The following is a 283,688-nucleotide window of genomic DNA, read 5'->3' as shown; positions in this document are numbered from 1 at the left end:
CTTGTATAATGTATCTAATCAAGTTGTACTGAGAGATAGCAGTTGGTAATGGTAGTGGAGTAACAGGTGAAAGAATCTTGGGATATGTTATAGGACTCCCCTTCTGCTCATTAGTATGATTAACATTTTAACATTTTCAATCAATGTGATTAAAGAATAATTCTTAAAGTTTTCTAAAGCAAAAAACAAAAGCAAAACAAAAAACCAACAAGAAAGAAAGAAAGAAAATTTTAATGACAAAGTATTTGGCTTGTTAAAAAAGAGCAAAAGCTAAATTAGAAGAATAGCTGTGTTATATAAAACAGGGATCACTATAAACAGAACCATGTCTAGAAGGGGTTTGTGACATTCCTCTGTGCAATCTGGACTGGTGTATAGCTGTGTCTCCGCAATCCTTCACTCCTGGAGCCCGTCTTGCTCTGCCTCGCTGTCTGAACCCCCACTCCTGGGTCAGTCCATGCACATCTTCCTGTAAGCAAGTGGCCCTCAACTCAATGAATGAGTGCTTCTTCCTTGAGTGATGTCCCTGTGGGTGCTCCACTTTAGACGTCATTGCATTCCGCATCCTCGATCAGAGATCTTCACATCAGTACTTGTCCAGGTCACCTGTGTGCAGTTCCCATTTCGCAACACCGTTAGTGCGTCTTCTAGCGCGTGTGTGACCAGACCCCCTCAGTTCCTTCTCAACCGTCCATAACCCAAGATGGAGTGATAGCAGCAGTTAACATTTCACTTGCTTTTGGTATTTTAGAGTTAGTAAATAGTTTAGTTTAGTCATAGATACGTTAGTTTTAGTCAATTAGTTTAGTCAATTTCTTCTAAAAAAACCAAAACAAAAGTGCACCCACTGCAAAAATCTCAAGGCAAGGGCCAGGAGAGAGAGGGATCTGAGGTTAAAACTAATATTGATGAAAAGATCTCTTAGACCTTCATCTGACTCGGGATCGGACAAGCCTGCGGAATGCACACCAAAGAAAAAAACTTTGTTCCCTACTCTCATTACTTCAACAAAGAGAAAGCATTCACCTAAGAGGCTGTCCCCGCACGTAGTACCAAAGAGGCAGAGGGCTCCTCAGGTACAACACAGTCCATGCCATCTAAGGACTCAAAATATCTGGGTGAGGAGTTGAGTGATTCACAAAAACTGTCCTCCTCTAGCATGGCACCGCAAAAAAACATGGTACAGAAACTGCCTGACCAACTGTCAACGGTAACTACAACACCGTTAGACTCCGTGGCACTGAAGAAAAGTATGGTGTCGAGAGAAACCACGGCACCCATGCCAACACTGAAACTGATCACAGCACCAACAACTGACAAGGTGCCAGCGGTGGCACCAACTACTAATAATGTACCGGTCACAGCACCGACTACCAAGAAGGCACCAATCTTGGCACCGACCAACATCACAGACCCGACGTGAAGTGCGGCACTGACAATGGCACTGTCCAGAAAAAGAAAGTGTAAACAACATCACAGTCCATCCAGACTTCGTCTCCGCAATCAGAAGGGACTATGGAATCATCAGTGCATTTTGCACATGATGAAGTGTTTTAACAAGTACACTCTCTCAGTGCTGAAGATAATGATGCAGAAGAAGCTCAATTTTCATCTGAGCACTCCTCCCCCACCGCACATCACTTGAGTCAATTGAATATGACTCTCATAGAGGACACAAACTATATCCCTGCTACAGTCCACCATGAGTTGGTCCTCCTATGCAATACCATATGCAGTGGCATAATTGGGATGCTTAGTCCTTCTATTCGAGGACATATGACAGACCTACCAGTTCTTATACAAGTAGGGTGAAATCGGTGAGGCCCTCACCTCTGACTACAACAGTTGAAGCGAGGAAGGAACCACAGATAGAGGACAGCATTATGGAGCAAGATACACCTCCTCCCACACATGAATCATTGTCTTTACCAGATGAAACTGTGATTCCCCCCACACCTACAGTCATAGATGACCCCAGGCAAAGTGATGACCTCTTCAAGAGGTCCAGAGGGGTAGCTGTGTTAGTCTGTATACAGCAAAAACAACGAGAGTTCTGTAGCACTTTAAAGACTAACAAATTTAATTTCAGCAGGCATAAGCTTTCGTGGGCTCCAACCCACTTCCTTAGATGCAAGTAATAGAAATCATACAGGAGGCAACATAAACATATCCGAGGGAAGGGACAACAATGGTTATCTCATTACAAGAAGTAATTACCTCTGATCACCCATTCTCACCTCCTACTCAATGGTTGTAATTAGGCCTCAAGAACCCTTCCTTCATCCACCTCCCCCATTGTTGTCCCAGTCAACAAACAGTGCCAGCCTCACCAAGAAACATTTTTGGATTTTGCCTATGACAGTTCCACCTCAATTGGTCAGCAATTACAACAGACAAATAGATTTTAGAAATCATCAAATCAGGATACAGTATCCCATTCATATTCACCCTCCTACCCACAACCCTTCCCTGCCCCTTTTCAGGGACCCATCTCACGTGCAAATACTGCTCCAGGAAATAGATCATCTCCTACAATTAGGAGCAATAGAACATGCACCATCCCATCACAGATTGAAGGGGTTCTATTCCCACTACTTTGTGGTACAGAAAAAGGAACGGATGATGGAGATCCATACTAGACCTCAGGGCACTAAACAAATTTGTGAGGTGACAAAAATTCAAAATGGTCACATTAACAACCATAATACTGGCACTGCAGTGAGGGGACTGGTTCTCAGTCCTCAACCTTTAAGATGTGTATTTCCATATCCTATCCACCCTGCACACAGATGTTTCCTAAGATTTATGGTCTCTGGTAATTATTACCAATACAAAGTACTACCATTTGGCCTATCTATGGCACCGAGAGTTTTCTCCAAACTGCTCGCAGTTGTGGTGGCACATCTAAGGAGACAGGGAATTACCATCTTCCCATATTTGGACAATTGTCTAATAAAGGCATCCACTCAAAACCTAGCCAGACAGGCTACTGCTCAAACCATAACACTGTTTCAAAAGCTAGGACTAAGGATAAACAATGAAAAGTCCACTTCGAAACCAACACAGCGGTTGGAGTTCATAGGAGCAGATGTGAACTCGACAATAGCCAGGGCATCATTACCGATGCCAAGATTCAAGGCTATTATGGACCTGACAGCATTAGTAAGGAACAGCCCTATAGTAACAGCACACATTGCGCTACAGCGTCTGGGACACATGGTGGCTACAACATTCGTGGTACAGCATGCTCAACTACCTATGCAGTGCCTCCAAGGATGGCTCGCTTCTGTTTACAGACCAAACAGACACAGGCTAAGCAAAGTATTGACAGTACCAAACGAGATAAAAGATTCCTTACTATAGTAGACCCAGGAAAACAATATGATGATGGGAATCCAGTTTTCACAGATTTCACCGTCGATTATGATTACCACAGATGCGTCATTCCTAAAATGGGGAGCACACATGCAAGACCACACAATACAGGGCAGATGGTCAGAAACCAAAACCAATCTACACATAAACATATTAGAGCTTCGAGCAGTGACAATGCCTGCCAGTGCTTTCTACTGTTCATATGAGACAAATCAATAAAGATAATGATGGACAACATAGCGTACATATTTTATATAAACTGCCAGAGAGCGGCAAGATCCCACTCCCTATGCAACAAATCAGTGAAGCTCTGAAACTGGTGTGTAAAGCACAACATCAACATACAAGCATCATACCTGCCCGGGAAACAAAATACCATTGCGGATAACCTCAGCAGACACTTTGCATGGAACCATGAGTGAGAATTGAACAACGAAGTCCTGAAAGACATTTTTCGCCAGTGGGGACATCCAATGATCGATTTCTTTGCCAAAAAGCAAAACCGCAAGTGTCAGCTTTTCTGCTCGAAGGAAGGACTGGGACCAGTATCAATGGACGATGCCTTCCTACTCAACTGGAGCAAGGGGATGCTGTATGTGTTCCCACCCATACTAATGATACCCAAAACCACACACAAAATCAGGACCGACAAGGCAATGGTGGTAATGATAACACCAGCTTGGCCCAGACAGACACGGTTCTCAGATCTCCTGAACATGTCAAAGAACAAACCTATCACGCTTCCTCTGGGACACGATCTCCTTTAGCAGGATGCTGGTCAGATTTATCACCCTGTAGCAAGATGCTGTGGCCTTCCTCGGAGCATAGGCCCGAGGAAGGGTCGCGACACCCCTGCTGGGGAGAACAAGGCCCTGCAGGCCAAATACACCGGGAGCAGAGGGGTGGAGCCAGGACAAGAAGGGGAAGCTTAAAAGACTGGCCTAGCAGCTCAGCCAGGGGGAAGCTGCCACCAGGGCAGACGTGTCTTCCCAGAGACTGCGGTCTGGGCCTGACCCAGGCCCTGTGGCTGTTCGGAGAAACCGCCCCACCGACCAGAGCCTCCAAGGCCTCCCTGGGCTGCCAGGCCCGAGTGACTGGAAAGGGCCACCGGGCCCGGGTGACTGGAGAGGGCTGCTGAGCCCTAGTAGCTGGGAAGGGCTTTCCGAGACCATCAAGTAGGAGAAACCCCCTGAAGCCGGCCCTGACCTGGAGGAGCTGCCCGATGTCGGAAGCGGCCTCACATATGCTACATTTCTCATCATCCTCACCGGATGAGGCCATTATGCCACCTCCCCCTATGGCAGCCAATGACTTTAAACACTTCCAAGAACTATTCTGCAGTGTTGCCAATGACTTAAATATACAAATGAAGGAGGTCATGGAACAACAACATGAGCTTATTGACATCCTCCACACTTTTTCTAGTTCAAAAATCTCAACTACATTAATGGAGCACTCCTGGAACAAGCCAATCTCCTCTGGCAAACCCCAGCTTCTATTCCCCCCACATGAAAATGGGTGGATAGAAAATATTACATGCCAGCAACAAATGCAGAATTTTTGTTTTCTCACCCTACCCCAAACTCTCTCATGGTGAATGTTGTGCACAAGAAGAATCGTCCATACCAACCCCGATCTTCTCTTCCGATAGAGACTGGAAGCGACTTGACCTAGTTGGCAGAAAATCCTATTCTTCTGCAACATTCCAGTTTCAGATTTCCAATTATGAGGCCCTCATGGCCAAATACAACTATAAGAATTATTCCAAACTGGAGGAATTATGTCAGGACCTCCCACAGACCAAAAGAGATCAGTTTTTGCCTCTGATTTCAGAAGGCCATCTCATAACTCGCACAGCTCTACAGGCCTCCCAGATTCAGCCAATACAGCAGCCAGATCGATCGCCATTGCTGTGGTAATGAAACATGCATCCTGGCTACATCAATCGGGATTCCCAAAGGAGTACAAATGACAGTTGAGGACCTACCATTCGAAGGCCAAAAACTTTTTTCAGAATGCATGGACAATTCTGGACACTGCTATTGAAGATCTCTGACTCCAGATGCAAAGGTGCTGCTGCACTCCACAATGGAGCACCCATGGGGACACACATCTTGAAGAGCCTCAGTTACTGCACAAGGTGAGTAACCCTCTCGTCAATATGCCATGAGCATTAAAAAAAACCCATCGTATATGACATACCTTACATTAAACAATACACAGTTACACTATAAGGGTGAACATGAATGACACACAATCACACCAAAAGGGTGCACAGGGGGGTGCAGTGTGTCACCAGTTGAAAGGGCAGATTTAACAAAAAAGAAGTTCTCTTTTAGGGCTCATAGAGTCCCCAAGTGTGGGTCTGATTGGTGTGTTCCCACTCTTACCAGGTGCGCTCAGTGATGTGGAGTGCAGATGACAATAAGTTGATCTCCTGTGGAACAGATGGTGCAGTGTATGAGTGGAGCTTGTTGACGGGTAAGAGGGAGTCAGAGTGTGTGCTGAAGTCCTGCAGCTACAGCGGTGTTGCCATCTCTCCTGATGCCAAAATCATCTTTGCTGTTGGATCCGACCAAACACTCAAGGAAATTTCGGATTCTTCGGTGAGCCAGTTCACATATATACCTGTGGCAGGCAACTTAGAGAAGGCTCATCACCCTGGGAAAACAATGGTGCTTTCTTCTCCTTACCTCTCATTTTCCAGTTTAGGCAAATAGGAAGGAATCTTATCTTCATACCTGCAGCATCCACTGACACCTCCTACCACCTGATACATTAAGTTGTTATCTATCTATGTTCTTATACTGTGTCCTTCACCATGATACCTGAGCATTTGTTGCTGTTTCATTTCAATTTATATTTCCAGCAATTTTTCAATCCAGATAACAAATTAACTTTGTGAGATACATTATCAAAAGCTTTACTAAAATTCAAATATATCTCATCTATTGAAGTTTGAGGCGCAAGTGGTGTTCTCGTCCATCCTCCCTGTTGAAGGAAAAGGCCCAGGTAGGGACTGTCACATTGTGGAAGTAAATGCGTGGTTATGCAGGTGTTGTCAGAGAGAGGTCTTTGGATTCTTCGATCATGGGATGTTGTTCCAGGAAGAAGGATTACTAGGAAAAGACGGGATTCACCTAATGAAGAGAGGGAAGAGTATCTTCACAGACAGGCTGGCTAATCTAGTGAGGAGGGCGTTAAACTAGGTTCGATGGGGGATAGAGACCTAAACCCAGAAGTAAGTGGGGAAGTGGGACACCACAAGGAAGCAGAAGGAGGAGAGTGCAACAGGGGAGGCCTCCTGAACTACACTGAGAAAGTAGGGTAATCGGCCAGTTATCTCAAGTGCCTATACACAAACGCAAGAAGCCTGGGAAACAAGCAGGAGGAATTGGAAGTCCTGCCACAGTCAAGAAACTATTAGATGATTGGAATAACCGAGACTTGGTGGGGTAACTCACACAACTGGAGCACTGTCATGGATGGATATAAACTGTTCAGGAAAGATAAGCAGGGGCAAAAGGGTGGAGGAGTTGCACTGTATGTAAGAGAGCACTATGATTGCTCTGTGCTCCAGTATGAAACTGGAGATAAGCCAGTTGAGAGTCTCTGGGTTAAGCTTAGAAGCAAGAACAATAAGGGTGATGTTGTAGTGGGTGTCTGTTATAGACCACCAGACCAGGAGGACGAGGTAGATGAGGCTTTCTTCAGTCAACTAGGGAAAGTTTCCAGTTCACAGGACCTAGTTCTCATAGGGGACTTCAATTACCCTGATATCTGCTGGGAGAGCAATACAGCAGAGCACAGACAATTCAGGAAGTTTTTGGAGAGTGTTGCAGACAACTTTCTGGTGCAAGTGCTGGAGCAACCAACTAGGGGCCGTGCTTCTCTTGACCTGCTGCTCACAAACAGGAAGATTTGGTAGGGGAAGCAGAAGTGGGTGGCAACCTAGGCAGCAGTGACCATGAGATAGTCGAGTTCAGGATCCTGACAAAAGGAAGAAAGGAGAACAGCAGGATACAGACCATGGACTTCAGAAGAGCAGATTTTGACTCCCACAGGGAGTTGATGGGCAGGATCCCCAGGGAGGCTAATATGAGGGGGAAAGGAATCCAGAAGAACTGGTTGTATTTTAAAAAAACCTTATTGAAGGCGCAGGAACAAACCACCCTGTTGTGCAGAAAGAATAGCAAATATGGTAGGTGCCTAGCTTGGCTTAACAAAGAAATCTTTGGTGAGCTTAAACACAAAAAAGAAGATTACAAGAAGTGGAAGCTTGGTCAGATGACTAGGGAGGATTATAAAAGTACTGCTCGAACATGGAAGAATGAAATCAGGAAGGCCAAAGTGCAATTGGAGTTGCAGATAGCAAGGGACGTGAAAGGGAACAAGAAGGGTTTCTACAGGTATGTTCCCAACAAGAGGACGATTAGAGAAAGTGTGGGCCCCTTACAGAATGGGGGAGGCAACCTAGTGACAGAAGATGTGGAGAGAGCTGAGGTACTCAATGCCTTTTTTGCCTCTGTCTTCACAGACAAGGTCAGCTCCCAGACTACTGCACTGGGTGGCACAGAATGGGGAGGAGGTGAACATCCCTCAGTGCTGAAAGAACAGGTTCAGGACTATTTAGAAAGATTGGACATAGACAAGTCCATGGGGCCAGATGCAATGCATCCGAGGGTGCTGAGGGAGTTCGCTGATGTGATTGCAGAGCCATTGGCTATTATATTTGAAAGCTCGTGGCAATTGGGGGAGGTCCTTGATGATTGGAAAAAGGCAAGTATAGTGCCCATCTTCAAGAAAGGGAAGAAAGAGGATCCAGGGAACTACAGAATGCTCAGCCTGATCTCAATCCCTGGAAAAATCATGGAGCAGGTCCTCAGGGATTCCATTTTAAGGCACTTGGAAGAGAGGAAGGTGATTAGGAACAGTCATCATCGATTCACCAAGGACAAGTCATGCCTGACCAACCTGATTGCCTTTTATGAAGAGGTGACTGGCTCTGTGGAAGTGGGGTAAGCGGTGGACGTGATATACCTTGACTTTAGCAAAGCTTTTGATACAGTCTCCCACAGTATTCTTATCAGCAAGTTAAAGAAGTATAGGTTGGATGAATGGACTATAAAATGCATAGAGAGCTGGCTAGATCATCGGGCTCAACGGGTAGTGATAAATTACTCCATGTCTAGCTGGCAGCCGGTCACAAGCGAAGTGCCCCAGGGATCAGTCCTGGGGCCAGTTTTGTTCAACAGCTTCATTAATGATCTGGAGGACGAGGTAGATTGCAACCTCAGCTAGTTTGCAGATGACACTAAGATAGGGGAGTGGTAGATACCCTGGAAGGTAGGGATAGGATACAGAAGGACCTAAACAAACTGGAGGATTGGGCCAAAAGAAATCTGATGAGGTTCAACAAAGAGAAGTGCAGAGTCCTCTACTTAGGACGGAAGAATCGCATGCACAGCAACAGACTGGGGATCGATGAGCTAGGCAGCAGTTCTGCAGAAAAGGACATGGGGGTTACAGTGGATAAGAAGCTGGATATGAGTCAGCAGTGTGCCCTGGTTGCCAAGAAGTCTAATAGTATATTGGGCTGCATTAGTAGAAGCATTGCCAGCAGATTGAGGAAAGTGATTATTCCCCTCTATTCGGCATTGGTGAGGCTGCATTTGGAGTATTGTGTCCAGTTTTGAGCCCCCCACTACAAAAAGGATGTGGAGAAGTTGGAGAGAGTCCAGCGGAGGGCAACAAAAATGATTAAGGGACTGGAGCACAAGACTTATGAGGAGAGGCTGAGGGAACTAGGTTTGTTTAGTCTGCAAAAGAGAAGAATGAAGGTGGATTTGATAGCGGCCTTTAACTACCTGAAAGGGGGTTCCAGGGAGGATGGAGCTAGGCTGTTCTCAATGGTAGTAGATGACAGAACAAGGAGCAATGGTGTCAAGTTGCAGTGGGGGAGGTCTGGGTTGGATATTAGGAAAAAGTTTTTCACTAGGAGGGTGGTGAAGCACTGGAATGGGTTACCTAGGGAGGTGGTAGAATCTCCATCTTTAGACCTTTTTAAGCTGTGGCTTGACAAAGCCCTGGCTGGGATGATTTAGCTGAGGTTAGTCCAGCTTTGAGCAGGGGATTGGACTAGATGACCTCCTGAGTTCCCTTCCAACTCTAATATTCTATGATTCTAAGTTTCCCTTGTCCACTGCTTTTCTTGACAGAAGCACCCAATGTGTGACAAGTGTTTAAAATTTTCAAAAGTACCTAATTCTCATCTTTGAAAGTTACTTAAGATCTGAAAGTTACCTAGACACTTTTGAAAATTTTATAAAGATCTATTTATAAACTCTAATTATTGCTTATAAGTCTGTTCCTCTAGTCAGATTTTCTCTCTATTTTGCCATTATTTTCTTCCAGTGGAGTGGTGTGACAGTTGTTCATACACTATGTTACTTAAGCAGCATTATAGAACTTATTCTATGCTGTGTTTTTTAGATCCTGCGTGAAGTGCCTGCTTTTGATGTTACCTATACTGCAATAGTCATATCTCATTCTGGGCGCATGGTGTTCACAGGCACTTCAATGGGGACCATTCGATCTATGAAGTACCCACTGCCTGTGCACAAGGAGTTCAATGAGTATCAGGCCCATGCTGGCCCTATTACCAAGGTAAGGAGTTTATTTTTCTTTTCCCACCAACATCGGAGTCATTTGGACTCCCCTGCTTTTTTCTTTCTTCTACTTGATAGCATCTGCTAGTGTTAAGGTTACGTACTGTACATGAAAAATGTGAGAATTATCTGTATTAATTTTTATGAATGTTATATCACTTTGGTTTTGTTGGTTAAGATATTGTTGGCTGAAAGGTAGCTCAGGATTAAATCCTGCAGCCCCCTCACTAGAGAAACACATAAACCAGAGTCCCAAGTCAGAAGAAGGAACTTTAAAATCTCGAACAAAGGATCTTTGGAAGGAATAAAAGACGGTCCGTAAGCTGAGAGGGAAGATTCACTGACTGGGAAAATCAGACTGTCTGGCAAGCAGCAGTTGCATGTGGCATCCTGCCTGACCCAGCCGTAATGCTTTGGCTGTAACTGGCCTAAGTAGAACCTATTTAAACTGGCATGTAAAGGCGAAGTTTAGATAAGACAATATATATGCAGGCTTTTGTTATTTTCAACCCACCTGTCTCTGCTTGTGATATTCCTTTGAATAAATTAATCATACTCTGTTTTGAACAAGCTTTTTTCTGGCACTGCTTTTACTAGTTTGGATCACAGCTCTCAGAGAGACTATCGTAGCAGGGGCCAAAACTAGTTGGACCTGCTGAAGGTAAATTCATTGGTAAACAATGGATGATGAAGCCTGGTGATCCAGTCCAAGAGTGAGTGATCTGTGGGGTTCAGCCCTGAGAGAGCCACATATGTGGACCTGTGGCTTGGAGAGGGAGCCCAAAAGAAAGACTGAGAGAAGGATCACAGGTGCAGTTCACTCTTCTTCCATAACACTGTACTGAGTTCCATTATAAACCTCTGTTACATGCATGCAAATGCCTCAAAAATACTGCTCTGGGGCTCTTTGTCTGTGCTCTTTGGTGAATTGTCTCAGAAAATGTTAGGAGAATCTATTCACCTCTATCTGAGTTATGGGAGAAGATGAAAAAATACCTTCTCAGCATTTAAAAGAAAAAAGAATTGTGCTCAAATATGGCTGAACAAAAAATTCCTATTTTGGCATATGGCATATCATTTCTGAGGAAGTCTCCTATTTAGGTTTGGCTGGAGTGAAGAAAATAAAAATAAAGTTGTAAGGAATTGGAAAATCTCTTCTGAGCATGGCCAATGGACATTTGTTAAGTTTTTAGTAGAGTCTAATGAAGCCACCTCCCCTGCTTTGAAAAGGGAAGTGAGAATGTCACATCTTCCCTGTCCAGACTGACATGCTGAGGGCACACTGCTAGCACAAACTGCAAAAGAGAAATTGTAACTGCCAATCTATCAACCTTTCAGAAACACAGTAAAGCAGATGGATGGCATCCAGAGGATGGATATGGCGAGGAGGTCAGCCTGTCCAAAGCTGGAGAAATTTCAGATTCTTTTTGTTTAAAAAAAAAGCCAAATCCCTGGACCCTTTAAAACTCTTTTTGTAGAGGCTAAAACAACGAGAGTCCTGTAGCAACTTAAAGACTAATAAATTTCTGCGGGCATAAGCTTTTGTGGGTTGCAGCCCATGAAAGCTTGTGCCCGCAGAAATTTGTTAGTCTTTAAGGTGCTACAGGACTCTCGTTGTTTTTGCTGTATATAGACTAACACGGCTACCTCTCTGGAACTTTGTCTTAAATATCATTGGCACATAAGTGGGCCCCTGACCTAGGGGATTTTGTTTGTACTAGACTTGTAATTCCCCCCTGCTATTGTAGTAGTATTTGTGTAGCTCCTCTGGTGACAGGAGTGCTAGTGTAGACAGGGCTCAGGGGCTGCTAGTGTTTTAGCTAACCTGTTGTCTAGACCTGGTCTGAGCAGGGTTAGAGGACTTGGTGGTTAAAAAGCTGGTGACTGGGCTACATTAGCATTCTCACCACAACTTCACTGATAATAATAATGATAGAAACTCTTTGGAAAAAAAAATCTAGTGTAGACATAACCTATATCTGCCCTATCTCTTTTCTACTCCTTTTATTCTGCTGTCTCTTCCCTGCTTAGATGTCCATAACATGTGACGACCAATTTCTGCTGACCGTCTCAGAGGATGGCTGCCTGCTTATCTGGAAAGTGTATGATAAGGAAGGACGGGGTCTGAAACGAGAAAAGGAAGTGGGATATGCTGAGGAAGTGCTGATCACGAAAACAGATATGGAAGAGAAGGTATGAACAGGTTAAGAATCCATATCTACACTCTGTCCTCAGACTCCCAGTCTAGACATTATGACCTACATTTGCAGAATGCTGTGACCATCTTTGTCTGTACTACACTGTAGCTAAGTGGACTGGCCACAGTATATAATTCAGAAAACAGAGGCTACACCCAAATAACTGGTGTGATGTTCCCCTGGTGCAATCTGGACTGGTGTATTGCTGCATCACCTCAATCCCCCGCTCCTGGAGCCCGTCTTACTCTGCTCTGCTGTTAGAACCTCCCTCTCCTGGGCTGTTCACATACAACCTCCAGCATGTAATCCGCTCCCAGCTGAGTGAGTGAGTGCTTCTAGCCAGCCACTCTTTGGATTATGCAACAGAATGACCCCAGCTAACACCCCCAGTCCCACATGCAGCCCTAGGAATCTCTGTCTTACGATGTTCAGTTATGTCCACTGAACAATGTAAGCTCGTATAAGTTCATCGATTTAACAAAGAAATTGATATGTGCCAGCCCTGTTATTCCTGTTATGCTTATAAAATAAACACCAGGATCTTATTCAGGGGGACAAGGCAATATGCCACATTTATTGTGAATACAAAGATTTCAAAAAGCAATTGCCTGCACACTTTCACACACACAAGGTTCTACAAAGATGAAATATAGTTACCAGCCTCAGTTGCACAGGTGGCTAAGAAACGAGGGAGGGAGCAGGGGTCTGTCGGTGCACACCGATGCTCCTGGAGGATGATTGTAGAACCAAACCCAAATTCCTCATCTTTCTGTCCCCTTTTAGAGGGGTAAATTCTTATGCCATTCTATAGCTTCTGCTTCGTCATGCTGCATCTGCATCCTGGTGTGATTATAAATCACCCATGTTTTGCACGCATGACCATTGTTATTATTTTTCATAGTTCATCTTGTTTTTGTCCTTTGAGGTGGATCCAGCGTCATCAGGGTGGGCAGTCTTCGGCCATCTGGGTTGTAAAACTTGCTATCTTCACTCCCTTGAACATTCGAGGCTGGTGCCTTTTCCCGTCACTCTCTAGTCACACATACACACATCATTCATTCATCTAGTCACATTCTAATCTCCTAACATTTACTTAAAACTTGTAACTGGAAGACACAAATGTCCTTCAGAAACAATAACATTTCTTTTTATCTAAAACATTCACTATTATTACAAAATAATGTGGATGTGGGGAAAGCGGTGCACGTGATATACCTTGACTTTAGCAAAGCTTTTGATACAGTCTCCCACAGTATTCAGCAAGTTAAAGAAGTATGGGTTGGATGAATGAACTATAAAATGGATAGAGAACTGGCTAGATCATCAGGCTCAACGGGTAGTGATCAATGGCTCCATGTCTAGCTGGCAGCCGGTCACAAGTGGAGTGCCCCAGGGGTCGGTCCTGGGGACGGTTTAGTTCAATATCTTCATTAATGATCTGGAGGATGGGGTAGATTGCAACCTCAGCGGGTTTGCAGATGACACTAAGCTAGAGGGAGAGGTAGATACCCTGGAAGGTAGGAATAGGATACAGAATGACCTAGACAAATTGGAGGATTGGGCCAAAAGAAATCTGATGAGGTTCAACAAGGACAAATGCAGAATCCTCCACTTAGGACGGAAGAATCCCATGCACTGCTACAGACTGGGGACCGACGAGCTAGGCAGCAGTTCTGCAGAAAAAGATCTGGGGGTAACAGTGGATAAGAAGCTGGATATGAGTCAGTAGTGTGCCCTGATTGCCAAGAAGGCCTTTAGAGGTTTTTAAGCTGTGGCTTGATAAAGTTTTGGCTGGGATGATTTAGCTGAGGTTGGTCCTGCTTTGAGCAGGAGGTTGGACTAGATGACCTTCTGAGGTCCCTTCCAACTCTAATATTCTATGATTCTATGAAAACATCCTCATTTAACACTGAATCTTTCTGTTTCAGAACATTTGCTGATGTTACTTTAAGCAGTGATCTTAAAACGTGTACTTCAATAATAGCAACAGTTTTACAGAATGATCTTTGGTAACTTTACAAACAGGATAATCAATGACCAAATATTAGTTTTGGACAAACAGATGGTGGTTTCAAACAAACTTATCAATAGTTAACAGATCACCCTACATACCCAAAAGGCAAAGCCTCACAGAAACTGCTGTGCTGGTTTGTCACGTACCAAAAGAATAAGGGTATTTCACATAGAATCAATATAACAGAATCAAACTTTGGGCCTACATTCCAAGTGAAGTCTCCAATACACTTCAAACCAAATGCACTGCTTTAGGTCAAACAAACAAACAAATTTATTAACTATAGAAGGATTTTAAGTGATTAAAAGTTAAAACATAAATCAGATTTGGTCAAGAGAAACCCAAAAAAAATGCATTCCAAACTAAGATTAACACTTTCAGCACCCTTACAAACTTAGGTGATTCTCACCACAGGCTGGCTGGTTTCCCTTCAGTCAGGCTCTCCCCTTTGGTCAGCACTTCAGTTGGTTGGTGGTGTTTGTAGATGAAGGTGGAAGAGAGCGAGGCGTGGCAAATGTCTCCTCTTTTTATAATGTTCCTTCTCCCCTCTGGGGCTTTGCCCCCGCTAAGAGTCAGGTGACTCATATGGACTCATCCATTTCCTGAGTCAGTGAGCATTACCGCCTCATGATTCCAAGCTGCCCAAGGGAAGGGAGGTGACTCACTCGAGAGTCCAATTTATCCTCTGTTGATGCCCAGGCCAGTCCTCTGTTCCTGGAAGGCTGAGTTGGGTTTGTCCTATACATGCCTTGAGAAGGTGCAATCTGCCCCTCTGCTCCTGAGGGGTTTTGCCTGGACATGGTTCAAGCCATGAGGACAAATCTTTGGGAATATTACATAGTGAAGCCTCATAACTATACACGTGACATTACAACAAACATGTCACTGTAACAATAATGATCAGTACATCATGAGCATTCCAATGACATCTAATGTGACATACTTTGTATTAGACAATACACCATTACATTATAAGGGTGACCATGGGGGTGCAGGGTGTCACAACTGGAGCAACCAATATTGATGTGCAAAGAGGATTGTTCGGGCAGCTTCCATTTCAGCTAGGGTGAAGAGTAGGGGCCCTATGCCTTGGCCAACTCATTAGAGACTTTCAGAGCAGTTTAAGTGGAGAGGGCAGAAGCAGGATTTCTACTTATCCTCTCATAAGACAGCAACACAAGGTCAAGGTTCAAAATTAGGATTTTTCCTTTCCTTTCCTTTCCTTGCTCAGTGGTCCATTCATCCCCATTTTGAGAATGTTCTGGAAACTCTCAGTGCCATGGTGCCTTTTGCAGCAGTGCGAATATGCAGAGGCAATACCCTCAAGGAAATATAGTTACTAGTAAATAACCTCTCTCTCTTAACAATCTTGTCATCTTTTTCCTGGCAGACTCAAGTCATGCTAGAACTGAAGACTCGTGTAGAGGAGCTAAAGATGGAAAATGAATATCAGCTACGACTCAAGGACATGAATTACAATGAGAAGATGAAAGAATTAACTGAAAAATTCATCCAGGAGATGGAATCCCTTAAAACCAAAAATCAGGTATTGTTCACATTGTAGCAGAAAATAGCAAGAAATCTCTACTCTTATTGCTCGTGTTAAATTCACAACTCGCATATTGCAGCCATACATCCCATGAAAGTGCCTACAAAATCTGTTGGGAAAATCAAATACCTCTTCCAATAGGCCACAATAAAAGTGCCCTGTATATTTACAAAGATAGATCATAAGAACATCAGAATGGCCATACTGGGTCAGACCAATGGTCCATCTAGCCCAGTATCCTATCTTCCAACAATAGCCAATGCCAGGTGCTTCAGAGGGAATGAATAGAACATGTAATCATCAAGTGATCCATCCCCTGTCACCCATTCCCAGCTTCTGGCAAACAGAGGCTAGGGACACTTCAAAGCATGGTTTTGCATCTCTGCCCATCCTGGCTAATAGCCATTGACCTATCCTCCATGAACTTATCTAGTTCTGTTATTGTCTTGGCCTTCACAACATTCTCTGGCAATGAGTTCCACACGTTGATTGTGCATTGTGTGAAGAAATACTTCCTTTTATTTGTTTTAAGCCTGCTGCCTATTAATTTCATTTGGTGACCCGTAGTTCTTGAGTTATGAGAAGGAGTAAATAACACGTCCTTATTTACTTTTTCCACACCACTCATGATTTTATAGACTTCTATCATATCCTGCCTTAGTCATCTCTTTTCCAAGCTGAAAAGTCCCAGTCTTATTAATCTCTCCTCATATGGAAGCTGTTCCATACACCTAATCATTTTTGTTGCCCTCTTCTGTACCTTTTCTAATTTCAATATATATTTTTTGAGATGTGTTGACCAGATCTGCATGCAATATTTAAGATCTGGGCGTACCATGGCTTTATAAAGAGGCAATATCATTTTTTCTGTCTTATTATCTATTCCTTTCCTAATGATTCCCAACATTCTGTTAGATTTTTTGACTGCCTCTGCACATTGTGTGGATGTTTTCAAAGAACTGTCCACAATGACTCCAAGATCTCTTTTTTGAGTGGTAACAGCTAATTTAGACCCCATCATTTGATATTGTGGCAGATGGCTAGCTTCACCCTAGTGGGTCTAACACTCTTGCCTCTCATAGTGGGCCAGGGCGTCTCCAGTTACCCCGTCTCCCCCCCCGGGGGGTCGGTAGGGACCCGGGCCCATCCATTCCCAGCCCAGGGGCCTATGAGTAGCAGCTATGTGCTGCTGGCACCGTGTTCACAGCTGCAGTATTTTCCCCTGGGCTAATCTTCCCTCCCCCTGTCCTTCTGGCTTCTTGAGCCCGGTACCTTCCTCAGCACTCCAGTCTGTTCCTCCACACAACTCTGCACTCCTGCACCCGGCACAACACAGCACAGCACGGCACTCCTACTCCTCCAGCTCACGCTCTGTCTGTCTGGAGCAGAGGGTTTTTATGAAGCACCTGGCTGGTCCTTAATTGGCCTCAGCTGCTTCTAATTGCCCCCTAATGACTCTTAGCTAGTCTGCAGGGAACAGAGCCCTGAGCATTCTGGGGCTTATATACCTCCCTTTGAGCACTCTCCTACTGCCTTCTGCCCTCGCTATATCACACATCCCCCCCCGCTCAACACCACGGGGTTGGGCTACTTGGGATGCGAGGCAGTGCTGGCGTGACAGTGTGTCAGCGTTGCCATGTTGGCTTCCAGCCCTATCCTGTACCCAGAAGTGGAAAGGCTGTAGAGAGAGGAACCATCGCGTCACTCTTGTGTTCTTCTCCTTATTGGTGTGCATCCACTGGAGCAGGACGTGGTCTGTCACCAGGGTGAATCTCCTCCCTAGTAGATAGTAGCAGAGGGTTTCCATGGCCCACTTAACTGCCAGGCACTCTTTTTCAACCACAGCATACTTCTGCTCTCTGGGGAGGAGTTTCCTGCTCAGATACAGGACTGGGTGCTCCTCTTCATCTATCATCTGTGAAAGGACAGCCCCTAGTCCTGTCTCTGATGAACTCCTTCCCAAAATCTGGAGCTATAAGCACCAGGTGACTACAGAGAGCTATCCTTGAATCGGCAAATGCTTCTTCGGCCTTTGCAGTCCGCTTCACCATATCTGGGCCCCGCACTTCTATCAGGTCAATCAAAGGCCCTGCTTTAGTGGCAAAGGGGGATAAATCTCTTATCATACCCCACTATTCCTAAGAACACCTTGACCTGTTTCTTGTGGACCGGTCAGGGCCAGGCCTGGATGGCCTCTATCTTGTCCCACTGGGGTTTTACCAGGCCTCTTCCTACCACATACCCCAGATATTTGGCCTTGGCCAGCCCTATTGCACACTTGAGGGGGTTTGCGGTGAGACCAGCTTGTCGGAGCCTCTACTCTCCGCCTCTACTCTCCCCAGGTGCGTCTCCCAGTCAGGGCTATGGATGAACACGTCACCTAGATAGGCAGCAGCATACTTGGTGTGGGGTCTCAGTACTTTGTCCATCAGCCTTTGGAATGTTGCGAGGACCCGATGGAGATCGAGGGGGAGGACGGTATACTGGAACAGGCCATCGGGCGTGGAGAAGGCAGTCTTCTCTTTGGCCTCCCTGGCGAGGGGGATCTGCCAATAGCCCTTGGCCAGGTCCAGGGTGATCAGATATCGAGCCTTGCCCAACTGTTCCATTAACTCATCGATGCACGGAATCAGATAGGCATTGAATTTAGAGATCTCGTTTACCTTCCTGAAATCATTGCAGAATCTCAGGGTGCCATCGGGTTTGGGAACTAGGATGATAGGGCTGGACCACTGGCTGTGGGACTCCTCGATAACCCCAAGTTCCAACATCCTCCTCACTTCTGTCTGAATTTCTTCTCTTTTGGCCCTGGATATCCGGTACGGCTTTATCGTCACCCGCACTCCAGAGTTGGTGATGATGTGATATTCGACCGCCGTCGTACATCTGGGCTGCTTAGAGAACACGTCCTGGTTCCGCTGGACCATGTCGACGACCTCTGTCCGTTGCTCTGGGGTTAGCTCAGGGGATATTCCCTTTCAGAGAGCCTTCTCAGGAGGATTTGTTATATCAAGAGGTCCTCGTGCTTCTTTATGTAATGATAGAAGAGGTCCCTCCAAAAACAAATGGTTTTATAGCAATTATTTTCTTATCTCGAAGAAAAAGAGAGACTGACATCCCATCTATACCTGCAGAACTTCAACAAATTCATTCACAAGTTGAAATTCAGGATGATCACCCTCACATGGATAATCCTGACTATGGAGTCCAGAGACTGGTTTGCATTTCTCAAACTTCAGGAACTTCCATATCTCCATCAATCTATCCTTTCGGAAGTACCTAAGATATACAGTGGGCCAGAAACACTACCAACTCTCCAGGGCACCAAGAATATTTACCAAGGTGCTATCAGTATTGGCGGCTCACCTGAGAAGATGCAACATCACCATATTCCCTTACTTAGATAATTGGCTCATACACAGGAGAGCTCATCAACAGACCTCAGAAGCTGTCCACAACATGCTCAACTTCTTCCAGAGGTTAGGATTGAAAGTCAACAAACTGAAATCAATCTTAACCTCAATTCAGAGAATCAAATTCATCTTTCAAATTCTAGACTCTTCTGCATCCAGGCCATGCCTACCTCAGGACAGATTTGAGAACCTGTCCACTATAGACCTCCAATTGGAGAGAAACCCACATACATATATACAATTGTGTCTCACCATTCTAGGTCATATAACCTCTTGCACCTTTGTAATACCATATGCCAGACTTCACCTTCATTGCTTGTGGAGCGGGTTGAAACTGTTTTACACACGCTCCAAACATCACCAGGACATGCCTCTCATCATCCCACCCTTGATCTTATCCATTCTGAAATGGTGGAAAAACACAATGAATGCCTGCAGAGGGGTCCCATTCTGGGTGCCTCTGCCATCCAAGATCATCATCACAGACTCATCCTTGTTAGGATGGGGTACGCGCACATATATATGTATTGATTGCATCTATATACATGTTCAGGTCATGTGTGCTAGTCTGTGTCTTAACCATTCAATAGTTGAGGAAAGGGAATTGTGCAAATTAATGCAGGAACCAGGCAGCTATTGCTGGTGGGTGCACACTGTAAGTATGTGGCCTATGTCTTCTAACTGGCCACAGCCACAAACAAGGGAGTCACAAAGGTCCCACTTATAGTAATTAGCAGCACATCTGAAGCAATTGAGCTTTTACCCAAAGATGGCATGGAAGGTCAAAATCAGGAGGCTGGACTGTTGGACCTGTCATGAGATAGGCATTGGCTATGTTTGAAGCTTCTTCTTGCTACCTAGTACACTACCTGGAGTTGATATTGAGGTTCCTTAGGGGAATTGTCAAAACAGGACACCTTGAGCTAAGACAGTGGCTCGGTGGATTAAACATCTTTAATCAGGGGCAGATATGGCATGTCTTGCACCTTAAGGAGCAGATTCCGCAAGATGATTTCTTGCCTGATGTCAGGAGGTGCGATGTTGGACAGGACTAGCAGCTAGGCCAGGTTGGTTGGTTTCATGGTATCTCTTATTATATGCAGTTTCATTCAGGAGAGAGTCTCCTAGTCCAGTGTGAAAAATGCTGAGCTACATTAGGGAGCAATACTCTGCTACGGAATAGAACAAGGCAAACCCAGAGTTTCTTAGTGACTGTGCATTGGTACACAGGTAGAACCAGCTAGTTTGCTGAGCAGTTTGTTTCTTGTCTTTATTTTGAGCAAGGTCTTGGTAAGATGTTCCTTGAAAGTCAAAGTATGAGCCCAGTATAACACCTAGATATACAGACTTTGAATCATGATCCACCCTGTGTCCATTCAGGAAGATGTTGAGCTGTTTGTTGGCCTTTGTATGGTGGAATGCATGGAAGCATCTGGAAATTGTCTTTTTGGTGGTAGGTTTAAATCTGCATATTTTGCAATAGTGGGCCATCTCTTTTATGTCAGCATTCCAGACTTCTTCTAGATGACTGAAATCTTAGTCCTGTACTGCAGACAGATGTTGTCTGCATAGGTAAAAGTGTTGGAAAGGTCATTTGTAAAGTGGTTGAAAAATGTCAGTGCTAGAATTGAGCTCTGAGGTAGAGCCTTGTTTTGGGACTCCAGGAGCTGTTTTTTGTCCAAGTTTCACAGGAAACCAGCAGTCTCTTAGCAATAGTTCCACAACCATAACAACCCACTTCAGTAGGACTAATGAATGCTTGTACAGTGTTGGAAAAATATTCCAAATGAGGTTCGTTTACCCTGCACCAGATAAAAAGAGATCTAAGCAGGTATTTGGGCAGTCTCCAAGTTTTATTTCTGCAGAGGTCGGACACTTCCCAACAAGTGGTCAGTGTGAGACCCCGAAGGCATGCTCTCTTGCATATTTATACAAACACAAACAAAGAATTTACATATGCATAAATTCTTAATGCTTATTGGTACACTCAGATTATTATTGTTATTACTATTAATGTTACACTTTCTACTTCTTCTAACTATAAACATATGCATAACATAAAAAATAAGGGCAAAAGGTTTTAACTTATCTATCAACAGTGTCTAGACAATTTCTCTAAATTGAAGAGAAAACAAAAAATACTTATCACTGGATTTCTTCTGTTAATCCTCTCTGACCTTGGCAGGGAGAAGCACCATAAACATATTAAAGAGGAGCGGGAGGGTAGAAAGCAGAACACTAAAAACAACAAAATGGAGTAACTGTGGTCAAGCAAACAATTATTTTCTTTCAACAGTAGGCCAGTATGCCAGATTGTTTCATATGCGGCAGTAAGACCTAGGAATACTGTGCCTGTTTTCTGCCTGGTCTGGAATCCATTCAGTGTAGATGGTAAGTGCCAGCCCTTGATCACAAGAACTGTGGTTTGGACTGAAGCCTGCTTGATCTACATTCGTGATAGCATCATGAATAGGTAGGAGCAGTTCTTTGAAGAATAAGTCTTTCAAGTAATTTATACATGCAGCTTAGCAAAGAGATTGGAAAGTATGTTGTTGCAAATCAGTGCTCTTTCTCAGGCTTTGGCAAGGCTAATATCTTTGTGCTGTGGCAGATCTTAGTTATTTTATTATTTTGGATGACTCTAGATAGAAGGATGCGTGTGCTGATGAACAGATTAAAGATACAGGGTCTGTGGTCCCAAAGGGAGAAGAGAATGCACATCAATCTCCCAGAACTCAGAGCCATACAAAAGGCCTCTCAGTCCTTCATCCGCCTAAGAAAAGGGCATTTGATTCAAATGATGATGGACAACACAATCACTATGTTTTATATACATTTTAAAAATGGAGCCAAGTCTTCCCCTCTCTGCTAGGAAGCCATCAGGCTCTGGAATTTGTGTATCAAACATCAAATGTACACTTACTCGAACTGCAGAACACTCGCAGACAACCTCAGTAGACATTTCCTCCCAAATTATGAATAGGAGAGCAAACACAAGATTCAGCTGGTCATCCTCAAAGGTCTGGGGTGATCCCAAGGTGGACCTCTTCGCCACTCAATTCAACAAGTGTTAGAAATTTTCCTGAAAGGGAGGAATGAGCCAAGGATCCATAGCAGATGTGTTGCTGATACCATGGTCAGGAGACCTGATATATGCAAACATCCCCGACCCTTCTGTTACCTAGAGAACTCTGCAACCTCAGACAGGACTTGGCCAAGTTAATCCTCATAGCTCCAGTGTGGCCTAGGCAATTACGGTTCACAGATCTGCTGAACCTGTCAGTATCCCAACACAAAGCCTTACCTTTGCGTCCAGACTTGCTGTCTCAGAACCAAGGACAAATCCTACACCTGAATTTGGTATCCCTGCATCTCACAGCATGGTGGGTGGGTGGATGTCAATGATAGTACAGGCATGATCTTGTCTAGTTAGGGAAGTTCTAATAAATAGCAGAAAGAATCAACAAGGCAAACCTACCTAGCAGAATGGAACATATTTTCTTAGAGATGCTACCAAAAATCAGTAGCACCTCATCACTCCCCGATTGCTCAAATATTTGACTACTTATTCTAATTGAAATACAAGAATCTGTCCCTCAGTTCTGTCAAGGTGCACCTAATGGCTGTCTCTGCTTATCATCCACTGGTGGAGGACCATACACTTTTTCTTATCCATCGGTAATTAGGTTCCCGAAAAGCCTAGTTAAGGTATTCAAACAATCAAGGAAACTATATCTTGAACTTGACTTGAACCTGATACTCTCAACCCTCATGGGGTCAGTCTTTAAACCGATGGCCTCTTCTTCCCTGCTGCATCTTTCCAGGAAAGTGGCATTTTTGCTTTCTATAACTTCTCCTAGAAAGGGGAAATTCAGACATTGACAGCTAATCTGCTGTACACAATAGTCCACCTGGACAGGGTATCCCTGAAGCCATACCCTAAATTTCTCCCTAAAATAGTGACAGAATTTCACTTAAATCAACAAATACACCTCCCATTCTTCCAGAACCACACTGACCTGAGGCAGCGTTGCATACTCTAGACATCAGGAGAGTCCTGGTCTACTACCCGAACAGGATGAAACCCTTTAAAAATCATCGAGACTGCTTGTCTATGTAGTGGAGAGGTCGAAAGGCTCTGCAATTTAATCTCAGAGATTGTCAAACTGGATTTCTGACTGTATCAGAACATGATATGGCATAGCCAAGGTAGATCCACCCTCCGCAATCAGGGACCCACTCTACCAGAGCACAAGGTGCATCAGCAGCATCACTGCAAAAATCTACCAATATCAGATATCTCTAAAGCAGCTACAGGGGCATCAGTCCACATGATCACAAGGCAGTATGCTCTAACTGAGGCTTCAAGATATGATGCTGCATTTGGTAAAGCAGTTCTTCACTTGTTGTTTTACTCCTTCAAGCTCCTCTCTCCTTAATGCAATCACTGCTTGGGAGTCACCATCAGTGGAATGTGCATATGGACGAGCACTCAAAGGAGAATGGGAAATTATTTACTGCGTGCAGTAACTGGCATTCTTTGAGACATGTTGTCCATATACACATTCACAATCCGCCCTTCCATCCCTCCATCAGAGACTTCTTTGGGGATCTGCAGTAAGAAGGAACCGAATGGCAGCCAGCACATTGGTGAATGTTTCACCCTTATACCGTCACCACAGAGCACAAGGATTGGGAGGATACATACACATTGTATGGTGTAGCAAGGCACTGTAACCTTCCTTGGAGCCTGGGCCTGAGGAAGGGCTGTGATGCCCCTGCTGGATGGAATCGCCAGCTTACATATGGACATAGCTGGCCAAAAACGTCTCTGATCTCAAGCTCTTGAGATGCACGTGCACCATTACTGGAATATGCATATGGACAACACATCTCGAGAACTCCTGTTACTAGACATGGTAAGTAACTTCCCAGTCATTTTGTTCCAATCCTTAGCACCCCTTTGGAATGTTGTAGTATAAGGGTATGTCTACACTGCAATTAGACACCATGGCTGGCCCATGCCAGCTGACTCGGGCTCGTGTGGCTGAGGCTATGGAGCTATTTAACTTCAGTTTAGACTTCTGGGCTCAGGCTCCAGCCCAAGCTCTGGGATCCTCCCACCTCACAGGGTCCTAGAGCCCAGGCTCCAGCCTGAACCCAGAAGTCTACACTGCAATTAAACAGCCCCTCAGCCCTAGCCCCACGAGCCGAAGTCAACTGACACAGGCCAGGTGCAGGTTTTTAATTGCAGTGTAGATGTGCCCTAAGTGGGCATTCCTAGAGCTGTAAAGGTATATCTCAACAACATGGAATACACAGACGAACTGTACCCTGTTCATCTTGTTCTACCCAAAATGTCAGGACCTTAGAGCTTCAGAGTTGCTGCAGGCAAGATGTTAAACTACTGCATCGATTGGCATGCTGGGCATCTTGGAAACCATTTACAAAGAAGGAGATGAGGTCCTTAGTGGCATTGTGGGGAAAAGTGTATGAGCCTCACCTGAGTAAGACTTGCAAAGTAGGTTTCCTGTTACTCACAAGCTTTTCTAATTTCTTTAAATAGATATAGATCTATGTAGCTTTATACTATATTCTAAGAGCTCCATTAACTTGGTTTTCCTTTGCTTTTCAGTCTGTCCCTTGTAGATTCATTTGCCCTGAATGCTTCATTTAGACCTTATTGACCCCTGCAGTCTAACTCTGAAAAGGGCAGAGCCAGAGCTACAAATTCCACTCTTTCTTTGATTTATTCCCCATCATAGGCAGGCACTTGAGAGATTTGTAGGTTGGTTTGCTGTTTTCAGATGAGGATTTCATCTGTTTATATTTTTTCCAGGTGTTAAAGGCAGAGAAAGAAAAGCAGGAACTGCAGTACCAGGAGCAGCTGTCTGAGCTGATGGAAAAACAGTCCAGGGAGGTGCAGGACCTAGGTTAGGACACATGGGAATATTTGCAGCCAGAGTGGGAGGAACTGCATTGAACTCATGGCAAATGATGAAGTGGGGAGGGAAAGTCCATAAAAATGTGTAGAGCATTAGCAAAATGGTGCAAAACCTTAAGGAAAGGAGGGTATTACTGTCATTACCAAGAATTATTTTAATTGATTTGTATTGTGGTAACACCCAAAATGTGATCTCAATTTGAAAAAAACAAAGAGTAAGAAAGGATGGGTATAAACCAGAAAGTGGGGAAATAGGGAGTGACAGGCAGCTGAGGAAGGTTGGGGGAAAGTTCTAGTACCATTTGGGCAGCTTCAAACAGCAGAAGAGCCCTACAGAAAAGGAGTATAGAAATCCATGTAAATGAGTACCAGGAAAATGGAGGAATTCAAAGAAGCATTGGAGATATGGGGAAAGGCAATAGCATGTTTTTATGCTATTGGACTGAGCACATCACAATGACAGAAGAAAGTGAAGCAGTGATGCTTGTTAAAGTACAGTTCTCCTCTACAAGCTGACTATGTAAAAATGACATAATCTTATCTATCATTCAACAAGGAAACCAGTATGCAGTACACCATCTGCAGCACAGAAGTAGCTAGGCCCAAAATTCATAGTTAAGATCATGGCAGGGGAAGGAGGCAATTCCTGAAAAGCCAGTGCCTACACTTGCTCTATAAGGGTATGTCTACACAGGAATAAAAGACTCCTGGCACCATGGGCGCCGGGTAAACCTCCCGTTAGGGGAGGCTAGCCCATGGCCCCGCTCCTTCTGCCTAAGGCCACGCCTCTCCTGCCCCCTCTCTCGCTGCTGCTTGGAGTTCCCCCCTACTACAGCTGGAAGAGCTCTACCCCACCCCAGAGTCAGGCCACCTCAAGTCCTGACAGGGTGGCCCCGGTCCCCCAGCTGCATGTGGCCCCATCCACCCTGGGCTCCCGCCGCACAGCCCCAGCGCCCGCTGACGGCCTCAACGGGCCCAGCCACCCCAGAGAAGCAGCCCTACCTGGCCCCAACACCTGCTGGTGGCCCCAGCCACCCCGGAGCAGTGGCCATGTGTGGCCCCAGCTGCCCCAAATCCCCACTGGGTGGCCCCAGCCGCCCTGGAGCACCAGCAGGGCAGCCCGGACCAACGGCTGGCTCATCCCCCTCCAGTCCCCACTTTGTTCGCGGGAGGCTGAGAAAGGCAGGAAGCTGCAGCGGGCTGGCAGATGCAGCAGGAGGGAGTGGGGCCTCAAGGTGGAGCATGGGTGGGGCCACGCCTGGCTGTTTGGGAAGGCTAAGCCTTCCCCTGCCTACAGTACCTGGTGCCCATGCCTGGCACCTTTCCCACTTGCAGCATCCTATTGCTCAGGCTCCAGCCCGAGCCCAAACATCTACACAACAGTTTTACAGCCCTGCAGCCCAAGTCCCTTGAGCCAAAGACAACTGACCCGGGCCAGCCACAGAGATTTAATTGTTGTGTAAATGTACCTTGAGAGCATTGCTCATACAACTCTGATGATCACACTTCAGGTAGAGGTATTGCATCAAGTAGATCGGAGAACCCTCCTATTGGGTATAATTCATTCACTCTGTTTGGGCCCATGTACAGAGTACCAACTATAATCAGATGCACTGAAGCAGTAAAGTGGGAGCAACTTGAGCTGTGTTCTCAAGTGCTGACAGCATGCTGGCATAAAATAAGGCAGTCCCAGCCCAAAAGAACTCACAGTGTAGAAGACGGACACACAGAAAACAGGTCACTCTGGAAAACCCAGAGAAGAATAACTTTTGTTTTTAATGTTAACATATTTCTTGTGGGTATTGTGCTAAAAGTACATCTTTAGGAGGGACTTTCAATGAGCTGAGGCAGTGGCCTGGGGCAGTGAGATGGGATGTGGAGGGCATTCTGTTCATAAAGATCAGCATAGAAGAAGGCACAGAGATGGGAGTGGGAAATGATGAATGGGGACATTGGGGCTGTAATTAATAGTGAAGTAGTAGGTACCAGGCACATGATAGGAAAAAGATCAGAAATGTCCGAGGCAGCGATATGTATGGCCATAGAGACAATGACAAGAACTTTAAATCTGATACTGTGCGTGATGAGAAGGCATTGCTATTGCAAGCAAATGTCAGCAATACCGAGGTGTCAAAAATAGGGTGGTAAATATAGAAGGATAGGACATACTCTTCCTGCTTTTAGCTCTATCATTTCCATCTTGTTCCCAGAATCTGGCAACAACCAAAAACTTTTGTTGGAATATGAAAAATACCAGGAGCTGCAAGTGAAATCCCAGCGGATGCAGGAGGAATACGAGAAGCAGCTGCATGATATGGAGGAGACCAAGAACCAGGCCCTGGAGGAGCTGACAGAATATTATGAGGCGAAACTGCATGAGAAAACCACATTGCTAGAGGAGGTAGGAACTACACACATGCCTTGGGCTGCTGACTGTATCCTATTTCTAATTGTAGTAACATGTTTTCCAAAGCTAAGGGAGGTTTGCCTTCTGCACCAAGGGCCCTGTCCCTGATTGTGGGGAAATGAGTGCACAGGAAATGGGTTTCTTTATTGCCCTTCTGAGTTAGCTGGGGCATATGTCTTCAGTAAATACCATTCTAAGGCAATTGTCTGACCATGATATTTCTCTTCCTGCCTCTCCATCTGTTTGGAAAGAATTCCTACCTGTGTGCCTTATGATCTTTCCCTGTTTGCGTGCCTCTTTTTCTGCCCCCTCCAAACAACATGACCTTTCTTCCCTGCTTGTTTTTCCTGCATCTGAGAAGTCCCCACTTCACTGCTTGTCCTGGGAACTGTTCAGTCTAGTTTTATGGAGTTACTCACCTACAGTTACCTGTTCTCAAGATACCCACCTTAATATATCCCCACACTTGGACCTGTGTACATGGGCTTGGTGAGAACTCCTATACCTCAAAATTATAGATCGCTATCTGTCCCTATGCTTCTGGAGTGCTAAGAATCTGCCCTCAGTGATCCATCTGTCACAGACAGACTCTTCATCAGTCCTGTTTTGTCCCTTTGCCAAGACAGCTTCCCCTTTCTGACTGTCTATGTTAACTCCCCTGGAGCTGTGACTGCTGATCAATTGCTCTCATCTTTACCTTCCTCCTATCCCGAGACACTCAAATACTATGGTGACGTTCCCCTCTGCAATCTAGACTGGTGTATAGCTCTATCACTCCAATCCCTCACTCCTGGAACCTGTCTTGTTCTGCTTCGCTGTGTGAACCCCCACTCCTGGATCAGCTCACACACAGCCTCCTGCAAGCAAGTGGGCTTCAACTCAGTGAGTGAGTGCTTCTGGCTATCATGCAATAGAATGATCCCAGCAAACACCCCCAGACCCAGATGCAACCCTAGGAACTTCCATCTTGCAATGTTTGGAGCTGCCCACAGAACCTTGCAAGCTTATAATTAATTCGTCAATTTATCAAAGAAATTGATATGCACCAGCATTGTCACTTTAAATGAAATCTCTACACACACCCAAACCACATGCATTATGTTAGATCAGTGTTTCTCAATTAAATTTGGCCACGGAACCCTTTTGAACTCGATAAATATTTGCGGAACCCCCCAAACTCTTAACAGTATTTTTACATATGAGGCCAAAAAAAATGTCAAAATAAGCAAATTATATACAAACAACTAGGTCAGCGTTTCTCAATTAAATTACACTTACACTCCATACCCTCCGCCGAAAAATCCGGGACACCTTCCCTTTTTTGGCGTCGCGGAGAACAGCTGCTCTCGGCGGCACGGAGAACAGCTGCTCGCGGAACCCTAACAGTGTTCCCGCAGAACCCCAGGGTTCCGCGGAACACCAATTAAGAAACACTGTGTTAGATAAAACAAACACATTTCTTAAGTACAGAAAGATTTTAAGTATTATAAGCCAGAGGACAGCAGGTCAGATTTAATCAAAAGTAAACAAAAGGTGAATTCAACTAGAGTCCTGTAGCACCTTAAAGACTAACAAATTTCTGCGGGCATAAGCTTTCATGGGCTGCAACCCACTTCGTCAGATGCAAGTGGGTTGCAGCCCATGAAAGCTTATGCCCGCAGAAATTTGTTAGTCTTTAAAGTGCTACAGGACTCTCGTTGATTTTGCTGTATACAGATTAATACAGCTACCCCTCTGGAACTTTTCACAAAAGGTGAATTGCATTCTAAACTAAGCTTAACACTTTCAGCAACCTTACAGTGTTAGATGATTTTTTCACTACAGGCTGGTTGGTCTGTCTCCAGCTAGGTCCTCCCCCTGTGGCCAACGCCTCAGCTGCTTGATGTTGTTCGTAGATAGAGTAGAAGAGAGAGAGCTAACAGCCAAAATATTCTCCATTTTCAACATGTCCCCCGGCTCCCCCCTGAGGCCTCGCCACCCCTCCGTTTCAGGATTAGGTAACAAACAATATCCGTGCATGGTTTTCTCTATGTTCTGAGACACCGTGGTTCTTTGTGGATTCGTTTGTTGACATCTGGGCTGGTCCTTTGTTCTTGGAATGCTGAGCTGGGTTGCTCTATACAAGTCTTAGTGAGGTGTGAATGGCTTCTCAGCTCTGTAGAGTTTGCCTAGATCTGCCTCAAGCCATGTGAGACATACTTGGGAAGACTTCATAGCGAAACCTCATTACCATACACATGATACTGCAACAAACATATTACTGTAACAATAACGTTCAGTATGCCACGAGCATTCAAAAATATCTTACATGACATACCTTGCATTAAACAATACAGTTACACCATAAGGGTGACCATGATTGATACACAATCACACCATAAGGGTGTACATGGAGGTGCAGTATGTCACAACTATGTTGACAAGCTTGGTGTAAATAGCGAGACACATACCATATCCACTGTGCTCTAAATTGGTTTGTCATATACCTTTCTTTTAAAAGTGTATGCTTTTGGTGGCTAATTCTACTGAGGTGCTAAACCCACTGGAGTTTGAAACCACCAGTATCATTGAGGCCATTGGGCTTTACACCCCCACCATCTGCACATTAGAAGTTAGAACCCTTGGTATTGGAGAAACTCCTGATGTATTTTGGGATCAGAACCTGGGACTCACAGCATTCAACACCAGTGCCTCCCAACAACGCCAGGCCAGTGGCATTGGCACATCCAATGTTGGCATGTTCCACCACATTGAAAAAGCATACTGCAGCTTGGGATGAGGAAGGACAGGTACACAGGTTAATGATGGCTCAGCTGAAGCCAAGTACTTATCAGTGGCATGGCATGACATTTTCAATATCCCAGTATCTCATGATACATACAAGGCGTGTCTTTGCACGTACAGTTTGTGTGAGGTGACGCTGTGTGGAGGATACCATTTTGTTTTACAAAATGATGTCCTCCATGCATGTTTGGGGGCTGGACAATATCATCCTATGGACACAGCTGGTGCTGGGGCATACATATACTGCACACCACTGGTACTTAGCCACTGAAGAGGAGAAAGAAGACAGCAATTCCTCCCTTCATTATCTCTCTTCAAGAACTGCCTCTGTAAATTACCATTGCATGAATTGTGTCATAGAACTGGTAAGAGCAGTAAAGTCATTAGAGGTGCTTATGAATCCTAATATACCAGAACTGGCATCTATGAAAGGACCTGCTCCATGTATCTTTTCCTCATGTCTTTGTTTTCTGTTCCCAAAGCAGTCACAGAAGAATCTCTTTCCTATTTTCTCACTATTATTAAGATTTAAGCCCAAATTTTCGAACTTGGATGCCTAAAGCTAGGTACTAACTAAGTGACCTGAATTCTAGAGGAGCTGAGCTCCTTGTAGTTAGAAGTGCTGAGTACTCTCAGTTCTGACATATAGTCCATTTCTGTTGTAGTGCCTAGCTATGGTTTCAAGTGTCTATCTTTAAGCATCCAGTTTCAAATTTTTGACCTCCGTCTTTCAAATAGCTTCCCTTGTTAAGTCTGTGTCATAGCGTGACCCCACTTGGAATGCCCGCCTGTGGCAAGCTACAGCAGAACAGGTGTGCCAGCTTCAGTTTCTCCTTTCCAGTAACCCATGGACTCTATGCCAGGCTCTTTTGCCTCAATAATACTCCTCCTTGGGCTGGTTTATTTAACAAACGTGCAAATGGTCCAAAATATAAGCTCCATTCATGTACATATAGTCCATTTATTACCTCAGTGCAACTAGTCATTAAAATCACAAGACATCTCATCCCTCAGCGCCCCACATTCCACATCTTTCCATCACTCCCCTCTTTGTCAGTCCTCTTGTCCCTCTGTCAAGACGGTGTCCCCTGGCCTTCCAGTTAGAGCACAACTGTGCTAGTCCCAGTGGGAACCCCCCCACAGCCTTGCTGAGAGATTGTCTTCACCACGGGAGCATCCCTTACTCAACCTAGCGCTTTCACTGTCCCCTTGGGTCGAGCACTCCAGCATGAAGACATAAGCAGGTAAGCCCCTGCACTGCTCCCTTGTCTTCAGTCCTCCCCCACCATCAACTCAGGGTTTCTGGTTGAGAGGCAGCAGGTATCTCTCTCTGCTGCTCCTCCTGCCTTCATCTCTCCCTGGCCTCTGGGTCTTTGGCTTGGGGAGCTCAGCAAGCAAATCCCACTTGCTCTACTTGCCTTCAGCCTTCCCCCAGGAAACTTCTGGGTTCTGGGAGCTTTCATGTATCCTGACTGACTGACCTGGCAGCTCTCACTTGTTTTCTTCCTGTCTGACTCTAGGAGCCCTGACTCTCTGGGTCTCTCTGCTCTCTGAGTTTCTCTTATCTTGTATAGATCCAGGTACTTCCCTGCCCTCCTAACTGGGAGCACCTCTTCTGGCACAGGGGAGCTGGATCTACATCATTCACAGGGCCCACCACCCTGGGACAGTCTAACAATTTTCTGAAACAAATTTAATAATCTTAGCATTGAAATTTGTTTAAATTGTATTAGTGCAGTCAAAGCTCAGGGATCCATTAAAGTATATAAATGCTCAGGAGAGAATGATAATTACAGATAAGTAAGTAATTAACTCTTCTTCCCCATCCCCACTAGCTTTCACAGATTTCATGATTACACTGCTTCTGTTCCCCAGTCACCTATGAGGAGAAACTGAGCTAAAACACAAAGTCTGATAGTTATGCCTTCCCACCTCTCTGTCTATATGTGACCCTTTTGCCAGACAGAGCTGGCAGCAGCTAAGGGCCAGCTTCTATATCTAAGGGTTCCTGTCAATGATACAACACCAAACCGGCTCAAGCCCCCACCCAGTCACCTGGGAAATCACATGCTATCCCCTGGGCGCCCCAAAAGGCAATGCTTCCCTTCTCGCAAGCACAGTAGAAAGTAAACCTTTTAATAAAAGGAAGGAAGTAACACAGCACTGGTTTGGGAAAACAGTGCAAACAGAATTCATGAACACAATGAGCCGAACCCATCCTACCACAGAGTACATGGGGTGTGTCCTTCACCTCTCCGTTCTTGCTTTCCCCTGCCCTACTGACCGTCGTAGTTGCACTGTCTACCTCTCGGTTGCAGGGCCCTGCCAATCCCCTGTGCTGGCTCCCGCTGCCTGCCAGATGTGGGCTTGACGGGTCCCCTCTGTTGCGCTTGCTGCCTGCAGGCCCCCCTCTGCTGCTGGCTCCCATCGTGCTGACTCCCACCACCTCTGGGCCTCGCCGAGTCCCTTCTGCTGGTGGTCAGCCTCTTGAGGTTTCCGAGTTCCTTTAGTGATTTCAGCTCTTACTGAGTTTCAGCTGTCAGCTTTCATTCATGGGAAAGCCTTTTACTGACATTGGAGCAATATCCCTGCTTTTAACCAGAAAAAAGGAATAATTAATTCTATCTTTTAACAGTGGGAGGAGATAATCAATCCACGCCTGAGAGTAGCCCTTTGTCAGAGCTGGGACAATCTCAGCAGGAGACCCCCTGCAACACCTTCCTTTCTTCCTCTTACAGTGCTCTAGCATTCATTTGCCACCTTTGTTGAGCTCCATTTAGATGAGTGAATTTTTCATCAGAACAGGCTAAACACATTTCTGCTGCCATTTGCTCATACAATAGGAGAACAATATTTCATTACCCCTTCAGTTAACACTAACATGATTTGTAACCCAAAACCAGTCAGACTGACCATTTACCATCATGCTGAGCACCTAGCTGTACTCATGCAAATATAGAGCCTCTGCAAATAAATTGTTCCCCCTTTCAACAGCTGAGCAGGGGAGAGCCAGTCAGGCACTCAGACCTTATTTACATCCTTCCCCCAGCCGAGCATTTGTCATCCCAGCAAATCATGCTCCAGATTATACCATCCGCAAGAGTTCACCCCAGAGGGTCTAAGGCAGGGGTGGGCAAACTTTTTGGCCTGAGGGTCCCAGCTGCATATAGAAATTGTATGGCAGGCCATACAGAGGGGCTGGGCTGCAGAGGGGGAGTGGCCGCCACACAGTTCTGCTTGGGGCTGGGAGCGGCTCCAGTCAGGGTACCGCTGGGCCCACATGATGGAAGAAGAGTGGGGGGAAAGGGCAAGGCTGGGAGGGAGGAGCAGCCACCTCTGTCCCTCACAGCTTGTTCTGCAACCTTTCAGCAGACCACCGGTTGAGCTGGAGGGCCTGATTAAAAGCTCAGAGGGCTGTATGCGCCCCGCGGGCTGTAGTTTGCCCACTCGTGGTCTAAGGGAACCTACTATTGCTGCCACAAGTCTGTGAGCTAAGTGTATTTCTTCCTCACTAGTCACCCCAGGTGCATCATAAGTCAGCCTGCTAACTTGCCTTATGACTCTGTTGCACCTATTGAGCTTGGGTCTGTCAGGGGCAGTGGAAACAACTTCTTGGGCTAGGAATGGTGAGGGCTTCCTTGGAGGGTTCCTCAGCTACAGGCACAGGCCCCTGCATCTGTTGTTCTGGTCCTGGCAGATCCAGGCCACCAGAGACACCTCCCACCTGTACATCCCCACTGGCCAACAATCTAGTCATGTCATCATCGGTCTGTTGTTCTTCCCTGAGGTCTGAGAATGTTGGGGAAACAAACTCATTGTCCCAGCCTGGTCCTGCTGTCAGTGTGGATACATCAGCAACAGGCCTAAATGCTTCTGCCATGGGATTTAGAGTTGAGGAATTAGAGCTCTCATTGGGTTCCTCTGATCAAGGCCAGGATCTGGTCCCCATCCTGGAGCATGCTACTGGAATATTCTCTTCTTCAGACTCACTCTCAGATGCGCTCAGTAGGAGTGGGTTAACCCCTGAGGATTCACTGCACATGTTGGGTGGTGAATTTGGTCCAGTGTCTCCATTTTGCCCTAGTCCCATGTCATGGTCCATTCCATCAGGGGTGCCTACTAATTCTCCCCCAGGTAGTAAGAGATTCCTATGTACCATCTTCATTTGTCCTGGCCCTGCCTCAGGTCTAATCTTGTAAACTGGCAGATCTCCCAGCTTTTCCACCACCAGGTAAGTATTGCCTTCCATCAGTCAGCTATCTTGTGTTTGCCAGCAGCACCCAGGTTTCGTAATAGGACTCTGTCTCCTGGCTGGAGGTCCTGCAACTGCACCCTAGCATCATATCAGTGCTTGTTTCTATCTGAGTTCTTGTGGGCAGAAGCTTTAGCTAAGCGATATGCATCCTGCAGCTTTTCTTTTAGTCATGAAACTGATGTTTCTCATAGCTATTTCCATCCGAAACACGCTGAAACACAAGTCTATGGGTAATCTTGGTTCTCACCCAAACATCAAAAGAGATGCGGTGACACCTGTAGCATCATTCTTTGTAGCATTGTAGGCATGCACCAAAAATGCTACATGCTGGCTCCAGGTTGCCTTTTGCTCTGGCCGTAAAGTCCACAGCATATCCAATAGTGTTAGATTAAACCACTCTGGCTGAGGATCACCTTGCAGATGGTAAGGTGTTGTCCTGCACTTCTTAATTCCGCCCATCCTCAGCACTTCCTTCAGAAGGTGATTCTCAAAGTCCTGTCCCTGATCAGAGTGTATCCAAGCCAGGAATCCATACACTGAAAAATATTTTTCCCGCAACACTCGAGAAATGGTAATACCCTTTTGGTCACATGTGGGGTAGGCCTGTGCATAACATGTAAAATGGTCCATCACAACTAAGATGTTCCCCATATTCTTCCTGTCCTCTTCCAAAGACAAGAAGTCGATGCATACCAGCTCCAATGGTTTGCTGCTGGTGATATTCTTCAGATATGCCGCTCTAGTGGGCAAGGTTTTCCTTTGAACACATTGAGCGCAGGTCTCACATTTCTTGCGAACATCCTCAACCATCCGGGGCCAATAGAACCTACTACAAATGAGCTCTAGAGTTCTTTCCATTCCCAGATGTCCAAAGTCATTATGCAGGGTCCTCATGGCCAGGGCTCTGAACTCTTTTGGTAGCACTAGTTGTATTCGTTGTTTTTGTAAGGGGTCTGTTGTGACCCGGTGCAGCATACCCTGAATCAGTTTTAGTTTGCCCCATTCTTTCAATAGTAGTTTGTACTTGGAGGAAGACGGAATCATTGTGGCAGGGTTTCGCCTTTCCCTTTTGGCAAGTAGTATGTCATGAATGTCAACATCTTGCAGTTGAGTTTTTTGCCAGTCAGCAGCACTGAGCATGGGCAACAGGGATTGGTCTAACACAATATAATTCACTGAGGTAGGTGGCACACTTTCAGGGGCTAGGCCCAGAGTTTTTGCCACACAACCAGTGAGGGCTCTTCTGGTCCTCTGGCTGTTGATAATCCCCACTGCAAATAGCTCTCACTCCATCCACCAGGAGCACAGCATGGTCTGATGCTTGTGGGCGCCGGGACAATGCATCCGCATCTACATTGCTTCTCCCTGATCGGTACTGAATGCTGAACTCATAGTTGGCCAAGGCGGCCACCCATCTCTGCCCGGTAACATCCAGCTTAGAATTTGTTAATACATAAATCAGCAGGTTGTTGTCTGTCCATACTTGAAAATGAGCACCATACAAATAATCTCGAACTTCTCAGTGATGACCCCATTTCAAAGTCAAGAATTCCAGCTTGTGAACAGGGTAGCGGGTCTCACTGTCCGATAGCCCTCAGCTGGCAAAGGCCACAGGTTTTCTTGTGCCTTCAACTTCCTGGTATAGGACGGCTCCTAAATCCTCCAAACTAGCATCTGTATGTAGGATAAATGGTTTGCCTGGGTCAGTAAAGACCAGGACTGGAGCATGAGTTAGGCAATTAATGATTTATTGAAAGGCCTTTCACATTTCTCATCCCATCGTGATCCAAAGGGCTCTAAGGGGCCATAGAATCTTGGTGCAGGAGGCCTTGAGGACCTTCCTTTACTCTTGGTCTTGGATTTGTTCTTCCTGGGCAGGTATCCCCTGGCAAGATCATTCAGAGGCTTTACAATGGCAGCATAATTCTTCACAAACCTGTGATAGTAGCCACTAAATCCAAGAAAGGTCTTGAGCTTTCTGTAATTTTTTGGGCACGGCCATGTAGTGCATGTTTCTGTTTTATCCGGATCAGTACTCACATCCTCCTGGGACACAATGTGACCTACATACTTCACTGACGTTCTACAGAACTGGCATTTGTGAATTGAAAGTTTCAGTCCATAAGCCTCCAACCTGTCTAACATTTTTAGGAGTCTTTCTTCATGCTCCTACAAGGTTCTTCCAAACATGATCAGGTCATCCAGATAAACTAAGACTTGCAGTAAGTTCATGTCCCCCACAACTCTATCCATAAGACATTGAAATGTGGCAGGTGCCCTTGAAATCCCTTGGGGCATGCGTTCAAACTGATAGAAGCCTAATGGACAGATGAAGGCTGTCTTTCCTTTATCTTCCTCTCGCAAAGGGATCTGATAGTATCCAGAGATCCAATACTGAGAACCACTGACTCCCCAGCAAACAATCTAATGCATCTTGGATTCAAGGCATGGTGTACTGGTCAACTACAGTGCGCCAGTTAAAGGTACGGTAGTCAATACACATCCAGATTTTTCCACTTTTTTTACGGACCACCATAATAGGAGAGGCGTATGGACTGCAGGATTCTGTAATGATGGCATTCGCAAGCAGCTCCTGGAGATGGTGTCACACGTCTACCATCTCCAAGAGAACAATCTTTCTAGGTTTCTCATTGAAATGTTGGGAGTCTTGGAGCCTGATGTTGTGTTCCACTCCTTTTGCACGTCCCATGTCCCACTCATCTAGTGAGAATACCCTGAATCTTTCACAAAGCTTCTTTCTCAGGCGATCCTTCCACTCTTTAGACAACAGTGAATCTCCGAAGTCAAACCTTGCAGAATCTATTGCTGGAACTTCAGTTTCACACTGGGGTCTCACAATAGTTTCGGGCTCAAAGAGGTCTGCTATCTTCTGCCCTTGCTTCATGATGACATCATGGCTTGTTCTTTAGTCATCAATATAACCAACTTTTCCTGGGCTTCAGTGGGTAGTGTTATGACTCCACTGGGGACCAGCATGCCTTCAGGGAGCCTTCCTTCAGCTGGTTACTCTACCATTGCTAATGTTCCCTCACTGCCTTTTAAATGGGTATTCACAACAGGCACTTCTCATTCTGCCCTTGCAGGCACTACTAGGGGGTCGCATCTGCGTACCTCTGTGCTCCCATTGGTAGCTCAGACATCTCCTTCTTAGTGCTCTCAGTTTTCCTAGAGGCTTCAGCACAAAGCTTATGGATCATCAGAGTGTTTAGGTACTGATCCCCAGCTTGTTGTCTGCAGTAGTCAACGAGTACCTTGAAGAGACTAGAGTTGGTCCCTATCAGCACAGACACCTTGGAGATCCCTTAAGGGTCGGGGCATATCAAGGCAGCAGTGTCCACCTCTTCCCTCACCCCAGCAACCTCCTCTGGAAATTCCAGATGCACTATGACATACCTTTGGTAGAGGTATTCATCCATGCTGAGGCCACACAGACCAAGCCCTGTCAGGGGTTGTATAGGCAGATGCGCAAGTCTCTGTTGGTAGAATGACTGAAATATCACTTGAGAAATATCACTTGAGATCCAGTGTCAAGCACTGCTCTGCATTCTCTCCCCTCGATCCTCACCGTGACCTCTGCTGGAGGCCCTATCAACACTGGGGGGATCAAACCTGGACATTCGTTTTCAGGGGAGTCTTCAAATCCCATGGTCCTGGTGCCCCCCTTTCCAAGCTCCTCTGGAAGTTCCTTGAATCCCCCCAGTGGTCCATCAGTTTTCTATACACCAAGGAGGGATTTTTTTCATTATGACACTTGGCTGCAACATGTCCATCCAGTAGCAGAAGGATGATCCCTTTCCCCTTCACTTGGGTGGGATGGTGGTTCTAACTGCTGACTTTTCCCTCACCACAGCCAGGGACTCCCTATGCCTGGAAGTCTTAGCTTGGTCCCTGGTATTATGTAGCTCAGCTAAGTCTTCTGTCAGGACCTGCATTTGCTAGGCAAGTTCCTCTCTGGTGCTCACCATCAATACACTGGCTGTTCACAGGGGTACTGTGCTGGCTGGCTCAGCTGGTTGGGCTTCCCACAGTTCACTGGTGGCTTGCCTTTCTTAGAATCATAGAAGATTAGAGTTGGAAGGGAACTCAGGAGGTCATCTAGTCCAACCCCCTGCTCAAAGCAGGACTAACCTCAGCTAAATCATCCCAGCCAGGGCTTTGTCAAGCCACAGCTTAAAAACCTCTAAAGATGGAGATTCCACCACTTCCCTAGGTAACCCATTCCAATGTTTCACCACCCTCCTAGTGAAAAACGTTTTCCTAATATCCAACATAGATCATCTCCACTGCAACTTGAGAATGTTGCTCCTTGTTCTGTCATCTGCCACCACTGAGAACAGCCTAGCTCCGTCCTCCCTGGAACCCCCTTTCAGGTAGTTAAAGGCTGCTATCAAATCCCCCCTCATTCTTCTCTTTTCCAGAGTAAACAAGCCTAGTTCCCTCAGCCTCTCCTCATAAGCCCCGTAATCATTTTTGTTGCCCTCCGCTGGACTCTCTCTAACTTGTCCACATCCTTTTTGTAGTGGGGGGCCCAAAACTGGACACAATATTCTAAATGCGGCCTCACCAATGCCGAATAGAGGGGAATAATCACTTCCCGTGACCTGCTGGCAATGCCCCTCCTAATGCAGCCCAATATTCCATTAGCCTTCTTGACAACCAGGGCACACTGCTGACTCATATCCAGCTTTTTATCCACCGTTACCCCCAGGTCCTTTTCTGCAGAGCTGCTGCCCAGCTCGTCGGTCCCCAGTCTATAGCTGTGCATGGGATTCTTCCTTCCTAAGTGGAGGACTCTGCACTTGTCCTTGTTGAACCTCATTAGATTTCTTTTGGCCCAATCCTCCAGTTTGTTTAGATCACTCTGTATCCTATCCCTACCCTCCAGGGTATCTACCACTCCCCCAGCTTAGTGTCGTCCGCAAACTTGCTGAGGGTGCAATCTACCCCATCCTCCAGATCACTAATAAAGATGTTGAACAAAACCGGCCCAGGACCGACCCCTGGGGCACTCCGCTTGGGACCGGTTGCCAGCTAGACATGGAGCCCTTGATCACTACTCGTTGAGCCCTATGCTCTAGCCAGTTCTCTATCCATTTTATAGTCCATTCATCCAACCCATACTTCTTTAACTTGCTGATAAGAATACTGTGTGAGACAGTATCAAAAGCTTTGCTAAAGTCAAGGTATATCACATCCACCGCCTTCCCTACATCCACAGAGCCAGTCACCTCATCATAGAAAGCAATCAGGTTGGTCAGGCATGACTTTCCCTTAGTGAATCCGTGTTGACTGTTCCTGATCACCTTCCTCTCCTCCAAGTACCTTAAAATGGATTCCTTAAGGACCTGCTCCATGATTTTTCCAGGGATTGAGGTGAGGCTGACTGGTCTGTAGTTCCCTGGATCCTCTTTCCTCCCTTTTTTGAAGATGGGCACTATATTTGCTTTTTTCCAGTCCTCAGGGACCTCCCCCTGTTCCCACGAGCTTTCAAAGATAATAGCCAACGGCTCTGAAATCACCTCAGCCAACTCCCTCAGCACCCTCGGGTGCATTGCATCCGGCCCCATGGACTTGTGAATGTCCAATCCTTCTAAATAGTCTTGGACCCGTTCCTTCAGCACTGTGGGATGTTTGCCTCCTTCCCATTCTGTGCCACCCAGTGCAGCAGTCTGAGAGCTGATCTTGTCTGTGAAGACAGAGGCAAAAAAGGCATTGAGTACCTCAGCTTTCTCCACATCCTCCGTCACTAGGTCGCCTCCCTCATTCTCTAAGGGGCCCACACTTTCTCTAATCTTCCTCTTGTTGGCAACATGCCTGTAGAAACCCTTCTTGTTCCCCTTCACGTCCCTTGCTAGCTGCAACTCCAATTGTGCTTTGGCCTTCCTGATTTCATTCCTGCACGTTCGAGCAGTGTTTATATAATCCTCCCTAGTCATCTGACCAAGCTTCCACTTCTTGTAAGCTTCTTTTTTATGTTTAAGTTCGCCAAGGACATCTTTGTTAAGCCAAGCTGGACGCCTATCATATTTGCTATTCTTTCTGCACATCGGGATGGTTTGCTCTTGTGCCCTCAATAAGGTCTCTTTAAAATACAGCCAGCTCTCTTGGGTTCTTTTCCCCCTCATATTAGCCTCCCAGGGAATCCTGCCCATCAGTTCCCTGAGGGAGTCAAAGTCCGCTTTTCTGAAGTCCATGGTCCGTATCCTGCTGCTCTCCTTTCTTCCTTTTGTCAGGATCCTGAACTCGACCATCTCATGGTCACTGCTGCCTAGGTTGCCACCCACTTGTACTTCCCCTACCAAATCTTCCCTGTTTGTGAGCAGCAGGTCAAGAAAAGCACGGCCCCTAGTTGGTCGCTCCAGCACTTGCACCAGGAAATTGTCTGCAACACTCTCCAAAAACTTCCTGAATTGTTTGTGCTCTGCTGTATTGCTCTTCCAGCAGATATCAGGGTGATTGAAGTCTCCCATGAGAATCAGGCCCTGTGAACTGGAAACTTTCCCTAGTTGAGTAAAGAAAGCCTCATCCACCTCGTCCTCCTGATCTGGTGGTCTGTAACAGACACCCACCAGGACATCACTCTTATTGTTCTTGCTTCTAAGCTTAACCCAGAGACACTCAACTGACTTATCTCCAGCTTCATACTGGAGCTCAGAGCAGTCATAGTGCTCTCTTACATACAGTGCAACTCCTCCCCCTTTCGCCCCTGCCTGTCCTTCCTGAACAGTTTATACCCATCCATGACAGCGCTCCAATCATGAGAGTTATTCCACCAAGTCTCAGTTATTCCAATCATGTCGTAGTTTCTTGACTGTGCCAGGACTTCCAGTTCTTCCTGCTTGTTTCCCAGACTTCTTGCATTTGTGTACAGGCACTTGAGATAAGTAGCCGAGTGGCCTACTTTCACAGTATGAATCGGGAGGCCTCCCCTGCTGCACCCTTCTACTTCTGCTTCCTTGTGGTGTCCCTCTTCCCCACTAACCTTTGGGCTTAGGTCCCCGTCCCCCGTCGAAACTAGTTTAAAGCCCTCCTCACTAGGTTAGCCAGCCTGTCTGCGAAGATACTCTTCCCTGTCTTCGTTAGATGAATAGGCAATCCATGCCCAAGAGTAGCCCTTTATCAAGGCTGATGCAATCTCAGTAGGAGACCCCCTCTCTCCTTCCTTCCTCTTACAATGCGCTAGCATTCATTCGCCACCTTTGTTGAGCTCGGTTTAGATGAGAGTGAATTTTTCATCAGAACAGGCTAAACACATTTCTGCTGCCATTTGTTCATACAATAGGAGAACAACATTTCATTACCCCTTCAGTTAACACTAACATGATTTGTAACCAAAAACCAGTCAGACTGACCATTTCCCATCATGCTGAGCACCTAGCTATACTCATGCGAATACCGAGCCCATGCAAATAAAGTGCCCCCCGCTTTCAGCTACTGACCAGGGGAGGGCCACTCAGACACTCAGACTTTGCTTACATCTAATTTTCTTTTCCTGATTTCAGGCACAGGATGATGCCAGGCAGCAGCTTCGAGAGTTCGAAGAAACTAAGAAACAGATTGAAGAAGATGAAGACCGGGAAATCCAGGAAATCAAAATCAAGTATGAGAGACGACTTCGGGAAGAGAGAGAATCAAACCTGCGGCTGAAAGGAGAGACAGGAATCATGAGGAAAAAGGTAACTGCAATTCTCTGGGGGGATCAGATCTGGCACCTGGAATGCTAAGGCTGAGCTGAGTGTAGAGTATGTTCCGTGAGAGTACTAGTCTATATCTAGACATGTACCGCATTTTACTGTGGCATGGGAGGGCAACTGTCCTTTCGTATAATATAGCTTGGGAGTGTGACAATATTAAGAGCAAAAAAATAAGCTATGTTCTGGTGTAACAGTGACTGGATTAAAGATAGAAGAGAAATTATAAGCTTCCTTGGCAGTGGCATAGCTACAGTTGGGCCATGGCCCACCCACTTTAAAAGCAGGCCCACCCAATCAGATTTTAAGAAATTCATCCCACGTTTTTATCAGCCTCTGTTTTGCTTGTGACACAAGGCTTGTGCCCACTCGGGTCAACCACAGGCCCTGCCAAAAATCAGTTCTGGCTACGCCTCTGCCAGGCCTTTTCCCTCTACTACATTTACTGATATATTGTACAGTTTGGGGCACTATATAAATAATAATGATTTAGCTGAAGTTAGTCCTGCTTTGAGGAGGGGATTGGACTAGAGGACCTCCTGAGGTCCCTTCCAACTCTAATATTCTATGATTCTAATAACAGATTGTTTAATTGTGAGAGACGGGGCTTTCTCATGCTTTTCAGGAGATTTCCACAGTCTGATATATCCTACTGTCAGGAAAGTATTCCTGGTATTCAGCCAAAATTTGTGTCCAGTTTCATCCCATTTCCCCTAATTTTCACCTCTTTGTAGTACCCTAAACAATTCCTCTCCTTCCGTGTTGTTTATATTCTTCAGATATTTGTAGATGGTTATGTTTGTCCTCACTGTGACACTTAATATGCAATTTTCAAGTCATTGTGACTGTATTGGAATGACAAGCTATACAACTGTTGCTAAAGTGTAAGAAAAAATCATACCTTTGCAGATCTCTGTGACAGGCAGGTAAAACTCAAGCAGGATAAGATTATTTACTGTATTTGAAGCATGATCTGTTGCGTCCATTTGTCAGTACTGTCCTGATTACCATTCCTGGTACAGTAGCGGGTTCCTACACAGCACAGAGCCATCTCTCCTTCCTCCAGGGTCAGGTAGTTTTTCCACATCACTCTTTTGTTCCTGGTAGTATGAGGAAATATCTCTTACTTACTTTTATTTGGGACATTAAAGTCAAAAGTGACTGTCTCCATCACTTCTGTCACATTAGCTGCACAGTCACTCCTCTCAGGGCTTAGACTGTGCTTTGTGTGTTGCAAATTCCACCTGTAGTTTGTGGTCACACTGATTCTGCGCTTGGTTAGAGGCTGCATTTGAATCCAAGCACACTCTTTGTATTCACCTCTTCCTCTCATCTGTGCTTCTTTCCATGTTGCATTCTATCCATAGAACAGTCTTCTTTTCTCATACTCCTAATGACCCCTCTTTTCATTCAAATTCCTCCATAAAAGTACATACACTGCTCCATAAACCTTTCACCACAGTTTCTCAGGAGATCTGCAGTGCTTTGTGACTTCACCTTCATTGGGTGTAATTTATGTACCTGAGCTGAATTTTCTGTGTCTATATCAGAGACAGAATTTAAGCATTCATTAAAAAAGCAAAAAGAAATAACCTTTAATCTTGTGAAGACCTGAAGACAAGCAGAACATGATGTTGTCTTCCTGAGTCTGCAGATGGCTTGAGAGTCACTCCTGCTTTCAGAATTTTGCCAAGAAAAACTAGTGTGCAATTAGCAAGATTCTAGCCAGTTAGGATATGTCTACACTGCAGTGAGAGGCGTGATTCCAGCTTAGGTATGCACACCCACACTAGCGTTAATCTAGCTAGCTTTAATTTAGCTAGCGTGGCTAAAAATAGCAGTGAAAGTGCGGTGGCATGGGCTTCAATTCAGACTGTACAAGCTCACCCAGAACGCTGGGTACTTACTTGTGTTGCTAGCCCATGATGGTGTCCATGCCACTGTGTTTTCACTACTATTTTTAGTTGCATTAGCCCAGGTATGCCTACCTGTACCCTTGAAGTTCTCTTTAACTCCTCCCTCTGTCTCAACCCTGTGTGCCCAGATCTTGTTGCCACCTTCTCTATAACATTTCTCCCACCTGACCTTTTCTGTTTGTTCATGCCACTAAAACTTTTATGCAGAGTCATCATCCCATCTTGTTTACTCCATCTTCTCGTGTTTAGCCTCCCTAACATCCACCTTGCCCCCTTCCAATCCATATAAAATGCAACTATGGAGATCAGCATCTTCCTTGCCATTGCTCCTGGCTCCTCTCTTCCCTATTATATCAAGTCAAAACTTCTTCTGACCTTCAAGGCTCTTCTTGTTGCTTGATTTCCCCTTTTGTTTTCTTCCATGCTATTTCATCACATGAAATGCCCTTCCTGACCTGATTACTCTGTCATCCTTCAGATCCCTTCTCATAACTCACGTCTGCCACATTGACTATGAGAAATCTGCCAAAGTAGGATGGTTAAATTGAATGACAGTTGGAGAAAGTTAGTATCTGTGTCTCTCTAGTTCAATAGCCTACAGAAGGAGATTGAAGAGCGCAGCAATGACATTGAGACAATGAGAATGGAACAGCAGAAACTGCAAGGCGTCATTAAGTCATTAGAGAAGGATATCTTGGGACTGAAGAGAGAGATTCAAGAAAGAGATGAGACAATTCAAGACAAGGTGAGGCACATCCGTGACAGTCTGAATGGCTGAGTTTTGTCACCCTCTCCTCACTTGAACACTGAGATTGGTATTACAGTTATTTGTATTGTTGTAGCACTTAGAGACCCCAATCAGTATCTGGGTCCCATTGTACGAAGCTCTGAAGAAACTTGAACAAGAACACGGTTCCTGCCTTGAAGAAGAGTTTACAATCTAGAGTTGAGGACTCTGGGGGTACATTTACACAGCAAAGAAAACGTGCAGCTAGCCTGTGCCAGCCGACTTGGGCTGGCAGGGCTCGGGCTGTGGGACTGTTTCACTGCTGTGTAAACTTTCTGGCTTGGTCTGGAGTCCGAGCTCTGGGACCCTCTCACCCCACAGGTCCTTGATCCTGGGCTCCAGCCCGAGTTCAGAAATCTACACAGCAATGAAACAGCCCTCAGCCTCGGCCCCGCAAGCTCAAATCAGCTAGCACAGCCAGCCACAGCTGTCTAGTTGCTGTGTGGACATATTCTGTGTTTCTCCCCTACCCCTTCCCCCCCGCAGGTCTTTCCTTGGGGATCTGTAGCTCAGGATTTCAAGTTACTTACCCCTTCCTTGGGTTTTGTAACTGATATCTATGTTCTCATTCCTTCCCCGTCATTCCCTTCCCCTCTCTGTGGGATCTGTGACTTAAGGTGTCAATCTCCATTTCCAGTTTCTCTGAGGAACTGTGGCTATAGTGTCTTTCGCCACACATCACTCCAGGGATCTGTTTGAAAGGTCTGTGTCTGATTGCCATTGGCCTCCTGCTTTGAGCCTTTGCAGAGAACACTGACTTGTACATTTGTTTGCTTGTCCTAGGAGAAACGAATTTATGACTTAAAAAAAAAAAACCAGGAGCTGGAGAAGTTCAAGTTTGTACTAGATTATAAAATAAAGGAGCTGAAGAAGCAAATAGAACCTCGTGAGAATGATATCAAAGCAATGAAGGAGCAGATCCAGGAGGTGAGCAGCACCATCTTCTGACCCCTGTCACCCAGACCTCCCTCTGTTCAAAGGGATGATAGACCAAGTCTACTGAGAGACTGCACAATATTTGTCCTTTAATTTGTCGTCTTTGCCGAGTCAGGGGTGGCTTCAGCTGCTAACAAGGAGGGCAGGCCATGTAACAAATAATTACCAAAAAAACCAGAAAGCCTTAGGTATAGAGTGAATTGAGTGGTCAAGGAGCGTTGGCCCTGGGCGCTGTTCAGCTCTGCCCCTTTCTCACCTGGTGGGGCCACCCCCACCTATAGTGCCTCTCTCCCCTCCAGTCCAGTCCCTCCTAGCCTACCTATTGCATCTGTGGGCACTGGGCAGCAGACCTCGATGGCGACAGCATACGGTTGCTGCAGCTCCCCCTCCCAGACAAACTACAACCCCAGGCAGCAGGTAAGTCCCGGGAGAGCCAGGGAGGAAGGGTGATGTGGGTGGGTGGTTGCAGTGGTGGCCCCGGCCTGTGGGCAGAGGGAAAGCAGCAAAGCCCCTGCCGCCTGTGGGGAGAAGGCCTCGCTGCATGGGGAGAAGCCTGCCTGGGAGGGGACAGTAGCCCACTGGGGGCAAAAGCGGGGTGGGTGGGCAGGGGTAAAAGTCCCGCTGCCACCATCACCTGGGGAAGCCACAGGAGCTGGCCGCAGCCCTCATGCCCCAGCAGACACCGGGGAGGGGAAGCCCCATCATCACTGCCTGGGGAAGCCACATAAGTGGTAGAGCTGGACCCAACACCATGCCCTGGCAGAAGCCAAGAGGGGGAAGCCCCATTGGCCACTGCCGCCTAGGGAAGCCATGTGGGGGGCGGGGGAGAGCAGAAGCTGGGCAGATGGAGGGGAAAGGAGGAAGAAACAGGATGGGGAATGAAGGACACCAGATCAGGAAGACCTCAGAAGGGAGGCTAGGCTGGGGTGAGAGGCAAAGGGAAGGAAATGGAATGAGGTAGTGAGGGTTGGAGAGCTAGTGCTGCAGGGTGATAGAAAAGAATAGGAGAAACCAGGGAGAGAGGGAGGAATTAGAATCAGGAGGGTAGAACAGAAAAGTTAATCAGAGGGGAAAGAAAGGGAGAAAAGGTGAGTGAAGGAAAAGAAATAATGGAAAAACAAAGCAGGCAGTAAGTTAATCATATTGTTTTATAGAAAGTTAAATGGCAAAAGATTTACAAGCAGTATTACAAGCAATAGGATTTTAAGTAGCATTAAGCATGAAAAAAAGATGGGGTGAAACTTTGGCCCCATTGAAGTTAATGAAAGTTTTGCTATTGACTTCAGCAGGACCACAGTTTCACACAGCATTCTTTAGGATGATGAGCATGGAGGGGAGAATGGCAGCTCTGGTTGTGATGAGTGATGGCCAGCGGAAGACGGAACCCAGTGTTTCTGTGGGTGGGAAGTGTGTATATACTGCTTTGTTTTCATGTTTTTTTCTTTTTTCAGTATTGAATCTGTGTGTTTGAATATGTTTATATATAAACTACATTTTAAACATGCATCTGATGGGAACATTAAGGGGTTAAAATAATAAGTTACTCTAAAAAGTAATCTGATTACATGTAACAGACACATATTAAATAACTAGAATATGAAAGAAGTTTATAAATATGCTGAAAATAGCCTCCCCCAAAACTGGCAGAGCTCCACCCCAAACACACACAGCTTGCCCTTAAGGCAGGAGGGGACAGAAAGGAGCAAGCAGCAGGTGGGAGGCGCTCAGGGGGGAGGGAGTCTAGGGGGAGGGGGCCGGGGACTTGGGGATGGAGAGGGGGTGGGGCCTCAGGGGCGGAGTGAGGCAGGGCTTTGGGGGTGGAGCCTTGGAGGGGCAGGGTAGAGCACCCACTGGCAAAACCAAAACTCAGCACCTATGCTCTGCAGAACTGGGACCTTCAGTTCTGAGAAAAAAGAAGGCCGAGACTAAACATTTTTCGGTGCCTGGCATTGTTTCTCATTCTGAGGATCCTTCAGATTGAATGTATGTGGACCACAGATTGAGATCTAAAAGAGGCAGTATCATCGAATCATCGTCTTTGCTCAGTTCCTCAGAAATCAGCAGATCTGGGTATTCCATCAGCACCTGTGGTTACCACACATGTACGTGTGTAACTGCATTACTTGGGTCTTCTAGCTTCTTTGTTGAGACAAGAAGAAAGATGTTTGGATGAGGATCCATCACAATGCTCTCCTTCTCACAAGTGACACAAAGCAGTTTCCTCACCACGAGTCTTTGATTTTTGCCTCCATCTCCTAGGACACCTAATGGGTCACAACTAGTGGAGTGTGTGTTCCTCTTTTGCTTCCTGGTTCTTGCTCCCTGAACACAGTGTTCCTTTTCCTTTTTCTTTTGCAGGGAAAAGCTACTTAGGGCCTGCTGCTCCCTATCTGTTGTTTGAACTGTTTGTTTTCGTCATATTGTTGCTGACCTAACCGGTTCGTGGTTACTACATATTTAGATTGACAACCTATCTGCATGTCTTACTTAGTTTTTTTGTTTGTTTGTTTGTTTTTGGGATTGCTGTTCTGGGATGCATCAGAGTGTAACATGGCAATGAGTGCTTCTATTTTACAGCCCATGCTGCCTGTACATCCTTCGACTGTTGACTGGATACCTTATTAGGAATTTTTTGAGCTATGTGCCTATCATGCAACAATCTGATGCTGCTAGGTTGCGTTTGCTGCAGAACTGCTTAGGCTATGATGGCACTGATATTTATGATGGATTCCCAAAGACCAAATCCTCCTTTGATGCGGCTGTGCAGTGCCACCAGTATTTCAGCACTGGTGATTCTATTCTGATTCTGTCCAACAAAACCATATATGAGTTTGTATGTCATTTGCAGCAGTTGACCCAGGAATTTGGGGATGTCATGATGATCATGCTCAGGGATATTTTTGTGATCGACATTGTCAATCTGCTTGGGCAAACAGTTACTGGCAAATTATGCTAGAATGCTAATTTTTAATGCCACAGTTGCTAAAAGTGAAACATTTGAGAGGGCTAGGGCTGAAAAGGATTCTGATGTCTCAGACTGTTGCAACCTTTGTGTCTACATTTAAACTGTCAGCTGCTCTTCCTACTTCCATCACTCACAGTCATACAATGCTACCTACACTCTCTCCAAGCCTTGGCAGCTAACGTTGTCAGATCCTCACTGTTTTTGCTGTGGTAGTATGGGTCAGTTGGCCAGTTTCCCTACATGCCCAGCTAGAACTGCTATGTTCCAGGCTTGTGTGAAGGAAGTGCCCAGTAAGTTAGTGTGCCATGCTGCACTGGTTCACAAAGACAGGAGGCCTGAACTGCATACTGTGAATGTGGAACCACATGAGACCACTGTTATCAGGGACTTTGATATTTCCTTTACTGCAATCTTCTCATGTGGCAAGATGCTGGAGTTGATATGTTGTCTGGTGGAAATTAATGCTACACTGCTGAAATGCATGGAGGATATGGGTGCTGAAATTAATGTTCTCCCCTCTGGGTTAGTTCACACTTTGGACATACGTCTGACTACAGTGGTTTTAAAAGCTTGGAATTTGTATGCCTTGCAGATAGTGGGTGAAGCTGAATACTCCGTGCTTTACAAAAGCATAGCCTGGACTGCAGTTTTATATTGTTAATGCTTTCCCATTATTGTTCTATGCTCTATGCTTACAGCTTGGTATTATACATGGATTTGCACAGGACACCTCAGATGTGGGTATGTTTGCAAGAATAGAAGGGGAAGCCCAAAGTATTGTTCAGAGATCCCAAGATTTATTTAATGATATGATGTATGTACACCTCTCTCAGGCAGCCAACCTTGATGTGGAGATTGAACATAGGATCCGTTGTGCCAGCACATCCTTTGGAAAGTTGTACCATTGTGTCTTTATTGACAGAGATCTGTGTATGGAAACGAAACTCCTGGTCTACAATGTGGTAGTCATCCCCACTCTTCTTTATGGGTACAAGACCTGGGTGACATATCAAAGCCATCTTAAGCATCTGGAGTGGTGCCAACAGTGCTGCCTTAGGAAGATTTTCCATATCAGATGGGAAGACCGTCACACCAATGCCAGCATTCTCTCTGCAGCTAACATCATCAGTGCTGAGGTAAAGATTATGAAACATCAACTTCGCTGGACTGGTCATTGTGTGCGGATGGCTGATACTCCTCTTCCAAAGCAAGTCCTATTTTCTCAACTTAGTCACGGTAAGAGGATCTGCAGGGGATAGAGGAAATGCTGCAAGGACCCCCAGAAAATATATCTTAAGAAGAGAGGCATTGACCCCATGAATTGGGAAGAGCTGGCTGGCAGGAAAGTGCAATGGCATCACATCATACATCAAGCCTCAGCCCATTCTGAAGAGAATCGCCTTGCTCAAGAGGTTGAGAAACGGCAGAGGAGGAAGGAAGGTGTACAGCATCCCAACCAACAGTTGTGTTCTCTCCAAGCAACTATCTGTCACATATGTGAAAAAATATGTAGAGCACAACTTAGACTCCTCAGCCATCTTAAGTCTCATGAATGACTTTCCCTCTGGCAGAGATCATCCACGTATCAAGGGATAGCCAGTGGTGATGTACTCTCTGTGTTGGCTTTTGTTGGAAAAAGATTCCAAGTGTGGTTCGTTACCCTGCCCCGATAAGAGACCCACACAGGATTTCAGGCTGGACAGTCTCCAAAAGAGTTTATTCTGCAGAAGGTCAATCCCCAAGCTGACAAGTGGACAATGGAAAAAGACCCCGAATTCAGAGTTACAGACAGTTTTATACCTTATACCTACCTAAACACAAATGACAAAAGCATACATATCCCCCTTACAAGGGCACAAACCTATTTTCTCTATAACTATTGGTCTATATCAGTGTTTCTTAACCTGGAGTTTTAGAGGGGTCGCAAGTGCAGAGCTGGTATTGGGGGTGGCAAGAAAGGTAATTGCCTGGAGCCACAGGGGTGCCATGAAACTAAGTTACATGCCTCAGCCCCGTGGGGGTGGGACTCAGGCTTCAGGGGTACAGTAGTTTGGAAAGGTTAAGAACCACTGGTCTATATTATTTGGCATACATTATTCATAAGATACTTTTACAGATGTTTTCAGCTAACTACAGCTTATCTATCAAGGTTGCATATCTTGCTGAATCCAGTCGAGGCTTATCTCCATCTGCATTCTAAGAGCTTTCCATGATCTGTGCACAGAGTGGAACGGCCTTGCCTTATAAACAAAGAAGCTGCAAAAATGAAGTAACTATAGTCAAGCAACTAAAAATCAGCTTACACTTTGAACGCCAAGCCCTTTGCACCACCTGCATATTGTTTACCTCCTGCACTTGTGGACAAGATCTGAGCAGAACTGCAGCACATGAAAGATAATGGTGGAGATGGAAGAGCCTACGGATTGGAATTCACCCACAGTGATCTTGTATAATAAGTAGGATGGCAATATGTTACGGCACACAGATTTTAGGGCACTGTGACAGGCGGCACACATCTCCTGAGTGCCTGTAGCAGCTGGGTGTGGTACTGCAATCTTTTACCCGCTTCTGGTGCCCCCTGTAGGTTGCCAGCCTCACTAGGCAGGTTTTCAGTGGCTTAGCCCTCAATGCAAGTCACAGAGTCAAAAATGTACCCCTTCCAGGGCAGCAAAGAGTTCATCAAACTGTCTGCCCTCACCAGAATCTTCAGCCCTGTATCTGGGACCTTTAAATCCAGCTTTCTGCTTGAACTTTTAAAGGAACCTTGTACCCTTCTCAAGGTTTATAGGCCACTTTGCCAGTGGTTGGTGGGGGAACCAGGGGCCTTATAAACAGTAGCCACATGCTGCTTCCTTTAATTAGTCACTGCTGCATTCTCTGGGCCTCTTCCCACCTGGTCCCTTTACCTTTGCCCATTACCTTAGAGTTAAAGTTCTCAGGTCCTCTCTCCCAAGTCCAGTAAATAAAGCCCATCAAGCTCCTTTGACTAGAGAGGAGCACCCTTCCTCACCTTCAGGTCCCAGCCAAGAACTGACCTGTTAAGGCCCTGCAGCTCCCCTTATCTGAGTCTACTGGGTTCTGATTGGCCACTTGCACAAAGTATCTCTAGGCAGGCCTGGAGTACCCACTTCCGCTACTCCTTTCTGGGACTGAGTGTAGTAGGACCACAGGACCTCCAGCAGGGAGCCACAAAGCACCAGGTACACCCTGTCATAGGTATAGAATCATAGAATCATAGAATATTAGAGTTGGAAGGGACCTCAGGAGGTCATCTAGTCCAACCCCCTGCTCAAAGCAGGACTAACCTCAGCTATATCATCCCAACCAGGGCTTTGTCAAGCCTCAGCTTAAAAACCTCTAAAGATGGAGATTCCACCACCTCCCTAGGTAACCCATTCCAGTGCTTCACCACCCTCCTAGTGAAAAACCTTTTCCTAATGTCCAACCTAGACCTCCTCCACTGCAACTTGAGACCATTGCTCCTTGTTCTGTCATCTACTACCATTGAGAACAGCCTAGCTCCATCCTCCCTGGAACCCCGTTTCAGGTAGTTAAAGGCTGCTATCAAATCCCCCTCATTCTTTCTTCTGCAGACTAAACAAGCCTAGTTCCCTCAGCCTCTCCTCATAAGTCTTGTGCTCCAGCCCCTTAATCATTTTTGTTGCCCTCCGCTGGGCTCTCTCCAACTTGTCCACATCCTTTTTGTGGTGCTGTTCCTTCAGCACTGAGGGATGTTCACCTCCTCGCCATTCTGTGCCACCCAGTGCAGTAGTCTGGGAGCTGACCTTGTCTGTGAAGACAGAGGCAAAAAAGGCATTGAATACCGCAGCTTTGTCCACATCCTCTGTCACTAGGTATCCTCCCCCATTCTGTAAGGGGCCCACACTTTCCCTAATCTTCCTCTTGTTGGTAACATACCTCTAGAAACCCTTCTTGTTCCCTTATACATCCCTTGCTATCTGCAACTCCAATTGCACTTTGGCCTTCCTGATTTCATTTCTGATGCTCGAGCAGTATTTTTATAATCCTCCCTAGTCATCAGACCAAGCTTCCACTTCTTGTAAGCTTCTTTTTTGTGTTTAAGCTCACCAAAGACTTCTTTGTTAAGCCAAGCTGCATGCCTACCATATTTGCTATTCTTTCTGCACATCAGGATGGTTTGTTCCTGCGCCCTCAGTAAGATTTCTTTAAAATACAGCCAGCTCTCTTGGATTCCTTTCCCCCTCATATTAGCCTCTCTGGGGATCCTGCCCATCAACTCCTTGAGGGAGTCAAAGTCTGCTTTTCTGAAATATATGGTCCATATCCTGCTGTTTTCCTTTCTTCCTTTTGTCAGGATCCTGAACTCTACCATCTCATGGTCACTGCAGCCTAGGTTTCTCCCACTTCTACTTCCCCTACCAAATCTTCCTGGTTTGTGAACATCAGATCAAGAGGAGCATGGCCCCTAGTTGGTTGCTCCAGCACTTGCACCATGAATTTGTCCGCAACACTCTCCAAAAACTTCTTGAATTGTCTGTGCTCTGCTGTATTGCTCTTCCAGCAAATGTCAGGGTGATTGAAGTCCCCCATGAGAACCAGGTCCTATGGAAACTTTCCCTAGTTGACTGAAGAAAGCCTCATCTACCTCGTCCTCCTGGGCTGGTGGTCTATAACAGACACCATAACAGATGGAAGAGGAGAGTATTTAATTTCCTAAGTAGACTGGCATTGATGAGCCAAGGAGCTAATTATCCCACCAACTGGGAAGGCAAGGCAAAAACAGGAAGGAAGTGCAAAGGAAGCGGGGGCTAGCTCAGCTCATGGAAAGCCAGGTCTCTGGCTAATGAGATTGCTTCCTCTATCTCTCTCTGGAGAAACGACTGAGGGTTGAAGGATACTGTAGTTAGAAGTGCTGCCTAGGGATTGTGATGGGAACTTGGTAGTGGGACCATTAATAAAACTCACAGAGATGTTGACAAGCAAGAGGCACCCAAGACTCTTCGTGAGGGACCCCAGAGCAGGAGAGGAACTACCTTGTGACAGTGCTGTACAAGTTGGTTGGATGGACCCAGGCCTTAAGAAAACTATATCTAAATTTTACAAAATTTGTTCTGAGATCACAGTGAAGATGTGCTATTTGACATCTTATGCAGAGGAGCCCAGATGATCATCCCAGGAGCATTGTGGCAAACAGTGATGGATGTGGCTTATGAAAGATGATGGAACAAAGATGAAGGAACTTCTGCATAATTATGCTGAGTGGCCAGTGCTGTTTTCAGACACTGAGTGTCATGTGAAGGAATGCTCAGCTTCCATAATGCGTAGAAGTACTGTTCCTCTGACCCGTGTGAAACCAGTAGTTATAAACTAGTGCATGACAGGGAATTGCAGTGGATATTACTGGCCTCTCTTGCACTGCAAGCTACATACTGTTGACCACTCTGATTGCCTTCTATGAAGAAGTGACTGGCTCTGTGGATGTGGGGAAAGCAGTGGACATGATATACCTTGACTTTATCAAAGCTTTTGATACAATCTCCCACAGTATTTTTATCAGCAAGTTAAAGAAATATGGGTTGGATGAATGGACTAAAATGGATTGAGAGCTGGCTAGATCATCGGGCTCAATGGGTAGTGATCAATGGCCCCATGTCTAGCTGGCAGCCAGTCACAAGCGGCGTCCCCCAGGGGTCGATCCTGGGGCCGGTTTTGTTCAACATCTCCATTAATGATCTGGAGGATGGTGTAGATTGCACCCTCAGCAAGTTTGCAGATGACACTAAGATAGGAGGAGTGGTAGATACTCTGGAAGGTAGGGACAGGATACAGAGTGACTTAGACAAATTGGAGGATTGGGTCAAAAGAAATCTGATGAGGTTCAACAAAGAAAAGTGCAGAGGAAGGAAGGAAGGAAGAATCCCATGCACAGCTATAGACTGGGGACCGACGAGCTAGGCAGCAGGTCTGCAGAAAAGGACCTGGGGGTTACAGTGGATAAGAAGCTGGATATGAGTCAGCAGTGTGCCCTGGTTGCCAAGAAGGCTAATAGCATATTGGGCTGCGTTAGGAGCAGCATTGCCAGCAAGACGCGGGAAGTGATTATTCCCCTCTATTCGGCATTGGTGAGGCCGCATTTAGAGTATTGTGTCCAGTTTTGGGTCCCCCACTACAAAAAGGATGTGGAGAAGTTGGAGAGAGTCCAGCGGAGAGCAACAAAAATGATTACGGGGCTGGAGCACAGGATTTATGAGGAGAGACTGACAGAACTAGGTTTGTTTAGTCTGCAAAAGAGAAGAATGAGGGGGGGATTTGATAGCAGCCTTTAACTACCTGAAAGGGGGTTCCAGGGAGGATGGACCTAGGCTGATCTCAGTGGTGGCAGATAACAGAACAAGGAGCAGTGGTGTCAAGTTGCAGTGGGGGAGGTCTAGATTGGATATTAGGAAAACGTTTTTCACTAGGAGGGTGGTGAAGCACTGGAATGGGTTACCTAGGGTGCTGGTGGAATCTCCATTTTTAGAAGTTTTTAAGCTGCGGCTTGACAAAACCCTGGCTGGGATTATTTAGCTGAGATTAGTCCTGCTTTGAGCAGGGGTTGGACTAGATGACTTTCTGATGTCCCTTCCAACATTACTATTCTATGATTCTATGACTGTTTTTGACCAGTGATCAACTCCTCTAGATATTTGCCTAGTTTTGTAATAGGCTACATAAAAAGAATTAGCAAAGTCAGTACAAACTAAAATTTCGTACAGACAATGACATGTTTTATACTGTTCTATATGCTATACACTGAAATGTAAGTACAATATTTATTTTCTAGTTCATTTATTTTATAATTATATGGTTAAAAATGAGAAAGTAAGCAATTTTTAAGCAATAGTGTGCTATGTCTGATTTTGTAAGCAAATAGTTTTTAAGTGAGGTGAAACTTGGGGATATGCAAGACAAATCCTGAAAGCGGTACAGTAGTCTGGAAAGGTTAAGAGCCACTGTTGTAGACAATTACTCATGATGCCCCTTTGCATTCATAATTTCATTAGTCACTATGTTTGGCCTGTTGGAGAGCCTTATTTCAGATAATGGAACACATTATGTATTAAGAGACTTTGAAGGCTTTGCAAGTATTGATACAGTACCTTATAAATCTGCTGGATACTATCTTCAAGGAAATAGCATAATGGAGCGGCTGCATGGGACTCTGAAGAAGTATGTAGTTCGTTTACTGAGGGAATGTCAAGATATAACCTTACCTATTGCATTAAATCATGCTTTATATGATAATTGAAATACAGCTCATGAAAGTACTGGAGAAACCTCATTCTATCAACTCTTCATGTTCAGCTGATGTGTGAAGTTCAAGTTATCTAGGGTGATGGAAAATACTCATCCCACCTCTTTGCTGTTGTAGAAGCCAGCTGATGAGACAAAACATGTGAGTTTCAACAGATGTATCCATGCAACCAGTGTATGTTAGGCGAGGGTCTGGAAGTGTTTTCAATACCCGTGCAGGGAGTATGGCAAGTGCATTTACCACAAGGAGAATGCATTGTTAATCAGCAAGATATACTGCCTTCTAAAAAATGAACAAATCAAGAAGAGGTTGCTCTTTCTGCTTATAATGATGTCATGTGGCCAGATGGGGAAGTTGCACCACAGCACCAGTAAATACCCCTGTACTGAATAAAAGATCCTGGGATCACCTAGGGCCTTGGGCTAGGTACCACTGAATTTTGTGTGTGTGTCTGTGTTGGCTTCCTGTTTTGGTTCCAGTCCCTGTTCTTTTGCAGGGGAAAGCTATTCACGGCCTACTGCTATATATCTACTGTTCAGACTGTTATGTTTTGTTCAGGCTGTTGCTGACCTAACCTGTTCATGGTTATTACATGTTTTTAATGACAAACTATCTGTCTGTCTTACTTCATTTTTTTCATCTGGGGATTGCTGTTCTAGGGTGCATCAGAATGTAACAGTCACCTAAGAGAACTCTATTCACCTCTGTTGCTGTTGTGGATCTCTACCTCAGTGGTCTCCCCTATTATTTTCTTGTCTGACCTGGGTGCAGATCTGCATTCAGAGTGTGAAGTTCCTCCCCACCCCTGCAATCAGGACTGATGTGTAGCTGTGTCACCCCCAATTCCTCACTCCTGAGGCTCGACTTACTCTGCTTTGCTGTGTGAACCATCCACTCCTGGGTCAGCCCACACCCAACCTCCTGCAAGTAATCAGTCCCTGGCCCAGTGAAGAAGCGCTTCTGGCCAGCCGCTCATAAGATTGACCCCCAGCAAACACTACCAAACACCCCCAATCCCAAATGCAACCCCGGAAACTGCCATCTTGCAGGGTTCTGTGCTGTACATTGAACTCTGCAAGCTTATTAAATTTGTCCATCAATTTATCAAAGAAATTGATAGGCACCAGCTCTGTCACGCCAAGCGAAGTCTTTAGACACACTCAACCCACATGCACTCTTTTAGATAAAACAAACAGGTTTATTGACTACAGCAAGATTTTAAATGATTATAAGTCAGTTTAATATAAATCAAGAGATGAATATGAATCAAGGAGTTGGTCACAATTAACTAAAAGAATAAATCGCATATTAAACTAAACTTAATATTTCAGTAGCTTTTCAATCCTTGATGTTAGCTTACCACACAGGCTGGCTACAATCTTTCAGACAGGTTCCCCCTCGTGGGCAATTTCTCAGTGTCCTGGATGTTGCTTAGAAGATGGATTCCAAGGAAGAGCCTGAGACAAAGATGCCTCTTTCTTTTTACCAGTTTCCTTGACCCCCCCCCCCCCCCGGGGTCAGGTGATTGGCCATGTCCGGCAATGGGCATGATTTCTTCCACTTGCACCAAAGTGCCAGTCCATTGTTCCTATATGCATGCCTCTGCGAGGCATGAACCTCAGCTTTGTGTTTGTCTGCATCTATTCAAGCCATGTGAGACACACATTTGGGGATAGGACATAGCAAAGTTTCATATCTGTACATATGCATGACATTGCAGGAAACATGCTAGTGTAACAATAATGTTCAGTATGTCATAAGCATTCCAAAAACATCTTACATGACATACTTTGCATTAGACAATACACGGTTGTACTATAAGGATGAACATGAATGATACACAAATCATACTATAAGGGTGTACATGGGGTACAGCGTGTCACACAAAGGAAAAGATTGATCCAACCATTTATGCAGACCCTCAGCTTCTTCAGAGGTGTTTTTTTGAAACAGATTGTTGTAAATACATGCATCCTTCTAACTATAATATTATACCAGACTGGTCATGTTGGCAGGAGTGGCAAGGGTGTCCACTAATGCCTTGGCCATACTGTCCAACTCCAAGATTTCCATATTGAGCTCTTTCAAGAGATAGGACCTTGGTTCTGCATCGATGCAAGGATGTTTCTGCAGATCCAAGACACTTGGATCCAATACCAAACAGTAATTCCCTGTGCTGAGCCAAAACATCTTATATGATGAGGCAGAGGAAGGTGATGCACCTTTAGAAATCAAGATTTTGCATCAGACCAGGAACTCTCCAGATGAGAATGTGGGAGTAGTCTCAGCTTCCTCACCTTCTGAGTTAGTCAGCAGAAAGATTTCTATTTTAAAATTACCTTCACCGGTGGAAACGTCTCATCCTGTCTTTGAAATCCTTGGAAATACCCCTACAAAGTTTCTTTGCTCCTTCTGGAGGGTCGCTGGCAGCCAGCAAAATCAATATGGTATACTCTGTCTTCCTGGCAACCAATTGCTAAAATAACTGCTAAACATTATCAGACCCTGTATGAGGAGTTTTCTTGTTTCCACCTACCTCTGCCCACTAATTCTCTGGTGGTGACGGCAATGTTCAAGAACAGGATATTTACATTCTACTCTCAGTGACAGAAAGAGAAAAAATTAGATTATTTGGGAAGAAAATAATTTTCTTCGTCTTCTTTAAACACGAGGATAGCTAACTACCTAGCTGTCACGGTAATGTGTGACATGTTTATTTCATTAACAAACTAGAACAATATAAAATTAACATGGCACACGTCAAGTGCATTAAAAGCTAACTAACTGATAGGTCTCAAAATATGATTGTAAATGGGGAATAGTTATAGAGTGGGTGTGTTTCCAGTGGGGTCCCACAGGGATCTGGTTCTTGGTCATATGCTATTTAACGTTTTTAATAATGATCTGGAAGAAAACATAAAATTATCACTGATAAAGTTTGCAGATAACACAAAAATTGGGGGAGTGGTGAATAAAGATGAGGATGTGTCTAGATCATTTGGTAACCTAGGCACAAGCAAACACAGAGATTTAATACAGATAAATGTATACATCTAGGAATAAAGAATGTAAGTCATACTTACCAGAGGGGGACTCTACTTACTGGGGGGGGGATAGACTGAATTTTAAAGAAACCTTATTGAGGGCATAGGAACAAATCATTCCTATGTGCAGAAAGCATAGCAAATATGGCAGGCAGCCAGCTTGGCTTATCAAAGAAGTCTTCGGTGACTTCAAAAATGAAACTTACGAGAAGTGGAAGCTTGGTCAGATGACGAGGGAGGAGTAGAAAAATATGACTTGAGCATGCAGGAGTGAAATCAGGAAGGCCAAATCACAATTGGAGTAACAGCTAGCAAGGGACGTGAAGGGTAACAAACAAGAAGGGTTTCTACAGGTCTGTTAGTAACAAAAAGAACGTCAGGGAAAGTGTGGGCCCCTCACAGAATGGGGGAGGCATCCTAGTGACAGATGATGTGGAGAAGGCTGAGGTACTCAGTGCTTTTTTTACCTCTGTCTTCACAGACAAGGTCAACTCCCAGACTACTGCACTGGGCAGAACAGAATGGGGAGGAGGTGACCAGCCCTCAGTGGGGGGATTTGATAGCATCCTCAGGGAGGATGGAGCTGGGCTGTTCTCAGTGATGGCAGATGACAGAACTAGGAGAAATGGTCTCAAGTTGGTCTCAATGGTCTCAAGTTGCAGTGGGGGAGGTCAAGGTTGGATATTAGGAAAAAGTTTTTCCCTAGGAGGCTGATGAAACACTGGAATGGGTTACCTTGAGAGGTGGTGGAATCTCCATCCTTAGAGGTTTTTAAGGCGCAGCTTGACAAAGCTCTGGCTCGAATGATTTAGTTGGGGGTTTGGTCCTACTTTGAGTATGGGGTTGGCCTAGGTGACCTCCTGCGGTCCCTTCCAACCCTAATATTCTATGATTCTATCCTGGGAAGCAGTGATTCTGAAAAAGATTTGGTGATCATAGTGGATAATCAGCTGAACATGAGCTCCCAATGTGAGGCTGTGGCCAAATGAGCTAATGCAATTCTGGGATACATAAACACGGGCATCTTAAGTAGAAGTAGAGAGGTTATTTTACCTCGGTATTTGGCACTGGTGTGACTGGTGATGGAATGGTGTGTTTCCAGTTCTGGTGCCCACAATTCAAGAAAGATGTTGGTAAATTGGAGAGGGTTGGTAAATTGGAGAGAAAAGAGCCATCAGATGATTAAAGGATTAGAACACATGCCTTATAGGGATAGGCTCATGGAGTTCAATCTCTTTAGCTTAACAAAGAGAAGGGCTGACTTGATTACAGTCTATAAGTATTTCCATGTGGCAACAAATATTTACTAATGGGCTCTTCAGTCTAGCAGAGAGAAGGTATAATGCAATACAATGGCTGGAAGTTGAAGCTAGGCAAATTCAGACTCGAAATAAGGCTTACATTTTTGACTGAGGATAACATTGGTACAATTTACCAAGAGTCATGATAGATTATCCATCACTGACAATTTTAAAATCAAATTTGGATATTTGGCTAAAAGATCTGCTCTAGGAATTATTTTGGGGAAGTTCCATGGCCTGTGGAACTTCTGGCTTTGTAATCTATGTTGTCCCTTCACTCAGTCTCTTTCACAGTCACAATCCCCTTCTTTTGCTTCCTTGCAGATGGAGGGAGAACTGGAACGTTTCCACAAGCAGAACATGCAGCTAGAACTGAACATCACAGAGCTGCGACAAAAGCTAAAGGCCACTGACCGGGAGATGCACAAGGAACAGCAGAAGGTATGGGGAACAACCCTGATGGCAGAGGTCTTCAAGTCATATAAAATGTAAGCTGTTGGGAATGTGGACAGTATAAATGCATGGGTTTGCTGCAAGGTTTGTGTATTCACCCAGGCTTCATATAATAGTTAGAGAGAGGCCTAAGTGAACATCTCTGCCACACATAAGGCTAAAGTTTGGGAACACATGGCCTCAGCAACCTATTCCCTCCCAAGAGCACCATTTGATGCAATAACATGCAATAGTCAGTCAGGAAAGGTAGAGGGGGCTTGAATATGGAGATCAGGGCATATTAGTAGTTGAAAGAACCATGTCAGAGTTGTCAGAGAAGAAGGAGCAAGAGGTTTGAAAATGGAAAGGAAGGAATTTAATAGCCAAGGATAGGATTGGGGAAGCCAGCAGGGTATAGAGTGAGCAAATAAGAAACTTTACACCAGGGAGAATGAGGAGAGGGTGCTGATATGAAGCCATCAAGTTGAGCACATAGCAAGCAAGTGCAACTGTTCTTCTAGCCTGTCACCTGTTATATTTATTTGTTGAATTCTGTTTCTGATAAGATTGTAAGCTCTTTGGGCAGGAAGTGCATCTGCCTATGTGTTTGTGCAGTGTCCAAGATAAAAGAATCCTTAACCTAAATAGGACCTCTAGGCATTAGGGCAGTACAAGTAATAATAATGCAATTCTTATGGGGGGAAGAGAGGTGTTAGTTATTGGAAAGATTTTTTACTGTCTTAAGTGTGACAGCGCTCAAAGGCCAGGAAGATTTGCTCTCCAACTGGGAGATGTCTAGATAGCACTTTCTTAAAAACAAAAAATAGAAGTAAAAACACATGAGGATTCTCAACAATTCAAACTAGAGCTTCCAGGAGGTCCTCAAACATGACAGTGTGCTCTGAGTAGTTTTGTATAATTCTTGCAGGAGCGAGACATGGAAGCTCTTGTCAAGCGGTTTAAAACAGATCTTCATAACTGCGTGGGCTTCATCCAGGAGCCCAAAAAACTGAAGGAGGGAATCCGGGAACTCTACGACAAATATGTGCAGCAGGCAGACATGGTGAGTTAGGGCTCTTTCCTCTCCATGGCCGAAGAGTGCAAGATGCCTTCTGAGCCTGTGTATTGTCTTTCATCAGGTAGAGATTGTGGGAGTTGACACAGATCTGCAGCAGGAGTACACCCGGCAAAGAGAGCATCTTGAGAGGAATCTGGCAACACTGAAGAAGAAGGTGGTGAAGGAAAGTGAGATCCACCGAGCTGATAATGTGCGCATCATGCAGGTACATGGGCCCTTTTCTTTGCTCTTAGACTTAGACTGGAACTCTGGAAGTTTTCCGAGTTGCTGAAGAGAAGGAGTTTAAAAGTTGCCATGTTTTCTCAAAGTGATGGATGGGATGGAGTAGGATCTGTAAGGGAAGAGATGGCTAGAACAATTGCTATTTCTACTCTCTGTGTGACAAGATCACATATGGCAGCGATAATGGCCTTCACAGTGTAAATTGCATGAGGAAGGGGTCTCCACTGTATGTGAATATCAAAGTTTTCTTTATATCATGTAATTCTTCAGGTATCCTCTGCATATGCCCACTCTTAGGATGCTCCAACTGGTGCAGCCTGGATGATGTAACCTTAGCTTGTAGTGCCCAGTAGAGCCCTCACATGCCTTGCTTGCTCATCTCCTCAGTGATTGCGAAGATTGTGAGGTTGAGGGTATAAAAGGTGTTCCTCAGTTCCTCAACTCAGTTTCTTCGAGCCATGACCAGCTGATGGATTAGGAACTGCTCTGGGATTGTCCTGGATCTGTACTTTAAGTGCCTAGTTAGATTAGTTTTAGTGTTGTTAGGTTAATCTTAGTTAGTTTAAAATTCAAGTATAGTTGTTAGTTCTGAATAGTTTAGATAAGTTCCTTTAGTACCAGGATGACGGAAATGAAGGCTAAGAAGATAAGCTTTAAGAAATGTATTTCCTGTCCGCTGGTATTCCTGGCAGGCGATACCCATTCTAGATGTCTTGCATGCATGGAAAGAAGTCATTCTCAGTCAAAAAGCTCGATATGTTGTATGTTCATGACACAAGTGAAGGAGAGGCAAAATAGCCTTGCAGGCAAATAGAGGCAGCTAACAGGAGAGTTTTGGAGGGAGTAGCTGCAGACTCTGTGCTGGGAGGCAGAGGGACTTGGTGAGTGATGTGTTTGGTCTGTCTGACGGTAGTTTGGTTGACTGTTTGTTCGTTGTTCTCTGTGTATGGTCTGCATAGTTGGGCTGTGGGCCCCTGAGTAAGTAGGCTGCCTTGCTAAAGGCTTCCAGGCGCTAACCCGTCAAGAATTTCTTCTCTTTGTGTTGTTTGGCTCCTTGATTAATTTTGTTCTCAACTTCTTGATTTTGTGCTGAGTGCTTATATCTTCCCTCTCTTTACTCTCCCGTTTTGCTATTAGACTAATTTCTGACTCCTGAATACTCTAGCCAGCCCGTCCCCAAGGAGATTGGTCCCCCTCTTACTGAGATAGAGGCCATCCAAATTATACTGCTCCCTTTCTCCTTAGAAGGTAGACCAATGTTCCACAAAACCAAAACCTTACGCCCTACACCACTTACCTAGTCAGTGGTTCACTTCCCGAATTTTTTGCCTTCTGTCTTCTTTCATTTGTAGGACAGGAAGGATCTCAAAGAAGATCACTTAGATATTCTTCTGTACACCCATCAGTTCCCTAAAGTCATCTATTATCTGCAAGATATGCCATGATGCAATATCTTTTAGTGCTGATATGAACCATCACCAATGGATCCTTGCTGGCAACTTCAGAAGCCTATCTAGTGTTAGAGTGATGTCTCATGTCTTGGCTTTGGGAAGGCAGCTCACTGTCCTGTTGTCTGCCTGTCCATTGCAGAATATTCTTTCAATTCTTCTGAGTACTGAATCTCCAACAAGGATTGTCTGTCTTCCTTGTAGGGTTAGAAAATATTTTGCAGGCAAACTTGATTTTATTACAGGTTTGGGCCAAGCTGCCATCCACATGTGTGTCCCATACCTTTCTCTGTTCCCTTGGAGCTGCTAGATCTTAAGAAATACCTTCCATAGTTTTCACATTGAGGATTTGGTATCAATTTGAAACTTCTAGCTTTGTGCAATTCCTTCTGCTTCTCTTCTCTCTGGTGGCCACATCCTGTCTATGCTGTCGTATGTCTCCAGCCATGTAGACTGCCACCTTGGCCTCTTGCGTCTGGTGGTTATGAATCCTCACTGACTTCCTCTGTCTCCAGTTCCTTGGTGGCCAGCTCCATTTTTTCTTGAATCTGGTGTTTCCCAAACCTGGCTATCTAGAAACTTCTCAGCTTCTCTGATTCTCAGAAGCATCTTTGCTTGCATCTCCTTTCCATGAATCTTTTCCTTCAGCACAGCTACAAACTTGCACTTCATGCACAGGAAATCCCTTCTAGCTTCAGGCAGGAAAGAGAATATGGCACATCTGTTGCAGGTTACAACCATTGTTCCATTGCTGGCCATCTTGATATCACACATAATGCTGATCCTGGAAAGAAAGCCTCTCACACTCCATCTCTAAACTTCCTTTGAAACTTTCCTGTTAGCTGCCTTTGATTGCAGCTCTCTAGTTTGCCTAACAAGTGACTTTTTATACCAAATCTTCCCTGATTAGCTAAGTTCAGCTCCGTCCCTCACCACTAGAGGGCAATTAACTACTCAGAGACTTCAAACAGCTGGGCTGATCAAAGTTCCAAGGGTTTATAGAAAATAGATCCTGTCAAACTAACTAGATAACTTTTTTGGATGAGATTATACATTTGGTTGATAAAGATAATATTGTTGATGTAATATACTTAGACTTCTATAGGCATTTGACACGACATTTTGATTAAAAAACAAGAACGACATACAATTAACATGGCACACATTAAATGGCTTAAATATTGGTTAATAGGTCTAAAAATGTCATTGTAACTGGGGAATCATCGAGTGGATGTGTTTCCAGTGAGGTCATGTAGAGATTGGTTCTTGGTCTTATACTATTTAACATTTTTATCAATGACCTAAAAGCAAACATAAAATAATCATTGATAAAGTTTGCTGATGACTCAGTAGCAGGAGATTGGTGAATAATGAAGAGGACAGGCCACTGATTCAGAGTGATCCAGATCACTTGGTAAACTGGGTGCAAGCAAATACTATGCATTTTAATACAGTTAAATGTAAATACACACATTTAGAAACAAAGAATGTAGGCCATACTTACAGGAGGGGGACTCTATCCTGGGAAGCAGTGAGTCTGAAAAAGATTTGGGGGTTGTGGTGGATAATCAGCTGAACATGAGCTCCTATTGTGAGGCTGTGGCCAAATGAGCTAATGCGATCCTGGAATCCATAAACAGGAATCTTGAGTAGAAACAGAGAAGTTATTTTACCTCTGTATTTGGCAATGGTGTGACTGCTAGTGGAATATTGTGTCCAGTTTTGGAATCCACAATTGAAGAAGGATATTGATACATTGGAGAGGGTTCAGAGAATGATTTAAAGGATTAGACAGCATGCTCTATAGCAGAGGTGGCCAAACTTACTGATTCCTTGAGACACCCCTCTAGCCACTAACCTGCCACAGGGCAGAAGCTCCAAGCTCCCCACTCCAGTTTGGTAGGTGGAGAATTGGGGGTATAGGGGGCTCCATGAGCCACATTTGGCTCACAAACCATGGTTTGGCCACCCCTGCTCTATATTGTGTGGGAAGGCATCTCCTCTGTCTTGCTGGACTTTTTGCAATTTCCCATCTGGTAGTAGCAGGGCCTTGGTTAAATCAGCCCCACTCTAGATGGTTATTTTTCTTTCCACTCTGTATTCTCTTATCAGTCCTATCAAGGTACTCCTCAGGGCAGGCCCAAGGAAGGTTTCTCCAGCAAACAAAAAGAAACCAATTTACAAACACTAACCAAAAGGGGAATACCTTCCACCCCCCATCTCACCCCCTTTGCTGGGGCGGTGTTATCCTGCTGTCAGCCCCGGGGTGTCAGTCTTTCCCCTAAACAGGCACTCCGGTTTGCGGGTTTCCCCCTATATGTAGGAGAGCAGCCTCTCACCCTGGAGAAGCCTGTCTCTCTGCTGCCACCAGTCCTGCAGCATCTTGTCTCTCCTCCCCCTTTCTAACCAGAGGAGGAGCTTTTAAATGTCTCAAGCAGCCCTTAATTGGACTCAGGTGTCCCTAATTTCTTCTCAGCTTATAGGAAAACGGGTCTTTATTATTCTAGAGCTAACATACCTGCCTTCCACCACTCTCTTGCAGCTGCCTGACTTTGTCACAAGAGTTGAATTTGTTTAGATTAACAAAGTGAAAATTAGGAGGCAACTTGATTACAGTCTATATGTATTGTGGCTGACGGCCGGCTTCCCTCCAGTGGGTCTTGCACCTTCCTGCTTGTAGTGGGCCAGGAAGTTGCCCGTCACCCCGTCTTCCCAGGGGAGGGGGTAGGGACCCGGGCCCACCCGCTCCTCCGGGTCCCAGCCCAGGGGCCCTATGAGAAGCAGTTCTGTGCTGCTGGTACTGTTTTCCAGCCGGCACACTCTTCCCCTGGGCTAATTCTCCCCCTCCTTCAGTCTTTCTGGCCTCTTGAGCCAGTACCTTCCTCCTCACTGTTCGACACCAGAGCTCTGCTCTGCTCTGCTCTGCTCTGCTCTCCAGTCCAGTCCCGTCCAGTCCAGTCCAGTCCAGTCCCGTCCGCTCCGCAGCACAGCACAGCACTCCTACTTCCTCCAGCTTGTGCCCTGTGTGTTTGGGGCGGAGCCCTTTTATGGAGCACCTGGCTGAACCTTAATCAGCCTCAGCTGCTCCTAATTGCCCCCAGTGGCTCTGAGTTAGTCCGCAGGGAACAAGGCCCGGAGCATTCTGGGGCTCACATACCTCCCATCCACCACTCTTCTCCTGCCTTCACCATATCACAGTATCCACATAGGGAACAAATGTTTGCCAGTGGGCTCTTCAGTTTAGCAGAGAAAGATATAATATGATCCAATGGCTCGAAAATGAAGCTAGACAAATTCTGACTGAAAATAAAGCATAATTTTTTAACAGTGAGAGTAATTAGCCATTGAAACAATTTACCAAGAGTCATAGTGACATCACTGACAATTTAAAATCACGATTGGATGTTTGTCTAAGAGTAAGGAGCCTGCACCTCAGAGTAAGAGGAAGGATCTGCCTAGCTTGGATCTGCAGACGGGCACTGCAGCAGTGCATCAGCATATAGTGATGACTGCTCAAGTCCAATGTTTGGATCAGTCTTCATCAAGGGATCTGTCTCTAGCAAACAGGGAAGAATCTGATATTATGCTAGTCTCTATCCAGATATGTAGTGTAGTTGTAGCTGTGTCAGTCCCTGCCAAATAGTCAATTTCAAAGGGGGAGATCTAGGTTGGACATTAGGAAAAAGTTTTTCACTAGGAGGGTGGTGAAGCACTGGAATGGGTTACCTAGAGAGGTGGTGGAATCTCCATCTTTAGAGGTTTTTAAGCTGCGGCTTGACAAACCTCGCTGGGATTATTTAGCTGAGGTTAGTCCTGCTTTGAGCAGAGGGCTGGACTAGATGACCTCCTGAGGTCCCTTCCAACTCTATGATTCTAAGAAAAGAAGTGTTGGAGAAGTGAGAATATATCCAATACATGCTCCACCTAAAACTTCGTTGAGATTCCAGATAGGAGTTTTTCGTCTGTCTCCTTTGTACAGCCAGACCATTGATTTCTCCAGTCTTGTCGTAACAGAGGGCAGATCAGTGTCTAGAAATGGATCGGAAACAGAGGTTTTGTCATAAGCACAGACCCTTATTAAAGCAGGAGTTTGGTCAGGATCTGAAACTACAAAGGTTTTTCCAGCCAGATCTGAATGTGGCATTTGGGCCTGATTGGCAATCCTCACCATAATTTAGATGGTCTCTATGACCATCAACAGTGCATTATCAAGAGTCTATGAGAAAACCTTCTCCTATATGGAACTGGAAAGAATTGTTGGAACAAAAGGACTCTGATTTGATGATACAACATGTTAGGGAGAGGTCCTCTACAACTATAAGGGACACTTTTCCAAAAGATGAGGAATTAATAGACCACTCTCAGTAGGCAGATCCAGATTCTGGGGCGATAACAGAAGAAAATGTGAGGGGTGACTTCAGCTTTGCTACTATCACAAAATGTAGTATTATTCCATGAGCTAGTGGAGAGAATGACAAGGACACTGGACATTCCTTCAGTGTCCATAAAGGAATCCATATGCCTTATATTTAACATTTGAGGAGCATATACAAGGTAGAGAGGTACTCTTCATTTCTTAGATGGTCTGTCTCTGCCAATGAAGATGATATGGGATGTACCTTCATCAGCTCAGCCTATGTCAAAAAAGGCAGATAAATTATACCAGTTTCCTTAGGAAGCATCTGCCTGTGTTCCACATGAACCCTTCCCCAAATCTGCTAGTGGTTGTAGCTGCACTTCAAAGATTTAAAAGAGGACAAGCTCATTCCACACCGACTGATAAGGAAGGTAAAAGAAGGGACATGCTGGGAAGGAAAATCTTGTTTCTGTGGGTCATGATGGATAATCAGCTGAACGTGAACTCCCAGTGTGGTCAAAAGAGCCAATGCAAACCTCAGATGCATAAACAGGTGACATCTTAAGTAGGAGTAGACAGGTTATTTTACCTCCATATTTGGCACTGATGTTGCTGGAATACTGTGTCCAGTTTGTATCCACAATTCAAGAATGATGGTGATAAATTGGAGAGGGTTCAGAGAAGAAACAGAGAACAGAGCGAGAAGAGCATCTTTGCAGACAGGCTTGTTAACCTAGTGAGGAAGGCTTTAAACTAGGTTTGCCAGGGGATGGGGACCTAAGCCAGGAAGTAAGTGGAGAAGTGGGACAACAAGAGGAAGCACAAGGAGGAGGTGCAACAGGGTAGGCCCCCTGAGTCATACTGAGGAAGTAGGGCAATCGACTAGTTATCTTAAGTGCCTGTACATGAACACAAGAAGCCTGGGAAACAAGCAGGAGGAACTGGAAGTTCTGGCCCAGTCACAGAACTATAATGTGATTGGAATAACAGAGACTTGATGGGGTAACTCACATGACTGGAGCACTGTCTTGGATAGGTATAAACTGTTCAGAAGGGACAGGAAGGGGAAAAAAGGTGGAGGAGTTGCACTGCATAAGAGAGCAATATGATTGCTTAGAGCTCCAGTATGAAACTGGAGAAAAGCCAGTTGAAAGTCTCTGGATTAAATTTAGAGGCAAGAGCAACAAGGGTGATATTGTGGTGGTCGTCTGTAATAGACCACCAGACCAAGATGAGGTAGACGAGGCTTTCCTCAGACAACTAGTGAGTTTCCAGATCACAGGACCTGGTTCTCATAGGGGACGTCAGTCACCTTGGGAGAGCAATACAGCAGAGCACAGACAATCCAGGAAGTTTTTGGAGAGTTTTGCAGACAACTTCCTGGTGCAAGTGCTGGAGAAACCAACTAGGGGCAGTGCTCCTCTTGACCTTCTGCTCACAAACAGGGAAGAATTGGTAGGGAAGTAGAACTGGGTAGTAACCTGGGCAGTCGTGACCATGAGATGGTAGAGTTCAGGATCCTGACAAAAAAGGAAGAAAGAAGAACAGCAGAAAACGGACCGTGGACTTCAGAAAAGCAGACTTTGACCCCCTTGGGGAGTTGATGGGCAGGATCCCCTGGAAGGCTAATATAAGAGGAAAGAAGTCCAAGAGAGCTCGCTGTATTTTAAAGAGATCTTATTGAGGGCACAGGAGCAAACCATCCCGATGTGCAGAAAGAATAGCAAATATGGTAGGCGTCCAGTTTGGCTTAACAAAGAAGTCATTGGCGAACTTAAACACAAAAAAGAAGCTTACAAGAAGTGGAAGCTTGGTCCGATGACTAGGGAGGATTATAAAAACACTGCTCGAACATGCAGGAATGAAATGAGGAAGGCCAAAGCACAATTGGAGTTGCAGCTAGCAAGGGACGTGAAGGGGAACAAGAAGGGTTTCTACAGGTATGTTGCCAACAAGAGGAAGATTAGGGAAAGTGTGGGCCCCTTAGAGAATGAGGGAGGCAACCTCGTGACAGAGGATGTGAAGAAAGCTGAGGTACTCAATGCCTTTTTTGCCTCTGTCTTCACAGACAAGATCAGCTCCCAGACTACTGTACTGGGTGGCACAGAATGGGAAGGAGGCGAACATCCCGCAGTGCTGAAGGAACAGGTCCAAAACTATTTAGAAGGATTGGACATACACAAATCCATGGGGCCGGATGCAATGCACCCGAGGGTGTGGAGGGAATTGGCTGAGGTGATTTCAGATCCGTTGGCTATTATCTTTGGAAGCTCGTGGCAACAGGGGGAGGTCCCTGAGGACTGGAAAAAAGCAAATATAGTGCCCATCTTCAAAAAAGGGAGGAAAGAGGATCCAGGGAACTACAGACCGGTCAGCCTCACTTCAATCCCTGGAAAAATCATGGAGCAGGTCCTTAAGAAATCCATTTTAAGGCACTTGGAAGAGAGGAAGGTGATCATAGAATCATAGAATATTAGAGTTGGAAGGGACCTCAGGAGGTCATCTAGTCCAACCCCCTGCTCAAAGCAGGACTAACCTCAGCTATATCATCCCAACCAGGGCTTTGTCAAGCCTCAGCTTAAAAACCTGTAAGGATGGAGATTCCACCACCTCCCTAGGTAACCCATTCCAATGCTTCACCACCCTCCTAGTAAAAAACTTTTTCCTAATGTCCAACCTAGACCTCCCCCTGCAACTTGAGACCGTTGCTCCTTGTTCTGTCATCTGCCACCACCGAGAACAGCCTAGCCCCATCCTCCCTGGAACCCCCTTTCAGGTAGTTAAAAGCCGCTATCAAATCCCCCCTCACTCTTCTCTTTTGCAGACTAAACAAGCCCAGTTCCCTCAGCCTCTCCTCATAAGTCCTGTGCTCCAGCCCCTAATCATTTTGGTTGCCCTCCGCTGCACTCTCTCCAAATTGTCCACATCTTTTTTGTAGTGGGGGGCCCAAAACTGGACACAGTATTCTAAATGCGGCCTCACCAATGCCGAATAGAGGGGAATAATCACTTCCCGTGACCTGCTGGCAATGCCCCTCCTAATGCAGCCCAATATGCCATTAGCCTTCTTGACAACCAGGGCACACTGCTGACTCATATCCAGCTTTTTATCCACCGTTACCCCCAGGTCCTTTTCTGCAGAGCTGCTGCCCAGCTCGTCGGTCCCCAGTCTATAGCTGTGCATGGGATTCTTCCTTCCTAAGTGGAGGACTCTGCACTTGTCCTTGTTGAACCTCATTAGATTTCTTTTGGCCCAATCCTCCAGTTTGTTTAGGTCACTCTGTATCCTATCCCTACCCTCCAGGGTATCTACCACTCCCCCCAGCTTAGTGTCGTCCGCAAACTTGCTGAGGGTGCAATCTACCCCATCCTCCAGATCATTAATAAAGATGTTGAACAAAACCGGCCCCAGGACAGACCCCTGGGGAACTCCACTTGTGACCGGTTGCCAGCTAGACATGGAGCCATTGATCACTACACGTTAAGCCCTATGCTCTAGCCAGTTCTCTATCCATTTTATAGTCCATTCATCCAACCCATACTTCTTTAACTTGCTGATAAGAATACTGTGCGAGACAGTATCAAAAGCTTTGCTAAAGTCAAGGTATATCACATCCACCGCCTTCCCTACATCCACAGAGCCAGTCACCTCATCATAGAAAGCAGTCAGGTTGGTCAGGCATGACTTTCCCTTAGTGAATCCGTGTTGACTGTTCCTGATCACCTTCCTCTCCTCCAAGTGCCTTAAAATGGATTCCTTAAGGACCTGCTCCATGATTTTTCCAGGGATTGAGGTGAGGCTGACCGATCTGTAGTTCCCTGGATCCTCTTTCCTCCCTTTTTTGAAGATGGGCACTATATTTGCTTTTTTCCAGTCCTCAGGGACCTCCCCTGTTGCCACGAGCTTTCAAAGATAATAGCCAATGGCTCTGAAATCACCTCAGCCAACTCCCTCAGCACCCTCGGGTGCATTGCATCTGGCCCCATGGACTTGTGTATGTCCAAGCCTTCTAAATAGTCTTGGACCCGTTCCTTCAGCACTGTGGGATGTTTGCCTCCTTCCCATTCTGTGCCACCCAGTACAGCAGTCTGGGAGCTGATTTTGTCTGTGAAGACAGAGGCAAAAAAGGCATTGAGTACCTCAGCTTTCTCCACATCCTCCGTCACTAGGTCGCCCCCTCATTCTTTAAGGGGCCCACTCTTTCCCAAATCTTCCTCTTGTTGGCAACATGCCTGTAGAAACCCTTCTTGTTCCCCTTCACGTCCCTTGCTAGCTGCAACTCCAATTGCGCTTTGGCCTTCCTGATTTCATTCCTGCACGTTCGAGCAGTGTTTATATAATCCTCCCTAGTCACCTGACCAAGCTTCCACTTCTTGTAAGCTTCTTTTTTGCATTTAAGTTCGCCAAGGACATCTTTGTTAAGCCAAGCTGGACGCCTACCATATTTGATATTCTTTCCGCACATCGGGATGGTTTGCTCTTGTGCCCTCAATAAGGTCTCTTTAAAAAACAGCCAGCTCTCTTGGGTTCCTTTCCCCCTCATATTAGCCTCCCAGGGAATCCTGCTCATCAGTTCCCTGAGGGAGTCAAAGTCCGCTTTTCTGAAGTCCATGGTCCGTATCCTGCTGCTCTCCTTCCTTCCTTTCGTCAGGATCCTGAACTCGACCATCTCATGGTCACTGCTGCCTAGGTTGCCACCCACTTCTACTTCCCCTACCAAATCTTCCCTGTTTGTGAGCAGCAGGTCAAGAAAAGCACGGCCCCTAGTTGGTTGCTCCAGCACTTGCACCAGGAAATTGTCTGCAACACTCTCCAAAAACTTCCTGGATTGTTTGTGCTCTGCTGTATTGCTCTCCCAGCAGATGTCAGGGTGATTGAAGTCTCCCATGAGAATCAGGCCCTGTGAACTGGAAACTTTCCCTAGTTGAGCAAAGAAAGCCTCATCCACCTTATCCTCCTGGTCTGGTGGTCTGTAACAGACACCCACCAGGACATCACGCTTATTGTTCTTGCTTCTAAGCTTAACCCAGAGACACTCAACTGACTTATCTCCAGTTTCATACTGGAGCTCAGAGCAGTCATAGTGCTCTCTTACATACAGTGCAACTCCTCCCCCTTTCGCCCCTGCCTGTCCTTCCTGAACAGTTTATACCCTTCCATGACAGCGCTCCAATCGTGAGAGTTATTCCACCAAGTCTCAGTTATTCCAATCATGTCGTAGTTTCTTGACTGTGCCAGGACTTCAAGTTCTTCCTGCTTGTTTCCCAGGCTTCTTGCATTTGTGTACAGGCACTTGAGATAAGTAGCCGAGTGGTCTACTTCCACAGTATGAATCGGGAGGCCTCCCCTGCTGCACCCTCCTCCTTCTGCTTCCTTGTGGTGTCCCTCTTCCCCACTAACCTTCGGGCTTAGGTCCCCGTCCCCCGTCGAAACTAGTTTAAAGCCCTCCTCACTAGGTTAGCCAGCCTATCTGCGAAGATACTCTTCCCTGTCTTCGTTAGATGAATCCCGTCCCTTCCTAGTAATCCTTCTTCCTGGAACAGCATTCCATGATCGAAGAATCCAAAGCCCTCCCTTCGACACCACCTGCGTAACCACGCATTTACTTCCCCAATGCGACTGTCCCTACCTGGGCCTTTTCCCTGAACAGGGAGGATGGACGAGAACACCACTTGCGCTTCAAACTCCTTAATCTCTTTTCCCAGAGCCACATAGTCCGCAGTGATCCGCTCAAGATCATTCTTGGCAGTGTCATTGGTACCCACATGGAGGAGCAGGAAGGGGTAGCGGTCTGAGGACTTGATAAGTTTTGGCAGTCTCTCCGTCACATCCCTAATCCTAGCTCCAGGCAAGCAGCACACTTCTCTAGTTTCCCGGTCCGGACAGCAGATGGATGACTCCGTCCCCCTTAGGAGGGAGTCCCCGACCACCATCACCCTTCTCTTCCTCTTTGGAATGGTGGTCGTGGAACCCCCATCCCTAGGAGAATGCATCTCTTGCCTTCTGATCAAACGGGTCTCCTGATGATCCATTCCCTCTGAAGGGTCCTCCAAATCATTCTCTGCCGTAGTACTTGTGCAGAGAGGATGAAAACGATTCCTTACTTCTATCTGCATGGTGGGCACATGGGTTCTCTTTCTTCGGGAGGTCACATGCTGCCAATTTTCTTCCCCGTTCTTCATTTTTGCCTGCCCGGCCTTCTCTGAATCTTCCTTATGCTCTGCCTGTGCCTGATGGAGAAAGACATTGTTTTCTGTAATGCACCGCAGGGTTGACATTTGGGTCTCTAGTCCTTTAACCTTCTCTTCCAATAAGGAAACCAGCCTGCACTTGGTACAGATGAAGTCATCTCTATCCTGTGGGAGGAAGACAAACATAGTGCACCCAGTGCAGGTGACAACAATGGATCGCTCCATCTCCATATCTCTGCTCTGAGAGCCTCCTCAGATGCTCAATTTCCTGCTCAGCAACGTCTGTAAGGCAAAAACCTGCGGTGGGCTCTCTCCGCGGCGAACTCCCAGGCAAACTCCCTCCTTCTCCTTCTGTTAGCCGCCCCTCTGTTCGCTGATCAGGAACAGTCAACACGGATTCACCAAGGGAAAGTCATACCTGACCAACCTGATTGCTTTCTATGATGAGGTGACTGGCTCTGTGGATGTAGGGAAGGCGATGGATGTGATATACCTTGATTTTAACAAAGCTTTTGATACTGTCTCTCACAGTATTCTTATCAGCAAGTTAAAGAATTATGGGTTGGATGAATGGACTATAAAATGGATAGAGAACTGGCTAGAGCATAGGGCTCAACGAGTAGTGATCAATGGCTCCATGTCTAGCTGACAACCGGTCACAAGCAGAGTTCCCCAGGGGTCGGTCCTGGGGCCGGTTTTGTTCAACATCTTCATTAATGATCTGGAGGATGGAGTAAATTGCACCCTCAGCGAGTTTGCGGATGACACTAAGCTGGGGGGAGTGATAGATACCCTGGAAGGTAGGGATAGGATACAGAAGGACCTAAACAAACTGGAGGATTGGGCCAAAAGAAATCTAATGAGGTTCAACAAAGAAAAGTGCAGAGGAAGGAAGAAAGGAAGAATCCCATGCACAGCTATAGACTGGGGACCGACGAGGTAGGCAGCAGTTCTGCAGAAAAGGACATGGGGGTTACAGTGGATAAGAAGCTGGATATGAGTCAGCAGTGTGCCCTGGTTGCCAAGAAGGCTAATAGCATATTGGGCTGCGTTAGGAGGAGCATTGCCAGCAGGACGCGGGAAGTGATTACTCCCCTCTATTCGGCATTGGTGAGGCCGCATTTAGAGTATTGTGTCCAGTTTTGGGCCCCCCACTACAAAAAGGATGTAGACAAGTTGGAGAGAGTCCAGCGGAGGGCAACAAAAATGATTAGGGGGCTGGAGCACAGGACTTATGAGGAGAGGCTGAGGGAACTGGGCTTGTTTAGTCTGCAAAAGAGAAGAATGAGGGGGAATTTGATAACAGCCTTTAACTACCTGAAAGGGGGTTCCAGGGAGGATGGGGCTAGACTGTTCTCAATGGTAGTAGATGACAGAACAAGGAGCAACGGTCTCAAGTTGCAGTTGGGGAGGTTTAGGTTGGACATTAGGAAAAAGTTTTTCACTAGGAGGGTGGTGAAGCACTAGAGAAATTTGAGGCTTGGGCCAAAAGAAATCTGATGAGGTTCAACAAGGACAAGTGCAGAATCCTGCATTTAGGACAGAAGAACCCCATGCACTGCTACAGACTGGGGACTGACTGACTAGTCAGCAGTTATGCAGAAAGGAACCTGGGGGTTACAGTAGACAAGCAGCTGGGTATGAGTCAACAGTGAATCCTTATTGCCAAGAAGGCTAATAGCATATTGGGCTGCATTAGTGAGAGCATTGCCAGGAGATCGAGGGAAGTGATTATTCCCCTCTATTTGGCATTTGTGAGGCCACATTTGGAGTATTGTGTTCAGTTTTTGGCCCCCTCGCTACAGAAAGGATGTGAACAAATTGGAAAGAGTCCAGTGGGGGGCAACGAAAATGATTAGGGGACTGGAGCACATGACTTATGAGGAGAGGCTGAAGGATCTGGGCTTGTTTAGTCTGCAGAAGAGAAGAGTTGGGGGAGGGATATGATAGCGGTCTTCAGCTATCTGCAGGGGGGTTCCAGGGAGGATGGAGCTAGGCTGTTCTCAGTGGTGATGGATAACAGAACAAGGAGCAATGGTCTCAAGTTGCAGTGGGGGAGGTTTAGGTTGGATATTAAGAAAAACTTTTTAACTAGAATGGTGGTGAAGCACTGGAATGGGTTACCTAGGGAGGTGGCAATATCTCCATCCTTATTAGTTTTTAAAATGCAGCTTGACAAAGTCCTGGCTGGGATCATTTACTTGGGATTGGTCCTGCTTTGAGCTGGGGGTTCCAACCCTAATATTCTATGATTCTCAGAGCCAAGAGAATGATTAAAATTTTAAAAACATGCCTTATAGTGATAGACTCAAAGCGAAGGTTAAGGGGATGATTTGATTACAGTCTAGGAATAGTTACCTGGGGAGCAAATATTTATTAACGGGCTTTTCAGTCTATCAGAGAAAAGTATAACAGGATTCAATGGCTTGAAATTTAAACTAGCCAAATTCAGACTAGAAATAAAGTAATAATTTTAACCACTGGACCATTTTACCAAGGGTCATGGTGGATTCTCTATCACTGACAATTTTTAAATCAAGATTGGATGTTTTTCTAAAAGTTCTGTTCTAGGAATTATTTTGAGGACGTTCTATGGCCTGAGTTATACAAGAGATCAACCTAGATGATCACAATGGTCCCTTCTGAACTTGTAATCTATTAATCTATGACCTGTTCTTCATACAGCCATGCTGATTGGAATGGTTTATGCTACCATCCTTTACATTGCTTTGCCTAGAATAGATGTCAAGCTAACCAGCCCAGACTTAACTTTGGGCCATTTTCTTTTTTTAAAGATTGGCAGATGGTAGCTTTTTAACCACTCTCTGGAACTTCCCCAGTGTTCCAAGTTTTGTTTAAAATCAGCGCTAATGGTTGATAGACTCTTTTGCCAATTCTTTAAATACCCTTGGGTGCAAGTTATCCAGTCCTGCTGATTTAAAAATGTTTACGTTTAATAGTTGCTGTTCAACATCTTCCCTAGTTAGAGATGGAAGAGAAGGTATTCCATTATCAATGTAAGATATGAATACATCATCCTTCTTCTTTCTGAATATAGAACAAAAATATTTATCGAATACTTTTTTTTCTGCATCGTTGACAAATTTAACATCCTTGTCTAACATCAGGTATGTACTATTGCTATTAATTCTTCAAATGTGTCAACTGAGTAGTGAATAAAGGAGAACTGGTTGACATTTATTTACATTTTTCAAAAAGATTTTGATAAGGTGCCTTACAGAAGGCTACTAAAAAACTAAGTAGTCAAGAGGGTAAGAGATAAATTATTGATATGGATCAAAAACTGGCCAGGAGAAGGCAGGCCCATCAACAGTAATTCTGGGCCCCAGGACAGAACAGTCAATGGCCCCCTAGAAAGAGCTGACTGAGGTCTGAGTGGGCTTCCACCAGATGTTTTTACTTATTTATTGTGCATCATGTAGGTTCCCGGGTGGCTGAGGATGCGGTATCTGCTACTCAGCTTCCCAGGTCTCTTGGACTCCCCAGGGAAATTACTGATGAACCGAGGAGGCTGAGTAGCAGATACCACCACATCAGCCACTCAGGAACCTGCATATTGCATAATAAATAAGCTCAACTCAGGGGAAGGGCAGCGAACACAAGTGGCAAGGGCCTCGCGGAAAGGGGTGTGTGGAGGAGAGGAGGATATGTATCTATCCTCTCATCTGCCCTGGCCCTTTTAAATCACCAGGCCCCTGGGCAATTGCCCCCCGATCCTTCCTGTTGGTGGGCCTGAGAGAAGGCAACAAAGAATAGGAATAACCTATCAATGTTCATCATGGCAAAAGGTTAACAGCAGGTGTCTCAAGCTTCCATACTAGGTCCTGTGTTTTATATATTTATTAATGAGTTTGAAAGTTGGAGGTGAGTATTGAGCTAGCAAAACTGGCAGATTATACAATGCTAATTAAGTTAGTCATGACCAGAGAGAACAATGAGGCACGTTAGAGAGACCTAAATAATATAGGTGAGTGAGCAACACAATGGCAAATTAAATTCATTGTTCATAAATGCAAAATAATACACGTTGCAGGGGAAAAAAACTGCTTTTTTCATGCACTGTCTAGGGTTCTAAATCAACGGTATCAAATCCGGAAAAGGACCTGGGCATCACTGTAGTTGGTTCAATGGAGATCTCTGCTCAATGTGCAGCCGTAGTCAAAAAAAGTAAAACAGATGTTAGGATGCATAAGGAATGCAGTGAATAGTATGGTGAATATGATAATGCCCTTATATAAACCAATAGTGCAGCCTTCTCTTGATACAGTGTGCAGGACTATCACGCCATATCAAAAAGAATATTGCAGAATTAGAGGGGCTTCAGAGAAGAGTGATGAGGATGATCAAGGGCCCAGAAACCTCATACCAGAAAAAGATGGGGGTTGTTTTATCTTAGGAGAGGAATAACAGGACTCGCAGCAATATACAATGTAATGAACCATATAGAGAAGGTAGATGAGGAGCGTCAGTTCTCCTTGTTTTGTAACACAAGAAGAAGAGGACATTTATTGAAGCTATAAAAGATGGCCAATACAAAGCTGCTCAAAGGAAATACATTTTCATAGAATGTGTAATTAGACTGTGGTACTGACCAAGAGCTTAGCAAGATTAAAAAAGGGATCAGACATTTACATGAATAACAAGAATATCCACAGTTAGTTTTTATAACAAAAATTTCATGCTTCGGGACCTAAACCAATCTCTAACTATTGGGAATCAGAATGAGACCTAATGGGGCGGGGGGCAAATTATCTCATATCTTCCTATTGCAAAGGTTTTTGTGCCTTGCACAACCTGAAGCATCTGGTACTGCCTACTGACTGAGACAGACTTCTAAATTAGATGACTCTCAGGTCTGATCCAGTATGGCAATCCCTATGTTTCAGTGACAGCTCTGCCCTGTATGATACTGAGCATTCCTTCCCCCATGGGTATGGTGCTACACAGTGTTGATCCAGATGTGTGTGACCAGATAGCAAGAGTGATAAAATTGGGATGGGGGTGGAGGGTTATAGGCACTTATATAAGACAAAGCAACAAATCCTGGGTCTGTCCCTATAAAATCAGGACAGCTGGTCACCCTACCTAGATGGTACCTAATGTCCTTTCCCACAATGATACTGTGATACAAATATGTCCATTGAAAATCTGAGCATATTGTTGGTACAGGAAAATGTGAGCCTGATTAAGGAAATTAATGAATTGCGGAGGGAACTGAAGGTGACCCGTACCCAGGTGCATGATCTCCAGTCAGCGCTAGGACTAAACAGGAAAAACAAGAAGCAAGGGATCCCAGACACAGGTGATTATTATTTCAGTTCTGTAGCTCTCCATATTGTCAGCTTTTGTCTTACAGCTTCTCATCTGCCTTTGCCAGCATCTGAGTTTCTCTCTCTTTGGCTGCTAGGTGTTATAAAACTCTGTGGTTGCTGGAAGATGCCTATATAATGTACAATGATATACAACTATGCAATGCACAATTTACTTACTAAGTACTTCAGAGCCTTCTTCTTTAGCTCCCTCGTCCCTGTGCCAAGAGATGCATGTCCTAGCTCTTTCTTAAGATTAAGTAGAGCCTGGCTAGCTGTGATCCTCATCATTATACATGCTGACTACCTTTTTCTCTAGTTCCTTCCCATGAACGGCTGCCCAGTCCAGGTGTGCTGAGGTTGAACATAGAGGAGGAAACAGAGAGAATCATAGAAATGCAACGGCTGGAAATAAAACGCCTTCGAGACCAAATCCAAGGGCAGGAGCAAGTCCTTGCTCTTCGGCCTCTGTCAGGGGGGAGACTTCCCCTGCTGGAGGTTGAAAGGAGCCATGAGACACAGCCACAATGACGTAACCTAAGGAAGCTCTACAAGATTGCTTTCTACTGACAGGATGAGAAATCCTGGAACCAGATCAGACTGTTTTTTGCTTGTTCTGTCCTGTAACCTTCCCTGTTAACCAAATATTACCCCACAAAACACACACTATGCTTTAATCTCCTCCCCTCTGAGGACACACACACAATCTCTGTGTTGCAATCACCCCTTGGAACAGAAGAGTCCCGAACATACACATACTCTGTGCTGTACTCTCCCCTCTGAACAGGAGCTATGGGGAAAGAAAATAATAAACATGTACGAATGCAGATAGCGCCATCTACCTGGTGTGTGCACAAATCTCTGAGGAAGCAAGGGTCACTGAAAAATCAGATGGCACAGTTCAAAGAGGTTAGATAAATACTGTAAATCGCTTATGGTGGGACACAGGTTTGGTGTGATATAGTGCTGGCAAGTTCCCCAGAGCTGTTTATTCTGAAATGCTGAATCACTCATCAGTGCAGAGTGAGATCCACACAGGACATAAGAGATGGGAATAAGAATAGTGAAATCGGTTCTAAGCAACTCCCCAAATTACTGGCAAAAAATCTATCGCCCTGTAAAAATGGTCTTTAACTAGTGGTCAGACAAAATCAATCAACAATCTGTAAGTGTATCTGCTCACTCTCTGCAGTGCAGTCATCATCCACAAACTATACCATGAGTCAGGAACGAGCCTTAATATCAGCATACAAAATCTGCATTTCAACCCAAGCCTCTTGGTTCACCTCTTCTGTTATATTGATTTCCCACGTATCTCCATGCCTTCCTCCTAACAACTGGAACTCCCTCTTATCACAAATATACAGAGCAACCACTCTTACTTTTCTCAGACTGTTTTTGGAGTCCCTTCTCAGTGTAGCCCCATTTTTTAAAAGTTCTGTCACAAACCTAACAATGAATAAAAAAATCCAAGATTTCTACATTTTCTGATCTCACTGCATGTTGTCTGACTTGCACTGCCTTCACTAGCTGAAGAACAGTGTGGATTGGAAGGGTGGCAGGTGTTTGCATGAGGTTTTGGGGCAAAGAGTTACAAGGGTTTGCAGAAGCTGCATCTGGGGGCCTAGTCAGTGTCTTGAGACTTAGTGGCTAACAATTCAGGACAGGAAATGGAAATGAGAAGAGGCAGGTGCCTCCTAAATACTTGTAATAGTAATAATATTGTTAAGGAGGAATACGATTCCCAAACTGAATTACTTATTAGCCTTGCTACGTTTAGAGGAACCATAATCCAATAGGCCAATACTTCTTTGAAAGTAGATAATTTACTTCAGGAGTTCCTATGGAATATAACACTCTTCCTGCTAAGGTTCAGTGCTTCAGTCAGTTCATAAGCAATGAATCTGACCCTTCAATTTTATTGTTCACAATTAATCGGTATAAGACACTAACTTGGCAGATGCCAAAGGAAGAAATGGGACTGGTGGTGTGCAATAGCCTGGAGGGATGCTGTCTCCACCACCTAATAGTGTCATCCTGATGCTTTCTGTCCAGGAAGAGGATGTAATTAATCCAATTACCAGGTGCTTTTGAAACTAGCTTCTTTCTGAAGGTCTTTGGAATGTACACATTTTGGTTTGCTCGGGTCCACTGTGCTGTAGTTCTGCTTTCCCTTTGGCTGGAATAAATAGCGTGATAGAAAAAAATGCCATTTTAAGGGACATCGTTTAGCGAGATTGAATCAAAATCTTTATAAAGAAAAAGGACCTCATCCTGATCCAAGGAAGAAATATTTGCAGCTGAAGCGCTGTCTTACAGTGGTGCTGAAGAAACTTAAGAGCATGCCTTATCAGTCAGTCGCTCTGTGAAGATATGATTGCCAAAGGTAATACAAAGCCTGCTTCATGAATCTTATGTAAAACAGTGAACAGTTAGAGATATCCAGTCACTGCATTGAGGGCGGATGTTGGAGCCTGATATTGGGTGGGATATTGCACCTGAAGTGTGGCATTTGTATTGGCGACCATTCAGAAGCCTTCCATAGCAGACTGATACGACCTGAGTTGTATCAGATACTTAGTAGACTCAAAATAGTTGCACTGACATCCTCAGATCAGTACTGGGAATGCAAAATAGCAAGTTAGTTTTTTATGCATATGCTATAGAAGTGCCCTGAGGCGTGTATGCTTTGGGATGAGGTTATGTTACTGCTCTATTTTGTTTTACATGGAGATATACTTCTGAACACTGTTGAGTCCACCATCTTTGGTAATACCAGCAGGTCTGCTCCTGTAATATCTTATGAGAAGCTCCACTTAAAAACTGTAACTGTAGTCCAAGACTTATTTATATTTGGCATATGCAAACTGGTTGCCCGAGCTTTGTAGTAACCCTCTAATTCGAATTGCTAGTTGGATCATTGGTTTCGCCAGACAAGCTGCAGCTGGGTACTTATGGGGGCCATGTTGTGAACACCGAGCCATCATCCCCCACCCAGAGACTAATTCCTGCTAAATGGACACAGACTTCCACTGTTGTGCACTTGGGTAATGGCTTTCAAGGAATTGCAATATTTGAGAAGAACCATTTTCCTGTTCCTTTTAAAAACTATTGCACCTGGCATCTTCTTTACTGCTCTGTAACAGAGAAATTAGTAAGTCACCAGTAAGCTGACTGGTCAGTCCTGATTTCTCAAAGAGGCTCTGCTGAGAAAAGGTTAGCCAACCACATGTGATTACAATGTGTTGGCCCTGGATGAGCTTCCTCTGCTGAAGACATACCAGGCCACTGTTTGGATCCAAACATTGGCTCTTGGTTGCTTCTAACCCCAGGTACTTGACTTGGGCTTTGGTCTATCAGGCTCACTTCTGGCTACAGCCAGTAGTCCAGCTGCTGTAGACCTCCCAACCAGTTCTGGACCCCCAAATCTCCCTAGTAGCTTAAGCACTCCCTCCCCAGAGATCCACCCTTGGGGTTACACTGATTTATAGTTTAATCCTTCAGGGACATGTGGCAGTGTGATTAAGTCACACACAAACTCTGCAAAGGCCTTTCTAAAATACACCCACCCTTTACTCTTAGACAGTAGATGTATTGAAAATCAACAAACTGCACACACACACACCCTGTCAGTTGCCTCACAAAGCCAGGAACCATTTGCAGTGCGTCAATATCATCTCAGGGTTTCTGGATGGCCTTTGCCTGTGCTGTCTTGCTGCTGCCTGTGTCTGGTCTCTTTTCTCTTGCTAAACTGGCTAGTCAGAGAGTCCTTTATAAAGTTGCAGTACTCTTTATCAGGTGACCCTCCTGATCTGGCACAATGCCCCCGCTCACCTCCTCCCCCAGTTAGGTGAGCGCTGTGCTTACCAGCTCACCTGGAAGGACAGTTTAGTGAATAGGGGAGCCTCCAGATTCATGACCCTCCATTGTTCCTGGAATTAAAGGTATGTGACACCTGCCCTGGTAGCCAATGGCTGATTCCAGATGCACTGAGGCATTAGCCAACACAGCAGTTTCAGCAAATAAACCAGAATTCATAAGTTTTTACATAGACAAATTATCCAAACTATCACACGCATTCTGTATGATCATTATAGCATAGCCTGACCTACGGCTCCTATACACTGCCCAGGAACCAGTATTTTACTTTGCTAGCGCACCTCCATCCCATCACCCATTTGAGCAAGAGCTGCGAGATGGAAATCATGATGCTCAACTAAATAGTTCCTTCTCCCCACTTAGCCCCACCCACCAAAGAGCTGTCAGCATCCTCCAAGCACCGCAGTGAATCATCCCCCTTAGCCCTTAGGCCAGTGACATAAGGACTCTAAGGAAGGGAATGTGCACTTGGCTCCATTTTCTCTTTCCCTCCTGCCTGTCAACAGACCCACCTCTTCCTGTGCCCTCCCCGTCCCATTGTGAACAAACTCATCTGGGCCCCTGACCTCTGCAAACACCAGAACAGCTTCTTTACCCAACTGACCAGGCAGCGACGGCGCCTGTTCCTACGGGGCTGGTGGCACCCAGGGGCTCTGCTGTGCTTCATGCCAGGAGGCCACCAAACAACTGCTGCTCACGCCCAAGAGGTGGCTGAGCAGGACAGCTGCCCAGAGGTGAAGCCATTCACAGCAAGGGAGAACAGGGCATGCTGGGAATGGCTCAGTTTCGGCTGGACCTGGCTTTGCTTCCTATCTCGCACAGTATTCCCAGCAGAGCACCAATCCCAACGGTGTCAAATGTCTTAGGCTCAGTCAGTGACTTAAGAGTTAACTTACTAAATGCCACATTAATTTAATAGTGTTAATCCTGCTTGGCTCTGCCAATGCAGCTGAAAGCCTTGTTCCACCTGTTCACCACGCCCCACAGCCCCTGTGTCTGCTTACTTGCACCTGGGAGGAAATGACATACCTTCCAGAATGAAATCCTATGACACAGCACATCCTGCGCCGAGTGGGGTGGGTGACACCCACAGCTCTGGACTCGCTTCCAGGTCAATAACAAGTTCTGTCAGACACCACCCTGCTAGGGAATGTACCCGGCCAAGGGCAAGGTTTCTGCGTACTGCAGCCTATCAGAAGCTGGTTGCTGGCCTGGTCGGGTCAAGGAAGGCAAGCAAGACGTTACACCTGTTGGTTGGCAGGCAGTTGCTGTTGGACGGGCAGAGGCCAGATGTTACCCTTGGGCCATAGCCCAGGAACTGCCGTGTCAGCCCAATGCCAATGGAAGGAGAGGGTGGCGCAAACTCAGCTGCTAACTGGGCACTCAGGCAGAGGCAGAGAGTCCTGCTGTGTTGTGCCTGAAGCTCAGTGATTACGTGTCAGCTGCGGGTGAGTAAAACCTGTAGCTCCTCACAGTAGCCGCCTGCATGCAAGCTGTGGGGGCGGGGGAGTGTGTGCACTGCTTCATGAATGCTAGCCAACATGCTCCTGTGGTCTGCCCCACTCACATGCATAGGCTGGTCTAGGCAGCTGCCTCATGCAGTACGGGAGGGGTGGGGGGGCCTAGAGAGGCAGCTTCACACCAAGCTGGGGGGGGGGAGGGGGGGCGCTCAATCCTCCACTCACCTGCCACAGTGCAGGCTAATCTGCCTGGCGGACCGTGCGCACCATTAACGGTTCCTTAATACACTTTGATGTAGACCGCTTTGAACCAGGACTAAATCAAAGTACATTAATAAACATCAGCTGGGTGCACAGTGTGCGCAGAGACCCTGCCAGGGACCATATGGCTGGAGGGCCAAGTCTAGCAGGGACAGCCTGGGGTGGGGGAGCTCACAGCTTGGCCTGGCCCATGGTAGCCACCCCCTGAAAAAGCTGGAAGACCAAGGGCCCATCAGGGCCCTCCCGGGATGGGTGGCAACCGGGTAAGTGGCACCCTCTCTCTCCTGCCCTCCCAGCCCTGGCCTAACCTGCCTTCCCCTGTGTCCTTCCCACACCGCATCTAGGCCTGCCCCTCATGCTCCAGGTCCTAACACCCCTGCCCTAGTCTGCCTGCTCCCCCCAGCTCTGCCTGTGTCCTGCTCCAGCTGCCACCTGGGGTCCCGCCGTTCCCTCAGCTGTCATCCAGCTCATTTGCCCCGACCCATGTCTGGGCATTTGCCTTCTACCCCACATGTCCAGTTCCCCCCTCCCCCCCGTCTACCCTCCCGTCCATGACCTAGCTCCCTACCCTAAGAGCTGCTTCCTGCCCCGTTTTCCTAGCCCCACCACCTGTGTCCTAATACCCCCCCCCCCAACCACATCTGCCCCCTGTATCTTGCCCCCCCCCCCCCGGTCCTGCCCTTCCCCATTCCCTTCCCTGTGCAGCCTCCAGGCCCACTGTTTTGTTGCCCCTGCACACATGCCATTGTTCCGGCCAAGGCCAGACAGCACCACTGTGATGCTCTAGTCTGACTTCCCAAATAACACAGGCCAGAGACCTACTGCAACATAATTCCTAGAGCAGAGCCTTTAGAAAAATAGCCATATAGTGCATGGCTCTATGTGAGGACCAGGCCCCCCCAGCCGACTTGGTGCAGCTACCCCTGCACATAAGGTGTCCTTTGGATTTGACACCCAGTGAGTGTGAAATAAATCGAATGTGCTTTGCTCTAGATGGCAGCCACAGCCTGAGCCCCCATCACCATGCGTCCTCCATCCTATGCCCCCCACCTCCTGGCATGAGCAATCCTGAAGCAACATATGCGTGTGCGTTTGGGGACGGGGGATAGGCAGAGCCATCCCCATGTGTACTGTGTCCTGACCAAGAAGGAAAAATCTTATGTGTGGGGAAGGAACATTTGTGTAGCTGGGCGAAGGCGGTGTAGTTAAGGGCTGATCCCAACATGACGGGAAGCTTAGAAATAATCGGTGCAAAGTCCTGCAGCTTAGAAAATGTCAGGATGTTGCAAAATAGGGATTGTATGCAACAAAATGTAAGTACATGCCTGACATTTTTCTGGGCTTCTGAGCCAGAATAATTGCACCCAGATGCCCAACACACTTAGCTAGTCCCCGTCAGGCACATAAAACATTCCAAAAGCCAGCTGTGACATGGACACAGTGCCATAACCTAATAGGCTCTCGCTTCCCGTGCGGGAGAGGCAGGGCCGTGCCTCTGAACACCGCCTGGGTCTATACAGCAGGTTAGCGTGTGGAAGTCTTTCACCAATTGCACCATCTGTGGCACCTGAGCTGAAATCTGTCTCAAGTCGAGGGGCTCTGGGCCCATTTGGTCCTGCCCCACCTGCAACAGCAGGGCACACTGAAGTCAAGCACAAGTTACTGGGCTCAGTACAAGGGTAACATTTAATGGTCTGGCAGAGGCAGTCAGATGAGCTAATCAAACCCTTCCTTCTGGCCTTAAACTCTATGACAACCTATGAATGAACAAAGGGTTTCTGCATCCTTAGTTATTCCATGCTAGGTTTCTTTGCGAGGGAAGGGAGTGCAATTGCTGCAGAGATCTGTTCAGAGCTGTCTAATCTACTCTGGAAAGAAGCTGTCTTCCTCTGTGGGGATTCACAGCCTTTCCCTTCCCCTGGCCCAAGCAGACTATTCTGATGTGATGAGTGATTAAAAAAAGGAGAAACTTAGAAATCAGACCAAGAAAAGACTTTGTAGGCCTGTCTTTTCCAGTCCCCAGACGGGGGGGGGGCCCTAAACTAGGGCTGCCCTGATTTAAAATGTAAAGCATTAAACCCCTGCACCCAGTGATTCAGTCCAAAGGCGAGTTGCCCTTGAGGTTCACCTTTCCCTAAGTGAAAGGGTAGCGCTCTGCTTGGCGCATCAAGGGAGGGAGAAAGGGTGCTGTGATGTAGAGGAGGTTCTGGGGTAGCTGGACTCTGTGTGCTTGGATGTCAGAATACTAGTGAGACTGCAAGGGGCTCTCAGACAGAAGCCCCTGAGCCCACCCCTAACCCTGCACAGCTCAACCCCCTTCTAAACGCTCCAGCCTGGAAATGTTTCCTGGAGTGACAGGCCCTTGCAGAGCTGAATGCAGGGTGCACACAGCACACGGCACATGCTGGCTAGGGGCAAGCAGCAATTGATGTCTTTTCTGTTGCTGTGTTTGCACACAGCAGAGCTGATCTCAGGCAGGCACAACTGCTTCACTGGCCACTAACTGGAGGTTTATAATTGTTCTGAATAGAGCCACAGACTGTGGGGCTGACTGATAATGCTACATGCCCCCAGACCAAGCAAAAAGCCTCAGACTAGGAATTTCTGTCACTCCCAGGCTAGTCCAAACTGCACAGCCAGAGCAGTGGAATATCACAGAGCAAAGGTCAGTCAACGCAACGAGTTACGTGCCTATGAGCAGCGCAGCGCTCAGGATCCACCCTGCCATGTGACCGCAGCTGGTAGAGAGAGTTCTGAACAATGGCTGTTATGCTTATGGCTTTAACGGTGACCTCATGCTCCATCACAGTCAGGGTGAGAGCTTGGAAGAGTTTGCCCTGACACTGTCAGGCAGTGGCTGGCTCGAACACCCCCACTCCCTGGCCACCTGGCTTTGCTGAAGAAAGCCTCAAGTGGCCACTGTTTAAGATGCCAAGGAAATCACTTCCTGCATGGAGCAGCCCCTCACTCAGCTCCTGGGGCGAGTCTTGGGTGGTAAGAGGATAAAGTAATGGGAAATACACAGGGCCCCTGCTCTGGTGGGAGAATGGGGGGCACTGGTATGGGGAAGGGGGTGGGTAGGAGGGGTGTAGAGTCCCTGAACCAGAAGGGGGTGGCAGGGTAGCACACGGGGAGCTTATGGTGGAGAATGGCGGGATACCAGGAACCTCTAGTGTGTGCAACAAAGTTGGCCTGCAGAAGCAACAATGTGCTCAGCCCTCTTGTCTTAAAGGGTCCCAAAACCTAGGCCTGGGGCCTTTGAATTGCATTTGAGACTGAAACTAGGAGCCAGTGGTGCACACACAGCACCAAGGTAACACATTCGTACAACAAGCTGATTGCTGTGGGCGACAATAACGTGCTGCATTATACAGTAAAGGCGTGTTTGCAATACCTTGTAAGAGCAACCGCTGCTTAGGAGCAACATTTCGCTTGGGACACATTCCCTACTGTGACTTGTCGACACTCCCCATAACTGCACCAGCCACTGAGCAGAAGGGCCCTGATATGCTGCGACTAATGCTGCTTGACTAGTGCGGCAGGCCCCTCTAGTCCCAGGCAGCGACAGCTAACGGAGACGGCCCAGTGCAGGACCCAGAGGCCTGGTGGGCAGGATGCTACCAGGACTTTTCAGTTGGTCAGGCAAGTGGGTGTAAAGAGAATCTGTACCTGGGCAATAAGGCTGGTCTTATGAGTGAGATTCCCAGTCTAGACCCCTGTGGTTCTGGGTTCACTTCCTGCCACTTCTATAAACGCTCTGTGTGACTTGGAGACGTCACAAACTTTTTGGGTTTCAGTCCCCTACCGGTAAAATCCATCCCAGCCTTACGGGGGTGTGAGGGGGTATGCACTGAGGTGGGTCAATACCATAAGCCAGATTCTCTTGTTCCATTAAGTAGGAAAGGGGGGTGCAGCAGGGAGACCAGTTATGGCCCCCCAAATGGTCTGGGTGGTCTGCTAGGGCTGCTCTAACCAGTGCGAGGGGAACTTGAAAATGGTTCCCAAGGTGTTGCCCACAACTGCTGTAACACATACCTGGCACTCCCCCCACCCCCGGTCTGGCATGCCCCTCCCTGCATCACAGCACACCTCCCCTGCCGGGTGCACAGGAGCATTAAGGACCCTCACGGGCTGCGAGAATCCTCAGCAGGAGCAATGGAGGCGGGTTCTGCTTGCAGTGCAGAGACTCTGCCCCAGAGCTGGGGGTGGAGGGCACTGCGGTGCCGGCGCGGCCGGGCGGTGGCTGGGGGCTGCAGGCTGCAGGTCAGGGAAGGCAGCGATGCTGGGCTGCAGCGCTACTGAGAAATGGCAGTTGCCATTGTATGGCATTGAACCCGACTGGCGTCAGGCTTGTTTACGCAATCCAGGCCAGACGTTGTGTAGCTTCCCCTCTGCACCGCGCAGGCTTTAAGTGTGTGTTAGCGAGTAGGAGGGTGAGCACCACGACTACGGAAAATGCAGGAGGCATCGCTGAGGCTTAGCCATCATGCCGACACTGAATCTCCCGCAGGCAGAGCCGGCGCTCCACCCAGGGAAGTTTGGGGTGGGGAAGGGGTGTCACACGAGAAATAAACGTTAATTTTACGTGGCGCAGTGTCTGGGGAACGAGAGCCTTTTCTGTCATCCTGGGCAGCGAGCCAGGCTGGGCCGAAGGCCTCAGCCAGTGCCCCAAGGGAAGTGTGTTGGTGGCTCTGGCCAGAGGGCAAGGGGAAGGAAAGGCATAGTGGGGCTGAGCGCCCAGCCGCCAAGTCAGCAGTCACTAGTCACTGGTTCATGTTTCCTCTGCTGGCGGGAACCAGCCCACAAGGGTTAAGCCCAGGACCCACCCTCCGTTGTCAGGCTGGGCTGGAGAGCCAGCTGGTGACAAGAGGCAGATGCTGATGAGGGAGCATGTGAGGCTGGAGCAGTGAATGGGGCTTTATCATGGGCTGGGTGCCGCCGCTGTCTGTGCTGCCAGCGCCCAGATGCAGTCACAGTCCTGCTGAGGCATGCACAGGGACACTTGAGCAGCCCTGCAGCCACCCAGGCTGAAGCGATGGGGGACTCACATCTACGCTAGGATTCACTGCGCAGGGATGCCCAGATCGCAGCACCAGTGAGTGGAACCACAGCTTGGGGCCCTGGCCTGTACCACAGGGCGTGGGTTTCAGTGAGGCGGGTCTCTGACCCCGGGACTGGGCATTAAGGGGGGCTGCGGGGAACTTGGGAGCAGGGGTTTTATTTAATTACATTGTGTTCTTTTCTGGCCTTTTTCAGATGCACTAACTAGGAAGAGGAGAGGCCTGGAGGGCTCAACACCAGACACCCCCCTGGGACACTGGAGGAGCTTCAGTGCACCACACGGGACACCTCAGCTCACGCTCTGTCATCCTGCCCCTCAGCCAGATTCATTCCTGGTGCATCCACTGGGTGTGCAGACTAGCTCACTGGGTCTGCAGTGCTGGTCACCCCTGCTGTGCTGCAGCACTGACAGCCAGTCTCCACCGGGCACCAGACGGCGAGATTGCGACCGGCCTGCCTCCCAAGGAAATGCCTCAGCTGGTGTGGCTTTGACATCCACAGCCAGGGCTCTGGCTCCGTCTGTTTGCTCAGCTCAGCACTTCCCCCCAGCCTAGAGGCCCCCGCAGGCACCCATCATGCCCGAGCTGGAGGAGCTGAGTGTGTCCAGGCCCCCTGCGGATGCTGGCCGTATCCAGAGGAACATCCTTGAGGAGCACATCGAGCTGTGGTGGTTCAAGGACCCTAAGAAATCCGTCTTGTGCTATGGGGTGGCCGTGGTGCTAATTCTGGCCTGTGGGGCTGGCGGCATCGTTCTCCTCTATAGCACCAGCAGCCGGTCCGGGGAGTGGCGTCTGGCGGTGGGCACCACACTCTGCCTCCTGGCCTTGCTGGTGCTGCTGAAGCAGCTGCTGAGCTCTGCTGTCCAGGACATGAACTGCATCCGGAGCCGTCACCAGATCGAGCTGCTGAAGAGTGGGGGCTTCTCGGACTGCGTGGTGCTGCTGCTCAGCGCCCTGGTGCTGCTGGTCTGTGGTGTGGTCCTCACTGTCCTCTCCACCACTACCATGCAGCTCAGCCCCTCGCGGCCCCTGGCCAGCATGTTCACCAGCGGAGTCATCCTCATGGCCGCTGCGGCTGCCATGCTGCTCTGCCTGCTGCTGTATGTGCTTGGCACATCCTGCTGCCCAGCTGCTCCCAGGAGCCTGGACACAGGTGACATTAGCGTCTTCACCATCTCCGGGCGGCTCGCTGTGAACCGCCGGCTCGCCACCACCTCCAGCATGGCCAACCTGATCTAACTCCTGGGCAGGGCCAACTCTCCCTTGTTTGGCCAACGTGCACTAACCCTGGGCAGGAGTAAGGCCATGCCCTCCACCCCATTCTGAAATTTGCACCTTGCCTTGCACGTGCCTTTGAAAGAGGCCTGGCATTTGCACTTTACTCAGGCCAGTAGGCAAAGAACAGGCAAAGAACAGGCATTTCCTGAGTTGATTTGATTCACCTGGAACTTTACAAGTAGGGCACTGGCCCTATTTTACCTTTTACCTCAGCAACGTCTCCTGCAGCATTTGTTGTCCATCCCGCTGACACACTGGGTTCCCTGCTGCGTGAGGAAGAGGAAGGTGAGCGTGTCTTGGCCCTGTTGAGCAGCCCTTGCTGCTCTGGGGAGACCCTGATGTGTGTGCGCTAAAAGAGTCTGTTTCTCGTGTAAGAGTCTTGCTCTCTCCTGGCTGGTGGGGCTATGACTGCTGAGGGTGGAGGAGTCTCCTTTAGCTCTGGGGTAGAATTGCTCCTTGGAGATCCAAATCCGATCAGGGACTGATTCCTGACAATCAGTGCACTGTGCATGTGTCACTGAAATGCCAGGCATGCTACGGTGAGCTGTACCAAGCCACGCCGCATGGTGCCATGTCCTACCAGCTTGCAGTAAGTACTAGACATGCGAGCAGCATGGTGTGAGAGTTGATAGCTGACAGAGAGGGAAACGGTCCTGAGCACCTTGTTGCATGGTGAGTGTGCGTGCAGAGATGTGTGCATGTGCATGTCCAGATGTGTGACTGTGGGGAGCTGGCACGGGGCAGGGACAGTGCATGCAGATAAAACAGCAGATGGGGTGGATACACGATGGTACAGATGACTGTAAATGCTGGATATGTGCACAATGCAGATGTGTGTGTGTCTTTTTGTGTTTGTGACGTGTGACTGGTCTGCACATTATACCTATGCAGTAAGCACATGCCCTGACATGTATGGCTTGAGTCCAGTGAGAGCACGGTATTGTGCTTCTGGGCTATCGACGTGGCTCTGGGGCTAGAACACAGTACCTCAGGCAGTGTACGCCATAAATTTCAAGGGCCATTCGTGGAGGCTCTTCCAGAGCGAATCATGAATTCAGAATTAGAGCAGGGAAGCTCCCCAGTAGATCGCATCCCGTGAGTTGGAGCAGCTTGTGCCCCACAGAATATAGATGTTGGTCTATTAGCATTTCTGAGTCACTGTAAATGTCCCTACCTAGGCGTCCTTCACGTCTAGTTGTGTTTTTATACAGTGCCCATTACCAGGGTATCCGAACACCTTCCCTAGGGAGGCACATCCACAGGCCAAGAGCTCACTGTTGGGGACTGTCCCTGGCATTTACTCTTTCTTAATTTCCTTCCGCTCATAGCACACTAAATAATCTCTTGCTTCTTAGAGCTCACGCCTAGCCTATATTTGCAGACTTTAAGCATGGCCACCCTCCCCAACCAGCCATTCCTTAGCTAACCTAGACAGATGTTGCTGGCTCAGTCTCCGCCCAAACTCGGCCCCCTGCCCCTGATGCTCTTCTTTGAAAACCTTCATTTCGCAGATACGCTTTGGGGGGTTGTGGTTCCTGGAACTGAGCGCAGCATTTCTGGAGCAATTGTACCAGACCCATAGAAGCTCTGTGTAGAGGACTATTTCCTCCTTTCTCTGGGCCATATTGCTGGGTGCAACCCCAAACCATGTTGGCTGTTTATGCTGCCAGAGCGTAGTGCAAACTCCTGTGAGTGGCTTTGTCGTCACACTTGGTCTCTCCCTCCCACTGAACCACTGTGTGATTTTCTGTCAGATTAGTTACTTGCAAATATCCAGGTGAACTCTCCCTGGATGGGTCTCTAATCAACGAAGGTCCCTCGCTGTCATTTCTCCATCCGTTCCCAGATTAGGATCATTTGTACATTTTATTAAGATGGTATTTCCTCTCTCTTCTACATCACTGATTAAGCCAAGACCTAAAACCCACCTTTTGCAGGATCCCACCAGATGCTGCCTTCCCTTCAGCCGCTAATGTGATTCTGTCAAAAAAAACAATCCATTTGGTTATTGTTTTTAGACTAGCACGCAGAGGCCTCAACTGAGATTGGTTCCCTGTTGTGCCAAGTGCTGTCTATAATTCAGTGAAACAGTCTGGCCCAAAGAGCTTAGTTTGAGTAGAAAAGACAAAGGGCAGGAGGGGAAAGAGAGCCCCAGGGCAGAACTGACTTGCTACAGGTCACACACAGCTCAGTGACAGAGCTGGGAACAGAATCTTGGCCATTTATCTTATTTATAAAAAACCCAGGCTGCAGCTGCACAGCCACACGTCTCTATACATCTGCCTGTCTGGCTGTGCGTAGTTATGCCCCTCTGCTTAGCATGGTTGGGTACATGCATGTGTGCACATGCCTTCCTGTCTGTGCATTGTTATCCCCATCTGTATGTCTGTGTAATTGCATCTATCTGTGTGCTTATGGGTCCATGTCTCTGCACAGCTTCATGCACATCTACACGAACATTCAAGTTTGTGCCCCTGCTTGTGGCACCTACTCTCTCCATGCATGTGTCTGTGGAGACCCCCAGGAGATTCAGGGCCATCTAACAGTTTTACATTTCCCTGCACAGGACATTCAACAAAAGCCAGTGAGAAGATACTGTTTCCCAGGATAGATGGCTGGGTATCTGGCTTGGGGGCAGGCCTCCGTGAGTCAGCAACTGAGCCCTCCTAAGGCATCAGTGTTCCTGTTTCATTCACTGTGGTTTGTTTTTTCCCTGTTGTGTGAATAGAAATACAATAAACTGGTACTGAAATTGCACATGTTGCAGCCTGGGACTATGCTCTCGATTCATGCATGAGAGGGATGAGCCCAGGGGCTACTTGCTTTCAGCAAAACTCTGCACCAAAGACAGGCTGAACCAGGAGCACAGGCTGGGATGATTTATGGTTCATCTAGTGGGTTGCAGTTTAATCTGGCAGCAGTTTCAACTCAGTCTCCTGGAAGGACAAGAGTGCCACAGGAAAGCCTGAGCAGGGCTGTGAAGACCCTGCTGACAGACCCGTCACTCATCTCCCTCAAACACACATGCTTGTTTCCTCCCACATGCTCCCTCTCCTTTTCATCTGTGTACACACCCTCCTTCCTGTAATGCAGGCCTGTGTATATCTGCCATTAACCTGAGCACTCTCTCCCTGCCCCTCATCCATGGGACCTTTCGCTGGTGTCCAAGGTGCAAAGCAGCCTGTGCTCCTAAATGTTACATCGTCTGTTTACACAGAAACCCTCAATATCATCCCTTTTCCTGGCCCTCCAAGCTGCGTCCTACCAAGGCATCTAGTGCATCAAGTGAGACTACAACTAGTTCAGGACTGCACCTGTCCCACCACATGCGTCAGTTGTACTGCAAACATACAGACATGATCCAAGTCACTCACTCACACCCCTCCCCCCTTTGCTTTCTTCTTTCACATTTGTTTTTCCTGGCACATGAGGTGCATGGATAAAAGATCAGTGACTCGTTCTTTATGGGAGGGAGCTAGTATTCCAAAGGCAGGGTGAGGGGCTCCTCAGAGATACCTAAGACAGGATATTGCACACCATCTTCCATGGTGTTTATCTCACCTTTGTTCAACACCCCCTGAACATCCTGTGTGTGGAAATGAATCCAGTAGAAAGGAACAATGTGGATTTTGGATCATTAAAAATGAACATTCCACAGGTCCGATACAATCTCTGAACCACAGAGGTGTCAAGAATTGTCCCGGCCTCCTCATTGGGAAAGCAAGCACTTGTCTGTTCTCCGCATCAGTGTCAGCACAATGACTACTCAAGGATACGTAAAAATCACTTAACAAATGCCTCCATAATGGCAGCTAATACTCTGCTAGTATGCCCAGAGGAAGAAGGTAGCAAGCTGGGTACCTAGTGAGGCGGGCTTAAAACTAGGTTCGCCGGAGGACAGAGACCTAAGCCCGGAGGTAAGTGGGGAAGTGGAACACCAGGAGGAAGTGCAAGGAGGAGGGTGAACAGGGGAGGCCCTGATTCATACTGAGGAAGTTAGGCAATCGGCCAGTTATCTTAGGTGCCTGTACACAAACGCAAGAAAGTCTAGGAAACAAGCAGGAGGAACTGGAAGTCTATGATGTGATTGGAATAACCAAGACTTAGTGGGGTAATGCACACAACTGGAGCACTGTCATGGATGGGTATAAACTGTTCAGGAAGCACAGGCAGGGGAGAAAAGATGGAGGAGTATCTCTGTATGTATGAGAGCAATATGATTGCTCCAGAGCAATGTGAGCAATATGACTGCTCCAGTATGAAACTGGAGAAAAGCCCATTGAGAGTCTCTGGGTTAAGTTTAGAGGTGAGAGCAAAAGGGTGCTGTCGTGGTGGGTGGCTGTTATAGACAAGGCTTTCATCAGATAACTGGTGCAAGTTTCTAGATCACATGACCTGGTTCTCAAGGGGAACGTCAATCACCCTGACATCTGCTGGAAGAGCAATACAGCAGAGCACAGAATCTAGGAAGTATTGTGGACAACTTCCTGGTGCAAGTACTTGAGGAACCTACTAGGAGCCGTGCTTCTCTTGACCTGCTGCTCACAATTAGGGAAGATTTGGTAGGGGAAGTAGAAGTGGGTGGCAACCTAGGCAGCAGTGACCATGAGATGGTCGAGTTCAGGATCCTGACAAAAGGAAAAAAGGAGAACAGCAGAATATGGACCCTGGACTTCAGAAAAGCAGACTTTGACCCCCTAGGAGACCTGATGTGCAGGATCCCCTGGGAGGCTAATATGAGGGTGAAAAGAGTCCAAAAGAGCTGGCTGTATTTTAAAGAAACTTTATTAAGGGCCTAGGAACAAACTATCGCGATGTGCAGAAAGAATAGGAAATCCAGCAGGAGACCAGCTTGGCTTAACAAAGAAGTCTTCAGTGAGTTTAAATACAAAAAGGAAGCTCACAAGAAGTGGAAGCCTGGACAGATGACTAGGGAGAAGTATAAAAATACTGCTTGAGCATACAAGAGTGAAATCAGGAAAGCCAAAACACAATTGGAGATGCAGTGAGCAAGGAATGTAAAGGGTAACAAGAAGGGTTTCTACAGGTATGTTAGCAACAAAAAGAAGGTCAGGGAAAGTGTGGGTCCCTTACAGAATGAGGGAGGATACCTAGTGACAGATGACATGGAAAAAGCTGAAGTAGTCAATGCTTTTTAGCCTGTCTTCACAGACAAGGCCAGCTCCCAGACTACTGCACTGGGCGGCACAGAATGGGGAGGAGGTGAACATCCCTCAATGCTGAAGGAACAGGTGCAGGACTATTTAGAAAGGCTGGATGTGCACAAGTCCAAGAGGCTGGATGCAATTCATCCAAGGGTGCTGTGGGAGTTGGCTCATGTGATTGCAGAGCCATTGGCTATTATCTTTGAAAACTCGTGGTGACTGGGGGTGATACTGGATGATCGGAAAAAGGCAAATACAGTGCCCATCTTCAAAAAAGGAAGGAGGATCCAGGGAACTACAGACCAGTCAGCTTCATCTCAGTCCCCGGAAAAATCATGGCACAGGTCCTCAAGCAATCCATTTTGAGGCACTTGGAAGAGAGGAAGGTGATCAGGAACAGTCAGCATGGATTCACCAAGGGCAAGTCATGCCTGACCAACCTGATTGCCTTCTGTGAAGAGGTGACTGGCTCTGTGGATGTGGGGAAAGCGGTGAACATGATATACCTTGACTTTAGCACAGCTTTTGATACGGTCTCTCACAGTATTCTTATTAGCAAGTTAAAGAAGTATGGGTTGGATGAATGGTCTATAAAATGGATAGAGAGCTGGCTAGATCATCGGGCTCAATGGGTAGTGATCAAGGGCTCCATGTCTAGCTGGCAGCTGGTCACAAGCGGAGTGCCCCGGGGTCAGTCCTGGGGCTGGTTTTATTCAACATCTTCATAAATGATTTGGAGGATGGGGTAGATTGCACCCTCAGCAAGTTTGCAGATGACACTAAGCTAGGGGAAGTAGTAGATACACTAGAAGGCAGGGATAGGATATAGTGTGACCTAGACAAATTAGAGAATTGGGCCAAAAGAAATCTGATGAGGTTCAACAAGGACAAGTGCAGAGTCCTGCACTTAGGATGGAAGAATCCCATGCACTGCTACAAACTGGGGACCGACGAGCTAGGCAGCAGTTCTGCAGAAAAGGTCATGGGGGTTACAGTGCATAAGAAGCTGTGTCAACAGTGTGCTCTTATTACCAAGAAGGCTAATAGCATATTGGGCTGCATTAGTTGGAGCATTGCCAGGAGATGGGTGGAAGTGATTATTCCCCTCTATTCGGCATTGGTGAGGCCGCATTTGGAGTATTGTGTCCAGTTTTGGGCCCCCCACTACAAAAAGGACGTGGACAAGTTGGAAAGAGTCCAGCGGAGGGCAACAAAAATGATTAGGGGGCTGGAGCACAAGACTTAGGAGGAGAGACTGATAGAACTAAGTTTGTTTAGTCTGCAAAAGAGAAGAATGAGGGGGGATTTGATAGCAGCCTTTAACTGCCTGAAAGGGGGTTCCAGGGAGGATGGAGCAAGGCTGTTCTCAGTGGTAGTAGATGACAGAACTAGGAACAATGGTCTCAAGTTGCAGTGGGGGAGGTCTAGGTTGAATATTAAGAAAATCTTTTTCACTCGGAGGGTGATGAAGCACTGGAATGGGTTACCTAGGGAGATGGTGGAATATCCATCCTTAGAGGTTTTTAAAGTGCAGCTTGACAAAGCCCTGGCTGGGATTATTTTGTTGGGGTTGGTCCTGCTTTGAGCAGAGGGTTGGACTAAATGACCTCCTGAGGACCCTTCTGTGACGCTGTCTGGATTAGGGGGACCTTTTATATTGTTTAACATCAATATGTCAAAATTATTATGCATATGAATTATGCTATGTGAGGTAGTTAGAAAAGTTAATATTTGCTAAGTATGATATTGTTTATGTGCATGTATCACATTTGTATTGGGAGTTATGGGTATGTTTGATATGTCAGTATTTCAAGGCGTGCTATGTTTCTGGCAACACCTTAGACAGGATGGCTGCTGCACTAGCTGCTTGATGGCCCATTAAGGAAACTCAAAGGTACAATAAGCCCAGGGAAAGAACTCAGGGGCTACACCTGATGAGTCACCAGGACTTACTCATGTGACCTTGGATTCCATCTTATTTCTGTGAATTTCCACAAGCAGCATGGCAAAGGCCAAGGGACATAAAAGGCAGCTGCACCATATGACATCCATTTTGTCATCAGTCTTCACCTACCTCTGGATCAACTACTCATCTACAACTGAAGCTGTGAAACAAAGGACTGAGACCCATCCAGATACTGGATGTGCACTAGAGGGATTATACAAGCCTGCAAACTCCACAATTCTACTGGATATCTGATATATATAGACTTTCAAATCATTTGTATGTATCCCATTGCTTTAATCATTTAACATTTCTCTTATAGTTTGTTTCTTTCCTTTTATAATAAACCTTTAGTTTTATTTACTAAAGGATTGGCTGGCAGTGTGGTATTTTGGGTAAGATCCAAACTTATATTGATCTGGCACTGTGGCTGACCCTTTGGGGTCAGGAGAAACCTTTTTGGTAAAGAGCACAGAGTTTTAAATAACATCTCTTTACTGGACCTAGTGGCTGATTGAGAGACAGAGACTGAAATGCAGTAAAGGGGGCTGTGTATATTTTTGTTTTAGCTTCTTGATATCCAGCGTGGAGAATCAGAAGCACTGTTTGTGGCTGGTTGGGAAGTCTGACTCTCCTTTTACAGTCCCATCAGTGCTGGGACAATCTGCTCTCCTTTTACAGCCTGCCCTGACCTTGGCATTTTCAGGTGGTCTACCCTAGGCACGGACGGGTCACACCTTCCCACCCAAATCTTCTATGAATGTAAGATGAGGCTGCTCTGGCCAGAGAAAAGGGTGATGCTGCTCAAATCCCTTTCCAGGTAATTTGTTTATCAGCCTCGGGAATACTGAGCCATAGCTGGGGGTCAAATACTGCAAAATTAACTCCTGTAGTATATGAAGCATGGAACTTTGGCCATCTCAGCTTCTTCCTGGAATGAATTCTGGATTTGCTGCTTTTGAGAGGGCTCCTGACTGCTCTCTTTGGATCCAGAGTTTCCCCTGTGTTCCAAGAGGAGCACTATCATGTTTTAACCTGTTAGGCAAAAGACCGCCTCTAGGACCACAAAACTTCCCTATATTCCACCTGATTATTTAGCTTGTGACGTTAGGCACAGGACTGAATACAAAGCACTGCTTTCAGACTGTCATCCTCATGACGAGTGTTCATAAAAGTCCTCATTGTACTGGTGGCTTTTCTCAGGCAAAGGGGGACACAGATGTACCCTTTCCTGGATGACATTCTAGGCAGAGCCCTGTCCAAGGAGGGATCCACTCAAGCAACTCAGTCAACAATCCAAACATTGCAAGAGCATGGATTTATTGTCAATTTCTGAAAGAGTTGTCTTCAACCTAGTCCATCGTGGACTGTTGATAGACACAAAAGCCCACAAAATCTTTCCGTCAGCCAAAAGACAGGACAAGATCAGTTCGGCAATTAGCCTTCTGAGGAGGTGCCTGAGGATATCAGAACACTCATTAGAGTGCTTCCTAAGAATTATGTCCTGCTCAGGGATACTGCCCTTGTGCAATAATGCAGATGAGGACTCTCAAGTTTCCTGCTCTTCCTTCCCTGACGTTTGCTGATTTTTTCCATCTCTGAAAGTGAATGTTCCCTGTCACTTGTGTTGAAATCTCTGGACTGGTGAATGAGTCCAGGGAGGGATGGCCATGGCAGAGCTACAGAGGTCTGTCATAACAACAGATGCCAGTCATGGGGCACGTTCTCTGGAAGTCAGTGATCAAGGGACATGGTCCTTCTTGGACCCAAGAAAAAACATAAATTTGCTAGAGCTGAGGGCAATGAAGTATGTTTTTCGACAACTGGCCCCAACATTGCAGAAGTCATATTCTGCTAACAATGGACAATACATTTGCAAAGACACATGTAAACTATCAGGGGGTACAAGGTCAAGGGATCTACAAAAGGAAGTGGCATCATTGATGCAGTGGGCAGAGGCCCATCTACAGCCTATCAGGGACTTGCATATCAAAGGCACCAACAATGCAAAAGCCAACTGACTGAGCAGAAGGAGGGAAAAATCAGTCAGGCAGAATGGAGTCTTAACAACAAATCCTTCCAAATTTCAGAGTTCCAATTCTGGATCTTTTTTCATCCAAAGCAAACTGGAAGGTTCACCAATACTTTGCAAGAAAAAAAGAACACTAGACATAGATGCCCTGTTACGTAAGTGGCCAAAGGGTTTACTTTATGCTTCTCTCCCAGTGCCTATCACCACCAGTGTAATACAGAAGATCAGAAAGGAGGAAGCAATCTTAGTGCCCTCCCTACCGGCCCAAGGGGCCTTGGTTTCCTGACCTCATGAACATGGCAGTGGAATCACCATGGTTCCTGAATTGGCAAGCAGATTTGTTTTCCCATGGTGCAGCTCTTCACCAGGATACAAGCAAGTTAAATATAGCAATTTGGCATTTGAAAGGAACCTTCTAGAACAAAAGGGTTACTCTGCTGGCCTCACTGAAACGCTGGTAACATCTAGGAGAAAAAAAAAAAAAAATCAACAAACAGGGTTTACTCAAGGATCTGGTCTAAATTCAAAGCTTGGTGTAGAGATACATATTCAGGATCACATCACCAAAGTGTCTCGTGCTCTGGCATTTTTACAAGAAGGTTTTGATACTGGGATTCAGGCTAGTACCTTGAAAGTACATTTTGAGTGTACCCAGAAAATCTTCCATTTCCCACCATAAGGAGACGTCGCTCCAGTAGAGCTGTTCAGCTGTTGCGTTCTCATAAGGTGCACATATCTCCAGCTTGGTATTTGAACATTGTGCTCAGTGCCTTAACACTGGTGCCGTTTGAACCTATTCCACTGTATTACTCAAATATCAAAATGAGCTTTTTGACTGCTATCACTTCAGCAAGAAGGGTGTCAGAGTTGGGAACGTAGTTAGTTGATCCATGGTGCTGCATCTTTCACAAAGGTGGTTTTGAAGTACAGATGCCACCTTTATGCCAAAAAGTAAATTCAATTTCTCATCAAGCACAGGAGATCTCATTGTCATATTTTTATCCACATCTTTCTTACCCAAAGGAGAAGCTATGGCATTTGCTGGAACTAAGGAGACCCTTAAAGATTTATCTGACAAAAACGGAGCACATAAGAAAAGCAACAGCCTTACTGGTCTTATTTCACCCAAGAAAAGAGAAGCTAAGGCACCTCCGTCATCAGTTGGGGCCCTGGTGCATTGCTGAGGCTGCTGGAGAGCTAGTGTCCAGGCAGCCTCATCAGTACAGCAACTTGACTGGCTGCCAAGGGCAGCAGGCCAGCTCCTACATTAGCAGCAGCATGCTGGCTTCTCAACACTCATGCCCACCTCTGGGCTTGCTCCTGTGCTAATTAGTTCCTGCTGCTCCCACTGCATCCAGCCTTGCCTTTGCCCTGCCCGTCTTGAAGCCTCCCCTTGCCTGCTACTCCAGTTCCTGGCCTCCAGCTTGACCCTCAGCTCTGGTATCCAGTTCCTGACCTCCGCTTTGAGCCTTGGCTTTGGCTCCTTGCTGTGTCTCTCACCCTAGCCACTAGGCCTGATGCCTGCTGACCACCAGGCTAAACTACCCTTTTCCCAGTTGGCTGAAGAATAGAGCAGAAGGACTCAATCCTCCAGTGAGCACTGGAGCTCTCAGTATGAGCAGTGGTAGCATCACAGGCTGAGAAAGGGCAGGCCCTTATGATGAAATCTGTAAAACTGCAACTTGGTCATCCCTACAGACATTCTCCAAGGTTTAAGACATATACTCCATCTTCAGCTGATGAAGGCTTTGGCAGAGGGGTCCCTGCACACTGTGGTGATTCTCAAGTGTAAGGGAATCCTTTCTCTGTGACATTATTTTGTTCCCTCCCACCCTAGGAACAGCTGAGAAAATCCCACACTGGGGGTCTGTGGACCTAAGCCCTCAGAGAGAATGGGAGAATCTATGGTTGCTTAGCTAAAAATGTTTTCTTCTTTAAAGGGAGAAGTCCACAGAGCTAGCCCTCCCTTTAAAAGCTAGATCTGTTTAATGCATGGTTAAAATTCTCTGCAGTAAATATTTTTCTGTTGTTCATAATGTTCCCCTGTTGAGTATTATTGTTGGAATGTGCCGAGGCAGGCTGGAACATTCTTTTTTTTCCCCCCACGGTGCAGAGGGGCCAGCTTTGGAAGCATTGCAGAACTGAGAGGGTCTCTGGAAGGTTGAGGCTAGCCATCCAATTAGCTTTGATTCTGCCCCCTAGAGCTACAGACAGATGAAGACCTGCCATGAGGATCTGTGCACCTATCCAGTCAAAGGAGGCAAATTTTTAGGTAAGCATGTACAAGTTTGCCCAAATTTCCACCCTGGTCCCAGGCCTGGGCCCACACTTGCACAGCAGTCCAGCACCGAAAGGCAACTCTGTTTGGAGAAGCCACAAGCACCACTGCAATGAGATTTATAGCAAATACTTTTAAAATCCCCTATCCTGGGCTTCTTGCAAAATTTAAAAAGACAATCAACAAAAGTGAAACCAACAGGTGATCCCTAGCCAAAATAACCAACAACCCTCTGCCCCAAAACCCAAGACGAACTGAGGATCCTTGAGCAAGGTGGGTGTTTGCAGCCTCTTCCCCCTGCCAGGAACTGCAAAAGATTGAAGGGTTGGTAAACACAGATCATGGGGAGGTGATGAAGGGTTATTTTTTATCTTATCAGCCATAAACTCCCTCCCACCCTGATTGGCCAGCTCCTTTACTCAGCATCCAGCATGACACCTGGCCATAAAAAGGAGAGAAGTGTACTCCATTGGCATAAACAAAGGACACCTGTGTTCTAATCCCATTTTTGACATTGACTCATCCTGGGACCTTTGCCAAGCCCCGTAACCGTTGCCCTTAGCTTCCCAACTGGGAAGATTCTCACCTACCTGATGCCTACCTGGCTGTGAAGCTTGCATACATGTAATATATCTTGACTTCTTTAAGACAGTTGCATGACATTTTGATTTAAAATTAGCACTATATAATATCAGTAATGCACATGTTAAATGGATTAAGAACTGGCTAAGTGACAGATATTTAAAAGTAGTTGTCATTGAGGAATCACGAGTGAACGGGTGCTATCTTCAGTGGGGTCCTGCAGATATCACTTGTAGGCCCGACGTTATTTAACATTTTCATCAATGATCTGGAAGTAAATATAAAATCACTGCAGACAAAATTTGTGGATGATACGAAGATTGGTGAAATGGTAAATAATGAGGACATAGCAGTCATACAGAGCGAGCTGAATCGCTTAGTAAACTGGGCCTATTCAAACAAAATTACTTTTAATACAGGCAAAGGCAACTTTATACATCTGGGACAAGCAATGCAGGCCACACCTACTGATTGGGGGACTGTATCCTGGAAAGCACTGACTCTGAAAAGAATGTAGGTGTCATAGTGAACAAGCAACTCAAGGTGAGTTCTTAGTCCAATGCTCTGGCAAAAAGGGCTAATATGATCCATGAACACATAAACAGAGGAGTAATGAGTAGGAGCAGAGATTTTTACTTCTGTATATGGCATCAATGAGACCAGCACAAGAATATTGGGTCAAGTTCTGGTGTCTTTTTTTTTTTTTTTAAAGATTTTGAAAAAAAATCAGAAGATGCAGAACATTTTTGTCGCTCTTAAGTGAGGGCTCTAGATTTACAGACCTTTCACAGTGAGACTTAAATAACTCAATCTGTTTTATCTTATTTCAAAGAAAATTTAAGAGGTGACTTGAAAAACATGTAAGTACCTCCACAGGGAGAAAATGCTGGGTGCTAAAGGGCTCTTTGATCTATTGGAGAAAGGCATAACAAGAAGCAATGGCTGGAAGCTGATGCCAGACAAATTCAAATTAGAAATAAGGCAGTTTTTTGTTTTGTTTTTTAAACAGCAAGGGTGATTAACCATTGGAACCAAGGGAAGTGGTGGATTCTCCATCTCTTGATGTCTTCATATTCAAACTGAATGTCTTTCTGGAAGACACATTGGCCAAACAGCAGCTGTTGGGTCACATGGGAAAGAGGGTGAAATTGAATGGCCTGGATCATGAAGGCCATACTAGATCTAATGACCCCTTCCAGCCCTAAACTATGAATCTAATAAATATTTATATTGTGCTGTACAAATGCTATTTTTTAAATATTTTAGAGAAATGGGGAGGGTGGCAGTTTAATACTGGAATAAGGGTGGCACTGGGGGTGGGGAGAGGCAGAGTGAAAAGATGGGGAGTTAACAATGGGATATGACTGCAAAATAGCCTAATGCAGTTTTGGGCTCCATATGTGAGGCATGATGACCTAGAGCCCAGCAGGGACAGTCTTTAATTATCCGGTTATGATGCAACCTTATTACCAGTGACAGTGATCAACTGGCAGTATACGTTCAGGGAAACCTCCTTGGCAGGGAGCAGTCTCAGGCCAAGGAACCCTCTCCCCATGGAAGGGATAGCTGCCCTGTTACTTGGCAAATTTAAATATCACCCAGACAAAAAGCTAGGAACTGTGCTGCATAGAACAATCCTGTCCTGGCCCCTGGGAGATGGGCTGGAGCAGACAATATAGCTTGGACGTCTCTATTGGGTCTGATTCACTCCAGACAACGCTTAGCCCCCATGCTATAAGCCAGAGTAGGACACAGGCCTGATTCAGCACTGTAAAGATCCCTGGGCCTGCTGCACACTAAACATTTTCACAGACACTACAATGGAGAAAAGTAAGTGCCTTCCATAACAAATCTCGTTGAAGTCGGGCAGTGGGAGAACGAGGAAATGGGGGAGGGGGTTTATGGTGCAATGATGAATGATTCTGGAGAGACTGTCACGGAAAAAAATGAGGACAATATACTACTGATGAATGTATGGACTGTGTGCACAAGTGTATTTCTGTGTACAAGGGCATGTGAGGATGTGTCTGTATGCACGCACATGAATACTAATATGTGCACACATGTGTGTGTGAGAATGCATGTCTACATGAGTGCACATGGCTAGGTCCTTGAGAATCCGTGTAAGAGAGCACATTTGCCAGTGAGTATTAAGACAAAGCCCAAAGACAGATGCTAAACATTTTTTGCCAGTACAGTGTAAGAAGCCAGTGAATGTGCTTGCACAGACTGTTCTGGACACAGGGAAGGGCTCCAGCAAACATCCCTTATTTTCCTGTCACTGTAAGGACTCAGTGCCACAGTCTGCCCTGGATTCTTAGTAAGACCTGCCACACCCATAATGGCACCAGCTTTATTAAAGCAAAACAAAAAGAAATCTTGGAAAACAGTTCATAAGGGAAGCATGAGGCTCAATTAATCATCCAAATGCATAAAAGGGTCAATGTAAAACAATCATTTCTGCTTTAGAGTTAACAGTTGGTCGAACTGGAATGCAATAAGATTCTTTAGTCTGTATCCCTAAATATGAACAAAAGCTGAGACCTGCTCAAGCACTGACTGCTCTGCCTGGATTCAACAGGTTAAACAGAAAAGGAATGTAAGAGACTGCCTCACCCACTGCACTGAGGACAAAACCTACTGCCACTTCCCTCCCAATGGATGCACTAACCAGTCCTTGGCTGCAACAAGCCTGACCACTTTCTGCTTGGGATCTTTAGATACAGTTCCAGCAGTTTTTACCTCTTCACACTTGTGGAGCTGGTCAGGCTCCCTGGAGACTTTCAATGATGAGATCAGGTTGTCACAGCTTCTGGCAGGTGTCAGGTTCCTTTGTGATGTTTGGTCATCCTGCTCAAGACAGTAAGGACTCTGACTCATGGGGGGAAAGAGGGGAGAGGAATGCAGTAGATGGCTGGGTTAAGATGGCAGAAGGGATGCTGAGAGATGGAAGTAGGTCATTTTTCTGAACTTTCCCTTAATCTGGGACACACTCCAGAACAGTGAAAGAGGAAGTTAGAGTTCTCCTATCCGCTCACAACTCTGATGTAGAGGTACGGCAGGCAGGGGAAGAGATGTTACTTTAAAGTGAAACAGTTCAAAGGCACCTGTCATCCATCAATGCCAACTTCCAAATGCACATTAAGCAAAGGGTATTTCCATTTCCTTAGAGCTGGCCATTATTCCCAGCTCTCCGGCTGTTCAGCTCAGGCACAGACTATAACATTGCAGTGTCCCTCATAAACTGTCAGGTGACCTGGGATAGTGAAGAAAAATTCAGCAAGATGGATCTCTTCTCAGTGAAATAATATTTCTATCTCTAGCTCCCCTGGGTTCTGATCATTTTCAAAACCCTTGGAGCACAAAGATTCCAGCCCAGTCATGTCTGCTCCATTGACACTCAGAGTCGGCTGAAGTTCTGTAACACATCTGGAGAGGACAGTACTAGTGAGATTTCTCTGGCACACTATTAAAACAAGCGTTTGGGACCTGAGGTTGCAGAACCAGCTACTTTGGAATCAGCCCACATTCTGCAAGGGTGAAAGCTAGAAGCAATAAATGTGGACGTAACCATTTTCTTGCACCAGCACAAGGCGCCCGCTGTCATCCATAGCAAGGACACGGGGTCTCTTCAGACGATTTTGATTGCTCAACACTACCTCCCCTGTCTCACCGTCTGGTGAAAATTTAATCACCTTCAACTGATCGACCACAAAAATGTTACAGATGGTATCCACACATACGCTGAACGGCTTCGTCAGCAATGACTGTGAAGTCTTTAGCACATTGAGGATCAGCCCAGACTTCTCCATGATGACAATCTGCTTCTTGATGAAATCTGAGACAATGAATTCCTCCCAGGCATTGACAGCAATGAAAAGGAACTTCCCCCCATGGTAATCTGTGGGCTGTACCCTGCCCACGCAATGTCCCAAAGGACTGTAAAGGGAGATGGAACAGAGTGTGCCCTCACTGACGGCAACATAGGAGTCCTCATAGGAGGTGATGGCGTAGGAAGACTCGGACCCCCTTAACAGCAGCTTGTGCAGAAATTTGCCATCAAGGGTCAAGAAGAAAAGGAAGGAATCTGAAGAACAAGCTAGGATATCTCCACAGAGCGAAATGCCACAGAAGACACCGTCAGAGTCTGGCAGAGGTATTGACTGCTGAAAGTGCCCATCAGCACTGTACTGCTTTATCTCATCATTGTCCTGATCCAGCAAAAGAATGCCACCACCATGAGGCAGAGCAGCAATCCCTGTGATATTGGGCTTTACCGGAGAGCAGCACTGGTCTACCTCGAAAGTGCAGACACGCTCAGGCCTTTTACTGCGTCTGCTGCAACAAGAGGGGTTCTTGTCGGGGGTGTCTGGAGCACTCTCTTCGGAGCTTGGACAGGAATCTTCCTCTGAGTCCAAGGGTGAGTCTGGGTCACCCTCAGACTCCTCACTGGGGGAAAGAGATGCCTCGCTCTCTGGCTCCAAGATAGTTCCCATGTTTATTTCAGGCTGTTCCCTCGGAAACACTAGACTGAAGAGTGCTGCCTCAGACAGCTTGTGGGGCTGATCCCAGGCTATGGCCAACTCTGGGATTTGGCTCTCTAGTTTCTGTGGGGTATATGTCTGGAGCTCCTGAATCCGATTCCTTATCATGCCCTCCAGGTGTAAGATCTCATAGTCCTTTCCCACATACAGGACCCTTTGGGAGAATTCCCTGGTACTGACTGCTTTCTCTCTTTGGCTCTGGAGCTCCTCTTTCACCAGGCGACAACTTTCCATTTGCTGAGTTAGGAAAGCAGACAGCTCCCCCAGAACAGTTTCTTTCTGGGCCAGGAGGTAGGAGATGATTTCATCCACATATTTAGTGATCCTCTCCTTTATGTTCTCTCCTGATGTTTTCAACTTATCTATTGTCTCCGCCACAGCTTTTTCCTGGTCAGAGATGCATGTTATTGTTCCTGCCAGGCTCTCAATTAACTGCTCGACAGAAGGCCTTTCCCGCTGCACAGCATTTGCCATGGAGACCACCTTATGCTGAAAATGGTCTAGCATACGGCAGTCCCTGCAGATGGGAGCGCTGCATGTGTCACAGAAGAATCGCAGAGCTTCCTGCTTGTGGTCTTGACAGCACAGCTCCTGCTGCAGCCTCATCTCAGCATCGTACTCCCCAGCTAGAAACTCCCCAAGCTTCACCACCTTGTGATGAAGAGTGAGACGGGAGCAGCAATGGCCCTGAGTGCAGGACTGGCACAAGAAGTCCTTGCAGTCTAGGCAACGAGCAGTGGCTGTCAAGATCTTCTGGGCATCTGAGCAGACTGTGCAGGCCAAGTCCCGGTTGTGTTTCATCTGGAATAACTCCAAGAGGCTGTTGATGAAGAAGTTGGTTTTCAGACTTGAGGCACCTCCTGTGACATCCGTTTGCAACCGGCACTCAGGACACTGCAGGGCTCCATCCCTCACTTGTGGTTCCAAACAATGCTGACAGTAACTGTGCAGACATGGAAGGATCTTTGGCACTGTGTAGAGATCATAGCAGATTTTACAGGTGAGGAAGTCCTCCCGGATTAATTCTTGTAAGGACATGGAGGTTAGAGCCATTGTCCCGTCCAACCGAGGCCTGGAAACAAAATAAAGAGAAGAGTCAGAATGCACCCATCTTATTTCCACACTCATCACCTGCGTTACAGCCCTGCTGAAGGCTACAATCTGAAGAGAGAGACAGTCAAATATGTCGGAGGGAGGAGAGGGAGACAGGGTCCAGCTCTGGCCTGCATCACATTTGTCCTTTCACGTACTTCTGTTTAGCTGGATGTGTATCATTAGTGAACACCTGTGAAAATTTTTGCTTCCTGACACTATGCAGAAGTGTTTGAATCTATTCACCCAGGGGGCATAGGCAAGAAAGAGTTGAGCATCCAGGAAATTTATCCCCAAAATTACTAAAATATATAGTCTAGACAGAAACAAGGAATGGCAAGCGAACTAGGTTAATTTAAGGAAGGAGCTATCTATGATCTGAGTTGGATCAGTTGATACACTGAAGTTCTCTAGGGCTCTGATTCAAATTACTGAAAACAACTTTTATGAATTTTAGAAGGTATCACAAAGATTCGGCTACTACAAATTCTAACAAATCAATCATCACATTAAGGTACAGAATAAAATTGATTAGCAGCAACATTGGAGTTAAATCATCAGTTTAATCAAACCATCAAATTAACACAGCAAATAATCACTTTATCCCAAAACAGGAAGTTCAATGAGGTAGCTGTTAATTTAGTTACAAACCACAATCAGAATTTTACTCACAGCAGCAACACAAATCTTCAGTCAGGTGAATATTTCAGTATAGAAATGAAATGGACTTAAATCTATAGCAGATCCCATAAGCCAATTAATGCTTTCCTCCTAGAACTTCACTGTAAGTTAGTGGTTTCTGGCACTGAATGCTTTTTGCCAGCAGATGTAAAGTAAAAATGGGTCTGCCTCTGATGGAGACATTCTTCTCTAGATAACTGAAGACCCAAATAGATTATTCTCCAAAATCAATAGTGAATTGTGTCTTGGAGTATCATAGATATCTGGGACAACTTAAAGATAGGTACATGAATGAATCTTATTTTGATTCATCATAGAATACTTACATAACTTACTCGTGGGCAGAGGTAAGGGATCTTATCAATGACACTGAAGAGAATATTTAATTCAGTTCTTTAAAATAAACCATTCAAGAAATTACTCATAAATTAGCAATTTTTTTTATAAGACTACCAATGTACTTTACAGAATGGTCTTGAGATAGGCAAATTTTAATCACAAATTTAAATTAAATCCCATTATTTCTGTTTTACCAAGGTTCCCTCAGTATCTCCTCTCCAGGAGTGCACAGTATAACTCTTCTAGTATTTAACAGGATAAGCTGTTAGAATTTTAATTTATGTAATTTCAATATCCCATTAAAATCATTTCAAGACTAATTTAAATCAAATCCCGTGGCAGTGCTTTGGCGAGCTTAGTCTCATCCACAGTGTTGAGGCTCTGGTGAACTCATCACAATGCTGCACTGGAAGGTTGCTTTTTCCTGATGCTGTGTTCTGGCTCCTTTTGTTCTCTGTTCTTGGCTGTCTTGTTGCTGCGACTGGTTTGTAGAGACGCGGACACAAATATGTAGGGGTGAGATGAGTTTGTGAAAGTTGAGAGCACATGGATGATCTCCTGCTCTCAAGTTTTTTATTTCTTCATTCCAGTCTCAGTGAAGGAAGAACATACACCTCTTTCAGGGTTTATGCAGTATTCAAATATCAGTCACGGTCACCTTTTACTAGCTGACAACTAGAGCTGACACAAAAATGTGAAGCCTCCTCCAAGAGCATCAACATACATCCAACCCGCAATCCACACTTCCTGCTTTATACCTACCTGCACCCGCACTGCACCTGCAGCCCTGGGCCACCAATCAGCTGTTCGGCAACCCCTCACCAAGACACCACAAGATCAGCAGCAGCTCAACAGCTGATCACAGCCAGCTGATTAGTAACCAGCCAGGGCCCCGAGTAACAGCTGATTGTGCTGCCTGAAGGGAAGGGAGGGGTAGAGGGTCTGGGTTGCCTGGAAGGGGTTGGGCAGCGGAGGGGAAGGGGGACGGGCTGCTGGGAAGTTGGAGAAAAGTGAAGGAAAGGGATGAGGGGAGAGGAAGGCAGTATCTCTACTGGGGGGCCTCTAAGGCTGGGCTAAGGGAGGGCTCTCTTCTCAGTCTCCTGTGGTCCTGGGGCCAGGCTCTTGCTTGGGGAGGCTCCTGCTCCTTGGGGAGGCTCCAGGCTCCTGCTATGGGGGAGCCAACTCTGGGCTCTGGCACTCGCTCTCCATTCCCTCTGGGGCATCCGCACTGTGAAGTCATCCCCTGGCTGCCACAGGGTGGCCCAGCCTGGGGGATCCCAGCTCCTCCTGCAGGGAGGTAGTGAGTTGATGTTCCAGGGGGATTGGAGCCTGCTCCAGAGGACTGTCTTCTCCCAAAGCTGTTGGTTGGGGCCCTGTGGTCACCAGTCCTGAGTTCCCTTTCCCTTCCCAACCCACCCACAACTGATCAGCTGGCAGCTCCCACCCGGCCAAACAGGTGATGTGTGGCCGGCTTGTGGCTCCCCACCCAGAACAGCTGATTTGTGGTCAGCTCCCACCCACCTCTCCCCACCAAACAGCTGATGGGCAACCACCTCCCAGTGCCCCACCAAATAGCTTCTGGGCAGGTGCCTCCGGGGGAGGCTCCCCCCGCCAAACAGCTCCTGAGCGGCCAGCCCTAACATCTGGATCTTGAAGGCAGGGAAGCAGCCTCAAAGGCTGTGAACTGTAGACAGCTTCCCTGCCTTTGAGATCTGCTTCTAATCCACAATCCGCAAAAACCAATCCATGGCTATCTGCATCCGGGGATTTGCAGGGCTCTACTGACAACTTCCCAAGCTGGTTCAAATTGCTTCTTCATCTCATGTATATGCAGTCTGCCACTGAGTATTAGCATTTTATTGCTTTTGTTTTGTAATGGGAAATTATCAAAACACCTTTAAAGTTATAGCTTTAATTCTATCTTCTACTCAAGAAATTTTCTGAACTATCATTTTAGCTCCATCGTTTAATAAGAATTGAAATTTTGCTTCAGATGTGCCCAAACTCTATTTTCCATATAAAAGTAGTTCAGCTTTTAAAATAGTCTTTTAAACTAAAAATGATTCTTTAAATTTAGACTGTAATCAGAGAAGGTATTGTCTCTTCTTCTCAAGAAGCCTTGAAACAGGTTTTTCTTGTCATCTTGGTAAGGAAGTTTGCTTAAGTGTGGTCAGATAATTAATGCCTCCATTAATATAACTATTTGTATTCAAATTGTTTCTCATATTAGGAACCAGTTATATACTAAAGTCACTTTTGATTCCATATTTGTACATGGAACAGAACACATCATATGAAATGCTTGCATTTAGATACAAAACATTTGCAAACAAACAACTTAAACGAAGCTTATACCTTATTAAGAATCTGAATAATAAATAAAGGTTTTCACTTTCAAGTGGAAGTAACTAAACTTCTGAAAACACACCCTAGCTATAAATGTTCTCCTTGAAATCTTAATTCTTTTAACTCTTAGGGGTTTATAAAAAAAAATCAATTTTAACAAGAATATATCTGGGATTGTTTGTGTGGGATCGAGGTTTTCTCTTGCAAAGAGTGGGAGCAAGAGATGAGGCAATAAAGAGGCCTTATCTTATGTTTCTATGGGCTGATAACTTGAACATCTGAACATCACTCCTCGGATTTTCTAAAATAAACATCCTTTTGACATTCTTTCACACAACCAGACTCTCAGGAAGAACATAAATATCTTTGTTTCTTTTCTGTGACCAAAGACTCTAGCAAATGTTATGGCATGCAAAAATCACAATAACTAACAAATAACTCTCAAACGTAATATAAAGACTATAGAAAGTTAAAATCAAAATGAAGTTACAAAGCTGCATTCCAGGGTTTGTGTAAACAGACTTGGAAGGGATAATAGGTTTTATGGCTAAGGAAGTGCCATCTTCTTTAACACTTTTGATACCTGTCAATAAACTGACAGAAGGCAGAGGTTTCCTAGTAGTTGCTTGTATTAGCTTGTACACTTTTTATTTTTTTATTTTGAACAAACACCAAATACAAACATTGTCATGTGAGCTACCATGATTTCTAAGCATAATATGCATGGCCATAAATTTAAGTCTCTCTGATAATTCAGTAAAGGCAAAGGCAAGTGTGTGATAACTTCAAACTGTAATAATGAAGGATAATTTTATTAATATTCATCAATGACATGAGCAGTGCTCATTCCGTGGGTATGAATTAATTAAAAGCTAGGGCAATGAATTCAGACCATCTCTCTGATGGCTGCACAGTGGGTCTCCCACTGCACTCTCTGGGACATTTGCTTGAAGAGTGAGGGTAGAGTGGCTCTTGTGTCATGACAAAACATGTGGTTCGTGCTGGCTGCAGAGGGAAACCGCTGCCTAAGGCGGAGCGCGTTTCCACAGAGCTAAAAGAGCAGTGCAGACTGCTTGCTGCTGCCAAGCGGATGGGAGATCAATGCTCCCCTCCCCCTGCCTGTTGCAGGGAGCATGGCAAAATGCTCCACCCACATCCCTAGACTGGAGCCAGAGGGAGGGGAGCACTGATCTTCCACTCCCCCAGGTTACAGAAGGGAGCCACTGCCTAGGGACCCAGGGAGAGCGCACAGGGCTATAGGATGCAGGCGGTTTCCGTGCTGCAGCCAACAGGACAGGAGATCAGCGAAGAGGCAGCTTCTTTGCTGAACTCCTTCCATCTGGCTGCAGTGGGGGTGGGGAGGGGGAGGGCTGCTGGCACAGGCTGGTGGCCCTTCAGGGTTATATAAAAGATATTTGTGGCCCTCAAGCCGAAAAGGCTGGGAAGTGCTGGGTTAGCGTAAGGAGGCGGCATGGCCATTTAGGGGCGAGGCCTGGGCCGGGCAATGCTAGTCACTAGTGTTGGAAAAAGATTCCAAATGAGGTTCGTTTGCCCTGCACCAGATAGAAAAGAGATCCACACAGGTAGTTGGGCAGTCTCTAAGTTTTATTTCTGCAGAGGTCGGACACTTCCCAACAAGTGGTCAGTGTGAGACCCCGAAGGCATGCTCTCTTGCATATTTATACAAACACAAACAAAGAAATTACATATGGATAAATTCTTAATGCTTATTGGTACACTCAAATTATTATTATTATTGCTATTAACTTTACACTTTCTACCTCTTCTAATTATAAACATATGCATAACATAAAAGATAAGGGCAGAAGATTTCAACTTATCTATCAAAATTGTCTGGTCTATTTCCCAAGACTGAAGAGAAAGCAAAAACTACTACAGGCTGACTCCTCATTTCTCCTGTTAATCTTTCTCTCTAACCTTGGCAGAGATAAGCACCATAAACAATGAAAAGAGGAGGGGGTGGGTGATTTCAACAGAAAGCAGAACACTAAAAACAACTAAAATGGAGTAACTGTGGTCAAGCAAACCATTATTTTCCTTCACTGGACAGGCACAGCTGAGGGAAGGTCAGGCGACCCCCTCACAGCAGCAGGAAGGTGCAGAGCGAGGGGCGGGCGGACGGACGGACGGAGCAAGCTGCAGCGGATCCCTGAGCGGCGGGAGAAGAACCTCGGGGCTGAGGGCCGGGCCGGGCCAGGCCGGGCCGGGCCAGCGAACGGCAGCGGAGCAGGAGCGGCCAGGCAGATCGGAGCGGCCGGGCCAGGCAGAGGCGCTGCAGAGAGCAGCCCGGGGCCGAACGTGTCCGTCTCTCAGACCGACAACCCGCCGGGTGAAGGGGCGCGGCGGGAGAAGCCGGGACGAGGACGGGGCAGCGGCGGCCTGCGGCGGTCAGTGCCAGCGGCGTGCACTGAGCGCCACCGCCGGGGACAACCCGCTATGCTGCGCTCGCCGATGGGCCGGGCCGGGCCGGGCCGGGCACCCCCTGGCCTGGCCCCGAGTCTCCCCCGCGCGCGGCCCGGCCCGGCCCCCTTCGCGCTCAGCTCAAGGCGCCGGGCCTAGCTCCCGGCCGCGCCCCGCAGCCCTGCCCCCGCCGCAACTCACCCGCCGCCTCCGGGCCACGGCCGCTTCCTTCCACTCCACTCCGCTCCGCTCCGGTCCCGCCTCGAGCTGCGTCACCGCCTGAGTGCGCGCGCACGTCACCGCGCAACACATCCGGGAGCCGCTCCGCGGACTCGTGTGAGCCGCTCCGCGTGTTACCGCCAGCCGCGCCCGGCGCGCGGGGGTGGCGGGGCGAGAGCAGAGGTGAGAGAGACGCTGGCGCTCGGGCGGGGCGGGGCCAAGGTGGCTCGCGCGCTCGCCGGCTGAGGCAGCGTCTTCGCTTGAAGGGACGCGCCTGCGCGCGGAGCTCGTCACTCAGTCAGTCAATCGCTGTCCCCCCCGGGGTCCCGGCCCCGCCCCCTGTCTCCCGGGGCTGTGCGCCAGCCGCGCCCGGCGCCGAGTGCGCGGCAGGAGGTTTCAGAGCGGCCGTGGCTCCGCCGCTGTAAATCAGGCCCTGCCTGCACCGAGCGCCGGGCGGTATCGGCGCCTTGCAGGTCCCGGCTGTCGGCAGCGCGCTCCGGCGTGTGCTCCGGTGCGCTCCGGCGTGTGCAGCGCCGCTGTTTCGAGCTCTGTGGCGTGGAGCGGCCCTAGGGCGGTGTCGTGCTGTAGCGATGTCCTGAGCGCAGCCCGAGGCTGTTTTAACTCCCGCCTGTCTCTCTGGTTACAGTGACTGGAGTCTCTCTCGGTGACGGTGATTGGAGTGAGTCTGTCTCGGTGACGGTGATTGGAGTCTCTCTGGTTACAGTGACTGGAGTCTCTCTCGGTGACGGTGATTGGAGTCGCGGTGTTTCCGACTCTGCCGTCGTGCTCCGTGGTCTCGGTTCTGGCCGAGGGGTAGGTGCTGCATGGCACATGCAGGCCAGGAGAGCATTGGGAGGGGTGTGGCAGAGGCCCAGCAGTGCAGACCTGAGGTGGGGGTGGCTATTGAGACGCAGGGAAGAGGCGAGCTGAGTGGCAATTGGTTCCAGGGGGGACTCACCTGATGCTCCTCTCTGCAGGAGTATTTTATTCATCCCCACTGTGCTTCATCCCACACACTCAGAAGTCATGAAGTAGGCCCCCCAAAATCATGATATGTTTCATTTTAAACCAAATCCCATAGCTCCAGGATCTGAGGTTTTACGATAAATGCCAAACACTGTGAGAGTTGTCTACATTGTGGTCCTGGCATGTCACTTATTTTAAAACTTGAAGCCTTGTAGGGCTCTCCTCATGGTGAGCTCAATTGTTGTGAAGTGGATGAAAGCTCATAAAAGGATACAGTAACTTACAGCTATTAATATTATAGGAAGGGCATGACAAGGAGACAGGCTGGATTTTGGCATACACAGAAAAGGGCGACTGATATGACCCTAGGACTATGTTGAAGTCAAGTTTGTAAACAGGAGGGGATAGGAACCAGAAAACAATAGGCTTAATTTCTGACACACCAATTTTGGTCCAATTGATGGGTAGGACAATAAGGATCTATTTGATCCATTACATCCCTTCAGGGCTCCTTAAAAAGAGACTTTGGGGAGCAAAAATATGGACTTCTGGAGGATTCCCTGGGGAAAAGGTCAACAAGCATCTGCATTTCTTCAGACACTGTCCTTTGATGATGAACTTCAAGGATCATTGGAGATGCCCAGACCTCAGCACACCAGTGAAGATGCTTGCCCGGCACAACCGAGCCAGCAAGAATCCTAAGTTGATACACATGAAATCCTGTGTTGTCTTCCCCTTCCTTGTGTGTTCCTTCCAGTCCCTCACTATCTTTGTCACGGGCAGTGGTCTCGGGTATTATCGAGATGTTAAGTGAAGGGCCCCCGCGTTGCCGTTCAGAGAGGACTACCTAATGAAGGGTGAGTCCTGTGTAGTGTGACCGGCTCAGTTTGCCGTGGTCTTGACCGTGTTACAGTGACCAACGGTTTCAAGCCCTTCAATCAGTACCAATACTCAATGTCTCTGTTACAATCCGAGTCTTTATTCAATTCACAATTCCGATGAAGATATAAGAGAGATAGAAAGGAAAAGAAATCCTGAGCAATTCAGGATGTAAGCGATAGGTATGCGTGCCTAAACTGTCGCAAGTCCCCCGATAGTACCTCCGTACCCTGATCGTGGCTTCAAGCGAGATCACTACAATAGCTGGTCCTCTGTCACCTCACTTGCCATGTTCAACAGCGACCAGTAACAATCCCTAACTATACTTCTCATGCCTTAGGCCTGCTATGCCTGCTTCCTGCAGATAGCCCCCAGCCACACGGTAACTCTTAACTGTGTCCTCAGGACGTTTCAATCTCACCTAGTCTCTGAGCGAAAGACTTTTTCCCTTGAAGCAACCTTAACCTAATCTTCTGTTACTTGTCTAAAAGTATCAGAGGTTCCCTACTTCCACGAACAGCTCTGCGGCTCGGCAAAGAGCCCTTTGGTCAGGAAGGCCACGCCTGCTAGGCCTAATACCTAATCACCGTAGTCAGTCGCAATATACTTACTCAGTCTTTGATTCTGTCTCAATCGGTCTTTGATCTGACTCTGTTTCAATCTGCTCTGCTCTGTTCTGCTGTGCTTCAAGCGCTGTTTCTCTTCTGGGCGAAGTCCAGAAGTCAAAGGGTCGAGAAGGGGGATGTGTTGACTATCAGCCTCTGCTGTGCTGATTACATCCGAACACACCACACTCCTGACCCGTTGGACTATGTCTTTTATCTGATGTGGACCTTAGTCGAGCCAATGCTTGGTGTTACTGGTTGGTTAGAATTTTGGTCTAATTAGACTGGCACTTGATGGTTGGAACCAACAATTGGCTTCCGTTGGTGCATTTAGCATATTGGTTTGGTGATAGGCCGCTCATCTGGCTTATTTTGCTAGTCTAAATAAGCCGGTAATATTTGCTTAATTTCCCCCTATTTATGCTAATTATATCCTATATACAAAATCGAAACTTAACTCTATCCAAGGAAAGGAAACTTATCTGAAGACGCGCGCTGAGGGGGTGACGCTCACACATCTCTCATCCGTTACACTCGGCCGCAACACATTCTATTGTTCTACTCAACAAGCAGCCATTTGGCTGCATGTGAGCAGGTACACAGCACCGGGCCTCACAATCTTCCTCCCATCCCTCTCTTCTCTCCGCCTCCTTTGGACCTGAGACCAGCTGCATCATAACACCAGCACAACAAGATAAGACCATCCAGCTTGAGAAGGACTGGCTGTGGTGTTTGATTATTTTCCCCCCACACACACACTTACAGCTCACATAGCTATGCCAGCAAAACTTTATAGTGTAGGCAGGCCTGAGTTAAAAAATCCAACAGAACTTACCCTTTTTTCCCCACTATGGCCATATCTACATTATAAACTTCTGTAGGCGTAGCTATGTCTGTCAAGACATGGGGAGTCCTGACTGATGGAGCTATATTGTCAAAGCTGTGCTTTTGCTGGTATCTTTATTCCTGTCTCCTCTACCCTTGAGCAAAATAAGCTGTACCATCCAAAGTATAACCGCATCTACACTTGAGGGATTTGCCAGTAGAGAGATGTTGGTCACAAATCAAACCCCTAGCCATCATAGAATTACAGAAACATGGGGATGGAAGGGACCTCAGGAGGTCACCTAGTCCGTTTTCCGGCACTGAGGCAGGATTAAGTATGCCTAGACCATCCTAGGAAAAGTTTATAGTGTAGACCTCACCCAAGGAGAACTTTGACAAATAAAAGACCAATATCCTCTCTCTGAAAATGAGACTTGGATATGTTTTGATTAGGATTGTTGTGCATAAACATCGCTTGTTTCAAAATGCTCTATTTTGTTGGAATTTTTTTCTATATATTTTAATCAATAAATCTCTAAATTTTGCCACGAATTTTCTACTGTGTTTGCCATGTGACTAAGGCCTGGTCTACACTTAAAATTTATAGCAGCAAAAGGGTGTGGGGTTTTTGTTTTTGTTTCCAACCAATATACCTATACTGGTATTAGCCCAAATGTTACATTATACCCCCATAAAAGTGCTTTTGCCAGTGTAGCTTATTTTATTCAGGAGACCTGTATAAGCTATATCAGCGGAAGCACTTCTATACTGGTAAAATCTTCATCTACACTAGTAGCAGTTGCTATTATACCAATACCAGTGCCAAAAAACTTTTCTAGCATAGACAAGGCCCAAGCAGGCCAAGTTCTTTGTACTCTGTACCATGTTGTACAGTGAGAGGGTCATGTTAACACCTTTGACTCTGAGCCTATTTATTCCATCAAAATTAACACAATACATCCTATCAGCCACAATTCACATGATTCTAGGAGTGGGACTTTAAGGAAAACACCAAATATGATAAAATCAGATAGTTGGTGTGACGTTGCCTGGATTAGGGGGACCATTTATGCTATTATTTGACATCAATATTTCAAAATTACAATAATTCATACGAGATAGGCCATGTCAGGTACCATTAGAAAGATTACAATTTGCTAAGTATGATGATATTGTTTATGTGCATGTTTCATGTGTGTATTGGAAATAATGGATATGTTGGGTGTGTCTGTATTTCAACTTGTGCTGTGTTTCTGGGCGACACCCCAGACTGGAGGGCTGCAGCACAGGTGGCTTGATGGCCCATTAAGGGAACTCAAAGGTACAATAAGCCCAGGGAAAGAACCCAGGGACTACATCTGATAAGTCACCAGGACTTACTCATGTAACCTTTCCTGGTCTCCCATCTTATTTCTGTAAATTTCCACAAGCAGCATGGCAAAAGCCAAGGACATAAAAGGCAGATGCACCACATCCATATTGCCTTCAGTTAGTCTTTAGTCTTTCTGCAGCCTTCACCTACCTCTGAATCAACTACTCATCTACAACTGAAGCTGTGAAACAAAGGACTGAGACCTACCCAGGTACTAGATGTGCACTAGAGGGACTACACAAGCCTGCAAACTCCACAATTCTACTGATAACCTGATATATATGGACTTTCAAATCATTTGTATGTATCTGATTGCATTAATCCTTTAACATTTCTCTTATAATTTGTCTTTCCTTTTATAATAAACCTTTAATTTTAGTTACTAAAGGATTGGCTGGCTGCGTGTTATCTTGGGTAAGATCCAAACTTACATTGATATGTACTTATATTGGTAATGTGGCTGACCATTTGGGGTCAGGAGAACTTTTTTGGTAAAAAGCATAGAGTTTTAAATAACATATCTCTTTTCTGGCCCTAGTGGCTGATTGGGAGCCAGAGACTGAAATGCAGTAAAGGGGGCTGTGTGTCTTTTGTTTTAGCTTCTTATGTCTTAGCTTCAGTGTGGGGAATCAGAAGCACTGTTTGTGGCTGGTTGGGAAGTCTTACTTCAGTGTTATCCACCAGTGCTGGAAGAATCTGCTTTTCTTTTGCAGCCTGCCCTGACCTTGGCATTTGCAGGTGGCTGCCCTAGGCATGGATGGGTCACAGTTGGCATCAATGCTTCTCCAGCAGTTAATTATGTTGAAACAGGCCAGGCTAGGAAGGCAATTTTAAGAATGGAAACACAGACTCACTTCGAATCCCACCCTGTAATCCTCTCTGCAGGAATGATGCTAAGGGGAGATGGCAGGTCAGAGAGGAAGTCAGGATCACAGGTGTGTGGGAAGGGGGGATCCCAGCTGGGGGTAGGTTGTTGCTCCTAACAATCATGACCTACACCAGTCAGGAATCTCCAGTGGCATCCCCAACCCCCTGAAATTTGGCCATCCAGCCTGGGATCAGCTGATTTTTTTTCTTCAAATGATTAAAGATCTCAGAGCCCTTTGTTTTAAAGAGTGGAGTATTAAACCCTGTGTTTTGGTCCAGTTCTAGTTCTGGGATTTCTATCCTGCTCCACGAATTCATTTGATTATTTAACATTTGCATATAGCACTGTACAGAGGAAACAAAGACAAGGAGTTTATCATCTGCGATACATGTGGGACAATGTAACACAGCCAAGGAAGGAGGGGGATTGCACAAAATAAAGACAGGAAGCTGCTTGTCTTCACAAAGTTAAAAAAAATTGTGTATTTTATTAGGTTGGCACATCTTTGTGCAGTTTTCACTAGATACAGGATTCTCCTTTGCCTCCTATTCTCTTAAGCAGATGCTATATTACATCCCAGAGATGGCTGCATTTCACCCTTGGATGAAGCATCCCTGCAGATGCTGCCTGTAAAGCTGGGACCCTTCAGGATGTTGACAGGCAGGCATGAGGCACTAACACACAGTGCTGTGTATTCTATCTGGTTGCAGGACTCAGCAGCCAGCTCACACAGCAAGTGCTGGGCAGTCTAACCAGGAGGGCAGCCAATCATCAAAAGGAATAAAACTGGACAAGGTCCAGCTCTGAAGTGGATGGATCTGTGAGAGGGACCTGCGAGATAGGCTGTGCAGCCACATACATTCAGGTTAAACAACACAGTCCGTTGTGCACCTCGACAGGTCAGCTTCCCAGATGCTCTGTTTATAACTGTTCCTGGCCTTTCCCTCCTATGGCTTCTGAGAAGAAAGCAGGCTTGATACACAGGTTAGTGGCTTTGCCTTTTTGTCTCCATGGCAGAGTCGCTGGAGGCTGCGGAGTCAGGGTCTCATGTGGCCTTTGTCTTCTCTTTGCAGGAGTGTCTGTGCTGGTGTGTGTCGATCCTAGTGCTGGTCTTCTGGTGCTCTGGCTCCGGCTGGGGTGAGAGAGGCTGATGCTGAGAGGGTTGGGGTCTTTCCCTGGCCTCATGCTAGGAGCAAAGCTAGTATCAGGCTGGCTTTCACTTTGCTTTATTGCATTTTAAATGCTGAAGCAAAGATGCACAGACAAGTAATGAGCAGTTTGTTTTCAGTGCCATAGGCAGACCTCCTTGCACTGTGGGCTGTACTCTTCCCTGGTGTTACACCACTGAAGTTGATGCTGTTACACCAGGAATAAAACTGGACCCCAATAGCTTTCCAGTAAGCTCTGCTCCCATGCTGACCCTTTCAGCATCACACCCTTCTCTCATGTCACCTCTCCACTCCTGCTTTGTTCATGTTTCCCCACCACCCTGCAAGTTAAACAGTGGAAGCTAAAGCAAGAATAGTGACACGGCTCGGTGGAGAAAGAAGGCTGGGAGTGGAGGTGGAGGTCCTGAGCTGCTGAGGGCTGAGTTGACAGGCCAGGAGTTGAAAGCCCTGGCTCCAGAAGGTGGAGAGGGAAAGCTGGGAGGGGAGGCTGGGTGAAGTCCCAGCCTCAGAGGGGAAAATGTGGTTCCAATTCATCTTCCTCCTGCAGCCGTTCACTTGGCTGGATGTAGTTATCTTCAATGAAGCCGTCGTCATCCTCTAGCTGCAACCCAGCAGCAGCAGGCCTGGGTTGGTTCTCCCCCCAGGCAACCACCTCCTCAGCATGGCTGCCCCCCATTGAACTGGCGTCAGGCAGTGGCCGATGGCGGTAGCTGGCAAAGCTCTTATGGAAGAGTTTGCACTTTGCAGCCAGCGCAATCAGGATGGAGATGCCAACAGCTAATACAAGGAACCCCACCAGGTATGGCCAGCTGTTCCCTCCCTTCCCTGCAGGTGGCGTGGTGATTGCTGCACAGGAAAGAGAGACAGAACACTTCAGGGAATCCCCAGGTCTCACCAGTATTTTCCTGATGGGTGAGGGATTGTCAGGCCCCACTGCCTTAGATGCAGGGTGAGTACTCAGGTTGATGCTCCACGAGCCACAATGGTGCTGCTTAATGGCTCCTATCAGCACGGCAGCATTTTACACCCACGTCACATTCTCTTTGCACTGGTGCAAATGACTGCATAACGTGCAGGGCAATGGTGAATTGGCAGGGCAGTGTGTTCAGAACTGGGATTCTGAAGTTGCCTGTGCTCTTTAAATTTTCAGCCTAACAGAAAACCCCATTACTGCATGCACAGATTTGTTTGAAAGGAAACTGAGGGTCTGATTATTACAGGGGACCAAGGGGGTTTATGGACTAGTGAATTTGGAAGAGTTATTAATAGTTAAAACCCTCAATCACTTTTTCTGAGATAATCTGGGTTGGTGACACAATCCCATGTCTGGGAGACAAGTTACTGAGGCTTTGTCTAGGTTAGGATTTAGAAGTATGTTAGATAATGTTATCTATCTCCATCTAAGTAAAACCTTGTAAAACATGAGTCAAGACAAAGCAAAGTGTAGTTTAGCAGGTCAAACAGCTCAAGTTACAGTCTCAGTGGAGCAGATTTACAGTAAAGTTTGCTGTGTCTAGCTTTAGAAGGTTTTACCTAGCTCGAACCAGATAACCATCTAACATCTTCACTGCCAAAAATGCTAAATAAATGTGGTTAACCAAAGGCAGGAGGATAGCATTGGCCTCGCCTAGCTATCTTGTGGTAAAAATTACCGTGCGTGTTGTCTCCACTAGGATTTTAAGGTGGGATGGTTAATAGGCCTTAGTTAATGCATTTTTTTTACAGTGAAGACAAAGCCTAACAAAACTTGAATATAAAGTGACAGGATTAGTGTAAATGAAATAATCCTGAGAAAAACAAAAGGGGTTGTCTCGCCACTCTGTTAAATACAATACAGGAATTGGCAAATATTTTGTCTAAGAAACAGTGTGGTTGGAAGGAGTAATCTTGTTGTGTTTCATTTCATTAAATACTCAGAAGCTGTTAAATGGCAGCTATTCATTGGAATAAGTGTTGTAAACTGCCACCGTTTTCCTATTGTAAATGGCAATTGCTAACACTGAGTAGGTTCTGACCTTTTGGAAAAAAAATTTAAAAAACCCTAGAAGGGGATAATCTGCAGCTCAGCATAAAGTCCTGGGGGAGGGATAGTCACCCTGCTCAGGTGGCAAGAGATCATTCAGATTTCATAAGGCTCCCGGTAACTAACCTCTGGGCTCCTGTATTGTATTGGTGCCTATCATGTAGTACCTGAGCCTCTAATAGCTCTGAAGAGGTTAGTAACTGTTCTGTAAAATTGCCTGGTGCTTTATCTGGCAACCTCTCAGGGTATGTCTACACTGCAATTAGACACTTGTGGCTGGCCTGTGCTAGCTGACTCGGGCTCACAGGACTCAGGACAAGGGTCTGTTTAATCATAGAATCATAGACGATTAGGGTTGGAAGAGACCTCAAGAGGTCAGCTAGTCCAACCCCTGCTCAAAGCAGGACCAACCCCAACTAAATCATCCCAGCCAGGCCTTTGTCAAGCCGCACCTTAAAAACCTCTAATGATGGAGATTCTACCACCTTCCTGGTAACCCATTTCAATGCTTCACCACTTTCCTAGTTTTTCTCATATACAACCTACACCAACCCCACTGCAACTTGAGAACATTGCTCCTAGTTCTGTCATCAGCTACCACTGAGAACAGCCTAACTCCATCTTTCCTAAAATCCCCCCTTCAGGTAGTTGGAGGATGCTGTCAAATGCCCCCTCACTCTTCTCTTCTGCAGACTAAACAAGACCAGTTCCCTCAACCTCTCCTCATAAGTCATGTGCTCCAGCCCCCTAATCATTTTCGTTGCCCTCCGCTGGACTCTCTTCAACTTGTCCATATCCTTCCTGTAGTGGGGGGCCCTAAACTGGACACAATACTCCAAATGTGGTCTCATCAATGTCGAATAGAGGGAAATAATTACTTCCCTTGATCTGCTGGCAATGCTCCTACTAATGCAGCCCAATATGCTATTAGCCTTCTTGGCAATAAGGACACACTGTTGACTCATATCCAGCTTCTTATCCACTGTAGCCCCCAGTTACCTTTCTGCAGGACTGCTGCCTAGCCCGTCGGTCCCCAGTCTGTAGCTGTGCATGGGATTTTTCAATCCTAAATGCAGGACTCTGTACTTGTTCTTCTGGAACCTCATCAGATTTCTTTTGGTCTAATCTAATTTGTCTAGGTCTCTCTGTATCCTATCCCTAACCTCCAGCATATTTACCACTCCCCCAGTTTAGTGTCATCTGCAAACTTGCTGAGGGTGCAATCTACCCCATCCTCCAGATCATTAATGAAGATGTTGAACAAAACTGGTCCCAGCACTGACCCCGGGGCACTCCTTTTGTTACTGGCTGCCAACTAGATATCGAGTTGTTGATCACTACCCATTGAGCCCTATGCTCTAGCCAGTTCTCTATCCATTTTATAGTCAATTCATCCAACCCATACTTCTTTAACTTGATGATAAGAATACTGTGGGAGTCTGTATCAAAAACTTTGTTAAAGTCAAGGTATATCATGTCCACCGCTTTCGCCACATCCACAGAGTCAGTCACCTCTTCATAGAAAGCAATCAGGTTGGTCAGGCATGACTTGCCCTTGGTGAATCCATGCTGACTTTTCCTGATCACCTTCCTCTCTTCCAACTACCTTAAAATGGATTCCTTGAGGACCAGCTCCATGATTTTTCCGGGGACTGATATGAGTCTGAGCAATCTGTAGTTTCCCAGATCATCCTCCTTCCTTTTTTGAAGATGGGCACTGTATTTGCCTTTTTCCAATCATCCCGGACCACCCCTAATCACTACAAGTTTTCAAAGATAATAGCCAATGGCTCTGCAATCACATCAGCCAACTCTCTCTGCACCCTCGGGTGCATTGCATCCGGCCCCATGGACTAGTGTATGTCCAGCCTTTCTAAATAGTCCTGAACCTGTTCCTTCAGCACTGAGGGCTGCTCACTTCCTCTCCATTCTGTGCTGCCCAGTGCAGTAGTCTAGAGCTGACCTAGACTGTGAAGACAGAGGCAAAAAAAGCATTGACTACTTCAGCTTTTTCCACATCATCTGTCACCAGGTTGCCTCCCCCATTCTGTAAGGGGCCCACACTTTCCCTGACCTTCTTCTTGTTGCTAACATACCAGTAGAAACTCTCCTTGTTACCCTTTACATCCCTTGCTAGCTGCAACTCCAATTGTGTTTTGACCTTCCTGATTTCACTCCTGCATGTTCAAGCAATATTTTTATACTCCTCCCTAGTCATCTGATCAAGCCTCCACGTCTTGTAAACTTTCTCTTTGTGTTTAAGCTCCCTGAAGACAAGCTGGTTGCCTGCCTCAATTGCTATTCTTTCTGCACATCGGGATGATTTGTTCCTGCACCCTCCATAAGGTTTCTTTAAAATACCGCCAGCTCTCTTGGACTCCTTTCCCTCTCATATTAGCCTCCCAGGGGATCCTGCCCCTCAGCTCCGTGAGGGAATCAGAGTCTGCTGTTCTGAAGTCCAGGGTCCGTATGCTGCTATTCTAATTGTGATGCAGAGTTGGGGCTCAGGCTGCAGCCTAGGTTCTGGGACTCTCCCCCTGTCGCAGGGTCCTAGAGTCCAGGCTTCAGCCAAAGCCTTACATCTATATCCCAATTAAACAGCCCTTAGCCCAAGCCAGTGTCAGCTGGCACAAGCCAGCCGTGGGTTTTTAATGACAGTGTAGACATACCCTATGTGACAGTCACAGCACTTGTCCCCATCCAGGAGGACACCACATGCTCACTCTGACAAGGTCCAGAGCAGAACTCAGGCAGCCTCTCCAGATATTGATGCTGCCCAGGAAGGTAACATTGCAGAGCAATCCAAACCTAGCAGAGCAGAATGAACCAGAACCTCTCCTGATGGGTTAGGTAGGAGGCAGAGCAGAGATCCAGCTCTTACCCAGTGGGGTATATACTTTAGGAATATGCCACTGCTAGGAAAATGATGAAGTAGGAAGTTAGAGCTTTCACAGGGCCCAGAGTAAACCCTGCACCCGTACAACTTACTGTCGTTTCTCTGCACGGTGGCTGGCAGTTCACTGCTGTCTGAAAGCTCAGAGCGAGGAAACCGCTGATTTCTTCTGCAGCCTAGATCCTGAAAGTTCAGGGTCTTGACCTCCTGCCCCTGGAGTTCTGGTGGGAAAGCACAGAGTACGTGCACAGCTGGAAGACACAAAACCTGACTCAGTTAGGGAGAGGGTGGGCCTCCACCTTCCCACCCATGCTGCCACCCCCATTTTGGAGGGAGGTCTCCACCCTTGCTCCTCATTATGTAAAGAGCACAAGAGAGTGCACCTGCTAATGCCTGCCCAATCTGCTTGTTCTTAGCCGCTAGTGAAACCTAATGGAAGAAACAAGTGAAGAAACCACTAAATATGGAGCCATCAGCAACAAGCAAAATTAGGGGGAGGGGTTGCTGTGAGCATGAACTGCCTGTTAACTGTAAAGCACCAAATGCATTTAGACCTAGTCTACACTATGGAGTTAGGTTGATGTAAGCCAGTCTGTAAGCGTCTACACTACAATGCAGCTCCCACCAATACAAGCTGCCCATTACACCAACTTAAAACTCCACCTTCGCGAGAGGTGTAGCGCTTAAGCTGATGTAGTTAAGGTGATGCAGTGTCAGCGTAGACACTGCGTTTCTTACACCACCCGTTGGCTGTCAGCCCCACATGGGGCTTACAGTTGGAGTCCCCCACCCCCAATGCCCAGCACTGACAGCCCCAGCTGTGAGCCCTGACCACCAGGAGGGGGGCCCTCCAGTTGTGAGCCCCTCACACTGCCCCACTTAAGTAGGTGCAAGCACTCCCGGTGAGGATGCGCATAACCGGCAGAAGGAGGGTAGTGTGGACATGAAAAACTGCAGTAATTACTGTGGTGGCCGTACGTCAACTAAGATAGGTCGATTTAATGTTGTAGTGCAGACAAGGCCTCACATTGTGATAAAAATGCCAGTGGTCAAAGGGACACATCACTGCGAAATCTAGTCCACTTCAAAAACTGAGTTCAGAGGCTTGAGGCCCTGCCCCACTGAAGTGGATAATAGGAGCTGTTGAGTGGTTAGCACTTCTGAAATCTGGCCATTTATTCAGGTGCCTAAATGTGTATTTAGGAGCTGAACTTTAGGTGCACATTTTCCAGAATCTTAGCCAAACTGAAAAAAGCTAAACATTTTTCTTCCTCCAATGCAATATTTCTAGGAATCTTGTGCATTACTTGTAACCACAATATGTAAAAAAAATTTTGAGAGATTTTTAAGTTGATGTCCCTTAATGAAGATTAGAGAAGCCCTAGAAAATACTCTCCTGGAAATAAGCCTGCATTAACCACAGGAGATGAAATAGAAGGGACTAAAAAGGATTTCTACATCTTTTACTTCTGTGATTCTTCCCTGAACCCTTCCAGGGCATTCACCATTCAGTCCCTCCTCTCTGAGCCCTTTCCTCATGATAGCCCTGCCCTCAGTCCTTCCCTCACCTCGTCTTTGTTGCAGCCATTGCTGGAAAGGATACATGGAGCAATTACAGACCCAGAGGTTCCCCTGAAGCAGGACCTGGGGGGTTCTCTCCATCAGCTGCAGGACTAGTGCATCAACAGAGATCAGATCATTGTTCCGCAGGTCCAGATGGACCAGGGCCCCAAAGGCCAGGAATGCAGACAGCCGTAGAATCTGGAGCTTATTGTTTTTCAGGAGCAATGTGTGCAGGTTTTTCAAGCCCTGGAAAGCCGCTGGATGAAGGTGGGAGATGTTACAGCTGCTCAGGTCCAGCAGGTGCAGCACACAGAGGTTAGAGAAGACTGCTGGATACAGTGTGGGAATGATGTTGTTGGAGAGGTTTAGGGCATGCAGGGCAGGGAAACGTATCAAGAAAGTCCTGCTTCTAGGCACTGCCAAGGAGTTGAAGGAAAGGTCCAAGCGGGTGATGTTTCCAGGAAGGGAATCTGGAGTGTGTTGAAGGCTCTTTCCATGGCAGTCAGCCCATCCCTGAGAAAATATTGTCACCTACATGAGAGGGGTTCAGCATCCCTGATAAGATTCTCCAGAGTGAGACTCTCAAGAATTTCAAACATAATTCATGAATGTAATAGTTTAATAATTTAATAGTAGCAGAGTTTTAGAGAAAAACAGAGACAGTTTCAGGAACATAGGAGCTACCAGAGCAGATCATACCAATGGTCCTTCTAGACCAGTAACCAGTCTCTGACCCAGGCCTGTACAATTAGATAAAGACCAGCATAGACTGGGTCACTGTGGGTCCACAATCACAAAACAATATTCAGGGTGAGATGAACTTGAGAAGAAAGGGGTGGTGGAGGAAGAAGCCCAGATACTGTAGAGGGGTAGGATGGGCAAAGCTGCTGGACATCCCCTCCAGTGGCACTCATCATTCGGGAACATTTCTCTAATCCCAAACCTGTGATCATCTAGAACCCGAATGTGTGTATCCTCCTTCCTCCCCATGGATTTCAAGACTCTGCCTCTGTCCACAGTGTGTTCTTAGTTCATTCAAAGGTCTCCCACTTCCTGAGAAGTGGATTGCACTGCTTGATTGTTTGGACCATGTTTCTTACATGGGCTGTTGGATTTGCAATTCCCAGATGAGACCCCACCAACAGACATCTGCCTGTGCAGAGGGTGTAAGCAAGCCAGAGTGGCTGATGTGTAGAAGTGCATTTATCTACCTATCTAACTATTTATGTAGGGGGGTTTAAACCAACCTGGCTTAGAGGGGAAGAGATGACAGATATAAAAACATAACACAAATGGAAAAAGTGAGAATGGAAGGTGATAGTAATGAATATAGATCAGAAGCTAGGAATGGTAGAAAATTGATAAGGGAAGCAAAGGAGCACAAGGAGAACGCTATCGGCAGCAGAGTTAAGGACAAAAAGAAGGAGGTTTTTAAATATATAAGGAACAAAAAGAATCCTAACAAAGGTACTGGACCATTACTAGATAGACATGGTAGAATTATCAATAGTGATATAGAAAAGGCAGAAGTGTTCAATAAATATTTCTGTTCAGGATTTAGGAAAAACAGATGATATAGTCTTCCAACAATAACTCTTTCCATTCCACTAGCATCTCAAGAGGATGCTAAACAGCAACAATTAAAATGAGACATTTTTAACCAGCATTCTCAGATAACTTACATCCAAGAGTTTTAAAAGAGCTGACTAAGGTGCTCGCTGGACTATCAGTGTTGCTTTCCAATAAGTCTTGGAACACTACAGAAGTTCCAGAAGTCTGGAAGAAAGCTCATATTGTGCCAATATTTAAAAAGGGTAAGTGGGATGACCCAGGTAATAGTGTTGATGTAATAGACTTCTGTAAAGATTTGACTTGGTACCACAAGACATTTGGATTAAGAAATAGAATATAAAATTAACATGGCACACACTAAATGGATTAAAAGATGACTAACTGATAGATCTCAAAATATAATTGTAAAGGAGGAATCATCATTGAAGAGGTGTGTTTCTAGTGGGGCCCCACTGGAATCAGTCCTCAGCCCTGTGGTATTTAACATTTTTAATCAATGACCCAGAAGCAAACGTAAGATCACTGACTAAATTTGCAGATTATACAAATTGGGGAAGTGATAAACGAGGAAGAGGAAAGGACATTGAAACAGAGCAATCTGGATGGGTTGGTAAACGAGGTGCAAGCAAACAATATGCATTTTAATATGGCTAAATGTAAATGTATACATTTAGGAACGCAGGTCATACTTACAAGATGGGGGATTCTATCCTGGGAAGCATTGACTTGGAAAAAGATTTGGGTATCATGGTGGACAATCAGCTGAACATGAGCTCCCAGTGTGACACTCTGGCCAAAAGGGCTAATGCGATCCTGGGATGCATAAATCTTGAGTAGGAGTAGAGGTTAGTTTACCTTTTTATTTGGCACCAGTGTGACCTCTGCTGGAATACTGTGTCCAGTTTTGGTGTCCACAATGCAAGAAGGATGTTGATAAATTTGAAAGAGGTTCAGAGAAAAGTCACAAGAATGATTAAAGTATTAGAAAATGTGCTTTAGTGTGACAGACTCCAGGAGCTCCAGCTATTTATTTTAACAAAGAGAAGGTTAAAGGGTGACTTGATTACCATCGAGAAGTACCTATATAGGGAACAAATATTTGATAATGGACTCTTTAATCTAGCAGAGAAGGGCACACCAGGATCCGATGGCTGGATCATTGTCTTTCATGATTAGACTGGACAGGACCTCCTGGGTCACGGAGTCTCTTTCCTGCATGATTTTAGACTACGCTGAGCCCTGTAAAGTGTCCTCCACACCCACCTTGCTGTCAATGCTGCAAGGATGTCCTGTTGTCGCAGGCCAGGCACAGAGGAGGCTGCATACACAAAGGTACCAGGCACATTCCATTTGGCTTCAGGAAGCTGCACAACAGAAAAACAAGCCATGAGTAGGTGGGACAGAAGTCTCCATGTCCCGTCCCTGCTGAAATGAAGGTGTGTGACACACCAGTACTGGGAAGAGACCAGACTATTTTCTCCCTCTGCTGCTGTCCCATGGCAGGGGCCAGTGTCCATTGACTCCAGGCACTTCTGGTATAGCTTCCTTTTTAAAAAATAAAATGTAAATAAAACCTAACAGTGACAACTACAAACTCTTACAGCCAGCTAATAAAGCTCATGAGAGGTACCTTGGTTCTTTTCAGGGCTAGGGTTGAAACCAGGGACACCTGAATTCTAATCCTGGCTCTGGGATGGACTTGCTGTTTAGCCTGGAGCAGCTCAATCTCTCTGCCTCAGTCTCTCCATCTGTAAAATGGAGATAAAAACCACTTTCAGCTTCCTGCCTCTCATAGACGTTGTGAAGACTAGCCAATGTCTGTACAATGCTTGCTTTGTGAACTTAAAGCACTGTAGAAAAAATGGAAGCAATGGAGATCACCATACTGGACATCTGTCAGTACTGACCATCTCTGAACCTCGATGGCTTTCTCATTGCACTGACGCTTGCTCTCAAAAGTTCTTTCTGCAATGGCTTGATCTCCCACTGGAGAGCAAGTCATCTGCTCTCGGTGTTCCCATGGCTGGTGTGTGTTACTGCTGTGTGTATCAGCAGAGTTCTGCCTGTTCCAAGAAACGGAGAGCCAGGGTCCTGGGGGAAAGCTGTTTGTCATTCTGTTCATAGCATTGCTTTCATTGAAGCTTCCTGGCACACAGCACTTTTGTAACTATTTCAGGGTCACATATCTTTGGCTCACAAAGCTCATTGGATATAGGCGCTAAGGGTTTTGTCCTTCTGTCCATGGGTGTCTGAACTGATGATCCTAACAGAGCATCGAGGAGTGAATTGTAATATCCAAATGATGTTAAGTACTAATCTCTTGGATCTGGAAGGACTGTGCAAGAATATGAGGTGAGAGGTGCCCAGGGCATGTGTGGAAGGGCAGGTGGCACAGCTTAGACAGAGATGAGGCAGGATATACCCAGAGGAGTCAGAAGGAGGAGCAGCACTGCGAGATGCACAGGGAGGGGAGTATATGGGCAGGGGGCAGTGCTGTGGGGAGAAGTGCCCAGTGGTGAAAGGAAGGGGTAAGGGGCAGGGGGAGGTGCCTGCAGGTGGGAGGGCGTGGGGCATGGGGTAGGAGCAGAGGGGAGTGTGGGGGTGGGGCAGTAGGTGCCTGGGGTCTAGAAGGGTAGGGGCAGCACTGAGAGAGATAGTTGCTGAGGGGAAACTGAGGTGGGAGGGACCAGGGTGCTAAGGGGGTGGGGGATAGCGGGCCAGGGCTCAGTGCTGAGGGGGGATGATCAGGAAGCAGCATGGAGGGGGAGGGGTCAGGAGTGTTGCTAAGTCACAGGGCTGGGGTCTGTGGGGTGTAGAGCCCCAGCCACTAAGTGATGGGAGAAATGTCCTGCCCTCCTGTGAATTACATCTCTGCAGGGGGACGGGGCCTGTGCTCTGATTGGTGGCTCTTCCCAGGGAGGTGGGACAGGGCATAAATCTGCCAATCAGGGCTGCTGCAGGAAGCAGTCCAAGCTGCCTCCCCTTGCTCTGGAGGCTTCAGGCCAGTGGTGCTCAACCTGCCCCATTTGCAGCCCCTGTTGGAAATCTCAGGTCTGGGCATACAGCTGAATTCTGTCCTGTGGGGTTTCAGGCTGTCTTTTGGGGACCCCAGCCCACTGAGAACCCCTGTTCTAGGCCATTCTCACAAAAGGGGAGTGGCCAGTGGGGGGAGACCTGCACCTCAGCCTTCCCACCCCGTGAACAGTGTGGGTTCTCTGCTCCCCTCCCCCCTCCACACCTAGCCAGGTAAGCCAGGCGGAGAGCCCCTGGAGCTGCCTGCAGGAGCCGGGGGGCTGATGTGGGGCAGAACGAACTGCTTAGTGTCAAGGAGGAATTGTGGGGTGGGCAGATGTGGGGTGAGAGTTCCTGCAGTGGGGGGGCCAAAATCCCCTGAATACATTTGGGAGCGTTCTCACACACCTGCTGTGGGGGAGCAGGGGGAGTTCCTTCACCACAATACAAATGCTCGGTTGGTGTTTTTAGTTCAGAATTTTGGGGTCCAATCCTTGGGTTTTTTTCAGGCAGGAGGTGGTGTGCATGCATGCAGCAGAGAAGGGAGTGAGACGAGTCAGGAAGCCCTGGCTGCAGTATCTAGGGGACAGACCTAGCTTATGTTGGATGCTGGGGGAGGACAGGGTTTCCCCTGGCGAGCTGGTAAAGCTACGCTTGCAGATAGGGGCTCTAAAATGGCATCAGTGGGTTTTTTGCCTGTGCAGACCATGGCTCTGTGGCTGCAGGCTGCATTTGCACCAGCTGAGCAGGCGGTTGCTCTCCCCAGTGCAGTCTGCACCCACAAATGTGGGCCTCAGCACAAGAGAAACACAGAGGCTGCTTTGTCACTGTGCTGGAACGCTGGCCTGCTGGTACTGGCCTTCAAGCACAGGTGACTGTCACCTCTACTTCCAGGCCCAGTACAGAGACCTGTCTCTTCCCCAGCAGGGAGCCACAGATGCCATTAGCACAGGGAATCTGACCACAAAACCAGAAATGAGCTTTGTCCTTCCTCCTCCTCCTCCTGCCTGACACCCCCCTCCAAATTTTCCCTGCTGAGGAGAAGGCCCCGCAAGTTACCTTAGGAGCTCAGCCTGGCCGCCTGCTGCCTGTGGGTTCTTCCTGGGTCTCTGTGTGTGTTGTGGGAGTGGAAGGTGGAGTCTCAGAAAATGGAGAGTGAATGTGCAAAGGTGAAAGGTAAATGGAGCTGGTTTAAAGATTAACTGTAGTCAGCTTGCCTCTCCCCTGACTTCCTGGCACTTAAAATCAGCACTCTGCCCTGGCATGCGGCAGAGAGCCCAGCCCACCCTAGGCCAGAGCAGGTAACAGTGAGATAGAGTGGCTAGTGGGGTGTAAAATTAATTCAGGCTGGCTGCTGAGGGCTTTCTGAGTGCACTTTTCATCTTTAGATCTCACAGTGCTTTACAGAGAAGGCAAACACCAATGGGCATGGTTCTTGCGCAGCTCTGAGAAACTTGGCTTGTGCTGGGGGTTGGGAGAAACCTTGCAGAAGCTGGTGGGTGTAGCAGCTGTCCTTCATTCTGGATAAATGTGAAAAGCAATTCTGGAATAGATAGCAAAAACAATGGGAGCCAGTGCCCAAAACACAGGCAAGGCCAGGCAGGAGCTTGAGCTATGTGGACAGAAGGGTTTCACTGGGGGTTGAATACAAATGCAGGCGGCTGTGTGGTGGAGAAGCAGCAGAAACGCTACAGAAGCAGACAGAGAAGGCAGCAAAGGCCCAGAAACAACCAGAGACGCAGGTATAACAGGACCGAGAAAAGAGAGATTTTGGTTAATATGCTGACTAGAAAGAGGCTTGGAATGAAGAACAAAGCAGTTGTCTCCTGCTGTGATCAGGACTTCCATGGAAATAAACAGGATTGCACCAAAGAAATCCCAGATTTCCATTCGGAGGAATAAGGTCATGAATATTGGCTTACTGCTCAGGCCAAAAGGGGTAACAAAACAACGACGTGTGTGTAATTTTGATAATGTGCACTCTGCAATAGTGCTGTAACTATACAGTTGTGTGCGTGTGGGTCTGTTTTGAGACGTGTGTGCTGTGTGGGCCTGCATGAGAGAATGAGATTGTGAGGGTCCCTGTTGATGATTAATAATTTAATTTAATAATCAATAGCCAATGGACAACCAATTATAGATACAATTTTACTGTGATTATGTATTTAGTGAGAAGGGTTCTTCCCTGTCCGGTTTAGGTTAATAACAACAAACCTCAAATAAGTCAGGTTTGGTTGGATTTATTGATCACCAGTTAGTACAGCACTTGTATAAGGAGGGATGGGATACAGTTACCCACCGCTGCGGAATACCTGCTGTATTCGTTGTCTGACACTCTGCAGTCAATCTTTAGATGACCTTACTTCCAAAGCCTTAGGTAATTATATCCTTTGCTGGCCTTGTTTATTATTTTAATTTTTATCTGTTTCCTGCTCTTTTGCACAAAGTTATTATTTTAGGTTATTTCCTAACATGTTTTGTGAAAAACATTGCTCTGATCACCCATTCTCACCTCCTACTCAATGGTTGTCATTAGGCCTCAAGTACCCTGCTTTCATCCACCTACCCCATTGCTGTCTATGCCTTTGGATATGTATACGTTGCTTACTATATATATTTTGCCTGTATTTGCTCTATTATTTCTACCAACTGCATCTGAGGAAGTGGGGTGCAACCCACAAAAGCTTATGTCTGCAGAAATTAAATTGGTTAGTCTTTAAGGCGCTACGGGACTCTCGTTGTTTTTGCTGTGTACAGACTAACACGGCTACCCTCTGGAACATTGCTAAAACGTGTAACGGCAGCTTTAACACTGTAAGATTAAGTTAAGATTGCCAACATTTCTATAATAGCACGTTTAAAAACATATGTGCTGAAGGTTACTGTTAGCCTAGGGTTGAATCTTACCAATCTTTGTCTTAACTGTAGAGCAGTTTGGGAGACTTGCTCCCAGCAGGGCTGACAATCGTTCCTAGCCTGTCCTAAGTGTCAACTGCGCCTGAGAGTGAAAAATGGGGGGCCAAAGTGGTTGTTTTTTCTATGGAAGTCTGTTTCTCTACAAGAATGTGGTGTGTCATTGTGGCACGGTGTCTCTTGGGAGCAACAGGTGAGCTCCTGGTTGATGCGCCTGAGACACACACACACACCTCAGTTCCCTCCTATTTCTTTGGTAGAAGTGATGGCATCTTCAAATCCGTTGTCTCTGTAGGCCACAACAAAATCAAGGCAGCTTCTCATCAATAAGTAGTGGTTGCGATATCCATTGACTGAGTTTGTAATGCCTTGCTTACAACATTTACTTGGAACAGGACATTGTGCCAAACCACAATTGAAAGTCCACAAAGAAGGTTCCCCAAGATGGAGGACCACTTAACCAAAATGGAGTCCAAAAACAAACTCCTTACAATGGTCACAAGTTCCAGTGAGGGAGGTCTAGGCTGGATATGTGAGAACCCTTTCCCCTAGGAGGATGGTGAAGCACTGGAATGGGTTACCTAGGGAGGTGGTGGAATCTCCATCCTTAGAGGTTTTTAAGGCCCAGCTTGATAAAGCCCTGGCTGGGATGATTTAGTTGGGGTTGGTCCTGCTAGATGACCTCCTGAGGTCCCTTCCAACCTCAATCTTCTATGATTTTATGAAATCTGACTATGAAGCTGCTAACAAATGCACTTAAGTCTCCTCTGGTAGCCAGAAGAATGTCTTTCCACGCTCACCATGGAGTGCAGCCGTCAGTCCCCCACAGTAGTGTTGTGCCACAGAATGACAGGGCGTCACCATGGCAGCAGCCCTGCCAGCGTTGGGGTGTCCTTTGGCCTAATCTCAGGTCCTGTGGGTGCAAAGCCGTTTCATTTGATGATCCCTGTGCTCTGAGAAGGATGTAATGGCCTCTCACACTTAACCCTTGGGCCCAGTGAGGAGCTGGAGGAAATATGACCCTCCCCGCCCCGACCTTAAGTCTGGGAAGGGGAAGGAGTACTCAGCTCTCCTGGGTGTAGACCATGAGACATTCCTGGGCAGTGGGGGAGGGAAATTAACCTAACTTCCAGCAAGTTCCCACGTCCATCTGGTGGGAGGAAGCTAGGTCCTCTGCTACCTTTTGCCTTCTCCATGCGGTCTCATTTGTTCCGGGCCTTACAGGCCAGGACCGCTCTGTACGGCTGCATAATGCAGGTAGTGGGGCAGCAGGGAGCCCTGGGACGGCAGGGGGAGGCAGGGCAGCACAAGGCAGCGTTGCCTTGTGGGGCAAGTGCTCTGCTCTGTGTTTTGTCTCAGGGGCTAGGGGCTTCTCTAACTGTCTGACAGGAAGTGCGAGGCAATGGCTAAACAATAGGCTGGCTTCCTGCCAGCGGCTGCTCTCACAATGCTGGCACACCACCACCGGGGCAATATCAATATTAGCCAGGCGCCAGGAATGCCATGGCAGAAGCAAGAGCTTCTGGCTCAGCTGTGACCCCCAGGGCCTGAGCACAAGGGTAGCATCAATACCAATCTGCCTGGGCTGCTCGACACGCTGGCCCTAGTCCACGGCCCACAGGGGATTGTAATGAGGAGGGAAGCCCTGAGATTCCCCCTGCCTCAAGCATGGAAAGGAAGAGAAGCTGCACTTTTGCAGTTTCCATTCCTCTGGCTGCTCCAGAAGTGAGGGGCCCAGCTTCCTCTGTAGCTAGCACAGGGGCATCCCCACCCTTTCCTAGGGAAGAGAGTTTCTCAGCACCCACCCTTTTCAGTCCTGCAACTGTCCAAAGTGCAAACCCACACACGCTCTGCACACAACTATCCTCTCTGCCTCCCCACTTACCTCTGTCACCCCTACACATACATGCTGTTTCTGTGGGGATGCCACACTGGAACAAACTCATTGGTGGGGACAGGTTGGAGACTTACAGCACCAAAAGCAATGTAACTCCATGAGCTGTCAATAAGCAGCCAGCTGTTTAGTCACTGCAGGGAAATCTGGTCACTCCCCTTAGACAGTGGTTGCTGCAGCCTTTACCAGGGACAGCAGGAGCTTCTCTTCCCTGTGCTTCTTGAGACAGGGTCTGAGTTTTGGGCTTCCACCATGGTGGGGTACTACCTCTGCCACTGTCAGTGGCTTACGGCCACTATTTGGCCATATGGTTACAGTTAAAAATGACAAAGCATCAGGAAAGGTCCAAGTGAAAGTTCATCACAAGCCTGCCCTTGGCCATGCACCTATCTGGTGTGTCTGCTGTTCTGCTTTGTTACATGACGCACAGCAATATTTTGAGCTACACACTTGTCAAGAAAAATAGCAATACAAAGTACAGCCCAGGTGCACCATGGTGAGTTAACGTGGGTGTTTGCAGTTCCTGACTGGGTTTTTAACTCTGCAGCCTTGACGTTGGCTTTACAACAATTTCTGTATTTACAGACCTTATTTTTTAACTCTTCAAATGAGAAAAGTTGCCTATTCTTGATAATTTTAGCATCTGAGGGATCCCAGTTAGGCTCTGAAGTTCCTATTTCATTCAGAAGAACAGAGATGGGAAGGTATGGTCACATCTTTGTGATGCTATTGTTTGACCGCAGAGAGATCTTTGCAAGGCTGAGTTAGCGTGGCAGCTACACATCCATTTACACAATGGTGCCTCTATCCTGAGTGCAGGAAAGGGTAGAAACGTTCATTTTAATTGTGTGTACTATGCCTCTGACCTTTATACAGTCCCTCCAGGAGAGTAACCCTTTAAAGCGGGGCCCTGGGCCTCCACTTCTTTCCAAGGCTGAGCACTATGTTCTGCTACTTGGAAGCCATGGCTACGCCAGAGACCTTACAGTGGCACAGCTGCAGCGCGGCAAGCTCTCTAGCGTAGCCGCTCTAAGCTGACAGCTCTCCTGCCAACTTAAGTGATCCACCCCAACGAGTGTCGGCAGCTGTGTTGGCAGGAGAAGCTCTCCCGCCCGCCGACGTAGCGCTGTCCGCACCGGCGCTTAGCTCAGTGTAACTTATGGCACGGGGGGAAGCGGGAGACCTATTCACACAAGTTATGCTGACATAAATGGTAGTGTAGACATAGCCTGAGACTGAGTCTCTGAATTCAGCACCTGTTTCTTGCCATGGCTCCTCCATTGAATCCGAATGAGGTTAGACCCCAGTGCAACTAGCTGCTGTTCGTAGTGGTACAGGATAACCCTTTCAAACAAAGGCAGCATTTAATAGTCGAGCTGAATCCAGCGTCAGGCAGGCTGGACGCTCCCATCTTCCAGAACACTGGACATTCAGGGACTTCTGGGAATGGCAATAGCTCGCCCCTGCCTCTGCCAGCGTGATTCCATATACATGGTGCATGTGAGGTCGTGCTGCGTGGGGGATGCCATTTTCAGGAGCGCCTCGCTTCACCCCACAGGCCTGAGCACTCGTGCCATGTGTGTCCCAGGTGCAATGGCCTACCCGGTGATACAAGACAAAACTACGTCTGGTTTTGTCTCAGTACCGGACATGGGACAAACCAGCCAAAATGAGGTCTGTCCAATTTAAAACCAGACAAGTGACTTCCCTGAGTTAGAATGGCAAATCAAAGGTGACGGGACTGTCTATTACTCGCCTCTCACCTCCAGTGTCCAGGATTCCATCTCTCACTGGACTGGGCGGCAGCCAACTTAACCCAGTCTGCTCACACCTCCAGTCCTCTGCCTCCCTTGGCTGGCAATCATTAAAAGTTAATATCCAGCCTTTGGCCTTCCATGATCGTAGATATATCATTGGTATGCATGAACTGACTCCTACCCAGCCCCTCTGCCAGGAGAGAAATTAACCCCTTCAGTTCCTGTAGGCAGTAACTCAACAGTAAGTAGGTAAACGGATGTTTGCAGTGTTGTGGCTGTGTTGGCCCCGGGATATTAGCGAGACAAGGCAAGTGAGGTAATACCTTTTATTGGACCAATTTCTGTGTGATGGAAGAGAAAACTTGTCTCTTTCACCAACAGAAGTTTCACGCACCTTGTCTGGGCAAACTGAATCATGCGTACTTTGCATTAGTCACAGCAATGTAGGGCTGGAAGGAACCATGAAAGGTCATCTAGTCTAGCCCAGGCACTGAGGAAGGACTACATCAACCTAGACCATCCCTAACAGGCGTTTGTCCAACCTGTTCTTAAAAACCTCCAGTGACGGGGATTTCACAACCTCCCTTGGACGCCTGTTCCAGAGCTTAACTATCCTTATAGCCAGAGGTGACGTGTGTGTGTGTGGGGGGGGTTCACATGGGGTCACGTGCCCTCCCCTCAGGTTTCTGTGAGCGCTGAGCTGCCCTTGCCGGGCTTGCTCTGCTCTGCTCAGCCTGTCGGGGAGGGCAGGGCTTTGTCCTTCTCCTGCTGCACCTCCCTGCAGCATATTTCCAGCTCACTCGGCCCCTCTCCTTGGCAGCCAGGCCCAGGCAGGGAGTGGAAGGGGCAGGCCTCTGCCACCTCTGCCAGCCAGGCTTGCGCAGGCAGCCGCCGCACTGCACAGGGGCTGCCACCCTCGGCCGGCATGAGAAGCAGCTCCATCCTGCCCCCTCAGCTCCCCACCCGAGCCCGGCTGCAGGGAGAGGAGCTGAGCAAGTCGGAAACGTGCTGGAGGGAGGCACATCGGGAGAAGGACAGAGCCGCCCCCCGTATCCCAGGTGACTCTGGCAGGGAGAGTGCAGTGGCTGTGGGCTGGGTGCAGGGTGGGAGGTCGCTGAGGAAGGTGCCAGGAGCAGATTCCCTCTGCTCAGCCTGAGTTAGGGGCATTGCCCATGCCCCTCTCCCTGCTGAGGTGTCTGGGAGGACACGGGAACCCCAGGGAGACACCGGTGCTGTGAGTCTCTCCAGGCTGGGGCCGACTTGATCCAGAGGCACATGCTTCCTGCTCCTGTGGCCCCAACCCCTCAGGAGCCAGCGGGATTGGCTGCCCTGGCCCAGGGAGGTGGGGCTGGAAGCTTCCTCCCAGAGGCAACACGTGGGGTGATCATGTGCCCCCCACATTTACATTGTGCTCCCCCAGGATCAGCAGGTACGAGTCGTCCCTGCTTACAGCTAGAAAGGTTTGTCCAATATCTAATCTAAATCTCCCTTTCTGCAGATTACTTCTTGTCCTACCATCAGTGGACCTGGAGAGCTATTGATCATCCTCTTTACGACAGCCCTTAACATATTTGAAGACTGTTATCAGGTCCCTCCCAAGTCTTCTTTTCTCAAGACTAAATGTGCCCAGATTTTTTAACCTTTCCTCAGATGTCAGGTTTTCTAAACCTTTTATCATGTTTGTAGCTCCCATCTGGGCTCTCCAGTTTGTCCACATCTTTCCTACAGTGTGGTGCCCAGAACTGGACTTGATACTCAGCTGAGGCCTCCCCAGTGCCGAACAGAGTGGGACAGTGACCTCCTGTGTCTTAAATTGTACAGTTCTCTTTATAGACCTCCCAATTAAATTAGCTTTTTTGTAACTGCATCCCATTGTTAGTTCATTTTCTATTCGTGATCCACTATAACCCCTAGATTCTTTTCAGCAGTAATATCACCTAGCTAATTATTCTCCATTTTGTAGTTGTGCATTTGATTTTTTTTTTCCTTCCTACGTATAGTACTTTGCACTTGTCTTTATTGATTTTCACCTTGTTGAGTTCAGACCGTTTCTCCAATCTGTTAAGGTCATTTTGAATTTTAATTCTATCCTCCATAGTGCTAGCAACTCTCTGCCCAGCTTGGTGTCATCCACAAATTATCCAAGTTATTAATGAAAATACTGAATAGAACCAGACTCAAGACAGATCTCTACGAGACATATACTCCCAGTTTGACAGCAAACCACTGATTCCCTGTTCTGTTCATTCCCGGTGAAGCACCTGGCATTGGCCACTGTTGGAAGACAGAATACTGGGCTAGATGGACCATTGGTCTGACCCAGTGTGGCCATTCTTATGTTCTTATGTAACTACTCTTTGAATAGGTCTTGCCAGGCCAGGAGTGGAGCTATGGCTGGGGGCGGGGCCAAAGCGGGGCTGGGTGGCACTCCCTCCTTGTGCCACCGCACCCCCTAATGTTCCTCTATGCCCCCCTAGGAGGCCACGCCCCACAGTTTGCCCTATACACTCTGCCCTATACACTAGGCCCGAAACCTTGTCAAAAAAAGAAATTAGGTTGGTTTGGCATGATTGTTTTCTTGAAAATCCATGTTGGCTGTTACTTATCACCCTGTTGTCCTCTAGGTGCTTGCTGAAACAAATTATGAACAATTAATTTGTATCTTTCCAGGTATTAAAGTTAGGCTGACTGGTCTATAATTCTCGGGTCCTCTATTTTCTTTGTTTAGTTAAGCACTGGAATAAATTGCCTAAGGAAATTGTGGAATCTCCATTAGTGGAGATTTTTAAGAGCAGGTTGGAAAGACACATGACAGGAATGGTCTAGATAATGCTTGGTCCTGCTTTGAGTGCAGGGGACTGGACTAGAAGACCTCTTGAGGTCCCATCCAGTCCTAGCATTTCTTTTTAAAAGATACTATGTTGCCTTTCTTCAGTTCTTTGGGACTTCACCCATCATCCATGAGTTCTCAAAAGTACCAATTACAGTTCTGAGATTGCTTCAGTTAGATTCTTAAGTACCTGAGAATGAATTTCATCGGGCCATGCCAACTTGAATACATCTAACTTATCTAAATATTCTTTAATCCGTTCTTTTCGTATTCTGGTTTGTATTCCTTTCCCCTTGTTAATATTAAATGGGTTAAGTATCTGATCACCATTAACCCTTTTAGTGAAGACTGATGCAAAATCGGCATTAAAAACCTCAGCCTTCTTGATGTCATCTGTTATTAACTCTCCTTCCCTCTAAATAGTGGGCTTACATTTCCATTTGTCTTTCTCTTCCTCCTAATGTATTTATTAAATCTCTTCTTATTGTCTTGTATGTCCTTGTTAGGTTTGACTCATTTTGCACCTTAACTTTTCTGACTTTGTCCCTACATGTTTTTGCTGTTCTTTTGTACTCATCTTTAGCAATTTGTCCGTGTCCACTTTTTGTAGAATTCTTTTTTGATTTTCAGCTCTTTAAAGACCTCCCGATGGAGCCATATTGGCCTTTTACTACACTTCCTTTCTTTCACTTCGGGGTAGTTGGGTGTTTGGCCTTTAAATTGTCTCTTTGAGGACCTGCCATCTCTCCTGAACTTCTCTTTCAGACTTTCTTCCCATAGCACCTTACTCACCAATTCTCTGAGTTTTAGTCTGTTTTTTTTGAAGTCCATTGTCTTTATTTTGCTGCTATCACTCCTTCCTTTTCTTTGAATCAAGAAATCTATCATTTCATGATCACTTTCACCCCAATTACCTTCCACCTTCAGATTCACAAGCAATTCCTCCCTGTTGGTCAGAATGAAGCCTACAGTGGCTGTTCCCCTTGTTACTTCCTCCACATTCTGAAACAAAAGGTTGCCCCCAATACATTCCAAGACTTCACTGGAAATGTAAGTTTTGCCTTATTACTTTCCCTATAGATGTCTGGGTAGTTAAAGTCCCTGATTACTACCAGGTCTTGTGTTTTGAATGTTTCTGTTATTCTAGAAATGCCTCATCCACCTCCTCTTCTATAGTAGGCCTTTACCATGATGTTGCCCCTGTTTTTTCCCCCTTTATCTTCACTCAGAGACTTTCAACTGGTCTGCCTCCCACCTCCTTCTGGACCTAAGAGCAAGTGTCTATATTCCTAATGTGCAATGCAACCCCTCCTCCCTCTTTCCCTGCCTGTCCTTCCTGAACAAACTGTACCCCCAATATTCCGGTCATGATATTTATCCCACCAAGTCTCTGTGAATATAAGAACAGCCATACTGGGTCAGACCAACGGTCCATCTTCCCTCAGTGGCCAATGCCAGGTGCATCAGCGAGAATGAACAGAACAGGCAATCAAGTGATCCATCCTCCGTCGCCCATTTCCCAGCTTCTGGCAAACAGAGGCTAGGGACACTTCAGAGCATGGTTTTGCATCCCAATACATGGCAAATAGCCATTGATGGACCTATCCTCCATGAACTTATCTAATTCTTTTTTTAACCCTGTTATAGTCTTGGCCTTCACAACATCCTGGGGCAAAGAGTTCCACAGGCTGACTGTGTGTTATGTGAAGAAATCCTTCCTTTTGTTCATTTTAAACTTGCTGCCTATTGATTTCTTTTGGTGACCCCTTGTTACCGTGTTATGCGAAGGAGTAAATAACACTTCCTTATTAATTTTCTCCACACCCATCATGGTTTTATAGACCTCTGCCATATCCCCCATAAGTTGTCTGGTTTCCAAGATGAAAAGTTGGTCTTATTAATCTCTCCTCATCTGGAAGATATTCCATACCCCTAAACATTTTTGTTGCCCTTCTCTGCACCTTTTCCAATTCCAATGTATCTTGAGATGGGGTGACCAGATCTACATGCAGTATTCAAGATGTATACCATGGATTTATAAAGAGGCAACATGATATTTTCTGCCTTATCTATCCTTTTCCTAATGATTCCCAACATTCTGTTAGCTTTTTTGACTGCTGCTGCTTATTGACTTGATGTTTTCAGAGAACTATACACAGTGACTCCAAGATCTGTTTCTGGAGTGGTAATGGCTAATTTAGACTGCATCATTTTATATGTATAGTTGGGATTATGTTTTCCAATGTGCATTACTTTACATGTATCAACACTGAATTTCATCTACCATTTGGTTACCCAGTCACCCAGTTTTGTGAGATCCCATTGCAACTTTTTGCAGTCTGCTTTGGGCTTCACTATCTTGAGCAATTTTGTATCATCTGCAAATTTCGCCATCTCACTGTTTACCCCTTTTTCCAGATCATTTATGAATATGTTGAACAGTACTAATCCCAGTACAGACCTCTGGGGGACACCACTATTTACTCTCTCTGTTCTGAAAACTGTCCATTTTATTCCTATCCTTTGTTTCCTATCTTTTAACCAATTATTGATCCAAGAGGACTTTCCCTCTTATCCCATGACAGTTTTACATTGCTTAAGAGCCTTTGGTGAGGGACCTTGTGAAAGGCCTTCTGAAAATCTAAGTACACTATATCATCCTTCTCCACATGCTTGTTGACCCCCTTATAGAATTCTAGAGGATTGGTGAGGCATGATTTCCTTTTACAAAAACTATGTTGATGCTTCCCCAACAAATCATGTTAATCTATGCATCTGATCATTCTGTTCTTTACTACAGTTGCAATCAATTTGCCTGGTGCTGAAATTAGGCTTGCCAGCTTGTAATTGGTGGGATTGCCTCTGAAACCTTTTTTAAAAATTGGCATCACATTAGCTATCCTTCAGTCATGTAGTACAGAAGCTGATTTAAATGGTAGGTTACATACTATAGTTAGTAGTTCTGCAATTTCACCTTTGAGGTCTTCAGAACTCTTGGGTGGATACCATCTGGTCCTGGTGACATTGCTGTTTAATTTATCTATTTGTTCCAAAACCTCCTCCAATGACACCTCAATCTGGGACAGTTCTCAGATTTGTCATCCAGAAAAAATTGCTCCGGTTTGGGAATCTCCCTCACATCCTCAGAATTCATTTAGTTTCTCCGTAATAACTTTATCTTCCTTGAGTGCTCCTTTAACATCTTGATCATCCAGTGGCTCTACTGGCTGTTTAGCTGGCTCCTGCTTTCTGATGTACTTTAAAAAAATTTGCTTGTATTTTTTGAGTCTTTGGCTAGTTGTTCTTCAAATTCTTTTTTGGCCTTCCTAATTATATTTTTACACTTCACTTGCCAGAGTTTATGCTCCTTTCTATTTTTTTCAATAGGATTTAACTTTCACTTTTTAAATGGCGTCTTTTGGCTTCTAACTGCCTCTTTTACTTTGTTGTTTAGCTAAAGTGGCACTTTTTTGGTCCGCTTACTGTTTTTAATGAGGGGTGTACATTTAAACTCAGCCGCTAGTATGGTGTCTTTACAAGTTTCTGGGCAGCTTGTGATGTCTATTAAGTCAACATTTAGCTAATGTACTAATACTTCAAGTTCTTCCTGTTTATTTCCTCTACTCCTTGCATTCATGTGTAGAAATCTAATGATAGGATTTGATTTTTTGCAAAATTTGCAGAAATCATACTCTGCGATTTTTGCCATCTGTGGGACAGATCCTCTATCTGTTGTTCCAACAGTGAAGGGAGATTGTTAATGCTCTGCAAGGGACTGGGGAAAGTTCCTCTGTGCAGGTACAGTGCAGGGCTGATGTAAGCAGCCAAGTCCCAGTTCTGGGGGCTGTTCTAGTTTATGCCAGGAACAGCTTCGGATTGAGAGAAAGAGCCCCCTGCGTCCCTCCTCCTGGGCTGTACCTTGGTGCAGCCCCAGATGGGACCCTGTGGTTTCCTCTCTTAGTAAAGAGCCTCTGGTGGAAGATTTAGCTGTGTATTTTTCACTGAGACAATCGCAGTCTCCCACATGCAGACAGCCCTGTGCAGCAGCCCCTGTGCCTGGCAAAAAGCATGTGCGGGAATGTCATGGATGGGTGGAGTTACATTAGCCTGACCCGCTGGGCATGCTCAGAAGTGATTTCTGGAGTAGTGCCTGATTCCCCCCTGCATTTCCAACTTCAGCCAGTTTTGCAGTAATCTCATCTAACAAAGGGGGTCAGAATCATTTCTGATGAGGAAGCATGTGGGGGAAGGGATTCACCCAAGCTGAATTCAAAGACAGATGAAGGGATGTTGCTCAAATTTCTGTTAAAGTCTCCCTTTGGGCAGAGACAAATCCTAGGAAATGTCAGTCCTGAGTGAATGTTCAGGGAAATCCTGACCATGTGACAATGAGTGTTTTAGATGAGAATGGAAATGCATTTGCCACATGAACTCCAGTGGGTCTGACTGGAGCCTACTCCCTCTCATGTGTGCTATCAAACCCTTCTTGCTCTGACAGATTAATGTTGATAGGTTGTATCGGTGATTGTGGGTTATTCCCCTCTATTCGGCATTGGTGAGGCCACATTTGGAGTATTGTGTCCAGATTTGGGCCCCCCACTACAGGAAGGATGTGGACAAATTGGAGAGAGTCCAGCAGAGGGCAATGAAAATTATTAGGGGGGCCGGAGCACATGACTTATGAGGAGAGGCTGAGGGAACTGGTCTTGTTTAGTCTGCAGAAGAGAAGAATGAGGGGGGATTTGATAGCAGCCTTTAACTACCTGAAAGGGGGGTTCCAGGGAGGATGGAGCTAGGCTGTTCTCAGTGGTGGCAGATGACAGAACAAGGAGCAATGGTCTCAAGTAGCAGTGGGGGAGGTCTAGGCTGGATATTAGGAAAAAGTTTTCACTAGGAGGGTGGTGAAGCACTGGAATGGGTTACCTAGGGAGGGGGTGGAATCTCCATCCTTACAGATCTTTAAGGCCTGGCTTGATAAAGCCCTGGCTGGGATGATTTGGTCAGGTTGGTCCTGTTTTGAGCAGGGGGTCAGACTAGGTGACATCCTGAGGCCCCTTTTAACCCTAATTGCTGTGTATTTAGTGTCCTGCGTAGCTTGCCATAGCTAATAGAGCTAGACTATTATGGGATAGCTCAGCCAGTTCTGTCTGGTCTTCGAGTAAGAGAATAAACTCAGTCTGTGTGTTCACATCTCCCTGTCTTCCTGTCAGCTGGTTTCTCTCTGAGTGCAAGTAACTTCCAAGTACCCAAGCATAACAAAGTGGTGATGAGGACGATGGACCTACGCCTGCACTGCTCCGCGACAAGCAAAAGTAAAACTTAAGGAAAACCTTTTGCTGTTCTGTGCGTCTGTGCTGCTGTTTGGGCTGACGGCAGAAACCGAAAGTAAAGCAAAGAGATTGGGAAGAGGGAGGAAGGCAGCAGTGCTAGTGAAAGGAAATGACTATTAATTGTGTGTGAACAACCCCCAACACACACAAATAAAAGACACTAAAAGAAAAGAAAAAAAAGGCAGCAACGGCTCCACTGACAGGGCCCTTGGGACAGTTGATGAAACTGTGGAGCCATGGGGCTCAGATTCTGAGTGTTTTGAGTTTTTTGTTGTTACAAATGGAATTGCAGATGATAAGAAGGTGGCAACTTTCTTAAGTTTTGCGGGAGCTCAAACATTTAACTTGCTGTGCAGCTTCGTGCAACCTGATAAGCCAGGCACAAAATCTTACAGTGACATTGTGAAAATCTAGGAGGCACATTTTCCCTCAAAACCACTGGTAATTGCAGAGAGATTTAGGTTCCACAAACAGAATCAAGGAGAAGGTGAAACAATTGCTCAATATGTAGCAGCTCTTAAAAAGCTTGCTGAGCACTGTGAATGTAATGATGTCTTAAATGACACCCTGCGGGATAGGTTAGTCTGTGGCCTGTGCTGTGAAGCCATACAGAAGTGCCTATTGACAGAGGCCCAGCTCACCTTGGAGAAGGCCATTGAAATTGCTGTTTCCATGGAACCAGCAGCAAAGGAAGCACAACAACTAAGTGCATCAACCAGAGTGCATAAGGTGTCACAAGAACCTACCAACAAGACAGTGGGGAGCCGGGAAAGCTACCGCTGTGGGAAGCCTGGACACCATGCATCAAAACGCTGGTGTAAGATCTAGTGGTCGACAGTGTGGCAAAAAGGGACACATCGAGCGTGCCTGCAAACATAAGAAAGAAGAGTCAAACAGAACAGGCAAACCGGAGAAAAAGAAGCCTGCTGCCTGGCAGATCAACAAGGAAAATCTGCACACACAAGAGCAGGCTCAGGATGATCAAAGTGACACCCAGTCTGAAGAAGTGCCACTCCACATCTTGTCCATGGCAGTTGGCTCACATGAATACGGGGTAACCCCGCTGTTGGAGGGTAAACCTGTACACATGGAACTGGACACAGGAGCGGCAGGTTTGCTGATCTCAAACTGTGTTTAAGGAGAAACTAAAGCATCTTTCGCTTAAGCCGACAAAAATTGTTCTGAAGACGTACACTGGGGAAGCTATACCCATTTGGGCATTACTGATGTTAAAGTGGAGCTCAATGGACAGACTGCTCAATTGCCACTGTTTGTGGTGGGAAGGTCATGGCTTAGGAAGATCCAGCTGAACTGGGCAGAAGTGCCCAGGATGGCTAAAGAAGAAACATGTCTGACAGCTGTGTTAAAGAAACATGCTGCTGTTTTTGAAGAGAACCTGGGAAGTATAAAGTGAATCATTATGAAATTGAACATTAAGCCTGACAACCGACCAAAATGTCTGAAAGCCAGAACTGTGCCATATGCCATCAGGCCAAAAGTTGAAGTGGGCCTGGAGCACCTGGTCAAAAAATGGAGTCCTAGTACCAGTTACCCTCAGCCAATGGGCAACCCCAATTGTTCCAGTATTGAAGAAAGATGGCTCCATTTGGATTTGTGTGGATTTTAAGGTCGTTGTTAACCCCGTGTTGTGTGCGGAGCAATACTCTCTTCCCCGCATTGATGAGCTCTTCACTGTCTTGGCTGGTGGACAAAAGTTCAGCAAGATTGATCTGAGTCAGGCCTATTTACAGATGCATGTCAATGAGATCTTGATTTTCGTGACACACAAAGGGCTGTACCGATACTTTCGCTTGCCTTTCGGAATAACGTCTGCTCCAGAGGGCTCTGGACCAGATCTTGAGTGGCTTGCCAGGAGTCCAGGGCTATCTTGATGACATCCTGGTCACTGGCAAGAACGAGGAGGATCACCTTAAGAAGTTGGATGCTGCCCTGCAAAGACTGGAAGAGTATGGCCTTTGAGTCTGCAATGACAAATGTGAATTCTTCTAGCCCTCTGTTGAAAATATGGGACATGTCATTGATGCTACTGGCCTTTGTAAGGCTCCTGCAAAAGTCAAGGCTATTGTGAAAGCTCTACCTCTTAAAAACATGAATCAACTTCGCTCTTTTTTAGGGCTATTGAACTATGATGGAAAGTTTATTCCACAGTTAGCAACACTATTAAAACCACTACATGAAATCCTTTGCCAAAACAAGGTCTGGAAGTGGACTGAAGCCTGTGATGTTGCATTTAACAAGGCTAAACGCGCATTGCTAAATTCAGGAGTTCTGACACATTTTGACCCATCCCTACCTCTACAGCTGACCTGTGATGCCTCTCCTTATGGCGTAGGAGTGGTCATGTCACACATTATGCCTTCTGGAGAGGAGAGACCCATTGCTTTTGCATCACGTACCTTAAGCAAGGCAGAAACTAACTATGCTCAAATCGAACGCGAAGCACTGGGAATCGTTTTTGAAATTCGGAAATTTCACCAGTACCTGTTTGGATGGAAGTTCACACTTCTCACCGACCATCAACCTCTAACATCAATTTTTGGACCATGCACAGGCATTCCACCATTGGCTGCTAGTCGTATGCAATGGTGGGCATTGTTGCTTTCCGCACACATGTATGAGATTAAATATTGGAGATCCACTCTGCACTGCAATGCAGATGGTCTCTCAAAGCTGCCTTTACCAGATAAACATCAAGATATTGGCCAGAAAGAAATCTTCTACTTTGAATAGATACAGAACACACCCATTACTGCTACTCAAGTAAAGAAGGTAACTCACATTGACCCAGTACTGTCCCAAGTTATGGACCTATTGATGCATGGAACATCTCTACGGGACTCTCAGATCTCACCTGACCTCCATCCCTACATGTCCAGGAGGATGGAGTTATCAATCCATTGTGGTTGCTTGTTGTGGGGGTTGTGCGTCATTATTCCACCACTACTGAGATCACAGATGTTAAAACAGCTACGTTCAAGTCACTGTGGAATAGTGAGCATGAAAGAAATTGCACAAAGCTACTTTTGGTGGCCTGTCCTGGACAGTGCCATTGAAGAGAAGGCAAGAGCCTGTACTACATGTCTAAGTGTGAGGAACACACCTCAGTTGGTGCCCCTACACCCATGGGACTGGCCTGAAATCCATGGCAGCGTATTCACATTGATTTTGTCGGCCCATTTGAAGGAAACCTGTTCCTGGCTGTTGTTGATGCCCACTCGAAATGGCCAGAAGTCTCTGTAATGCCATCCAGTACTGCTGAAAGCTCTATCCAGAGACTGCTTGAAATCTTTAGTCGTTTCGGTCTGCCAGAACAACTTGTGAGCGACAACGGACCGCAGTTCGTCTCTCAGGAGTTTGAAAATTTTATGAAAGCAAATGGGATACATCACATCACTTCAGCACCATATCATCCATCCACCAATGGATTAGCAGAAAGGTTTGTGCAGACAATGAAACAAGCTTTAAAATCTGGATGGGGACGTTCGTCCATTCAAAAGCATCTGGACACCTTCTTACTATCCTACAGAAACACACCTCATGCTATGACCAAAGCATCTCCGGCTTTTTCAATGATGGGACAATGGATGTGCACTTGCTTTGATCTGCTGAAACCCCTCCAAAGCATGACAAGTTGTGCAACGTCCCAGTACGACCAAGTCATCAGACATGCACATAGAGCAAAAGACCGAATCTTTAGTCCTGCACAGCCTATCCTGGCTCGGAACTATGCTTCTGGAGCTAAATGGGTCCCTGGAGCTAAATGGGTCCTTGAGTCAACAGTCACTCGTTCCTGACTCCTGTCCTCCATCCACTTCTGCAGCAGATACAGCACCCTCACCTGTTTGAGCTATGAGTCCTGAGCCCATTGTTAGACCACACCAATAACACCTTCTAGTGCAAGAACACCAGAAGTCCTCTGTAATCCACCTAGAGAGAGAAGGTCTTCTCAATGGTTGAATCTTTAGCTAGGGCAAACCCATGTTTACAGGGCAGAATAATGTCTGGGGTTTAGCCGGGAAATGAGGCAGTCTACCCTAATTCCCTTGTTCAGTGATTATTCTGTTAAATGGACGTTTTCATTAAGGGGGGAGGAATATGTTGTGTATTTTGTATCCTGCCTAGCTTGCCATAGCTAACAGAGCTAGACTATTATGGGATAGCTCAGCCAGTTCTGTCTGGTCTTAGAGTAGAAGAATAAACCCGGTCTGTGTGTGTTTACATCTCCCTGTGTTCCTGTCTGCTGGTTTCTCTCTGAGTGCAAGTAACTTCCAAGAATCCAAACATAACACTAATCTTCTAAGATTCGAAGACTGAAGAGACACCAACACTTACTGGGGGTTTCACAGCTGGGATGCAGGTGGAAATAGAATAACGGGGAAACATGTCACCATTGGTGATGGGATTGCAGTTTCTTGCCCAGCTGTGAACAGGTAGCCAGGATGTAGGGAAGGGAGTCTGCTATAGCAGATGAAGCTGAATGGTGCCTAGAGAGTAAGTGAGGAAGAACTACCAGCTGTGAAGGGAAGATGGCCATGTCTCTGAAGTGCAGATGGAAACAACCCTGCTCCACAATTATGTTGATAGAGCCCTGCAAAATTACAGTTATCTGCTTTATGTCCGTGGAGCACATTTGTGGGTCGTGGACCAGACGCAGAAACATATTTTGTCTTCGCACAGGGCTCTCTCTACACTGGGCAAATTCATCCCTGAAGTGTAGTTCCATCCACTGTAGTTCCCATACTGACACTGTGAGCTATGTCCCCACGCACACATGAGCAGAGATGTTTGTACAGACAGACACCAGCTGGCTCTATGTTTGTAGGAAAACAGAATGGACAATCACGGTGGCTTGGATCCCCACTCAGATTTCCTCGGAACATGGAGAGCGGAATAGCTTCCAGTTCCCAAAAGCACCGAAGCAAATCCCAGGCTCCTCTCACTCAACAAAGGACATGCTTTGTAATTGCTGTGTGTGTACCATGAATTCTACAGTGAATCAAGGGCTTTACTGCAGCTCAGCAAAATCTAGTACCACAGAAATAATTCTGAGAGTCAAAATTGCTGCTTATATTAAAACAACGTGAGTTCTGTGCCACTTAAAGACTAACACATTTATGTAGGCATAAGCTTTCGTGGGCAGAAACCCACTTCGTCAGCTGCATCCAAAGACATTTGTTAGTCCTTAAGGTGCTACAGAACTCTCGTTGTTTTGCTGAAAACAGACAGACACGGCTTCCCTCTGGAAGTCGTCAACATGCTTATATTAACTAGTTCTTGAGGAGTTCTATCTCAGCTGAAGTGCCAATGCTGCCTCATCAGAAAGTCATTGCAGGACTTGGAATTTATTTGCCACTCACTGTTGTTTATGTATTTATTTATCTCACTGAAGCGTGCCAGCTGCTGCACAGAGAACACAGATGAGTCTCCCAAAGAGCTCACAAAAGAGTGGTAGGACTTGATAGAAAAGTGAGGATACAACACACTAGGAGTGCTAAGGGGGGAGGAGAATGTGGCCAAAGAAGTAACAGGATACAGTTACTCAGTCAACATAGGCATCCATTTTAATGTTTAAGGGTGGCTTTCTTCCATTGGAAGTGGTGCACATGCATGATCCTTTAGCAGTAATAATCCTTCAAGTAACTATTTGATTACAGTAGCATGCAGAATGTTCCCCTTGTTTCCCAAACAGCCCTTGCCTGTTTAATGTCAATAAATGGACTTAAATCCAGCTAGCGGCATGACTATTTTTCAGGCATGTGTACTGCTGTGCACAGGGGGCATCTCCCTGAGGAATCCTTGGGCTCTAACCAGAGTGCATGTTGGAATGTGCTGTTTTCATCGATGAGCAGCACTAGTGGGTGGGTGGGTGGGTGGGTGGGTGGTGTTCGCAATGGTCTGTGGGCTCCTTCCCAGGACACTGTGAAGAGCTGGCAATGGTGCGGCAGAGCTTGGGTCTGCTTTACTCACTCCATGTACTCTACAGGGGATACTGCACTTCCCCTGAGTGCAGTGTAAATAGTCGGAAACAATGAATGGATTTCCCGTTCCTGTTCATGTTTTCTTTAGATTTTTAGCAGGATGTCGGATAGGTTCAGGACAAACTCAACACAAAGCTTGTTAACAGGATTTTTGCCCAGACAGCATTAGGTTTCACGTGGGAACAGTTCAGCGTTCAGTGGGTAACAACATCGTTTAAAGCTTGATGGTGCTTTTCCCTAGGATAGGCTGTAGCACATAGGGTTCACTCCCTTTTCTGGGAGTCCCTTTGGGTTTTCTGTAGCACTGTGTGCGCTGTTGGGTGTGAGTTTGGATTCCTGGACATAAGGCCTGTGAGTCTTTCTTGAGTTGTGCAATGTGTACAGAACTGATGTGAGTGTTGCACAGTTTGACGTCTTGCACAATGCACCGTGGGGTTCTGTCAGAAAGGTGCAGTGCTGAGGCCTTGCACCCAGGGAGCTTAGCTCTTTGTTGTGCAGCTGATGCCTCTTAGACTCATAGACTTTAAGGTCAGAAGGGACTTTCGTGACACCCAGTCTGACCACCTGTACATTGCAGGCCACAGCACCTCATCCATCCCCCACCCATCCCCCCATAACTCCTGACCTCTGACTGAGTTACTGAAGTTCTCAAACCATGACTGAAAGACTTCAAGATGCAGAGAATCCACCATTTACTCTAGTTTAAATCTGTAAGTGACCTATGCCCCATTCTGCAGCAAAAGGCAAACCCCTCGCAGGGTCTCTGCCAATCTGACCCGGGGGAAAATTCCTTCCCGACCCCAAATATGATGGCCAGTGAGACCCTGAGCATGTGGGCAAGACCCACCAGCCATACACCTGGGAAAGAATTCTCTGTAGTAGCGCAGAGCCCGCCCTATCTAGTGTCCCATCACCAGCTGTTGGAGATGTTTGCTGCTAGCAGTGGCAGATGGGCTGTGTGCCTTTGTCGGCCGTCTCCTCATACCATCCCCTCCACACATTTATCAAGCTCAGTCTGGAAACAAATTAGGTTTTTGCCTTTCATGTGTAACTGAAGTATGTAAAATGTGGCCGGAAATCAGTGAAGGAGAGCTGGGTTGTCTGCTGCTTTAAACTTCCTCCCAAACATGTTTACTCAGAACAATTTCTATTGTTCTCTACTCAGCATCTCTCCCTCTTCTGTTCCCTGTCCATCACTTTTAATCTCACATATTGAAAGTAGGAGATCACCACTCACAATGTTTCCAATCAGGCAGCTATGTTGCAAGTGGTCCCCACACCAAGAGAAAACAATGCTTGGAGCCCTTTTCCCAGCACCTCCAGGAGTACCTGCTCTTGGATACAGCTTGGTGGAGTTAGAAGTCCAGTGGCTGTGTCAATGGCAATGGATTTTGCAGGAATCCTAGCCCCAGGACGTAGCATAGACAGGGTGCAGGCATTTCTATCATTGCAACGTGGGTGGAGCTTGGAGGCAACATGGGGGGGCATTGCTCCTGAAAAGTTATGAGAGGGAGCAGACCCCAAACTTCGCATTGGGACCGGCTGGGCTCCCAGCTGGGAGGTGGGCGGCTGTAGCCCGCCTGTCCACCTCCTGGCTGGGAGCAGGGACCAGGCGGGAGGCAAGCAGCTGCTGCCAACATCCCGGCTGGGAGTGGGGACCGGCTGGGAGGCAGGTAGCTGCAGCCCACCTCCCAGGTGGGAGCACACACCAGCTGGAAGTGCGGGAACCCCCAAAGCAGGGGGCCCATTTGTTGTCCCACTGTAATATACTTAAATACCACTAACAGTGGCTAAATCCACAAGTTAGACATATATATCTGCCCTCCCTACCCCTTGTCTCCCCAAATTAAGCAGTCAAACTGCGCCTATGCACTGCAATTTCTAACACCTGGTTGGTGCAACCGCCGGGGATGTGAGCGGGGCTGGTGGTTCCTCTGGTGAGGGCCTGGCCGGCGCTTGCCCCCAGGCTGATGCCCGGGGACATGACCCCTCCTGCCCCCTCCCTTGGTACGCTACTGGCTGTGGCAGATTGTGATCTTTGCACATCCACTTTAGAATTCTGCATTGTGCTTCTGAATTTGTGTGTAACTGATACCCTGCGCAGACATGTGGAAGGGTGTGTTGGGAAGCACGTCCTATGATCTGCTGCAGCTGGGCCTGTGGCATGAAAGGAAACAAGATAGTAATAGTATCGAAAGCGTCTCTAGTTCATTATTTTGTTATCATTCTGCCTTTTTACCTGGATGTAACTGAGAGCAGAATATCCCCTTCTGTCAATGAGGAATGAATCAGGACAGCAGGGTTTAGTCCCCCACAAATCAAGCTGTTCACAGTTTTAGCTGTGTCTGTGGTTTCCTTTCCCACAGTATCTGCATGCCTAAAACATTACCACATTTTATCCTCATGACCCCCAGCAAGGTAGGGAAATGCCATCTCCACTTTACACCTGGAGAACTGATGCAGAAATGAAGGGTCTGGTTTTTAGGGTAGCTCCCTTTGACTTCAGCTGAGATTCAGCACTTCTGAAAATGGAGCTCAATATGACTTGCCCACAGAGAGACCATCCCAGAGCTGGAAATTTGAATCCAGGTGTCTTGCATCCCATGTGTCCCCAGTGGTGCATCCAGGCACTGATTCCCTTCCCTCTGTCATTCTGGGTGGCTGGTGTGTAGCACCCTACCCCACATCTGGGGCTCAGGGGACTTGCAAGAGGGCAGCTGCATGAAAAGCAAAAGGATTTGAAGTCTTTGTATGCCAAATCCACCCATTCCCTAGGGAGCAGCATCTGCATGGCAGCTCCCACCATGCCATACATTACTCCCTGTAGCCAGAGGTGTGGCCTCCCTCTGAGATTGGCCCAGAGGGAGAGACAAACCCCCCTGGGGTGGGAGCCCAGAAAGACAACACCTGACAGAAGCAGGTAGGCGGGACTAGGCCTTTAAAACCCAGGCCTGCTCGCTCAGTCCGGAGCCAGCGGCCGAGGGAGAAGGCCCTTTGTGCTCGAGTCTAGGGCTGCGCCCAACGTCCACCCAGAAGAGAAGCTGCCGGATCTACCCACGGCGTGGGGCCCTGCGGATCCGGAGGAGCTGCCTGAACCGTACGAGCCGGAGGAAGGCCTGCCGGCGCCGCCCACTGCCGGGGACCCGGAGAACCTGCCGGCGCCGCCCACTGCCGGGGACCCGGAGAACCTGCCGGCGCCGCCCACTGCCGGGGACCCGGAGAACCTGCCCGAGCCACCCACTGCCGGGGACCCGGAGGAAGGCCTGCCGGCGCCACCCACTGCCGGGGACCCGGAGGACCTGCCAGCGCCACCCACTGCAGAGGTCCCCGCACAGTTTCCGGACCTGCCGCCGGTTGACAGTGAGGGACTCGTGGGACTCCCGCACACCTTCTACCCCAGTGACCCAGAGGGAGACGACTGGTCCCGGGTACTCCAGGGAGAGGGTGGGGGGAAGCAGCCCAGGGAAGCCGACTACGGTACGGCTGAGCTGACACGCTGTGAGTTGGCGCGTTTTGGCCGGAGCCCCACTGACCCAGTGATGGGACAGCCCAGCACTGACAGGGCCCGGGGCTGGGATGTGGTGGAGACGGAGTGTGCCTGTGTTCCCCTCCTCCGTTCCCTCCCCCCGACCTGGGGTGAAAGCCGGCTGAGCGCCAGAACCTGTCCCTTACTGCCTGCCCTGCCCTGCCTACGGGCCAGGCACAGACTGCTGCTCACCCCGCTAGGGGCTCGAGCCGGTGTGTGTTTGCCTGCCTGCCCTACCGCCGGGCCGGGCCAGAGACTGCTGACTCGCCTTGTCTGGGGCGCCAGGCTGTGTTTGCTGGCCTGCCCTCCTGAGGGGCTAGGCGATAGACTACTTCCTCGCCCGGCTGAGGGCTGTTTCCCGCTGCCGGCCTGTCCCTGGCTGAGGGCTGGACCATGGACTGCTGCCACACCCCGTGGGGCAAGAGCCTATTCCCCCAAAGGAACGGCCTGAACCAAGGCTCGCCCTACTGAGGGCCAGAGGCAGCCCCTCAATTTGGACTCCCCGAAGGGCGTAGGTGCCGGGAGGTGTGGCCTCCCTCTGAGATTGACACAGAGGGAGAGCCACCGGCGCCGCCCGCTGCACAGGATTTTCTACACTCCCCTTCTCCTGGAGCCAGGGACTTCTTAGAACAATGGGTGGAGAGCAGGAAATGCTGCATGGGAAACAGGATTTCATTTCACTGCTGTTGGGATTCCTCCTCCAGATCATCTGCCCTCCCCCAGCTCAGCCCTGTCCGTGAGAGTCCTTCCCACAGACATTAGTCACAGTGGACCCTGCACAGCTCCTCTGGCACCAGCTGCCTTGCTGACCGGATGAGTTTGCTTAGAATTCAAGGGCGCTGTGCGGCCCAGTCTGGCTCCAGCGTGAGACTGCCACTGTAAGAGAGGAGGCAGACGGGCAATGTCCCTCTTTACGTAGAGGTGGCTGCAGATGCAGCATGACTGGAGGTGCAGGCTTGAACCCCCAAGAAGTTGGGACACTCTGAGAATTCTGGGCAGGACCCTACTTCCTCAAACAGATCAGCAGCCTGGGACCAGACCTGGGTCACCTCTTCTCACAGAGACTTTCTGCTTGTGCTGCTTTCATCTCATTCTGGAATCTGCCTCTGAGTAGACCCCAGCTGCCAGCATCCTGCTGAGATTACAGAAGGAACTGAGCCGGGCGACTGGGCACCCAGTGCTTTCCACTTAGGGAAGGGGAAGCGTCTTTCTTGCTGTGTCTCTGGTACGAGCAGCACCATTTCCTCCCTGGACTTCCACCCTGAAGCTGTGACACGGAGGAGAGATGAGAGTGAGCTGGAACTAAAAACTAAAGGGAACCTGACGGGGAGGGGGAACATCTCCTCGGCCAGCTTGGTCTCTCTCCAGTCGGGCATATCTGGGCTTTCCTGACGCTGGGCAGATTCAGGACATACTTCAAGGCCATGAGATTCCAGGAGATTTATCTTCTTTTTCTCCTGCACCTGACAGGTAAGTTTTTCTCTCCCCTGGTGAGAAACCCAGGGCATCTGCCCTGGTTCCGCAAAGAATTTCCAGGGGCTTGTCAATTCCATAGCCAGGGTGATCATTTTCCATAAAGTCTGCTTTGGGGGTGAGAACGGGGCTATGCAGTGGAAACACTGCAGCTGTGCTGCTCCTGCAGGATGGGTTGGGAATGGTGAGAGGCAGTGGTTACCCTCTCTGGGGGCTGCCTGGTTGGAGAAATGGGGCTGAAAGGGTGGAAAGGAAAATGATTCCACTTGGGACACCCAGGGTCCTAACAGCTAGAAAGGGGCAGTGACCAGCATGGCTCCCAAACCAACTAGCTGAGCTGGCAGGGTGCAGTGCAGAGGCTCTGAGACAACAGACTCCCTGCACCTCTGTCTGTCTGACCATTGGGTTAAAGAGGAGCTCTGAAATACTCAGACTTTGGACCCTAGAGAAATCACCAGCCCCACTGATGCAGCCAGTCTGGGGCACTAAGGAGTGGGCTTCATTAGAAAAAAGGCCAGAAATGCCCCTGTTGCTACTGTCACCATCTGGGCTTTCTGCTGAGCCGTCAAAGGGGCATCAGGCTGGGTCATGTGCGCTGCTCTAGGCCCCCCCACCCCACCGCTCTCCTTCTGCCCTCCCAGTGAGAGCACACCGTGGGTCGGGACAGGGAGCAGGACCTTTGCGGGAGAAAAGAGCAGAGAAGATAGCAGAGATTTTATGGCAGGGTCACCAGGCTTGTAACCACCATGCGCCCCCACACCCTAGAGGTAACTTCACAGAGAGCCACAGTGAAAAGAGAGAAAGGAAGCACCCCCTCCCCATCCCCTGGTTGGCGGAGCAAGGGCAGGGAACCCCCACTGACACTGCAGGAGATGTGCCCTGCACAGAGCTCTTCCTTCTTCACTGTTCTCTGAATTTTATTCTCCACGTCTCTATTGCTGTGGCCTGCCGTGTTCCCTCAGCCACACCCAGCCCTGTTCTGGCGCTCCGTCCCTTCTGCAGAGAGTGCAGGTGCTGTGGGACTGACCTGAAGAAGATGCATGTCAGAGACACAGGGACAGGCTGAGACCCAGCAGAGGCCAAGGCTCATGTGCTGTGCTCCGGCTGAGCCAGGGCTCTCAATACGCTTTCTCTCCCTCCTGTCTCTCCTGCACAGCTGCCATTCTGGACATGACTCTGATCGCCAACGTGCAGAGTCCATCTCACGCCAGCTTCTCCCTCTCCTGTGTGATGGGCGAGCGTGATGTCACCTACCTCCAGATCGAGAGGGACAATAAAATAGTGATGACTCATCCCAGCCTGAGGTTCCAGAACTACAGGAATCGCAGCAACGAGGTCCAGGCCAGAGGCTTCTCGATGGCGGACCTGGTGGGGATTTTATACTGCTTGGGGAAGACCCAGACGGAGCAGGCCAGGGTGGTCTACGTGCATAACAGCCGGAACGGTAAGGGGCTGCGGGGACAGCAGGCGGCACCAGCCTGCACCACGTGCTCTCTGAGGAGGCTGGGAGTGAGAGTCCTGGCAACGGCTGCTGGGATCAGCTGCTGAGTGTGTGTGTGCGTTTTGCGTGCAGGTGTGCCGTAGTACCGGGCAGGCCAGAGTCGTGCTGCCTCCTGAGGCCTTTAGCGCTCAGAGGCCAGAGAATGATGACTGCGGGGCTGAACTACTGAAGGGAGCTTGGCTAAGGGCAGAGCTTCTTGTGACCGGGCCTGAGCGCAGCCTTTCAGCCTGGCAGTCTGGCTTTCTGGTGACTCCTAGGATGGCCTCGGAAGTCCCAGCACTTTGAGCAAGCGCCGAGCCTCCGGGGCCCTGAAAGCGGCACTAAGAGCTAGAGAAGGTGGCCTGCCCCTGGCTGCTGCGAAGGAACGTCTGTGAGTTCCTCCAGTGCCTGGGCTCAGTGCGATGTATCCTCTTCCTGAACGCTGTGTTCTCTCCTGGGGTGGGGCACGTCCCAAACTTCTCCTTTTCCTGTTTTGGGCAGGGCATGGAGGATGGGTCCCTGCTGGAGCATTTGTGTTGGATCCTTTGTTTTCTGTCCGGGGCAGCTCAGTCCGCTACCTTTCAGCTAGTTCCTTGTTCTAGCTGGAGTCTTTACCTGGCTTGTGGGTTTGCCCCTAGTCCCCTGGTCACACCCTGGCCCTGTATTAATTACTGTCTTGTCACGAAGCAGTAGGTAAGAAATTACCCACTAAGCTGAAGCTGCGGAGAGGTGTCTGAAGGCGTTAGAAGGCCAGCAGCACTTAAGTCAGGGTGATGGATCCCCACCATGTTCCTGTACATCCTGGCTTTCCCTGTGGGCAGAGAGACTGCAGGGTGGGCCCCACCTGAGGGGAATCAGGGATTCTTGCGTAAAACGAGCCAGTTTAAAATAGTAATAACGTCGTGCTGGGGAAGGAGCTGGAGGGAGGTTGCAGGAAAGGCAGGAAGCTCAAAGCAGAACGAGGCAGCGAAAGGGAGAAACCCAGGAACCTGCCACAGAACCTGTTGAGACTGCAGGAAGCAAGAAGGCCCCTGAGTCATCGGGGAAAAGCTCTCCGAGCAGGCAGGGAGCCCTGGGAGAGGCCCTGATCTAACAGGGAAGAAGCTGAGGAACATCCCCAGAGAGGGTAGGAGGATTTTGTTTCTGTGAAGGACATTTTGGACTTTACTTTGGACAATGGTGATCCCAGAAAGACTGTGAGCCATCTGGAGGGCCACATGACCTGAAAGAGAAACCATCACAGTGCCAGAGTGACTGTCCCCAGGGGTCGCTAGCCCAGCAAGGAGCTGCTACGCTGCCCTGGCGCTGAGGGGACACGTAGTGGTGAGTGGACTGGACAAGGATTCCCTGCCATTCAGCTACTGGAGTATGGGTGCAGTAGCTGGAAACCATTGAGGCCCCAGGAGAGCAGCTCAGTTCTGAGATGATAGACCCAGACAATTTAATGTGTGCTGTTAGCTGTGGAGATTTCCTACGGGGCTCTGGGTCAGGGCTGAATAGCATTCAGAAATCAGGAAGGCTTGTGAGGAGAGAGAGAGCTTCTGGTGTGAATACACACCAGTCACACAACATGAAACTGCTGGGATGAGACTACTCCCAGGACCAGCATGCAGGGTCTTGGTGACAGAAATACTAACAGCTCTGCAGGGAGATACCACTGGTAACCAGATCTGCCCCAATTTGGAGAAAGTCCTAGGAAAGATGGGCTAAAAAAGCTCCCTTCCAACTTTTTCTTTCCTGGTTCTAAATTAATCATTGCTTGTTGGAATGTTTGTACTATGTTAACTGGACTTGAACTGAAAGGCCATGAGCTTCAGAAAACAGCCATAATGGATAGAGAACTAAACCGACTGGGCATTGATATCGCAGTCCCCAGTGAGAGAAGACTTTTGGAAACTGGATCTCTCGATGAAGTAAACTACCACTTCTGCTAGTCTGGGAAACCTGAAAATGAGCCCAGGATACACAGCGTCAGATTTGCTGTCACAAAGTCTGTCCTGAGTGTATGTACCTCGCCAGATTTCTGAGTGAGAGGATCATGTGGCTGGATGTGAATACGAATCTGGGAACCTTGACTTTTCTGTCTATCTACGGACCAACACTTGACTACTCTAAACAGCAAAAAGATGAGTTCTGTTCTCACCTTGAACAAATCATCAGGAATGTCCCTGTAAGGAACAGATTCATTGTTCTCAGTGATTTCAGTGCCAGTGTGGGTAAAGACTGGGAGCACTGGGGACATATTGGCCAACACAGCACAGGCAGCCTTAAGAAATATGGCCAGCGTGTCCTTGAGCTCTGCACCTCTTGAGAGCTGATGGTTTTGAATACCTATTTCACTGGCGGTAGTAACAGCAAGGTCATGTGGATGCACCCCCACTCTGAACACTGGCATCAGCTTGACCTCATCCTGATCCATTGCAGAAACATTTGTGATGCATTGCATGCTTGATCAATGCACAGCACTGATTGTGACACTGACATGCCCTTGTCAGGGCCAAGCTCCAATTACATCTTAAAAGATCCTTCATGCAAAGCCAAAAGGCAAACTTTGCCTCAACATCACTAAGATGAAGGACTCTGACACTTATGCAAAGTGTCAACGTGCGCTTGAGTGTGTTTGTGAAAATGATCAACTTGATTCCCCTGATTCTGACACCTTGTGGGACAAATTTTAAGAATAAGACACTGGCTACTGCCAAGGACATCTTTGGAACAACAAAGAAAAAACAACCTGACTGGTTCACAGCATCTGAACACCTGCTGCTCCCATTCATAGACAAGAAAAAGCAAGCTCGCAACTTTGCTGCAACAACTAAGTCCAGAACTCTTAAGGTCAAGGAGGCTAAGGCTGCGGCCCAGAGTCACTAGAGAATGTGCCCAGAAGTACTGGAAAACCTGTGCAAGAAGATTCAAATCTGCTTTGAAAGGGGGGACCTTTGTGGTAGTAGTAGGCACCCTTTGGTCTCGAGAGAGTGTGGGTATGTGCCCCGAGAGGTAAAAAATTTGCTCAGTTGGTTTTACGACAACCATGGCTGTGGTTGAAGAGACCCACTTGCAAGCGACAATCTCTGCTGCATTTGTCACATTTAAAGGGGGTGTTTCAATCCTTTTAGGCTCTGCCTTCTGCGAGCTCTTTTCTCCTCTGCTAAGCTGGACTGCCTCCTCTCGTAGCTTTGGAGACCTTTGCTGAGCTCTTGTTTCCAAAGGCCGCTGTCCTGAATGTGATATTCCCAGTTATCCACATCCATTTCTTTGAGGTCTCACTTGCACACATCCTTGAAACACAATTTTAGGCGTCCTTTAGATCTTTTTTCAGATGCCAATTCACCATAGAGGGTGTCCTCTGGGATGCGCCCATCATTCATTCGGCCCGCATGCCCACTCCAGGGTTGTTTGCCTGCTGGGTATGCTGGCCCATTTGGGCACCTCAGTGTTGGTGACTCTGTCCTTCCAGGAGAGTCCAAAAATTTGACGTAGACAACACACATGAAAGCTGTGGAGCCTTTTTTTCTGATAAGAGTATAAGGTCGATGTCTTGGTCCCATATAAAAGTGTACTGATAACTCATGCACGATACGCACATCTTTGTGTGTTCTTTGTCTATGATGGAATCAAAGAGGCACTTGGTCCAATTTGTAAAAAGACGGCAAACCTGAAAGCGAAAGGTGGTCCCATCCTGACTGACAGGTAAGAACAACTTGACCGATGGACTGAGCATGACAAAGAACTCTACTCAAAGGATGTCATTATCTGTGATTCTGCCTTAGCTGCCATTCCCCAGCTTCCAACAGTGCAGGAGCTGGACCAATTACCAACTCTCGAAGGTGCAGAGAAAGCTATCAAAGAGATTGCGCCTGGGAAAATACCAGGCAATGATCAGATACCTCCGGAGCTTCTAAAGGCAGGAAGGAGAAAGCTTGTGCATGACATCCATGCACTTTTCTGTGCCTGCTGGGAAGAAAGCCACATACCCCAGGATCTGAAAGACGCAAACATAATTACTTTATACAAAAATAAAGGGGACAGAGCAGACTGCAACAACTACCGAGGGATATCTCTGTTCAGTGTGGTTGGCAAGGTGCTGGCAAGGGTCCTGCTGAAATGACTCCCAGTCCTTGCTGAGAGTTTATCCTGACAGTCAGGTTCAGAGCTGGATGCTCCACAACTGACATGTCCTTCACAATACTCTTGTTGCAAGAAAAAAGCTGTGAACAAAAGGCACCTCTCTGTGTAGCATTCGTTGACCTACAAAAGGCCTTGGACATGGTTAGCAGGAATGGCACATACAAGATCCTGTTGAAAACTGGCTGTCCACAAGAAGTGGTCTCCCTATTTAAGGAGCTCCATGAAGGAATGAAGGCAACTATCCCATGTGAAAATGAAACATCGTCTGAGTTTAGCATTGATACTGGCATGAAGTAAGGCTGCGTCTTAGCACCTACAAGCTTTGGCATATTCTCTATTCTTCTTAAGTACGCTTTTGGGAATGATTAATCCGGAATACTAATTGAATCGAGGATGGATGGCAGCTTATTTAACATCAGGCGATTTCAGAGCAGCTCACTATTCAGGATCTGCTGTTTGCAGATGACGCTGCATTCATTTCTGATTCACCCGATGAACTGCAGATGAATAAATTCTCTGATCCATGTATCAAGTTCCGCATGACAATCAATATTAAATAAACAGTTGTCATGTCACACCATCATCACCAACATCCCACTTAAAGTCTACGTCAATAATGAAGCTCTGGACAACATAGATCACTTCTGCTATTTTGGCTCAACTTTAACCAGCTCACGTAGCCTTGATACAGAATTTGTCTCTGTCACCTTTGGCAAACTTACCTCATGTGTCCAGAATAACATGCTGCTAACCCTGAATACAAAGGTGTCAATTTCTTCTTTGAGCGCTTGCTCATGTCCATTCCATGCACACCCTCGTGCATGGCTATCAGAGATTTTTGGCCTTAGTAGTATCTGTAGGGCTGGCTCTGGTGGCCTCAGCAAACCCGCACGCATAGGAGGCTGCGGTATATGAGGCTTCGCCAGCCCTGCATCCCCTCAGTTCCTTCTTTCTGCCCGGATAATTGGAACAACTTTCTCTTTTGTGTTCACAAGTGCCTAGTGGTTCTTTTCATAGACTGTTGTTAATAGTTAGTTGGTTAGTTAGTAAGTTAGAGAGAGTGGTCCTGTCAGGGATGTTTGCCCAGAGACGGGGCATGCCCTGGTTCCCAGCTTCAAGCTGTGTTCTGTTTGCCATAAGCCCTTCCTGCTTAATGGCCCTCATGACAATTGTTTGGAGTGTTTAGGGGAAACACGCATGAGGGATAAGTGCAAGATTTGCAAGGGCTTCAGGCCATGGACTAAGAAAAACAGGGACTTTAGCCTCAAAGCCCTGTTAATGGAGGTGGCACTCAGACCAGCCTCAGAACCCTCCCGCTCGGAGTTGGTGACACCAAATACTTCAACGTCTGTGCAGAGCACCTTGCCAGTACTGAGCCCTTCTCAACACTGCTTTCCTTCGCTAGTGCCGAAGAAGCGGCAAAAGAAGCAGCGTGCCAGTCGAGGCCGTTCCCCCTGCGCCAAAGAGGGATAAGAAGGCAGGACTGGGCAAAGGACCTGCGTTGAGCCAGCCTCTCTTCCCAGGACTGCCAGCCCTTTGAGGGAGCCATCCCCGACTCCTGGGAGCGGAAGGGGACCTCCCTATCTAACAGTGCCCTCCACACTGGAGGCCTTTCAAGCAGCCAGGCACTTGATGGCCCTCTCAGTGTCTGCCACTCCACTGGCCTTATCCTTGGCACCGGAGCCGGTAAAGGCACCCATCTCCAGGGGTAAACCCGCCATGGGGCCACCGCAGTGGTCAATCAACTTGTGCCATTCCCCATCTCGGCACTGGTCCACAACACCTCCACCAAGATCTCTGGCACCACAATGAAGGTCTCCGCCCTCTTGACCCTGGTTCCTGGCACTGTGCTCCCGATCTCTGACCCAGAGGAGAGACTCACTGGCTACATATCGCCGGTCTTGGTCTCCCCAGTATTGATCATTGCCCACGTGGTACTAGTCACTGGTAGCATGGCGACAGTCACCAAAACCTTGGCACCAATCATGATACCACGCGGCCCGACACGTTGTCGCACTCCGCCATCTCAGCACCACTCCCCTCCAATGCGGTACCGCTCAGAGGAATCCCATCATAGGTCACCATCTCCCCGGCACCACTCCCCAATTCCGCACTGCAGCCAACAGGAGGAGCCACAGTTGGCTCCATCGTGGTCCCCAAGGGAGGAATTATCTTGAGGGAGAGCCTAGTCACCAGCCTAAAAAATGCAGGTCATCAGGTGTACCACCATTCGGTGCTGGCCTGGCCTCAAGGACAATGGACCGTCCAGTGGCCATACTGGAACCCAAGGGGATCCTGGTGTCACCAGGACCCTAATCACTCCAGTCCTCCACAGCTGCATCCGGAAAACGATCCACAGCACCGGCCCGGTGCGGGACCTGAACTCGAGGTCTGATACTGGCACTGAATCGCAGGACCCGGAGGTAGAGACCGCTCCCCTCGAAGAGAAGGAGGTGCAACTCCTTTTCCTGATGTTACCATCATCCTCCTCATCTCCGGACATGACAGTGGCCGGCCCGGTTCCCCTAATACCCCCAGATGATTTTCAGGCCCACCAAGAATTCCTTAAAAGGATGGCGTCCAACCTGGGCTTGGAGGCTGAGGCGCTCACAGAACCTAAGCACGGCCTCTTTGACATCCTGGCAGCTGCGGCACCAGCTAAAGTTGCATTGCCAGTACACAAAGGTGCTGAGGATTGTTAAAGCCCTTTGGCAGACCCCATCCTCCCTGCCGCCAATATCCAAAAAGGCCAAGAAGAAATATTATGTTCTGGCCAAGGGATATGAATACCTGTTCTCCCCTCTACCCTCCCTTCCTCCCGGATCCTTGGTGATGGCTGCCACGAATGAGCGGGACAGGCGGGGACAGGCAAGTTTGACATCTAAGAACAAGGACACTGAGAAGCTGGATTTGTTTGGAAGAAAGATTTATCCCACAGCCAGTCTTCAACTCAGACTCTCCAACCAGCAGGCATTGCTGGGTCGACACAGTTATAACATCTGGGTCTCTGGAGCCCAATTCCAGGAGTCTCTGCCCCAGGATGCCAGGCAGGAGTTTGCCTCCATCTTGGAGGAGAGCAAGGCCGTGGTTAGAGTCTCGACTCCATGGCTTCGGTGGTATCCATGTGGCGGTGTTCCTGGCTGCAATTTTCAGGGTTGCTGCACCTCCTGAGACAATCTATACAGGACTTCGCATTTTGAGAACAGACTGATACCAGGCTTCATGGCCAGAAATGCTCCAGGGGTACTTTACGATCCCTTGGCCTGTATACACCGCAGAGGTCTAGGAGACAGTTCAGGTCACCACAGCCACTGCCTAGATATTCGGGTCAGCCACTGCAAGGAACCTATAAGCAAAGGGACAGCGATAAGGGGTTTAAGCGCTGCCGTCCACTTCTTCCTCCTCTGCCACCCAGTCAGACCCTGCGTACCATCAGGGTGGCCCATGACAGGCATTTTGAGGGTGCGCCTGAGGAAGGCATCCTAGTCTGGCCTCAGGATCCATCCCCCCATTTAGTTTTGAACCAAGTGTTCCCCTTCCTTTCTGCATGGGCCCAGATTACATTGGACCGTTGGGTCCTCAACACCATATCAGATGGTTACACTCCGTTGTTTTCTTCAGTACCCTCCTTCCCCCCCATACCCCTTCAAGGACCCTTCTCATGAGCAACTTCTCATTCAAGAGGTGGAAACCCTCCTACAGATAGGGGCTGTGGCGGAAGTTCCTCAAAACATGAAAAGGAAAGGATTTTATTCCTGATACTTTCTTATACCATGACCAAAGGAGGCTTCAGACCCATCCTGGGCCTGCATCACCTCAACAGATATCTCAAGAAGCTAAATTCTGCATGGTCTCCCTAGCCTCCATCATCCCTTCTCTGGATCCAGGAGACTGGTTTGCCGCCCTCAACTTAAAGGACACGCATTCCATATTTCCATTTTCCAAGGTCACAGGAGGTTCCTCTGATTTGTGGTGGACCAATGACAGTAACAATTTACGGTGCTGCCCTTCGGCCTGTCTTCCACCCCAAGGGTTTTCACAAAATGTATGGCAGTCATGGCTGCTTACCTGAGGCATTGAGGGGAGCAAATTTACCCATACCTCGATGACTGGCTCATCAAGGGCAAGTCGCAGTCTCAGGCCCAGCACAACTTCAGCCGTGTGAGATCCACCTGTCAAAATCTGGGCCTGCTCATGAAGGAGCAAAAATCGACTCTGCCCCCGGCTCAACAGATAGAGTTCATAGGAGCGATTCTCGACTCCACACAGGCCAAGGCCTTTCTTCCAGTGTCCCACTTCCAAGTCATGTTGGGTCTCACTACAGACATACAACCGCTTGGTCATGCCTCAGACTGCTGGGACATGTGGCAGCCTGCATGTATGTTGTCCGGCCTGCTCGTCTAACTCTCTGGCCCCTGCAGTTGTGGCTAGCATCGGTCTACATTCCCAGCAGGCACACTCTGAACCTTGTGGTCCCAGTTCCACTGCACATCTGGTCATCCCTAATGTGGTGGACGGACCCTCGCTCAGTGTTACAGGCAGTGCCCTTCAAAGGGCTTTCCCCACGTGACGCTGGTCTCCAGTGCTTCAGATCTGGGGTGTGGGGGGAGCCCACTTCAACAACCTCAGCACACAGGGACTCTGGACGCAGGAGGATCGCTCCCTCCACATAAATGTCAGGGAGCTCAGGGCGGTACGCCTGGCTTGTCAGGTGTTCCTTCCCTACCTGGCTGGCAAGGTAGTACGGTTTCTGATGGTCAATTCTGCCGTGATGTTTTACATCAGCAAGCAAGGTGGTGCTCGGTCATCATCCCTATGCCAAGAGGCCATCCGCTTATGGGACTTCTTCATGCAGAACGCCATCCACATTGCAGCTTCACATCTCCCGGGCACCAGGAGTGCACGAGCAGACCTCCTCAGCAGATCCTTTTCATCTCGGCATGAGTGGTCACTTCACCCAGAGCTTGCCAGCATGATTGTTCCAAACGCGGAGGATGCCCCAAGTTGATCTGTTTGCGTCCAGACAGAACAGAAAGTGTACCACTTCTGCTCCATCCGTGGGCTCATCAGGGGGTCTCTGTCTGATGCCTTCCCACCGGTACCACTGGTCTGCAGGGTCCTGTTGAAGATCAAGCAGGACAGAGCGAATGTGGTGCTGATAGCCCTGGCATGGCCGCAACGGCACTAGTTCGGCACCCTGCTGGAGCTCTCAACAGCAGCCCCATGGGAGCTGCCATTTTGGCCAGACCTTCTGTCCCAGGACCCCAGTCATCTACTGCCCCTGGACCTGGCATCCCTGCACCTGGCAGTGGCAGCAGAAACCTTCCACCAGAGCCACATGCCTGCCAAATGGAAGAGGTTTTCCTGTTGGGCCGTGGTGCTGGGCCCTCGCGCAGAAGGGGCTTATTACGGACCCCACTAACCCATCCACACGGCCGGGGCAGTCCAGCACCCAGGCCATGCTGCGTGAGCGGCTCCCACCCAGCGTCCCACTCACGGGCCGCCCCGCAGCTGGGTTCCACCACGCAGACTGGGCAGGGCTGCTGGACAAAGAGCCAGGCCGGATCTCGGGGGTCACGGCCCAGGGGTCTGCCCTGTTGCCCAGCGTGGCTCCGACTTCGAGCCGTCTCTGTTGCCACCACCTGCAGGGCCCCCCTGCCTCCCTGGGGCCGAGCCACCTGGGGCCGGTGCAGAGACCGGCCAATCTGGGTCATTGGGGGATAGCGTGGGGGGCTCAGCTGAGCCCTGCCAGGCAAGTGGGTCGTGAGGGAGCCCGGGCCAGGCAGACCGCACTCCAGCCTGGCTGATTAAGCCGCTCCTGGGTCCCGATGGGCCGGTGTGATCCCCAGCCACGCTGCAGGCTCAGCCCGGCACACCCAGTCACCTCTCTGCCGGAGGGCAGGGCTCAGGGGAGTGGGTCTTGGGGAGGTCGGGGGGGCACTGGTCAGTGAGGGGGTGGAGATGCTGGGCAGTGGGGAGTGGGGAAGGTTTGTGTGTTTTGAGGGTCTGTTCAGGGGCGGTCTGTGTGCGTGGGGGTGTTGGGCAGTAGGCGGGTCTGTGGGGGTGCTGGGCAGTTGTGGTGGTGGGGCTGTGGCGGGCACTGGATATAGGGGTCTGTGGGCAGGGGTGGTGGTGTGCAGGGCACTGTGCAGTTGTGGCGGTGGGGTCCCTGGCCAGGGGGGCACTGGGCATAGGTGGTTGGGGGGCGCTGGGTGTGGGGGGAGGGGAGGAGGGTGGCACGGGCCCACCCCCGAGGAGAAGGGGCTTGCTGGCGACACAAGGCCGGGCGGGCCAGTGTGCATCTGATGGTTGCCAGTTTTTAAACAGTGCCCTCATGCTGGGCTGGGCCGAGTGGGGCTGGCCCGTTAAGCCGTGCCCCATTGCCCCCGGTCGGCTGCTTGCTCCGGGGACCGACCCCTCTGTGCCATGCCCCATTGTCCTTATGGGGGCCCAGAAATATGTTTGGCACTGGGCCCAGAACAGTTTAATGCAGCCCTGCCTCTCACATAGCGGGCTGGACCTAGGACTCTTAAAAAGGGCAGAGACCATCACTGACAGTGTTTGGCCCCTGTCTCTCCAATTATGGGCCTCTCTGGGGTTCTGTCCTCCTCCGGCTATCAGGCCACACCGTCATTGCTTGCTCACAGAGGGGCCTGACGTCACGCGCCCATGGGTGAAAATGTTGCCTATAGGCCTCAGGCAGCAGCTGTGAAGCTCCCTCCTCAGCATCTGTGATACTGTCAGGGAGAAAGGAGACTCCAGGCCACGCTGCAGAAATCCTCTCTGGGAGGTAACGTCATTGCTCTTTGGATTTCAGAATGGCCTGGAGCAGAGGGTGTGAGGAGCTCCCATCTCTACATTGCTGTGCTGCTTGGCCCGTCTCTGCCCTGACACGAACAATTGGTCTGTGCCATAGAAGGCCACAATGACTCTTTCTTCTTTGTCCAAATGATGGCGTGGGGTTGGCAGTTCCTCAATAGCAGACGTCTCTTCCTGGGAAAGCGGGGTCATTGCAGCCTCTCAAACCCTCTCCAAAGCTTTACACTTCTTTTTCCGTTTCTCTATAGCCCACCTGGTCCCACTGAAAGTCACACAGACTGTGAGCATTGCGGACTCGGCCACGTTCTCTGCCAAAGTCCTTCAGGAGAAGAACACAGATGTCATGTGGAAAAGAAATGGCAAGTGATCCAGTGAGCTGCTCCCCCTGGTTGGGGTAGGCAACACTAGTGAGCAGTCCCCCCACGTCCCCAGCAGGAGACCCCAGGCAGCCATGCCCCCACTAGATTAATAGATAATTCAGCCAGAAGGGATCGCTGTGATCAGCTAGTCTGCCCTCCTATACCACACAGGCCAGAGAACTGTCCTGAGTTAATTCCTATCTGAACTAGAGCAGATCTCTTAGAAAAACATCCATCCTCGATTTAAAAATGTCCAGTGATGGAGAATCCACCACAGCCCGTGGTAAATTGTTCCCATGGTTAATGACTGTCATTGGTAAAGGTTTGTGCCTTATTTCCAGTCTGAATTGGTCTAGCTTCAGCTTCCAGCCATTGGCTTGTGTTAGACCTTTCTCTGCTTGAGTGAAGAGCTCTCCTATTACCAAATTTCTGTTCCGCATGTAGGTTCTTATTGACTATGATCAAATCACCCCTTAACCTTCCCTTTGTTAAGCTAAATAGATGGAGCTCCGAGAGTCTCACACAAGCCAGGTTTTCCAATCCTTTAATCATTCTCTCGTGGCTCTTCTCTGATCCCTCCCCAATTTATCAACATCCTTCCTGAATTGTGCACACTAGAACTGGACACAGTACTCCAGCAGCGATCACACCAGAGCCAAATACGGAGGTAAAAGAACCTCTCTGCTCCTACCCGAGATTCCCCTGTTTTATGTATCCCCGGAGCACATTAGCCTTTGGCCACAGTGCTGTATTGGGAGTTCATATTCAGCTGATTCACCACATGACCCCCAGTCTTTTTCAAAGTTGCTGCTTCCCAGGCTGGCTCTCTCACACACTAGGAGATGCCAGTGAGCCACACGCACACACAGCAAGGGGTCCTGGTGAGCCACATCCCCCCAGCAGGAGACCCCAGTGATCTACCCCCTTGGCCCAGCTGGGGCAGGAAACCCAGTGAAACAGCCAGACTGTTGTGGAGACACAGGCCAGGAACCCCGGAGACCTCTGACCGTGTTCCAGGTGTAAACACAGCCAGAGCACATGACCCCAGTGAGACAATCTCCCACAACCCCCACTCACTGAGACCCTCCTCCACACATCTGACTGAACCCTAGATTGCGTGAGCCCAGGACAAGGGCAAGTGAGCCCCCCATTGCTCCAGATGCAAATGAGACTGGGGTGTGCCCCACACCCCTGACTGTGCTCAGGAAGTACCCAAGGCAGTGGCGTTGAGCAGGGTGAGCCTCGGTGGTTTCTGCTCCAGGCTCTGCCATGGGCTGCAGGAGCTCGCCCTTTAGTGTTGCTAGACTCCCCTTCTGCTAGGTGTGTTTACACGGCAGTGCTTGCTACTGCACGCAGATAGATGTGCTAGCTCTGCTCAGGGTCACACACTGAAAACAGCTGGGTAGCTGGAGTGGCATGGGTGAGCACAGCCCTCCCGGCCCCCGGGTATCTACTGGGGCAGCTAGCCTGAGCCACTGGCAGCTGTTCCTGGCCACGCTGCTATTTTTAGTACACTAGTTTGAACAGAGCTTCTTTGTGTCTGTCTGCCCATGCTGGGGACCATGCGCCCAGCTGCAGTGTAGACAAACCCCTCAAGAAACTGCCTTTACCTGCTGCTATCCCTCCGGACCGTGCTGCCTGGTGCTCACACCTTCCCTGGTGGGAGCGCCTCACTAACCAGGGAGAGGAAGAGTCAGGCCCCATATTTGTCTGACCCTTGCCTGTTCTTGAATCCCTAGCCCTGTCCCCCTCAGAAGGGCATGGGAGTGGCCACCAGGGATTGGCTCATGCCCTAGCACTCGCTGGCCTGGCCTGGCCTGGCCTGGTCTTTCAGAGACCGTCCAAGAGAGACACGGACTGTCACCCACAGCCTAGAGACATGGGCCTGGGTCGCCAAGCTGAAGAGAACAGAGCCGCTCTGTGCTGCCCAGCTGCACATGGTTGGCTCTCCCTAGAGGGACAAATGGGGACGTGGCAGCCTGGTTCCAGTGTTGGTTCACTTCAGAGGCAGCTGCCATTTGCCCTCTTTTCCTAATTCAGGTTCCTACTACCAGACAACAGACCGGGGTGAAGTGAAGGGGGAGCTGTTCACCTTAACCCTACCGGATGTGGGTCTGAGTGAAAATGGGGTGTACAGTGCCACGTTCATGGGGGACAGTCCCCTGGCAAGTGCCTTCTACCGACTGATTGTGAGAGGTGAGATTGCTGCGGGAAGCTGCGTGCTGGGTATGGGCGTGGCTGGGCTGGGGACAGGGCGTGAATTCCTTTGCCACGTGGGGCTGGAGCCTAGACGCCAAACACACAAAGGACCTACGGGAGAAGGGGCTGGTGGGCAGGAGGACTCAGTCTAGGTTGGGGCCTGGCCCAGGAGAAATGGGGGCCTTGGATCTGGGGTCAGCCAGGCAGAGATGGGCATTGTCTGAGCTCAGCTGCATGCCTCATTTGCAGATCTTTGGCTCTGGGGCTAGCGAGGGCTGGAGAGAACACGGCTCTGCTGAGGCTATTCAGGCAGCCCGAGATAGCCGGGATGCAGCAGTGCTCTCGCCACGCCCCCCCAGCCATGCCTAGCGCTCAGACTCTGCGTTCAGGCTTCCGGCCTTTGGTTCATTTCTCAGCTGTGGACTGAGCATGCAGCCGGAGCTCCCGCAGGCACGTGTGGCAAGGCTGCAGCTCCAGGGCCATGAAACTGTCCTAAGCCCCACGCTGCTTTCTCTCCAGGGTGTTCAGCGAAGAAGTGGGGCCCCTCCTGTGTGAAGGACTGTCCTGACTGCCTGAATGGAGGCGTCTGTCATGACCGGGTTGGGGTGTGCATCTGCCCTCCGGGTTTCATGGGCACACGCTGCGAGAAAGGTATGGCCTTTGCCACACACAGCTCCTCTGGAAGGAGGTGCATTCTGAGCAGGAGTAAGCAGTTGTGGGGCAGATGTCCCCAAGGGAATAAACACCCCACCACCTCCAGCTGCCTGGAGTCCCCGGCTCCCCCTGTGCCAGCTGTAGGAGGCACAGAGCCTGCCTCTCCCTTTCTCTGCCATGTGACAGGGACCATGGTGCAGGGATGGGGACAAGCCAGGATGGGCCTGGGACTCTTTGTGGAAGGGGGATGGGCACTGGAGCCTCAGTTAGTGAAATGAGCTAATGAGAAGGAGAGGGGAGATGCTGAACTAACTTGCCCTCAGCTGGCTAAGCTGATAAAGCCAGGAAGAAGGGAGAGGACAGGACTAGCGGAGCCTGGACTGAAAGAGCCCTTAGAGAGGGAGATTGCTTTCCTCCTATGCCCAGTCAAGAGGGGTTGAAAGACAGAGGGACATTGCACTGCACTAGTGTGGGTGGAAGGGTTAGCATGAAATACAGACTGAATGCTAAAAGACAGTGAGTCTGAGCAGCATCTGGGGGGACAGAGGATGGGGACACAGCGTTGGCCTGTCACAAGGTGTTTGTCCACTCTGACCCCTGCAGCCTTTTCGGGGTCACTGCTTTCCAGGGTACAGTCCCCATTCTGTAGGCATGGCTGCACTCCTCTTCCTGGGTGTATGGCCTTGCAGATGGCTGTATTAAAAAGCATTTTGTTTGGCTGGGATGAGCTTAGCAAGTGATTAAAATTGCTCTGTTAAAAGGGCTGCCTTGTCCTCTGCCAATCATTCTGTCTTCTGCCTGTTTTAGCAACGGTGAGTATAGATTTACTTCCAGGGTATTGCTAACAATCCTGAAAGAGCAGATTCCTGGGAACCCCACTGCAAATACCCCATTCAGTGAGGATTCCCCATGGAGAAGGTTAAGATTCTGTCACAGGTATTTTTGGTAAAAGTAAGGGACAGGTCACGGGCAATAAACAGAAATTCACCCAAGTGGCATTCTGGGGGAGGGGGAGACAAAGAGAGCGCTGCTGGGGCTTGCAGTTGCTCCAGCCCCACTGCTGCTCCAGCCCCGAGGGGGCTGATCTATCCCTGGTCACCTATCCCTGGTCACCACTCTGGCAGGTCTGGGGCAGGCCGTGGGCCAGCTGTTAGATAGCCCTGGGGCTGACCACTTGTCAGCTGTTCCAGCAGCACTGCTCTGGAAGCCCTGGGGCTGACAGCTGCTCCAGCCCTGCCCCAGAAGTCACAAAGGTTCCAGAAAGTCACAGAATCTGTGACAGAATCGTATCCTTACCCACTGACAACCATTTCTGTGATCTGTCAGCCAGTTTTTGATCCTCTTAATATGTGCTTTAGTGATATTGTGTTGTGCTAGTTTCTTAATCAGAATGTTGTACAGTAATGATGCCTTAGAAATATATTACAGCCACACAGTTACCTTTATCAACCAAACTTGTAATCTTACAAAAAATGATCGTACAATCCTACAAGGTTGGTTTGACAAGCCTGTTTACCTTAAAACCACCTTCACTGGCATTAACTATTTTCCTATCCATTCTTTATCCGTTGAATCTTGTATCAGCTTTTCCATTATTGACTGGGATTGATGTCAGACTAAATGGCCTATTATTATCTGGGTCATCTTTCTTGCCCATTTTGAATATTGAATATTGGCACAACATATCACTCTTCCTGTCTTCTGGAATTTCCCCAGTATTCCAAGATTTATTAAAAAAAAAATTAACATCAGTGGGCCACAGATCTCTTCAGCCAACTTCCTTAGGATTCGTGGTGCAAATTTTCCAGGCCTCCTGATTTATATCCTCCTCAGTTACTAATAGATGGGAGAGTATTTCATCATCCTCATGAAATACAAGTACATCATCCTGCTTCTTTTCAAATACTGAACAAAAATATTTATTGAGTGTTTCTGCTTTTTCTGCATTATTATTAACAGTTTTACCCTCTCCATCCAATTATGTGCCTATCTCATTTTAGGATATCCTAATATACTTAAATTCTTTCTTTATTGGTCTTAGCTCTGCCTACCATGGATGCTTTCCTGATGTCTTTAGCTTCCTTTATCAATTATCTACATTTCATACCTTCTGATATACATTGATTGCTATATACTTGACTTTTTTTCCATTTGTTATACATTGCTTTTTTAAATTTCTAATTGCTGCCTTCATTTCCCCTCTCAACCAGAATGGTCTTTTTAACCAAAGTTGTCCTCTTTCATTATTGTGGAATCATGTATTTTTGGCCATTTAATAAATTCTTCTTAAACAACTCCCAATTTTCATTCACATTTTTCTGTCTACATTTTTCCTCTCAATCAATTTCATTCATAATTCTCATTTTTGGGAAATTAGTCCTTTTGAAGCACCAAGTGTGTATATTGCTAGAGCTGAGAAAAGTCCCTCTGACTGTGCCAGCGATTCTGGGAGGTGGTGAGGAGAAAACAGCAGGAATCCTGCCATTGAGTCAACCAGACTGAGTGTAGATTGCTTTTGCAGACCATAGGGTCCCTACTCAGATCAGGTGCTGGATCTGCCCATGGGATGTAGTGACCTCATTGTCTCTTCACCTGGCAGGTACACAATCCCCATAGGCCCATGAGGAAAGGGTGCAAATCACAATGAGTGGTCACTCAAAGCTTCAGCTGTTTGCCTGGTATTTGCCAGGTGGGGTCCTCTAGCCATGGTTTGTATTACATGTCACAGCACCAAGGCTTCAAAGCTGTGCTAGAGAAAGGATGGGGACTCAGAATGTGCCTTCCACTGACACTGGGAAAAGGGATCCTGGCAACCTTTCTCCATTCCCTCCCTTCCCCAGCATGCCGAGGAAGATTCCACAGGACAGAGCAAGAGTGACTGAATGTGAGCTCCCGTTGCAGTGCTGTAGCTTAGATGGTGAATGTGAGCCTTGAATGTACTAACAAGAGATTATCAAGTAGGGAGATGATTTTTACATCTTTGCACAGCGTTAGTGAGGCGGTTACTGGATACTTTGTCCCGGTCTGGTGTCCACACTTCAGGAAGGATGTTGAGAAACTGGAGAAGGTTCAGAGAAGAGCCATGAGAATGATTAAAGGATCAGAAAATGTGCCATACAGTCAGAGACTCAAGGAGCTCAATCTGTTTATTTAACAAAGAGAAGTGGGTGACTTGGTCACAGTCATAAGTACCTACACAAGGAAGAGAAATGTGATAATAGAGGGCTGTACAGCTAACAAAAGGATAACAAGATCCAGTGGCTAGACGTTTGAAGCTGGACAGGTTTATACTGGACACATATATGCATTTGCATTACTGACAGTGAGGGTAATTTACCAGCAGAACAATTTACCAAAAGTTTGGTGGATTCTCCATCACTGCAAATTCTTAAATCAAGACTGGATGTTTTTTCTGAACATTACAACTTCCTCTAGTTTGAACAGGAATTAATTCAGGGACGTTTTCTGGCTTGTGCTATGCAAGAGGTCAGACAAGAGGATCACAATGGTCCCTTTTGTCATTATAAGCTGTGACTGTAGTCATGCTGGCCTGGGCACAACAGACTGGGTTCTCATAATAGATCATCTGTTCACTGTCCCCTGATTTGAGATCTCTTGTGCCAGCAAAATGTCAGCTCTGACGTGGGCTGCTCCATCTTGGAGTTTTATGCTGATAGCAAGATTGTGCTGTGCAGTAGCCGAAGCCGTTTCTTGTCTGGGTCCATTTAGCTTAGCCGTGTCTTTAATGCCGTCAAACCTGCCCCTGGCTGTGTCTCAGGCCTCCTTAGCAGTTGTTTCTCACTGTCCTGTCCCTGTGAGTGGTTGTGCATCCCCTGCTGACGCGCATTTTACACCATTATATGTTACACGGGACTGAGGCTGGAGTCCCCCACTTGTAAGGGCCGGCACCATTCTGCTCTGTCTTGTGGAACTCAGTAGACTTTTGTTTTCAGCAGTGTTCTGGCTCGGGGCCTCCCCAGTTCCCCAGAACTGTCCAAAGACCATTGGTTTAGCTGTTAGTGCTTCCTGTCCGGCTGTGTGGCTTGTCCGGCCTGTGGGGGTGGCAGTTCACTGGGGCGATGCCAGGCCATTTGGAAACGGTGAGCCATGAGCGGCTCAGTGCTGGCAGCGGCAGGCGAATGAAGGGAATTGTCTTGTTTTGAAGCCTGCAGGGAAGGGAGGTTTGGACGTAACTGCCAGGAACAGTGCAACAATGACCAGGGCTGCAAGGGGCTGAGCTTCTGCCTGCCAGATCCATATGGCTGCTCCTGTGCGTCCGGATGGAGTGGCTCACAGTGCAGCATAGGTACAGTAGCTGGAATTACCTGCCTTCCTCTCCCCCCCTGCTAGAGGATATGTCTGGCTGTAGCCGGCCAGTCTGGGTTCCTCCTATACATAGTGGGCCTGACCTTTGTATTTCAGAAGGGAGACACCGCACACGGGGACCTGGGTCTGCTCTTTAGTAGCAATGGGGCCAAGACAGCCCCTTCCCCCCACATCCACACACTAGGCTCTTCTGTTTCGCTGTGGTTTTTGTCTCATGCTGAGTCCCCTGCCTGCTGTGCAGCATTCGGGGCACAATGGTGCATCTTCTCTGGGGAAGCCAAGAACTGCTCATGTCTCCACGTGCAGCCCCTGGCAAACCGGGCACTTGCACCGGCCCCAGCCCATCACCCGTACAATGAGCCTTGGGAACAGGAACTTCACAGCTTTGATTGCAGCAGAAAAAAGCAAACAAATCTTCTCTGCTGCATCCCCATCTCCTCTCATCCCCCATGTCCCTGGCCATCCCCATAATGTTCTCCTGGACCACTGGGGACACAGTGGGGCTGAAGGAGAATGGGTGCGGTGTGCCTACCAGTGGAAAGCCCCTGAGCACACCTCACCACCTGGACTGAAATACACGAGAGCTCCGGGCAGCAACTCCCGGCTCTGACACAGCATTAGTCCCTTGGGGAATCTGAGTCTGAGGTTGCTATTTGTGCTCGCTCCTTGTACCATCCCGAGGCCAAAATCCTGAGCCGTTGTCTGGTGCTGAACTGTGGACTCTGACTCTTTCCTCCAGCCTGCCCTCTTGGATCCTACGGCGCGGACTGTGCCCTGGAGTGTCACTGCCAAAATGGAGGCACCTGCAACCGCTTCAGAGGTTGTGTTTGCCCATCAGGGTGGCATGGGGAGCGCTGCGAGAAATCTGGTAAAGCTGCCCTTGGCACAATACCCCTGATCAGCCTCGTGCCCAGCACTGCCAGGCATTGCCAGCTGTGCTCTCCTGTCCCAGGCCTTCAGCCAGTCCCAGCCCCGCAGTGTCTGCGCACCTCCCAGCCTGGAAAGCTGGGGCCAGAGCCAAGCAATAATGGGCCTGCCTCAGAAACTGCACAAGGTCAATGGATGCAGAGGTGCTGACCCAGCCTGGCCCTGGCCAACAGTGACTGGGACAGTGCCTCAGTCTGGAAAGCCACCAAAGCGTGGCTGGTTTGCAGCCTGGCCCTGGGGCGAGTGAGACAGTGCTGCAGCACCATGAGCAGGATCACCAGACACCAGTGCTCGGGCAGCCCAGCCCTGTCAGGGGCATCTCGGACCACAGCCCTTGAACACTTGCTCGGTGTGCAGAGCTGTCTGTCTGGGCAGGTGCTGGCTCCTGCTCACCTCCAGCAAGGGAAGAGAACTGGGAGGGAAGAGATGAAATGGTGTCAGCGGAGAAGGAGGACCAAACCCATTGGCCCATCCTTGCTGGGACTTTTACCCGGAGCCTGGCGCAGTCACTTCTTCAGGGGCTCTGAACCTGTGAAGGGGGACGGTGGCTCTGCAAAGCTGCCTTGAGGACCCCACAGGAGCACGGGGGGGGGAGGGGCAGAGCCCCTGAAGACATGGATGACCCCAAGGCTGCCTGTAGCAGCCTGTCTGACTCGGGGGGGGGAAAGAGGTTAGGTCGGGGAGCAGGGCTCATGCACTAGGCACTGCTAACTGTGTTCCCAGATCGCATTCCCCAGATCATCAACTTGGACACGGAACTGGAGTTCAACCTGGCCTCCCAGCCTGTGATCAGCTGCATCGTCACGGGAAACCCGCCCCCGGTGCGAGACAGCATCGAGCTCTGCAAGGCTGACGGGACAGTGCTCACGGTACCCACCTCCCTGCCATCCTGCCCGTCCTGCCTGGGCCCCGCCCCCGGGCTCCCTGGCCCCGCCCCCATCCTGCCCGGGCTCCCTATGGCACGTCCCCACAGTCTGTTGGCTCCATCTCTATGCCCCCCACTGCCCTGCTAGGGCTCTCTGTGCACCCCCACCCTGCCAGGGCTCTGTGCATAGTCTGCCCCCGAGGCTGACTAGGTCCAGCGGGCCAGCTCCCTCAGCCTCACAGCTGGTATTTGCCCCAAACCCCTAGGCCAGCGTAGCCTCATCTAATGTAAACATGGCTTCAGGCCAGGAGTGTAGCAGCATCCCCCTGCCCTGCCCCGCCCCGGTCATCTCTCTTCCTGCCCTTCTCTTTGCGGCTGTGCTCGGTGCCCATGGCCCTAGAACGGGCTGAGGACAGCTTCTCTCTCCCACACAGTCGAGTAAAGCCATCATGGAAACAGACAAAACCACCTTTGAGTTCCTGGTGCCGACGCTTACTGCGGCTGACACGGGCCTCTGGGAGTGCCGAGTTTCCACCAGCGGGGGACAGGACAACAGGAGAGTCAGAGTCAATGTCAAAGGTGAGAGGCACAGGGAGCCGGGAGGGAGACGCTGGGGTGTTCAGAGCAACTAGGGAGAGGTTGAGTCTCCACCGACTACACTGCCTGGAGACTTCCATCTCCCCCACAGGCCAGGGCAGGCTCCGTGGGTCTGGGCTCAGCACAGGGAAGGTCCAGGACCGCCCTGTGTCTCTGGTGCAATCAGCATGGCCCAGTGGCTATTGTGTTGTCTCAGTTACAAGAACGCAGCCTGGGCTTGGCCACTGCATCTTACTGTCTCTTGCCCTTGGCCCCCTGTGGGAGCCCAGCCACTCTTGGGCCATCTCACTGTTCCCAGCAGGAGTTCAGTTCACTCCTGGAATCCCTTGTCAGTCCAATTGCCTCAAGTCCCTGGCGGCATTCTCACCTCTGGTTAGTAGCAGAGAGCAGCCGTGCAGGGCAGGCCTGCAGTGTCTGTGTGCCCCCAGCCAAGGGGGTGGAAAAGGAAAGGACAGCCACTACGCCGGGCTGGGCTCCCCTGATACGGAGCTCACTGGCAGTGCCTCGCAGCCTCTCCTCCCAGGTAATGTTCCCTCCTCTTGCAGGAGCAAGCATCATCTTTTTAGGCTCCTCTTCTTCAGCTTGTGTCCCATCATGTAACCACGGTCCCGCAGGATCAGGAAGGTTCCTTGCTTGAGTGTCTCCTCGTTCCCAATCACGGGCAGGCCCCAGCAGCCTCTCCTCTTGGCAAGTCCCCACCTGCAGTAACAGACTGCACCGTTTTAAGCTCACCTTCTCCAGGTGGAACAGATTCTGCACATGCACCCAGCTGGCACTGCCTGAGTGCAGGAGCCTCGTTAGCCTTTCCGCCAGCGAGATGAGGGCATGTCCCGGCGCAGTGCTGGTGACAGAGACTCTGGGATGGGCTCCCCCTAGACTCTCTGCCAAAGGAAAGGATTAATACCAGCCTAGCATGCGGGCAGATGTTCCCAGAATGCTCGTTCCTTCTTCCTTCATGGTTGGTTGGGTTTATTCATGTTGGTTCTGTTCTTTGCCTACAGTCCCCCCAGTGCCACTGAGTGCCCCGCGGCTGCTGGCCAAGCAGAGCCGGCAGCTTGTGGTGTCCCCGGTGGATGGTTTCTCTGGTGATGGACCAATCGCCTCCATCAAACTGCTCTACAAGCCCAAGGACAGCCCCTCGCCTTGGTCATCCATCGTGGGTAAGAGAGTCTGCTTGCTAGGGACGCCTGGGGCAGGATCGAAGTCAGAGGGGCGACCGCTCTGCTCTTCCGTCACGGCCTGCAGGACTGAGCTCCCCCCTGTATTTGCCACTGCTCCGGGTTTGGTGTCCTGCTCAGATCTGGCCACAACTGACTTTACCACAAAGAAACTCCTACCAAAGGGCGGCCTGAGCCAGCTGCATATGATGCAGCCAGCTGCTGCCACTGCTGAGTTAGCAGGTCAGTAAAGCCTGTGGAGACTCTCCCAGGCTGGGTTAGAACCAGCAGAACCATTGCTGCTTAGAGACTGACAGGTGATGTCGCATTATGACAGCTCAGACCCCACTGCCAAGGTGCCTGGCTGATCACGGGCCAAGGATCCGTGCTCCAGAAGCTCAAACCCTAACCAGGGAGGGATAGGGTGGGGGGGGCTTTGCGTAGCTTATGCAGTTCTCCCCTCACCCCACCCTTGCAGTTTTCCTTAGTACTGCCAGGAGATCCTCTCCCCTGTTTCCAGCTCCAATCCACTCTGCCTTCTCCACACTCAGACACATCACAGGGAATCTCTGCAGGCCCTTTCGGAGACAGCAGAGTGTGTGACGCTGCAGGGATCGTGTGCGATCTCTGCAAGGCCAAGACTGCCGCGAGGGTTTTCCTGGGACACAGGATAGGGCATGGCTGCCCGAGCAGGAGGACTGGCAGGATGCCCAGGATCAAATGTGCTGCTCAGTGAAATGCCTCATGTTTCTAGGGCTAGGAATGGTGCAGAGCCAGATTCTGCTCTTAGCTCTCGCACCAAGGTCGCTGGGCATGGGACTCTCCAAGCACTGACTGCCAAACAGTGTGTTCCTGTAGCACCAGGAGAAATCCGGAGTCCCAGTGGGAATGTCTAACTGGAGAAGCACAGGGGGCAGGCTGACTAGCGGGCAGCGATGGGATGGGGCTAAGATGTTTGTTCCCAGCTGGTCAGTGCGGCCAAATGTCCATGTTGCACATTGCTAGCATCTGGGCCTAGGGAGCTTTCAGGAGGAAGGAGGCGCTGGGTCAACCAGGGGCATCCTGCTGGCAGTGCCCAGGCCAAGATGGGCCCCCAAGGAGGAGCCGTGCTGCAGGACAGAACGTGGCCAGGCAGCGCAAGGCCTCAGGTCACACGGCTTTGGTTTAACATGATCCTCTGTGCTCAACAGTTGACAACAGTGAAAACATCACGCTCATGAACCTCCGGCCGGCCACCGCCTACCTGGTCAAGGTGCAGCTGGCTCGCCCTGGTGACAGAGGGGAAGGTGCCATGGGGCCACAGGCGGTCATGGTGACAGAGTGTCAAAGTAAGTGCCTGGCAGGGACAGGGCACAGGAAGGGACAGCATTCAGGAAGCAATACCACAAACGAAATACTAGAGAGTGAGTGCGCCTGGTCCCCTCCCTCCCTCCCCAAAAGCCGCCAGGACGAGAGCTGGGAGTCACTGATTGACACGGCACCAGCACCTAGAATCCCCAGGCAGGGGTCCAGGCCCCTTGTACTGGGACCTGCACACGTGGTTTAATTCACAACTAGCCATTTGTTCCAAGAATCTCATGTCATTCACCCTCTTCGGAATCACCCCAACGATATTTAACCCTGTCCAGTCCAGGTCATCCTAGCCCAACCCCAGTTTTCTTTGAATTTCTCTGATTTGATCAACGTTGGAACTGCTCTGTTCCAGCTGCACTGAGAGTCCTGGCCCACACTGGGTCCAGTCTGAATTTGCTGGGGAGTTCCCATCACCCATTGCTATCCTCCCCCTCAGGATGAGGGACTGATACAAGCAAAGGGCTCTGCCACGCCCAGGAGCCTGGAGCAGCAGCCTGAGGCCCTGCATTCCTTCGGGAGGAGGGAGAGGATTGGCCCACGGTGAATTTGCTGTCTGTTTTTCACAGAAGTTGGTCCAGTAAAAGATATTGCCTCACTCTTTAACAGAACCCACAGCCAAGCCTGTGATCGAAGGCTGGTCCGTAGAGGGGAAGAACACGCTTCACGTTAACTGGAATGTACCAGATAATTATGAGCCAGCAAATGGGTTTGTTGTACGGCTCTTGGACTCCGCAAAAGTGCTTGTGCGTGAGATTAACATAACCTCCATGCTTGTGCACTCTGCCCGCATCCCTAGCCTGCAGTTCAACAAGGAGTATGGCCTGGAAGTGTTTGTCTACCATTGCACAAGCCTGGGCCCTCCATCCGACCTCTACACAGTCATGATCAACAGCAAAGGTAGGTAATCAAGTGCCCAGCCTGCACCTGCTGCTGCCCTGCCCTGCCCTGCCCTGCCCTGCCAGGATCAAAGGGACGTGGGCCAGCTCCTCAGCAGGAGTGGATTAGCCTAGTCCCATTGAAGTCAACGGAGATCCGGCCCCTAGAATTTGCCACCCCAGGTCAGACTGCTGGTCCATCGGGCTCTTTGCCTGTTTACGTCAGTGACAGTGGCCAATTCCTGATGCCTCAGAGAGAGGCAAACCACCCACGATGCACCTGGCTAGTCATACAGTTGTGCTCAAGGCAATAGCTCCGAACGACATGGGGAGGGGAACGCTTTCCTGGCCCTCGCAGTGATCAGCTTGAGGCTCATTCCTCTGTCCTGGGGCTGTCTGCACTTAACCTGCTCCAGTGGCACTGCCACAACACTTCAGGGTAGGCACTGCCTACGCCAGTGCAGGCGTTCTCCATCACCTCCCCCAGAGGCGGTAGCTAGGTTGACGGGTTAGGTTCTCACACCCGAGGGGTGTAGCTGTGCTGATGTAAGTTCTCAGGCAGACCAACCTTAGAGTCTCGCCAGTGTAATTAGTCATACAAATACTATCCAGCACCTCTTGCAGTTCAGCTGCATATGTCACTCTGCCCTGCAGCTATGCCTCCCACAGGCCGATTTCCTGAGGAGGGAAGCATTGTCGCCTTTTCTTTCTTCCAAAATTGTTTGGCACAAAGTGCTTCCTGCTGCACAATCCCGTTCTATGGCTGCTGCCTGCCCTCTGCATGTACAGCACCTAGAACAGCATGGCCGCCATCCCTGATTGCTACTCTAAGACAAATCCTCGTCCGGGCAGGGGTTAGCCCAGATGACCCTTGCGATCCCTTCTAGCTCAATGGTTCTTGGACTCTGTGAAATGACGGATAGCACAGGCCAGGGAATTTCACCTGATGGTTGCTGCACCAAGCCAGTAACTTGTGGATAAAATTGCTGCGGTTCCTTAGCCTTGTGTCGTTTGATAGCACTAAGATGACAGCCCTGACAATCCCCAGTTTGATTCTTTGCAGACACAAGAAGCTCATACCTCCCTGGTGCCAGTGCGCCAACCTCCTTGAAGTTACCCCATCAACCCATAGGTCCCACGGGCAGAAGAGACCATCTAGTCTGACCCCCTGTACAGCACAGGCCAGAGACCTGCCCCCAGATAACACTGCTAGAAAACAGCCAACCCTGAGTTAAAAATGGTCAGTGCTGAAAAATCCATTGTGACTCCTGGTAAATTGTTCCAATGCTTCATTACTCTCACCATGACAAATTCACACCTTGTTTCCAGTCCGAATTTGTCTAGCTTCAACTTCCAGCCGTTGGATCATGATAGACCTTTCTCTGCTAGACTGGAGAGCCCATACTTAAATATTGTTCCCCACGTAGGTACTTTAAGTACCAAGCAGGACTGATGCAGTTTGTCTTTGGGGCATTGACTTTCCCTATTGTTTGGAGAAGGAACTTTTCTACAAGTCCCCTCACTTAAAATAAATGGCAGCGAGTTGTCCCCAGAGCATGTGCAGAAGTGGGGATACTGCTCCCTCTTCAGCTAACTGCGCTTTGGAGAGGTTAACCCTCCTGCTGCCAAGACCAGTGTCCCTGGAGCTGCCAGTAACAAAATTCTGCGTCCCTTTGGAATACTGTAATTAGACTGTGGAGCTCTGCATGAGATTGAGCCCAAGAATTTAGGAAGATTCAAAGAGGGATTGGACATTTATATGGTTAGCAAGAATATGCACAGGTATCACAGTTAATCTGTAAAAAGGTTTTGGAAGGGAAATAAAGCCCTGCTTTGGGGCTTAAGCCAATCTCTGACCATTAGGGAGCAGGATGAGACCTTCATGGAGGACACACTACCCCACATGTGCCTGGCTGATGCATCTGGGCTGGCTATGGTCAGAGAGAGGAGAGTGGGCTCGACAGATCTCAGGTCTGACCCAGTCTGCTATCTCCTCTCTTTCTGTGGTGCTGGGGAAAGAAATTCAAAGTAAATTTAGAAAATGACCTGCCGTTGAGGAAATCGTGGGTCCTGTCCATCCTACGGATGGGGTAAAGGGAGGCACTGGTCAGCTCCCACCAGACCTTGCCTCCGCCTCTGTCCCTTCTAACTACTTTTGTGTTGGTGCTGACCCAGGAAGGTGGCCATTGCTCACCCTAATAGGAGTAGGAAACATGCCCTGCTCTCCCTATCCCACTGATGCCCCCACACCCTATTTTCTGTAGCTGTTTCTGCACATGGCATCCAGCTGCCTGAGGGCTCAGCCCTGCACTGCAAGCCAGGAGTGTCTGCAAAGCGTTGCCAGTGCCCGAAGGAGCCCTGCCATTTAGTGCGGAGGCCAGGAAGATGAGGCTGAGGCTGCGTCTACACTAGGAGTGCTTTGCCAATCTTGTTCTTCTAGTAGTGCTGTGAGCACGGACACAGCTCAGCCCAGCAACGCTGCACTCCTGCCAACATGGCTTATTCCAGCTCCTCTGGCTGAAACAGGCTCTACTGGTAAAGGTGCAATTTTGCCAGAATAATTGTGTCTATGCTAGAGGCTTTCCCTGGCCCAGCTACGTTGGTCAGGGATCACACCCCTTCACGCCGCAGACCAACATGTATCTGTGTGTGTGTGTGTCCGTGTGTGTGTTTTTAAATGTGGCCTTGGCATGTCCCAGCATCCCAGCGGGGCACCCTCAGGCTGCTCTGTCCCCTAACCTCCGAGGTAACAAGTCATATGGGAGTCCAGGCTCCCACTGCACCTCCTTTCTCTTCCTGCTCAGACCCTTCCCTTCTTCGCCAGAGCTCACAGGGGAACCTGCCTGTGGGGCGATCACACTGCTCTTCCTGCAGTGTTTATTCTGTTGTGGCCCATTGCCTAGTCACCCCTCTCCCACACGCACACGTGTCCCTGGCATGCACACCCCTTTGCCTGCGGCTGAGAGTGAGTGCTGGGCTCAGCCGGGCCCTGGTGCCTCCCACGCTGAAGAGGTTATCTGTGGTGCTGATTTTTCCCTCCTCTCCTTGTCCCAGGCCCCTCCTCCCCCAGGTCTCTCTCCGCAGAGCCCCTCGCTGACACCGCCATCAAACTCAGCTGGCAGACCCCTGAGTATCCCAACGGGGCCATCACTAAGTACATTGTAGAGCTGCAGCAGCTGGGTGGCTCCAGTGAGCCGCAATGGGTCGACACAGACAGCGGAGGGGAGACCACGAAGATCATCTGGGGGCTGAATGCCAGCACGTGGTACCAGTTCCGTGTCCGAGCCAACTCCCACGTACCTGGGGAGTGGAGTGAGCCTGTGCAAGCGGAGACTCTGGGGGACGGTGAGTGGGATGATTCAGAGACACACCAGGAAAGAGCTGAACTGAGTGGGGCATGCAGTCATCATCCATCCCGGCAGCTCTGCCGACTGCTTCCCGGAGCCCCACCCCAGCAGGAGGCCTCGCAGGTGCATCCAGGCCGTGCACAGGGCCATGTTTCCCGGGAAGCCCCGCACCGGTGGGCATTCCCAGGCACAGGCAGCTTGGGAGGCTCCTCTGGAATCTTGGCTGTGTCCAGCCCTGCAGAGAGGCCAGTTAGTGGGTGACGTGAAGTGCCCCAGAGCGTAACCAGCACTGGTTTGTGACACACACACCCACCATATCAGCTGCGAACCGACTGGAGCTGCTCCCTGCCGCACAGCTCTGGTGTCTGGAAACAGCAATGCTCCATGAGGTGGAAGGTTGTCTCTGGTGCAGGGGAAGGGAGGCAGGGCAGAGCGGAAATGAGCACGAGAGAGAAACTGATGGTGCCAAAGAGCAAGGCGGGAGAGGAAAATGGTTGGAGAAAAGAGACGGGAGGAAATAACAGATCAATGGGACTGGGGGCAGGGAATGGCAGAGACTGCAGGTGCGGTAAATGCCCTTTCCAGCACATCTGCACCATGAGGAGCATGCAGCGCTTGTGCCAATCTGTGTCTGTGTAGGTGCAAATAAGCTGCATCCCTCAGGCCCGGGCCAGGTGCTGTTCTGGCTGGAGTCGTGCAGTGTGCTGCCTGGGGCAGGTGAGCTGCAGAGCCCGGAGAGCCCCGGGTCAGCTGCATGGCACTTGCTACTGGGCTGCGGTGCCTTCCTCAGCCAAGGAAGAGAGGGGCCTTCGCAGCGCATGGAGCAGTGAAAAGGGCTACGCTGGGCTTGAGCGGCAGCATCTGCTGAGCTGGGCACAGCCATGAACAAGTTCTCTGTCCCCCTCCCTCCCTGCAGGCGTCTTGAGCCAGGTGCCCAGCCTGGAAAGCCAGGATGTGCCGCCCTCAGGACTAGACCAGCAGCTGCTCCTGGCCATCGTCGGCTCGGTGTCCGTCACCTGCCTCACCATTCTTTGTGCTCTCTTGGCACTTTTCCTGATCAAGAAGAATTTCTTTCACCGGCGCCGTACCTTCACCTACCAGTCTGGCTCGGTGAGTAACACTGCCACTGCCTCTGCCCCTGCCCCAGCAGACCCCATCCTTGGCCCGTACCCAGGCTCCCTGACTCTCCATGTCCCAGCCTGATCTGGGTCATGACCCATAATCTCTAATCCTAACGCCCCTTGGGCAGGGCAAAGAATGCCTCGACCCCGCCCCCGGCCCTGCTCAGACAGCAGGGCTGGGTTCCTCTGGTGGGCCAGAGGGGATGCCAGAAACCTTTAACTTCACCGTTTGTCAGGGGGAAGAGACCATCCTGCAGTTCAACTCCGGGACCCTGACCCTGACTCGCCGGCCAAAGCCCCAGCCTGAGCCCCTCAGCTACCCCATCCTGGAGTGGGAGGACATCAAATTTGAGGATATGATCGGGGAGGGGAACTTCGGGCAGGTCATTAGGGCAATGATCAAAAAGGACGGCCTGAAAATGAACGCAGCCATCAAGATGCTGAAAGGTGAGCGCTGCATGGGGGGATGGGAGGGAGGGAGGCAAGGGGACTAATAACCATGTACCCACCCGCAGGGAAACCAGAGGGCTGACTGAGGATCCCTGCACCTTAAGCTGGGCCCTAGGGCCACGCTGGAGTTTGCTCCAGATATCGGGACAGACTCAGCCTCGAGCAGCTGAGATACTGGGCAGCCACTGAGCTCACACTAAAGCCTTCTCCTGGGGCTGCCTGACGGCATGCACCCCTGGGCTCCATGGGACCCATGTCCAAATCCAAGAGTGCCCAAGGCGTGTCCCCAAACGGTCTGAACGGGAGTAGCTTGGATGCTGGGGGGAGGAAGGGGTGGGGTCGTGGTGCTCCCGACCGGGAGGGCACCTGGCAGGGGGGTGCTGGAGGTTTGCACCCAGCAGGAAGCACTGGGGGCTGGCAGTGCTGGAAGTTTGGAGGGCACCTTGGGGAAGGGGCCTGGGGCCGGTGATTTGAGCCTGGGGGAAGGGGGAGTGGTGCCCTACGCCTGGTTTTCCGATCGGAGCTGCCCCTTGTCTGAGGCGAGGCGGGGGCACTGTAGGGCTGAGGAGAAAGGACGGAGTGGGACTGCAGAGGGCTGGGGGCGAATGGGAGGGTGTCTTGGGCCTGGCCCTGCAGCGTCTGATCCTGGTTTGCTTTCAGAATTTGCCTCGGAGAACGACCACCGGGACTTTGCAGGGGAACTGGAGGTGCTGTGCAAACTGGGGCACCACCCCAACATCATCAACCTGCTGGGGGCCTGCGAGAACAAAGGTGGGTGCTGCCCCCGCTTTGCTGTGCTGGGCCCGTCTCTTTTCCCTGCTCTTCCTGGGGTCCCTGCCCTTCTCCCCAGACCTGCTCTGCTGCTCCCTTCTCTGCTGTGAGCCAAGCCCTGCCACCCTGCCCGTGGCAGGACACTGAAGGCTCTGTCTCCGTCCTGCATCCCGCAGGCTACCTGTACATTGCCATTGAGTATGCCCCCTATGGGAACCTGCTGGACTTCCTCCGCAAAAGCAGAGTCCTGGAGACTGACCCAGCTTTCGCGAAGGAGCATGGGACGGCATCGACCCTCACTTCCCAGCAACTCCTCCAGTTTGCGTCCGACGTGGCCAAGGGAATGCAGTATCTCAGCGAGAAGCAGGTGTGTGCACTCCCCGGCCCTGCTTTCTCTGCGCACAGCCCAGCTGAGCGTGTGCGAAGCTCTGCCACAGCCAGCAGCAGTGAGCACCACCAGGCTCCATGGAGTGCGTGTGCACATGCATGTGCGAGGGGTGCCAGTAGAACCAGGAGCTGAGGCTTATGGCTCCAGGATCTTCCTGAGACACACCAGCCACGGCCACCAGCAAGGTGGCAGCACAGCCTGCCTGGCGCGAGGCAGCGTCACCACTAGCCCCAGCACCGCACTTTCTGCCACCAGGAACACAGAGCTGGGGAAAAACTAGCCAATGAGTGTGCATCTCTCCCAGCCATCTGCCTTCTGATTGGCTGCGATGTGTCTGTAGGTGGGGGGCGGGAATGGGGGAGCTGGCGCCTGGCGCTGCCTGCTCCTGCTCTTGCCTGCAGCCTGCCCCCATCTGGACACAGGGCTGCGGGGTGGCCAGGTGCCGTCTCTGCTCTGACCCACAGCGGGGCAGCAGAGGGAGGCGGGGAGGCCCTCCCTAAGCCCCACTGAAGCGTCCTCCCAAACTCAGCTGCCCGATGACGTGGGTGTAAGAGGCCCCTGGTCTCCTCTTCTAAGGGCTGCCGCCAAGCCCAGCCCTTCCAAGACACAGCAGTGACCACCGCTGAGTCCAGGCTCCTTTTCTCCTCCCTGCCACGCAGCTCGGCTGCCTGCCCTCTGCCCGCCAGCTGGCGCAGGGGAGACTCCCCAGGATCCAGGGCAGCTGATGAGGCGTCACTGCAGCCTCAGCTTCCTTGGGAGCAGCAGCAGGTGCCCAAACGTGCCCAGGGATGACGGCTGTACCTGAACAGAACAGCTTTGTCCCTCGGCATCTCCAAAGTGCGTAGGCCAGGCCTGCTGGCATCTCCGCGTTCCCAGCCGCAGAGTCCCGGACAGTGAATGCTGTGTCGATTCCCCACCCACCTCACGCCAAACCTCATCCCTCTTCTGCGTCTTAGGGTGTCCCCTGTGCAGCAGAGCGGGGGTCCCGGGGCTGGGAATAACAGGAGGCTGTGACAGAGCTGGGGCCTGCAGCTTGTCTGCAGGAGGGGCCACGCAGACCCAGCCCTCACTCACCATGGCCGTCTCAGTTCATTCACAGGGACCTGGCAGCCAGGAACATTCTGGTGGGGGAGAACCTGGCCTCCAAGATCGCCGACTTTGGCCTCTCTCGAGGGGAGGAGGTGTACGTGAAGAAGACCATGGTGAGTCCAGAGTGAGGAGATCTCCACTGAGCCCTTGGCAGGTCTCAGTGCAATGCTCTAACCCAGCAACTCGAATTGCTGGAATCGCCCCTCTGGCTAGTGCAAGATTCCTCCTGTCCCACAGCAAGGGCACGAGTCCCATCTGCACCGTGGTTCCCGCTGCCTGGATGGCTGGATCGGGGCAGCTGTTCCCTAGCCCCACTCTCCCCACTTGGTGGGGGACACCTGTACCCTAGCCTGGATCTCCCTCCCCGATTGGGTTGGGAGTGGCTGTTTCCTACCCCACTCCCCAGTGTCTCTCTTTCCCTGGCCATGGGGGTGGGCATTTCCCCTCTACTCTGCTCATTATAGTGTGTCTTTTCCTCCAGGGCCGCCTGCCAGTTCGCTGGATGGCCATCGAGTCCCTGAACTACAGTGTGTACACCACCAAGAGTGATGTGTGAGTCCTGCCCCAGGGCTGCGGGGTACATATTGTACGTGGGGATTAGTCCCCGGCCAACACAGGTGGGGCTCCTGCCCCTGATGTGGGGTGAGCTGACCCCTCCCTGTTGACACAGGAGGGGCTCCTGCTGCTCCACCTTCCCAGTGCCTTGTTCCTAGCCTCCATCCCATCTCCCCTCGCAGCCCCAGGCGCTCTGCGCTCAGAGCCATGGATTCCTATTTGTTACAGGGGCCGCATTGTGCTGGTCTTGCTCAGACACAGTGCTAGCTCTGAAGAGCCTGTCCCCATTTCCAGTGCCCACCCCCAGAGCTCCTGTCCCTGGGGCAGTTCCAGCCCCCTCCCAGTCCTGTCCTGGGATGAGCCCCACCGACAGCCAGACAGACCGACAGACGTGCCAAGTCCCACGAGCTGGGCTGGGAGGGAGGTACTGCTGGACACCCATGGGCTGCGTCTCTTTCAGGTGGTCGTTTGGGGTGCTGTTGTGGGAGATTGTCAGCCTGGGTAAGTACCAGCCCAGAAGGTTCATCCACAGGCTCATCCCTTCTGTCTGTGGGGTTCCTGTGGGTCCTGCATGCATGGCACAGATGTGTCCAGCTACCCCATCCTCCCTCCCTCCCTCCCATTGCGCTAGCAGGCAGCTCTTGGCTCAGGCATTGACCCAGTGCGGGAAATGCTGTCGAACAAGTGACTCCGGGGCAGCGAGGAGCATTGTCGGAGTGCTGCCCAGTGGAGGCTGTGAGGGCATGGCAGTGCCAGCCAAGGCAGGGACCAAACACCTCTTGGGGCAAGGGAGTCACTCACATGCCAAGGAGCTGGCACAGAGGCTCCCTTGAGGTGCCTCCTCCTGGGGCCTTGGCATTTAGAGGTGCTCTGAGTGCGACAGCAGCCACAGGGCTTTGGTAAACCCACCCCCTCGAGGGGCTGTCGCCAGGTCGCCAGAAGAGCTCGTCCCACGACTGAGCTTTGTTTACACCGAGGCCTAGGCAGCTGCACTGCCTCTCTCGGAGTGTGAACGTTCCACAGCCCTGAGCAGTGTCGCTCCATCAAGCCACGCTGTGGTGAAGTCCAGGTCTCTGCCTGTTTTGGGTATGTCTGTGGCTCCACCCCCATAGCGGCTGAGCACCCCCTGCCAGTGATAGGTTTATCCACAGGGCTCGGATCCCCATTGCACAGATGGGAACAGAGGCGCAGGCCCTCGTGGGCATTTAGGCACCTACCTCTCAGGGAGATCAATGGCTAAATGCCTTTGCGGGTCTGTGCCAGAGCGACTAGGGGACTTGCCCATGGTCACCCAGGGAGCTGTGATGGACCTGAGTCCTGGGCCCGAGCTGTAGCGACAGGGTGAGCCTCTCCTGAGTCAGGCTAGCCCCGACAGTAACTCCAGTGTTGAACATGTTCCCAGGGCGGTGGGGTCCCGCTACAGCCGCCTAGGACTGGCCCAGCTCCTACCATGGCCCCAGTGTGGACTGCCTGCGCTGGTCTTTGTGGGAGAACACACAGTCAGCCAGGCAGCAAATGCCTTCTAAAGTGATGGAGCTGAAAGGAGCCACGCCGGGAGTGCGCATGTGAGCAGAGCAGGATGTCAGGGGGGGCAGTGCCCGGCCCGCTGACTGTTCCCTTGAGGGAGGTGACTGGTTCCACCTCAACCAAGCCTAACTGGTGTAGGTCTGAGTATGGCTGGAGACTGGATAGCCCTGGTGTGTGTGGGAGAGTCTGCACAGGGTGGTGTGTGGGATGGGACCCTGCACACTGTGGAATGCCCGCAAGCTGCATGGAAACCTTTTAAAAACACCATAGTAAGAGGCCCTACCTATATGTGTATCCCGAATGTAAAAACAAAACAGCACAGTAAGATGGCCAAAAAAGGCCATCCTGGCTAAACAACAGATGAAAAGAAGCAGTTAGAGGCATCCTTTAAGAACTGGAAGTCCAATCCTCCTGAGGAAAATAGAAGGGACATAAATACTGACAAGGCGAGTGTATCTGTATAACTAGGCTGGCCAAAAAGGAATATGAAGAGCAACTAGCAAAACTAACAGCAAGGGTTTTTTAAAGTGCATCAGAAGCAGGAGCCAGCCCAGCAGTCAGGGGCCGATCCGGGTCTAAATGAGCGCTCAAGAAAGACAAGGCCATGCAGAGAAGATAAATGAATTCGTGGCATCAGTCTTCACAGCAGAGGATGTGAGCAAGATTCCCACACTTCAGACAGTCTTTGTAGGTGACAGGTCTGAGGAACTGTCCCAGATTGAGGCGTCATTAGAGGAGCTTTTGGAACCAATTGATAAATTAAGCACTAATGAGTCACTAAGGCCTTGTCTATCCTAGAACCATAAGTCGACAGGCATTATGTCGACTGTCAGCCACCACTATAATTACTGTAGTAGCTGATGTCACACTGCTCTCCTTGGTCGGTGGAGTGCATCCTCACCAGGAGCCCTTCCACCGACTTAAGGGGCAGTGTGGGGCGCTGAGAGACTCGTAGGACCGGGCAGGATGGCGACGCGCAGGCGGCTGGAGCCCACCTCCCAGCTGCCAGCCGGGGCATGGGCAGTAGGAGCCCGTCTCCCAGCTGCAAGGCGGGACCAGGCGGGAGGCAGGTGACAGCCCAGCTCTGAGCCCAGAGGCAGGTTGTTGCAGCCCAGCTCCAAGCTGGAACCGGGGCTGCAGCTGGCTACCAGCTGTGATGGGGAGGGGAGAAGTCCCCATGCTGCTGCTCCAGCTCGTGTCTGGGACTGGGAGTCAGGGGAGGGAGGGGGAGCCACCTGTGGCTTGCTGGGCTTCTCCGTTTCTTGCCTAACAGAGCAGTGACATTGACAAGTCTGACAGCCCCTCCACAGCTCTTAGGGGACACAGTGTCTACACTGCCACTACATCGCCCTCGCTCTGCTGACAAAAGCCCTAGTCCTCTCATTGAGGTGGTTTTATTTTGTCGATACAACGGCAGTTTTGTCGGCGGGAAGGTGAGTGTAGTGTGTACACCAGCACTGTTGTATCAACAAAAGCTGACTTTTGTCGACAAAACCCGCTGGTGTAGACCAGGCCTAAGACCAGATGGTATTCACCCAAGAGTTCTGAAGGGATATGAAACTGCAGAACTAATAACATCCACTCAGTGTGCAGCGGCAGTCAAAAAGCTACCAGAATGTTAGGACCCATTAGGAAAGGGATAGATTATAAGACAGAAAATATCGTATTGCCACTATATCAATCCTTGGTACGCCTACACCTTGAATCAAAAAAGATTTTTAGAATTGGAAAAGGTACAGAGAAGGGTGATAAAAATGATTAGGGGAATGGCACAGCTTCCATCTGAGGAGAGATTGAAAAGACTGGGACTGTTCATCTTAGAAAAGAGATATGGTAGAGGTCTATAAAATCATGACTGGTGTGGAGAAAGTGAATAAAGCAGTGTTATTTACTCTTTCTCATAACACAAGGACCAGGGGTCCCCCAATGAAATTACTAGGCAGCAGGTTTAAAACAATCATAGGAAGTACTTCTTCATAGAATGCTCAGTAAACCTGTGGATGCTGTGAAAGCCAAACATATAACTATGTTCAAAAAAGAACTAGCTAAGTTCATGGAGGGTAGGTCCATCAATGGCTACTAACCAAGATGGTCAGGGACACAGCCTTATGCTCTGGAAGCCCCTACACGTCTGACTGCCAGAAGCTGAGAAGCTGAGACTGGATGATGGGCTGGATGGATCACTCAGTCAATTGCCCTGTCCTGTTCCATCCCTCTGAAGCACCTGGCACCAGCCACTGTCACAAGACAGGATACTGGGCTAGACGGACCATGGGGCTGACCCAGTGTGGCTGTTCTTATGAGTGTGTGTGCTGCCCCTCTGCCCCCAGGAGGAACACCGTACTGCGGGATGACGTGTGCCGAGCTCTATGAGAAACTGCCCCAGGGATATCGTATGGAGAAGCCCCGCAACTGTGACGACGAGGTGTAAGTGGGATCTGGCTGTCTCCGGCTGTGCCTGCGGGGACCAGGAGAGCAGGCTGGGCCGTGGTTGTGGCCATGGGCCCAGCCACACACAGGAACCGCTTTGCACAGCTTTGCTTGTTTGGTCTCTTGGAGGGTGGGCTGCAATGTCACACGATGTAATCCCTGTATACTAGCTGGGGTTAGACGGAAAAATCAGCAGCCTCCCCACCCATGCCCCTGCTGGGCTCCCTTTCCATCTCCCGCCCGCTGCAGCCTGGTTATCCCACCAGAGCAAGGCCTCAGCTGGTTGCCACCTTCCCCTGCCAGTGTACCCCTCCCCCATGTGCCCGCCTGCTTTGACACCTGCCTGCTGTGCACTCTCTCCTAGGTACGAGCTGATGAAGCAGTGCTGGCGAGACCGCCCCTACGAGCGCCCGCCCTTCGCTCAGATCTCCGTGCAGCTCAGCCGCATGCTGGAGGCCAGGAAGGTAGCTAAGAGCAGTAGCCTCCGGCGTGCTCTCCAGGGCGGTTGGCTTCAGCTCTGCCCCTCGCTTGCCGCTGTGCTCAGGCCCTGGGGCATGGAGCCTGGGGGCGGCCAGGAGGGTCGTACGGGGTGTCCCCTCACAGTTACTGCAGCTGCAGGGCTGTAATGAGCTCTTCCAATAGCCAGGCCCTTTCCCTGGCCATGCCTGGGTTGGGAGTTGTGGGCAGTGATGCAAATCTGAGGACCTGCTCTGATGGTGGGGAAATCTAAGCGCTTGCATCCTTTCTGCCGGAGGGGCTGGGGGCTCCGGGGAACAGGCTCTGAGCTCTGACACACGCCTGAACTGCGGCTCATCCCCAAGCAGAGCCCAGGGAGTGTGGCAGCAGGACAGTGCTAGCTGGACTAGGCAGGTACCGTGGGGACAGCCCTGCCCCGTGGGGACAGCCCCACTCTGCCCAGGGGATAGCCCCAGCCTGCTGGGATTGACTGGGGACACCAGCTCTAATCCCCGGTCTGACTGCAGGGGCTCTGGGCGCAGCACTGCACCCTCCTGGCTCAGGGAGGAGCAGCTCCAAACTCCAGCCCAGGCCCAGGGGCACAAGCCCAACCCTCCCTCACTAGGTTCTCAGCCCACGGCGCATGGGTCAGACCCGCCTCAGTGTGGGAATCACCAGGCTGCACTCGGAGCCATCCGGGGTCCCGATAACAGGACCGGTGCGTGCTGGGGACCCGAGTGCTGAGCTGCCCCTGCTGCTGGCAGGATGGTCTAACCCTGCCCCAGCCTGACTCTGTCTCCCCCCAACCAGGCCTATGTGAACATGGCCTTGTTCGAGAACTTCACGTACGCTGGGATCGACGCCACAGCAGAGGAGGCCTGAGGGCGAGCCGAGCCCAGCGCCGGGACCCTGTAAATAATACACACCCACTCGCCGCACTGGGACACCCGCTGGCATAGGCCGGGGAGGGGCACGGCCTCTGCCCCACAGGGAGAAAAGCCGTAACTGGCCTGCTTCGTGGGGAGGGCCGCGTGGAGACAAGGTCCGGGAGCAGGAACCTGCCTGGGGGCAGCTCCTGGCTAACACGATAGCCATATGCTGCAGCCAGGTCCCTGGCCGAGCTGCAGCGTCTGCCCCCAGCTCTCAGCCAAGCCTGCTCTGCACTTGCTGAGCCCTCTGCCGACGGCCAGGCCCCTGTCTCACCCCCGGCCTCCCCATTCTGGGCCATTCAGAATCCTTGCTGCAGCCTGGTGCCTTGTGTGGCCGAGAACCATGGGCAGGGAGGTCTGTCTCCCCTTGAGCCAACGGACACGGTGCCTCCTCTGCAGCCCCCGGGGAGGACGTGGCAGCAGCCCTTGGTGCAGCGCGAGAGGCACAAAGACTTGGCTGGGCGAAGGATAGACTTGGAACAGCACCAACTGTTAAGCCGCTCCCCCACCTCCGGCCGTGGTGGTCCGTGCATGGCTGCTCTCGGGCTGGCTCGTCACCAGGGGGCCTGAGTCCGGGCTGGCCGAGCTGCGTGAACATCGCTCCCAGGTACTGGAGACTGTCTGGGACCGGACAGAGGCGGGGGGTCAGAGAGGAATGAGTCCAGTGAAATATTCCAAGTTTGCCCACAAGCTCCTCTCTGCCCTGCCAGAGCCCCGTGGCTGCTGTGACGTGTGCTGTACATGTAATAAATGAAGTCAAAGGCGCTGGCTGGCTCGGGGATTTCGGGGAGGGGGAGGGGCCTTTCCTCTCTGCCAGAGAAATACAGATTTTAAGTCTAGAAAGGACATTGAGATCAGCTCGTTTGACTGCTGCTAGGGGACACTGGCTCGGATGGGCTCTGGGGTGGCTCAGGGAGCAGGGAATGAGACCCTGGTTCTTGCAGTGCTGGTGTCTGTGCTTTCCCTGGCCTGTGATGAGGACGTCAGGGTCCTGGGCCGTCACAGGAACACGGAATTTGCCAGATTCAAGCATGAGCCCATCACTCCCAGTATCCTGGCTCGGGCAGGGGAAAGCAAAATAATGAAAGAAAACCCACAATGCACTGGGCTGTTGGGCCATGCTGTCTATGAATGCAATTCCCTCCTGCCCTCTGAGGAGACCATGGATGCTCTACAACATGAGAACGGATTCCCCTGAGGTCAGCTTTCTCGGTGAGTGCCCATGTCCTGGCTGCTCGCCGAGTTTTCTGCCCGCTTTCAATCCAGTTGTGGTATTTTTCTCCTGCATGGCAGGCAGCAAAAAGCCAGTGACAATGTACTGTTTGGAAAACCACATTCTACAGCATGTGTGCTCTCTGCATGTGGGCACAGGGAAACCTGAGCTGGGCTCTGCTCACTGGGAGGGGGCTCCGAGGAGGAGTAGCTGTATGCTGATGCTCTGCAAGGGCACTCAGCCTCTGCTCTGGGAGGATAGCACGGAGCACATGCCCTGTCCCAGTTGCCTGGTGTGAGATCCGTACGTTTGGAGGAAGCGGCAGCCTGGGCTGGTGGCCCCTGTCTGCACAGCGGAGTATCGCCGCCCTCCTGGCCTGTGCGGGTCAGTGAAACGGTGTGTCGGGAGGGTGCGGGGATGACCGTCCATTCTAAGGTGACACGACATGTGAAATCTCCACGGGACTAAACCATGCAGCATTCCACTGCCAGACAGAGCCGCTTTGCTCCAGGGACATGGAGCAGCCTGGCCGCCCGGTGCTGGGCTGAGTTTTTAATGACTGAATAGAGGAGGGGTGTGTGCGCATGTGCCACAGGCTCGGCTGGGCTGGTGTGTGCAGTGACCATCTCACACAACGTGCATGTAACGGGCAGCTAGTCCCACAAGTGCTGCCTGCAGGGACCAAGTGTGCACCCTAGACGCAGGATTCCCTCCCCAGTGTGCCCCCTTCTTACCCACCACCCAGGGCTCGGTCAGCACCCAGGAGGGTTGTTTTTCTTCCTATCCCAGCCTCCCGTTCTCCCCTGAAGCCACAAGGGCAGGACGTGCTGCCTATCTGATAGGAACAGGCCCCCATTGGTGCCGTCACTGTCAGCAGCAGAGCGGCCACAGCATGGTGGTTTGGAGGCCGGGGAAGCTGGGTGGATGGGGGTGGAGGGGGCTTTTCACCCAGGCTTCCTGCAGAGCAAGGCTGCCATTTCTCAGATAAAGGCTTCGTGTCTCAGCGCTCCAGCAGCAAGCGGGAACCAGAGCCCTGCCCCTGGCTGCCCAGCTCTGCAGCGGCAGGTGCCTGGAGCCCTGCGATGGGACTGGCGCCGAGTGCTGGCTGGAGTAGGATGGGAGCCCGGCGGTGCCAAGAGCAGCCTCTTTTCTTGGTCGCTGCACTCCTGCTCAGCCTGCTCACTCCTGCTTTGAGCCCTGCTCTGGTGACATCTGAAGGTGGGTCCAAAGAGCTTCTGTCCTTCCTGAGCCTCTGCTCTCCTGGGGCAGGTGCTGTGGGCGGGGCAGGGGAGGGGGAACTCAGTACCGTGTGGGTCCCTGGGCCATGGCCAGAGACGAGCCTGTGTGAGAATAGGGAACAGCTGGCCTCTCGTCCAGCCCGGGCCAGCAGCACAAAGCAGCCATAACCCTGGCTTAACGCCCCCCGGGTCCTTGGGGGTGAGGACAAGGCACCCTCCACCCCAGGCCGATCCCTGCCTGCAATGGCTCCTGGGGGTCACGTGCAGCTGGGGGGAGGAAGGCGGCATCAAATCACAGCTGGGCCCAGGCCGGATAGCGCCTGAGTCAGGCAGGTGCCCCAGGCTAAAAGCCACCTTCACAAACTCCCTCGGCTTGTGTGTTTGAGCACAGCCCCCCGGAGCAAAGATGCTGCAGATGCTCACAGCCGTGACTGGCCCATGCACACACACTGCACACGCAGCTGGCCACCGGGAGCGTGCTGGAGCGGGGGAGATGTGAGGGTCTCAGGGTAGGGGGCACCCCCAGGTCCCTGCGAAGAGAGAGTAACTGCGCTCTCACCCACCTCCCTGATTCAGAGCCCCATCAAGCGTTGGGGGAGCGGGGGAACAAGGGGGTGTGTGTGTCGCTCTGAGCGGGTGTCCCTACTCGGGGGAAAAACCCAGTGTGTTCTTAACTTGTGAGCTCGAGCTAAACCAGCCGTGACGCCATGGCAAGGCAGCTTTTACTTCAGCTGGGCAACTGGCCCGTTGACCCCCAACTCCCTGCACGCGTTCACGCGAGCAGCTAACCGGAGTTCAAAGCCCAGCTGCTGTTTCTTCACAGATTTTTTGACCCAGTTTGGCTAACCCAAGCTAAGGACCCCCTTTTTTTGCAGTGCAGCCATGCCGAGTGTGTGCGCGTGTCCCACGTGATTACCGGGGGCTGGGGAGGCTCTCAGAAATGTCCCTGCTGACTCCACGCTCGCCCTGGCTGCACTATTCCTGCATGGTCCAACGCCACGCCCTGGCTCTCTGGGGGCGGGGCAGGGAGTCCGGGCCTGTGCTGGATGATGCAGAGCAGTGACGGACAGATGTGCTGTCAGGGCATTCTGGGACCGGGCTGTGGTACATGGGAGGGCTAAGAAATGATCTAAATAAAAAACAAGCAGAAAGAAATTTAATGCCCCCAACCTTCCTTAGCACTGAGTGAAGTCACGGGTGTCCAGGGTTGCCTCCTGCCCTTCCGAAGCAGGGCGTTTCACTGCACTCGAGCTGCTGAAAACCAAGCAATGGCCCACGCCCCCCAGCCGTGCCACCTCAGCGCAGCTGGCCTGTGAGCGCCCTACGTCGGCAGGTGCCTGGGCCGCTGACTATGGCAGCTGCGGGCTCCGGGGGGGCTCCAAGGGGCCAGTGGGCTTCTGGGGGCAGAGGGAGGGGGTGTCTTCAGCTGGACAGAAGGCTCCCGAGGAGTGGGGTGGGATTGGCTCTGGCCAGCTCCCTGGGGCACCAAACATCTTCTGAGCTGAGGGAATGCCTGATGCTTCCCCGGCAGCTCCTGGCAGCAGGGCATCTCCTCGCTGAGCTTCTTCCCAGGGGAGTCCTGGCACCAGGGCCCGCACGTGGCGGGGGAGGGGGGGGTACACTTTACCGGGGCCCAGAGGCCCGGCCCAGGCTGCAACCCCCATTACCATGAGGAAACAATGCTCATGTGTCATGAGATGGCATGTCTGGGGTGAGGGAGCGTGGCATGTGTGGGGGCGGGGGCCCATCTTACACCTTTGTTCTGGGCCTGAAAAAACGATGCGTGGGCCCTGCCTGGCACCGCGGTGACTGGCTGGATCTGTCACACTGGTCGTACCCGAGACTATGGCAGCCATCAGCTGGGCAAGCCGGGGGGTCTGGGTAGCCCCGAGATGGCAGCAGGGTCGAACGCCCCTGGCAGCTCCCTCAGCCCTGCCTAAGGAAGCAACCCCTACCTCTGCCTCTGCTCACCCTGCCCAGCTCACTCTGCAGGGAGGTGGAAGCCCCAGGCCTTTGTGCTAGTCTGCGCCGGGGCTGCAGAGCTGCGTGTCTGTCCTGCTGCTCCTTATCTCACTTCCTCACACCTTCCTGCAGTGAGTGCTATCGCTCCGAAGGAGACAGGGTGTACTTTCCCCCGAGCCCCGAGCCGGCCTGAGACTGGCCCGGAGCCACGCTCCGACCGCAGGGCTATTTTGGGACCTTTGTTTGTACCCAAATGCCCAGGCCCCTCCCTACCCCGTATCCTGGCTGTGGGGATGGACCAGATCCTGCTGGACATGGAGCCCAGCTGGTGCGGCTGATCAGAGCTGGAAGCAGCGCTCGTGTGCGCGCACTACATGGGCCTGCCACGCTCTGCAGCCTGGCATGACCCTGGTGAGACGGCTGGGTTCTTGCCTGCTACAGCCTTTGCCAGTTGCACAGCATGGGCGGCTGACGGCCGCTTGTGGGGAAGGGCGTTTCTGTGGCTGAATCCCATGCCTGACTCTCCTGACCTGGCCCTTGTGTGCCACCTCCCAGCCCCCTTCGCACCAAGGCAGCATTGGCGCCTACTTTGCACAGATGTCAATGGGGGCGGGCAGGGCTGCCTTAGGCCCCCCTCTGTATGGGGTGGGGGATGAAAAATACCTGCCTCCTGGAGCTGAGCTGGGGAAGCACATCTGAGCCCTGCGCTGGAGGGGCAGGACTGAGGGGGCTTTCCTAAGACAACAGCAAAGCCCAATAACACATTTTTCTATCTTGTGCCCATCACCTTGGCATCTGAGCACGTGCAGAGACATTAAAGCCCCGACTCTGGGGAGCAGCAGGGCTGCCACGCCACTGCTCTACTGATGGAAAGCAGCACACTCCCCTGCCTGGGGGAAAGCCCCGCTGGCCCAATGCTGTTACGGTGGCTCCTCCGTCTCACCTGTCCCCTCAGCGTAAGCGTGGGGCCAGGCTGCTCTGGCAGCCGGCTGGTCTGCAGTTACTGGAATGGGCCCTGGGCAGCTGGCACAGGACGCAGCAGCCTGGTTGCTGTGATTTGCACTGAGACCAGGCCAGTGCACGGCAGCTGCACAACTGGGGCACCACGTTTCCAGACTCGTTGCCTCCCCGGCACCTTGGCTGCACCATGGCGCAGCCTCTCTGTGCCCCTCCCTGCTAAACAGGGCTCTCCTCCATGCAGATGTGGCTCTCCTGGGGGAGGTGTCTGAGACCATTCGCTGCTTCTCCCGGACCTTTGAAGACCTCACCTGTTTCTGGGACGAGGAGGAGCCAGCGCGTTGGAAGCACACATACCGCTTCTACTACGCCTACAGCAGGTAGGGTGGGACTGACGGGCCCTGGAATCCCAGCCCTGGCCCCGCCTCCCAGGGGCAGGTGGCTGCATTGTGCCCTAGGCAGACACCTGACGGCCAGCAGCCCCAGCCCTGCTGCGCTGCGGAGGTTTGCTAAAGTGGCTGCAGTCCACGTGTCTCCCGGACCCGGCGCCGCGTGGAGGGACTTGCCCTCTGCAGCAGTCTTGGCCTCTGGCTGGTTCCCAGAGCCTGGGAACGGGTTCCCTGGTGCAGCCTGTTCTTGGCAGCCAGGTGGGGAACCCTGCCCCGTCTATGGTCTGTAAGTCTGTGCCCCCGCACAGGACCTGAGCCCCCGGCCCCCACAGGCAGCGCAGGGCCGATGGGAGCAGGGGCCCAGAGCCCTGCCCAAGGGACACAGGGTGGCTGCCCCACAGTAGGGACTTAAGCGCTGGTCTCCCAAGCCCAGGCTGGTGCCCTGACCCCTGGCCCCCCTCCCCCCCCCGGCTGCCTGGGCCCCAAGGGGCAGAGAACTGTTTCTGAGTTGGGGAGGGCCCAGCCTTCCTGCGTGTGCTGCCCACCCCAAGCCTGGCCCCTGGGCAGGTGTTTGAGGGCGGGGGGGCGAGGTGCTATTGTCACCAGCATGTCCTGCCACAAAGAGCTCCGCTGCTGGGCTGGGGGACCCATCGCCCCCGGCCTGCCCACGAGGCTGGGGCTGTGCCCAAGGGGCAGCTGGCAAGGGCCTCCTGAGGCCCGGGGGGCTGCGAGCCCCACACCCTGACTGCCCTGCTCCCCAGGGAGACAGCCAAGGAGTGTGCGCTGGCTACGCAGCGAGGGAGCAGCGGGGGCAGACGGTACGTCTGTGTCTTCCCCAGCAGCCATGACGTGCGGCTCTTCACGCAGCTCTGCATCCGCGTCTTAGACGCCGCCAGCAACCAGACCAAGTACTCCCGGGAACTCGCCGTGGAGACGGTGGGTGAGTCCTGGCCTCGGCTTTCTGCTGTGACGCACAGGGAGCCCCAGCCCCCTTCTTCAGGCCCTTCCCTACATCGTGGGCGTGGGAGATGGCAAAGCCCTGCTCGGCCCAGGCCTGTGCCAGCCGGTTCTCCAGTGCTTTGTGCACCATGGGGCTGTAAATGCCTGTGGCGAGGGTTCACTGCCCCTCTTGCTGCCCCCTTTTCTCTGACGCCAGGCGTCCGTGGGCCAGTGCTGCAGGCGAGTTTAGTCCTGTGCTACCCAGGAAGGAGGGAGCTGCCATTACCTACTGATGCTCACACGGCAGATCGAGAGGTGCCGAGACACCAGCACTGACCCTCCTCCTGCTGCCAAGGTCACCGGTGCAGCCTGCCAGCGGCCGGAACGCTGGGCCCCTCCCCGCCAGGCCAGGGCACGGCACAGAAGCAGCCCTTGCTGCTCCGGTGGATGCCCTCTTCCTGCCCAAAGAGAAGGGAAACCCGTCCACATGCTTCCTGTCAGGCCTCTGCGCTGTTTGCCTTCACAGGTCAGCAAACGCCCCTTCTGCCGGGCGTTGGACATGCCCTGGCTGGCTCAGTCCCAGCTCTGAAGGTCGCTCCATGCAGCTGTTCTTCCAGCTCTCGGTTTAGCATCATCTCCCTGTGCCATGGCCGTGCTGTCTGCCCCTCGGCCACCTCAGGAATGAAGACACAGCCTCGTCCCAAGCCCTCACACCCACTAGACGCCACCCCTACCCCTGGGTGCTAGCATCACCCAGCCATTAATGCGGGTGACAGCCCCACCCAGACCATGCCCTCCCCTGGCGCCACACAGGGATCACTGCAGCAAGGATACGGGCCTGGGCGGGTTAATTACAGGTTGCTGCTGCTGCATGGCGCTGGCCGTGCCCACGAGCCTGCAGTGGGATTCTTTAGCGTCGGCACTTTCCTTCCAGGCCTCATTGCTGCCCCTGTGAATATAACAGTCACCTGGACTGGGGAGGCGGGGAAGCTGCAGGTGAGCTGGGAGCCCCCAGCTAATGAATACACCGAGCTCTTCACCTATGAGATCCTCTACTGCATCCTGGGCTCCCAGGAACCACCCCGCCAGGTAAGGCTGGGTCCCTCCCCGCATGGACAACTAAAACAGGCCCCACGGGCTGTGGGTGAGGCTGAGTCCCTCCCTCGCCCAGGCTGGGTGTAACAGGCCCCACGGGCTGTGGGTGAGGCTGGGTCCCTCGCCCAGGCTGGGTGTAACAGGCCCCACGGGCTGTGGGTGAGGCTGGGTCCCTCCCTCGCCCAGGCTGGGTGTAACAGGCCCCACGGGCTGTGGGTGAGGCTCTGGTGAGGCTCTGCAATTCACAGCACCAGCCCGGGGCTGTAGTCGCCCCATTTCCTGCCCTAGCCAGGCCTGTGCGGTACAAGGGGGACTGGAAGGACAGCCAAGCTCCGCTGCGGGAGGACATGACTCTGTCACCTCCCTGGCGCTGCGCAGGCCCTTGGGACGCAGCGGCTGAGAGGTTTGGGGGGCGTCTCCAGGTTAGAGGCAGTGACAGCGTGTGGGATGACTGGAGCGGCTCCCCCCTTCGCCACCTCAGCCAGTCTGGTCCCTCTCCTACAGGAGGAGGTGCACAGCACCCGGACACGTGTCCTCTGCACCCTGCAGCCTGGGGTCAAGTACCACATCCGGATCCGCACCAAGCCGGACGGCTTGTCCTTGGATGGATTCTGGGGCCCCTGGTCTCAGGCCGTGGTGGCTGAAACGCCCCACTCCTCTGGTGAGTGATCGTCCTGGCAGAGCCGCCCACGGGAGCGGCAGGACATGCATCGCTCCTGTCCTGCCCGCGGATACACGGACCTTGCAGGAGCCAGGGTGGGGGACGTGGGTATCACTCCAGCCCTGCCCACCTCTCCAGGGCTCCTTGGACTACCCCAGTTGTAAGGGGACCACTGTTGGTGAAACTTAGTGAGACTTCTTAGTGAGCTATCTGTCAGTGCCAAGGGTCGAGGAGAAATCAGGACCCTGAGATGGACACAGTCCCCAGGGCCAGTGGGGAAAAGCCAACGCTCCAGGTCAGCCTGATTGACCAGGTGGACAGGCAGATGGGGGGGGCGGGGTCCCTTCCTCCATGTAAGCTGGAGCTGCCTGAAGAGAGCGGGGCTGAGCCGGGAACAAAGCAGCCCTGGAGACACAGTAGCCAGCGGCACAGGGGCCTGATGAGCATCCCAGAGAGCTGAGCTGGGCTGAGCACTGAAGCAGGGTGGGGCTGGGGCTGGGGCTGGAGCCGTCCACAGGCGGGTGGGGTGAGTGAGCAGCTGGGGGCAGTGAGGGGGACCCTGGGCAGGGCCCGGTGCAGGGAGATACCCCCAGCCTAGAGGCTGCACAGGCCGGACGGGGAGGGGGGCCGTGACCCTGACGGGGTGATGCTGGGAGAAGGGCCCTACCCCTAGCACTGGGGGCATGTGTCCACCCCAGAGCCTGTGTCTGACCCACGGCATCACCACGGCACAGAGCGGGGCCGGGACCGTTCCCCGCCTACACAAACACCCATCTCCAAAGACTTCTGGGGGCATCAAGAGAGGCGACTGCTGGCCAAAGGGCAAGGACAGGGTCCTGGGGAGATGGGACCCTGGGGCCCAGAGCCCAGCTGGGGTGGGTTGGGGGAGCTGGCATCCGGAACCTACAGCCCAGCTCTGGATGCCCGGCCTGCAGGGCCCTAGACGTGCAATCCGCTGAAAGCTGGGATCTTGGGCCCGGGGCCGTCCTGTCCACCTGGAGCTCATCTGTTCTCCTCTGCCCAGGGGAGATCGGGCTGCGCTGTTTCACCCCCGACCTGCGGTGGGTGCGCTGCGAGTGGACCTGGGACCCTGCAGATTCCAGCAGCTCCCACAGCCTCTTCTATCGGTCCCCAGGGAGCAGTGGTGCCTCCAGGTAATGGGCCCCAGCCATGCCCAGGACAGGCCATTCCTGTGGCAGGTGGGAAACCGAGCGCCGGGGCCAGATCCTTGCCTTGCCTTCCCCTGCTGGGCATGTGCCCAGCCGTGCCTGTGCTCTGCGGGCCCCAAAGGGTCCCTGCCTGAGGTGGATTCTCTGTCCTGCCCATGCCAAGCTTGCTGTGCTGGGCACCGAGGGCCGGGACTTGGCTGGTCACCGTGGGTAGCCCTGGGGGAGTGAGGGCGGGAGAAGCCAGGAGGCCGGAGGTGCTTGTGGGTCTGGCTAGGGCAGCGCCTAGCCGGCTGGTGCCACTCGAGCCCACATGGCCAGGCCGGGTTTGTTACCCTGCGGGGGCAGGTAACTGGGGCGAGGATGGCGACAGGAGCCAGGCAGCAGGGTCGGGGCCCAGGGGGCTGTGGCTGGTGGGGGATTGGGAAGCAGAGGTCTCAGCTGGCCTGACGTGCTCCCTCCTCCCCAGGGGCCAGCCCTGGCAGCGATGTCAGGAGGCCGGCGCAGGGCCACAGAGCACCCGCGCCTGCATGTTTCAGCCCAGGAATGACAGCGACATCTTCATCTTGGTGAACGTCTCTCGGAGCCCCCCACAGCCAGTCCTCAGCTACTTTGGGGAGCCGTTCCGCATGCACCAGGCCGGTGAGAACCAGCTGACTCCTCTCCTGCCCCTTTCTAGGCGCCTATGTCCTCGGCGGGTCTCAACTGCAGCACGGGGGCTGCCCAGGGTTCCCCACCTGCACTGCCCGGGGCGAGCGGCTGCGTGGGGAGACAGTGCCCGCCCTGGCTCTCCCCTGGGCTCTGGGCAGAGACGGGGGTCAGTGCAGGTGGAAGTCGGGGGCTGGGCTGTGCGTGGGATGCGCCCTTTGCCAACTGTGCTAACTTGCACCTGGCTCCATCTATAGTGCTCACCGGCCCCCCACGGAGCTTGCAGGCCAACGTCAGCGGGGGGCGGCTCAGGCTGCAATGGGCCCCGCCCCAGGAGCAACTGGCAGAGCACCTGGTGTATCAGATCCGCTACTCGGTGGAGAACAGCCTGGACTGGAAGGTAACTGGGGACTGCCCCCTCCCCCCAGCACCCTTCCCCCACGGGGGAGATCTCCCAGGGGACTGGTGCACCCCTCCCCGCAGAGGTGCTCAAATACCTTGGAGAGGGGTCCAAGGAAAGGTGCCAAACTCACCCCACCCCAGCCCCTCAGCTGTAATCCCAGGATCAGCGCAGAGCACGTGACGGCCTCCGGTCAAGCCATCGGGGTGTAACCCAGCTTCCTCTGGGCAGGTCCTGCAGATCCAGCATGTGGCCAACAGCGAAACCCTGGACCTGCGCGTCGGCCCCCACTACCGCCTCCAGGTGCGAGCCAAGCCCAATGGGCAGCTGCTCCAGGGGTTCTGGAGCGACTGGTCAGAGACCGTCCTGGTTGAGGTGCCATCTGGAGCAGGTATGGGCCAGAGCTCCTGAGAGGGACAGGGCCTGAGCGAGGAGCGGGGCTTGCCACCGGCTGAGTCTCGGGGCGCTGACAGCACATGTGAAAAGCTGGGCTGGGGGTGACAGGCGCCTATGTTAGACAACGCCCCGAATATCGGGACCGTTCCCATAAAATCGGGACATCTGCTCACGCTAGCACTAGGGCAATGGTGCAGAAGCTGCAGAGACCTGGGTGGGAGACGCTGTCACGGATTCACAGGGTCTCTGCTGGGCCCCAGCCTGTCACAGCCCCCATTAGCGTGGGTCACCCTTCCACAAAGGTGGGCCACGCGACCTCAGTGACGCTGGGGCTGAGCCTTTGGCTGCCAGCTTCCTGTGTCCCCCCAGCAGCTCTGCCCTGCACCAGCCTCCTGCCCGGCCACGTAGTACCCTCTGGGGATGAGTGGAGGTCCGCCGTGTTTGCCGTGTCTCGGAACAGGGCAGCACTGACAGCCGGCTGCAATGCAGCTGGGGATTGCCTGGGTGAGCGAGGAGCAAAGGCAGACTGAGTTCAGACTGGCCCAGTGGCTTTCAGCCCCTTTCCGCCACAGGTTTTGGTTGTGCCCCCCGCCTCAGGTTTCCAGTGTGGGGGGAGGCGCATGCGATGGTCTCTGGGGGCGGAGCCAGTGCTGGGAGCGGAGGCTGCTGGGAACGCAAATCAGCGCAGCCTCGGCGGATGTTGACACTGACCGACAGGCTGGGCGCCCCCGAGCTGAGTCAGAGGGAAAGTGACACTCCCTCTCCATGCCCCACCGTATGGGGCTGGCCCAAGCCACCTGGCATTGCTGCGTGCCCCCCAAATGTTTCTCCACACCCCACTAGAGGGGTGTGCCCCACAGTTTGAAAACCTCTGCACTGGCCACCCAGCCAAGCTGCTGCAGAATCCGTCTGCTCCCTCTCGCTGAGTCCCAAAGGACAGCTGCTCCGAGGACGTGAACCCTGTTCTTATCCCAGCTCTGACCCCGCCAGTCCCTTGGCTCTGTGCTGCAAACATGCCAAGTGCACTTGTCCAGCGTGCCAGGCTTCCCCTGAAGTGTTAATGCTCCATCACTGGCGTTCCCATGACCTTTGCTAGATGCTCCATCTCTACAGAATCCAGAAATGCAGAGCTGCAAGGGACCTCGAGAGGTCATCCGGTCCAGCCGCTGCATTAAGGCAGGACCCAATAAACCTAGACCATCCCTGACAGGTATTTGTCCAACCTGGTCTTAAAAATCTCTAATGGTGGGGAGTTCAAACCGCTCCTGGAAACTTCTTCCACAGCTTAACAACCCTCGAAACGTTAGAAACATTCTCCTAATCGCTAACCTAAATCTGCTTTAAACCCGCTGCTCCTTGCCCTACTGCCAGTGGACACGGAGAACAAGTGACCATCGGTCTCTTTATCACAGCCCCAAAGCATTTACTGGCTGTGATCAGGTCCCCCTCGGTCGTCTTTTCTCAGGATTAAACATGATCAGTTTTTTAACCTTTCCTCATAGGTCAGTCTTTTAAAAACCTTTTATAATTTTTGTTGCTCTCCTCTGGGCGTTCTCCAGTTTCTCCACATCTTTCCTAAAGTGTGGTGCCCAGACTTGGACTCAGGACTCTAGCACAGGCCTCCCCAGTGCAAGGAGAGCAGGGCAATTACCTCCCGTGTTTGATATATGACACTGCTCTTCATATGCTCCAGAATATTAGCCTTTTTTGCAGCTGCGTCAGATTGTTGATGCAGAGCCCCCACATGGGGGGGAGTGGGAAGGGTACACTTTACAGGGGCTCGGGGGCCCTGGGAGGCCCGGCCCAGGCTGCAACCCCCATTGCCATGAGGAAAAAAATGTGTCATGGCTCATGAGAATGTTTGTATGGCATGAGGGATCGTGGTATGTGTGTGGGCGGGTCCATGTTACATGTTTGTACTGGGCCTGAAAAAATGATGCGTGGGCCCTGTGTTGATGTATATTCAGTTTGTGACCCACTACAACCCCCGGATCCTTTCCAGCAGAACTGCCATCTAGCCAGGTATTCCCAGGTTTGGAGCTGTGCGTTTGATTTTTTTCTTCCGAAGTGTAGCACTTTGCACAAGGCATGTGCGATAATATCTTTTATTGGATCTTCTTCGGGTGGTGGGAGGGACAAGTTTTTGAGCTTCGCGGAGGACTTCCTTGGGTCTGGAGAAGATAACCAGAGTGGCCAAGTTAAATACAAGGTGGGACAGATTGTTCAGCATGAGGGGCCCACACATGCTGTAAGAGACCACTTCAAAGGAATTGGCAAGTCAGGGTTAGCAGGCAGTAGGATGTGCTGCAAATTGGAATGCGCCACACAACCAGAGTCTCTGTTTAGTGTCCAGCAAAATTATGAATTTAAATTCCCAAGATTGTCTTTTGAAGGTGTGCTGGTTTCCGCTGTGGGCAAGCACTGAGCGATCAGCTATGGAGTGATCACTTTGTGAAGAACGTTCGCCCATGGGTGATGGGATACTTTTGGCTTTTATCATTTTCTCTGTGAGTTCATTCGCGAGCAGAGGGAGTGTCGGGTTTCACCCACATCATTGTTGCTGAGGCATTTGATGCGCTGGATGAGGTGCACCACATGTTGGACCCATGGATCTGGAAAGATGTGCCGTGAGGGGTATTGATCGTTATGGCAGTGGAGCTGTCTGCAGGTTTGGCATCTGGTCTGGTCAGTGAGGAGCTTGGCAAAGACAGGGGGCAGGGTTGGAGGCCAGAAGAGGGGGTTCAGGAAAGATTTATTTCAGGGTGGGGCCCCATCTAGTAGGGGTGTAATTGTTTGATGATACACCATGTGCTGGATGACAAGTGAGGCTGTGCAGTCAGTGCTGGAGTTTTTTTCTGTATTGAGGCAGGTTCTCCTGGGGTATTTGGATGGCCCGTTGCACAATCTCCTTCTCTGGTGTGTGTCCTTGTCTAGTGAAGGTGGTGCTAAGTGTGTGTCCCAGCCTTGCTCTTTGGAGCAAATTCTGTGTGCACTTGTCTTTACTGAATTTCATCTTGTTGATTTCAGACCAATTCTCTGATTTGTCAAGGTCATTTTGAATTCTAGTCCTGTTCTTAAAGTGCTAGCAACCCCTCCCAGCCTGCTGTCATCTGCGCATTTTGTAAGTGTATGCTTCACTCCGTTATCCAAGTCATTGATGTAACTATGGACTAGGACCAGCCCAGGACTGACCCCTTTCTAACTAGACGGGTAGGAAAGTGCTGGAATAGGGAGTCTGTGGAATCCTCATCGCTGGAGGTTTTAAGAACTCCTGCCAGGGATGGTCCATCAGGATAGTCGGGTGACTGGCTGGAGCTGGAGCAAGCGCAGTCTGGAGCTGGAGAAGTCCAGCAGCAACATCGCCAACAAGGCAGTGATGTTGCGCAGACTGAAGTGGTGTTTTCACTGGTTACCTGCCTTGGGGTCACCGGGTTAGACCCGGCCTGGGGGACTGGCTGGACCCTTAGGACTCACAAGTAATGATCTCAAATGTCATATCAGGCTCAGAGCTATCAGGCTTAGGAATGACTCATCACATGACCTAGGTTTTATTGGTCTGCTCTCAGCAGAGGGGCAGGATGAAATGACCTTGTGAGGTCCCTTCCAGCCCTACAGTGCTATGATGCTATGAGCCTCGGCAACCGTTCACTAATGTCAAGGAGCTGGGCTCCAGGCAGGCAGTACATCTCCTGGCTCATCATGTCAGGTCAGCTGATGGATGCCTCCATGTTGATATGTACTGACCCCAGCCAGGACCTGGTGACCCATTGGTACCACCCCAGACAGCTACGTGACCCAAACGCCTCATATCTCCCTCTGCTACAGGGGAAGCACTTTAACCCCTCTCGACCCAGCAGGTAATGGGTCACCTGAGACACACATTGCTCATACCAGTGCTACAGCAAGTCCCGTTTTCATCACAGGCAGTGAGGATAGCAGGGAGCCCGACACATTCACCACTCCCTTCTCTGCCCCAGGCTGGATAATACTGAGCCTCACAGTCACTCTGCTTTTCTTCACGGGACTCCTGGGGATGCGGTGCACCTTTCCCTCTGTGTACAGGTAAGCGACCCCTCCCACCCAGGGTACAGGTAAGTGACCCCTCCCCACCCAGGGTACAGGTAACCGACCCCTCCCACTCAGGTACAGGTAACCGACCCCTCCCACCCAGGATACAGGTAACCGACCCCCTCCCACCCAGGTACAGGTAAGCGACCCTCCCCACCCAGGGTACAGGTAACCGACCCTCCCCACCCAGGGTACAGGTAACCGACCCCCTCCCACCCAGGTACAGGTAACCGACCCTCCCCACCCAGGGTACAGGTAACCAATCCCTCCCACCCAGGTACAGGTAACCGATCCCTCCTGCTCCTGTTCTCACCCAGCCCTCCAGATTGCTGTCTGTTGCGCACACCCTTTGATGTCCCAATTTGTCTTTCCCTTAGTGGATGGGGCACTGGGACTGTGCTGTGATGCTGGGCCAGGCTTGGTTGGGTTGTTCCTGGTACTAGCCAGGGGCAAGATGGTGTCTCCCCCCAGAGGCTGTGTGGTGCTGTGGGTGATGGAAGATGTCTCCCCTCAGGCCCATACAGAGATTGATTTTACACTCCCATTTTTCCTTGCCCAGCAGCGTGAGGCGAAAGCTCTGGCCTCCCGTCCCCGATCTGCACCGTGTCCTGGGCACGTTCCTCACCGAGGGCAGCAAGCAGCAGCAGGTGAGGTGCGAGGCTTCGGGCCATGTTTGCAGGGCAGGAGCCCTGCCCCAGCTGAAACCAGCTGCTGGAGTCTGAGCATTCCCACCTCCCTGCTCCAGAGCCAGCCAAGCGAAACCTGTCACTGGCATTATTTTCCATGTCTCTGCCTGTGGAGCCATTCCCCAGTAATCACAAGCCAGCTTCTCAGTGGAATTAAGCACCGCAGCTCCCTGTGGCTGCAGCTGGAAGCTGGGTGCTCAGCACTCCTGTAGGTCAGCTGTGTGGGGATGCATTCTGTGGCTGTAAAACCACCTTATAGGAGACCCAAGTGTTTCCAGGCACATTGGCCAGTACAGCCCACTGCATGAGCCCCTCAGTGAGCTAGGATGTCCCCTGCCCAAGGGGGAACATCCCCATTCCAAGCCCTGGGGCACAGCTGTGGGAACTGCCACTGGGCCAGGCATGACTCTTACCTGGCCTGGGCCTCAGGCTGCTGGGCCAGGGGAATCCCCTTTAGTTCCTCTCTCCTGCAGCAACTTTTCCCTGTGGATCTCAAAGCCTTTTACAAATGGAGTCAGGGGTCACTTCCCCCTTTTCACCTAGGGGGAGACTGAGGCAGGAGGGAACGGGGAGCATTCCTTTGGCAGGTTCTTTGAAACAGCTCAGGTGTTGATGTGTGAGGATTGGTCCCAGGAGATGCATAAATAGGCCGCAGGCAGGCAAGAAGGGCAGAGGTTCATGATGGGGAAATGTATCACATAGGGACCTCTGCCCTGCATGCATAGTGGGAGGGTGGGATACAGGTATTGCCTGGGGTGGCTGCATTTCTCCCCCCCGCCAGCCTACACTCAGCTGTGCTTTCACCTTCCTCCTTCAGGCAAACACTTCATTCTACAACAAGCCCTTGGAAGACGTAATCCTCCCCTGCCTCCTGGAAGTCCTTTCTGAGAGGAAGGGGGCTGAGAACCCACCAGAGCCCATCCTGCTGAAGGCAGGATGCCCAGGGTGTGGCATCCCCCAGGACCCTGAGGATGCAGAGACTAGCAACCTCTCCTCTCCTCCCCAGGACTACATGGTGCTGCGTCCCAGGGGCGAGAATGAGTCTTTGGACAGCAGAACAGAGGGGGATGACATCTACCTTGGGGGTCTCGCTGTGCTTCTGCTCCACAGCCCCGATGCCCACTCAGAACTCAAGCAGGACAGGGCTGAGATACAGGGCAAGCCACTGGTGCTTACCAGCCTCCAGGCTGAACACAGACCTCTAGGGGAGACTGTGGACACGGAAGAAGAGGACTGGGATTGCCCATGCTCTGGGAAGCAGTCCATGTCCGCTACAGATATTTCTAACCAGTCCTACCTGCTGATGAGCAGCTGGGAGCAGCAGCCCTTCCTCTGAGTGCAGGGTCTGCTCCGTGCATCAGGCTGTGACGATAGGATGGGAGCGAGCAGAGGGCTTGGCATGTCACTGGAAGATCACCTGCTCGGTTGTCTGTGCCTGCATGGATCCTCAGCTGGTCAGGAGGAACCCACAGGGGCTAATACTGTAGAGTTATGTGCATTTCCTCTGTGGCGTCTGCTATCAGCTGCTGTTGTGAAGGATCCTGCACTAGAGGGGCCAGGCTCAGGGGTGTTTGTACAGTCAGTGAGTACTTGGGGTTGGGGGATACTGATTCCCATTGGAATGTGATCAATGGATTCCAAGGCAGATCCCCAAATAAGCTGCCCCTGGCACTACCAGAGAAGTCGTGCAGGCTGGAGGGTCATGGAGGTCAAAAATCTGCAAAGCCTCCCCAAGGAAAGTATGTGGCGATCCCAGCCCTTGGCCCATGCTCCCCAGCTGCTTTCCTGGGGGAGAGCTTGCAGAATTCTGACCTCTAGGACAGTGGGGTTAGCCCTCCCATGGGTTCTGTGGGGGAGCTGGGGGCTTTGCACAGGGGTTGGGAGGGGCTAAACACAGCAGTGGTTCTGCCTCCTGATAGAAGACCTAACCCCTTCCCCTGGCTTCCCACTCCAGCTGTCTCCTGCACTTTCCTTCAGTACTTTGTGAGGCTGTCCACATGGTTCGTCAGCCAAGCTGGGAAATGCTGAGGCTCCCCCCAGTGTTGTGACATGACCCCTCTGCCTTAGATTCACAGCCATTTGAGATGGGAGCAAGGTCCTTTGAGCTCCCTTTTTATTCCCACTCTCTACGCTGCCTGGTGTGTGCCAAGTTCCATCCATAACCCCTCCTTACACTGGTCTTCCTCCTGGGATGGTCTGTGAAGCTCTTAGGTGCAGGATCCAGGTCTGTGCTTTGCTCTGTAGAATGCTGTGCATACCCTGTGGCATTACTAATCAGTAATAAAGAATCATTCACAGGAACGTGAAGTCTGTCGCTGCCACTTGGGCCAGGATGATTCACTAATGTGTCACACTCTGCAGAAGACCAGGGGAGCCTGTCACAAAACAGAGAACTCTACTACTGGACCCCTCACTTGTGGAGTCCCATCACATCACTTCATACACTGGCTTCCCATAAAATATCAAATCAAGTTAAAGGTCTCAGTCCTGAGCTGCAAGATGCTCAATGGCCTGGGCCCAGAATATCTAAAAGATCATCAAAAGCTCTGTGGTTGAGATCGTCACTCCTCTAGCACAATGGCACTCCTTCCAATAAAGATAAAGCAGGTTTGTGTGGGAGACAGAGCTTTCTCAGAAGCCAGTCTGAGACTGTAGAGTTCATAGGCCAGCAGGGACCACTGTGATCATCGAGTTTGACCTCCTATATACCACAGGCCATGGAATGTCCCCAAAATAATTCCTAGAGCAGAAAAACATCCAATGTTGATTTTAAAATGGTCTGTGATGGAGAATCCACCATGAGCTTGGTACATTGTTCCAATTGTTAATTACTTTTTTTAAAAATTTACACCTTATTTCTGGTCTGAATTGATCTAGCTTGAATAAATTCCCACGGGACCTAGAGAACATCAAAACCTCTCCCAACTTCCGCTCCAACTGAAAGGCAAATTTCTTTGACCTTGCCGTCTTTAAAAAACAAAGTATGTGTATAAATATTTTTTCAAAATCCTAACCCATTCCCCTGCATGTGCTTCTCCCATCAAGAACAGGAGGAGAGAACAAGGATCAATGTTATTCACGTTATGCACTACTGGATACACTGAAGAGCACAGCATAAGGAACCTTAGATCGGAATGTGCTATCGGATTGGGTCAACAAAGGAGAGCAACAGATCTCAGTGGACTCAGGCAGAGGCACACAATACAGCTGTTTGTATTGCATATGCAGTTGGATTGGCTGAGTCACACTTCCCTCTAGGAGGGCAGGGCAGGAGGAAGATGGCCTTGATTCTCATCTCCCTTTGGTAAAATCCCTGTGAGAGCTACGGGTGTGGCGCTCCCTGAGAGAAAAGCCAGAGGGGAGAATCTGAAGGGAGTGCTGGAGGCCAGAGACACCCGTGCACAGGCCCCGTACAGCCCCAGCAGTGCCTACCCGCTAGCAGTGAGGTCCTGTGGAGCCGTGGTAGCAGTGATTGGTTAGTCCTGGCTTCTGCCAGAGCAGCTGGGAGGCTCCACAGGGCCCTGGCCATATTCTCTTCTGCTCACGTTTGCGGTGATTGGGGGGGGGGGAGACGGGACAATGTGCACCCCCCGCTCACCAGTCTGCACCCCTGCCCCACGGTGCAGCTGAAGCTGTACAGGAACCTCCGTGGGTCTGGCCGGGTGGTGAAGAGGGAGCACGAAGGGGGCTGCGCTGAGCCCTCCAACCGTGCAGCAGCAGGGCAGCACCCGAGCCCTCCTATCGGCCCGGGGGGAGGGGGACGGAAGAGACAAGCTGGGCCAATAGCGGCCGGAGGAGTTACGCAGACCAGAGGACTGCGGTGGGGGAAACTGAGGCTCGGAGAAGGGACCTGCCCACGGCCGGAGTCGCCGCGGCCTCACACCCTGCACACGCTGCTCACACCCGAGCGCCACGCGCGCGTGCACTGCTCCCCGCCAGCTGCGCGGCGACACGCGCACATCAGAGCCAGGGCAGCCGAGCGAGGCCCTGAGTCGGCCGGGCCCGGCTCCAGGCTGACCGGGCTGAGGCGAGGCGGCCCGGCCGGGGCCAGGCGCAGGGAAGGGTCCTGCGACGATCAGGGAGAGACGGGAAGTCGGAGGCCGGAGCTCAGCCGAGAGGGGCGGCGGGGCTGTCTCAGGGGAGGGGAGGGGGCGGGGCGGGGCGGTTTCTAACCCGCTCGCCCGGCCCGGCCCGCCCCAACGCGGACAACGACGGACCGGCTCCTCCGAGACCGCGCCGCTCAACTGCTTCCGGCCGGGCCGACCAATCAGCAGAGCGGGTCCGCGGTCACCTGACACCATGGCTCGGGTCAGGTGTCAACAGCCCGAGTCTGACGAGAGGGAGGCGGCCGGCATTGTCTGGGGTTAAGCCCCGCCCGAGTCGGTGCGGGCCAATAGGGACGGCGTTGGGGCCGGGTCGCCATGGTGCCGGCGGCAGTTGGGTTTGAAGTAGCCAATAGGGGCTTGAGGCGCCCGGTTTAAGCGAGGGGGCGGAGCTTGGAGCGCTGACAGGTCGGAGGCTTGTGCTGCTGGCGGCTGCACGGAGCCGGAGCGAGGAGAGCGAGAGCGCGGTGAGGCGAGGCGAGGCGGGCCGGGCCGGGCCGGGCCGGGCCGGGCCCCGCGCCCGCGGTGCTGCGTCCCCCGAGGCCCCTGGCTGTGATCTGCCCGGCGCGTGGGCTTAACCCCGGTCCGCCTCTGAGCTGGTGGGGCCCGGGGAGGGTCTGACGGCGGGAGGGGGCCCGACGGGAGTGGGGCCCGGGGGGAGTGTCTGACGGGGGTGGGGCCCCGAGGGCGGGCAGGGGGGGGGGGGGTCTGACGGTAGTGGGGCGTGGGGTGGGGCGGTCAGGGGGGAGCCTGACGGGGGTTTGGGGGGCGGGCAGGGGGGTGTCTGACGGGAGGGGGGCTGGTCTCTGACTCACCTGTCGGTCTCTTCCCCCACAGACACTTCTCCCGCACCATGGCACAATTTGTGTTCGAGAGCGACTTGCACAGCCTGCTGAAGCTAGACACCCCGATCCCCAACGCTCCCCTAGCGCGATGGCAACGCAAGGCTAAGGAGAGCGGTGCCTCTGTTGCTGGCCCGGGGCCCAGTCCTGCCAACACCAGCAGCACTGGCCTCTCACCCATGAAACCAGCTAACCGATCTCACAGCACCAGCAAAACCCCATCCAAGACTCCCGGTGAGTCTGAGCAGGGGACAGTGCCCTGGGCTGGGGTGCATGGGGGTGGGTGAGCAGGCTTGGGGCCCGCTGCTTGTGTGGGAAGCGGTGCATGAGAGACCTGGCTGGTGTGACTCCTTTAGATTCCAAAGTCCTCTCCCAGGGCACAAAAGGCTACTAGAGAAGCTAAGTCACCATGGGCTGAGAAATTGAGTACTTGCAGCCATCGAAACCTGGCAAAGAGACAGGAAACTGAAGTGACTGGCTCTGTAGACGTGGGGAAAGCAGAGGACATGATATATCTTGACTTTAGCAAAGCTTTTGATACGGTCTCCCACAGTATTCTTGCCAGCTAGTTAAAGAAGTACGAGTTGGATGAATGGATTATAAAATGGATAGAAAGTTGGCGAGATCATTGGGCTCAGTGGGTAGTGATCAATGGATCGGTGTCTTGTTCAGAGCCGATATCACATGGAGGCCCTCAGGGGTCAGTCCTGGGTCTGGTGTTGCTCAACATCTTCATTAATCGTCTGGAGGATGGAGTGGATTGCACCCTCAGCAAGTTTGCAGATAACACTAAGCTAGGGGGAGTGGAAGATACACTGGAAGGTAGGGATAGGATACAGAGTGACCTAGACAAATTGAAGGATTGGGCCAAAATAAATCTGACTAGGTTCACCAAGGACAAGTGCAGAGTTCTGCACTTTGGATGGAAGAATCCCATGCACTGCTACAGGCTGGGGACTGACCGGCTAAGCAGCAGCTCTGTAGAAAAGGACCTGAGGGTTACAGTGGATAAGAAGCTGGATATGAGTCAGCAGTGTGCCCTGGTTGACAAGAAGGCTAATAGCATATTGGGCTTCATTAATAGGAGCATTGCCATTAGATCGAGGGAAGTGATTATTCCCCTCTATTTGGCATTGGTGAGGTCGCATTTGGAGTATTGTGTCCAGTTTTGGGCCTCCTACTGCAGGAAGGATGTGGACAAATTGGAGAGAGTCCAGCAGAGGGTAATGAAAATGATTATGGGGTGGGGTCATAGGACTTATGTGGAGCGGCTGGGGGAGCTGGGCTTATTTAGTCTGCAGAAGAGAAGAGTGAGGGAGGGATTTGATAGCAGCCTTTAACTGCCTAAAAGAGGGTGCCAGGGAGCATGGAGCTAGGCTGTTCTCAGTGGTGGCAGATGACAGAACAAGGAGCAATGGCCTCAAGTTGCAGTGGAGGAAATCTAGGTTAGATATTAGGAAAGTCTTTCTTTCACCAGGAGAGTGGTGAAGCACTGCAATGGGGTTTACCTAGGGGGTAGTGGAATCTCCATGCTTAGAGGTTTTTATGGCCTGGCTGGGATGATTTAGCTGGGATTGGTCCTGCTTTGAGCCAGGGGTTGGACTAGATGACCTCCTGAGATCCCTTCCAACCCTAATCTTTTATGATTCTAGGAAACAGAGTAGGGTTAAATAGCCTTCTGCCATGAGGAGAACTAACTAATAATATGTCTCAAGGTCCTGTACTAGATTCCATGTTGTTTGATATGTTTACTAATCATCTGGGAAGGGGGCATGGACAGTGAGGTAGCACAATATGCAGATGACAGACAGTTATTGAGGATAATCTTGACTGGAGAGGACTGAAGAACTTCAGCGATACACGTGAATGGGCAGTATGATGGCAAATGGAATCCTATGTCAATCGATGTAATGCATGTTCAAGAGAGAAACTTAAACTCCTCATATACCTGATGGGGTCTAAATTAACTGTTTCAACCCAAGAAAGGGAGCCAGCCAGCTCAGTAGAGACCTCTGCTTGGTGTGCAGCTGTGGTGGAAAAAAAACCAAAACACCACGTTTGGCTATATCAGAAATGTGATGGCGAATAATATAGCAATATTCTAATAGCTTTCCCTAAATCACTGCTGCAGCCTCATCTGAATACTGCACTGGGCACCCTTCCTCTCCACTATGTAGTGCAGACCTAAAGGGGGCTCAGAAAAGCAATGAGAATGATCAGTGGCCTGGGAAAGCTCTTCTGTGAAGAGAGATTGGAAAGACTGGGTTTGTTACCTTAAAATATGAATGGGATGGAGGATGTAATGTGCGTGCGTGCATGGAGGACAAAAAAAAACTTCCTCCTAGAGAGGGAAGGTCAGGAATTCTAGTTCTCCCTGTCACATAACACAGAACAGGGGGATGTTCAATTACATTGAAAGATGCGGAGACTCAAAACCAATGCAAGGAAATATTTTTTGAATAAAACATGCCATTAAACTGTGGAACCCACTGCCAGAGGAAATCATAGAGGCCAAAGACATAGCACATTTCAGAAAGGGAATAGACATTTTCTATGGCTATCACGAATATGCAGAGTTAACATAATTGATCAGTTCTAGAAGGGGGTATTTTAAACTGTGCTTCAGAGCTGAAGCTAATCTCTAACTACTAGAGATCATCAGGAGGCCTGCATGGGGCACATCTGCTACTTGGGGATTGTACATCTTCCTCTGCACCACCTGGTACTGGCTCTATCAGACAGGATACTGAGGTAGATGGACCTTGTTATCTGATCCAGCATTTTGAATTCCTACACAAGGACTATGAAAGTGACTGTAGTCACAATGCTTGGCCTCTGGTGTTGCTGAGCTCTGCACCATGGGTACTGGTGACATTCTCCATGGCAGGGGCTGAGATGTGTGTATAGGCTGGATAGCAGGTTTCTGAAACAAACTGAGGTTCTTCCTGGAGCTATGAGTGATGCTGCCTACTGCTGAAGCCATTGCTTTGGAATTCAGAGTGTCTCTTAATGGAGTGAAGCTGGGACCCAGGCCCTCCTAAAATATGCTGAGGTTCAGAGAGACCCAGGAGCACATGATCATTGGGTTGGAAGCAGCTGTCTATCTACTGCATCAGCCTCTTCCCACCAGGATCATGGATTTGGCTGCCCTGGAACCTCCAGACTGGCAAAACACCAATGCCTGGAAAACATTCTGTGTAGCCAGCAGTGCCTGAGGGCTTTGGGGCAAACATTATCTGTCTTGGGCCTTGTTGGGCAGTTTGCTTCAACTAACCGCAGACTGAATGGCTCTCTTCTGTATACAATACAGGTAAATCGGGATCCAAAATCCAGAGCACCCCGACCAAGGCAGGAGGTGACCGCTATATTCCCAACCGCAGTGCCATGCAGATGGAGGTCGCCAGCTTCCTCTTGACCAAAGAGAATGATTCTTCTGAGGATACACCTACCAAGAAGGTGAGCAATGCATTCTCCTAACAGGCAGTCCTCCTTAATCTGCTCCTGAGAAGCAAACATCAGGGTGTTCACACTGCTTCATGATGAGTGATTGGTGTGGTGCTCTCATCTGCAGCACTCGCCTTTATGCAGTGAGGCATGAAAAGTGGTGGCAGGAAGGGGTAGAGCTGTACCAAGTTATTGCAGGAGACTCTGGTTGTGGCCCCTAGATATAAAGAGTGAGGGTAGAGTGAGCTTTTATATTGTCATGTAATGCCTTGGGACTCTAGGCTGGCGCGCACTGCATCTGGCAGGTGTGAGTGCAAACTTGTGGAAGGCTAATGAGACTTTTACACACACAGCTGGCTGTTCCAGGCTCAAAGCTTGAGGATGTCACTGCATAGGGAAATTCCACAGAACTGGTTATGGAATAAGCTAATTAGGAATAGCAATGACACTTTAAGCTCACACCCTGTATTACTCTAGAATGACTTCTTTATACAGACAAGTCCTGAAGCAGCTGTACAAAGCTGGTTCCTTGTGGCCATATTTCCCTACTGGAAGTGGGATGCGAAAAAGGGACAATCTGGGAACAGCTGATAGAGTACAAAACTGGCCCAACAGGAGCAGGACACAGCTCTTCACGCTAACTAGGTGCTGCATGGAGAACCTGCTTGCATGCAGCTGGTTCTCCAGGTGAAGAAGTATAGTGTCATGGAGCAGAGGGAGCTACTTTAACCTGATGGCATAGCTGGGGCTATGGGGCCACTGAGCTGTTGAGCTACATGCCTGTTTTGCCCATATTCCTTCTGAATGTGGTAGGAAGACTGAAGTTTGCCTGAGAATAGATCTGTATGTCTTGTCTATAGGAGCAACAGAAGGCTTGGGCGCTGAATCTGAATGGGTTTGATGTGGAAGAAGCAAAGATCCTCCGTCTTAGTGGGAAGCCTCAAAATGCTCCGGAAGGTAGGCAGGATTTCAGGACAATCTGAATGCATCTTCTGTGCTGGAAGGGAAGAGGGACTCCTTTCACCTCCAAGGTGGGACACTAACATAAAAACCTGACTGGTCTCCTGTGTATTCTCCAACCCCAAGCAATGGGATGTGTTCAAATAACTGCATACTTGACAGTGCTGGAATACTGTAAGTTCCTTAGTAGCTTTTCTTTGTGATCGTCTTACTGGCACCCTCTCTGTCTAAGCTGAACAACAGCTGCATAAGTCAGTGATTGGCACGGCAAACAGCAAATCTTCCTTAAAAATTTGCTTTGGGCCCTAAACTTCTCCAAGGAAAGTCTGCAGTAGAATATTGTCTAGCCCCCTACCCACTCCATACTGTCCTTGGTTTAAGTCATTCTTCAATTAAACTGTTAATTAACTGAGGTATGGGGAAAAGTGAAACTTCCCAAGCCTGCCAATTTGAATCTGGTTTCAGCAAGTAAAGTAGCTGCCATCTGAAGGTGTCTCAGTGGGTTGCATCAGCTCAGTCTCCTAGTGGACAGGTGTCAGCTGGCCCCACAGGTTGCTCCACTGGCCTGAATAAGTGAGTCTCCCTTCTAAGGTTTGGCTTTGCCTAGGTGAGCTGCAAGGCTGAGAGGATGAGTTGATAGAAACTACCTGGTGAATACCCATGGCTGTCTCTCTGGTTTACAGGTTACCAGAATAACCTGAAAGTGCTCTACAGCCAGCAGACAACACCTGGATCCAGCAGGAAGAATGGCAGATACATTCCCTCCATGCCAGACCGGATCCTGGATGCGCCAGAGATCCGTAATGACTACTGTAAGCAGGTTCTGCTGCTATGTGCAGGGCCCTTGGTGGTCCTCTGTATTCCTCTTCATACTAGTATTTGCTACCCTCCCCATGCTGTGCCCTCTATAAATGCCACAAGGGTGCTATTTGCGTCCTGTCTACCCTGTACTGAAAGGTTTAAACAAGACCAGACTAAAGAATTCTTGCAATATCGCTAACACCATCTCTAACTCGAAGTTGACACTTGCTGCCCTTGGTTGGCTGTCCTCCAGCCCATTCTTCAGTTCATGTGAGTGTCCCATTCAAACCAATGTAGCTTATTCTGAGTAAGGCTTTGAAAGAGTCTCAGTAGAATCCTGGTCTTGTTCACTCCTTGTTCCCTTCACCCGCTCTGTTCTTCACTTTGTCTGGCAGGTTCTGTTTTCTCTGACCCCAGACTCCTAATGACTTGCAGGACCATCACCCTCTGAAAGTCTGTCCTAAGACTTATTCAGCTATCTTTCTAGGGATTGCCAGGATTTCTTGTTTGGATGATCTCTCCCTTGGTTCTGTGACTGCAGAACTTTGGGAGTACACAAAGGAGTTCTTCAGCAACTCCTTTAGTGTCACAGACCTGCTGGCTTGTATTTTTAAATCTGGATGCTGCTGAGCAGAAGGAGGTTCCTTGATCTTCCTGAAGAGGAACTCAAAAGTCGGGCTTAAAGGGTTCAGTACTGGCCATTTTCAGTTATAATTAACTTCTTCCCTTCCCTTGTGAGTGGGTGGCTCTGGTCCCTGTTTCCTGATAACAGTAAGTGCCTCTATTTCCCCAATACCCCTCCTGCTAGCACTAACACTCTGCCCTGCTTACTACCCTTCCTCTGAATGTGCCTGTCTGGCTGCACTTCCACTTCAGGACAAGTTGTCTCTACTCTCTCCTGGGGAAATCATGCTGTCAGCTTGTTCCTTGCCTCAGAGCCTGTTGGGATTGTGGTGGCTTCCTGTTGCACCTCATTCAGGAGGGCCAAAATAGGTGGGAAAATGCGTGATCTTGTGGCTGCCATATCCATCATTATGCCATGGAGGCTGGGTTTCTCTCCCACAGGGGGAATGCAAAATGTAGCCAAAAATTCTTTCTAGGAATGACTGGGCTTGGGTTCAGTCATCAATCCCCACTGTCCCTAAAGCAGCTCGTTTGGGGAGAAGGTAGCTCATCCTAGGAGCAAGGAGAGTGGGTTAAACAGCAGAAAGTGCCTGTCCTCAGCCAAGGCAAGGCAACTCCCTCCCTTTGCTCAGCAGTTTGGTCCTAGAGAAATACTGGAACCTTCTCTAAGTTTGGTCACTGCTATGTCAATGGCACTCCTAGGGCACACTGACACACAGGCTGGTGCTGGGCGGCTTGCTGAAAAGTGTCCCTCTCTAGCCTAATAGGAAAGGGAGTTTAGGGCTTCATGCAGCTGCACTGGAACGAAAAGCTTCAGTGCGCTGATCCTGTTAGCTAGGACTCCGACATGCCACAAGGCCAATCCCCTTACCTGTAGAGTGCCATCCATACCTGTGGCACTATAGGAATAAATCATTGGTGCAGGTGGGGTTCCTGATCTGTCAGCCTTAGGGGTGAAAAAGCTAGGGGGTCTCTTGACATGGTGCTGAGCCAGGCTGGGGGCAGGACTTCCTCAGGGTATTGTAGTAAAGAGCTGGCATAGTTTGTGACCTGAGCTGCATCTTCTGATCTTAGATCTGAACCTCATTGACTGGAGTTCCCAGAACTTCCTTGCTGTGGCTCTGGATAACTCTGTGTATCTGTGGAATTACTCCTCTGGCGAAATCATCCAGCTGCTGCAGATGGAGCAGCCAGATGACTACATCTCATCAGTGTCCTGGATCAAAGAAGGAAACTACCTTGCTGTTGGCACCAGCAGTGCTGAGGTCCAGGTGAGAGGAATCACACAGTACAGGAGAGAGTCTTTAAATAGAGGCTCCTGCCCAGGGTCTATTGTAGACACTGTTAATGACTGCTTCTTGAAGCAGCTAGTCCTGGCATCCACAAGGTGAGAGGCAATTCTTTATTTAGTCCTCAGTGCCGCATAGGATCTGGTACAAAAGGTGAATATAGCTGGACCTCTTGGTAATAGCAACTGTAATGTCATAAACTTAACATCCTTGTAGAGGGGAAAATACCAAATCCCCCCACCACCCAATAGCATTTAACTTCAAAGAGGAGAACTATACAAAAATGAGGAAGCTCCTTAAACAGAAATTAAAAGGAACAGTGACGAGTGAAATGCCCGCAAGCTTCATGGAAATTTTTTTTAAACACCGTAATAGAGGCTCAAACAACATGTATACCCCAATTTAAACACACAAATAAAAGCAAAACAGGAAAAGGACCAAAAAACACCACCATAGCTAAACAGAGTGTAAAAGGCATTTAGAGACAAAAAGACTCCTTTAAAAATTGAAAGTCAAATCTTACCGAGGAAAACAAAGGAACAAACTCTGGCAAGTCAAGTGTAAAACTACCAATTAGGCAGGCCACAAAAGAATTTGAAGAGCAACTAGCAAGAGACACAAACTAACCATAAACTGAGTACATCAGAAGCAGGAAGTCTATCAAATGATTGAGGAGTTAAAAGCACTCAAGGAAGATGAGGCAATTGGAGAGATGCTAAATAAATTCTTTGACTCTGCCTTCACTGCACAGGATAGGAGGGAGATTTCCACACCTTAGCCATGCTTTTTCAGGTGACAGATTTGAGGAACTGTCCCAAATCATGGTGTTAGTAGAGATTTTGGAACAAACTGATAAATTAAACAGTAATAAGTCACCAGGACCAGATGGTATTCACCTAAGAGTTCTGAAGGAATTTAATTATGAAACTGCAGAATACTAACTGTGATACGTAACATTTTACTTAAATCTGCTTTTGTACTAGATGACTGGAGGATAGCTAATGTAATGCTGTTTGCTTTCTGACTTTTTTTTTTTAGTCTCCAGAGGTGATCCTGGCAATTACAGGCTGGTAAGCCTAACTTCAGTGCCAGGCAAACTGGTTGCAATTAAAGAACAGAATTATCCAATATCTAGATAAACATGATATATGTTGGGGAAGAGTCAGCATGGCTTTTGTAAAGGGGAATCATGTCTCACTGATCTATTAATTGTTTGAGTTGGATCAGACATGGACGGGGTGATCCAGTGGACATAGTGTACTTGGAGTTTCAGAAAGCCTTTGACAAGTCACTCACTAACAGGTTTTAAACAAAGTAAGGAGTCATAGGATAAGAGAAATTCCTCTTATGGTTCAGTAACTGCTTAAAAGATAGGAAACAAAGGGTAGGAATAAATGGTCAGTTGTCTCAATGGAAAGTGGTACTGAGCAGGGTCCCCCAGGAGTCTATACTGGGACCTGTGCTGTTCAACATATTCACAAATGATCTGGAAACAGGTAAACAGTGAGATGGCAAAGTTTGCAGACAATACTAAATTACTCAGGATAGTTAAGTCCGAGCAGGTGGTGTAGAGTTACAAAGGGATCTCACAAAACTGGGTGACCGGGCAACAAAATGGTAGATGAAATTCAATGTTGATACATGTAAAGTAATTCACATGGGAAAACATAATCTCAACTATACATACAAAATAACGAGATCTAAATTAGCAGTTACTGCTCAAGAAAGATCTTGGAGTCATCATGGATAGTTATCTGAAAATATCTGCTCAATGTGCAGCAGCAGTCAAAACTAAGTGTTCGGAACCGTTAGGAAAAGGCAAAGATAAGACAGAAAATATAATGCCAATATATAAATCCATGGTACGCCCATACCTGGAATATTGCATGCAGTTCTGATCTCTCCGTCTCAAAGATGCATCAGAATTGGAAAAGGCAGAGAGAAGGGCAACAAAAATTATTAGGGGTTTGGAACAGCTTCCATGTGACGAGACTTTAATAAGACTGGGACTTTTCAACTTGGAAAAGATGACTGGGAGGGAATATGATCGAGGTCTATAAAATCATGACTGGTGTGGAGAAAGTGAATAAGGACGTGTTATTTACTCCTTCACATAACACACGAATCGGGTCACCCAATGAAATTAATAGACAGCAGGCTTAAAACATAGTGAAGTACTACTTCACATAATGCACAGTCAACCTGTGGAGCTTGTTACCAAGTGGTGTTGTGGGGTATAACTGAACTCCTAAAAGAATGAGAAGTTTATGGAGGATAGGTCCATTAATGGCAATTAGCCAAGATGTTCAGGGATGCAACCCTATGCTCTGGGTGTCCCTAAACCTCTGACTTCCAGAAGCTGGGACTGGATGACAAGAGGGATCACTTGACAGATTGCCCTGTTCCTTTCACTCCCTCTGAAGCACCTGGCACCAGCCACTGTCAGAAGTCAGGATACTGGACTAGATGGACCATTGATCTGACCGGGTATGGCTTTCTTATGTCCTCACTGGTGCTGTGGCTGCCCACGTACTCAGTTATGCAGGTCTGAATGCCACACAGCTAAGCAGTCAGAGGAGCTTATTGGGGCAGTGATTGTGCCTTGGGGCTCCACAAATCAGAGCCTTGAGTCTCCTCAGGTCAAGTTGTAGCAGCCCACGCTTTTTAACTCCCCATTAGGCCGGAGCTCTCCTTGTGGAGTGAGTGTGACTGCAGAGAGGCCAAGTGACTATTTCAAACTCTTGAATGCCATGGTGATGCTAATGCATTAGAGCTGCTGCCTGCCAGAGCCATCTCCTTTTATTCCCTCTGAAAAGGGGGCTGTATCTGCATTGCCAGCAGCTTGCAACTTTCACTCTAAACAGACTCCTAGACTCTGACTACAACATCAGAAGGGACCATTATGATCATTTAGTCTGACCTCCTGCACAACGCAGGCCACAGAACTTCACCAACCCGCTCCTGTAATAGACCCCTAACCTATGACTGAGTTATTGAAGTCCTCAAATAATGATTTAAAGACTTTAAGGTACAGAGAATCCACCAGCAAGTGAGCCATGCCCCATGCTGCGGAGGAAGGCGAAAAAGCCCCCCAGGGCCTTTGCCAATCTGCCCTGGGGGGAAATTGCTTCCTGACCCCAAATATGGCGATCAGCTAAACCCTGAGCATGTGGGCAAGACTCACCAGCCAGACACCCAGAAAGAATTCTCTGTGGTAACTCAGTACCCACGGCATCTAACAGCCCTTCACTGGCCATTGGCAAATCTACCACCAGTGGTCAAAGATCAGTCAGTTGCCAAATTAGGCTGTCCAATCACAGCATCCCTTCCATAAACTTAAGCTCAGTTTTGAAGCCAGCTAGGTTTTTTTGCCTCCACTGCTCCCCTTGGAAGGCTGTTCCAGAATGTCACTCCTCTGATGGTTAGAAACCTTCGTCTAATTTCAAATCTAAACTTCCTGATGGCCAATTTCTATCCATTAGTTCTTGTGTCCACGTTGGTGCTGAACTTAAATAACTCCTCTCCCTCCCTGGTATTTATCCCTCTGATGTGTTTATAGACAGCAATCATATATCTCCCCTCAGCCTTCTTTTGCTTTTGTTAAACAAGCCAAGCTCTATGCGTCTCCTCTCATAAGGCAGGTTTTCCATTCCGTGGATCATCCTAGTAGTCCTTCTGTGCACCTGTTCCAGTTTGAATTCATCTTTCTTAAACATGGCAGACCAGAACTGCACACAGTGTTCCAGATGAGGTCTCACCAGTGCCTTGTATAACAATACTAATGCCTCCCTATCTCCACTGGAAATACCTCACCTGATGCATCCTAGGACCGCATTAGCTTTTTTCATGGCCACATCACATTGGCAGCTCATAGTCATCCTGTGATCAACCAATGTGCCCAGGTCCTTCTCCTCTGTCACTTCCAACTGATGCGTCCCCAGCTTGTAGCAAAAGTGTTTGTTGTTAATCCCTAAGAGCATGACCTTGCACTTCCACTGTTACATTTCATCCTATTTCTATTACTCCAGTTTACAAGGCCATCCAGATCTTGTTGTATGATATCCCGATCCTTCTCTGTGTTAGCAATACCTCCCAACTTGTCCACAAACTTTTAGCACACACCTACTTTTTGGGTCAAGGTCAGTAATCTCCTGTACTACTCATAGATCCTTCTAAAGGCTGCAAACACCCTCTCTTGGGCGAGTGGAATGAAGCGAATTCCTGTGCAGAGGGTGTATTGCCCATGCGTGGAGGGCAGCAGGTGTATGACAGTGGGCACTGCAGTAGGGCAAAGTTCAAACTCCCTGGGCAATGCCTTGTTAGTGTGTTTTAAATCGCAGCTTTTGTGAAGAGGGCACTGGGTGGTCAGGCACTGGGTAACTAACTGGGAAGGCCCCCAGGCTACATCTAGAGTCTCCAACTGTCTCATGGGCAACCGGTATAAACTTCCTTGGCTGGCTCCCATGTAGCCCAGTGCACTGAGAGGTTTAAATGCCATGGCCTGCAAGCGAAGGAAGTCCAGGATTAGCAGCCAGGGAATGCACCAGAGTGACAAGAACACGACTCTCCTCTCCTTGCACAGCCAGGAAACTGACTGCTCCTCATGTCTCTTTGTAGCTGTGGGACATACAGCAGCAGAAACGGCTCCGAAACATGACCAGCCATTCTTCCCGCGTAGGGTCACTCAGCTGGAACAGCTACATCCTCTCCAGGTGAGGACATGAGTCAAGGCATGGCAAAAGAGGCTGTTTGCTGAGCCCCTGCTCCATATTGACACTGCATGTGCTCAGTGATCTGTTCCCAAAGCCAGCACTGCAGTCCTGCATGCTGCTTGCCCACTTCAGCATCACCAGGGCACAGGTTTTCCAGGTGCCAATAGAAAGTAAGTGGGGTGACTCATGAGGGAACAGCCCATTTCTGCCTGGTGTCTGGCCCTGCTGGCGGGAGGGACAGAGGCCACTACCGCTCCTTGCATCTGGCCAGGAGGGGCTGGATTTGAAGCTCCTGAATGTAGGGCCGGGGGGAGGGGCCCTACATTCCCATCATCTCTGTTTGAGTCCTCTCCAATGCAGTCCCTGCTGCTGTGTTGGGGTGACACACAGATCAGTGTCGTTGAATAGCGCCATTGCTGAAATCCCTGCCCGAGAGCTCTTACTGGGAGCCCCTGGGAGCGGTGCTGAGAGAGGGCTACAAGCGCAACGTTGCCCTGACTCCACAAACTTCCCTCTGCAGTGGGGCAAGGACCGGCCACATCCACCACCATGATGTCCGTGTTGCTGAGCACCACGTGGCCACGCTTGCTGGCCACACGCAGGAGGTGTGCGGGCTCAAGTGGTCGCCCGATGGCCGCTACCTGGCCAGTGGAGGCAATGACAACCTGGTGAACGTCTGGCCATGTGCTCAAGGGGACAGTGGTGACTTTGCTCCTGTGCAGACCTTCACGCAGCACCAGGGTGCTGTCAAGGTGAGAGAGTGGCTCATATGAGACTTGTTTGGTGTGCACCGGGCGTACAGACGATGCAGCAGCCTGCTGGGTTCCACTCTCCTCTGTCAATGCACTAGCAGAGTCTCCATCTGCTGGAGATGGGCTTCTCGGGGGACATGTGAAGAATCCATCTGCATCCTGCCCAGCCAATGCTGCTCTCATGCTGCTGCATGGATGGCAGAGCTGCTGTGGCTTGGCCTGACCTATAAATAAGTCTTATGACTGGTCTCTCTCTCTCCTAGGCTGTGGCCTGGTGCCCGTGGCAGTCAAATGTCCTGGCCACAGGTGGTGGGACGAGTGACAGACACATCAGGATCTGGAATGTGTGTTCAGGCACCTGTCTCAGTGCAGTAGATGCCCATTCCCAGGTGAGCCCTCAGCACTGACTCTGTCCAAGACTGCACTTCGGCACAGCGAGCAACACAAGTGCTGCCAAGGGATGGAACCTGAGAGCCAGGGCCTGGGATACTTCCCGAGAGAGCCTGAGCGCTGCTGGGGGCGGGTTTCTTGTCTCTGGATTGGGGTGGATCTCTGGTTCTACTGCATGGTCTGTTCCCCTTCTTGGTGGGCTCCTTTGGGAATAGCTACCCCTGATCAGTGACCTGGCGGCTGGTCTGCTACCTGCCAGTGTAACACACTGCCTCCCTATAGGTGTGTTCCATCCTGTGGTCAACAAACTACAAGGAATTCATTTCTGGTCATGGCTTTGCACATAATCAGCTGGTGGTGTGGAAATACCCTACCATGGCCAAGGTCACAGAGCTGAAAGGTAGGTCTGCATCCCTCACTGAGCAGCCGATGGAAGGGATCCAGGGAGGTGGGAAAGGGCTTCACTGCATCCAGACAGAGCCTGAAACTAAAGACTTTCTCAGTCTTCATGAGAGCAGCACCAGCATGCTAGTGAGATAGGGCGATGCCAACCAGGGGTGTCCTGCTGGAAGGTGACTCCACCCTAGGGAATGCTGAGATCAGGTCTCCTTTGTTGAGTACCTCCTGGGTAAGCTGTGCAGATAGCAGTGGGGTCTGTTTGCGGGCAGGAGAGCAGACTGAACTGGCAGTGCCCAGGGTTATCCTGCCATGCGGTAAGTGGCTGAAAAGGACTGGTGTTGGTGGGAGGGGTGAACAGAGTCCTGATAGTGCAACTCCTCCATCCCCAGGTCACACAGCCAGAGTCCTGAACCTGACCATGAGCCCCGATGGTTCAATAGTGGCATCTGCAGCTGCTGATGAAACGTTACGGCTTTGGCGCTGCTTTGAGATGGATCCTGTGAAGAAGAAGGAGAAGGCAGGCAGTGCCAAGAGCAGCATCATTCACCAGAGCATCCGGTGAGCAGGGGAGATGCCCCTGGGAAGAGAGACGGGCTACACTCTGTACAGTATTTTAATTGTCAATAAATACCTTAGTCTGCTTTTATGGAGTCTGAGAATAAGTGAACCGGGCTTGGCTCCCACGGGGTCTGATTTGGAGACAAAGACAATCACCTGGGGCTGGACCCTGCCAGCTAGTGAGCCAAAGTCAGCCACTGGCATGGGGTAAATGGTTGGCCAAGGAGCTAGGCTACCTCCGGGGCCATTCCCCCTGCGGGGAGAGCTCTCCTACCCAAATCCCCTCTGTGCTGGCTGGCAGGGTTGGGGCAGAGCTCCCGTGGAGGTACATGGGGATGGGCCAGTTCCCTTGCACGCCTCCGTGCTCAGGATCAAGTCTCCCGCTGATCCCCATAAGGCATTTGACTTAGTACCACATGATAGCTTGATTTAAAAAAAAAAACAACCCAACAAACCTACACAACTAGATTTTCTAATGTGGCACACAGTAGGTGGATTGAAAACTGGCTGAAACATCTCAAACTAAGGAGAGGGGGAGAGCAGCAGCAAGCCCGGGTGTTTCCAGGGTGGGCCTGCATGGATGCGTTCTTGGCCCTGTTCTACTGAAGGCTGCTCGGAGGGAGCTAGAAGCAAACATAAACTCAGCTGCTAACATTTGCAGATGCCATAAACAGCAGGGGGGGCGGGTAAGTGAGGAGGACAGGTCCCTGATTTGCAGTGCTCTAGCTCCAAGCACAATGTTTCAGTATGCCTGGATATAAAGGTGTACACCTCTCGGAACAAAGAATGGAGCAGGGGAAGTTGTGACTCTAACAAAGGGGGGGGCATGGCGGATAATTAGCTGAATGGGCGTTCAGTGGGAGGCTGTGTCCCAGAGCTAAGGAGATGGCACTGATATGACTGCTGCTGGAATACCGGGTTCAGGGTGGTGCCCACAGTGCCAGCAGGTGCTGATAAAGTGGAGAGGTATCAGCAAAGAATGATTCAGGGATTAGAGAAGATGTCTCCGCACTAGAGGCAAGGAGCTCAAGTTACATAGTTTAACAAAGAGAGGGTTGGAGCGATGATGACACGCTCCAGTGAGCTAGAGGGGGACAAACAGTCTCGCAGACAGGGAAAGCCTGCTCCGTGGGCTGCAGTTTAGGCAAGGAATGTTCAGAGGGGAAGTAAGGGGTAATTAACTCTTCCAACAATGTACCAAGGGTCATGGTGGAGTCTCCAGCGCTGACCATTTTTAAATCCAGGTTGGCTTTCTAAAAGAGCTGCTCTAAGAACAGCCATCCTGCATCAGCCCAATGATCCAGCCAGGCCAGGATCCTGTGTCCGACAGGCCCTACCAGAGCTTCAGGGAGTACGTGCACCATGACACTTTTGGAGAAAGCGCAAACCCCGTTTTGCCGTTCCGGCAGACAGAGCATTAGGTGGGCCCTGAGCAGGGGGTAACGTTCCTGACCATCTTGGCTAACGGGGTGGACCTAGCTGCCATGATTTTATGTAGGTCTTTTGAACTGTTACGCATTTGGTCATCACAACATCCCCTGGCAATGAGGTTCATAGGTTAACTGTGTGGCATGTGAAAAAGTATATCCTCTTCTTTGTAGTAAACCTGCTGCCTGTAAATTTCCTCAGCATCCCCTCTCCTCCCCACCCCCCGGTTTGTATCGCACAAAAGGATACATAGCACTTACTCCCACACCATTCACGCTTTTATAGCTCTCTATCATAGCTTCCCACTTAATCATTGCGGGGCTCAGATGACCTGCCCTAAAGTGTTTGAGTCTCTCCTCCTATGGAAGCTGCTCTATTCTACGTCAAGTGTCCATTCCACTATAGGTGAGTGCACGCCACCGTGCATGGTTCCGGAACTTGTTTCCCCTTAGCAGACCCCGTAGGGCCGGCTCTCGTGCCCCTGGGAGTGCCCTGCGCATGCCACGGCAGATGAGGCACTGCTGGCCCCACGCCCCCTCAGGCCCTTCTTTCCACCCGTGGGGGGCGCCTGGAACTAGCCTTGCTCTGCAGGTGCCATCCCCCTCTGTGCCATCCCCCTCCCCTTTGTTAGGCCAAGTACCGGGTCACTTTAAGTAGTTAAGTGTTGTAGTTTAGCAAGACGTCCCTGACGGACTTAAGGTGGCCGGGCTATGTCCTGGCCGCCTGGTCTTAAACCCCCTCTCTCCTCCCCCCACTCAGTACCTTAAGTGCCTGGGGGAGAGCAAACAGGAAAGCCAAGAGCAAGAAATGCAAGGCTTTTACACAGTGAGCCCAGCGAGATCAGGTTTAAAGCCTTGCGCTTATCGCAGCACTCCGCTCCGCTCCGTGTCCGGGCCGGCCTGCCCCCCCCAGCACCGAATGTCACCTGGTCCTGTCAGTCACCCTAAGCATCGACGGCTCGTATGTGGGATGGGAGCCCACATCGGTGCCAACCTGAGCACTCGAGGGCTCTGGTTGGGGGAGGAGAGGTGCTTGCAGGTCACCGTGGGGGCTGAGGGCTATTCGCCGAGCGTGCAAGGTGTTCCTCCGATTCCTGACAGGCAGAATGGTGCAGGTGCTGCCGGACAACACTGCAGCCATGTTGTACATAAACAGGCAGGGAGGGGTGCGCTCCTCGACTCTCTGTGAGGAAGCTACCCGGCTGTGGGACTTTGCCATGAGGCACAATTTCCACCTGACTGCCTCTCACCTCCCGGGGGTGAGGAGCGACGAGGCGGATCGCCTCAACAGGTCGTTTCTATCCCACCACGAGTGGTCGCTGCACCCGGAGGTAGTGACTATGATCCTCCAGAAGTGGGGTGTCCCCCAACGGGACCTGTTCGTGTCGGTTTGGAATGGGCAGTGCCAAGGCGCGGCTTGCGCCGGGGTCATGAGGCTGGGTCAGTTTCAGATACGTTCCTCAGTGACTGGACGGGGACCCTCCGCTACGCGTTCCCGCCCACTCCACTCCTGCCAAAGGTCTTACTGAGCAGAAACAGGGGCAGGGTGGAGGTCATATTCACTGCTCAGGCCTGACCGAGCCAGCACTGGCTCAGCATGTTGCTGGACCTTTCGTTTGCCCCACCCATGATCGTCTCTGCCAGGACCACGGTCACCTGTTGCACCCGGACCTGGTCTCCCTGCAGGTCACAGCCTGTACGCTCTATGGCTGACAGAGGTAGAGGGGCCTGCTCGGTGCAGGGCCCACAACTCCTGCTGGGCAGCGGGGACCCTTCTACACCGGTTGTGTACCAAGCTAAGTGGTCATGGTTTAACCTCTCGGGCGGAGTCCCCGGGTAGCCCGCCCAGCCTCTTGCCTCCACAGGCAACTCTGGGGTCTGCTGCTGGCCTAGTTGACGGCCCACGTGGCAGCTATTTTGGCCTTCCATTACCCGCTAGTGGGGAGATCCCCGTTCTCCCATCCCACGTTAGTCAGGTTCCCCAACGGGGGGAAGAGACAACACACCGGTTGACAGGATCACTGGTCTCCACCCAGCACATCTCCGCGTGGATCACAGCCTGCATCAAATGCTGCTATGAGCAGGTGAACGTGCCGCTGGCATCACAGCACCTTCACCCAGAGCTCAAGCCTCCTCTGCGGCCCTCCAGGACAGAGTGCCCCTGCAGGACATCTGCAACGCCACCCCCAGGTTGTCAGTGCACACCTTCACGTCCCACTACGCCATTGTCCAGCAGGCGAGAGCGGACGCGGGATTCGGCAGAGCTGTGCTGATGAGAGCAGCTCACTGGTAACGCCTACCCACCTCCAAGGTACGGCTATTTAATCACCTATAATGGAATGGACATGCACAATCACGCGAAGGAGAAAACAGGGTTACTTACCAGTAACTGATGTTCTTCGCGATGTGTTGCTCATGGCCATGCCACACTCCGTGAGTTGGCAGAAAGAAGGAACTGAGGGGGGCGTGGGGCCGGCAGTGCCTCTTATACCGCGGCATGAGCACGGGGCTCTGGGGGCACCAGAGCTGGCCCTACGGGGTCTGCTAAGGGGAAACAAGTTCTGGGAACCGTGCACGGTGGTGTGCATTCACATACAGTGGGATGGACATGAACAACGGGTCTCGAAGCACAGCAGTTACTGGTAAGTAACCCTGTTTTTCTGTGGCTCTGTTCTGAACCTTTGCTGCTCCCCTACGTTGTTTGGGAGATGGGGTGATGACAGGACACACCAGTCAAGGAAGGGGCGCACATGGCTGTACTGAGGGGCATTATGCTATTGTCTAGCATTTGCTTAATAGTTCTGACCAGTGTGAGCATGTTTGACCACTGCTGTGCATTCAGCTGAAGTTGTCAGAGACCGAGCCACAATCTCTGTCTTGCGTGGCAGCCCCTAGCATAACATACTTACAACTGGGGTTATTTTTTTCAGTCTGCATTACTGTGTCCTTAGCACTTTATCCGTCTTGCATTTCACCTGTAAGGGGGTTGCCCAGGCAGGTGCACGCTTTGGACTGACTGCTCGTGAGTGATTTTTTGTATCATCTGCAAACTTTGCCACTTCACCTTTCACTCCCTTTTCCAGAGCACTAAGATGGTGAACAGCACTGATCCCACCAGAGCCAGTTCTCTCTCCCCAGTGTGAAAACTGACCCTTCACGCCTACTCTGTGGGTCCTGTCATTTAACCAGTTACTGAGCGAGGTGGGGACTGTCCCTCTTGTCCCATGGCTCATTGCTTGGTTTAAGAGCACTTGGTAAGGGACTTTATCAGACCTGGAGTGGGGCTTATCAGCAATAGCAAAGCCGTGGACGGCATAGGGCAGAGGCGTGCCTACGCGCCTGCTGTCATCTAACACTGCGTCCAGCACTGAAATCCCCACCAAACAATGGAGGGGGTTTAGAACCTGCACCCCACGCCAGGGACTCCATTTACCCTCAGAGTCTTGGCCAACAGCGCTATGACACGCACAGACAATCAGGGTGTGTGACAGGCTCAGACCAGATGGCTACCGGAGCGTGCTACTATTTGCATGCGGGGAAGGGGGCAGGCATAAGCCTGCCCACTGCTGAAGGCCCCTCCCACAACCTAAGGGGAGGAGCCACTGGACCCCAGACTTAATTGATTTTGGAGGCCAACTAATGAGCAAACAGGAAGGGCTGAGAGTGCAGATGACACTAAGCTAGGGGGAGTGGTAGATACCCTGGAGGGTAGGGACAGGATACAGAGGGACCTAGAGAAATTGGAGGATTGGGCCAAAAGAAATCTGATGAGGTTCAACAAGGACAAGTGCAGAGTCCTGCACCTAGGATGGAAGAATCCCATGCACAGCTACAGACTGGGGACCGACGAGCTGGGCAGCAGTTCTGCAGAAAAGGACCCGGGGGTTACAGTGGATAAAAAGCTGGATATGAGTCAGCAGTGTGCCCTGGTTGTCAAGAAGGCTAATGGCATATTGGGCTGCATTAGGAGGGGCATTGCCAGCAGGACACGGGAAGTGATTATTCCCCTCTATTTGGCATTGGTGAGGTCACATTTGGAGTATTGTGTCCAGTTCTGGGCCCCCTATTACAAAAAGGATGTGGACAAGTTGGAGAGAGTGCAGCGGAGGGCAACAAAAATGATGAGGGGGCTGGAGCACAAGACTTATGAGGAGAGGCTGAGGGAAGTAGGCTTGTTTAGTCTGCAAAAGAGAAGAATGAGGGGGGATTTGATAGCAGCCTTTAACTACCTGAAAGGAGGTTCCAGGGAGGATGGAGCTAGGCTGTTCTCAGTGGTAGTAGATGACAGAACAAGGAGCAACGGTCTCAAGTTGCAGGGCGGGAGGTCCAGGTTGGACATTAGGAAAACGTTTTTCACTAGGAGGGTGGTGAAGCACGGGAATGGGTTACCTAAGAAGGTAGTGGAATCTCCATCCTTATAGGTTTTTAAGCTGTGGCTTGACAAAGCCCTGACTGGGATGATATAGCTGAGGTTAGTCCTGCTCTGAGCAGGGGGTTGGACTAGATGACCTCCTGAGGGCCCCTCCAACTCTGATTCTATGTTGAACAAATCCGGCCCCAGCACTGACCCTTGGAGCACTTCACTTGTGACCGGCTGTCAACTAGATATGGAGCCATTGATCCCGATCTAGCCAGCTCTCTACCCGTTTTATAGTCCATTCATCCAACCAACCAATATTTCTGTAACTTGCTGATAAGAATACTGTGGGAGACTATCAAAAGCTTTGCTAAAGTCAAGGTATATCACATCCACCACTTTCCCCACTTCCACAGAGCCAGTCACCTCTTCATAGAAGGCAATCAGGTTGGTCAGGCATGATTTTCCCTCGGTGAATCCATGTTGACTGTTCCTGATCACCTTCCTCTCTTCCAAGTGCCTCAAAATGGATTCCTTGAGGACCTGCCCCATGATTTTTCCAAGGAATGACTAATCTGTAGTTCCCCCCATCCTCCTCCTTCCCTTTTTAAAAGATGGGCGCTATATTTGCCTTTTTCCAAACGTCCTGGACCTCCCTGATCACCACGAGCTTTCAAAGATAATAGCCAATGGCTCTGCAATCACATCTGCCAACTCCCTCAGATGCATTGCATCCGGCCCCATGGACTTGTGTATGTCCAGCCTCTCTAACTAGTCCTGAACCTGTTCCTTCAGCACTGAGGGATGTTCACCTCCTCCCCATTCTGTGCCGCCCAGTACAGCAGTCTGGGAGCTGACCTTGTCTGTGAAGACAGAGGCAAAAAAGGCATTGAGTACCTCAGCTCTCTCCACATCCTCTGTCACGAGGTGCCTCCCCCATTCAGTAAGGGGCCCACTGAGTGAGCATTGCAGCTGTGCTGACCTACTCCCTGGTGTAGATGTAGCTAGGTTAACGGACACATGCGTCTGTGGGGTGTGGGTTTTCCATCAACTGTGATGGGAAGGGTGGGGATGGGGGGTCAGTTGCAGGTGCTGTGGGAATTGGAGTGGGAAAGATTGGAGGGACAGGACCCTGCCCACAGACAAATCCTCAGCAGGTACAACTCGTCTAGTGTCGAATCCCCACCGCAAGCCAGCGAGGGAGCTAGCCTGCTGCCTCAGCCCTATGAAAGGCCCCATCCCCACTGCTAGGGACGTGGGTGTAGCTGGGGCATGGGTGGGGCTGGGGAGCCTCGCCGTGGTCTGGGGTGCGTTTGCCCCCAGCTCACACTGCCGTGCATACTGCTGCTAGCCCCGCTGCCTTGCCCTGGAGATTGCCTCCCGCTGAGCTACGCGCATGCCAGAGCCTGGGGCAGCAGGGGATGGCGCTGCGCCGATCATGCTAGTTCTGTGTCTGGCTCCGCCACCAAGCTCCGGGGCTGTATCCAGGCCTACTGCAACTTCGTCCTCGCCTCCTCCTGCATGGCTGGCTGCCTGCTCACGCAGCTCCCCATTGCCCACCCCCCCCCCCCCGTAATCTCCTGCGCCTAGAGCTGGGGTTTATTCTAAGCAAGGCTCGTGAGTGGGGTGAGCCACGGGTACCATGTGGAAAAGTAACTGAGCCCCCACTGCAGCTTCCTGGCCTGCAGCGTTTGCTAGTGGCACAGGCAGCCCCACCCATTTCAGAGGAGGGCTGAGTTTGACTGTGCTAGAGCCTCCCCAGCCCTGGCCCCCGCCCCGGCCCCACATGCTGCCTGGCCAGCTGGTGGATAGTTAGGAAGACATGGACCCATCGCAAACCCATTAGCAGCCCGCAGGAGTCCAGCCGCCAGCGCTGCGCTAGCACAGGCCAGCCCCCAGCACTGCACGCTGATAGCGCTCTTCCTCACTCGCACGCTAGGGGCTGCGCCATCTTTCATGGAGGGAGCCCCCCCGCCCACCAGCAGCATTATCATCCCATTGCACAGAGGGGGATGGAGGCCCACCCAGGCTACACGACTTGCTCAAGGCTACAGTGGCAGCCCATGGTGCAGCAGGGAGCAGAACATGGTCTCCCCCTCCTCAGCCTGTGCTCTAGCCCTTGGAGTTGCAGTGGATCCGCTTGTTACTTTAGAACAACATCACTTACTGCCCACGGCACGGGCCCTCAGCTCGCAAGGAGCAGGGCAGCAGTGGTAATGGCTCAGAAGGCCAGGCCTAGGAGGGCTTCCATACAAGGAGAGAATAAAAATATTTGGACTAAGCCATTTGCAGAGAGAACATGACAGGATATAAATGACCCAACAGCGCCCAGGATGCTTTCACCTTCTCATGGATCAAAGCTAGGGACAAAGCTTTTGTCTCTCACAGTATTCTTATCAGCAAGTTAAAGAAGTATGGGTTGGATGAATGGACTATAAAATGGATAGAGAACTGGCTAGAGCATAGGGCTCAACGAGTAGTGATCAATGGCTCCATGTCTAGCTGGCAACCGGTCACAAGTGGAGTTCCCCAGGGGTTGGTCCTGGGGCCAGTTTTGTTCAACATCTTTATTAATGATCTGGAGGATGGGGTAGATTGCACCTTCAGCAACTTTGCGGACGACACTAAGCTGGGGGCAGTGGTAGATATCCTGGAGGGTAGGGATAGGATACAGAGTGACCTAAACAAACTGGAGGATTGGGCCAAAAGAAATCTAATGAGGTTCAACAAGGACAAGTGCAGAGTCCTCCACTTAGGAAGGAAGAATCCCATGCACAGCTATAGACTGGGGACCGACGAGCTGGGCAGCAGCTCTGCAGAAAAGGACCTGGGGGTAACAGTGGATAAAAAGCTGGATATGAGTCAGCAGTGTGCCCTGGTTGTCAAGAAGGCTAATGGCATATTGGGCTGCATTAGGAGGGGCATTGCCAGCAGATCGCGGAAGTGATTATTCCCCTCTATTTGGCATTGGTGAGGCCGCATTTGGAGTATTGTGTCCAGTTTTGGGCCCCCCACTACAAAAAGGATGTGGACAAGTTGGAGAGAGTGCAGCGGAGAGCAACGAAAATGATTTGGGAGCTGGAGCACAGGACTTATGAGGAGAGGCTGAGGGAACTGGGCTTGCTTAGTCTGCAAAAGAGAAGAATGAGGGGGGATTTGATAGCAGCCTTCAACTACCTGAAAGGGGGTTCCAGGGAGGATGGGGCTAGGCTGTTCTCGGTGGTGGCAGATGACAGAACAAGGAGCAACGGTCTCAAGTTGCAGGGCGGGAGGTCTAGGTTAGACATTAGGAAAAAGTTTTTTACTAGGAGGGTGGTGGAGCACTGGAATGGGTTACCTAGGGAGGTAGTGGAATCTCCATCCTTAGAGGTTTTTAAGCTGAGGCTTGACAAAGCCCTGGCTGGGATGATATAGCTGAGGTTAGTCCTGCTTTGAGCAGGGGGTTGGACTAGATACCTCCTGAGGTCCCTTCCAACTCTAATATTCTATGATTTTATGACACCCCTGAACAGAATGGGCACCACACCATGACCCATTACTTTTCAGATCACACCCCTTTCAATTCCTTCGGGGATTTATTTCAAAGAAATGTCAGCATAGATGTCCGTACCAGTGCAGACAACCAATGATCCCCCAACAGCAGAGTTAAAGCACAACCCCGTAACAACTTCCACTGTTACACTTTTGTTAGGCACGTCTGGCTGTGTCACGTGCTGGCTTGGGAGAAATCTCTGCCCCCCCAGACACCCGTACCCCCTCTGCCGCAGCCACAGAGCACCCCACAGCCCAGACAGCTGCACCCCGAGATCCAAAAACAGCCTGATTCTGGGTCCGCGGCTTGTATGGCGTTTCCTGCATGCCACCTTCTTCCTTCAGGATATGCCGAGACCTGCCGCTTGCCCCCCCCACCCAGCAGTGTCCTGTATTTGCAAGCTGGAGAGACAGTTAGGAAGATATGGACCCGTCACAAATCCATTAGCAGCCCGCGGGAGTCCAGCCCCCAGAGCTGCGCTAGCACAGGGCAGCAGCACCAATTCCACAGGGAAAAGTAAAATTCTGCCCAGAACATTAATTCTGTGCAACTCCTTCATCATGCAGTGGCAGAATTGCCCCAGCAGTAAACAGGCCACATGTAGAATCCACAAGACGACAGCCCTTGGAACAGGTGGCCACCAGACTGAGGCAAAGTTCAGCAGGATTAATTTACCACCACCATCACATCCGCCCCTTTAATGGAAAAGAATATCCAGAGTTGCATTAAATAGGGACACCACCTCCAGTCTTCAGTGGCTGCCCTGAGCCTGCCTGCCCCCACCATCGTCTTGCACCTTCCCCTGGTCACTGTCCCAGCGCTGGGCAGAGCGGATTGTCACTGGCTTTGTTCCTAGCCTAGGGTGGAAGGGGAATAGGGTGCACAGTGGTGGGGGGGAGGGAGGAAGAGAACCTAGGAACTTGGGCATTGCCTGACTTGATCAAAGCCGGGGCCATCTCTAGCCCCATCTTACCTCCAGCAGTGAGCGGTCTGTTGTTTCAGAGGAAGGTGTAAGAACACCAGGCTCCCCAACAGGAATTCCAGGCCCCAAGGCAGAACAGTCCCACCCCACCCCTGCTTGGTCCCACTCCCCCTTTCCCCCCAGTGAATGACAGCTGGAGGGGCCAAGTGGGCGAGGAGGGAGATAGGCAGCGAGGGAGGCAGGAGGGTGTGGCTGCAGGGAGGCCAAGGGGGTGTGAAAGGAAGGGGCAGGTGGGAAGGAGGGTGGCAGGGGTGGACTGTGGGGGGGGGCACGAGTGGAAGAGGAGGATGAGGGGAAGCGGTCACCCCACCACGCATGGCGCAGAGCCCTTTTAAAGGTCACCAGGCACCCCCTTCGCAGGCCTGGGAACCCCAGCCTGCCTCCCCGTGCAGGTGCCCTCCTGGTCCCTGCCCGCTGGAGATCTTAAGCCCTGAAACAGATTTTGATCCCTTCCCCACTTTCTCAGTTCTGGCTGTCCCACTAAGGAGCCAAGCCCTTCCGAACACGGTGAATCCTTGGCCTCAAGTTTCCTGGGGCTGAGTTTCTCAGTCTAGTTACAGATGCCGTACGAGGAATTCCTGACCGCTACCCTTACCCCCTTTCAGTGGCCGCAGGGCTGAGCCAGGGCCAGGATTCTCTCGCTATCCCTGACCTGCTTTAATTTAAACTCCCCCTTCATCCCGGGGAAGAGCAGGAAGTGCCTGGGCTGGACGCACGCACGGCTGCTAGCTGGGCAGTGGGCACCTGCGCAGCATGGAAGTTCCTCCAGCAGCTGGGGGTGTTCCTGAGTGTCGACTCTACAGGAAACAGCCAGGCCTCTCCCTCTCCAGCCCGCCCTTGGGCAGGAGCCAAAATGCCTCAGCCGTGACTCCCTGCTGCTGGTTGGGTTCCTGCCCAATTTCAGCCCCAGCAGTTGCACAGAACCGCCCATCTGACTCCCCCCCACCATGGCTCTCAGCTAAAGCCTAGGCTATTCGCTCTCTGCTGACAGCTGCGACTCCTGCCTCTACCGCTGCTCTTCCCAGCTGCCTGCCCCCGCAGCAAGCGATTCTTGTAGCTGCCACCTTGCTATCTCCCTACCAGCCCCCAGCAGCTGCCCCCGGGGCAGCACGTTCACTGCAGGGGCCCACAGGTGTTCTGCCAGGGCCTGGCACAGCTCAGGAGCCTTCACTCACCACCTCCATCCTGCCCACGCCAGGCTGAGAATGGAAGGGTCAGAGTTCAAGCTAAAAAGAGATCTCCGAAAACAAGCGGGTTGAGCCGTGTCTCCTTCTGTCTGTTTATTTCGGGAGGTACATAAGAACAGCCTGGGTTGGGAGCGGGGGGCAAGGCCCCTTCCTTCCCCCCCTCCCCCCAGATACACACCAACAAGGCTTTGGCTACAGCCAGAGTGGGAGATACCCACTGAGCTCTTCGCAGCTGCTGCACTACGCCCCTGAGCACAGAGCAGGCCCCGTGCCCTCCCCACGGACAGACTTACAAGGCACAAAGGGCACTGCCCTGGAGAACCTGCCCACGGGAGAGCAGTGCCACGGGGAGGAGAGAGGGCTGCGGCTGTGCTCTGACCGCCTCCCGCTCTGCACAGCAGCCTGGGCACCAGCTCCAGGGAGATTATTGCTCCAGGCTCAGGCCGAGAGGTATTAAAGCAGCGGGAGTCAACGCTCAGCTGCTCCCCCGCCAGACCAAGCCACTCCTGAAGAGGCTAGCTCTCAGATGGCTGGCACGGGATCACTTCCCCGCAGCCAGCAGGAAAGGAGGGAGGCTGGGAATGGCTTTTCCAGTGTCCGCATGGAACGTGCGCAGGGCAGGGGGTGAAGTGGGCAGCTAGTGCAGAGGGGCTCTCAGAGGCCCTGCCTCACGTTCACGTAGTAAACAGAGGAGGACCTGGCCCTGCACCCAGCCCAGCCCTCATGGGAGGGCCCGAGCTCCCCGGCAGGGCCCAGATCCCCTCGCTGTGCCTACTGGAGCTGGGAGAGAGCAGCACAATGGAAGGGAATGAGGCCGCAAGGACAGATGGTGACAGGAGGACCCAGGGTCCATGAGGTGAAGCGAAGCCCCAGGGCCTTGCACTCCTAGGCAGCAGTGCTGAGAGCAAAGGAGGGGCACAGGGAACAGCTGGAGTCAAATGGAGAGTGACTCCTCTCATTCACACAGAGCTCGACACGGGGCAAAGGGACGGTGCCAGGAAGGGGGTGGGCTCCACCTTTGGTCCTGCTCACAAGGGAGCAGCCTCCTCGTGGCAAGAGAGGGGCCCTGGCCGAAGGGGCAGAGAGGCACTTAGGGGAAGTTCCTTTGGAGACAAGACAGCAGGGCTGGAGCCCCTCCCATGGCCTCCCCAGCAGCAGTGGGAGCAGCTGCCCAGAGCAGAGGGGCCGCGCCTGCAGACAGACAGGGGAGCAGGGCCGGGCACTTGGGGCACAACAGTCTGTAGGCACTTGATTTGGCTAGTGACACCCAGGAGCAGGGGACAGTCCCAGCACCTCTGCCCAGGGCTCTCCTCGGTTCTGGAGGGGCTCGCCCTCTAGTTGGCTTTGACTTTGCCGTTGGTGACCGTGCTGTTCTCATGGAGGCTGCTGCCGTTGTGCTGGAGCGGGGCTGGGCTCGCTGCCCCCTTTGGCAGCCGCTTGCCCTTGGTGTAGGAGTGGTACCAGAAGTTGGAGAAGAGGATGAAGAAGATGGTCCCGTAAATCCAGATGAGGTGGATGAAGATGGGGAATTGGTACTGGCAGCTGGGCATGAAGTAGTATTGGGAGATGTGGATGGAGACGACCACGAACTGTGCCTGGGAGTCGGAAGGGAGTACATACAGCGGGGAGAGGGGACAGGTTACTCAGGGGATGGGAACACCCCACACCCAGCCACACTCGCGGAGAAGCTGCCCCTCCCCCAACCAGCCCGCCAGGGGAGAGCACCCATTCACACAGGGCACACACGGGGAGAGCAGCACCACGAGGGTGCCGTGGGCCAGGGCAGTCCACGGGGCTCAATGCAGCTGCTGCAGGCCACAGCCCCCAGACAGATACAGCTGGCTAAGTTCACCATGCGGCATGGACACAGCCCCATCTAAACTCGGGGGGGGGGGGGGGGGAAAGAAGAGGAGGAGGGCAGCACTGCCAAAGGCCTGGCATGAGATCGGTTCCTAAGGAAGCCAGAGCCCTGGCCGTGCCCCCCAGCCCAGGAGGGTACAGTGCATGTGCTGCTGCCGCACAACCTTGACTCACCAGCTGGACAGCTGTGATGTGCTTCTTCCACCACAGGTACTTCTGGAAGGCAGGCCCTGCAGCCGAGAGCCCGTAGTAGAAGTACATGACGACGTGCACCATCGAATTGATCATGGCGTGGAAGGAACCCATTCCCCCTGCCAGGCAGAGAAGAGGTGAGCCAGTGCTGGGAGCAGCACCCCTGCCATGTGGTGCTGTGCCCCTCAGCCAGCTGGGACACAGGCTCCATGGCTCATGGGTGATTAGTGCAGCAAGCCAAACTGCACCCCAACCTCCCCCTGCCCCCCCGAGAATAATGGAGGAGTGGGGAGGGGACAGGTGACTCAGCCACTGGCTCAGAATGGGGGCTGCAGCCAGCTGTGGGGAGAAGATGGGGCACGCACGACGGGGAAGTCTAACAACAGTGGCAATAAGATCATCCCCTCCAGAGCCCACAGGAAAGGGCAGAAGTGAGCCCTGAGGCCAGCTGAGCAGGACAGGCCTTTCCCTGGGAGACTGGGACCAGATCTCCCACCCCCTTCCTCCCCTCACTGCAGAGCGATTCACAGCATCAGCCCTCACCTGGGCCAAATTTAGCCCCCCACCACCAGCTCCAAGGCAGGACAGAATGGTGGAAGAGGTGCAGGAAGGTGACCTGCTCATTCTTCTTGCGCAGGACGAAGATCACCTAGAAGCAGAGAGAAGCAGACGGGTGGCCACTGGTCTTAGAAACCTGCAGAGTCAGCAGAAGCTGGAGCAGATGGACAGGACGGCACAGCCCCCCCTCACAGCTATCGAAAGCACAGAGGTGCTTGCCACCCCCGGGAGCCCTGCCAGGGCTCTCTAGAACATACAGTGAATGCAGCGATTTCAACAGCGGGGAAAGTCCTTCCAAGCATGTCTTGGGAGAACCCACTGTCAGGCACTTCTTGCCTTGGATCTGGAGATCTTGCCCTAGCAATTGGGTTTCGGGGCACTCGGACATGTCTTCACCACCGCACCAAGTCAATCCAAGTTCTGCTAGCTAAGCAACGTACGTCACGTACCTCAAATCAACTTGCAGCAGTGTCCACATTACACTGTGTGGACAGGAGAGTGCTCGCCCATTGACTTAGTGTGTCCTCACCAGACCCGCTAAATGGATGCCGCTGCATTGCTCATTTAGCAGGTCCTGAAGACATGCCCCTAGCAGCTCGGACTAGAGGACAGGGGATAATGGATGGCTCGATGAATTGCCCTGTTCCAGTCACTCCTTGTGAAGCACCTGGCCCTGGCTAGATGACAGGATGCTGGACTACAGGGACCACTTCTCAGGAAGCTCATTATTTCCAGTCCCTGTATTTTTTCATGAGGATGAGGTCCCAGGGCACTGCTGGGGTCTGGCCAGGTTCATTTGGGCCTGGGGAAGATTTTCAAAACATCTGAGGAAATTTGGAGTGCCGAAGCCGGGGTGGAGGGGGGCGCGGGCGTGAACAGAGGTTCCTGATTACCACTCCTTTGGGGTCCATCACTTACCGTGTCCATCAGCTCAATGAACTTTGAGAAGACAAAAAGCCAAGCTACACGGACCATCTGCAACGGGGAGAGCGTGTGTGTCAGAGACCCAGCCATGCCCCACCCCGCTCTGCCCTGGGGCAGGGTGTCCCATTACCGCCCCCAGTCCAACCCTCCAGGACAGGTTCGTTTCCTGCAGACAGCAAGTGCCAATGAACGCAGTGGCTGTGACGCCTTCCTCAGTGGGTCAGGTGATGAAGCCAATGGGGTTCTGGCATCCCCACCCACCCTCCTATCCCTGGAGGGCACTGCCTCTTTATTCGGCTCCATGCTGCTGGGTTATAAACCACAGGAGACACCTACATGAGGAAGCCCAGAGATCCCCAAGGCCAATGGCTACAGTAACGGGAATGAAGCAGCTTCACAGTGCCAAGGGCCTGCAATTAAGGGCCGCATTTTGCTTGCAGCAGGAGGGGAGAACTTACCCGAAGGGCCTTAGGGTCCTGGGAAAAATCCACAGGATCACATCTCCAGGTGTATCCGGTCAGCCAGCCTGCCATCAGGAACTGCGACAAAGGGACACCAGCAGGTCAGGGTTCCGCACACACCACCCTGCCATGCCGTGCCCTCTCTGCCTTCAGACAGAGTGCAAGGCAAGCTCCCAAGACAACCACGAAGGGCACCTCGCTCACTGGGCAGCCAATTTACTGACAGCAGCATGGCTTGGAGCTGGGCCATCAGGTACCCTCTGCCCAGTAACTCTGGTTCTCCCAGGGGCAGGACTGATGGCGCAGATGCTTGGCACAGTCTGTGCCGCTGCCAGAGCCTCACCTCATAGACGATGTAGAGCGAGAGGCCCACCAGGAAGAAGTTGTAGACCACCATGAACTTCTTCAGGTCTAAGGGCTTCCTGTTCGCCATCAGCCGGGGGCCCAGGGACAGCACAAAGTAGACATAGCCCAGCAGGATCCCCATCATGAGGAAGGGCGACTGCATCAGGGGATACTCAGCTATGCGGGGGTCTGCAGGGAGTGGCACAAAGGATGCCGGTAAGGACAAGACCACCCCCCAGATCCCCTCCGAGCCCTGCTTCCCTTTGCCTGCAGCCAGAGCACTGGAGTCAGGAGACCTGGACTCTGCCACTGACCCACAGCGTGGCCCTTGGAGACCCTCGTCTCCTCCTGCTGGTGGGCAATCATGGCTTACATGGCACTCAGGGAGGTAGGGGTTAGGAGCACCTGATGGAACCCCAATAATTCCTAACATACGCCAGGCTCCATGGCAGCCACAAGCCACTTTGGGTCAAGGCCCGACTCTGGGACTTCTCCCCTGTCGCTCTGATGCTGCATGGTCCAGGGCATCACAACCCTGGAGGCACCAAGAGCTGGAGCAGCTGAGGGCACCAGCAGCAGAGTGGGGTCCTGAGCACGGCTCAGTAAGGAGGGAATCCCAAGGCCATCGGGAGCACAAAGCAGAGGGGCCCATGGAGTGGCTCAGTACCAGCATGAATACAAGAGCTGAAGAGCTGCAGAACTGCATTCCCCCGGGCGCTGTGACGGCCAGCAAGCAGGGCTTCTCTGGGGGAGTGGGGGGCTGCTCCTATGGCACCCGGCTCCCTGCCCAGCAGCCGGGCACAGAAGAAAGATCTCACCTGCTCCCTTCATGAAGCCCCGGTACATTGTTACAATTGCCTCCATAGCAGCTGCGGCTCTGCAGAGAGGCAGGAAAGGGTCAGGTTTCTGGGCTCAGGATCCAAAGCACTGGGCCTGCCGATTTACCCCGCGTGTGAGCCTCACTGCAAAAAGGAAAAGTTCACAAAGCGTCACAGTAACCTACAACAATAAATGTGACGGGAAAAGGTGCACAAGGGCGATAAACTGAATTCATTCAAACAAAAGAGACCCACTTATATACCACACGGATTGTTAAAATTGTAGCTGGTAAACAAGAGAAGTGTGGGACTGGAATTCAATGCAGCAAAATTAGTGCACTGGAGTTAGTCCCACCTGATGGGCAACACAACGAGGGATGGGCCATTCCTCCCACCACTCGCTTTCGGGGTCCTTAAAATGAAGAGGACTTTTTTTTTGGGAGGGGAAAGGCGGGGGGGGGCGGGGGGAGCCAAAAAGCTGTGACAAAACACCGGCTGACAATGATGGAAAAGAGGAAGAGGAAATCTTCACCATGATGGCTGCCACTCACATTGGGGTCTCAGGAGGCATCACACCACCACTGAGCCTTCATCGTCCTGATCTTGAGAGAGGGCCTGACCAGAGCGGGCCAGGGAGAGGAACCCAGAACACATCGCCAGCACCTCTGGGATGTAAGAATGTGTCATATCCCCTCCCCATACCCCATGTGTCCTCCTCCTTCCCACCTTTCCTTTTCTTTCCTGCCTCTCTCCTTTCGCCATCTTTCTAATCCAACTCTGGCTCAACCTGCTGTGAGCCTGTACCCAAAGAGGCAAATAAAAGCCATGTCCTAAACAGCCCAATGCCGCTACAAGTTTGCCAGGCCTCAGAATGGCTAACGAAATCAAATGCCATGCCTGTGTTTCCCCAGCAGCAAGGCTGCACGTGACAAAATTCAGCTTCTGTCTCTGTTGACTATTCTTACTCTTCTCCCTTCAGGTGTTTTGTCTTGTCTTTTGGAAAATGGGATCAAATATTAACAGCAACAGCCGGCCCAGCACAACTCAACTAACTTCTTCTCTTTCCCCAAAAGGACATTTATCACCAGTTTTGATACAAACTAAGCTATTGTCAAATGCGGTTCCTCCCTTTTAAAAATTCTACAGCTAAAGAACAAGAAAAGTGTGTGTTAAAACAGAAGCCTCACTTACTTCTTTTCATTTCAAAAGCTTTAGCGGTTTCTCCCTTTCTGCGTCAAAGATTTTTAATCACGTTTGCCATGGTATTACAGACTGAGATGTCTCTACACTGAACCCCCAAACCGTGTTTAAAACTGAATAGTGACAGGGGCACGCTAACATCTTCCCCTGCATCGTGTGGGCGGAGGTCACTTACCAGGATTATCTGGGGATATCGCCTCTCTGAATAATTTCTCGTCACTACAGGGGATTCAAGCACTGGTGTCCCTCAGTCCCCCCGTTCTGCACTCAACAGTCGAATCTGCTGTGGGTCTAATCTACTTTGGTCTCATTTCAGATCTGGTTAGCGCACGCACGCTGGCGGCCTGGTACACACACAGGTCAGACCAGATGCTCTGCTGGGCCCTTCTGGCCCTAGACTTAGATGCTGGGAGAGCCCGAGTGCAGCAGCACCTGCTGCTCCCCATACACCTGTTCTCACCCTGCTCCTCGCTGCACAGCGCAGCGCAGCCCCGCTTGCGGCAGTTCTGAGCCACGCGCATCCCAAGCCTCTGGGCACTTACGCAGGCAGGGCTGTGCCAGGCCACACCTGACAGCTTCCCTCTATCTGCTGTCACTCGTGCCTCCCCAGACCCCAGCGTTAAGGCCACCTGCACGCCCAGCACTAGCGTCCCTCTCCCCATGCCAAATGAGAGACTTCTTCCCAGAGCCTGCCATGACCAATCCCTCACACCCTGGAGAGGGGCACCAGCCCCCACCCCCTCCTTCTCACTCGCCCCGAGCCAGCCAGGGTGATCCCATCCCTCACACACCAAACAGAGCCGGGAAGGGGCTGCTGCTCCAGCGCCCGTCACAGCTGCACTCTTGTATCCAGCAGCTGGGGGCTCTTGGAGCTATGCAAGTGATTCCTTTCAGGACAAGGACAAAGCAGGGAGGGGCCATAGCACATGGCCCCGGGACCCCTAATGGCAGTCAGAATGGTGAGTGTAAAGCTTCAGGCTCCTGGGATCCCCAGACAGAGAGGGAGACACCCTGGGCAGCAGCATGTGGCAGAGGAGCAGCAGCACTGGATGAAGGCTGTCAGCTCAGGAAACAGGACCCAGATCCCACCCCCCGCTTCCCAGGACCCACCCCTTACCCTAGGAGAGTGTTAGTCACACAACCCTAGCACGTCCCAGCCCCAGCCATGCTGGAGGGATGCCCTCACCCAGAACACTCCTATTGCCCTTCCAGAGGAGAGCTGTAATTAGGACAAGTTCAGCTCCAGCTGTGACACTGGGGGCAAGATGGTGCCAGTCAGCAGTACACACAGCTGACTTCTACTAAGGACACTGCATCAGCTCTCCTGGAAACCAAGGACATGCACACAGGACTGCAGCAGGCAAGGAACAGCCCGGAGGACAGCCCTACAGTGCCCTCCCCCACCTGCCTGAGAGGAGTGTGTGGGACAGGAAGGGAGGGGAGCACGGGCACGCCTGGCACAGCTCTGACTGCAGGCCCAGCCCTGCCTGACTCACTCAGCCAGAGCCAGTCCAGGGAGGGAACTCCCTCAGGTCCCTGCCCTCTGTTCAGCCACCGGGAGCCTTTAGGGCAGAGTGCAGGGTGCAGGAAAGGCGCAGAGAGACACCCCACAGGCTTGGGGAGGCCAGTCCCCACCAATGGCCAACTTCAGGACAGTGCCCAACTCACTTGTGGGAGCTACAGCAAGCTACCTGTGCTCTGGTGTCAGGAGAAGCAGACGCTCTGCCCAGCACACAGACCCAGGATGCCTGGATTAAAGGGAGATAGATGCTCACACAGCTGACCATGGTAATGACGTTGCTCTACAAATCCCAGGACAGGACTGCCTAACGCTGCCAGCCGAAAATACAACCCTGAAGCCCTGTGCTGAGACCACACACTTGCTCTTTTTTCTGCTTGCTGTAGACAGGAAGTTGGAGATCCAGCAGCTGGCTGGCACAGGGCTGGGTACCATGGAGGCCCAGCCATGGCTCCTCTGCATGCTGGTCAGGACAGCCGAGGCACTGCCCAGGGAAGAGACACCCCCACTTCCCCACAGGCCCTGCAGAGAAAGGCCACTGCAGGGGTAGAGTGGGCACAAGGGTCATCCTGCCAACAGCAGAGACCACAGCTGTATTGTGCATAGGAGGCCATCCACCTGGACTGCTGAGCCATCCATCCAGAGGGGCTGGGAGGGCCAGGCTCAGCCTGCCGAGTGCTGGGCTCCCACACACCCAATCCTCCCTGCAGAGGCTGTAATTCCATTCAGCTGCCACCACCACTTTCTAGTTCTTGCAGCTGCAGAGACAACTCACAACCATGAGCTGCGTAACTGCCGCTACAACGCCTGCCTGAGTGCAGACAGCTTAAGTGAACTGCCCCATTCATCTCAGTGGGCCACTGATCCTGAATTGTAAGGGTAGCCATGTAAATGGTGGTGTGACTGCGTTTGGGGGAGTTCACCCAGATATTGGACTGGAGGGAGGCAGCCGAGGCTCCCTAAAGCATGCCTCCTCCCTCCAGCAGGGAAAGGGAAGCAAGTCTCCCCTGCAGTACCAGAGGCCTGGACTGGAGCTGGCTGCTTGCCTCTTTCTGCTATGCCAGAAGCCCTAGCCAGCACACGCAGCCGCTAGCACCCTGGCTCCCAAGGGACTCCAGGCTCCGTAGGACTTCTGAACACTAGGCATGCAAAAGCAGCGCAGGCAGGCATGGAAAGCCCAGTGCCGGTAATTGCCATGTAGGCTGTACCAACTGGAACGGCTATGTCAAAGGGAGAGGGTTCCAGACTGTGCTGCAGGACCTGGGGGACGGCTGTCTCACCACAGGACAGAGTGCCAGGGCACTGCAGGGACCGTGCTGCAACACAGCACCAGCAAGCCAAACCCACAGGGTCCTGTGCAGAGTTGTCCATAAAAAGAGGCTTGCTGCAGCCAGCCAGCAGGCAGAGGCAGGGCTGGATGGCCAGTCGGCCCCACCTTGCATGGCAATGGCCATATCCCTAAGGACCATGTGGATTTCAGTCTAGGCACATCATCCCAGCAGCACTACACAGTCCCTGAGGGCAGGTGGCCAGCAGATAAGCAGAGCCTGAGGTGGGCTTACCACTGTATCTGTCACTGGTGACACTGCTGTTGGAACAGTGCCCAGTGCTGGGCCCATAGTGGAAGGAGAATGTTGATAAGTTGTTGAGGGTACAGAGGAGAGCCACGAGAATGATTAAAAGATTAGAAAACCTGCCTTCGAGTGACAGAACTCAGTCTATTCAGCAACAAAGAGAAGGCTACGGGGTGACTTGACTACAGTGTCTAAGTAGCTATGTGGGGAACAAAGAAATTTAACAATGGGCTTCAATCCGATGGCTGGACGTTGAAGCTAGAAATAAGGTGTACATTTTTGATAGTGAGGGTAATTAACCACTGGAGCAATTTGCCAAGGTGGATTCTCCATGCCTTGCAATTTTTGAATGAAGATTGGATGTTTTTCTATGAGATCTGCTCTAGGAATTATTCGAGGGCAGGTCTCTGGCCTGTGTTACACAGCAGGTCAGCCCAGATTATCACAATGGCCCCTTCTGGCCTTGAAATCCATGAGTGTGCAAGCACTCTGTCCAGAGAAGGGTTGGGTTCCAGCCACTCTCCTCCCCTTCCACTCCCATGCTCTTACCTTGTTTCTGTCCCCAGGTGCCCGCTGCTGCTCTGCGGACCTCAGTCCAGATGCAGCTCAGGGGCTGCAGAATCAGCTAACACAGAGGGAAAGCACTGTACCAGAATCCAGTATCCCCCTCACTGGAAGAGGGACACTCATTCCCAGCAGGGTGAACAGGAAATGGCCATCCTCCCAGCCTCACTGGACTCCCCTCACTAGCCTCTGCTGCAGGTGAGCTCAACCTGTCAGCAGGGAGAGGGTGGCCGGGATGCTCATGGAGCAAGCACAGAAGGACCTGGCAGCTTGCAGGAGGTGGTGGCACTGAAAACAGCCAAGCGCTTTAAATGAGAAGAGCAGCTCCCAGAGGGAGTCAGTTCTACAGTCAGAGGAGAATCTAACCCCCCTGCCCACATCTGGCTGCAGGGGGCACCTGGCAGGAAAAGACAAGGATACCATCAAGGACCAGGTCTTCACCTAGTTTTTCCTTCTTATCCAAGCTACATAAATTTACCTTACACCCCATCCTGAAGGGCAGGTAGCCTACCTTTTCCCCTCCATTCCATGCTTGAGAGCCCTGCTTCCCCATACACCTCTGCCAACATTTGAAAGTTATAAATAGGGGCTTGAAGGGGGTGGGAATTGATTTCTTACTGCTCCCATACCCAATTTAACTCCACTGAGCCAGGCCTACACGTCCAGCGCTGCAGCAGCAGCACAGCTGTACCAATGCAGCACGTTTGGTGAAGAGGCTCTGTGCCGACAGGAGAGAGCTCTTCCATCAGCATAATAAAACCACTTCTGTGAACAGAAGCTGTTGGCAGAAGCTCTCCCGCCAACATAGCATTGTGCACATAGTGCTTGTGTCAGTAACTTTTGTCACTCAGTGGAGGGATTTATTCACACCCCGAGCAACAAATTATGCTGGCATAAACTGTACTATAGACACACCAGGGCAGCCTGACTGGAAAAGTGACAGGCCTGTCAGACAGGCAGGTTTGCACTGACGCAGCTGCACCACTGTAGCATTTAAGCCAAGATGCTCCTACACCAACAGGAGAGCTTCTCCCATCTGTGTAGGTAATCCCCTCAACATAGCACTGTCTACACGGGCTGGGATAGATTTTTCATACCCCTGAACGACAGTTATACCAACATAAGCTGCTAATGTAGACCACACCTAATCAAAGCAAAGCATCAGAGGGAGGGGCCTGTGAGCAGGAATGCTGATAGGCACACTGATGCAGTGAGGGGCCCTTTACGAACACCCAGCAGAGGGTGACAGGACAGAAGACCTGGGTTTGCACCATGGTATGGCAGCAGTAGAGGCAGGTATGGTTAACAGCTGCCCAGGCAGGGCCTCATGTCTCAGCAGGGAGGGGCAGATCAGCACCAGGAACGGGCACCCGTGTCTACACAACACTGGTGCAACTGCACTTGGGATAGTGCACTCCAGTCCAGGCACTCAGTCCTCGACAGGCTGATGAGCTGGAAGGGATTCAGAGAAGAGAACTTTGGACACGGTAATTGCTATGGCTGATGATTGCATCACTCACTGAAGCAGCATGGGATGCTGCTCAAGCACTTCTAGACAAGAATAAGCAAGTGTCCAGCAGTGCAGCCATACTAAGGATACACTCTGAGAAGCTGCCACAGAGCATTATGGGACAGCCAAGCCTCTCTCTTCCCCCAGTGTGAGAGAGTCAGAACCTCACTCAATTTCTGCTGCTTGGAGGGTTGGACAACAGACCGAAAAAGAAGGAAAATGGCAACAAATTCAGGATTGTTCTACAGCCCCAGCGTCACCTGGCACATGAGGGGATTTTTAAGTCACAGAAAGGCGGGGAGCAGCCACAGACTCCAGCTTAGGACTAGGCTGCTTGGAGTGTCTGGTCCCCAAGGAGCAGGCCCTCCAGCAGTCTCGAGTCCTGAAGAAGTTAGACTGTAATCCAAAAGGTGCTTAGACTTGTGCATCCCCAGAATAGCTATGGAGATGCCATGCAGACAGCTCAGTCGCCTGTGCCCAGCAGAAGACGGGCATCACAGCACCAGCCTCTTGAATTCAAGCCTGGCAGAACCAGTTCAACAGCTTTAAACTAGGGGAAAGGCAAGCTTTCCGGCCCTACCATTTGATTCCACACACCTGCTGCAGGCCTCCAAGTCAGACTAAAGGGTTCTGCTGGACCAGAATACTCAAAAGCCCAGGACCCTGCACTCCTGGGGGAGTTCCCGACCCAGATCTCTGTGGGAGAACACAATCAAACAGATTCCAACATCACACAGTTCTGAGAGCCAAACTATGCAGACTATCAGCAAGCAGCGACTCCAGGTCTGCTTCTTACCAAGAGGCAGGGATGGCTTTAGAACCCAAGCCTGTTAGGCTAGCAGGAGACGGGGGGCCACACACACGTGGAATTCCGCAGTCACTGCATGCTCTGCATCCATTCCTCCAGTGCACTATATTTAAAAGTGCAAGAGGCACAATGTTAACAGGGAGAATTTATTAAACTCCACATGGGCTGGGAGGATCTGGGGTTCCAAGAGACAACTCTGCTAAGGGGAAAGGGCCTATGCAGTTACAGAACAGGACTGAAGGCAGTTGGCCTGGATTCTATTCCTGGCTCTGCTGCAGAATCACTAAGTGACATTAGGCAAGTCACTTCCCTCTTTACAGATGGGGAAACAGACTTGCAGAGATGGAGAGTGTTTAAATACCACTTCCTTGCCTTTCAAGGACTTGGGCAGGCTTCAACAATGTTTGCAAAGTCCTTCAAGGACCTTGGATGAAATCTTAGAAAATGGCAAAGTGCTCTGTGAATGTCACCTGCGGGAGACCAACTCCTCCCTCCCAGACCTGCCCTGGAGGCAGGAACAATAGAAAGTGTTTGGAAGTGGGTAGGCACCTGTCTCCCAGCCCCCATGCACCAGCCAAGTGTCTAGGAGATGGTGGGATCACCCAAGCACCTCCTGAGGGTAGAGATGTACTGCTGGGTGACAGAGCAGCTCCCTCTGATGGTACAGCAGCTTCTTCCAAGAATGCTCACTCAGCATATATTGCAGGGGTGGGGAGAGAGGGAGCAGGAGCAGCAGCAAGTCTCAGAGCCCAGGTCCACTGAGTCATGCTCTCAGGGCTTGCACTATGGAGATAAAAATAGCAGCATAGACATTCCTGCTCAGGCTGGAGCCCAGGCTCTGAGATTCTCTCGTGCCAGCCGCATTGCCAGGTCTCAGCGCGTGGACGGGAACATCTACATTATTATTTTTATCCCTGTAGCTCGAGCCCCACAGGCCCAAGTCAATTGACCCAGGCTCTGAGACCCACTGTTGTCTCTTTTTTGGCAATGTAGATGTACCCTTCAATTCTCATTGCCTCACAAACACTACATATCAGTAAGGAACAACTGCACCAATACCATCTGAACACAGCCTGCACTGACAGCAGAGTAGCCCAGGATCAGGAATGAGAAAAGGTAACAAAGGCAGCAGCAACCAGAGAGGCTTAGCAGAGGGTAGGGAGCAGGAAAGGATGAGATCAGCGGTATCAGAGCAAGATCTCTTCCTGCAGCCTATGGGGAATGCGGGAACTCCAAAACTGTACTAGTAATCAACGATTGTGTGGACAGGAGATTAGATGACACACAGAGCCCAGCCCAAGGATGATTAAGGAGGTGGAATCTAACAACTCTGTACAAATATCTAAAGGGTGGAGAGGCCAAGGCAGGGCGGAACTAAGTGGGGCAGCATGGGGGAACAGGGTTACAATGAAGAAAGAGAGTGCAGTTAAGTCCCAAAGGGAACCGTTTCCTGATAGCTACATGGATTAGGCCGATAGCCTTTCGGAGGCAGAGCCAGAAGCCCCATTCCCTGGGCCAAAGCCTCAAGGGGCCCAGTACTAGGTGAGCGCAGACAGGACTTCACCAGCACCCACCTTAGTTATTTTAAACACCCAAGAATGCAAATTCCATGCTGCAAGGCTTCACTTCAATTTGACTACTGGGACAGGCCTTGCATGTAGTTAGCAGTTACTACTCCACTCTCCTGGAGGGATTGAATAGGGCGCTCAGAGAAGGGCATGGCACACTAAAGGGCTTGGAGAGCAATCACCAGCAGAAAGAGACTTCAAGGGCTCTGTCTGGCTACTGAAACCCTTCCATGGGATCAGCTCTGGCTACCGGAGAGGTGCCTCTCCCTTTGCAAGCACAATCTCCTGAGAGCTCCCTCCCACCAGAATGCTGCTATCAGCCAGCGAAGGGAGTCTGGAGAAGGGAGAGAAAGAGAAGAAGTTTACTTACCTAGGAGCCAGACAGATTCTGGAATACACATCTGCAGCAACCATGAGATTCCAGGCTCCCCTCCCCCCCCCACATACACCCTGCTATGAGACGTCATTTCCACCCAGGCAGTGTTCCCCTGCCCCACTACTGACACTTCTACCCCTTGTGTAGGACAAAGAATGAGTGATTTCCCCCATAGAGCCCCTCCCAAGGCACCAAGCATCTTCACCCAGGCTCCACAGCCCCCAGCAACTATTCTCAGTCCACACCTCTGCTATGGAGAGAAGACACAGCTTAAGGCCAGAGGCAGAGCTGGGATCAAAACACAGGCTGACCCTGAGTGACACGGAAGAGGAAAGCCCATTCTCCCTGCATCCCCAGATTCTTCCCATTATCACGAGAGAAAAGCATGATCCAGAGTGACCTTTGAATTCAATGCCCATGGGGACGCTCCAATCAGCCCAGAGCCTGACTGCAGATTCCCAGGGAGGCCTATGAAGAGACTGAGACTCTAGCTGACTTTCATGTCACAGGCTGGGATGAGATATATCATCCCATCTGTCCTAGAGGCAACAGCCAGGACCATGGATTAAGTGAGGCTACTAAGGCCATGGGGAGCATCAAAGCAAGAGTTTCCTACAGCAGGCTCTCCAGTTCCACTGCCAGGAAATAGCTGCCCACCCTGATCCATTCCATGGGGTTTATTCCCACAATGATCCCTTCCTAGTACATAAGATGTGATAGGACACAATGAACCCAGGTGATCCCCGCCCCCAGGCATGTCCACAGACTCCTCTGGCCCCACTCCTCCATTGGAGCTAGAGAATGGTAGAACAAGGCAGGAGAATATAGCGACAAAACTCAGTACTGCTGTTATCAGAAAGTGGCAGCTTTCCCCAGAGCTCTGGGCCAGCAGGGCCAACTGCATTCCCACAGCACATTGACAATGCCTAGCATCTCTGCTACCTGGCATGGAGAAGTTCCTGTTCTTAGGGCCTGGCTCCTTTCCAGCAACATCTCAGGCTACTCCACCTGTCTGACAGGAAAGAGCAAACCATTCCAGCCAGAGAGCTCCCTCTGCCCCAACAGCTGTGCAGCGGTAGACACCCTCAGACCAGAATCTAATTCCCACATGGGGAGGTTTCTTCCAAAGCCTCTCTGAGGATTTATGCTGCTCTTGGCCCTGCAGCATGCAGGAAGATTCAAGCACAGAAAACCATTCATTCCCCACCATCCCTGCAGCAAGAGCAGTGCCTGTACATGACCTGCTCAGTCTGTACATAGCCAGGTGCAGGGACAGCCTGGCAGCTGCACACCTGTGGTGTGACAGAGAGCAGCACAGGGAGACCTGCAATGCAGCATCTCAAAGCCAGCATGTTACTTGGAAGGCTGGGCACTGTCACAAAGACTTGAAGGGTAGCCTCCAGGGACTAACTTCTAGGAGTTGTCCATCTGCACTGCAGCATGGAGCAAGCCTCCCAGCCCAGGCAGACAGATACACTAGCTCAAGCTAACATGCAAAAAACAGCTGTGCAGACACTGTGCCTGGGGTGGAGACTCAGGTCTGATCTACACTACAAACTACACTTCTCAGGAGGTATGCAAAAACTCATTCCCTTGAGGCATTGCTAAGTCAACCTAAGCCTCAGTGCAGACACCACTAGATCGGCTTCTCTTCCATCATCCTAGCTCCCACCTCGGAGAGGTGGATATACTACAGAGACGGAGAGAGAACCCCTTCCGTTGCTGTAGTTAAGTGTCTACACTACAGCATTTCTAGCCATCCGAGCTCCAGGCCATCCAACCCCCTACTTGAGCTGGGGTACCTAGGCTGAGTCCCTGCCAGAGCCATAACGCTCACAAAGCTATTTTTAGCATGCTAGCTTGAGCCCCTCTAGCATCGTCTGCCTGCCCAGGCTGAAAGCCCCTGTCATGAGACAGGTTCCTGTGGTCTCACTCCAGCCCCAGGCCTATCCCTGGGAAGCTGTTCAGCAGGTCTTGCTGGAAGGTCAGCCCAGCCCAGCCCAGCCCGGAATCTGCCCTGGCCACATTCTGGCAGGTAGGAAGAGGGCCCAGCCCAGAGCCTGTAACCCACAATGGCAGGATGCACGCCTGCCATCCACACGATTGTCGCCGCTCAGCACTAGGGTAGAGACCTTCCAAGAAGACTCTCCTCAGCTCACTGACTGGAGGAGTTCCCCCACTATCAGCACACTCCACTTATTGCCCCTGCAGCCACATGCCTCTCTCATGTGACCCTCTCCACCATAGTTCAGAGATAGCTAGGAAGTGGCTCTCTCCCATTTTCCTAGTTACTAAGGTACCCGAAACAGAGCAAGTCATCGCAGGGGCAGCTGCACCAGAGCACTGTAGAGAGTCCGCCAGCCTGCTTCTTGGCAGCAGGAGTAAGTCCAGGCCTCACAAGAACTGCCCCACCAGCTCCACAATGCCTCTGCGTAGTCCCACTTCACCCACTACACACGCTGACCACATCCCAAGAAGACTCTTAAGGAAAGGCAACCACATGCAGAGGAGAAGAAACAGGACAAGTCTCCCTGTGCCAGTAAGCTGCTGAGTCACCCCCAGCCCTGCCCAGGAGCAGGGGCTGACAGCCACTTAATTATACGGACCAGGAGATTAGAAATTCCTCCATTCCCTCCCTACACAAGCAGCAGCACAAATCCCCTGTGCGTGAGAACACCACAAGCCTCAGATCAGTCTGGCATTGGCCTCCCAGTGCTAGTGCTGCTGCTGCAGCAGCAACGGTCACAAGAGCTTCCTTCCCACAGATGTTCCTGAGAGACAACCACACAAAGGCCAAGCACCTACGCGAGATGGCTGTCATGAAAGCCGACGTTTTATTACAGGCTGTGTACAAGGCCTGGCACTGCCATCCAGCACAAAGGGGTGCGGGGAGAGGAATCTCTCAATGGGACATTGATGCAGTGGCCTGGAAGGCAGAACCAGCTCTCGTGCCATGCAACAGTTGGCCAATCACAAGAGACAAACATCCTCTGCCCTGCAATGCAGAAGTCTGTGCGTGGTACCAGCTGCAGGCTCAGCTGCAAGAGAGAGCACGCTGCCTGGGAGCAAAAGGGGGCACTGTCATATATGACTTTTCTCAATTGAAGAAATATCCTTCTGGGCCCCCAAACAACTCCCCTCAGCCACCCACCCATCTGGGCCCAGTGGCTGTATTTATACAGCACATGCAGTTTCCCTACAGCTTTGGTTTCAGTGTGCTGGAGGCATGGATTTGAAACCAAGAGGCTAGGGCTGAATGTTACCTTCTCTCCAATCAAAGATGGCTCTCTCAGGAATGGGCCCCTGAATTCTTCTCCCGGTCACAGATGTGTTGCTAGCTGTAATGAGAAAGGAAATCCCTTACATCAGGGGTATCCACTAAAGAAGGGGGAAGCAGTAGCAGCTGTTAGGGTCAGGGAGAAAGGCCCAGGACAGGACAGGACAGCTGGAGTGGCCCTAGGGAAAGAGTTCCAGTAGCCCAAGTGACAGATGATGCAGGCAGAGTGATGTGCTCAGAAGAGGTAGAGCCATCAAGTATGTGGCAACCAAAGCTGCAAAGGCAGGCCAGGTATATGAGATGGGAAACAGGAGTAAAGTTCAGAGCAGAGTAACAGACTACTCTGGGAGTAGCAGAAACAAGCAAGGGAAAGGAGTGTGGAGGAGGAATGAGATGGCACGGGGCTCCTTTGCCTTGGAGAGAGCAGAGAGCAAGCCCACGGAGGAATCTGTGGCAGCCACTTGAATATGCAGCTCCTATTGTTGGGGCAGCTGAGGTGAGGCAAGCGACAGGGCAGGGTGTGTGCCTGGAGACTGAAATGACATCAGCTCATGCCCGCACAATTTTCAAGCACAAACATATGCTTTCACCCTACACGCTGGAATCTCAGTAGGCTGCACCCTAGGAAGGGGCACTGGACAGAACTCGGCCTGTGGCAGAGCTGGGGAACAGGCATGTGCAGTCCCAGCACTAAGTGGGAGCACGCCATGGAGTCAGGTCAGCTTACGCGCACAGCCAGAGGTACAGAGCCGCTCCCCAAATATATTCCACTGTCTAGGAAGCCCAAAGCAATAACCTTTTCCTTACTTGGCTAGCTGCCAGAGGCTCTTTCCCAAAGCCAGCCAGGAACCCCGGCTGCAGGGACCCCTGACCTCCACCCTGACCCTCCAGGCCTGGCACCTTCCTGCTCCCACACTGCACCCTGCCCCTGCCCCGGAGCGCCTGCGCCCACCTCGCAGCAGCTCTGCGCCCGCCAGCGCCCAGGCGGAGCTCGCCCACCATCCCCGCACACAGCAGTGCGGGGCAGCACCCCGAACTGGCTCACAGGGCAGGCACGCCTGGGGGTCCCCTCGAGCGAGGCCGGGGGCTGCGCTCCTGCCCCAAGGTGGGTCTGGGCAGCCAGTGCCTGGCGGAGTCACCGGGAGCCGCAGCCCCAGCCCGAACAGACCGGCCGCTTGGAGCCCAGCCCCGGGCAGACATGGGCGCAGCCGGACGGCGGGGCGGGGCGGGGCCGGGCCGCAGGCAGAGCAGGGCGCCGGGCGAGCTCTGGCCCGCGATGCCGCTGCCCGGCTCGACACACGGCGGGCCCCGGGGGCTCTTCACCGCGCCTCTGTGCGCAGAGGGGCAGGCGGCGAGAGCCGGCCCCGAGCCGTGCCGGGCGCCACAGGGCCGCCCCCCGCCCGCGGCCAGGCCCTGCCCGGGGTGCCCATCCCGAGCTCCGGAGCCGCCCCAGGCCGGCCGGCGCCCCCAGCCCCTCGGCGACGGGGACGGGCCCGGGCCCCGCCTGGCAGCGGCCCTCAGGGAGCGGCTCCTCCGTTGGGCCGGGCCCCGCCCCGCCCCGCCCCCACTCACCGGGCCCTGCGGAGCGCGGCGGCCGGGCCCCGGGAGCAGGCCACGGGCGGGGCGGAGGGGGCGAGGCGGGGCGGCCCCCGGCGCTGGGCAGGGCCCGTCCGCGGGGGCCAATCACAGGCGGCACCGCCCCGGGCGCAGGGGCGGAGCGAGGGGAAGGGGCGGGCGGTGAGGGGAGCTGAGGGAGGGGGAGAGGGAGGGGCGGGGGATGAGGGGGGGGCAGAAAGGGGGGGTAGGCAGGCAGGCAGGCAGTGAGGGGGAGCTGTGGGGCAGGGGCAGGGGGCTGGCAGAGTGAGGGCAGGCAGTGGGGGGGAGCTGAGGAAGGAGCTGTCTGGGGGGGGCAGGCAGTGAGGGGGGCAGGCAGTGAGGGGGGGGGGCTGAGGGGGGCAGGCAGTGAGGGGGCAGGCTGTGTAGAGGAGAGGGGGCAGGGCAGGGGCAGAGGGCTGGCAGAGTGAGGGCAGGCAGCGAGGGGGAGGGGCAGGGCAGGGGCAGAGGGCTGGCAGAGTGAGGACAGGCAGTGAGGGGGAGGGGCGGGGGCTGGCAGAGTGAGGGCAGGCAGCGAGGGGGCAGGTACTGAGGGGGAGCTGGGGGGGGGCTGAGGGGCAGGCTGTGTAGGGGAGAGGGTAGGGTAGGGCAGGGGCAGGGGGCTGGCAGAGTGAGGGCAGGCAGTGAGGGGGAGGGGGGCAGGGGGCTGGCAGAGTGAGGGCAGGCAGCGAGGGGGAGCTGAGGAAGGAGCTGTCTGGGAGGGGCAAGCAGTGAGGGGGCAGGGGGCTGGCAGAGTGAGGGCAGGCAGTGAGGGGGCAGGCAGGAGCTGAGGGCAGGCGGGGGGGCAGGCGGGCTGAGGGCGCACAGCAGGTGCAGGGGCAGGGGGTCTCCCCCAGCTCAGGTGGAGCAGGGACCTGTGGGAGGAGGCACTGCTGCCTCCCAGCCTCCATGCAGCACAGACCACTTCTGCCGCCTCCTTGGCCTGTGGCTTCTCCTGTTGCTGTCACCCTCGTGCCCCTCCCGGGGGCAGGACCCCCTTCCCACTACAATTACAGTTATTCCCCGGGGTCCTGGCAGGCCACAGGACTGCGCTCTCTAGGGAGACCTCAGCTCACATCCTGGCTCTTGCACACTGTATTTCAAACATGTATTGTGCCTTGCCCCATCTACCAGTTTTGCTGAGGGGAAAATGCCAGCTTTTATAAACCCCAAATTCCCTCCCCTTGGTCACCAACACACCTGAGACTCATTGGGCCGAGAGGGTTGAGTGGAACTGGCGTCTCACACAGGGACAGCTTTCCCAACAACATGGGGCTGCTACCACTGCTTGCCGAAGGTGCATGCGCTGTCCTGGGAGGGTGGTATAAACATTTCAATTCACAGTCCACCACCTCTTGGCTAATCTGAAAGATCTTCTCAGACCAAACTCTCCTCATCCTCCAGTCTGTTTCACGCATCACCCCATGAGATTGCATCATTACTATTGCCAATTTCAGTTAAGAGCCACAAACTCCACCATCACAAGAGCAGTTACTGGTCAAACCAGAGATAGGAGAATTCAAAGGTTCAGACAGACATCCGCAAAGATGCTTGTGTGACTATGGAGGCTTCTAACCCTTTCCATGACCCTCCCTTTGGTGAGCCTGGATTTCCACCTCCTCCTCTCATCATCAGCACTTAGATACTACAGTGACTGGAGCCAAATAGATTACTGAAATTAGAAAGACTCTTGGGAGTGTGTGGAAGTTTAGGCACCACAAAGTTAATCTTTAATGGAAGGTAGAAAGCAGAGACCAAGGACATGATAATGAGCACATGGTGTGATATGGGAACCAACACACACTGATTCTAGTGCCCCATGTGGTCCTGGGAGGTGCAGTGCTGCAGGAGTAGGGTGGGGGCTCATCAGGGGACCCTCTTCTCGCTGATGCCATGTCTAAATTAGTACTTACAAGAACTACAGCCAGAATAGCACATGTTAAAGGCAGCGTGCCATGCCTACACTAGTCCTTCGCACAGGTTGCTAACACATACACATATCACACTTAAACCCTAGTCTAGAGAAGACCTCACTGAGTACAGAGCCCAGCGCTGGGCTGCTGAACGTGCCACCTTTCTCGTGATACTTCAGTAGCTTTACTTATTTACATAGCTTTTATGAGACCAGAGGGAACCATTAGATCATCTAGGGTATAGCTACATTGCAATCAGACACCCACTGACATGGGCTCACGGGGCTTGAGCTGCAGGGCTCGTTAATCGGGGTGTAGATTAACCTCAGCCTCAGGATGCAGCCCAGTCCCTGGAGCCCTCCCCCCTCAGAAGGTCTTAGAGCCCAGGCTCCAGCCCAAGCCTGGAAGCCTACACAACAGTTAGACAGCCCCGCAGCCCAAGTCCAAATCAGCTGGCACGGTCCAGCTGTGCGTTTTAAATGCCACATAGACATACCTCTAGCCTGACCTCACGTCTATCAAAGGCCAGAGAATTTCTCTCATTTACCCCAGAGTGAGATCAATAGTTTGTGCTTGACTAAAGCAGATCTTCCAGAAAGACCTCCAGCCTTGATCTGAAGACATCAAGAGATGGAGAATCCACCACTTCCCTTGGGAGTTTGTTCTGCTGGTAAGTCCCCCTGAGTGGGAAATATTTGTGTCTGACCTTCTAATTTGATTGTCTGGCTTCAGCTTCCAGCCATTGGTTCTTCAGTGCCTTTCTCCATTAGATTAGAGATCCTTCTAGTACGTAAGACACACACACCCGGAAGGACTTACACACTAATCAAGTCACCTCTTGAGTTTTTTTTAAATAAAGAACTCCAATCTGTTTAGTTTAAGTCTCTCACACTTAAGGCATTTTCCCCAGCCCTCCAATTCTTTGTGTGGCTCTTCTCTGCACTTGCACCAGTTAGCCAACATTTTTATAGAAATCTTGTAGTGGGGTCTAGATGCTCTTGTCAAATATTTAGCAATGATAAGTCAAAATTTCATCTCAACCCCCAGAGCAAGAGAGATTGCCTACTAAGAAAGCAAACTGAAGGGGCACCCCTATACCCGCTTTTCCAGGATGATGGATGGTCTTTACAGCATACACTAAAATCAACAGATCGGGGATATTGGGGGAATAAATTCCAAGCAGAAGGGATCTCAAGAAGAAAAATGCCTCCCACCCCCCCATTTAAAAACAGCCAGCTCAGCTTGAGCCTCTGTACTGACTGCATCTGCAAACTGAGGTCATAGGTACTTGTGATCACTAAGAATCCCACAACACCTTTCACAAGAGCAGGAGGATGTTTGCTGCAGGGTCTCAGACATCTCCAGATGGGAGGTCTTCCACCTCCCCACAGGTTAACTGGAACACCATCCTTGCCTTTCTGCCCTAAACTCTCTGCAGAGCCCTGAGTTTGACAAGGGGACTGCTATTGTAGGAATAAAATTGTAATTGTAACCCTGTAGATTAATTCATAGCTTTTAATTCATACCCTTATTTGTGTCAACCTCTATATGGTTATTATTGAAATCGTGTAACATTTGAACTTCTCTCAGTCATACTCCATCTTGTGAATATAAAACCCCATTTTGACCTATGTACTCCATCTTGTGTCAAACCCTTTCTAAACCTTTAGATGAATAAGAGAGTTATCTGAACAAGGTATGAATGGAGGGTGTATGTATGTGTGTGTGTGAGTCAGACCCAAACTGCCAGCTTGTCCTGATGAGGTTGTCCTGATGAAGTGTGAAGTCCACCCTAGGCTGAAGAGTGTGAACACAGCCCCAAAAAGCAAAGAAGGATCCACCCCAGAAAAACTTAATCAAAGACATCAAAGAACAAGCTGAAAGTCACGTCTGCTATTGTACCAGCAATCAACGGTCACCGAGAAGCGACGTGACACAGCAGAACTGAAAAACCTATAAAAGACTGGGTGAGATTTCAAGGCTTTGGGGGAAAAACAGCGTTCTACACATCATCTAAAGAAGAGCGTCGGTGCGCGCCCGACAAGGACCCTGCTCTCCTCGTGCCCAGCTTCCCTGGCCAGGTAGCTGCCACGAGCCACGAACTCCAGCAACGGACCCTAGCTACGATCTCAAGCCACGACCAGGACTGGTAGCTATATATATATAACTATAGAACGCTTTCTGGTACGTTTGGGCATGTGTATGTGTAGGTTTAAGTTAATTACTTTAGTTTTTGTCAATAAATGCGGCATACTGCCTTTTCCCCTTGGAAAAGTCCTGAGTGCTTAATTTTGCACAACATTATGGACTGGAAGGTTAAGCGGTTAGTATTACTACAGGTATGTCAAGGACTCGAGTAGAGAAGTGGGAGAAGAGATGGCTTCAGATGGCACAAGCCCCCTGCATCCTCCAGGAAGAGGTCTCAGCTGCAGCAGCACTGGGGGGGCAGGGACTGAGTTTCCCAGAGTCACAATTTGGGGGGCACACTAAGAATCTTTGTATCTTTTCCCTCTGTCCGGTCCCTCATTACCTCACATCTCAACTACCCACCCCAATCAAAACACCGCTGCCAGAAAATCAGTTCCCAGGCACATCCCTTCAGTGGTGTCACAACTCTCTTCTCTTCCCCAGTGCCTCTGTAAGTTCCTCCACATCCAGATTTCCTCAGCCACAAACATCTTGTCCTCACCTTTCATACCCAGCCCCAGTCATCACATCACATCTTACCACACATTGCCTCCTGCCTCTGCTCTGTCCGTCAGGCTGTCTCTCCCACTAGCATCGCCTTCCCTGCTTTTTCATGGACTGCCCTTGCCTCTGGCACAAACTCTGCAGAGCCATCCCCTTATCCCCTACAGCCATTGTGTCATGAGGCCTCCTAGGCTCGTCAGCTGATAGCAGGTACTTGTTGCAGCACACACAGCTAACCCACTCAAACTTGCTCTGATTATTGGCCTGCTTTCCTCCCACACAGCCACCCACTTGACTCCACCTGTGGTGGCTGCTCATTAACCTAGGCCAGGTCTACACTGAAAACTTAAACTGAGATTGCTGCAGTGCTCAGGGCACACCTGAGCTACGCTGACCTCATCCCCAGTGGGCTGCTGCTGGGCTATTGGAAGAATGCATCTGTTGACCCAGCTCCCATCACTCAGGGAGGGGCACTGCCCACTGTGACCGGAAAACCCTTCTGTCCCTATAGGCTGTCTGCACTGTGGGCTTATGCCAACAGAGAGCCACAGTGCCACAGCTCTGCTGCTAGCCCCTGGTGCGGACATGGCCCTACACCAGCCACACTCCAACCTCACTTTACCCCACAGCTGTGCTGCTAGTCCCTGGTGCAGACACGGCCCTACACCAGCCACACTCCGACCTCAGCGTTACCCCACAGCTGTGCTGCTAGCCCCTGGTGCGGACACGGCCCTACACCAGCCACACTCCGACCTCAGCTTTACCCCAGGACGCGCCGCCGGCGGCTCACGGCCTCAGTCCGGGCCCGGCTGGGCCGGGCCATCACACCCCAACCCTCCCTGAAGGACAGGGCGACCGCCAGACCCAGCTGGCTAGGGCGGCCTCCGCCACGGGCTGCTGCAGGGGAGCCTGGCCCGGGGAGCCTCCGCCAGGCAGAGAGCAGGGGCCGCTGCCCCTCGCCGGGCCGGCGCCACCCGGAGCAGTCACCTCCCCCCGGGGCAGCTGGACCGACCGACCGCCCGCCCGACCCCGCTCAGCGCAAGGAGCCACGGTCCCAGCCAGGCCCCTGCAGCGCCGCGCTCCGCGCCGCTGGGACCCGCCGTGCGGACTGGCCCCGGCCCCGCGGACTGCCCTGCCCGCGCAGAATGCGACCCTCAGCGCCCTGCCGGGGCCCGGCCCGGCCCGGCCCTGCGACCGCCCCCGGCCACGCAGAGCCAGCCCAGCGACCCCCCCGGCCAGCCCTAGGCCCGGGCAATGCAGGGCCCGTCCCGACTCACCCGCCTGCCGGGGCCGCTTCCTGCTCTGCCGCCGCCCGCGGCTGGCGCCGTCACCCCGCGTTAAGGGGCCGCCCCCGGCGCCCGGCAGCGCTGATTGGCCCCGCCCCCGGCAGGCCGGGCCGGGCCGGGCCGGGCCAGGCCACACCCCGCGGCCGGGGCGTTCCGCTGACTCCGGCCCGGCCCCCGGCGGCGCAGCGAGCTCGGCGGAAGGCTTGTGCCCGCCGGCGCCGCTCCTGGGGCGGCCGCAGCAGGTCTCCGCGCTCGGGCAGGGCCCGCGGGGCAGCCGCTGGCCCGTGGAGCCGGGATCCGGAGCCGGGAGCCGGAGCCGGGATCCGCCCGCCGCTTCCGCGGCTGCAGCCCGGGGGCGAAGCGAAGCGGCCCGTCCCCGCGTGTCCGGCCCTGGCCGCGCACAGGCTGGGGACACCCGCAGCGGGTCTGCCCCTGCCCCTGCCCGCCGGCCGACGCCACGGGCCCGCCTGGCTCCATGCGCGGAGCGCGGCCTCGCTGGGACCCTGCTCCAGACCGCCCCGCCTGCGGTGCCGGGGGTGGCAGAGGCACCAGGACTTTGTGGAGAGACACCTGCCGTCCTGCGCTGCCGCCTCGTCTGTCAGCCCCGAAGAGCAGCGCCCGTGCCTGGCCCTCTCCCCTCCCCGCCTGCCCGCCCGCAGGCTCGCTCACCTCTTCCTCTCCTGCCTTTCCTCTGCCCAGCCGGCTTGTGGGGCTCAGGTTTTCCCTACAGCATCGGTTGCCCTGGCCGTGTTTGAGGTGCTGCCAGTGGCCCCTGTTCCTGAGGAGGCCTGCAGCAGTGGGTACCTGCTGGTTTCATCAGGGCGGGCGCTTTCATACCGTGCAGTAGCCGGGTCAGGAAGGGAGTATAAGGCAGGTCAGGTCAGGTTGAATCTAACGAGGTTCAATAAAGAAAAGTGCAGAGTCCTACAGACTGGGGACCGACGAGCTGGGCAGCAGTTCTGCAGAAAAGGATCTGGGGGTAACGGTGGATAAAAAGCTGGATGTGAGTCAGCAGTGTGCCCTGGTTGCCAAGAAGGCTAATAGCATATTGGGCTGCATTAGTAGGAGCATTGCCAGCAGATCACAGGAAGTGATTATTCCCCTCTATTCAGCATTGGTGAGGCCGCATTTAGAATATTGTGTCCAGTTTTGGGCCCCCCACTACAAAAAGGATGTGGACAAGTTGGAGAGAGTCCAGCGGAGGGCAACAATAATGATGAGAGGGCTGGAGCACAGGACTTATGAGGAGAGGCTGAGGGAACTGGGCTTGTTTAGTCTGCAGAAGAGAAGAATGAGGGGGATTTGATAGCGGCCTTTAACTACCTGAAAGGAGGTTCCAGGGAGGATGGGGCTAGGCTGTTCTCGGTGGTGGCAGATGACAGAACAAGGAGCAACGGTCTCAAGTTACAGTGGGGGAGGTCTAGGTTGGACATTAGGAAGAAGTTTTTCCCTAGGAGGGTGGTGAAGCACTGGAATGGGTTGCCTAGGGAGGTGGTGGAATCTCCATCTTTAGAGGTTTTTAAGCTGAGGCTTGACAGCCCTGGCTGGGATGATTTAGCTGAGGTTAGTCCTGCTTTGAGCAGGGGGTTGGACTAGATGACCTCTGAGGTCCCTTCCAACTCTAATATTCTATGAATCTGTGATCATCTGCCAGGATGGGGCTCGGTCTCCGGGCCGGTCGGAGATGGTAAAACATTCCTGGAAGCTACTGCTGTGAGAGCTCAGCTTTGGTTCAGTGCCCTGGACAACCGTTGCCATGCTAAGGTTTAACTTCGGCCAGCTCATCTTCACCCAGGAGCTGACCTCAGCCAGGCACCGGGCTACCTGGGTGACAGTGGCGTTGTCTGATGTTGGGGAGAACAGGTAGACCTGGGATGTCACTGACATTTGAGTCCCCCCAGCAGCCACATGTCGATGCTGAATAGCACCAGGCAAAGCACTGATCCTTGTGAGAGCCTGCACTTGGAACGTGGTGGCAGAGATGCGGGTTCCCGTCACTGCCCTTTGGCAGCATCCTTCCAAGAGCGGCTGAAACCAGTGTAGTGCGTCTCCTTGGACCCTTACCTCTGCATTTACTGTCTAACCTGAAACATGATGCAAAGAGCACAGGTAACAAAGAGAGGAGGGAAGGGCAAGGTTAGCAGGGACAGGATTACGTGGGGACATGAGCAGCAGTGTACACGGTCCGAGCTGGCTGAAGGGTTCTCTTTTCATGAATACATAAACACTCTGCCATTGTGATCTTGAATTCCGCCTGCATGTTCATTGCTGAGTGGGTGTGGGACAAATTGCTGCATGTGGTGTCGAAGGCTGTAGATAAATCTATGGGAGGAGATGGCATTATTAGCAATGATAATGTAACACACATGCACAAAGGAGCAGCAGATCTGCTCTGCCTCCTGGCAACAGCCTCTGCGGCGAGCAATGCCTGTTGGACCAGTAGTTACTACTCGGGAACTCTGAGTGGACGGCTACCGTCAAATCCCAGAGAAACCTACTGCATGCTGGGAATCTTGTTCTGGGGGCTGCACTCGTGTTATGTTCTGAGAGTGCTGACGGCAGTGTTCTTGATGAGCTGAGTTGGTTTGGGAAGAGGTGGCTGCTGGAAGAACTGCCACTCTCATCTGAGACATTTCTCCCAAGCTGAGGAAGAATGAAACCCAGAGTCACCCCAAAAGTATGTGTGGGAGCAGGCCTGGGAGTTTCCCTTTGATTTCTCACTCCAGTTTACCACTCTAAGGGCTGCCCAGCCAGTGCAAATTTCAGGGCATGTGTCACAAGGCCAATCACGTTCTCCAGCCAGTCCTGGAGCTTGGTCTTGTCTGGCTGCTTCCCATCTCTAGGATGGGAGATTCCCTCCTATCTGAGAACTGGGGAGCACTGAGCTGACTTGCAGAATTCAGTGGGACCACACCCCCTGCTCCAGTACAATAAATACCCTCATTGTACATCTCTAACCGGCAGGGATGCTACCATGGCAGCCTGTATTTAATAACACAACTGTGCATTTATACAGAGCATCTTTCATCAGAGACATTAGACATTATTGCTGTCTCAGTCACCCTGTGGGGGCAGGCTGGCATATTATCCCCTCTACAGGTGAGGCAGAAGAGCAGAGAGACTTACCCATTGTCATCCAGCAATTCAGGGCCACAGCTGGGAATAGAAGCTAGGAGTTCTGCTCACAGGCCCCTGCTCTGGCTACTGGACAGCACCTCACTTCCAGCATCAGTAATAAACCCCAGGAGTCTGACTGCCCATCAGCGCACACTCCGTGAGACATTTTCCCATTAGCTATTGCACTCTCTTGCTCTTGGTCACACACTCACCCACGGTATATTGCACTGTAATGTTTGGTGAGGTGAGTGCAAACTACATTTCTCTATAGCTTCCCCCCAGCACTCGCTCCAGTATGATCGTGTGTGGGCGAGAGCAGATCTCTGAACAGAGCACTCACTCACACACGCTCCGCTTGTGCCTTGTCTGCATCCCATGCGTTTATCAGCTGATGGACCATTTCACCAGACTGGGGCAATCAGCCACAGCCGGCTCAGTTATCGCCCTTTCCTCAGGGCTCTCTCTATTCTTCCGTGCCCACAAAAAAGGAAACGTACTGTCCTCATTGAAATTGCGAGGCCTCCTGGCCGCTGGGAGCTTAATGGTCTGGACCTTCCCCAACCGAAGGGGGTGCAGGGCCTGTTTGCCCTTCTGCAGCCTTCCCCTGCAGTTCCCGGAGCATGCACTCTCCTGGTCCCATGCACCATCCTGGAGCTGGGCTTATCAGGCCCAAGCACTAGATGCTGTCCAGCTGCATCTGATGATTCCCAGCACCTGCCTGCTGTGCTCCTCTCCAGAACAGGACTGGCTGCTTCTTAGTGGAGGGTCAGCTGCCCTGTTGAAGTGCTTGTCACGCCCGTGGGGTGGTGCCATGTGTGCAGAATGGCAGGACCGTGGCGCTGAGCGCAAGTGTGCCACTATGCAAAAATGGCAAGTGGCGTCACCCAGCTAGCAATAAGCCTCACTCTTGGACAAAATAATGGAAAAGCTGATCCAGGGTTCGACGGATTATGAAAGGACAGGAATATAACCAATGCCAGTCACCGTGGTTTTATGGGAAATCGGTCTGGTCAAACGAACTTGAGTTAATTCATTTCAAACTTGGCTGCTAAAGGTAACTGCATAGACGACTCTTGCTGATAGAATGATTCAATTACATTCTGATTAAAAATGAGCACTATACAATGTCTATAAAGTACATGTTAATTGGATTGAGGGCTGGCTAAATAATGGATCTCAAAAAGTATTTGTCAATGGGGAATCATCAAATAGGAATAAAAAAAACCTTAAAAATACCCAAACATAGGCAAAATCTTAAATGAATCAAACTGTACCATAGAATCTCTATGGCTAGAAATGCCATGATTGAATAATAAGAGTATCACAGTGGGACTATACCACTGACCACCTGGCCAGGATGGTTATTGTGAAATGCTCCAGGAAATTAGAGAGGTCATAAAGATAGAAAACTCAATAATAACGGGAGATTTCAACTATCCACATATTGACTGGGAACATGTCACCTCAGGACAGGATGCAGAAATAAAGTTTCTAGACACCATTAATGACTGCTTCTTGGAGCAGCTAGTCCTGGAACCCACAAGGTGAAAGACAATTCTTGATTTGGTCCCAGGTGGAGCACAGAATCTGGACCGAGAGGTGCATATAGCTGAACTGCTCAGTAAAAGTGACCATAACATAATTAAATTTAATATCTTTATCGGGTGGGGAGGGAGACCAAAGAAGCCCATTACCGTAGCATTTAACTTCAGAAAGACGAACTACAAAATAGCTAGTTAAACAGCAATTAAAAGGAACAGTCACAAGAGTGAAATGCCTGCAAGCTGCATGGATACTTTTTGAAAACACCATAAGGGAGGCTCATATTAATTGTATGTCCCACATTGAAAAAAAAAATAGTAAAACAACCAAAAAATGCCACTATGGCTACTTAACAGAGTAAAAGAAGTGGTAAGAGGCAAAAAGGCATCCTTTAAAAACCGGAAGTCAAATCCTACTGAGGAAAATAGAAAGGTGCATAAACTCTGGCAATTAAAGTGTACAAGTCTAATTAAGCAGGCCACAGAGAATTTCAAGAGCAACTAGCAAAAGACTCAAAAACTAATAGCAAAAAATGTGTTAAATTCATCAGAAGCAGGAAGTCTTTCAAACAATGAATGTGGCCACTAGACAATCGAGGAGCTAAAGTATCACTCAAGAAAGACAAGGCTAAGCTAAATTAATGGAGAAGCTAAATTAATTCTTTGCATCAGTCTTCACTGCAGAGGATGTGGAGAGATTACCACACCTGAATCATGCTTTTTAGGTGACAAATCTGAGGAACTGTCCCAGACTGAGATGTCAGTAGAGAAGATTTTGGAACAAATTGATAATTTAACCAGTAATAAATCACCAGGATGAGAGGGTATTCAGTCAAGAATTCTGAAAGAACTCAAATGTGAAATTGCAGAACTACTAACTGTGGTATGTAACCTGTCATTTAAATCAGCTTCTGTACCAGATGATGGGAGGATAACTAATCTGACACCAATTTTTCAAAAAGCCTCCAGAGGCAATCCTGGCAATTACAGGCCGGTAAGCCTAACTTCAGTACCAGGCAAATTGGTTGAAACTGTCGTATAGAACAGAATTATTAGACACACAGATAAACATGATTTGTTGGAGAAAAGTTAACATGGCTTTTTTAAAGGGAAATCGTGCCTCACCAATCTACTAGAATTATTTGACAGGGTCAACAAATATGAACAAGGGTGATCCAGTGGATATAGTGTATTTGGACTTTCAGAAAACCTTGGACAAGGTCCCTCAACAAAGCCTCTTAAGCAAAGTAAGCGGTCATGGGATAAGAGGGAAGGTCCTCTCATGGATCAGAAACTGCTTAAATGACAGGAAACAAAGGATAGGAATACATGGTCAGTTTTCACACTGGAGAGAGGTAAATAGCAGAGTCCCCCAGAGGTCAGTACTGGCACCAGCACTGTGCAACATATTCATAAATGATCTGGAAAAAAGGGAAACAGTGATATTACAAAGTTTGCAGATGATACTAAATTACTCAAAGTAAAGTTCAAAATTGACTGCAAAGGGATCTCACAAAACTGGGTGACTGGACAAGAAAATGGCCAATGAACTTCAATGTTGATAAATGCAAAATAATGCACATTGGAAAACATAATCCCAACTATACATACAAAATGATGGGTCTAAATTAGCTGTTACCACTCAAAAAAGAGATCTTGGGAGTCATTGTGGACAGTTCTGTGCAAACATCTACTCAGTGTACAGTGGCAGTCAAAAAAAGCTAATCATGTTAGGGACCATTAGGAAAGGGATAGATAATAAGACAGAAAATATAATGCCATTATATAAATCAATGGTACACCCACACTTGGAATATTACATGCAGCTCTGGTCACCCAGCTCAAAAAAGATGTACTGGAATTGGAAAAGAGACAGAGAAGGGCAACAAAAATGATTAAGGGTATGGACAGCTTCCATAAGAGGAGAGATTAAAAAGACTGGGACTGTTCATCTTGGAAGAGACGACTAAGGGGGATATGATAGAGATCTATAAGATCATGAGTGGTGTGGCGAAAGTGAGTAAGAAAGTGTTATTTACCCCTTCACATAACAAAGGAACCAGGGGTCATGCAATGAAGTTACTAGGCAGCAGGTTTAAAACAAACACTGTCAGTACTTTTCCCAGACCTGAAGAAGAGCTCTGTGTAGTTTGAAAACTTGTCTCTCTCGCCAGCACAGGTTGGTCCAGTAAATGATATGACCTCACCACCCTCTTGTCTCTCTAATATTCTGGGGCCGACACAGCTACAACAACACTGCACACACAAAATCACTGTGTCATCTTCAACCCTTATTAGCAAAGATTGGCAGAATGGCAAATGATGAGGACAAGGCAGTCATACAGGGTAATCTGGACCATCTGGTAAACGGGGCCGTGCCAGCTTACTATATCAAACCAAACGGAATGCTATGTACTACTGCCAAATGCAAAGTAACCCATCTAGGAACAAGGAATGCAGGCCACATCTACTGAGTGGGGACTGTATCGTGGAAAGCACTGACTCTGAAAAGGATTTAGGGTCATGGGCCCAGATCCTCAACTATATGTAGGCACATAACTCCTCTTGAGTTTAATGAAAGCTAGGGTCCAGATCCTCCCAGCTACTAGGTGCCTAACTCACACTTACATTAATTAAAGTTTGGTGCCTACAGACCTTTGAGGATCTAATAGTAGTTGACAAGCAACTCAACATGTGTCCCAATGCGATGCTGGACAACAAGGGCGACCGTGCCCTTGGCTATATAGATAGAGCAATAGTGGGTAGGAGCAGGGAGGTGATTTTACCTTTGTATATGGCATTGTTGAGACTGATACTGGAATAGTGCATCCAATTCTGGGACCATTTTAAAGAGGATGTTGAAAAAATTGGAGGCGGTGTAAAGAAGAGCCACAAAAATAATTTCAGGGATGGAGAAAATGCTTTATAATGATAGACTTAAAGAGCTCAATCTATGTAACTTATTAAAAAGAGGATTTGAGAGGCAAATTGTTACAGTTTAAAAACCTTCCTGGGGAGAACATATTGGGGGCTAAAGGGCTCGTCAATCTAGTGGAGAAAGGCAGAACAAGAACCAGCGGCTGGAAGCTGAAGCCAGACAAATCCCAATTAAAATGAAGTAAGTGAAGGTAATTAACCCCTGGAACAAACTCCCAATGCAAGTGGTGGATTCTCCATCTCTTGATGGTCTTCACATCCCATGAGCTGATCTTCCTCACATTAGTTTCCAAGTTCTCGCCACCTCGCTGTCAGAAGCACGGATCCTGAACAGATCAGTGGAGTTTGCCTGTCTGTTTTAGGGACAAGGCATTCGATTCGTCTGTATTTGTGGAACGTCAATAATTACTGCAGCAGCCTGGCAGACGGCAGTGAAAATGAGAAGACCCAGGAGAAGTGGATGATGTGGGGAAGCAAATAAGTGTCACCAGTTGCTGCAGGCATTCACTGATGGCTGCACATGGTGCAATGGTGATTCTTGGCCCGGGAAATGAGCACCAAGTGTTGGGCTCAGACTGCATGCACATCGGGAAGATCAGCAGTGGATGCAGAACTTTTGGACATAGAAGGCCACATACCTGGATCTGAATGCCAAGTTCAGCCTCCAGCACAGAGACATCAGAATGAGAGCTGGTGTCACAGGGTGTTATACTCGCTACTTGATGGCGCCTCCCCCTGGTGCTTCTGGGGATTAGCTCTGTCAGGCTGACACCCCTTCCTGCGGCTGCACTCAGTCACTCTCTGTCTCTCTCTCTCACTCGGCTGCGTCTTCCTCTTCATGGTTTGGCCCTACACCCAGGTCACTTAGTGGGTTCCCCTTCTGGGGTGGGAGATTTTCCAAGTGCCTCTGGACAAACAGCATTCAACAGTCCTCACACCAGCTGAGGTTGCAATCTACCCCATCCTCCAGATCATTAATGAAGATGTTGAACAAAACCGGCCCCAGGACCCACCCCTGGGGCACTGTGCTTGTGACCGGCTGCCAGCTAGACATGGGGCCATTGATCACTATCCATTGAGCCCGATGATCTAGCCAGTTCTCTATCCATTTTATAGTCCATTCATCCAACCTATACTTCTGTAACTTGCTGATAAGAATACTGTGGGAAACTGTATCAAAAGCTTTGCTAAAGTCAAGGTATATCACGTCCACTGCTTTCCCCACTTCCACAGAGCCAGTCACCTCTTCACAGAAGGCAATCAAGTTGGTCAGGCATGACTTGCCCTTGGTGAATCCATGTTGACTGTTCCTGATCACCTTCCTCTCTTCCAAGTGCCTCAAAATGGATTCCTTGAGGACCTGCCCCATGATTTTTCTGGGAACTGAGGTGAGGCTGACCGGTCTGTAGTTCCCTGGATCCTCCTCCTTCCCTTTCTTGAAGATGGGCACTATACTTGCCTTTTTCCAGTCATCAGGGACCTCCCCCAATTGCCACAAGCTTTCAAAGATAATAGCCAACGGCTCTGCAATCACCTCAGCCAACTCCCTCAGCACCCTCGGGTGCATTGCATCTGGCCCCATGGACTTGTGCATGTCCTAACTCTCTTAACTAGTCCTGCACCTGTTCCTTCAGCACTGCGGCATGTTCACCTCCTCCCCATTCTGTGTTGCCCAGTGCAGTAGTCTGGGAGCTGACCTTGTCTGTGAAGACAGAGGCAAATAAAGCAGTCCAGATCCCTTTTTCGAGCAATTGATTTCTGCAGCTTTCCTGACCCTACTGCTCTTGCTCCTGGACTACTGACTACCCTGCTTCCACTCTTCCAGTCAGAGCCCCCTTCTAGGGTCTGTAGGTCTCTGGGATTCCAATCCCTCCTTCCCGCATGGAGCATGACTGCCACCCTTCACCCTGCACCCCTCTCTCTGTTGCACATCTCTTGGCTTTATGTAAGCCCCCTGCTCCCCCACAGGTGAGTTGCTTCCAATTAGCTGCCTCCTCGTTGTCTAAATCTCTCCTATTTGTGGCTTACTTGGTTGATTGGGCCTCCCTGGCCTAATTTAACCCTCTCAGGGCCGGTGTGGGGAGCACACACTGTCACTGTTGCTTTGGAGAAAGGGGTGGCCATTGCACTGTGGAAGCTTGCGATCAGTCAGCAGGTAACCAGTTTGGAGCTGGAAAATATGCAGTGGGAGCTGATGTCACAAGGTCTAGAAGGCCATTTAGCATGTCCTGCTGCACAAGATTGTGATGTTTGGCAGTAAGTAATTGGGGGATCCAATGCAATGGGCTTCCCTAACTGCAGTGTGGTGGGGTGATAGATGGGACACACAACCTGACTGTAACCCTCCAACTACCTTGCTTCTGGGTATATAAAGAGAAAGCGGTGCTTTCCAATGCTTATTTCATGCTGGTGGGCCACCAGGAATGTTTCACTGAGATGAATGAAACGTGGCTGGGAAAGGTGCAGCTTTACCACTGGATTGTCTGAAAAGATGCAAGCAGGGACATTTTTCTCAGGCTGGCACACTCAGATCAGTGGGGTTGTAATGCAGATAGTGACCTTTGGAGACCAGCCTCTGCTTTGCTTCCCTGGTTTAGGAAGCCATGCACTGGGCACCTGGAAAGCAGCAATGAAAGGTTAAACTACTGCTCAACCAGGTGCAGAAGGACCGTTGAATGCATTTGGTAGATTGAAAGGATGCTGGTGCTACCTCCTGCCTAGTCTGGATCTCAGTGAGCCAAATATTTCCACTGTTAGGAAATGTTTTACATGGTTGTTACATGGTTAAATGTTTTACATGGCCCACTGTTGTTTTACATGGTATTTGCAATGCAAAGAGGGAAAAGTTACCAGCAGAGTGCAAGGGGAAGTGAAAAGACTCTTTGGCTGTTCAAAATCAGGCGCCACAAAGACAACAGCAAGAGCACATCAAGGCACTGCAGTGCTGGAGGAAGCCGTACAAGATCACTTTAACAGTATGCCATAGTACTGCAGTGCACTGCTTTTGTGTGTTTATCTTGTACATGAATTTTAAACAATTCGTTAATGTCTGTTATGAGTCTGGTGGAAGGGGATCTAATTTGGGCTGTCACATATCTGCTAAAGAGAGACAAGGGGGGTGAGGTAATCTCTTTTATTGGACCAACTTCTATTAGTGAGGAAGACAAGCTTTCGAGCTACACAGAGTTCTTCAGGTTGGAGAAAGGTGCTCTGAGAATCACAGCTAAATGCAAGATGGAGCAGAGTCTTTAGCATAAGGTTTGCATAACTACTTACGCTAAACAATCTGTTCCACCTTGCATTTAGCTGTGACACTCAGAGTATCTTTCCCACACCTGAAGAAGAACTCTGTGTAAAATCAAAAGCGTGTCTTTCTCACCAGCAGAAGTTGGTCCAATAAGAGAGATGACCTCACCCATCTTGTCTCTGTAATATCCTGGGATCAACATGGCTACAACTATACTACAGGTCTGTTTTGTAAGGTACTAAATACATCATGATTTTTACCAAACAAACTTAATGAGTAATATGAACAACAAACTTATTAAAAACTTTAAAACATTTGAAATAGCTTTCCAGTGAAGTCCAAGGTGCTGACTGCGCCTGCATGAATCACAGGTCAGCATACAGATAGTCATAGCAGTTCTCCTTCCACTGGAATAGAGTGGAAGAAGTACAGCAGGAGGCGATGCTTGTTCCTTGCCGAGGTGTGTAGGTGACCGTGTGTATGGGTAAGTCTTTGGGTGGTTTGCGCCGTAATGTTCTGAAGCATCTGAGTTTGCCATCTGAGGAGCTGCCTTATGTCACGCTGCAATTCTCACTGCATCTCTCGACCCTTCTGCCTTTCCTCCAGGATGTGCTCCCTCCAATCCCTTTCTTCTTGTAAACTGGCCTCAGCGCTCTTAAGAAGATTTGAAAAATGTCCTCTCTTGTGTGTTTCTTTTCTCTTCTCATCAATGTCAGCCTTTCAGCAGGCACGGCGGAGCGGGGGGGAGGTCGCTCGAGGACACTGTGGTCACTTATGAACAAGACAAAGACATTGTTAGATTTAAAGGCTTCGTGAACAGGAAAAGATCTGAGATACGAATACCAGAATGCCCTACAATTTTCCCATAAAGTTCTTCATTATAGTGCTGTTCTATTACTGTTAAAGTTCTGTCATCACTTCTGCTTAAATCCTGACCTTTCTAAAATCGGCATGCTTATTTGGATGCCTTTGAAATTGGGTGTACCTCAGGAGGGTGCAGGGTAGTGTGAGTGACCCACATTTGGGGTCATTTGAGCCAGGGGTTGCGGAGGGATAAGCTCTGAAAAAAAAGTAGCCATTTTTCAAAAACTCTCTAGGTGGTGCATTTTGGGGGTTTCTTGGCACAGAGCTAGAGATCAAACTACTGGTGTGCTCTCGGTCAAAATGGTCTCAAGCTGCCGAGTTTTACCCAAGGTACTCCATGGCACCCAGTAAACCTTTGGGAGCCCCAGTATGAGAACGCTGGCTAAGAACGTGTTTACTGCTACACGTACAGTCTGGAAGGCGTACCGTGAACACACACCAATTTAAAACGAGAAGTGCGAGGGTGTCTTTGGAGTCACTTTGCACTTGCCTGCGTAGTTCGAAGGAATGTGCTGACACCATGCCCTCTGCTGACATTGCAAGTCCAAAGCTTTGTTAGCCAGTGCAATAAAGATTTAATAATTCATGCTGCTTGCTATAAATGCTCTCTGCTGTAATATAACACGTTTTTATTTTATGGGGAGGGTTACTGTGCACACAGCAGAATCGTCAACCGCTGGAGTACATCATGACACGGGGATTGCTGGCCACAGGCTGATTTATTGGCATCATGTTTTGCCCCCTCTGCAGTGTCTAACCAGTGACTTAAGAGTTTGTGAGCTACTGGACATTGTGGTGAGTCACTCAGGTCAAAGTGAGCTAGTCCTGCTGTGCATCTCACAAAATGTAGGAAGGCAGATTTGGACCCCAGCAGAGATTTGTGTCCAGGGGCTGTGATAGTTTCTCTGAGTTGGCCTTGTGTCTGAACAGTTGCTTCAATGACAATATGAAGGCTATTAACAAGTGTTGGAAGAGCATTAACTGGAGGGTGCCTGGCTGACCAGAAAACGTCCCGTGTGGTAAAGAAACATTATCATTTGACACCTCACCGGTGCTCGGTGGGGTGGGGGTAACGTCTATTGCTCAGGGGTCAGAGGATCTTTCTCTCCAATGTAAAATTGTCGGTCTTTTGGAACAGAAACCACATCTGTGCTTTCTCTTGCTGGCCCTGCCACAAACTCCATCCTCCAACTGTTCTGAAACACAACCCGACGCTAGGGAGGCCACTCCTCTGGTTTTGATTGTATGTATGTCGCGCTGTTGTACCATGTCGGTCCCAGGATATTAGTGAGACTCGGGGGGTAAGGTAATAGCTGTTACTGGACCAAACTTCCGTTGGTGACAGAGACAAGCTTTCGAGCCACACCGAGCTCTTCCTCAGGGCTGGGAAATGTACTCAGAGTGTCACAGCTACATACAAGATGGACCAGGTAGCTTAGCACATAGTAAGTAGATAGCACATATTCTAAGGGACCAGTCAAGGTGACGTGGCCCATCAACACTGCTGTAGTCATGGGACAAACGGGATAGTGTGTTACAGATTGTTGTAATGAGCTGTACAAAGACCATGATTTTTAGTGTCCAGCACAGTTAGGAATTTAAGCTCCCAGGCTCGTCTTTTGACAGCGCTGTGCAGGTTTCCATGGAGAATGAGGACTGACAGGTCAGATACAGAGGGGTCACTTTGGGAAAAGCGTCCCCCACAGGTAACAGGGTGTTTTTGTCTTTTATTATTTTCCAGTGTGAGCTCCTTTGAAAGTGTAGAGGTGCTGATCTTGACAGTCCTTTTTTGGGAAGGTATGTCTCCCATCCGGTACTGGGACAAAACTGGCCATGGTTTTGTCTGGTATCAGATGGGGGTCACCATTCCCAAGAGTGTGCTGCTCCACCCCAGAGGCAGGGTTGTAAGTATTGGAATGGCTGGTATTCCAGCAATGGGTAAGCGGCCGCCCTCACATGAACACCGCTCCATTGTAGCATAGTTGTCCTATGCTCTAGGCAATGCATGACAGTGAGGTTATGGGGGAAAAGCATGTAATGGCACTAGAAATAATTGTATACTAGGGAGTGACAATGTGTCCCTGCTTGTACGCTAGTGGGAAGGGGAAAGCTGTAAACGGGTTGGGCATGGTTGGGGCAGTGTGCTGAAGCAGGGCTGGTGGGGCCCAGCTGATGGGAGGGTGGACTGGCTGGCTCAGGATGCAAATTGTGGGACATAATTCATATAATGGCCTAAACAGCTGCTAACTCCTACCAACAACATAGCTTTTCCTGTTCAAAGAAAGTTGGAAATTCAATGGCAAAACTCTACATTAATGCAGCATTAAGGTTGATTGGTGGTATGTCGTTCCCTTGTACAACACTGAGTTGAGCAAAATTCAAACTTCTGAAAACCAGGAAAATGGACGCTACTTACATGTAGCCAAGGTTCTTTGGGAGGGTCCAAGGTACATGAATGTCAGGGCCTGGACATGGGTGGTCTGACTTAATGGTCTGAACCCAAAGCAGAGTTGCAGTCGTGGTCAGGAATCGCACCAAGCATCACAGGTGGAGTCAGAGTCAGAAGCCATGCCCCGGGTTAAAGCAGCAGCAGAGGCAGAGGCAGATGTCACACCAGGAGTCACAACCAGAGTCAATAACAGGGGTCAGGAAGAGGGAACAGGAACGAGAAGTGGGAACCAGGCACAGAGGTAGGAACTTGGTCTCAGGGGTCTAATCTGCAGCAGGCCTAGTGACTAGTTGCTCAGACAAGAACAGGAAACTGTATGTTAGGAGGTGACCAATCAGCAGTCTGCTGCTAGTCAGTTGACCCCACTGAGTTGACGGCTGTAACCCGTTTGAAGGGTGTCAGCTGCAGGTTCCCTGGCTGGTCCTGGAGCACAGCGGTGCAGAGACAAAGACTCTTACTGAGCAGTCCCAGAGGCCCATGTTCGAGACCTGCTCCCACCACGGGGCCCAGTCCTGGAGAGGGATCCCGGAGGAAAGCCTGTACTCCTGCAGGGGTGCGCATGCAATGAGCGTTCTTTGGGCCCAGTCAGTCAAGTAATACAGTGTTCCTCTGTGTATTTAGGAATCCAGGATGCTCTGAGCTACGTATTCCTTGTGGTCCTTTACTTGAACTGGGCACGGGAGCGATGGACTCCAGCCAGGAAACGGATCATTGAGAAAAGGTTTCAAGAGGAATACATGAAATATCAGCTGGAACTTCCAAGACTGAGGGAGCTGCCACTCAAACGCTGCCGGACTGATCTGCTGAAGAATGGTTAAGGGCCTGCATATTGGTGGTCCAGTTTGTGCAGAGGTCGGCCTGTAT

The 283,688-nt window shown here is 50.2% G+C and overlaps 8 protein-coding genes across 14 annotated transcripts in view; 5 read left to right on the top strand and 3 right to left on the bottom strand.

The window, feature by feature from the left end:
• The window catches only part of CFAP57 (cilia and flagella associated protein 57), a 124,621-nt gene extending 43,543 nt beyond the window's left edge, over positions 1-81,078 (top strand). For both annotated transcript variants that reach the window (XM_067567742.1, XM_067567741.1), the window contains exons 9-22: positions 5,769-5,981; positions 9,868-10,041; positions 12,075-12,236; positions 15,646-15,801; positions 25,057-25,150; positions 27,372-27,562; positions 42,131-42,304; positions 44,822-44,980; positions 45,806-45,949; positions 60,869-60,985; positions 61,905-62,039; positions 62,116-62,259; positions 79,463-79,595; positions 79,922-81,078. In XM_067567742.1, the coding sequence (XP_067423843.1) occupies positions 5,769-5,981; positions 9,868-10,041; positions 12,075-12,236; positions 15,646-15,801; positions 25,057-25,150; positions 27,372-27,562; positions 42,131-42,304; positions 44,822-44,980; positions 45,806-45,949; positions 60,869-60,985; positions 61,905-62,039; positions 62,116-62,259; positions 79,463-79,595; positions 79,922-80,133 (2,208 nt within the window). In that variant the 3' untranslated portion in view covers positions 80,134-81,078. The remainder of the gene's footprint in view (positions 1-5,768; positions 5,982-9,867; positions 10,042-12,074; positions 12,237-15,645; positions 15,802-25,056; positions 25,151-27,371; positions 27,563-42,130; positions 42,305-44,821; positions 44,981-45,805; positions 45,950-60,868; positions 60,986-61,904; positions 62,040-62,115; positions 62,260-79,462; positions 79,596-79,921) is intronic.
• Positions 81,079-90,723: 9,645 nt separating this feature from the next.
• On the top strand, positions 90,724-91,501 carry TMEM125 (transmembrane protein 125). The gene has a single exon (XM_067567844.1). It carries the CDS (start codon positions 90,839-90,841, stop codon positions 91,499-91,501), a length of 663 nt encoding a protein of 220 aa, XP_067423945.1. The 5' UTR covers positions 90,724-90,838.
• A 14,380-nt stretch (positions 91,502-105,881) lies between these two features.
• LOC137166150 (E3 ubiquitin-protein ligase TRIM56-like) lies at positions 105,882-115,259 on the bottom strand. Its single transcript, XM_067567775.1, has 2 exons — positions 115,167-115,259; positions 105,882-109,158 (listed from the first exon to the last, which is right to left on the bottom strand). The coding sequence occupies exon 2, from the start codon at positions 109,137-109,139 to the stop codon at positions 107,088-107,090; it is 2,052 nt and encodes a 683-aa protein (XP_067423876.1). The 5' UTR covers positions 109,140-109,158; positions 115,167-115,259; the 3' UTR covers positions 105,882-107,087.
• Positions 115,260-121,133: 5,874 nt separating this feature from the next.
• CUNH1orf210 (chromosome unknown C1orf210 homolog) lies at positions 121,134-134,049 on the bottom strand. Of its 3 annotated transcripts, XM_067567863.1 has the most exons (6): positions 133,991-134,043; positions 131,550-131,667; positions 131,183-131,283; positions 128,353-128,878; positions 126,880-127,035; positions 121,134-122,714 (listed from the first exon to the last, which is right to left on the bottom strand). In XM_067567863.1, the coding sequence occupies exons 3-6, from the start codon at positions 131,267-131,269 to the stop codon at positions 122,374-122,376; spliced, it is 1,110 nt and encodes a 369-aa protein (XP_067423964.1). In that variant the 5' UTR covers positions 131,270-131,283; positions 131,550-131,667; positions 133,991-134,043; the 3' UTR covers positions 121,134-122,373. The 3 variants fall into 3 exon arrangements, with proteins under 3 accessions (XP_067423964.1, XP_067423962.1, XP_067423965.1); XM_067567861.1 differs by lacking the exon at positions 131,550-131,667 and having other exon boundaries at positions 133,991-134,049; XM_067567864.1 differs by lacking the exon at positions 131,550-131,667 and having other exon boundaries at positions 128,353-128,860; positions 133,991-134,049.
• TIE1 (tyrosine kinase with immunoglobulin like and EGF like domains 1) lies at positions 133,076-199,303 on the top strand. Of its 2 annotated transcripts, none has more exons than XM_067567860.1 (23): positions 133,076-133,165; positions 159,810-160,097; positions 171,329-171,439; positions 173,480-173,635; positions 174,158-174,289; positions 178,458-178,598; positions 179,358-179,486; positions 180,269-180,414; positions 180,845-180,989; positions 182,009-182,167; positions 183,355-183,492; positions 184,124-184,414; positions 187,447-187,737; positions 188,656-188,849; positions 189,097-189,307; positions 189,971-190,081; positions 190,258-190,448; positions 191,558-191,671; positions 192,040-192,110; positions 192,574-192,614; positions 195,971-196,067; positions 196,435-196,534; positions 197,337-199,303. In XM_067567860.1, exons 2-23 carry the CDS (start codon positions 159,824-159,826, stop codon positions 197,406-197,408), a joined length of 3,315 nt encoding a protein of 1,104 aa, XP_067423961.1. In that variant the 5' UTR covers positions 133,076-133,165; positions 159,810-159,823; the 3' UTR covers positions 197,409-199,303. The 2 variants fall into 2 exon arrangements, with proteins under 2 accessions (XP_067423961.1, XP_067423960.1); XM_067567859.1 differs by lacking the exon at positions 133,076-133,165 and adding an exon at positions 157,961-158,650.
• A 480-nt stretch (positions 199,304-199,783) lies between these two features.
• On the top strand, positions 199,784-214,609 carry MPL (MPL proto-oncogene, thrombopoietin receptor). Its single transcript, XM_067567802.1, has 12 exons — positions 199,784-199,886; positions 203,070-203,205; positions 203,976-204,154; positions 205,088-205,242; positions 205,753-205,909; positions 206,934-207,063; positions 207,545-207,717; positions 207,981-208,123; positions 208,355-208,514; positions 212,443-212,581; positions 213,147-213,234; positions 214,091-214,609. The coding sequence occupies exons 1-12, from the start codon at positions 199,784-199,786 to the stop codon at positions 214,607-214,609; spliced, it is 2,082 nt and encodes a 693-aa protein (XP_067423903.1).
• A 3,605-nt stretch (positions 214,610-218,214) lies between these two features.
• CDC20 (cell division cycle 20) lies at positions 218,215-232,499 on the top strand. The gene is made up of 10 exons (XM_067567733.1): positions 218,215-218,452; positions 221,529-221,674; positions 222,523-222,619; positions 223,306-223,434; positions 225,122-225,318; positions 229,954-230,048; positions 230,569-230,800; positions 231,064-231,189; positions 231,473-231,590; positions 231,979-232,499. The coding sequence occupies exons 1-10, from the start codon at positions 218,230-218,232 to the stop codon at positions 232,149-232,151; spliced, it is 1,536 nt and encodes a 511-aa protein (XP_067423834.1). The 5' UTR covers positions 218,215-218,229; the 3' UTR covers positions 232,152-232,499.
• Positions 232,500-243,358: 10,859 nt separating this feature from the next.
• On the bottom strand, positions 243,359-268,763 carry ELOVL1 (ELOVL fatty acid elongase 1). Of its 3 annotated transcripts, none has more exons than XM_067567882.1 (9): positions 268,661-268,735; positions 261,173-261,247; positions 248,791-248,934; positions 247,971-248,161; positions 247,625-247,705; positions 247,161-247,217; positions 246,228-246,333; positions 245,667-245,803; positions 243,359-245,227 (listed from the first exon to the last, which is right to left on the bottom strand). In XM_067567882.1, exons 3-9 carry the CDS (start codon positions 248,834-248,836, stop codon positions 244,967-244,969), a joined length of 879 nt encoding a protein of 292 aa, XP_067423983.1. In that variant the 5' UTR covers positions 248,837-248,934; positions 261,173-261,247; positions 268,661-268,735; the 3' UTR covers positions 243,359-244,966. The 3 variants fall into 3 exon arrangements, with proteins under 3 accessions (XP_067423983.1, XP_067423984.1, XP_067423985.1); XM_067567883.1 differs by lacking the exon at positions 268,661-268,735 and adding an exon at positions 263,980-264,463; XM_067567884.1 differs by lacking the exon at positions 261,173-261,247 and having other exon boundaries at positions 268,661-268,763.
• Between the last annotated feature and the right edge of the window lie 14,925 nt (positions 268,764-283,688).

Source organism: Emydura macquarii, unplaced genomic scaffold (genome assembly GCF_026122565.2).
Source record: "Emydura macquarii macquarii isolate MOO-44397 ecotype Brisbane River unplaced genomic scaffold, CSIRO-AGI_Emac_v2 contig_2805, whole genome shotgun sequence".
Taxonomy (NCBI): Eukaryota; Metazoa; Chordata; order Testudines; family Chelidae; genus Emydura; species Emydura macquarii.
This window is presented reverse-complemented; position numbering and strand designations above follow the sequence as displayed.

Bases quoted from the DNA above. Each gene is read 5' to 3' on its own strand.
- TMEM125 (XM_067567844.1), top strand. From the start codon at position 90,839: ATGCCCGAGCTGGAGGAGCTGAGTGTGTCCAGGCCCCCTGCGGATGCT.
- LOC137166150 (XM_067567775.1), bottom strand. From the start codon at position 109,139: ATGGCTCTAACCTCCATGTCCTTACAAGAATTAATCCGGGAGGACTTC.
- CUNH1orf210 (XM_067567861.1), bottom strand. From the start codon at position 131,269: ATGGAATGTGCCTGGTACCTTTGTGTATGCAGCCTCCTCTGTGCCTGG. The intron at 128,879-131,182 runs GTGGGTGTGGAG...CCTCTCATGTAG, and splicing joins CTTGCAGCATTGACAGCAAG to GTGACAATATTTTCTCAGGG. The intron at 122,715-126,879 runs GTAAGTTGTACG...TTTCCTGTGCAG, and splicing joins CACCGTGCAGAGAAACGACA to CAATCACCACGCCACCTGCA.
- TIE1 (XM_067567859.1), top strand. From the start codon at position 158,605: ATGAGATTCCAGGAGATTTATCTTCTTTTTCTCCTGCACCTGACAG. The intron at 179,487-180,268 runs GTAAAGCTGCCC...CTGTGTTCCCAG, and splicing joins GGAGCGCTGCGAGAAATCTG to ATCGCATTCCCCAGATCATC. The intron at 189,308-189,970 runs GTGAGCGCTGCA...GTTTGCTTTCAG, and splicing joins AGCCATCAAGATGCTGAAAG to AATTTGCCTCGGAGAACGAC.
- MPL (XM_067567802.1), top strand. From the start codon at position 199,784: ATGGGAGCCCGGCGGTGCCAAGAGCAGCCTCTTTTCTTGGTCGCTGCA. The intron at 203,206-203,975 runs GTAGGGTGGGAC...CCTGCTCCCCAG, and splicing joins TTCTACTACGCCTACAGCAG to GGAGACAGCCAAGGAGTGTG. The intron at 208,515-212,442 runs GTATGGGCCAGA...TTTTCATCACAG, and splicing joins TGAGGTGCCATCTGGAGCAG to GCAGTGAGGATAGCAGGGAG.
- CDC20 (XM_067567733.1), top strand. From the start codon at position 218,230: ATGGCACAATTTGTGTTCGAGAGCGACTTGCACAGCCTGCTGAAGCTA. The intron at 218,453-221,528 runs GTGAGTCTGAGC...TATACAATACAG, and splicing joins AACCCCATCCAAGACTCCCG to GTAAATCGGGATCCAAAATC. The intron at 223,435-225,121 runs GTAAGCAGGTTC...TTCTGATCTTAG, and splicing joins AGAGATCCGTAATGACTACT to ATCTGAACCTCATTGACTGG.
- ELOVL1 (XM_067567884.1), bottom strand. From the start codon at position 248,836: ATGGAGGCAATTGTAACAATGTACCGGGGCTTCATGAAGGGAGCAG. The intron at 248,162-248,790 runs GTGAGATCTTTC...CACTCCCTGCAG, and splicing joins GGGCTTCATGAAGGGAGCAG to ACCCCCGCATAGCTGAGTAT. The intron at 247,218-247,624 runs GTAAGTTCTCCC...TCCCCGTTGCAG, and splicing joins AGGACCCTAAGGCCCTTCGG to ATGGTCCGTGTAGCTTGGCT.